At 39.5% G+C, this 255,624-nt stretch overlaps 3 protein-coding genes across 3 annotated transcripts in view; 1 reads left to right on the top strand and 2 right to left on the bottom strand.

Annotated features, from left to right (window-relative positions):
* gpr185b (G protein-coupled receptor 185 b) overlaps nt 1–1,631 on the top strand; it is a 2,933-nt gene extending 1,302 nt beyond the window's left edge. The window contains exon 2 of the mRNA XM_036597113.1: nt 554–1,631. Coding sequence (XP_036453006.1) covers nt 556–1,590 — 1,035 coding nt within the window. The 5' untranslated portion in view covers nt 554–555 and the 3' untranslated portion in view covers nt 1,591–1,631. The remainder of the gene's footprint in view (nt 1–553) is intronic.
* Nucleotides 1,632–13,448: 11,817 nt separating this feature from the next.
* Nucleotides 13,449–62,592, bottom strand: zgc:109889 (uncharacterized protein LOC553542 homolog). Its single transcript, XM_036597449.1, has 10 exons — nt 62,331–62,592; nt 34,484–34,628; nt 33,433–33,567; nt 23,832–23,985; nt 22,824–22,941; nt 21,856–21,933; nt 21,273–21,451; nt 20,465–20,749; nt 19,815–20,194; nt 13,449–17,721 (listed from the first exon to the last, which is right to left on the bottom strand). Exons 2-10 carry the CDS (start codon nt 34,614–34,616, stop codon nt 17,564–17,566), a joined length of 1,620 nt encoding a protein of 539 aa, XP_036453342.1. The 5' UTR covers nt 34,617–34,628; nt 62,331–62,592; the 3' UTR covers nt 13,449–17,563.
* A 5,693-nt stretch (nt 62,593–68,285) lies between these two features.
* htr2cl1 (5-hydroxytryptamine (serotonin) receptor 2C, G protein-coupled-like 1) lies at nt 68,286–213,706 on the bottom strand. Its single transcript, XM_036597569.1, has 4 exons — nt 213,556–213,706; nt 97,949–98,569; nt 79,950–80,150; nt 68,286–69,989 (listed from the first exon to the last, which is right to left on the bottom strand). Exons 2-4 carry the CDS (start codon nt 98,337–98,339, stop codon nt 69,025–69,027), a joined length of 1,557 nt encoding a protein of 518 aa, XP_036453462.1. The 5' UTR covers nt 98,340–98,569; nt 213,556–213,706; the 3' UTR covers nt 68,286–69,024.
* Between the last annotated feature and the right edge of the window lie 41,918 nt (nt 213,707–255,624).

Genomic DNA, 255,624 nt, shown 5'->3' with positions numbered 1-255,624 from the left:
ATGATGGAGGGGTTAATGATGGAACAATGAGAATTATGGAGGGTGAATGATGGAGCAATGGGAATTATAGAGGAATGGGAATGACAAAGATGAAAATGGTGCATTAAATAATACAGGGCTGAATGGTGGAGTAGATGATGGAGTAAAAGTGGAGGGGTGAATAACAGAAATGAAAATGATGGAGGGATGTGAATGTTTGAGGGCTGAGTGATGAAGAACACTGAAATGACTGAAGACTTGGAGAGGTGAAGGATGGAGGACTGGATGATGAGGTGAATTATGGAGGAATGAATGAATGATGGAAGGATAAGTAACAGAGGGGTGAGTGATGAAAGGATGAATAATAGAGGGATGAATGAAGGTGGAGTGACTGATGGAGGAGTGAATATGGCTCTAGAGTGTGTATAAATAGGCTGCTGTGAGAACATAATTGTGCCATTATCATTATTATCTGCATCATTACTATTATTTTTGTTGTTGTTGCCATTATTAAGCAGACAGGTCATTCTCACTGAGATGTTTTCCTTTCTCTTTTTCTATTTCTCTCCCTCAGCTATGATTCACTCTCTTGCAGCAGCGATGAGCAGCCACCTTCCGAACGCCTCTTCCTCTTCCTCCTCTCCCTCCTCCTCTTCCTCCTCTCTGGGTGGCACGTGGATCTTGCCGGACAGCCGTAACTCCTCTCTGGTGCGGAGCGGGGCGGACCTGCGCCCGCTGGCTCCTGTTAGCCCTTGGGACGTTGCCCTGTGTGTCACTGGTACGCTCATCTCCTGCGAGAATGCTCTGGTGCTGGCAGCTCTCTTCTACGCTCCCAGCCTGCGCGCACCCACCTTTATCCTCATCGGCAGCCTGGCTGTGGCTGACCTGCTGGCCGGCCTTGGCCTGGTGCTCAACTTCATCTCCATCTATGCGCTGGACACTGAGCTGGCCACGCTGGCCTCTGTGGGGCTGCTGATTGCTGCCTTCTCAGCATCTGTCCTCAACATCCTGGCAATCACGGTGGACCGCTACCTTTCACTGTACAATGCTCTTACCTACAACACAGAGCGCACTCTTACTTTCACTTACGCCATGCTGGCGCTCATCTGGCTGGTGTGCGTGGCGCTGGGCCTGCTGCCTGCCCTGGGCTGGAACTGCCTCGCCGATGAGACACGCTGCAGCGTGTGCCGCCCGGTGACCAAGAACAACGCCGTGGCGCTGGCCGTCACCTTTCTGCTGGTCTTTGCGCTCATCATGCAGCTCTACCTGCAGATCTGCAAGATCGCTTTCCGTCACGCGCAGCAGATCGCCGTGCAGCAGCACCACTTCGCCGCCATCTCCACCACCAAAGGCGTGTCCACACTGTCCGCAATTCTGTGCACCTTCGCCGCCTGCTGGATGCCCTTTGCTATGTACTCCATTGTGGCCGACTCCAGCTACCCCGCCATCTACACATACGCCACCGTGCTACCAGCCACATGCAACTCGGTCATAAACCCCATCATTTATGCGTTCAGAAACCCGGATATCCAGAAGTCCCTCTGGCTGGCCTGCTGCGGATGCGTCCCAACCAACTTCTCCCTGCGGCCAAGGACGTCCAGTGACGTTTAGAGCAGATCAACACAGGACTTTCTGAGATGTTACCGAGGACTTACTACTACTGCGGGTCTACTGTGTAAGTGTTTAACACTATGCCCGCATAGCGGGTGGATACAAGATGGATCTTTTCTACCAAACACAACAACCAACAGTAGTGGAAACAACAGCAACGACATCAAAGAAACCCCAACACACCTGTATATACACCTCAATGTCATTGCAGTACCAACTTTGCTTATCGTGCTGTGTGATCACTGGGGTTAAAAATCTCATGACTTGTCCACTGTAGTATAACACAACGTTTTTAGTGCAGTAAGTTTCATCACCATTATGAAGGCAATGCACATATATTTATCTTAAAATCAGAAAGAGGGGATAGCTAAAGGTCAGTGAAACATAAGACCCATACCTAGTGAATCAAAGAACCCAATTCTGGCACTCTAAAAAGGAAGTGCTCTTTTTTTCCCCTCATGGACTTGGCCATAGCAAAGCAGCATTGATTTCTTTTTATAGCCCGTATTTAGCTAACTAGCCCAAATCTGCTGCCCATCTCAGCAAGCCAATTATAATGCCAAGGAAGCCTCTGCAAAGCTCTCAAAGCCTTTCTTTATCAGTTGACACTGCAGCTGGTCAACCAGTAGATGTAGAGGAAGCACAGTGCGTTTCAAACGTCCTCGATTAAAAATAGCAGTTTCAAGGAGAACCTTCAGGAGTGAAAAAAAATGGCACACATCATGGTTATTTCAGCCAACAATGCTGCACTGTTCACCGTATTTGTTCTTTGCCTGCTAATCTTGGTTATTAGTTCATTAGTAAACAAACCACAGAAGCATTATGATATAATATAGTAATGGATTGCAGTACTCTTTACGCACAAGAGTTCAGGACCATGGACAGCGGCAGGCACAACAGCATGGCTGTTCCTGTGCATTTCTGTTTTTTTTTCACACCAAGCTCCCTCCATGTTCCTTTTAAAAATGTATGAATGACATTAAGGAAAACAAGGTCCCACTAGCGAAATTTCACACGCTTCAGTGAAAGCTGACAATCTGCCGTTTCGCTGCCTGCCAAATCCACTGCTACTTTGTTAGCTCATTGTTCTGCGACGGATCGTTGTTTTCACAACTTTGGTAGGTGATGAAAAAGATGTCAGGGAAGCAGGGTGATTGAGGCTCTCACATGAATCTGAATGAGATGTTTAATCGGAAATCTGAGGGAAACCTACCAGACACGGCAGAAGAAGGCATTAATAGGTTACATTATTCCAATGTATTCAAGGCTTCATTATTACTCTAGAATGGGGGACTATGTTTGAATCATTATTAAGCTATTTTCCAAGAGCTCTGGTGAGATGAGTATATGGACAGGGGTTGCTGCAAGTGAAGGTCATTAGTAATGATTAGTCTGAGACAACATCTTTCATATTGTCGCTGGAACAAAAGCTTGTATCTCCAAACCTGTAAATTTACAGGAGAAGGACAAAACATTCTTAGCCTTCAATGTAAGTTAATGTAGGGAGATTCAATTCCAAGAAACTTTAAACCATTTCTATTGGTCTGTTTGTTATGAAACATTCACACAATGTAAGGGACAGATGGCATTTCCAAATCATGTACAGTACCGTCAAAAAGTCTGAGACCACCCTTCATTTATTTAAATTCCAGTTTAAACGGCAGTTAAGAACAAGTTTCTATTTTTTTCAGGAGAGATTTCTGAGGAGATTAGATATAAGATAATCCCCTTGCATAATGAAGAAGAAGTCAAAGGAAAATAACTTTCCAAAACTATTATTAAAAAATACAGAGAAAGTGGGACTTTCAACAATGCCAGACCTGGTAGATTGTCAAAACTGTCACCATCAGATAAAAAGTGCTTAAATTAAGCTCCAGTCTTGCTTCAGATCTGAAAAAATCCACAGCTGTTTCCTTTATTCCACGGTGAGAAGACAACTCAACACTACGAGTCTGAACGGATGAGTAGCTGTCAAGAAGCTGTTCCTGAAAAAAAAGATTTTGAAAAAGAAAAAAGAAAACTTGCAAATCAGAGAAAGAAGCTACTGGTGTTCTCAGAACAATGACCTGACCACCCCAGAGTCCAGACCTCAACACCATTGTATTTGGGCGTCGGGATCATGAGAAGCAGAAAATGCAACCAATTTATAAAACTGAACTTTGGAGAAAACTTTATTTGGAAAACTGAAAGCGAGTCTCCTGAAAAGAACGGAAGCTGTAATGAAGGTAAAAGGCAGACACAAAAAATGCTGAAAATATGTATTCATCTGTTGAGTCTTCTGTGTAATTTTCTTTCCTGCTGTTGAAAAATGAATAACTTCTACTTAAAGGCCGTTACATCTGAAAATTAAATAAATGACGGGTGGTCTCTGGCTTCTGCAAAGTACTGTAAAAAAGCCGAAAGCGACAGTAACAATATGAAACTGTAGCCTCCACCAAGACATATGTGGTCAGAAAGCCCTGCTATCCAGCAAGCATGCGCATAATTCTACATTCAAAAATAGCTCATATTGGGATCAGATAACTAGGCCAGCAGACCCTGGATGGAGTGGTCTTGAATCAAGGTTAATGAAATCGGCGACTGCTTTGAGTCTCCAACACAGTATTTTCAGAATGGTGCACATACAGCACATAAAACAGATGCTGGTATTCCTCTTTTCCATCTAAAAGTAACCAAACACAGACAGCAACCTTAACAGCACCTTGTGTTTTTCAAGGGGACAGTCTCGTGATCCTTTGTCGCCCCTCATTCGAAAGGTATGACCTTATTTTTGGCCTTATTTTCTTGCTCCTTTGCAATAATCTATCAATGTGTGCTGTCCATTGATAATGCTACAATCTCAATGAGGCCATCAACAGAGCTAATTTAACCTTATGACTTGAACAAACTAAGATGCAGTTTGGACAGTGGGTTCTGGCCTTTGAAGCAGAAGTGTTCTGCTTTGAAACCAATTGTGGTGGTTTGAAGCTTAGAGTAGACCCTGAGAACACACATACACACATGCTGGCCCACTCTGACTAACCTCAGCCATTTGGTGACCTACACTATAACTGATGGACTTTCTTCTGGAGCTGTCTCACAGTCTGGACACTGTGGACGCACGATACATTTGACATTTATTAGAAAACGTGTGTGTGTGTGCGAGAGAAAAAGAGAAATAGAGCTAATTGTGTGTTTATATAGCACTCACTCATATCTTGAGTGGGGTTCAGTGACCTATCACACTGTGCCCCCCTTTAAGGAAAACAAAATAATAAGAATCCACCCCACCTTAATACATAGCAAACACGTACAAATATCGATGTTCTGATGCCAATCTGTATTGTTACGTATCGTATCTCCACAGAACTATACTCAATGGGATGCCATAGATTCAGTTTGTTCAGGGGTACTACGGTTATTTTTCTTATGCAATGCTTTATGGATACATTCTATTTTTATACACATCAGGGCATGAGTTTTATGACATGGTGGCGTCAATGTGTGCGTGTGTGTGTATGTATATAATATCTGTATTCTTATTGATGGTTTCTTAGAAAGACAGAAAAAAAAACACAAGCAAATTGAGTGTTGGCTATGCGAAAAGTGCCATAATTTTAGTAGTGTCGAACTTGTTGATTTCAGTGTATTTGTCAAGAAAACAAAGGCTTATGATTTCTACCATCACTACACTAAAGACTGTGCAGGACGTAACATATTACAGGACAGTACCAGTCATCATCAGAAATCACCATGGCAGAATGATAGATTTAAAAGGTCTATATCTGATGGAAATCTCACAAACTACTGATCTGATTCCCAAAGTTCCCCAAATATCTCGTTATGGAATCAACACTGATTCATGGAAAGCTGGTATCAATATGATTCATTGTCACCATGACCTAAACTGATGGACTGCTTATTAACTGTGTGAGTGCAATCATATCTGGACCAATTACAAAAGCTGAAACCATGTACTCACCAGTTGTGGGTAGTTTCATGTAATCCATGTGATGTAATGGGTCAGTGCCCCCTGCTACTGGGGTAACCTGAGTTTGTGGTATCCTGTGGGCTTTTTATTCATTACTCTGGTCCCCCTGTTGGCCCCCTTCCCTCTACATGGTGTCATGTTGGCTCTTCTCCCTGACTCTGGTGCTGGACGGGGTAGTCCTCGTCCGAGTCAGACAGTGGACAGATGGACGTCCACCCCCTGCCACCTGCTCAGCAGTGACCTATCTAATCACTGACACCATAGATGTCATCATAGCATCAGATGCTGCCAAGGAGGCGGACACGGGCAAAGATAGAACGTGCCCTTTTTATCTCACCCGGATCGGTTAGGCCCTTGAACCTTAAGACTTATTGGTGGTCTATCTAAGCTCCGCCCAAAAATGTGTTCTTTCACAGCAACTTTTGCGAGGGTGATCTAAAATCCTATCGAGAAACTTAGTTTTGGTAAAATTATCCTTATTTAGAGTGAGTTATTAAATTCAAATGCTATTTATTTTGCACATATATAAAAGGTCAGTCTGTTAGGACAGTTGAGTGTAGTTTTGTTGTGAGCTAACATTAGCATGGTGGAAACTGAATGTGGTTTCTAACATTTCTAGCTTCGATCAGCTACAACAGCATAGTGCAGCATAGCATTTTAAACAGGAAACTCAATGTTAGATATATCTACTAGCTGTAGAATGAGGTACAATGAGACTTTACCAGTGTTCTCTAAAGCAGGTCCAACCACAAAACAGCAGCTAGGAAAAAATTAGGTATGCAGCAATATGGAAATTGTGGTCTGAGGCCAATCTCCAATATTTTTTCTTGTAAAAATCTGTCAATGCCGATGCCTTTATCAAATGTAGATCCACCTGGATTTGTCTAACAGAGAAACATAAAATTTACTTCGGTAGGGTTGCAAATACAGTGAAATGAGTAAGATATTTTAGCACAGTAGCCCAGCATCGCCTACACAAGCTGCTGTTCCACAGTGCAATAAATATGCCATGTAATATGAGTTCAAAATAGCAGTCAAATCTAAACATTCCAATATACCAATCGTTTTCTTCCAATTACCTGCCATTATGATTCCTAAATCATTGTGCCTCCCTAGAAAGAATGCATTTGTAGACGGAGCTCAGATACTGTTTGATATTTACTATGAAACTAACATATGTGGTGACATCCGAAGTGTGGGCCAATAAGCTGAACGGATCTGGAAAATGCAGCATGTGTTTACCGTTTACTGCAGTTTGCAGGACTGCTGTTTCTGGAGACAGCCACTACGGACTGTCCTAAAGAGGGAGAAAGAGGGGGAGGGAGGGCTGGAGAGAAAGGGGGAGAGACAGAGAAAGAGCGAGAGTCATCCATACCTCAGTCTTGCGGTTTGTGGTGCGACTGGATGACGTCGCTGCTTGCGTATCCAAACAGAAAGAGACAGACAGAGAGAGGGAGAGAGAAAGAGAGAAAGAGAGCAAGAGAGAGGTCGTTTGAAAGGCGCCTTCCGACCGCACGGATGTTTTGTTACACCTAAAAGTGGCTCTGCTAAAAATAATGCCTGAAAATGTGAGGCATGAAATGTTAAATTTATCCTGAGCGCTTGAAATCCCTTTTCTGGGCCATTAAGCAGAGCTCAACTCCATGCTTTCCCTTGATAGAACAAAATTAGGGAAAGGAGGCATCCTAAGAGAGAGGGAGAGAGAATTGGCCTATCCACTAAGACAAAACATCTCGATGTAATGTGACTATTAAATCTATAGGAGGTCCATTATGATACAGAATTGCACATTACTCCTATTGATTAGCCAATAATGTGTCTCTATTTATAACCAGCAATCTTTCCTATGTCCTACATGCATAGAGTGCAAACGATAGCCTCGTTGAGACACAACTTTCAGCACAAACTTTGTGCTCCGTTTTGGCTGGAAAAATCATAACACAAGCAGGTGGCTAGAGATGATGACTGGGTTAACGATACTGTGATGTAAACTACCAGTTAGTATCTCTATAATTTTTAATGTGTTTTTTTTTCTTTTTTGTGTTTCTCTCTTTGTATTGTGAACTCTAATCTGATGACAAGTATGATGCACTTTACAAGAGGGACATGCTACACATTGCACTGTACGTGTGGAATGTACTCCTAATTGAAAATGATTTATTTTTAATACTGTACATATACGATAGAAGAGAAAAAGAACAAAAATGAGGAAAAGAAATACTTTGTCAAATAAAATGCAAGAAACTCTTCCAGGCTTTTGTCTTTCATGAGTGTTTAGGTGAGCGTGAGAGGGCTGCAGGTGTGAGTGAGTGTGTGTGCGTGTGGGAGGTGTATTCACGCACTCAGGTTGAGCTTAAAAGGGCTGCGCATGAATTATTGAACTGCTCTGATTTACGTAACCCGCTCTGGGACCATAGAGGCTGAGAGATACCCACAGAGAAGAAGGAGATAGAGGAGTGGAAGGAGAACACAGCAACATCTGGTGCTCCAACCATGGACACAAGAGGTCATCACTTTACAGATGCAGGTAGAAGAGCTTAAAACAAGACTTTTTAGGAATTTTAAAAGTGTTGTTATGGAAAAGAAGTGATGATTCCAGTGAAAGTAAAAGTACCACAAGTGCTCTGTTCAAGAACTCTTCAGGTTCCCTGCAGAACTGTTGAACTTCTTAGCACATCCAGCACCCATCAGCAGGAACTGAAGTTTCTTAGACTGTCTTCCTCTCTGTTTTGGATCCCTTTGGTCTAGACTAAAATGAAAAAGTTCAAAAGTGAGACATGTATCAATAACAATGCTGAGCAGAATAGAAAAAGGGAATTAATAACTAAATGTGAAAATGTGTATGGATAAGCAGAGCTGAACAAAAAAATAGATTACTTTCTCCATAAATTTACTTGAGTAGAAGTAAAAGTATCATTTGTAGAATGTCAGATCTATCAAAAGTGTACTTAATAATATCAAATCTGTCAAAACTGTAAAGGAGCTTTCAGGCCCAAAACTTGCAGTTAATGTGTTACAGTCAGACCTATAAATATCTGAATGTCGTTAAAGTTATTGTTATTTTAGCTGTCCACCACGGCCCTAGGGCTGCAACCAAGTTTTAATAATAACAATTAAATATATGATTACAGTAGTTTTTCCAATTGCTTTTAATCCCCAACTAAAATGGTTGTGGGGAGGGGTTTTGTATAAGAATGGTTGTAATTGTTACATCAACTCCAATATGCTGTGGTAGAAATAGCAGTAACTTTATGGTAAATGCAGTAAATGCATTTATGCATTTTTAAACGCAACACTTGAAATGGTTGCTTAATCTGTAGTTTATATACCAGGTATGTTGGTTAGCTAGCGCAATACCTAAAGTTTTAGTTAGTTTTAAATGAATGTGATCTGTAACTTTCTAAACCTTTGGTCTTTTATCTCAGGTTGAAATTTCATGAGTCTTAAGTCTTGAATCCGAGTCTCAAGTCAGTTCAGAGGTGAGGCTAAGTTGAGTCACTAGTCAACATTAGAATTAAAGGCAGCTCAAGGTCGAATCACTGATTCAAGCCCCCATCCCTGCTAGCTAGTCTTAGGGATCTCACACTGATCTCAGCTTGTTATTAAACTTCTTCTTTGTCATGGGAGTAACTCAATTCAATGGGATTAATAATTCAGTTAGCCAGCTTGTGACTGTTTACACCACTCCCATCTGGAAAAAGGCTAAAGGGCATTTGGCCAAGTCCTCCAGAGTCATGAAAAGTTTCTTCCCACAGGAAATCAGACTGCTAAATGGATTTACGTGATGGACCTCTAAACACTCTTATTGAACTGCTACCTCAGCCTTACTGCTCACTTTTATCTGTTGCACTTTACCTTCTGCACTCAGCCACTACATATCCATACGTTGTCTGCAGGTTTATTAACCTTTCTGGTTGCATTCTCAAATACTATCTGTGCACTGATAAAAACACACACACACATAACTACTATTGCTGCTGCAGGCCAACAGCTGGTCTATTTTCTCTATGGCCCTGTGCTCAATGGTGTTGTGTAGTTGTAGTTATTGTTTGTAAAGAAGAATTTATTGTATAGCATTTGTGTAGTGTGTCTATAATCATTGTATTTATTGTCTGCTGCTCTTCTGTGTTAAATGTAGCAACATGTCCTGGAGAAACTACATTTTGTTCCACTCTCAACACATCTGTGATAAGAAGAAATGACAATAAAGCTGACTTTGAAAAATAAAGCCCTCCTCAAACGCTTGTGGTCTTTCAAAGTCTACTTTAAGACACATCACTAGAAGACAGTTTTTTTCTATCATTAAATAAGAAGGTTTCACTTTGAAGACCACTGCAGCACTACTGTGGGACACATGTAAATACGTTCACAGTGTGTAATGCTATTTACATTTCTCCTTTTGGTCGGAGTGTCCCTTTAAGTATGGCGATAAATGGTTGTAGCTGTACACTGAAACTCAAACTGCAGCTGCAGCCACCCACACACATACACAAAGGGTGCAGCATCGCTACTCCATATGACGCAGGCAGAAGACAAAAGATGGAGAGTCACGTCCAGCTCCTTGACTCACCTTCAACAAACAGGGAGAGATTCAGGGAGACAGAGCGACATCTAGTGGGCTGCTCACACAATCACAATAACAGACCCTGCCGTCTGTCTTAGCTTACTGCTTACTTAAATGCTATGTGGTCTTCAGTTTAATGCTGCTATGCTAACCTAACTGTAACTTCAGTATCGAGAACTACAGGGATTTTGCCTCTTTTTTAAAACACAGAAGCTCCATTTTTGTAATAAATCCTCTTGGGGACCTACTAAATGTCCTCGGAACGCCGAAACGGTCGTGTTTTGAGTTATACTGGGGACATTTGGTCCCCACAAAGACCGAACGGCCACACACACACACACACACACACACACTCGGGGAGAGCTCTGATGACTCACCGCTCCTCCTCCGCGTGAAAGCGAGCCGAGCGCGCGGGGAGGCGGCGGCGTCACCGACTCCACTGAGTCAGAGCGCAAGAGAGGAGGACAAGGAGCGCGCGCACGCGCGTGCACGGACAGGACACTTTTAATGAACTTCTGAGGAGCTCAGCCAAGAGCAAAAGGCCCGAGAGAGCAGAATCTCACTGAAAGAAAGCAAGAGAAAGACAATCACAGCAGAAATAAGAGAGAGAGAGAGAGGAGTGAGGGGTTAGTGCTGCACTAACACAGCCAGGCTTTTTTCATTATGATGCCATTTAATCTTTTAGCTGGTGATGAGCTGACTCAGAGCTGTCTCCTTTACTCCTTCTCTCCCTCTTTCTGACACGCAGTCAATTTGGTGAATGAACACTGCAGAATCAGAAACAGTCTTAATAGAGTACACTGTGTACTCTATGATTACAGTGGTGCCACATCACAGTGATTCAACTGTAATTACCCCTCCTGACCTTGGGGGACCCTCAGGAGACTTTATTTCCCATCAGTCCCTGCACCTCCTGCCTCATACAAGCCCTAAAGAAAAGTGGCACCAGCAGCTCTAATTACACCACTGATGGGGGCAGTGACACTAAGTGGAGGACAGACATGAGAAATGACAGCAGTGTGTGACGCTTGCACAGCTCAGGGGTGCGTCAGAGAAACACACTGCAGAGCCCTGCTGCTGGAACACACTCCGCTGAAGGACATCTCAGAGCGGCCAGCTGATTAGGTACATCTACCTTCAGAGAAAGCCTAATGGTTTCTGGGAACTAAAAAATACATGTGCCAAACTTTTAGTTAATTTTTGTTCAATAGATTCACGCTTGTATTTAAACTTTGCAAGTAGCACAGCACTACTTTTATTTTGTTTTGAATTGAAAGGATTAAATTCTTGAACCAGCCAGCACAAAATCGGTTAATCAGGAACTGCTTTTCTCCAAAGTATCTAGGAAGATATAGCTAAGTGAGCTCTCATATTGGTTAGGACTTCAGGAGCCGAAGGGAAGTCCTAACCTATTAGATTAACCATCAGCATAATTTCGAAATAACAGAGTCAACTAATTATGCTTTTATTTCCAGTAGGTGGGTCCAATTTCTTGAGAAAAAGTCACTCTAGGCCTTATGGGACTCCTAAATACGTCACTGTCTGTGTATGCGAGCAGCAGCCTTACGAATGGGGTGTTAGAAATGGATCTGTATCAGCTCTATATCAGGACTCTGTACTAGTCACTGTGAAACTGCAACAAGGTAAAATATATACTGTTTGTCACAAGCTTTAAGTTAAACATGAAACGTCCTTTTAGAAGATTCAAATGTCTGTGCTTAACATTGCCCAAAAAGGTGTTAATGCAAATCGCACTTAACTTAGTGCTACAAATTACTAGAATCCTACAGCGATGCTAGCAGAAGTTATCATAGAGGTGGGTTTCTCCCCCTAATGTTTTGACTGAGTTTTGACATTTATAGCCCTAACTGAAGGCCTAGCTCTAATGGTCACTGTTTGCCACTGAATTTACCCTTTACCACATCCATTACCAGAAAGGGACCACCATAGGACGGACCACTGCTGACTAGATATTATCTAGGTGGTGGATCACTCACAGCACAGCAATGACGCCACCTACCTCATACTCGAGCTCTACCTTATTGCCCCACTATATACCATGTACAATTACGGACCGAAAAAATATCCAGCTGACCACTGATGAAGGACTAGGGCAGGGGTGTCCAATCTTATCCGCAAAGGGCTGGTGTGGCTGCAGGTTTTTGCTCCAACAAAGCAGGAGGTCACCTGATGAAATGTTTGAAGACTAAGACCAACTGATTAAACAAGTAGAATCAGGTGTGCTTCAGCTTGTTTGGAGTGAAAACCTGCAGCCACACCGGCCCTTTGTTGATAAGATTGGACACCCCTGCACTAGGGGACGAGCTACAGTCTTGTACACCTACAAGGTGGGTGTTTCCAATAAAGTGGCCCATAAGTGTACACAGTGTTTGAAAGCCCGAGCAACACCCAGCCATGTCAGAGTCATTATAGGAAAATACGTCCATTTGACAGCCATCTTTGCAACAACAACCCTGGGCAGCTATTTCTAGTCGTACAAGACCAGGCTCCAATCTCTTTGAATTAGGAGAGATCTATAAAACTGAAACTAGAAGTCATAATTATAAAACCACTGATAAAGGCTGACAAAAATAGCATGAATAGTTTGAAGTGTTTTGCTCAAATAATGCACAAAAATGTGATTTATCAGGTTATTTGGGCTGCTGTGCGTATCTCCACAACAAGGGGGAGCTTTTCCCACCTGTGACTTTATCAGAAAGCCGATTGGCCCATTTAATTTACGGTTGGGTGTTCTGCGTAAACAGATGAGCATTATAAGCTTTCTCTTTCATGGTACAGCCAGTGACCTGTCTCCTTCTTGATAACATCTTACCTATGCAACAGTGGGTCAAACTCTGTTGCCTATAAATCATTGACATTGGCTACTGCTCCATATTATAGACCACAAATAACAGATGTAAAAAGCATTGGAGCAGTCTGAGCTGGAGTTGAGAGAAGTTGAGAGAAGTTTTGGGGCTGTATTTATGGAAAAGATTTGGGTGACTATTGACTTCTAGTGTTTCTTACCAACATTAGCTTCGGTTTTAAACTCAAGAAGCTTAACTTAACACCAAACATTTCTTTGCTGACTAACTCCATCTTGGGTAAGTGGAAAATTTTGTAAACCTGATTTCATGCCGAACCATTCCTTTAACAAACATTAAAGTTAGGACAGTTGTCCTTTCTCTTATGACGTTTTAACAGCGTGTATGTATATATATATAATATAATATATATATATATATATATATATATATATATATATATATATTTGTATGTATCAATTCAGAACAGTGCACACAGCAGGATGACTAACAGCACTAGTGTGTCTTTGTGATATTTTATTGGTCATCGAGACATGCATACTGTATTTTGCCTACAGCTTCTTCTTAAAGACACATTAAATGCTTGTTGTCTGTTATTCAGATCAGCAAAATCACTTTACAAGCAGTTTTACCAAAATTCTATATAACACACTGTTTAAAACACAGAAGACATTTTACATACAAACTGCAGGCCATACACACAAGTCTTTATATAGCTAAAGGTTTAGATTAAGTGTAAGTTGATGCTTCCTCTTTTGTGCAGCCAGCTGACTGGCAAATTTAAGCAAATAAATAAAAGAAAGCTAAAATATTTAGGTGCTCTCATTCTGTACACTTTAGTTTCTCAAAAAAAAAATTAAATGAAAGCACCGAAAGAAACTAAAAGGCAATGGAATTCACCTCAAACTTTCTTCAGTCAAAACAGGTGAAAGCATGTCTAACCATTACTATTGTGAATACAGAGATGCACCTGTTGGGCTTGTATGGTAAATGTGGCTACTGTACAGATTCTGCTACAGCAAAATCTCTGAAATCTTACCGTATAACTGCAGACAGTGGGACCCTTTTTACCTACAGTGGAATGTTATATCTTTTTTGGAATGCTACACAGAAAAACAGTAAAAGATGTGCAGAGTAATACTTTAAAAATTCCTATGTAGGATGTATCATCAATACAATGCACTGCAAATCTACTGTAGGTATTCAGAGTACTTCCAAAAAGAGAGAATGCTTTAAGGTATGAGAAACAAAACACACCCAATCTTAAATCATCAGTTTAGCATTAAAGATATCCTAAATTATATCATTTCACAAAATAAAACTTTTTTAAAGGAAGCATATCGTGTAAGTAATATATAACCCAGATTGTCTTTACAGTGTAATAATATCCTTTGCTGAAATATTGTAAAAGATAAATTATTCCATGAAAATAAACCAAAAAAAAATCAGAGTTTATGTATCTAGGTAGACTTTTGTTGTCTTTTTAGGCTCTACATGAGCAAGTGGCCCACAGATATTGATGCATTGGCACCTCAGACTGAATTGACCTATCCATGCTCCACCCACAAATGCGTGCTTTCATAGCAACTGTTGCTAGGCTGGGCAAGCTTTACAGAACATTGGCTAAAATTCCATTCAACCTATTGAGAAACTGTAGCATGCTTTGTTTCCTGTTGCTACATAATGTTGAGCTTCCAGTTTAAAATGTTATGCTAACATGCTAATTTTAGCATGATTACACGAAAAACAATCTATATTCAATCTGTCTTAACTGTGAGCCTTTAGAAGCATAGAAAAATAGGAAGAGCTGGTTAGTATTTGCTTAGCTAGCACAATAACAGCTCTGCTCACCACAGAACATGTTTGATTCTGCTAACTAAGTACCGACACAAGTTTAGATGATACTGATTCAAATCTTAGGGAGTGAAGTCGAGTAACTGTCGTTGGAAGGACAGAAAGACAAAATTAAACACACTGTGTGGTGTTTGGTTCTGTAGCCTGGTAACGTTAAGTTAGCCGATTGGGCTACAGATCCAAAAACTACAGAACGTATTTAATTTAAAAACGCCAGTTACTGGACTTCACTCCCTAAAATTTGAATCATTATCATCTAAACTTGTATATTTGCTTTAGTTAGCAGAATGCTAATGCCATACACCACAGTATGTAGTTGAGTGTAGATGATAAAAACTAATGTCTGAGAGAGCGAAAGTGGAGTGACTCGTGTTGGAGTGACATTTTGGGACTGCAGTGTTTTGGCTAAGCTAACATTAGCTTAGTCATTAGGCCAAATGCCACACACATCACAGCACAGACTTGGTTCCAGCTTTCTGTTGCTAAAATGACACCCATTTAAAGGATATCTCAGAGTGCAGAGTTAAGTGACTGCTGTTAGAGTGAAAGCTGAAATCATGTGGTGTTTGTAGCTCTTTTTCGTCGTATCATGCTTAGTTTTTGTGAGGTTTCTTGTGGCTCTAATTTTCCCCCCTCTTTCTATCAGCGCCACCTATTGGTGAGCTCCCTCACCACCAGTTAGTGAGCCCCTCTAAAATTTAAGTGGGTTTATTTGGCTGTTTAGATGTGGAATAAAAATTTCACATCATAATTTTGAAAAACCAGCACCATTTTTAATTCCGCAGTATACTTTATTACCATTATACTGCACAGCCCTAATACAAATTATGACATGAATAATACATCCTAATTGGAGGTAATCTGGTACAAACTTGTTCACAAATATCTCATTTGGTTCAAGAGAATTTTGGCCAACATTGTGTAAAACCTGTCTAATCTAGTCACACATGCTACAAAAGAACACATCAGTGGGCGGAGCACAGATAGGTCCATTATTTAAGCAACTCAGATTTTTGGTATGACTTCCAAGAGGGCAAAGAGTGAAAATCAGAACTGTTCTTGATGGAAAGTGTATGTTTGTGTGTGTGTGTACATTTGAACAGCTTTTAGCCTGTAACACACTTTTTCAGGCTGTTTTTCTTTCGGAAGAGTCCTCAGCCACATCACGAATGACCAGCAAACCAGCTGCTTCTTCTCAATGCTGTTACTGATGTCACAGCTGTCCATCTCGGAGAGGAGAGAGAAAATTGCGAAGAACGGCAAGGAAAAAAAAAGTGAAGAAGAGAGATGGAGAGAATGAAAGTGAGGGTGAGGAGCTGTGAACTGAGCAGACGGCAACAACACACGGAGCGTGACTGATTGCAAAAGAGTCATGGACTGTGGGCTGCATCCTGCTGGGGACACTCAGTAATGTAAGCTGTGACAAAACCTAAGAGACTTTGTTCCAATTAGAAATTTCCATTACAAAATTTAGCTTTGATCTGATAAACAGGCTCGGTATCAGCACCGATACTAACCTTGTGACGGATCTACATTTGATCTGCAACATTATTCATTTACACAATCCTAAAAACAGTGGTAAATCATGGTACATTAGCCTCTACTAGGTATGTCTTAATATTTGTTACGATCTACTGAGACCTATCTGATGATTCTGCTACTGTAATACTCTGCAGTGAAATCTCTTCACTTTCTGTGCACAGCGTACTCTGTCAAGAAACGCGCTGTCTGGTAAGGCAGAACACTGCAACTAGTTTTCCTCCAGTTGCGAGTAAAAAACATGGTGTTTTTTGTATGTGCTTCTAGTGGCATGCTACTCATGGTAAGTGGCAAAAATAGGCTATAGCAATAGCTGCTCTCTAATATGTTATGTGCCAGCGTTCAATGCAATGCGTCTAGCTCAAACACAGCTAAGCCACTGTCACTGCAGAGTTGTCATATTCCACTGTAAAATAATTTCACAAGCCAGACAATTAGATCTCTGTAAACTTCTGAAAACATGCCTCATCTCCGCAGGTTGTTGGAGATGCTTGTTTACTTCACCTCTACAACAGTGGTGCAGAACGCAAAAAAAGGACTGGAAATAGATTTGGCTCAAAATAACTGATACCTTATCCATTAAAGGATGCCTTGACCAGCTCAGATCCAGATCCTTTGGATGAGATCAGGACAATAATAGCCTCTACTGTATGTCTATGTACTTCTCTACTACAAAACCAGAATGCCAGAGACCCGGATCGGTTGACAGTATGAGTTCAGATACTGAAATCAGTATTGGGAGAGAAAAAGTTGTATCAGCGCAACCCTATCATAATCTGAATGCTGCCACCTGTGCCTGTATGTGTGGCCTAACAATCTGTCAACCTGCTGAACACTATACAAGAACTATACAACATTTTACTTTAACTCATCTTTAAAATACTGAATCTTATAATAGCTGCAACTGCCCAAGTGATCATGTATTACTATAACAATCTTAAGCTTCTGCTGCTTGTGGATGATGACATGCACAAAGACTGGGGGCTTCGGTTCTGCTTTGAGAAAAGCATCTGTCTGCTACATCAAGTTACGCAGTCCGGAAAATCTCCATCCCACACTTCCACTCCCTCCATTCCTCCTTCTATCTTCTTATCCTCTCCTCTATTCCTCCTTCTGTCCTCTTATCCTTTCCCTTCATTCCTCCTTCTGTCTCTCATCCTCTCCCTTCATTCCCCCTCCTGTTTTCTCATCTGCTGGTGTCTCCCTCTCTCTCCTCTTCCCTCAGTCGGACCACTCGTTCTCGTCCAGCTCGGAGTCCTCGTCTGATTCGCTGTACTCCACGGCGATGCGGCGGGACAGGATGGTGGCCACATCGTTGCCCACTGGCTCTTTCTTAGCCTCCAGCTCTCTCTGCTCCTGCACCTTTCTCAACTGTATACCTGAGAGAAAGAGGCGAAAAGTCGAATCATATTAAAGGGACTGTATTCTACAATTTTCTTATATTTTATTTTTCACCCAACTCCACTTGTGCGTACCAAAAACAAACATTATTTATGACAATTTTCCAACTTCTCTTTACCCCTTAGTATTATATGAGCTGCTTTTTTTACTGTTTCTGTAAAGAAATATTTCAGTGGAAAACCTAACATTCCTTCTTTTTCTCCTCACCCCAAATACAGTCGATCAGCCAAGACATGTCAGAGTATTGCTTCTTTAGTTTAGAACTGGATCTGCTAAGCAAGTTAGTATTCACCAGTTTCCACAAATACATGTCAAAATCTTCACATATTTACCTTAAATTGTGTTAATAATCTACTAATTCAATACATTTAATCTAAAACTAGAATTACATTATCTTCTGTGTAATGTCTCACTTTCTGCTATTCCACCTTCAGTCTTTGAGAGGCTGAAGCGCAGGGGATAAAGCTCACAGTGAGTCATATTGTGTTCTAAACCATGTCGACTTGTCTGTGCGACCTTAATTAAGGCCTGTTATGTTATGTACTTTATCGATCCTTCAAAAATCTGTCATTTTGCTGCCTAACTGGGAGTAGCACAGTGTCACCAGCAAAGCAGTGTCGCCTGGGGCTGGGGTGATTGCCGTGGTGTATCTTTGTGACTGCTGACTTCCAGTGTTAGCAACATGAGACTAGGAGGTCCAGTTTTAACTCACATCATTGAAATTGAATTGAACTGAAAATCATATAATTGTTTATTTCAGCTGTACTATTCCTTTAACACTGATATAAGTAGATGATCTCTGTTCTGATTGGCCACCCTTTATTATGCCTCATTCAAAAAGCAGGCTGGGCTGAAATGCCCTGAAAAAAGAGTTATGTTTTGACTGAATTCTATAAAAAGAATAAACGTCAGCCACTTCTTTCAGTTGCCTGGATGCTTTGGATGATTTATTTGCTTTTTTACTCTGATAATTCTGTTACAGACTGGTTGCAGTAACAGATGTGAATGAGTAAGCTGTAGGCTCAGTGTACCACAAATGAAGTTTTTCAGACAGCAGAAATGGGGAGGACACAAAGACATTCTGCCCATTTATTGTTTTTTAGCAGCATGAATGACATGGCAAAATTAAAATATATTAAAAACTCTGCATCCAGTGTGCAAAAATCAAAACTATCGTTTCTTATTTTCTGTCAGCCTTAAGTATGACCACACGATCATGATGTATTCAAAGAAGGCTGGTTTTGCAGCTTAGTTTTTCATATACAAACTGTACAGACTGCAGTGCGAACACTAAGATTTGAAACCACTACAATGTTTACAGATTACATCAACCACACATTCAAATAAAGCAAAGAATCCTTGGTTTTATATTATGTGATCAGAGAGTCGCAGTCACTCTTCACTGTGTCTTTCCTACTCAAACAAATTTGTTGATCTCTTCATAATTAGCTTATGAGTCATTGTTTCAGAGCCAGGACAAACTGCAGGCCACCTCCAACTCTTAACTGACTGTTAACAAACTCCAGAAATGGATTAATTATGATCGATTAGTGAAAATGCTTTGGCTGTTCTTCAGATCGCACAGTGGCATTCAGTGATTAGTGTGAAAATCACAAGTATGTTCTTTCTCAGTGAAAGTGAAATCTCTTTTTTTTGCTTTTCTGTTTTTCTTTCTTTATTTGCTCTTTAATTTCTGTCTGTCTTTCTTTATGTATTCATCTCTGTCTCTCTATTTCTGTCTTTTCCTCATGTATTTCTTGTCCTCTCTTTTCATTCTTTTTTGTTCTTTCTATCTTTTCTTTTCCCTTTCTGTCTTCATTTATTTATGCATCTCTCTCTTTTTCCTAGTTTCTTTCTCTCTCTCACTTTCTTTTTCTTCCTCATTTTCTTCTATTGTCTTTTTTCTTTCTCTCTTCCTTACTTTCTTCTTCTGTTTTTTTGCTCTCAATAATTTTTTTTCTTATTTCTTTCTCTAATTCTCCCTTTCTTTTTCCTTTATTTTTCTTCTCTCCTTCTTCTTCTATACACTTCTTTTCTATACTTCTATACTCGTTCTCTCTCGTGCTCTTACCTCGTCTGATGGCGGCAAGCAGGTCGCTGCGTGCATCGCTCATGGGGATCAAGGGAACTGGGCCCTTCCTGGGGGCCGCCGCCTCGGCCGGAGCTTGGGGCAGGCTGTGTGTGTGAGGGTGTGGGTGAGTGGGGGGTCCGGGAGGGGGTGGAGGTGGGGCAGCAGGTGGTGGGTGGGCAGGGGAGGGGGTGTATGAGGCTGGAAGGGCAGGGGTTGGGGGTGAGGGGCTGTAGGAGCGGGACAGTGAGGCCACAGCGCTTGGGGGCAGTGAGGATGGGGCTGAGGGGCTGTCGAAAGCCGTCTGAGCTGAAGGGATGATGGGAGGAGGGGGAGGAGGGGCAGGGGGGATGAAGTACTCTGGATGCTGTACTTGCGGACCACTGCAGGAGAAAAACAGGAAATAGCAGGAACACTGTTTTCATCATATATGGCCATTTAAAGTTTTGAATCAGTGCTGATAATACTAAATCAAATACATTTACATAAATATAATATATACATAAAATATAATAATAGAACCACTTTGACTGCAACTACAGAGAAATTACTGTTTGTTCAACAAAAATGTACAGAAGTATGAAATAAGATTTTAGAATATCATAAGAAACAAATTTCCACCATCATGCAAGAACAAACACACACAAACTCACCTGTAGTCTTTAGCCTGTGTGGGCCGAGGGCCATTGAGGGCTGAATCTGTGGCTGTGGAGCCGTGTGAAGATTGGACCCTGCCCAGTGTCTGTCTGCCTGCTGGAGTGGACAGTGTGCCTGAGGGCCTGTAGCCTTGCTCCAGGCTCTGCGTCTGGCTCTGTGTCGGGGCCAGGAGAAGCTCCTTCCCCTCACTGCTGGAGTACGTGCTGGAGGGAGCTGTCTGCTGCACTGGCCGGCTCGGGCTGCCAGGGTACGAGTGATCACCCATGTCTGACGCCACTGACCTGAGAGCAGGACAAAAATGGAGGGAGGAATGAGCTCTCAAAAATGGCTCAAAAGAGGTTCGAAGAGTTGGAGTTACATACTGTTGTTAAGAGAAATAAAATCTCCAGCCTAAAGAGATACAGTCAGTCAGTAACTGGCATCAAGGGATTCCTCTATCTGAAAACCTGAGAGCAAATAACCTTCTTAGTACTTTAAGAAGTTGCTATATACATAATTTTCTTTCACCTCATTTTTTGGGCACAATATCAATTTGATTATTATACAAAATAATGAGATGAGATCTCATTATTTTGCAGCAGTGCCATTAATTTGTAGGTTTTGTTTCTTTTGCAATAAGCAACTGTGAAAGAACAGCACTTGTGCTCAATGTAAGTTACTTAAACAAACATAATGTAACATTATGTCCTCACACTATTGTGTTCACATTATGAAAGACCACTAGATGGCAGCAGAGAGAAAGGATTAAATCTAAAATGGCTTGTGCTGCTAGCATGCTGAGCCTAGGTGCTGGGCGTTTCTCACCTGCTGTCAGGCGAGAGTGACCCCTCTGAGGACATGCCGTGGTATGGAGAGGGTGTGAATCGAGCATCGGGGCGAAATTCTTTATCATATGCCAAAACATTCCACTCCTGCCTGCGATTGCGAGCCTTCCGAACCTTCTTTACCACCCGACTTGGATCTTCCACCTGCTTCTGTTGCTCCTGAGAGAGAGAGAGAGAGAGAGAGAGAGAGAGAGAGAGAGAGAGAGAGAGAGAGAGAGAGAGAGAAGAAAGAAAGAAAGAAAGAAAGAAAGAAAGAAAGAAAAGATAAATAAAGGGTAGAAAGAAAAAAAAACAGATTTTGCTGAAACAGGAGAAAATATAAATGTTGTTTCATCATGCCCACCACTCATTACTACAGAGTCTAGACCTACACACACAGTTCTAAAAGCAAACCCCACAAACACACTGGCTGAACAGCTTTTATCTAGAAATCAGAGAAGCTGGTGGAGAAACATGGAGACGGACAGATGATGGGCCAGCCGGCCGAACAAACTGAGGGACGGACGAGCAGTGGAGAGAGGGAGAGAGGGAGGAGAGGGGTTGCAGTAAGGTGGGTTTCTTACAGCGGAGCAGAGGGGGCTTCTAGGATGGACCTGCCTGGACTTAGACTGGGCCGAGTGAGCCTGGGCTGGAGCGCTTGTCTGGAGAGAGGGGGGAGAGTCTGGGGGGTTAGAGCTTCAGCTCCACACACACACACCTACACACGCACACACACCTACACACTTGGGGGAGTGGTATTGTGAGAGGGTAGTCAGACACAGATATAGAGCTACTGCTCTTCAAACACACAAACACACCTACAGGTGGGGGGTTTCTATCACCCCACACATACTAGGACTAAGATTCAGGTCTAGTAGTGGGAGATGATGTGTTTACTGGTAGTTGGGGGGGAGCGTGTTTATACTAATAGAAAATATGTGAGCTAATGTGCAAGTATTAGTGCTGTAACTCCAGCTGAATTATCTAAGAAAATGTCAGTGCTTCATTTAGATATAAGTAAACAAATTTACAAACAAATTTACAGTGTTTTCCTCAGCCCACATAGCTGTTTGTTTTGGAAGTTTATTTCAGGCTTGCATTAATTAATTGTCACTAATTAATTAATTACTTGCTGGCGTTGGTAGGTGTGGTGGGACTAATGCGTACATGCTTCTGCAAGCTGCAAAAAAATTGTGCTCTGTGCTTCATACAAACTGCATGCAAACTACATTTGCGCAACTAAATCATCACGCATTTGTCTCAAACAGCCTTGTATGTGTTTGATATGGGTGTGCTTATGTGTGTGTTTGTGTGTGGTGGAGAGTGGAGGGCAGTAAATCAGTACGAAAACCTGGAACTAGAACATAATGTAAAATTAAAATCAACAGTAGTGTCTATAGTGGTTATGGTTGGCAATGGAAGCAGCAACTGAATATAAACACTGAAGCAGAAAGCAATTCTCTCCAACTCAGAGATAAACAACTTATAAAAGAAACACACACACGCATACACACACACACACACACGCACACACACACACACACACACACACCTTCTGTCGTCTCTTCTCTTTCCTCTTGTCCTCTGTGGCTTGCAACATTTTCTCCTTCCACAGGTTGAAGAAGTAGGAGGGGTCAGTGTAGAACTTCAATGCATCCTTTTTGTCATCTCTAGAGAGAGAGAGAGAGAGAGAGAGAGAGAGAGAGAGAGAGAGAGAGAGAGAGAGAGAGAGAGAAAGAGAGAGAGAGATAAGAACACAAGGCTATACTTATTATTTATTCACAGTGTAGTGTCTCCTTGTCTTTTTGTGTCTTATTTGTTCCAAGCTGATAAAAACAGAATATGCTAAACGTCTGATCTCTCTCTCTCTCTCTCTCTCTCCTCTGGACTCAGACATTTCAAAGGCAGTCTAGACTGAACAGCTACAAAACAGCTACATAACACTGCATTTACCAGTCTCACACTCTTCTCACACTCCTTCACCGACACCATCTATCACTCTCCTACCTCCCTCTATCATCTCTCCCACATTCCTCCAAGCTCAGCTACTGCTTCACTATGTTGATCTCCACCAATGACTGAAAATTACAAACTACGTAAGTAAAGTAAGTACCTAAGTAAATTATTATAGTAAAAAGGTAAATCAACAGCAATTAATCAGCTAATTAGTAGTGACTTGTAATTCCTAATGACAGGTCAAATGTAGTGGTCAAAACAGAGAATGACCCAATACACTGGTTTTAAATAATTAGTAGGAAATAATAAAACATTTTACATGATTGTATAATGACAGATAAAGCAGCATAGAAAGAATGATGAGGTTAAAAATGTACCACCCACAGAATATTCAAAATAGTGATCAAAACTTAAAGTAAATGATTGTAAATAATAATAAAGCTGTAATTATCTATCATCATTATCATCATTACCCATCATTTAATGATTTATTGTTCTTGTAGATTCTAAATTTTTGTGTGGTATTCTACACAAGGTGATAAGGAATGATACAAGTAAATCTGTCCAATATGTCCATGATGAATGCTGAATGCTGAAGTCTGACCTGTATGGACTGAGGATATTGAGTGGAGGAGGTTTGTCTCCATGATGGTAAATCTCCATAACGGGGTTGGGGATGGAGGTTCGGGACACCACCTGCTGATCCTGAGTGGTGGAGCTCTTGAATGCCTTCCTCATGTTTATGTCCTGCAGAGAAACTGGAGAAAGACACACAGAGAGAACAAGGCAGTTTTTAAATAGAGAAAGAAAGAAAGAAAACGTTTTTTTTAATTAAATAATAATAATAATAATAATAATAATAATAATTTTTATTTATATATCACCTTTCATATATTAAAAATGCAGCTCAGTGTGCTTCACAACACAAAGTAAAAACAACAGAGGAAGAACAGAAAAAACAACCAAAAATAAAACAAACAAACAAAAAATGCAACAAATACAAGCAATAGCAGAAAAGGGGATATACTAATAAGTCAAATTAAAATGCACAAGATAAAAGTATAAATAAAAATACAACTAACAAGAAAGTAAAAGTAATATTCCAGTAAAAACAGTAAAAAATCATTAAAAGCTAAAGTAAAGAAATATGTTTTTAACTGTTGTTTTTAAGTTTTAACCTCAGAAATGTATGAAGTTGCTAAATCATTAAAAGATTTAAAAACTAGTAGTAAAATTTTATAGTCGATTCAAAACAAACGGGCAGCCAGTAGAGTGATGCTAAAACTGGTTTAATATGATCTTGTTTTCCATGTCCATGTTAATATTCTTGCTGCTGCATTTTGCACAAGCTGCAGTTTGTTTGTTCATAGGTCTTCCTACAAGTACAACACAGCATTGCAGTAATCAAGTTAAGAAAAAAACAAAAGCATGAATCAATTTCTCAGCATCTTGCAGACAGAGATGAGGTCGAACTCATGCTATATCCCTTCAATGATAAAAAGAAGTTTTGGCAATATTATTAATATGTGGTTTAAAAGTTAAATCAGAGTCTAGAGATACACCAAGATTCCTAACTTCAGCTTTTATTAGTAGAGCCAGACATCCAAGTCTTTCATACAACTTCTTCCTCTTTGCTTCACTACCAATTACAATTATTTCTGTCTTGTCATCATTAAGTCTAGAAAATTGCTATTCATCCAGCTAACAATGCAGGACAGACATATTACCAGCTTGTCTACAGTAGTGACATCATCTAGAGCTATAGTTGTGTATCATCTGCATAACTATGAAAACTGATGCCATGCTTCTCAATAATCTGACCAAGTGGCAGCATATACAAAGAAAACAGAAGTGGACCTAGTACAGAACCTTGTTGTACACCACAGAGAATTTCATGCTTATCTGAGATATGTTCACCCATGCTTACAAAATACTGTCTTCCAGTTAAATATATAGAGAACCAGTTTGACACAGTTCCAGAACGACCAACCAAGCTCTCAAGCCAATTTAGAAGTATCTTTGGTCTACAGTATCAAATGCAGCAGTTCAATCCAGAAATATAAGTACCGAAACATCACCTGCATCAGTATCTATTCTCAGATCATTCACTACCTTCACTAATGCTGTTTCAGTGCTGTGATTTGCTCTTAAGCCAGATCAGAATTCTTCATGGATACTGTGTTCATTTAAGAAATTGTTAAGTTGTGAGAAGACTATTTTTTCAATTATTTTACTAAAAACAGAAAGTCTGTAACTGCTAAGAACTGAGGGATTAAGGTTATGTTTCTTCAATAATGGTCTAAGAACTGTTGGTCAAGCTTCAGCCAGAACTACATAACAGACTCGTAACTTTCGGGGGGACTGGATGGGGCTGAAAAGACTGCATTCTATCTCTGGAAGTTCAATTTCTGATGCCATAGTCATTCATGAACAGGTAATTGATTTCTGTGCAACCATCTTGCTGGGTGTGCCAATGGCAACAAGAGAGGCTGCTTCAAACACCTGCTGCAACAGTTTTTAGTAGAGGATACAGGAGTGTATGCTACCAAGTAGAGATTTTAGAGTGACACTAAGCTTGGACAACAATGTTAATTTAGACAAACCTTTATTAGCTGCAGAATCATCACTATAAACAGCATCAGTTACACAATACCATGTGAGAGTTTCAGACCCTTACCCTAAAACTTACATTTCTCCCTGATTGTAAAATAATTACCTTATAACTACCAATCTTTTCCATCATATACATTTTAACTATTCATACATTACAAAGATTGCACAAAGGGAATGGGTTAATAAAAGTGAAGCAGTAATAAGTAAGTAACCTACAATAAATTGATAATATGGGTGCTTATTTAAATAATAAACTGAATTGATAAACATTCAATAATATAAATTTTCAGCCCAAGGCTAAGTGACCAATGGAAATGAGTAGCCTGGTGTAGAAACTATGATTAGCCACTGGGATAATTAGAAGCATGCTTCAAAGTGACAGACTGAATTAATCAATATCCACATCATGATGATGAAATGTCTGGCCTGTTTTTGTTATTGCTTGTTCCCTACACTCCTTTACATTCTTCTAGGGCATGAGAGGAGCAGTTGTAGGGGGGAACGAGGAAAAGTTTTGGGATGCAGCCCATGAGTCCTTGCTTAGCCTCCTGGTCAGACTGACAAGGTCACTCCCCAGGCTGTTGTGACCAGAGCAATTATCTCTACTCTCACTAGGTGGGAAAGGCTTAGCTCCTCTGTCCCTGTCAATGCAGAGCAACACGAGCCAACTGTGGGCATCTGCTAGGTCATATATACAGAGCAGGGCAGCACAAAGTGTAGCAGTTGGCTGTAATAGGTCACAGAGGAAGCTTGTGTCAGCGCTTATCTTCCTAAACTGGTAGCTATACTGCAATAGGGGCGAAAACTGATATAAGTGAATATGAGTGGCAACAACTAACTTAGAGGAGATAAGTAGGTGTATATTTAAGGGGAAATAACTGTGCTCCTCTTAGATCCTTCACTAACTCCATTCGTCTCATGAGGCATTCTCCCATTATGCTCTTAATCACATTTATTACAGCACAACTGACAGCAGATGCAGAGCAGAGACCCCTCGCGCTGCGAGAGCAAGACCGCTGGGCCATAGAGAGCACTGATTTTTAAGTCAGTTGGGAGTTTTTTCAGGTCATTAGTTAAGGTCAAGATTATAGTAGGAGAAGCTCTTTGGTCAGTTTGCCGGACAGCCTCTCTGCAGAGTAGATATGGCAGAGCTAGGTAAATACCAGAGAAAATCCAGCTTAAGGCTCTTTAAAGCAAAGGGATTTACCACTGGAGCCTATGGAGGATGAACAGAGAGCTACCCAGGACCTGACAGATGGCCATTCTCACATTCTCTCTCTCTCTCTTTCTCTCTCTCGCTCACATACATAGACAGTAGAATCTGAGTAGAATCTGTAATGTAACAAATAAAACTGCATTGCATGCATCAGCTCTGCAAGGCCTACTGCTGCGTTAAAGAGCACCAATTATGTTCACTCAGCATAATATTAATCTGGCAATGAGAACATACGGAACAGAAAAAAGCAACACTGACACAGTGCATATATTTAATGTACACTTAAAGGCCAAATGAGAAATACCATACAGGTCAGTTTTCATACTGCAAGTTTCATACTTTCAAGAAATAATGCACAGTAACAATACACAAAAAAAGGTTTGACTACATATTGGCACTCGTGTAAAAACACAAGCTAGACTTGAGTCACTCAACATAGCCATGAACTACTGCTACAACTACTTTGACAGGTAGGGTCCGTGACGTGTAGGAATAGACAACAGTCAAGACAGTGCTGTAGCAAAAACACACCCACATGAAACTAAGCACTATGAGTGTCAGCAAACGTACAACGATATCTTATTTACTAGCCCATGAATGCTTCAAATATAGCTTTTAATTAAAGCCAGGATCCCATGCATTCTTTCAGTCAAGTCCCTATATCTATATTTATTAATATTGTGATAAATTACATCGTCACACTATGCTTTTCTGAGCATATCGTGGGCATTGTCAGAACACTGATCATTTGCATGTTTCATTACAAAGAGAGCATAATTAGTTTTGTTTAGTTGTAAGCTGGTTGCTTACAAATATACTTAAATGTTGTATGTTGTATTTGTTTTATGCTTCTATTCTTCTGGTCTGTATTGTATCTTAACCATGCTCTCTGTGTGACTGTCATAGCTCTTCTGGATATGTATAATTATTATGTAAATATATTTTCCTATAAGCCTAATTTGAGTAATAATTGAGAGTCAGACCAATGGAGATGTCATGTGTGCAGTCACTTTTTCATTATTCAGGAGCTGCTCTTCGTTAGGCATGTCTCAGAGGTCTGTCTGTCACAGAGGAGGGTGGGGCCTGCTGCTGATTTACACTGCGGGCTTTGATTTAAGGAGTCTGTGACCGTCTCATTTACTCTCTAACTGGAGCTGTCACAGATTAGCTGCACCATATCACAGCTCTGATTAGGCCTTAAGGGCCACCGTACTGCCTGACTGAGCATTAAAGATTAAGTAGGATGGCATTTCGCACACAGGAGGGAAATCAGCGCTATGCAGACAGTCTTAATGTGGGTCAATGTTAGACACCATTTCTAACAAATTTGTGGCAGGAGTTAATAAAAAAAAAAGCCATGTGACAGAAAATTTGCAACCCAAGCTTAGAGACAGTCCTGGTTTCCAGGAACAGCTGTCACTGTTGCTTTAAAATTAAGTCAGAAATAGTACCTGCTTACTAGTTTACTACATTTGGGGTGTATTTCTCCAGCACTCAGCACCATCTTCATCAAACTTGTCCCTCTTGGTGTGGAGAGCAGGTGTTGCCTAAACAATGATTTGACAGTTTCTCATTGTTGCTAAAACTACATACTGAAAATAATTTGCCCCAAAAGCTGGTTTAAACACCTGAGACGACTGCTTATGACATCACAACAAAGAGATAACATGTAGAAAGTTCGTCCTCATTCTGTCCCTTCAGTTATTGTAGTTTTTAAACAGCAAGGTTGAAACAGCTGTTCTATTTTAAGGGCCCATAACCTACACTGTTCTTGCATTTTTTTCTTATATTTTTTCCCCGTAAGGTCCATTTATAACTTTGTATGGTTTTGTACACCAAAAATAGCCATAATTATCGCATTACTAATTCCCAACCTCACTTTATCCCTTAGAAATAAACAGACTTCTTTTGTTATAATTCAAATAGCAGTCCTGGCTGAAACACTCTTTATAGCTTCAGTGTGAATAGGTGGGGCAAAACTGATGTGGGGCTAAATTGATGTGAATAACAATGTATAAATGTGCTGATTTTTGTGACATCACAAAAATAATTCATTCAAAATGGGCTGTTGCAGTGTACTTTCTATATACGGATGGTATGGACCGAGAGTGATTGGCATATTTCAAAACTTTATCCATGTTTATGTACTACATAAGCTATTAACATGTTAAGCTATTGTAAATCAACAACAAAAACATGCTAATTTATTAAAAAATCACCAAACTGCATCAAAATATTGTCACACAGGCTTGTGTGTGGGTCAGTCACTGTTAATGGCTATTTGTTTAATCAAGTACTAAGAACCAAGTGCTGTACTATATGTTGTTTGGCTATAAACTCTAACATAAAACAACAAAAACAAATAGGCACAGGTTTCCTCTTGTCCCCCAAAGGTAATCAGCCAAGAGATTTGTTTGAAGTTTGCACTAACAAGTAATGCAAGCTTATACTTCAGGAATTAGCACTGTGCAAACTGCTTGTCTAAATAAAATTACACATACCTCAAACTGCTTCACTGGACAAAAAGCTCGAAAGATTTGTCTTCACTTTTGTCCATTTTATAGATGGCAATATCGGTAGAGTATCAAAAAACTGCACAGGCAAGTCTATTCGAGATTACTTAAAAGGGGAATTTCACAAAAATTCTGCACGATTTAATCATTAGGATGTAAACAAAGTAATTCAGAGAGGTTTGATGTGAAATGCTCCGTCCTAAAGAAACTTACTGAGTCAGGATTGTTCACAGTGGTGGTGATGGGAACCAGAGGTCTGAAGAGTTTAATCCATCTAAAAGCTCCCTCACAGGACGTTATCACATAAAACAGTTGTGAATATGCTGTCTGATGACTGAAACACTGTTTTAAGGCCATTTTGAGAAAAAGATTTCGGCATAAAACATATTTTTTAATCCATTCATGCCAGAGAGGTATATGCAGAGTGTCCCCAAAGAAAACTTAACTTTTTCAAATTACCATTATTTAAACATTAGCAGTTTTATATACAAACAGTCAGAAGACACATGTATGTTCACTAGTTATTTGGGATAATAAACAAAATGGCTATATTTGAGTTGCACATATATAAAGTTGCCTGGTCCCTATAACCATTACTGTAATGACACTTGAGTAGATACATTTCTTTATAACAATTTCTGAATGACTTTTATTTACATCTGAATGAATTAGGCAGAAATTTTGAAAAATTGGTGGAATTCCCCTTTACCCCACTCAACACACTTTAAGGCAAATGTGCAGTGACTAAGTCATGAGGTTTGCACAATGCTAAATGGAGTAGTATAAACTTCCAGTGCAAAACTAAAGAAGTAAACTTTAACAAACATATCTAATTCACTACATTTGATGTAAAGAGAAAACTTTATATGCTGAATTTTTTTATTGAACTATTCGTTTAAACTGCAAAAGGCTGACTGTGTGAGGCTACAGCAATATGCTGACATTCACATTCATGACAATCACATCTGGATTGTCACAGATTGAGGAAAAGAGAATGAGGGTCAGTATTTTGATCACTCTGCTACATCGCCCAAATAAGGTGCAGGCACATTGATCGGAAGGTGGATGTGCCTATAGAGATCAGCTGATTGCTATTCAGTAAATTTCTCCTCTAGCTCTACCATTCACTTCAATTTCTGTCTCACCTGACCACAATATTTCTGGAGTTGACTGTGTATTGCTAATGCAAACTGTTTTATTTAGCTAGCTTGGTAAATCTTCCAGCATGGATTGGTGTCTCATTCACAACAGGCCCCGGATCCCCTACAAAAATCAGATGCAGAATTCCCTTTTGTCAAACCCCCCGTTCTCAAAATTAAACTATGTCCTTGTTTATATACCATGTTTAGGAGAAGCAACATTTCTGTTGTTGCCCACCCAAATAATTCAAATGCCCACCCAAAGATGACATCCTAGTAACATCTCTATTTTAAACAATGAAACATGGAGCTTTTATAAAATGCACATTTTGTTCCTCCCGATTTATAGTTTAGACTTGATTTCCTGATTTTTACACACACACACACACACACACACACACACACACCTATCTGGTTTATCAATATTCAGAGGCTGTTTTTCCTTTGTTTGACTTTTCCTCTCTTCCCCACCCTGCTGTTTCTCTGAAGCTCTTCCCTCTGTACTGTAAACTGCAGCCTTAAACATGAAGATCGGGTCATCATCAGGTCAGACAGACACACACCCAAATACACACACATGTAATGGATTCCCTGCGGGCCTTCATCAGTAGAGGCATTAAGAGCATGGGTGGGGAGGTGTCTATCTTTCTCCCACAGGGCAGTCCACTGCAGGCAAGTGGCCAGGGTTACATGGACACATTAGTGTTTCTCCAATGTGCTGAGGAGTCACTGGGGGGAATAGTGCTGTTAATTCTCTGCTACTCCTCCTGAGGTAACCGAGTTAGATTTAGTTTTCTGTCACTTGAGACGCTTTTTATATCTGCATGTTAAATCTGTTCTACTTTATTGCGAGTAATCTAGTCAGAATGTTTGAGAGATAAACATCTCTCTACTGAGTAGCATCAAACACACACACTAAGATCAGAGAGGCTTTGTTGAGATCAGTGGTGTGATTTGCTTTACACTGTGAAAGTTACCAGAGGGGCGCTGAAGAGCACTGTACTCAGCTTCATGGGTCAAAAGCCATAAAAACACATGCCAGTCACACGAAGTCCGGAGCCATTACCTTCATTTTGCTATACTATTTTAATGATATTATGTAATAGCATAACTAATTATGTAATTACATAACTAAAAACTATTTAGACAATTAGATGTACTTTTAAGTTACATTCTGCATTGAGAGATCTGAGTCTGTACTTCTGACATTGTTCTGTTTATTTCAATGTCAAACAATGACAAAAATGTACCAGATGATTATTCTTTCTGCAAAACAAGTGTGCACAACAGGATTTTTTTTTCTGACAAATTCAAATAATAAAAAAACAACAATTTTTGTTACTTTTTTACAACACTGATGTTTTTTTACACGCATTCTAAATATTATATGGTGGTTTTTACACAACTGTTGAATTAAGATGGTTTTAAATAATTTGCTTTGGTTCCTAGAACTTTATCACTGTACTGTATGACACCATATAATACTGTAAATTTAAATTACTTTTTTAAGGATGAACATTCAAAACTCAATTACCAAACTGAGATACCAACAGAATTCGTCTGGTTTCAATGAGCTTGTGAGAAATTATCAATATCAAATTACACTATGCTTTTATATATATATATATATATATATATATATATATATATATATATATATATATATATATATATATATATGTATATATATATATATATATATATATATATATATATATGTATGTATGTTACACTTACTAATATAAGATATTAATAAAGATATGTTGCCAAGGACGTGTTGTTAAGGTGACTAAGAAAGAAGAGATCACACGGCTTTTATCACAATATAGACTAGGCTGATGTTAGCTAGGTCTGGAAAGTTTTATCTTCTCTGACAAACAAGCATTGGAACATCATCCACTGATGAGGACAAAGACCTTGTGTAGAAGATGACGAGTCTCCACCAGCATCTAGTGTTGTACTGTTTAGCTGTAGTTTTAGCTCAATGTTGTTTTCATCTGACACCAAAACCTACTTTTTTGTATTTTGAATAATGAAACGTTTTGAAATCTATTCCTCCGCATGACGCAAATTTGTATGCAACAACAGTGCTGCCACCTAAAAAGGTAAGCCACAGCTCGAGATTAATGCCAACCAATTTTTCCTCAACTGTAGTTAACCAGATGTTCATTTATGAACTCTTATGGATAGTCGAATATAAAAATTTGTCATAATGCACACACCGCTCAATAAGTTGACTCAAGAACGATGTAATGATCCATATGTAATTGTCAATGCAACCTTTCAAACCAAGCTTGTCTGTGCTTTAGATCCGTTTCCTCTCCCATGCTGAGAAACTGGGACATCATTACATATACAGAAAAGAGTGAATTGGAGAAGGGTAACAGAATGCACCCTCAGAGACGCTGAGATGGTGTTGCCCTGAATGAGGAACGTGAAACACTGTGGTAGAACTAGAGCGAGGAGAAAGGGCGAGAGAGCACGAGTGTAAGAAGGAAAGTTATTTCTGTCCATGAGACATTCTTTCTCCATCTCTCCTGCAGTAAAAAGCTAGGCCATGTTGCTAACTATAGTCTCAAAGGAGGTTTTAATAGAGGACAGTGCTCAAAGGAGCACACACACACACTCTCTCTCAAACAGCCTGATAACACGAACATCATGATGAAGCCTTAAGACCATCAGAGGAACTCTGAGAAGGTCAAGATCAATAATAGCAGCTCTTACCTTCCTCCACAGTGGAGTCCAGCTGGGTGACTTTGACAGCCAGCAGGTCTACACGCTCCTGCAGGTGGTTCATCCGCAGGTAGAAGCTGTTGGCTTCTTTAAACAGCTCCCCAAAGATGTCCTCCGCATGACGACCTGCAAAGGGTCAGCGACCAACAATAAGCGCAGAGCAGCGGAGGGACATCACCCCCCCCTCCATTCCATCTCAACAGGAGAGGAATGACAAGTGAGGAGAATGAGAACTCCTACACCTTCTTGCTTCCTTTCCTTTTCCTATTCACAATATGCATTTCGAATTTTAATAAAGAGATAGTTCACTACATAGTGTGCCATTTAACAGCATTGTGTGAATTCGCAGCAATAAATCTTTCAAAATCATTCCATGCTCGTTCCCTAGTCATTTTCTATTTAGATAACATAGCAAATAGTGAATGATTTAACGAGTGGACCATTCTGAACACAGAGAAACTTCTGTCTCTGCATCAATCTATTTCTTCTTTCATGATGCAACAAAATGATAGAAGCCACATTGCCCCAAGTATCAGTCTCAGCAGACCGGCCCACAGAGGTTCAGAGTGTCTGATATCTATTGTACGTTGAGCTGGCCATAACTGTCAGGATTTTGTCAGGCCCATGTCTCCACATTTCTGAGCATTGTTTTAATCTGTCCAATAGGACACAGTTTTTGTGGTTCTGCGCACCGTGAAGTCTTTTGGGGAAAGAAAAAAAACAGTAAAGTTTAGGGCACCATATCTTTTCAATTTATTCCACTTCCAATTTATTCTATTTCCCAGTTTACCAGGTGCGCTATTACAGCCCCGTTTTGAAAATTGCCTGCCCTTTTACATCACACAAAAACAACAGTCTGTGACTGGTTATTTTGTATGCAAGTCAGATGGCCATTTCCTGTTAAACTAGGTGGAAGTCAGATTTTATTTACTTATTTTTTTACAGACAACGTTCTCAAAAGTGGACTGATGGACAGATGCACAGAAGGATGAAAGATCATACAGATAGACAAAAATTGGACTGATTGGACAGACAGACTTACTGAGGCTGCCGAGCTGTTTGATGATGGCAGCCAGGGTGCTGTTGGTGACGCATTCAAGCTCACTGGTGACTCCATCAGGCAGAGCTCCCCTGCACAGGTGCCTGGGCTCAATACTCCTCTTTACCAGCGGCATGGCTCACTACTGCTGCAGAGACAGAGAGAGGAGAGGTTTAAGTGGCAATCATTGATAACTGACAAATTCACAGCATTTCACCAACTTGTCTTTACTGAAGAGACATTTATGAGTTTCCTCTAAACATTTAAAAACAGAACTAACTTAAACAGGAACCAATGAAACTTGCAATTCTAGTTCTAGTTCTAGTCCACCTGCCACCTGAACAGTCATAACCATTTTATAGCACTAGTTAACTTACCTGGCCGCCCTATAATGTCTACAATTGAACAGGACCATGTGCAGAATCAAACAAAGCTTAGATTTTTCTCTGCTGAGTGTGAAAATATGAGCAAAATTACTTTTTGGAGTAAAAATTACTTCTTTGGAGGCTGGCATAAATGTAACTAATATTAGGATTAGCTTCCAAGTAAACTCTACAAAGCCATCACTCTACAAATAGCCATCAATATACTATTCTAGTTTACATTCTGGTGCACATTTTAGTTTTATGTAAAAGTTTGGCAAAAATTTATCTTCACTAAACTGACATTAGCTTCAGCTGCAGTGTGACTAAAGACAGAGACAAGCACCCTTGAGTACCTTTACATCCTGTTGGTGCCAATCCTGAACAGGTACAAAAAAAAAAACATAAAACTGGACCCTTCAGTTTTAGACTGATGACCAATAGAAAAAGCACAGTTCCAGTTCTTTTAATTTGTGCAGTGGAAAAATGCCAGCAGTTCCTGTTGGGTCAGTTTTTGCTTCTGAATGTCTAATGAAAAAACACCCTTAGTTGCAGTTATCATTAAAACAGCTCCTACTTTGTAGAACCACAGATCAGAAATTGCAACTTGAGCTACAGGTTTAATTCTATAATTGCATTTAGACAGGATTAAAATAAAGAAGAGGTTCATTTTCAAATAATGAATGCAAATTAAGCCAGTACTCTTTAATCAAATGTTTTTGTTTTTTTTTAAATGATGGCAGCATAAGATAAAGAGGTTGTCATGATCTGTAAACAGAAGCAAAAAAGAAGCAAAAGGAACATTCTCCAGGGAAGCCAGGACCAAACCATGATCAACATGCGCACAGGAGCAAAACGGCAGCAGATACTGCAGTAAAAAAAACAAAGAATTTGAGCACTGAGCCGTCTCTCACACATCCACTCTAAATACAGAGACAGCTCGGCGGCCTGGACAGTTTTGATGAGGGATAATGGCAGCATAAAGAGCTCCACATTAAAGCTAGCGTCTCTGCTCCACCGCGCTCACTGAGCTGTTTCACTGGTGAGCTTGGTTTGTACATGTGCGTGTGTGTGTGTGTGATTTCCCCTGGGGCCAATTCACATCTCAAGCTGTTTCACACCACAGCAGACAATACAGAACAGAGATCTAATGAGCCACTGGCCACTGCCACACATACACCAGACACTTCTGTGCACCCACACATATAGGCAATGCTCCTAGGGCCTGATCAATATGAACATTTGGTATCCCTTCACAATAAAACTACCCTTATAAACGGTTTAGGATTTACTTAATTAAACCTTAATTAAAAAAAACTTAATGGATATTAATTACATCATACTTTAAAAATTTAGTAAGCAAAAATTTAAAAAGGCAGCGGCATAAAATATGTTAAACTCTGCACATGAATGGAAATTGTGCACTACAATTTGCAGAAAAATATCATATTTAAGTTTATTCTTTGTATTTATATTTTCTGTATGTTTTTACTTCTGTACTATATTATATGATTGTCAGTTCTCAACTGTCTCATTTCTGAAACTCAAACAGCAGAAACATAAGTCTTAAATCAGTAGTTCTCAGTCCAGGTCCTGGAGTCCCATTCCTTCATACTGTAGTGTTTTCCCTGCTCTAACGCTCCCAGTTCACCTCTGGAAGGGTAATTAATTAGTTCATTAGTTGAATCAGGTCTGTTGTCTGCGAGGGAAACTCTAAAATGAGCAGGGCAGTAGCATTTCAGATCTCACTCTGAGAAACAACGTGTTAGTTAATACAAATCAAGCAGTATGTTTTTTTTGAGCAAGCAGTGCTAAGCTTGGACAATAATGAACATTTCAAAAAATCTGCAGAATACTAGAGAAAAGATCTCTTATACTGGAGCTTCTTTGTTTTATTTGCCTGTTTCTTAGCATTTTTGTCAGATTGATAATCTATATTCTCATTTTTCAACAACTTTGTGTGTGTGTAGTTAATTAGTTGGTGTTTTGTTCGTATAAGAGCAATCTCTATACATTTTTACTAACCATAGATTAGAATGACTGTACAAACAGACAAACCCTTTATCCACAGTAATTCAGATTCCCCACATTGGAGACGTCCAAAGACGTTTTTGGGATTTGTTCAGCAGCCAAATGGTAAAATCTCAAATCATTACTGGCGTTATGAACGACTCTAAACAACCTTTGGACGTTCCATACTTGGTGAGTATAGGCAAGTGTGTGAATTACCTGATCTACGACTAGCATAAACACTAGAATGTAACCTGTGTGGGAGTTTGCATGACTACTCTTGAAAAATGGCTTGGGCAGTGGAGAAATGTTGTTACATACATTATGTAGTAAGAATAGTTGACATATAATTGGATACAAAAATTGACTACAAGTTCCATGAGCACTAGGACTTGACAAAATTTCTGAATGGAGATATGTTTACTACACAACGGTCACATATTGTTGCTGTCAGAACAAAACCTCGTATCTCCAAAAAAGTAACCTTACAGGACAAAGACAAAACATACTTTACTTTTAATTTAAGTCAATGGAACCAAACGTTTTTCCAAGTAATTTTGGGCTGTTTCTTTAGGTCTAGTCACCATGAAATTTACACAAAGCGTAAAGGGCAACAGGCATTGTTGAATTATGCCAAAAACCAAGAAACGACAAAAATGGAGATACAAGGTTTTGGTCCCACAGCAGCGACATGCTGTATACCTACCTCACTACTAGAAAGTGAAGTCATGAAAATGCTGGCAAACTCTAAATTAACTTCATGTGGGACACCATCATTTCTGTCACTGTTTTGAGTTGACGTGTGGGATAAAAAAAATGATGTCTGTGTTCTTATAGTTCACCTACTTAATTCTCAAGGCTGAGAATCTTGAACTTTGTACCTTTAAAGACCCTTTCACAATACTTACACTTATCACAATATTTTGACACCGACACAATGCACTATGCCACATTTAAAAACAGCCTTCAAAAACGTGAACACAATTTTTTTTAATTCAAGTGTTTCACTCACTGCACTGCCCTAAATTCAATTAAGCAGGATTATTTATGCTGTCTTTGTAACAAAACATGTAACTGGTCAATGCTTTTCAACTATGGACCCAAATAATACTTGCTCTGTGATGGTCCTGTGGGGGGTCCAGACCACTAAAGAACAGGGTGAAAGGGGGCTAAGTCTTCAGAGAAACAGATGAACTATAGTCTGTAACTGTAGAACTACAAAGTGCACTGGTAAGTGCTAAAACTGACAAAGAGTATACAATGGTAGATACAAGGTAGATGTACTCGATGAAGTATCTGCTCGGTGTTTTCCACACCACTAATGTAAACTCTGCAAATGGTGTTCCTTTTCATCGACTGCGAAAATCCTTAGCTGGGGCAGCCCTAGTAATAAGTGACTGAAGTAACAGTCTACTTGACACAACACACAAAAAGCTATTAGCATAAGCTCTAACAGGGTCTGCCAAAAGCATAGCACATCACTCTAACTGAAGCCGACTACATCACACCTGATTCACTTATGATTAACTTAAGAGCTAAATGGGGTGTACTGGAGCGAGAAGATCACAGTGCCGTCCACCTCCTGGACTGGAGGAAAGTCCTTCTTAGAATGAGTGAGACTTTAAACTGTTGCTGTACTGCTGAAAGGTGACTGATTTATTTGTTCCTGCATCAGTATTTTCAAATGATAATACTGTTGTTTCAATTCAGGTATATTTGTAAGGAATAAAAATGTACTTTTTACTTTGTTTTTTAGCTCTACTGTAGCCTGTGTTGATTTTATTTATATTATGTTCTGCTTTATTGTTACTCGCACATCTCACTGTGGAGCATTTTAGTTAAGACCAAAAGTACACCAAAATAGAAGAACAGCAACCAACAATTTATTTTCAACAGCAACTAAATAATTTCAAATGTAAAAAATGCACTAACTTCAGATCTCAAGTTTGGCAAAGATCCCACCACTGATGAAGCAGTGTGTCAGAGGCGAGCTGGCTTGTGCTGGAGGAGCAGCATCTAGCTCTAGTCTTGTGGCATCTAGTCACAACAGGTTTCAAATCACAGAATCTGATTTTATGCCCTTAAAGAAACAAAGTTGAGCAGTGAACTGAAATATTAGTGTAGGTTTTTTTTATTTCATTGAAATATGGTGTTGTATCCCCTGAACAGACAGTAATACACTCAGATTTAGTGTTTTACCAAAATCATTTCACCTCTTCTGGATGTTTGCAGACACTAATCAACCAACCAACTGCCTGTGGCATTCTTTAAGCCATAAAAATCAAAAGTAGATTTATTGGGCTTTGTTATAAACTTTGCCAAAGAAAAGCACTGAGTTGCACATGCATTTTTGTATGAATTAAATGATGCAAAGTGATCACTTCTTAAAGATAAAGGTACAGAAAATGAAAAACTGAATATAAAAAATAATTCTGCATGGACCGCATGTTTTGTGACACCACACACAACTTTGACAGCTTTGGGTCTACCATCTGGAAAAATCTAGTAGAAACACTGCACTTGTAGATAATTTATATGGAGATTATTCATATAAAGTGGGACCCTATAATCTTTGTGAATGACACTATATGGAAAATACACCAAAATACAAGCGTCAATTTATTTTCAGACAAAGATTTGTATCCTTAATCCACACCATCCCTCCAACATTATACTCATTATACTGCACATAAAGCACTACACTGAGTCAGATCTACTCAGCAACTTCATATAGAAGTGTGAAGATCTATATCTCTCTATACTCATTGAAGAATGTAAGGATGCACAGGGCATGAACAAATGACTGAAGAAATGAAAGCCAACAATGTGAAAATTGACCCAAATGTGTGATTCACCCCATGAAATTCAATAAGACAAGTTCTACCAGCCATGTGTGACAGAAGAGCTAATGTGTGGCATAATCGTTCAGCTTCACACACAGAGACGCTCAGTATAGGCACTTTGACAGAACTAGGTTCACTTCGACAAACCCTCACTTTTTAGGGCAACCCTCAGCATTGTTCAAATGTGGCTACTCCAACCCCAAGGATGAACTAACACTGAGATTCTCCTGCTCACGAAATCTCTCAATTGATTACACATCTGGGTCATGACTTGGGAGGAGTATTGAAATTCAAATGCTTTTGTGGTACTGACCAAATCAATTCAACAGCACTGACTATCACAACATTCTGTGCTGTTTGACACCAAATTACAATACCTAAGTAGTCAGTCTTATCAGCATCAGTGAGCCAATAATGCTTGTTCCAAAATCAAGAATGCTGATGAACTGATAAGCATCTTATTAACATTAGCGATCTGTTGAACATTTATAAGTACAAACAATGGCACGTTCCCTGAACAGCCCAACTACACAGTCTTCGATAACCAAGACTTCAAGGAAGGCAGGAAGAAAGGAAAGCAGGCAGGAAGGAAGGAAGGCAGGCAGGCAGAAAGGCAGGATGGCAGGAAAGCAGGAAGGAAGGCAGGCAGGCAGGCAGGAAGGAAGGAAGGAAGTCAGGAAGGCAGGCAGGAAGGAAGGAAGGCAGGCAGGAAAGCAAGAAGGCAGGAAGGAAGAAAGGAAAGAAGGGAGGAAGGCAGGTAGGAAGGAAGGAAGGCAGGCAGGCAGGAGGAAAGGAAGGCAGGCAGGAGGAAAGGAAGGCAGGCAGGCAGGCAGAAAGGCAGGATGGCAGGAAAGCAGGAAGGAAGGAAGGCAGAAAGGAAAGAAGGGAGGCAGGCAGGAAGGAAGGCAGGCAGGAGGAAAGGAAGGCAGGCAGGCAGGCAGGCAGGAAGGCAGGCAGGCAGAAAGAAAGAAAGAAAGAAAGAAAGACAGACAGACAGACAGACAGACAGACAGACAGACAGACTGCACATGTTATTTAAATTTCTTTTGGTAAAACTGGACTGTTTTACTACAGATGCAGGGAACTGATATCAAAGTCATGGTATCCGTATTGATATTGAAAACAATAAATAATACCCAGCACTAGTCATGACCCCTAGTTTAACACGTCCCTGTCAAAGCATTCATTGTCCGAACGCAGGTCATGGCAGACATAGAAAGGAGAGATTTTAGAAAAGAAACTCTCTACCTCTACAATGAGCTACACACAAAGCTGTAGCACTGTCATGTGATCGGCTTGACTTTTGGTTTGAGCTCACAAATCCAGAAAAAGACCCCTCATGGCATTTCACACCAAAGAACACCACCACCAGTGGACTCTCACAGATATAGACCAGGCAAGGCTCATATTTAACCACAATACATATATAAAACACTCATACTATTGTATTCCAGCTACTTATTTATAACACAAATTGAAATGAAAAAAATGACTAGGAGCACAACAAAACAGCAAACAACAGATTCATTAGATTAATATGGGAATGCCCCGCTGTGTGAGATGGACAATGGAAAGAAAAAAAAGAAAAAAGTGCTGTTGCATAGTTTTATGTATAATTTCACTAGAGAGGAGAAGTAGCACACTGACCTGTTTATACATAATGCACTGCCTACAAGATACTTTAGGGAACAATACTGATTTGCCATTTTTTCTGACTGATATTGTGACTGCTGTTTAAATTACAATTATAGTCAGATGCAACATCGTGAACATGCCCAGGAAAATTACATGTTTTGTTGATTCTCCAAATTAACACATCCTCTACAGAGAACAAACCTTAATATGGTATTTTAAGGCAATTTTAGTGCATAATTTCTATTTATTTGCTGAGGTCTTTGCAATGGAAAAAATAAAACATAAAATATAAAATAACTTTTGCACAGGCCACATTTAATGTGTTTTTCCCACATATGTTAAATTCAGCAAATTAACAGCAATTGTGTATTACATGCAAAAAACACACTTAAACAATGTGGTTAGGTGCATAGGACTTTTGTACCTTAAATGCAAATGTGTTGGTTTTGTGACATCAAAAAAACAATGAATTATAAAGAGTCTGTTTATGCAGCTCAGTTTCCATACTAGGATTGTATGAATTGGGGAGGAACGATATGTTTAGAAATGTTAACAGCGTTTATATGCTACACCAAACTCTTAAAAAAGGGATGAAAATGCAGATTTCTGAGGCCCTTTAACGCTAGATATGGGCTGTGCATTCTAACGGATTCAGGTAAAGAAATTCAAGGTCAGAAAAGAGAACGCGTACACACACACACACACACACACACACACACACACACACACACACTTGTCAAACTAATAAGAAGTGATCATACTGACCTCACTGTGTCCCCACAGAACCCTAATGTACGATGACGGTCTCTCTCTCTCTCTCTCTCTCACACACACACACCACACACACACACCTTTGTGAAAGCACATTCACACACTCTTGAGATGAAATATTTACACTCCATTTCTCTCGTCTCAGTCCTACTCTTGCTCTTTCCTCTTTTCACTCTATTGCTCAATAAATAAAGCAGTAAGGCTGAGCAAGCGAGCACCTATCTGTGAGGACAGATCAGCATGATCCTGATCCCCTGGCGCACTTGGCTGGACTGTACCAATAGATCAGCACCCTGCAGAGCGTAAGTAACACCGGGAAGGGTTAATGGAGAGAGAGTGAGGGGGGAGAGAAAGAGAGAGAGAGAGAGAGAGAGAGAGAGGTAAAGCACTTGAGTTCAGACAGACAAAGTGCTGGGGCTTGTGTGTGGTTTATGCTCGTCATGCAGAGAGCGATAAGCTCTATAATTAATCACAGAAACTCAGATTTACAAAAAAAACATCAAAGCTACTCTAAAGAAACTCCTCTGCCAAATGCAGTGTGTGAGGAACAGGTAGCTGATAAGTGAGGCTCCTGTCTGCACTCTCTGCTATTTACAGAATCTCTCCAGCGTCTCTCAGCCCATCTCCGTCTACCACATCTGTAGCGCACAGTCGATTACCATGCACAATAATTTTGATGCATTTTCTTAACCATGGGAAAGAACTGAAAACTTCTTTACATAAAACTTAGCAAGAGTTAGAACCTTCAAACTGTCAAATAGTCATGAAAGTGTAAATAATCAAATGCAAAATAATAAACTGAAGTGTTTGATAAGCAGTTTGGCTTCTCTCTAATGCCATGTTCTCATGTTTTAAAACCATAAGATATCTACACTGCACCTGTGGAGACAAAGAGCCTACGTCTTACGATTAGTCAAGGTTTCTTATCTGTTTAGTCCAAAGAGAGGAAGCGTAGAAAAACAACTGCAGTTCTCAGTATTTATTGTCTACACTCTTTTTCTTTGTTATAGCTTCCATTCTTTATAGGAGACTTGCTTTCAGTTTTTCAAAGAAATCTGCAGGGATATTTTTCCACAATTCCAAAGTTCAGTCTTAGAAGTTGGTTTCCATTCTTTTTTGATATAGAATTTCAGCTGCTCAACAGTCCGAGGTCTCCTTTGTCGTAATTTTTATTTCATAAATGTGCCAAATGTTATCAGTGGGTGACAGGTGTGGACTGCAGGCAGGTCAGTTTAGCACCTGGACTCTTAATACGGAGCAATGCTGTTGTAATACAGGATGCCGTTTGATATTGTCTTGCTGAAATAAGCCTTCCCTGAAAAAGACGTCGTCTGTATGGCAGCATATGTTGCCAAAACATGTATATATCATACAGCATTAATGGTGCCTTTACAGATGTGCAAGTCACCCATGCCACGTGCACTAATGCACCCCTATACCATCATGAATACTGGCTTTTGAACTGTGCACTGATAACAAGCAGAGTGGTCTTTAGCCTAGAGGACACATTTTTTTGATTTCCAAAAAGAATTTCAAATGTTGATTTGTCGGACCACAGCACACTTTTCCACTTCCCCTCAGTCTATTTTAAATGTGCTTGGGCCCAGAGAAGGTGGCAGCGTTTCTGGATCCTGTTTATATGTGGTTTCTTCTTTGCGTTTTAACTTGCATTTGTGGTTGCAGTGACAAACTGTTTTCACAGACAGTGGTTTTCAGAAGTGTGTCTGAGCCCATGCAGTGATTTTCTCTACAGAATCATGTCTGATTATAATGCAGTGCCACCTGAGGGCCCAAAGATCACGGCCAGCAGTTTTTTGGCCTTGTCTCTTGCATACAGAGATTTCTCCAGGTTCTCTGAATCTTTTAATGTTATTATGTACCGTAGATGATGATGTAGTTCTGCTATTTTACATTGAGAAACGTTATTCTTGAACTGTTGCACTATTTGCTTGTGCATTCTTTTACAGATTGGTGAACCTCTCCTCATCTTTACTTCTGAAAGACTCAGCCTCTCTGGGATGCTGTTTTATACCCAATCATGTTACTGACCTGTTGCCTATTAACCACCAGGTGTTTTTTTAGCATTACACAACTTTACCAGCTTTTTGTTGCCCTCATCCTAACTTTTTTGGAACATGTTGTTGGCTCAAATTCAAAATGGGCAAATATTTTTCACAAAACAATACGATTTCTCTGTTTCAACATTTGATATGTTGTGTTTGTACTATTTTCAATTACATGTAGGGTTTGAATGATTTGCACATCATTGCATTTCATTTTTATTTATATTTTGCCCAGTGTCCCAACTTTTTTGGAAATGAGGTTCCATTTGTGACTTAAGTGGTAAACTTGTATAATTATAATCTCTGTGCTCTTTTCTAATTACAGGAAAATGTGCTAAAATGACTGCCTGTGAGACTTGGCAGTACGCTGGAGTATTTCTTAATGGGGCTATGAAAACGAGAGACAAGACAGAAAGAAAGCAAAACAGTCAGTTACAATGAGAGAGAGAAGGAGAGACAGAGAGAGAGAGAGAGAGACAGAGAGAGAGAGAGAGAAAGAGACAGAGACAGAGAGAGAGACAGAGAGAGAGACAGAGACAGAGAGAGAGACAGAGAGAGAGAGAGACAGAGAGAGAGAGAGAGAGAAGGAGAAAGAGACAGAGACAGAGACAGAGACAGAGACAGAGAGAGACAGAGAGAGAGAGAGAGAGAGAGAGATGATGGAATGGAGGACTGCTGACACTGTCAGTAAATGGGCTGCTCCACTTTGCAGCATCGGAGAGTATATCCCTGTACGGTTGCAGTACTGTGCCACGCAAGATACTTCATCCATTTCTTCAGATAAAAGACAAATAAAACAACAAGACAGCCTTTACACTTCAATTTTGAGTTATCAGTAAAATTGTGGCAGTTGTATATTATCAGGGCAGTCTGTAGATCAATTTATGTTCAGTTTTACTGGACTGCTGATGACTCGAGGTATCTGTGATTGGCTAGTGAAACACTCGCGCATTTAAGGGTTAATTCATACACTGGTGTGTATGTGTGTGCACCACCAAAGCTGGACTGAACTGAGACAGGGATGAAAAAGAAAATGTGCCGCCCTCACTAAGAAGAGCATCACCATGGAAACGACACCAAGGAAAAACCCACCCTGCAAGAGCAGTGGTCGAGAGTCGAATGTGGAAATGGACAGACAGACATACAGACATACATACAGACATACATACATAGATACATACACAGAAAGAAACCGTGCAAACTGCAAAACACCCCATACATTTCAATCAATCATACACTGCGACAACCAAGCAGCATTCTTTTCTCTCCCTCTCTCTCACACACTCACACACACACACACACACACACACACACACCCTAAGCTAAATCCCTTTTCTGTTTGATCAGTGCACTAGTGAGGGAGCCTCTATAATGAAGCTAGAATTCATAATGCTGAGCACAGTGTACCGTGGTACATGCTTGCTGTTATTGATGCACTGATGCCAAAATCCAATATTTTTCATATACATATGTGCTGGTGGTAATTTTGATGCCAATAATTCAACATTTATAAAACAGAAATTGGGACTAGACCACCTGAATTAGCATTACAGAGAAATATCACATTTACTTCTGTAGGGTTACAGATGGCATACAATGAACAAAATGCAGATGTTTAGCACAGCAGATCAGCATCTCCTAAACATGGTGTGCATAAAATACAGCCTCTACTGTATTTGCTTTGTAATAAAAAAAAACAACACTGCACAAACCCCATTCATTCCTATGCAAAACGCAAAAGAAAAATAATCTAATGCTAGCTTCTGTAGTTACTTATTTTACAAGTGCAAAATAAGATTAAAAAAAAATAAGATTGTTTGCGCATTTTAAGGTTATTAGGTTAAAGCATTAACCATTCCCAAACAACTTTATCTGTTATTTTTTTCTTTCTTAAAAAATATACATTTTATATAGTTATTTTTATTTAATTCATTAAAAAACTCCTTATAGTGAGGCAGGTTTGTTGTGACAGTAGCCATTACTGCCTCACGCTTATTACACACAACACCAGGAGTGAGAATAATCATCACATTTTTACACACTACTAATGATTCTAAGGATAAGTGTGTAGTTTGTAAATGGATCTGTAGCAGAATGGTTAAGTCACTCACTCTGTACATAAGAGACCTGTCAGTGAAGCACAGCAGTGCTTGAATACCTAACACAACATTCTCCTCAGTCCAACTACCTCAGTCTTGCGTTGCATGTGTATAAAATGAACTGTCGCTGCACAAACAAACAAACAAACAAAAAAATAAATAGATATTGCAATTCATTTTTCTACATCACCCGAGTACAGCTGCTGCCCTTCACATTCTGTTATCTAGAATTGCTTGGAATAAAATCTCTTTGCATTAGCTTACATTAAAAGTAAAACATGCTTTTGCCCTCTCCTGCAAGTTCTGAGTTCAGAGATGCCTATTAAAGCAGAGAAAATAATCATGCGTGCTTCTTGTTAGAAACTGCTAATTTGCTAAGCTAACTGTGGTATGTGGTTTGGCCCTTTACGTCTTAAACCTGTGGGCCGTGAGTTTTCTGATATTAAATCTAGATGTAAACGGCTCAAGCCTATTCTCTTGCTGGACGAATTTTATGCAAATGGTATGAGCGTTGACCAACCAGATTGTTGCTATGAGAAATCGAAACTGCTTGTGCCACACCCATAATCAAGCTACATGCATACATCTAGCAGTGCATGAACTGTTTAGGAATTACAACCATTTTTACACAATCCCTCCATCACAGGCTCGAAAGTAATAGGACAGTTGACTGGTAAGCAGTTTCATTGCCAGGTGTGGCCTGTTCCCTTTTTATTTCATGACAAATTAAGAATTAAGTAGATAAAAGGTCTGGAGTTGACTCCAAGTGTTAAATATGCAGTTGTTAGCTGTTAATGGGAACTCTGCAAGTGAAGGGGCCATCCTTAGGCTAAGAAAAACAAATCAAACCTACCAAAGAGATAGCAGAAACTTTAGGAGTGGCCAAATTAACAAGTTAGTACATTCTTTAAAAAAGGAATACACTTGCTAGCTCAGCAACACCAAAAGGCCTGGAAGACCATGGAAGACCATGGAAGCAAGCCACATCATCTGTTAAACATGGTGGAGGCAGTGTTATGTTATGGGCTGCTAATAGAACTGGGTGACTGGTGTATATTGTTGTTGTGGCTGCTGACAGAAGTAGCAGGATGAATTCTGAAGTGTGTATCGCTATACTTTCTGCTCAGATTCAGTCAAATGCTGCAAAACTGACATGACAGCACTTCACAGTACAGATGGATAATGACCCAAAACATACCGTGAAAGCAAACCAAGAGCTTCTTCAGGCAAAGAAACGTAATGTTCTTAAATGGCCGAGCCAGTCACCTGACCCCAACCCAGTTAAGCATGCTTTTCAACTACTGAAAACTAAACTGAGAGCAGAAAGACCCACAAACAAGCAGAAACTGAAGGCAGTAATGGCCTAGCAAAGCAGGTCAAGGAAGGAAACTCAGCCTTTGGTGATGTCCATGGGTTCCAGACTTCAGGATTTGCATCTAAGTATTAAAAATTATCACTGAATTTATAATTATCTTAGTTTGTTCAATTACTTTTGAGCCTGTAAAAATGGAGGGACTACGTAAATAATGGCTGTAATTCCTAAAATGTTTATGCAATATTTTTGTAAACCCCTTGAATTAAAGCTGAATGTCTATACTTAAATCACACACTGACTGCTTCATTTCAAATCCACTATAGTGGTGTACAGAGGCAAAAATACCCAAATTATCGCTATCCAAACACTTATGGACCTGACTGTATTTGTTTATTTGTATTTTCAATTTACTCTGCTAAACCTGCTAAAGCACATCTGTTAGCTTTTCCTTTGGGATGACAGGTTTATGGTTTTTGGCAATTCATTACAGTTTCAAAAGCAGGAAAAGTCATAAATGTGGATAGTGCTTCAACCTAAGTGCTTAATGTGAAAGAGTGTACAAGTGTGTGTATCCATATAAATGATCGCCCTCTCTCTGTCTAAAAGACTGTGAGACTCTAATGCTCTTAACCTCCCACTGAGAACCAAGATCCAATCTGTTCACCTTTCATTTACAGACCACATGCAGTCCTAATAAAAACACATGTGGGTAAGTAACACTATTTACATTGACCCCTTGGTTGATATGGTTACTTATGACCATATATGTTATAACATTAATTCTTTACAGTTTACAGTTTCCACCAACTAAGTAACAGACTGCTGTAAATACTGTCAACCCACACTGATCCTAAATTCTAAAAAGACTGTAGACTAAAATCCTATCATTTATGAGTTCACAGTGTGTTTAAAGGTGAGCAATATATATTAAACATAATGATAGTATAACTGACACATTAAAAAATTAATTCCACATTTACAAAAACAAACTATTTAGGCAGGAACAGGGGTAGAAAAAAAATCAAACAATAATATACACATTAAAATAAGATAATGATTTAAGATTATATCAAATCAGCTACTCGTTACTACAGTTACTGTACACTGGTTAAAGCGTACAGGCTCTCTATAACTGGCCTATCCATTTTACCGCCCACAAACGTGTTAATTCTCAGGAATTACTGCGAGACTGAACAAGCAGACAACAAACAGCTACAACTGGAATACTACAACGTTTATTTAGAATTGCTACATAACAATTTAACTGAGACTGACTACATAGCAGCAAATAGGCATGTTGGTAACACCAACACAAATCTTTCCACCATACTAATGTTACTGTGATTAAAAAAGTCAAAAATTACACAAGGTTTATCCCACTTTCACATGCACACAAAATAATAAATCACACAAATTTTAGGTAAAGTTTGTCAAACCTAGCAACAGTTAGGACAGGCAGGTCAATTGGTGTAAATATTTTGCTTTTTTATGATATATGCAGCTGTTTGGTGTTCTAGAAGTACTAACAACAATATTTTTTATGGTGCAAAATAGTTAAAAACAACTGAACAATAGGTAGTAATAATATTATAATGTATAATATACTATTGTGTACGCAGCAACTTTTTTGGCTTGGCTAAATGGTGTTAAATGGTATTTCACATCAAATTTCAAATGTCATTTGTCTCATATGTGCGTCTTGTTCACTTGGGCTTACATCTCTGAAGAATCTGGGAGAGTTCAGTAGATACTACAATCATTCAGGATGATAGTAGCAAGGGTTGCGCCGTAGAATTATCAGACTGACTAAAGTAACAGGCTGCGAGGCCACATTGTCGTTTGATGCAGCTGACCGTCAGAGGAGCACTGCCAGCAGGACTAGCAGACACACTAGCCCAGCTAGTGGGCTGCTATTCTAAACGCTAAACCAAGACTAAAGGCTTTCACTACCCCAAGAGACTGGAGGTTCCTTTCATATGTCTCTCTGATATTCACTCCCTCAGTAACAACCTGGACTAACATTAACTCAGACACAGCGGGAGATGTGTGTTAACTAAAAGAGGACTGACTCAGCCATTGAGGTAAGCTGCTCCCGTTAGTGTTTCACGCTGTCTGTACAATGTTAACTGGCTTGTGTGTGGGGTGCTGGTAAAACGAATACCTTAGGAAGAATTATAACTGGTATAATCATTCTCTACTACTGTCTTCCCAAGAAATACTGGTGTTACACATTTTTCCCTGAGCATTTTTACTGTTGCTTGTCAACCCACGCTGCTGTCGTGTTGTTAAATTCCGTATACTAGGGTGCACACGCGTCAGTATCGGTTATAGGTATCAGTATTCCCATTGCCAACACAATACTGTGCGTAAGTGCCAGCATCAGCAACCTTAACAATAATGTAGCACATTGCCCACCTCTATTAGAAACACTACTCACACTACCCATCTTCCAGCTGTCGTAAAGAACCAGCAGTCATATGTTTAAGTGGTCTTTCATGAAGCTGCTTTTAAATGGCTGATGCTGTGTATGGAGGACAGGAGAGTAGGACAGGCATGTGTTTGGATGGCACCACTCCCAAAATCCTCCCCCACCTCCCCCCAATCCCCATTTTCCACGGGCCTGGCAGAGGCCCTTTGATGTGTGTATCTGGGCTGCGCTCTCTCTCTGGAAGCTCCTCTGGCCCAGCTGAAATGAGCAACCCCCACCAAAACGAGAATGGAAATGTGATTGCTTTTTCCGGCCCCTAATCCAACACGCGCAGAACTGCCCCGAATCCGCAGAACAGAAAACAAGAGAGTCATTTAAACAGGCAGAGAGAAAGTGTTGCCATGGTTTCCTTTCATGTCTTCCAATTTTTTGCTTCATCAAAAAAGGGAGGAAAATCACTGAGAGATAGATGAAGCTAGAATATGAAAGAGGGTGAAGAGAAAGAAGGACAGGGGTGGTCAGACAGAGCAACACAGACACTGACACCATCATGTATATATAACAGATACATATTTTATATATATATATATATATATATATACACATATATATGTATATATGTAGGTATATAGATATATAGATAGATAGATAGATAGATAGAGAGAGAGAGAGAGAGAGAGGGGGGAAAAAGATGGGAGAGAAGGAGAAGGCAGAAATGGAAAAAGATGGAAAGAAACAGAAAAAACAGAAAAAAGAGATGGAGAGGGAGTTTAACAGAGAGAGGGAAACAGATCTGGAGAGAGAGATAGAGAGGAAGAGAGTGAAAGACAGATGGAGAAAAAGAGAGACAAAGAGAAATACAGAGAGAGTGAAAGCGAGAAAGATCTGGGGAGAGAGAGAGAGTGAAAGAAAGAGCGAGAGCAAAGAAGAAAGATGAAAAAGGCGAGAGATTATGAAACAATGTGAATAAAACATGTGGTGCAGCAGACAGCCTCATAAAGCAGAAAAACACAGATCCATTATCTCACACACACACACACACACACACACACAGAGGCATGAAGAACTTGTGCAACCACAACCTGCCTGCAAATGGGTGAATGTGCAGAATCAGATTTTTCAAGGTCAAGGTTATTAGATAGAGGAAAGACTCTCCATCCCACTAATTCTGTTTCTTTCTGAGTCCATTAGAGTTTCACTCTCATATACAAGCTTCATGAAGTGTCTTCAGAGGTCCTGGAGTTCAGACCTACACTGTGTCAGTCTTTGGCAAAGTCCATACGGCTTCTTCCCTGCTCAGCTTCTGTGGAGAAGGATTATTCATTACATTTACACTATTCAGCTTTTTTTGAGCCAAGTTCAGTGGTTTTTAGTTTTAAAGCCTCTAATTTTGGATCAGTTCTCTCACTGCAAGTACGGTTCTTCATGTTTCTTGTGGAGGTCTGAGTGACGGAGGAGTAAATCTTGATTTGTTTAGACAGAACATATTTTACAGCAGTCATTATTCAGAGGAGTTGGGACAGGAAGGACACGCATTTGGATCGTCCTCAGTGCTGGAGCACTTGACTGAAGGATCAAACGAGTTCTGGAATATCTGTTTAGGGAAGCTACTCAGGTTTCTATGTCAACATTTCTCCAGCTGTGAAGAAGGATTTCAGTTCAAGGAAATGGGTCAGTCCATGTAAAACAGCCAGGGCCTAATGATTCAGAATTTCTTAAACCTTCAGGAAAAAATGGCATTGCCTGAGAGAATGTGCTGTGTAACAATTCTAGATATGGTTTAACCTAATAAAAGTCTATATTAGATTTGTTTTTGATTAGTAAGACTTGAAAAAGGCTTTAGGAAGCTCATGGTTTATATCTGCAAACATCTAGAAAAGGGAGTTCTCACTGGTTTTCTCATAAACAGTGAAATGACAAAGTGGAAACGCTGTGATTTGCTGTTATCCCCTTTGTAGCGACATGTCATTTCAATTAAAGCCGGTCTACTCATTTTCATGATCTTCTTCTATTATCTGTAGTTTTTGTGGTTGTTTTTATATAGAACTGAGAGAAAATGCTGATGGTCTTTTCTGTTGAGAGATTTTTTAAAATGCGTTTTTCTGCAGTTTTCTTTTGTTTGAGTCAGGTGAGACTAAATTTGGCACAGGTGAAGTCAGATCTCCTGAAGTACCAATCAGAGTTAGCAATGTAAAGAGCTACTCATGCTCGAGCCATAAAGTGACGGCTCTCCTGTTGCTCCAAGTACCAGACAAAACTCCCAGCAAGCAGCTTATTTAAGCTTTTCTAAACGTGATAATGGTGCATTATACGCAGGTTTACACTGTTGTTCGTAGCACAGCTAGACGTTGCTTGCTATTTGCATTAGCCACCTGCTGCAGGACCTACTATACGCAATTAAATTCATGCAGAGCATGATAGCTAACAGTCAACCTTAACTGTAGGAATAAAATGATACATTGGATGATTCCACCCCAGCATCAAGGCTTTCCACAATTGTACTCTACAGGAGTGGTGCACAATAAGGCACGCAAGAAATTCCTACAGTGTCCGCAAATACGACGATAATGGGAGCTGCGTTTCCGGAGCAGCTAGCTAACTAACTAAGTCCTTGATCTACCTGTCACAAGACGAAGGCTGGAGTTGTCAAACATTAGCCTCAAAATGTCATTAGATCTCTAAAATGACCATTAGACAGCTTGTTCTCCATTTTGCACTTTTTTCCATTCACCATTCAGCGACTGGTTGAGAAAAGTGAAGTGGTATTTTTCTACTACTAAATTTCATTTATTTATACATTTCTTAAATATAACACTAGTTAACATGTTTTCCATGGCATATCTTATATTATATATATTAAAACAACAATGAAACATCTGAAACCCTGTTGACAGGGATCTTTAAAAATATTAAGGTGATTAAGATCAACTGTGACTGGATGACTATGGAGGCGCTCAGATGACACATTTTCATCCTCTCTCAAGCTTGGTTCTTTTCATTGCTGTCTATGGAGCACCACAAATGAAAAGAACTGCTTTACCCTGCGCAACTCGTTTCATGTTTTTAAACTGCATGTCTAAGTTGAAACACCATTAATTTTTTTTGCTGAGAGCAATGAAAGAGCACCATAAGTCAACACAGCTAACCAATCAATATCAAGGATGCCTCTTCTCCGTTTTACTCATTGAACCTGGACGAACAGCTTGTTTTGGCTGTTTTCAAACACCCAGAGATGTACAACACTTGACACAAATAGCCTGTTTACACCTTGCACAAACATGTGTTTCACATCTAGATCATATGTAGATAAACATGGACTTTTTTATCCACTTATTCAGTTGATTTTTATTTGGACCATTCTACCAAACTGGTTTAAGGCTTATTTTATAAACTATTTTTTAAACTTAAGGCATTAGCATCAAGTATAAATAAATATTACATGTATTATACATATTATACATAATATATAATAATAATAATTATAAATAAGTATTTATAACATTTTTGTTGGGTACTTCCTATTGGGAGGTCTCTGACTCAAACATTTCAACTTGAGAAAACAATGCTAACATTTAAACTTTCGTGTGTTTTAATTAAAAAAAATGTAGCTAAAATTGTCACTACCGAAACACTCGCTACTGAAATTGATTTAGTAAAGATTCTGTAGATGTATGACTGTTTTGGTAGTGACAAAATGGAATGTTCAATCATTTAATTTAATAAAATGCACATATTTAAGGTATAGGGTCTAAGCAAAATCTTTTTTCTGTCTAAAGTCAAAGTCAAAAGTCCAAAATATGTGTTAAACTCTTGACTTTGAACCAATTCCGTTGAGTGATCCATTTAAAAAAATAACCTCTTATCTATGTTTCCTATTGATCTAATATTTTGTACACTATTTATTCAGCCCAGTGACATTATTAGACAAACCTGGTGGTTAGTCAGGAACTGACTAATCACTGAAATAGTGATTTTTAGGTAGGTTTACCCAACTGCTAATGTAAGTCAGCAGCACACTTTGTTCAACATCATTCACCACCTTGTTGACATTCATTTTGAGCTACAGTAGCATTCTGATTAAACTTTAAGATGACACAAGCTAATTGCAAGACAACAGCCCAACACCTTATGAACATGGCAGTTTCTGAATGCAAAATTCCCCTCACTCTTGCTCTCCCTCTCTTTCGTGCACTGCTGTCACCCTGTCACACACAATTAAATGTGGTGCCCTCAGCACAATTGCAACAAGTGAAGCGAAGGCCCACGTGAGCTGCAGTGTCCCCATTCCCCTCTGCGTACGCTCCTGTCTGGGTTAGGGGCTAATGCGGAGTGGGTCAGGCCCCGGAGCTCTGCTCAGGCCTGCAGTGAAGACTCCTGGCAGAAATCATTCTGATCTCAGAGCAGGTTAGTTTTGCTTATAGTCATTCAAAGCAGCTGTGGTTCACAAACGAAGATTTCTTGATTTAGCAGAATAACTTCAGCCAAAAGTGATTCCTTATTCCTTATCATACCTCTTATAGGAAGAGTTCAGCAAAAATGTAACTCACACATTTTTCATGTTACCCCAAATACAGATGATTAGCCAAAACACGTTTGGTACCCAAACGCTAACAAAATAGACCTTTTATATTAACAGGGAAATTTTCTGGGTGATATAAATGTCTGTTTATTTTTAGCTATATTAGCAGCAAGCAACCTTCAGAATCAAACATGTACTAGCTGGTTAACTATGTTTGGGGTAAAGGAGAAACTGTGACTTTGATTTTTCACTGAACCATTCCTGACTGTCTGGACAGTTCTAGTCTCAGAAGGCAGACAAATGCCTGTTGTCAGAGAGTCTGGTGTGTTGTCACTTAACATGGCCAAGAACTGCCAACTTCGACAGGAACGTTCCGTTTTACTGACATGCAGAATAACCAACTACAGACCACTGGTTTAACTTGTAAGGCTGGTGATTTTTCAAAATAAACAAATGTGTCTGCAAACTCACAAGAATATCTCGCTTAGAAACTACTAAAACTCCTAAAAACAGCTTTTAAAGATGTAATGCTGCAACTTCACTAATGTTTTTCAATCCTGAGACTCTCAATCCCAAAAGCTCAGACACTGTGCACAGAACAGACTGTTAAAATGCATGCACACAGACATGTGCACAGCCAATCAGAGGTTTAAGTCTCGAAAGCAGAAATAACACTTTATCGAAGAAGGCATGACGATAATAGTAGATAATTCACTTAAATCCTCTGAAAATGTGTCGTTCACCTAGTTTTGATTTCTCTTTGTATACCCTTTCTACGTGTCCGCAAACATTACATTTGTTTGCTCAGGGAATCGTTCCGAATTGTAACATCAACCGATGTTGGGCTGGGCCTACAGTACACGATTTTTTGGCCGATTTTAACCCTCGGTTGTCCCTTGCGACAAATTTTCACAATCCAAAGCTGTTTTTCCACGTCGGGAGCTCGATCGGAAGCGAGTGGCGGTGCAGAGGATCTGGTAATGTGAAAGCAGAAACAAGTAAATCATTAGGCCTCTGATCGAGCTCTGAAGTGATCGGAGACCCTCCGATATTATCAAAAATGTTTGATATTTACAACTCAAAAGTTCACAAGTCCTGTAGTGCGAGACGGTCAGGGATGCTCTCTGTGAGTGATTCAAACAACGGCCAATCAGAGAGTTAGAAAAGCAGAGGAAAAGGTAAAGAGACACACATACACATTGCCTGAACAGTGGAGCACAGAGACAGAGGAGCTGGGTGTAACACACAGGGAAATAAGAGCTGGTATCATGTTATAATGTGTGGATCTAGACGTCAAGACACTCTCTCTACAATTTCAAGTCAGCTGCCAGTTTGCAGTGAAATATTTCTCCAGCTCTCACTGTGATATCAAAGATTCTCAACCCCATTTTAATCCCCAGTTTGCGCTTTCAGTACGCATCAAAGCACAAACAGTACTTTTAGCTTTTTTGTGTCATGTGACCTGGGCAATCTGGGATTTGCAGTTCTTATTCATAGGCCAACCTTGTTATGTGCGCTATACTCTCTCTGCCTCGTCGTCTAGTGCCAGCGCCCTCACGATAAAAAGACAGGAAATTCTGTGACAAACTGACGTTCAGTTTGTGAAGCTCTGCGTTTTAGAAATCTGTTAAGATTTTAAAAGTTGTGTAGTGTACGCCCAGCCATAGGTGTGTTAGAGCAGGGAAAAAAAAACAAAACAAAAAAAAACTAAATGTGCAGTATAAGATGTGCTCCAGTACCAGGGTTGGGAAGCAATGGAGTTTTCAGTGATGTCACCAAGCTGTTGTTCACAATTTTCAGTCTATTGATTAGGACTAATCAGGCTGGGATCAAACATGATCTGACAGGGCACAGAATGTGCAGTAAATTCAGTGAATTTGGTAAAGCTGGCCCCAGATCAGGCTAAAAGAGTGTTCGATGTGAGTGAATAAGAGTTAACTGAGCACATCGTTCTGAGGCTAGTTATAATCTGGAGTGGGAGAAAACACATGTAAAGAGAGAACACTGATAGGACATGGAGAACGCTAGAGTAAAAAAAATCCTCAAATTGCTTTGGTTCCTCAAGCAATCTTTCATCATCAAGGAGTATTTCACAAGAGCAAGGGCAGGACAGACAGCAGGAGGGAAGAAGGATGTGATAAGTGTGGAGCAGGCAGAGAAAAGAGGACATGACAGAGGACGCAGAGGGGTACACTGAAAGGAGGTGAAGAGCAGTGAGGGACAGATGCATTGTCTCTTGTCCTGACATCAGTTCTGCACAGATACACTCCAATAACACCAAACAATGCTTTGACTGTACTTTGAATGAAGATGAAGATGCTCAAATAAGATTTGCTTTTTTTATTACCAGATCAGATTTGTAGGTTTATCTGTAGGACATTATCAGCATAAACAGCCCAAAACAGAAAAGATCTTAAAGATTTGATGCAAAGTCTTCATCTTTTGACTGCATTGTAAAAAATAAAAAATAAATAATCTGATTTAATAATTCATAACAGTTACTGAATTGTAAATCTTAACAAAAAGACAAAAAGATTTGATAAAATGGCTGCAGCTTGAGGGGTTAAAGGCATACTCCAGCAATTGAACCTAATATCTGCGTGTATCTGTGGTATACAGTCAATTACCAAACATATTTGCCTGTGACCTGTGTGGGGAAAAAAAAACCAGAACCTCATTCACTTAAAACATACTTGTTACAAAAGCCGAAGCTTAACGCTTATGCAAAACCCTTATTTTTGTCAAAGATATTTTTAAATTAGCCAGTAAATCTGTATAATTTGTTAATTAAAAAGTCACTTATTTCCAATGTTTATTCATGGAATTAAGCAGGTTGCTGCATCTATTTTAAGCATGTTTACTATGAAATAGTTGTTTTGCTCATTTCTAAGTACATGGAATCTGTGATGTCTCCATTGTTTTAACATCACTGGAGCAGAGCTGTTACCCCTTATATTGTGTGAAAAATTCATAACAGAAATGCTCCAAAATTGCTCAGAATAAAATATCTTTATATTAACTTGCATTAAAAATGAAGATGGTTTTTGCCCTCTCCTGTAAAGTTACCACTTTGGAGATACTTTTTTGGAAAGAAAAGAAAATTTCCCTCTAATAAAGGTGGTAATAATCATAATATAGGACTGATATTTCTTGGATATGTAAAGTCCAATTACAACAATGCACATTGAGGAAAAAAAAACTCCTGAAAGTGGGCTATAACACATTTCGGAACAAAACACTTCATTTCTTTAAGGTGTTATTTCCAAACAGTAGCAGCAGTAAACAGGGGCAGCAGTAAACAGTGCTCAGTGATGTAAACGAAAGCACAAAAAGTGTAGCTCATATTAGTTGGAACACTTATTTAAGAGCAGTACAGGTGTGGTCTTCGGTCAAGCCTGTATCAGCCAGTCCGTCTGGTTCCCAGCATCCACAGCCCCCCAGCAACTCAAACATGTGACCACTTTTCAAAGCAACTATGTCAATGGTGTGAAAGTTCCATGGGTATGCAGAGATCACATGGCTCGGTATAGAGCAGAATCTAGCCAGCATTCTTTGAATGGCTTTACACATTGCTGCTGCAGTTCATTATCCCAACAATGTGATAATTCCCCCACCATCTCTTATTGGTGGCTGAAGCAACAGGACACGAGTCACCATTCCAACTGAACTAGACCCCCATGAGTTCTGTGACACACAGAACATAGACGGAATCATAGAATTGGGACACAACGAATTTCAGACCTAAACACAGAAAGGAGTGGAATTTGGAGGCTGAGGGAGATTTTTATAAAATCTCACATTTTAAACATTTTGTTTCATTTGTCCTTTTTACACTCTCTTATAACTAAATGAATAAAAAATAAAAAAATAAAAATCGGTATACAAACAGAATAAATCAGACAGATTTCATCAGACCTCTTCTTCACCACTCAGACAGAAATGGAATTCTAATGCACTCTAAGCTGAGATTTATGACACCAGACAACAGTCAATCGATCGACATCATCAATGATCACCATGTAGTCACCTGTGTGATGGCTATCATGTGACAGCACTCACTGCCCCAGCAACAGGACATCGATCATGTGCTGCTGCCCAATACTGCTGACTCAGCATGCCAGCCTCGGGGCAAAACGTGGGGCCAGGGCTGTGTGTGTCCGAGTGTACTAATGGTACATTCCTAACATTGGGATGAACCGACCTATCCATGCTCCATTCCTAAATGTGTTATTTCATAGCAACCGTTGTGAGGTTGGACAAGCCTTAACAGAACACTAGCAGAAACTCTATTCAAAACAGACGAGGGACTGCAGCATACGGTTTCATACATAAAGTTAAGCTTGAAGTTTAAAATATTATATTACCAAGTCGGACTTGTACCTGACTGAAACTAGGCAACAGCAACAGATCTGCCACCATGCTAATGTCGGCTTGGAGATCACTTTTCATTCATTTAATTTCCAGCCGAAACGGCCAATAAGTACAAGTTATACATTCTCAGCATCAGAAAAAAAGCAGAAAACATATATTTAACAGAAAATTACACAGAAGCTTCAACAACTGAATATAACACAATATTATCAATATTTAGTGGGTCCATGCTTTTCCTTATTACAGCTTGACTTGCGCTCAGTTTTTCATAGAAATCTGTAGGGAAACCTCTGTACACCTCTGAAGTTCAGTCTTAAAAGTTTGCTACATTTTCTGCTTCTCACAATGCAAGTAATCCCAAACATTTAGGCTACTGATGTTGAAGTCTGGACTCTGGGGTGCAGAGTCCAATGTTCTGACAACACCAGCAGCTTCTTTGTGTCATTTGCAATTTTTCTTCTGTTTTACCTAATTCCTCTTCTTAGTAACAGCTTCTTAACAGCTACACATACTTTCAGACCCATTTTGTCTCCCAAGTTGTTTTCTCACAGTGGAAGGATTAACAGAAACAGGAGTCCCATTTTCTCTGTATATTTTAAGTAATTATTTAATTTGTTGAGCTCCAGTTTTGGAAACTCCACTTACTTCTAAGTTGACCTTCCCCTTCCTTATGCAAGTGGACTATGTCAAGTCTATCAATGTCTGAAACAATCCCTGAAAATTGAATAACTTGTGCTTAATGGTTGTTTTAACTGGAAATTAAGTAAATGAAGGGCGGTCTCTGACTTTGGCACTGTACTGTATCTTTTCAGTGTTTTTCGGCCTGATGTAATTTTGTGAACACACAATGTAACATAGCAAACACACATATCGAGACTTCAGTTTTCTGAATAATGGAACAGTTGGAACAGTTAACCAAATACTTGACTACGTGTGCACATCCCTAGTGAGACTGTGTTTGTGTGTCTGTCAGAGTGTGCCATGTGAAGTACAGTGATGGGGTACCCCTGTTACGTACTCTGCTGCTGATGTACCGTGTCGCTCGATCGTCCCAATTTTGCTGCTTTCAAAAGAGCCGCCACGCTTGCATTTTGCTTTTTGGGTGGCTCACAAAAGACCTTAAAGCTAAAATACAAAGCTTTCCCCGCACGCACAGAAAGGAGCAGAGAATGACCAATGGCTGCTGCACTTATGGGTACATACAAACAAAACGGTGGCAGAGGTAGCCAAATCCACATGGGCTCACTGTTGGAAAACGTAAGCTAACTTATTACAGAGGAGAGGAAACTCACGACCTGCTTAGTGACCCCAGTGTGCTTTCTTTCTCGTGGGCTGGAGGAGGAAGGCTTCTATGTTTACATGTGTCAAACATAGCTGAACCAGTGAACATGGCTCAGAAAGAAAAGCATGTCCCAGTTCTAAAACATGGAACTCTCTCAGGTTCTGGAATTCTCATTAAGAAGGTTCGCTCAGAGCACAGAAGCCAAGAACGAGCCTACATTCAGCAGCGTTCCTGGAGCAAACAACTCACTGCAGGCTCTACCTCTGCCTGTCATAAAATGACTGCTGTAACTCTTTTCCCCCTTTTATTCAGTGGAGTCGGCCTAGAACAGCTCTGTGGAAAAAGAAACCTCTGAACATTGGCACAGCAACATCAGAACGTCTAGAGTTAGCTATCTGATAATGTGAGGCCTGGGCGCATATTCATAAAGCTTCTCAGAATAACAGCGCTGATCTCAGAGACCATCACTCCTACACTGAGAAGCTTTATGAATATAAGCCCTAGTCAAACGTAACATATTTCTGCTGTAGCTCTTTTTTTGTCTATTTAAACTGGTGAGATGGCCTGAAAGAAACACAATAATAATTCAGTTGCATCAGAATGTCTGGAGCTATTTGGCTATACAAGGTGAGGTCAAATGTTACAGGGTCATAGTCCAAAATCAAGGTGTGGACAAGATAAAATGTGTTCACTGCTCTGTACCAGCAATTACAGACCATAATACATTTCTGCAATTAGTGGTTAAAAGGCAATGCCTGCTGTTTTTCAAAATGTCTGCATAATTCAAACATGAAGCTGTAAACAAAGTCATTCAGAGTGATCTGATATGACATGCGCCGTTCCTGAGAACTTAACAAGCCCAAAATGATCACACAGATGGTGATATGAACCAAATATCTGACAAGGTTAGAGCCTCTAAGGTTCCTCACAGAAAGTTATTCCACAAAATGGATATAGATATGCTGCCTGACGCCTGAGACACTGTTTTACGATCTTTTAGAGATAAGCTTTTGGCCTAAAATGTATGTTGCCAAATATACTGATAGCAGAGAGGCAAATGCAGAGCACTATAAGAAATAACTGTGGGTTTTTTGGATTTACTACCGTTATACTTTTACAGACATTACATACAAAAAGTCAGAGGTTACCTGTAGGCCCATTCTTCATTCTGGATATCAAATAAAATGGCTATATTTGAGTTGTTGACATCACGACATCTGGTTCCTATTACTACCACTGTAAAAAGAGTCAGTAAGTTCCTCTACAATTAACTATTTCACAGTCTGTCACACTGAATGACCTTGTTTATGTCTCAACGACTAACCCACACAGAAAATTCGAAAAGTCGGTGTTATTCCCCTTTAACTGAATGTGGTAGACAGCATAATGAGGAGAAGTGTCCAAACAGCACAAATGGAGAAGCAGCTTTGTAAAGTAGTAAAGGGGCCAACTGTACGTCACACTGACACTCATAATCTCCATAAGAGGACCTTTTCTCAGACATTAAGAACATTTGCCTGCGTATTATACGATTAACCAAAATCTCCAAAGCTAATTTGCTCCTAGGCCACACGCTGATTTGATTCAAATAGCTCTTTTAACTAGTTCTGAATTAAGCAGTGCGCCACAGACGCTTTAAATGTGATTTAAATGCAAAACTACTGCAAACATCCAAATACTGTATACTGTTAACGTTACTAAAGGCAACGACCAGCTAACGTTACAGACAAACGAGTTGAGCTTCTTATTCGAACGTTCCGTTCCACCTTAAATTATACAGCCGCCAGAATGTAACTGAGGCACCATTTAAGGTGGAACGGAACATTCGAATAAGAAGAAACCAACTCGTCCCTCGCACCGCGGTCAGAGGGCAAATAACGGTGACCATGTTTCAAACAAAAGGTGGCGTTCAATAACTACGAGCCACGGACCTTAGTTAGCTGTTAGCAGTCTCTTAAAGAGCGTTAACGTTATTTCAGACAGTATTACACATTCTTACATTTCACATTTCAAAATCCCTATTTTTAAATAAACAACAGTCTCCCCACCTCAGCAGACACGCGAGCATTAAAGAATACGAGGTTAGCTTTAGCTGCTTAGCTTCGCTGAATCCCCAAAGACTGTAAAACCGATTAACTGTGCATTTGGTTACCTGTGCAGGGGCAGACAGACAGACAGAAAGGCAGGCAGACGATGCTGTGCCTCGCAGATTCGTCCCTCTCTTCGTTCTCGCCCTTTGTTTTGGTTTTACATCGCCTCCTGCGCTCCACGGCTCTCGCACTAACAGATGAAGACAGCAGAGAGGGTCTGGTTTTGGGGTGTGTGTGAATCTCTGACTGATGCTCGCTGCCTCTCGCGTGTGTGTGTTTGTGTGTACGCGCACAATCAGTGTGTGTTTCCCTGGCAGCAGCAGCAGCAGCGGCTACTCTTCTGCGACGCTGCGCATGCGCCAATGTCCCAGCCCACCGCCTACCAACAACACGGAGCGATGCGCCACCAGTCCACACATTAGAGGCCGTTTGCTTGTGCATTGCATGTTCTCAATGATGGATTAGGGTACTTTATATTACCACAGTCTTTTCTAAAAAAAAATAAACCAGTAAATAAGATTTAGAATTAAACAAGACAAAACAGCTCATTGCACCGCGGCCAGATTTAAGTCGTGGTCATGCCTTGGTTCCGTCGCTAGGTGGCGGTATTGTTCTAACTTTGATATAGATTTTAACGGGCTGAGAAACCCTGGTCCTGGAGGCCCACTGCCCTGCACATTTTAGTGCTTTTTTCTGCTTTAACCCACCCACTTTAACACAATAATGGGCTGTGAATGAAATGATTAGTTGGATCAGGTGTGTTGGGAGCAGGGAAAAAAGAAAAAAGTGCAGGGCAGCCGGCCTTCTGGAACAGGGTTGAGAAACACATATAGATCACTGGTCACCCACTCTTCTCCTGGAAATCTACTTTCCTGTTTTGTTCTTAACTGTATCTAACGTGTTGCCCCCTCTAACACTACTGCATCTGATCCATCCAATCAATCACCTCTGAAGATGTTAATTAGCTGGAGCAGGTGGGGAAGATTGTGGTTGGAACGAGAATCTGCAGGCAGGTAGCTCTCCAGGACCAAGGCTAGCGACCCCTGATGTAGATAAAGGGTCACCAAACTTGTATGGCTGCAGGTTTTCATTCCAACCAAGGATAATTAATGAGTTGTTTGATGGTTGAGACTAACTTATTAATCACATTGAATCAGGTGTGCTTCTGCAGCCACACTAGTCCTTGCTGAATAAGACTTGTGACCTCTGTTGTATTACATGTCCAAAAGTATCCGGACAAAGTATCATCTAAGGAGTGATTTCAGTTGCACAGATTGCTGACACAGGCATTCAGCTGTGCTCACACAACTTATACCTGCCTGGGCGATAATGCAAAAAATGTAATATTGTGATACTTCCAGAAATTTTCATGAAACATGATGTCATGATGATAATTTCTTCAGACATCTGATCAGTTGGAACTAAGAAAAAAGAACCAGTAGTGCTACATTGTAAAAAATACTATCAATAACTGGGAATACAAGGATTTTTATTCAGTATGTGGCACTAAATCCAGCTAAACAGAACTAATGTTGTTTTCTTTTTAAAGAAACATGCAGTAGGTCAGTGTTCTACAAGAACTGATGATATCCACAAAATGTTGTGGATAAGAGCATATTGTATTGTATTGCAACATAATTTATCATGATAATGATATATATATATATATATATATATATATATATATATATATATGTCATATTGCTCAGCCCTAGTTCCAACCTGCATCTAATAAGCTGCCTTGCCCCCTTACTTAACACTACTGCATCTGATTCAGCCAATCAGGGACTTGGAAATCTGGGACCATGGTAATTAGCTGGAGCAGGTGTGAAAGACATCTAAAGAGTTCAATGCCTTAAAAAGCTACCTCACAAAAGGTTATTCCATAAAATGGTGTAACTAGGGGTGACCACTGAAATCTCCATTGAAAAGCACTGCCAATAGAATAGGAAGATCTGGAGCAGCAGCACATGAGCCTAAGGTCACCATGCCCAATGCTGAGTGTCAGCTAGAGGAAATCCCCCAGCACTGGGGGTTGAAAGGTGGAACTGTGTTCTCTGGAGTGATGGAGCCCCATCCAATACCTTTGGGATGAGATTTGTGATCCAGAACTGATCATCCAACATTAGTACCTGATCTCACTAAAGCTCTTGTAGCTGAATACAGTCAATTTCTCATTGCCATGTTCAACATCCAGTGTAAAGCCTTCCCAGCAGAGTAGAGACTGTTACTGCAGCAAAGAACTGACTAATACCCTTGATTGCAGAGGAAACACTGCAACATCATATCAAAGTTTGATACATCAAATCAAACCAATATCATGTAGCGAAGCTGGAACATTCTTAAAATATTTATCTCTGTAACCTGTGTATATGTTTTATGCTTGGGCATGACATTTGATCAAAACGCTCCATGCCGTAACAGTCTGTAGGCCTCTCTCTGCGATATGCTGTAAGTAGCCTAGAAAATAAAAATTGGCAAAAAGTGAACCTGTACTACTGTATTGCGTACTGACCTAAAGGGACACTCTGGACAATTTACCATCACTACATCTGTACATGCATACATGCTTACTTAACTCTCAGAAATAGTGCCGCAATAGTCTACAGCAGTGTTTCTTAACCCTGGTCCTGGAGGCCCGCTGCCCTGCAAAGTTTTGTGTTTTTCTTGCTTTAACGCACCCAGTAAGTCAATAATGCTAATGAGCTGATTCGGTGGACCAAGTGTGTTGGGAGCAGAGAAAACCCTAAAAAAGCAGTGGACCTCCAGAACCAGGGTTGAGAAACACTGGTCTACAGAGTAAGATCTTAAGTACGAAAACCTGCTTCTGATGATGTATCTTGAGGGTGGAAGGAAGTTTTGAAAAACTATAACTGCTTTGACATGATTTTTCTGTGTGGGCTAAAATGCTAACATAAGTTTTTCAGTTTTTGGAATAATTTAAAAATGCCTGTTGCCCTTTACATTGTGTGTAAATTTCATGAAGAATGGACCGATAGAAATGGCCCACAATAACTTGGAAAAAAGTCTGGTTCCATCGACATACATTGAAAGTAAACTAGGTTTTTTCCTTTTCCTGTAAAGTTACCATTTTGGAGATACAAGATTTTCTTCTATTGTATATATATATATATATATATATATATATATATATATATATATATAATATATATATTATTTGTGGGTGTATATGTGTGCGTGCATACATAGGTAGCTTGGCTAGCAGTTAGGACTGTTTGCTATTTGAGCACTGCATAGATTACCAGTGGTTGTATGATGTATTCGCATTATGCAGGTAATAGTGAGAGAAGACTGATAAGTAGAAACATGAAAACGATACAAAATTGCAAATTCTGTCAAAACAGAAGCTGAGGCTGAGGGGTGCAATACTGCACTAGAGAATACTCCATAATACCCTTTCCTCAGTTAAATTATGTTAGGTCAAACTGGAACCGAGATCTGGGGTTATTTGGAATTTCTTCTGTGTTCATACGTGTTCAATTCCAGACCAAACCACACAGCCTTCCTTTAATTTCACCACTGACCAGTACAAACTGGAATTAATAATGATCAGTTCCAGTTACACAAACCACATCTTTGCACAGTGTAGTAGTTTCCCTGCTCATCTGCTTCAACTTAGGAAAGATTTGACACTGAAGTGCATTCAGAGGTAGCTTTTAAAAATGGACTAGTAGGGCTGAGGGCTAAGCTCTTCCTCTCTCAATAAAAAAGGCATCAAAATGAGGTGTCATTCTTCTGGCATCCACATTGTTTGACTTGCTGTTAACAAATGACTAGAAGCAAATTAATTTTGCTTCTAGCAAACTTTTGTGGACCTAAGAACACTAGCACCACCAAAAGGTTGTAAGTAAAATTTGAATAGGCTAAGATGGGTCTGATTTACATTAGCCCACACTGTAGACTCTCACAGCTTATCTGTGATTCCATGTCAAGTACATTGTGACGTATTACATAGAGTGAAAAGCCCCCTAGATTTGTTATCCATATGGGCTCATTTCTGAGCCCATGATGTCCGGCTCCTCCCTCCTGCAGTCTGCAGTTAGTACTCAGGAAAGGTCTAGTTCTGAAATCTGAACGGCAGAAACAAGCTTGAAGCCATTGTACAATAGTTTTGTTTACACAGATACAGCTAACTGTGAGCATGTCATTCCATGGCAACATTTAATCCAGAAATCTGAAAAGCCTGTATTTTCACCGATGCAATAATACTAATTTCTAGCACCTTTATGGGATTCACATTGTTATGCTAGCACCATGCAAAGGTGCTGTAGTTGCTGTACACACATTTGGAGCTTATAACTCATGTATTTGTCATTCAGCTAAGATACGTTTATTTTGTTTATTTCTGAGTCCTTTAATAATGATCTGAAATCTTGTCACGTTCTGCTCATGCTGTAGTTGAGCACAGGTTCAGTGCTGCTGTGGAATATAGTGAGATTGTTCTGTTAGTTTGCTATATTCATCAAGTAATGGTACAGATCAACATTTAAACATTTAATAGCAGGCTACACAGCTCATTTCATTGTTTAATTGCTTTAGTTTTGAAGGGGCTCTCAAATGTGGTGTTTCAGGGTGAGCTATTGATAGCCCTTCTGAAAAAATACAGCTCAGACCAACATGAATTTGATGCTGGTCTAAGCTGGTCTATCCTGGTTTATGCTGGTCTGCCACTGGTTTAGCTGGTCTTCGAGCAGGGTCATGCTCCATACCAGCATCCAAAACACAACATAGGTAGTTTGGTGGAGATCAGCTTGACTGCTTCCATTGCTGCTGACCATCCAAAACATAACAGATGGATTTTCATTTTTTTATTGTTTGAGCACAGCAGCTCACGTTGTGTCAAAATGTCATAATGAATTGGTCGACAGAAATGCTCCAAAAGTGCTTGGAATAAAATCTATTTACATAGATTTTACATTAAAAGTGAAAAATGCTTTCCCCACTCCTGTGAAGTTACCATTTTGGAGATACTTGTTTTTCTTTGGACAGCAATAATTTGCTGGTTTGCTGGTGTTTTTTTTCTAGTCCTCCCATGCAACATAATGACCAGTCATCACTGAGCACATTTAAGCAGTAAACATGTTAAATTGCACTGATTTGGCCTGCAGAACCATAATAATACCATACACCAGCAACAATGATAATGGTAATGTTTATTAAATAAATAGCAGCAACATCCGCACAAAAAAAAAGATAATGCAAAAGGATTTGAACAGGAGGCATGATCTGAACAGACATTCACAGATTCTGGTATAAAATGGCAGTTTGAATGAGGGAGATGTGTTAATACATAGTGAATACTAAAATTCTACACACTCACAAAACAGCAAGCATTTACAGCTTTTTACACAACAACACGTTCCTATAGCTCCTCAGAATACACGTTTTGGATCTGACAGACTGGCTTTCGCTGTCCTAGATGTGGCTTGTCCTAACCATTTCTTTCATGTTGTCTAGGCTTTCTGTGCAGTGTTGTGCTGTGCCTCTCCATTTAGTCTCAACACTGCTAGATAACTGACCTCTACATTCACTGGAGTTACTCCTTCAAAGCTAGTGGCACAAAGAGCACGCCACAAGAGAGAGAAAATCCTTGAGAAAGTAACTTCTAGAACCTCTCAGCAGAATCTGGATAAATCAGCCCGTGAACCAAAGGCAAACCTTTTTCAACCTCGTAGTCCATACGCTAAGATTTAAAGCACGGCTCTAGTGCACCATATCTTTGATTGCCCACACACGGCATGCTTTGATCAGAAATGTGCATTACAATTTGAATTGCATTCCATTCTACAAATTTGTCAAGGATGTACGGTTATAGGTGAGTGGCAGTTCTGGGATGGACGGAGGACTTCTTTCAGGCCTTTTCTGTTCTTAACCAACAGGTCATATGAACTAAGAATAAAATACCCCAAACACCGCATGGACAATTATGCATAGATAAGTCCTATTATCTACCAGTGATGTAAATGTATTGAAGCAAACGTATGCAATGTCAGTGTAATTTCATCAAAGCTTCAATGTATCTGGTGTGGTTCTTTTAATACCTGACATTTTTGTCTTCAAATGTAGTTCAGCCTCTTTTTGCTCTTTTATCTCACAAGCCACCTGCAACTCCTGCAATGAACCACATGAGGGTGCTGTAAACTCTCTGATTGGAAGCCTCGCTGCATATTCAGCAAGTCGCACTGTTTGATTCTGTTTTGCTAAGAAACTGGAATAAGCCATGCAACATAGTTATTATTTGGCATTCAGACATCTGAACTTGTTCAAACACAGTTCCATCAAGGAACTATGTTCTTACTAATAGCGCCAATTTCTCAGACCCAGATTAAGCTTGATCCTAGACTAAAATGACTTTGATTCACCATTGATGATACAATTAAGTCCAAGACTAGGCTCAATCCATGCCCAGGAAGTTGGTTTATAGATTATTTACTCGTATTTCATTCCTGCACAGTGCTGAGTGTCCTGGAAGTGCCCCGACGCGCCCGACCCAGGGTCAGTCTATGGTGCTTTGAGTCATTCCTCACCCAGCATACATTCTAGAATGGCCGAGTCACAGCCAGAGGCAGTGACGATAGCCAATCACAGTGCTGGCATGAGTTCCATTGGTGTGTGGGCAGTTCCTTCCTTGAGAAGGATGCAGACACACCCCAAGGGAATACATAAAACACAAGTTAGTCCCTTTGGGTTGACGTTGCACCATTTCGTAGGTTTTTTTTCAGAAGCTGGAGCCAATCAGACACTGCTGGTGTGTTCTGGGAGTGTTTGGCAGCTGTTGACGGACAGCGCTGACATCCCGGGTCGTAGCTCCAGTCCTGCTTCTGTGTCCGTGTCTGGGGGCTCCAGGTTTCCAAGCCCGTTCCCATCTCCATTCCGGCAGTTACTGTTCCGGTCCACTCCCACCTTGCCACAGATCAGGAGGGGTGTGACTGCAGCGTGAGACGGGCAGGGCTGGGCATAGATGGGAATGGGCTTGAGCCGCACTCCGCTGTAGCGGCAGCGCATGTAACTGGAGAAAGCCCGTCTGTAGGTCTTATTAAAGAGCGTGTAGACCAGAGGGTTGACCCCCGAGGATATGTAACCCACCCAAACAAAGACGTTGAGCAGTTCAGAGAGCAAGGGCTCATTGCATGCCCCACGGCACAAAACGAACAGCACATTGGTGATGAAGAACGGGCACCACATGAGCAGGAAGAGGAAGAAGACCACACCAAGAACTTTAGAGGCCCGCCGCTCGTTCTTGATGGCCTGCATCATGCCGCGGCGGCCATGGGCCCCGCCCGGGTCCCGTCCTACGGGTGAGTTGAGCTGGGACGGGGCCTCTGAACTGCCTACGATGGAAATGCTGTCCGAAAGTGTGGCAGGGCTCAGAGAGTTCCCATCGCCTCCCCCTAACCTAAGGCAGTTCAGGCTGCTGCGGCGAGAAGGGGCAGGGGGAGGAGCCAGATGGGAAGCAGACGGAGCTGGGGGCTGCAAGGGCTGCTGGGAAGAGGCCTTAGACTCATAGAGGAAGACAGATGCCTGGCGTTGGAGGGCCTGCACCGTGAGGCAGTAGGTGACGACCATGATGACCAAAGGGATGAAGAAGGCCACAAAGGAGCCGACCAGCATGAAACGCTCCTCATTCAGGACGCAGCTGCCGTTCACAAAGACTTTGTCCTTATTGCTAAGACCAATGACCGGGATGGGCATGGAGACACCTGAGAGAGAGAGAGAGAGAGAGAGAGAGAGAGAGAGAGAGAGAGAGAGTAATAGAGGGAAAGAAAAAAGAGGGAGAGGTTTGAGTGGGAACATTTGATAACTTATAATCAATAAGCAACATGCTTATGGGACCAGGGCCTAACTTGTAGCAGAACAAGCATGGTGTTTTAGTTGATCCAGAACCTTGTTCATATATATAAAATACATTCATGCGCTGATCTGAAAAGCAAAGTAATAAAACCACTTGTTTTTGACGTCAGGGGCCAGATTCACGAAAGTGTCTTAACAAAGAAAATCGTATTAAATGTGTTTTTTCTTAACTTCCTTCTTAGGAAAAACGTTATGAGAAATTGTTATTCTTCAAATAACGTCTTAAGAATTATCTTATTTTCTTTTCTTAACTACTTCCTTGAGATTAATTCTAAGAACAAGTGGTATTCTTGAAAATACATTTTATCCCTCAGACACATTATCAAAGCTGGGGGGGTGTTGCTCGAGCTTATCCAAGCAGTCACTGGGCAGAAGGCAGGAAACATCCTGGACAGGTTGCCAGTCCATTCCAGGGCTGACAGACAAACAGACAGAGACATACACATTCACACCTAGGGGCAATTTAGCATGTCCAATTGACCTGACCACGTCTTTGGACTGTGGGAGAAAACCGGAGCACCCAGATGAAACCCACACAGACACGGGGAGAACATGCATACTCCACACAGAAAGGACTTATAATAACCTCACACTTGTCTGAGGCCATAAGAGTTCACAATGTAAGCATCTAAATTTATGACAAATGCTGCCTCTGTTGCTCCTCCTGCCCATCCTCATCTGTCACCCCCCAATTATCATATTTTCCAACAAGGATTTTTTTCCTGCCGGCTATTTCTTCCACCATTACCTCCAGTTCTTGTTTGCTGTATTGTTTCAAACGCTTGTTTTGATGTTTTTCCTCTATTTTGCTGTCCTCTGAGTGGATTTAACTAAATAATGGAAATAACAGTTAATACAAATTTAAACTGTATTTCGTTTCATTTATGGTACATGGTAAAATGCAACGAAAGAAAACAATGGAGATTTTCTTAAGAATAATTAATTAAGATTATCTTAAGAGAATATATGAGAACTTTTCAAGTTTTTTTCAGGAACTGCATTTAAGAACAATCTTATGAACTTCTTAGTGTTAGTCTTCTTTTTCTTAAGAAAGCTTTCGTGAATCCAGCCCCAGTTTATTAACTACTCATGCAGTAGAAGCTTTGATAACACACTCAGTAGTTGTAAAGTACAATGTTATGGGCAAAGCTCCCTCCTCCAGGTCCTCCCCCGCCCCATGGACCTGCCGGATCCACTGCTATTCAGTGATCCAGGACATCATCATTTATTAATTAAGCCCTGCTAATCACTATTCTAAGAAATTTTGTGTCGGGCCACAAGAACTTAGCATATCTTTGACATGGGTTGTCCGCAGTGAAGACTTGAGTTTGACCTCTGGTCCAGGCAAGTACACAAGCTTGGACAGACTCCTAATGCTACATTTGCCTACCTCCATAATGATGATAATGATAAAATTATATGTCACTCTGGATAAGAATATCTGACAAATGCATAAATGCAAATCCATCTTCAACCTACAAATGCGTTCTTACAAAGCGACTGTTGCAAACTGATAAAAACCTCATTCAACTTACTGAGAAATTGTAGTGCAATTTTTTTATCAAAATACCTAGATTTTGAGTGCATTTTTCATTTCAAAATTACATTTCTTTGCAGGTGTTCCCTCTTTTCTCCTCTACAGAGCGTTCAGAATGCATTCAGAATGCTCCAGCTCGGCTGGTCCGAAGCCTTCTGAAACTCTCCCATGTGAGTCCTCTGCTGAGATCACTTCACTGGCTCCCTGTTGCAGCACAAATTACACACAAAGCTCTGGTTCTCACATTCCAGGCTTCAAAGAGCTCAGCCTCTCACCATCTCAGTTCAAAACCACATACCCACACAACAATTTAGGTCTTCGAATGTGCTCACAATGCAGTGTCTCACTGCTTCAGTGTCCCTCTGTGGTAGAATGAACTTCCCCTGCCATGGTCTGAAGATCTGTCTCCTCAAAAAATACATACGTAGAGTAACAACTTTCTGTACTCACTTGCTCTTCACATTTCACTGGTCCAATTTTTTCAACAATCCTCTGCACTGAAAATCTGTGTTTATTTTTATTTATTGACAAAAAAACCTGCATGTAAATGTGTTCTTATTTATTTAGTCATTTAACTAGTATCAAGCTATGATGGAGCTCTTGCGTATAAGGTCATATATTCTTGCAGATTCACTGGGTAATTTCTGTTGATTTGGCTTCCACTGTTTGACACATTTTGTAAGTCACTCTGAATAGGAGTGTCTGCTAACTGAATAAATGGAAATGTAGTCTGCCTTAGAGCAATAGTAAACATCCCTGATTGAACCATCTCCCAACTTCATACAGACTTTGTATGGCTTATCGTTTTTTTCACTGAGAACTATAAATTTCAGTTTCTATATCTACCCACTACTGGCTTGCACTGCCATGGGTGAAAAAGAGGAATGGCCATGCAGATAAGCTACAAGCAGAGGCTCTTGGGAAGCACCATGTTAATGGTAAGAGAACCTTTTACTGTAAATAAGGTGTTGTTGTTAGGTTAAAGGTGTGCACATGTGTTATTTGTGCTAATCTGTGCTGTACTGCGGGTAGTTGGTGCAGTGTAAGTGCCTACCGTCAGGAGAAAGTGACCTGCCTGCTATCTTGGCCAGTTCCACAGTACTGAGTGGCAGTTGTTCACTACTACTGTGTTTAATAAAAAAGCATTCACTGATAGTACCATGTTTCCTACATCTTTTTTGTTGATGCCACAATGTTATATGGAGATAATGCTGTCTGTATTTCATAACTTCAGTCATGCTACAACAAGTAGTGGTGTGAAATATAACAGTGTACAGTAAAAAATTATCTTGCCAGCTCGTAACCTTAAATCAGCTAAAGCCAATAAAATTGCGGCATAGCCTGTCAATCAAATGTCTATTCTTAAAAATGTTTTTTACACCTCCCAGTGAAAGTGTATTTATGTGTGCATCCCACATTGGGCAAATTCAGAGGACATCATCCTCCGCTTACTCTGCCAATATTACACTTTGGGCTTTATTTTCTACTGTGTATAATTTCAAAAGTTTGTTATCCAGCAGAATAAAGCCGGGTTCAAACTGATCAGGCTGATTTGCAAAAACACTTTCACTTTTCTGTTTTTGTCTGTCAGTGGTTTGTTAAGACCATGAAATAGGAAAGTGAAATATGAACATTTTTGACACTTTCATCTTGCTAACCCACAGGCTTGCCATTGAACAACTGATGGTAGAAAAAAACAGGATTGTAAAACATTTCAAATCAGGCTGCTTGATTTGAGTTTGCTTTCAGCCCTCTTACGGGTCAGCTTTTGAAGTTATGTGCATTGATGTGTCAGTGCTTGGTCCCCTAACTGCATCACATGCCAGTGGAATAGAGCTGTATGAAGCAATGCCTATATTTTACTTTCCCAGCTCACAGCTTTATGAACCACTGGTTAATTTGAACCAGGTTTGATTCCTCTGGGTTGTTAAACTTTGAAGTCAAGCTTTTGAAAATACAGCCCTGGAGTGTAATACTGGTGTATTTCAGGACTAACAAAATGCACTGTTACAGGCAAGTGTAAGCTATTCCACCACAAATTTATAGCTAAAAGAACCCTGAATCTGTAACTGCAAGATATCTCAGTGGGATATTCAAAAAATATTGATTGCACAATCAGAATAAATTTATGTATTTTGACACTACAATTTCTCATTAGTTTGAATGAGACCTGTCAACACTGTGGGATGCTTGTCCCACCTGGCAATAGCATGAAAGAACAAATTTGAACATGGATACGTTCATTACAAACAAGTTCATTTTCCCATTCATCAACATGAATCTTCCATAGTAACAAGTCATTGACACTACATGACTTCTCAGAACTCATTAGTTGTAGTGTAATCGAGGAAATAGGTGTAGTCTACTTCAGATGGATTTTTATCAATCAACTCATGACATTTGCAAAGTTCTGGCTGGAATGTGATTAAAACAAACCCTGGTCCCATTGCTCTGTTAGTGCAGGAGCAAGTGAGAACGCTGCCTTCTGAACTGTGGTGTGCACCAGATAAGCAAGCCAAGACCTCCTGAGTGGGTTGGTTTCAGTTTGCTTCAAAATGAACTCTGATGAGGTTTGTTTGATGTATGAACACAATAACAAAGATGTCTAAACAGACCAAAGACAGAATGAGCCATTCTCTCCTCTCTGCATAACCTCTCTAATCTCTTCATAACCTCCAAATTGATAATTATAGAACGGATAGTTTCACTTTCAAAACGAAGCTGAGGCACATTTGAAGTCATTATAAAACCCCTCATATGCACATTTAATGGCCCTGCTAGAAAAAAACAGCATTGGCCAGTATGGCTGGTCACCAGCAAAACCAGCATGTGTTGTGTTCGGATGTTGGTATGCTGGTCAGCAGCACCCATGACAATGTATATTATATTATGTATTACATAAATTATTATACATGAAAGCAGTAAGCCACTCAAGGCTGTTACAGGGATTTCACCCTGCTTTGCATCATGCAAAACCACACTGACAGTGGGAGTCCCGTGGCTTGTTGCTCTGATTTCACAAGATGGATAATGAACCCAGACAGATCGGAGAAAAGCATGATTTAGAAAGTTCAGTGGACATCATCACAGTTATTGTATGTCATAAAATCTGACCAATGAGTTGTGACTTTTTACTTTTTTTTGTTATTTTTTCTTACGGTTCAATGCTCAATATGTCAGTGTGAACTCTAACACCACATTAAAACATAACAGTATCATTTTCTGCTTTGGTCCTGACCAAGAGAACCGAACCACAAGTATAAATGCACCCTTGGTTACTGTTGCCATGTCCATCAAATTTTCACCTGGTAGCATCTGTGACACTCATGCTGAAAGATTAAAATGCTCAGTAGCACAAAGGAAAGCGTAGGGTGACTATTTTGAGTGGTCCTTTTTAGATAAAACAAACACTCCACAGACTCTCAGTAACATATCAACAACATATCAGTGATGTAGCAGCAGTGAATACATTCAGTAGATTATCAAGGTACTTTTAATTAACTTTGTGAATAAAATTAGTTTATAATTTGCTGAATTCAGTTGTTTTTCCACTTTACTTGGAGTGTCCAAGTTCATATCTGTAAATATTGTTGACCTGAGAGGTCACTGAACATATAACAGGTGTAAAACAGACCATCTCAACATCCTCAACAAGCTGTTACAGACATGCTGCTGACACCATTCTAAGAGGAGTTTAACTGGATTAGGTTTCGGTTAAAGTTAGGGTTAGGATTAGGGCCAGAGTGAGGGTTAGGATTAGGTTTTGGGTTGAGGTTAAGGTCAGGTTAGGATTAGGGCTGGGATTAAGAGTAGGTTTTGGGTAAGGTTGGGTAAGATTAGGTTTTGTTTAATGGAAGTAGAATATGAAGTCTACTTCATGTAACACATCAAGTTCAGTAGTTCACTACTGGTACTTCACTGGTATGTTGTTGATGTGTTACTAATACCTCGTTAAGAGTTTATTAATCATCTACAAAGGACCACTGAGAATAAAGTGTTACCAAGCTTGGAAGCACACTGAAAACATTTTATTGTTGAGGTTTAAGTGGAGACATACATGTTTGAGATCTAACAAAATATGAATGTAGGCCAATTTAAAGCAAAGAAGGATTCTGGACACTACATTTAGATATATAAAAAAGATGAATATTTTAGCCACTTTTTCATGTTTAATAAGGTGGAAGTTTAGCTAATGCTATGGATAACACTAGAGTTAGTCAGAGCAGCGTTCGAATCCGAACTTTAATGAAACATCAGAAATGTTAAAGTTTGTACAATTGTCTAGATATTTATCTTTATGCAGAATGTTTTAATTGCAAATGTGAGTGTGCTGTACTGTGCTGTTTAATCTGACACATTTAACACGCCACAGCTCAAGAACAAGTAACTCAGTTAACAAACTGGTCTTAACATTGCTCTCTAACATTGTCTTTAAACATCATACTAAAATTGTCATAAACACAAACTTAGATATTTAACTTATTGTAGAGCTGTCTAATAGTAGTTTTGATACTGAACTGAGAGTGTGGTCTTTCACATAGATCTGGATTAAACTGTCTTCAGCTTCAGGAATGAACTAAAAGCAGTACTACAGGTGATAACAATAGCATGAGTTTAAATGAAACCTTTCTCAGTAACACATTTTTCAAACATTCAATTAGAATATATTGTCTGCGTTAAATAAGATAATATATGGGTTGGTTTTATGTGTTGATGTGTTGCTCTAAACTGGAAATAAGAGGAAATAACACTTTCTTTCAACACATTTCTTTACATGTCTTTAACCGATCTGTTCTGGGACTGTAGTAGCATTTAACATTAAATAATGCTAAAACATCTAACTTGTTAGAACAGCAGCTCAGAAACTGCCACTTCAATCAGCATACACTTATCTCTGCACATCTCGCTTCCTAGTGGCTGAATAAGTGTATATTCTATTCAATTAGAGACGATGAATCAGAGCCTCAGCAGATGGAGGTTTAATTCTGTATTTGATTGCAGTTAGGAATCAAATAAAGGAAGGGCTCGAGTTCAAATAATGGGTGGAAATTCAGCCAGTTCTCTCAAATCAAATGTTTTTGATGAGAGCAGTACTTAAGGTATATGTTTAGGCATCAGAATGCTGATGAAGGCTTAGCCATTAATGCATTCATGAGGAGATTAAAAACAATGTTGCTGAATTATTGAAAGCAAAATGCATCTTGATGAAGCTTATTTGGTCGACTCATTAAACTACAACAAAATGCATTGCTTTTTAAATAATCTTTAACCTTTTCACTACCAGTCTTTTATAAAGTCAAGGGTAAGATTTGATCAAATAAATGCTATTAATCTTGATTAATTACACAAATGAATATGATTAAGTATAACTAATTATTTATCTAAGCCATAATTTATTCTATTGTTGTCCTTTCCATACAATTTTCTTAGAAGGTCCATGACTTTTGCACAGAGATGCACCATGTATGCAGGTTAGGGTGTGAATGTATAACATTTTGAATGTGGATGTTTGGAAAATTGTTATGCATCTGCACATTTCTTATTTCTGGGAGGAGACAGCGAATTAAGCAAGGAGGGGGAGGTTTTCTGATGATACTTCTGATGATAACCAGATCATTAAAGGTCTATAAGTAAGTGCCGTACTGGCAAGCCTTTTTTTGCTGCTCATGCATTCATAGATGGTGGTGGTTATTTCCTTGACGTGTACTAGCTGGACTGAAGATTAGTTGTTAATGTTTAGATAACAGATTCATCATAAGGGACAACAGCAACCCCACAACACCAGACCTTTCTACATCTACGTGGTACAAATAATAGATCATAAAAAACCTTGGAAAACTGGACTGGAGGTAAGGGCAGGGCACAATGTACAGCTGCCTTCTAGCACTTCTTATTATAGCCTCGATCCAGGTGGACACGCCATGACTCATCTTTCTTAGTGTGTACTAAATATATGTATGTGTGTGTGTTGCAGTGAAGGTATATCTCTGTATCTTTGTGAAGGCTGTAATAGGAGACATATAAAGGTGGTTCATATATGTTATATACTCTATATGGCCAAAATTATGTGGACAACTGACCATCACATCTACATGAGGTTGTCGGACTTCCCATTCCAAAACCATGGCATTAAAATGGAGTTGGCCCCTTTGTGACTATACCAGAGTTTACTATTCTAGGAAAGTTTCCGCAAAAGTTTGGAGCGTGTCTGCGGGAATTTCTGCCCATTCAGTTAAAAGAGCATTTATGTGGTCAGGCACTAATGTTGGAAGAGAAGGCTTACATTCCAGTTCATCCCAAAGGTGTTTTCATAAGGTTGAGGTAAGGGCTCTGTGCAGTCTGAGTTCCTTCACACCAAATTCATCAGGGATGCACAGGGATACAGTCATGCTGGAACAGGAAAGAGCCTTCCCCAAACAAAGTTGGAAGCTTATAATTGTCTAAAATGTCTTTGTTTGCTGTAACATTAACATTACTCTTCACTGGAAGTAAGCGGCCGAGCCCAAACCATGAAAAACAGCCCCAGACTATTATCCCCACTTCACCAAACTTTACTGTTGGCACTGTGCATTCCAGTAGATAATGTCCTCCTGGCATCTGCTAAACCCAGATTCATCCATCAGACTTCCAGAGAATAAAGTGTGAGTCATCACTCCAGAGAACACAGTTCCACTGCTCCAGAGTCCAGTGGCAGTGCGCTTTGCACTACTCTAGCCGACACTTTGCATAGTGTATAATGACCTCACATTTGTGTGCAGCTGCTCAGCCATGGAAACCCATTTCATGAAGCATCTGACGCACAGTTCTTGTACTGATGTTGCTTTCAGAGGCAGTTTGGAACTTATGCTATGCGCTTCTGCACTTGGCGGCCCTACTGTGTGAGTTTGCATGGTTTGCTGCATTGTGGCAGTACACCTGAACTCAATAATTAAGTCCACATACTTTTGGTCATATAGTGTATATCGTCAAAAAAGTTAACATTTTGGAGGTACACAGTTTTGGAAAGCTACAGTTCCCCTCAAGATTCTTCACTGTAAGAAGAATTCACAAGCTGCACGAACAAGAGCCGAAGGATGTTGGGAGAATGGACTGTAATATGATATGTATCTTTTCTAGGGTTAAATTTGAATGAGACAAAAGCAATCAATCATGATTAACTACATAAATTAATGTGATTAAGCATGATTAATTATTTATTACAGCCATAATATATACTCTCATTATACTGTACATATCATTTTCCCATGACTTTTGCACAGGAATGCGACATGTTTATGTGTACGCAGGTGAGAGTGTATGCGCACGGCATTTTGATAGTGGATGTCTTGTTCAAACTGTATGATATGCATTTCTAATTTCTGAGATTAGACTGTGAATGCAGCAGAAAGGAGGGAGAGTCAGAGAGAGAGAGATGGCGGGGGAGGTTCTCTGATGAACATGATAACAAGATCATTAAAGGTCCATAAGTAAGCCCCCCACTGGCAAGCCTTTTTTGCCACTCATGCGTTCAAAGATGGCCTAAGACACTTTGATGTACTCCTGCTTCCAACTTGTCAGTTGGGGACCCTTGTGGTTTGACCTTACAATGTCTAAGTCGTTGTTGCCTAATTGTAATAAACATTTTTGGACACTAGGGGGCCATCTTTGCATTTGAAAAGTAGAAGAACACATTTAGAGTGCAGGGAGGTACTCCTTCTGCTGCAGTGCTGCCCTTCTTAAACAGAGGAGCTCAAGCAGAACCCCTGAGAAACTCCAGCATCTCTACAAGTGTCAGACGGCCTCTCTCCAAGTCTCCTCTCAGGTCCTGAGGAGTGCTATGGGACTCTTGAGGTACGGTAGTGGAATCAAGGGGACATTTGCAATCTGTAGTGCACTTAAACCACAAATCAGGAATTGCTGCAACTGGGACACTTGGAGTACTGTGACAACATAGCCATTTGAATAACATTAACCAGACCAACCAAAACATACAACAGGTTCATTTACACTCAACACTAAGAGAGTAGCCATGGAGCCGCTTCAGCATTTCCTGAATAAGGCTTTAACTGGCCCTCTACAAACAACAGCAGTCAAACTGATCTGAAGAATAATATGGAGGGCAGCCATGAAGACCAACAGAGTACATTTATTTCTCTGCACTTAAGCATCTTCGTTAAGGACAATTACTTCTCATTGCTAGCAACTTGTTCTTCATTGATAGAGATAACATCTGTCTTTTCCCTGCTACATACAGCAACTCAGAAACACTGAAATGCATACGTCAGCAGTATACCTATAGAGATGGTCCAGACGGCGGCTATTTTCAGCATGGCTTTGGTGCGTGAGTTAAAGCGGCTGTGCTGTATGGGGTTGCAGATGGCCACATAGCGGTCCAAAGAGATAGCACACAGGTGCATGATGGAGGCCGTGGAGAAAAGCACGTCCAGGTAGATCCAGATTGGACACAGGGCATTAGGCAGCGGCCAGGCATAGTCTAGAGAGAAGACACAAAGAGTATGTAACTGTTAGTAATATTATAACTACAGGCTTAATTAAGACTATAACTATATTGTTAACTAATAACTATAGTTTAGACTATAATGATATGTGTTTTGATAGTTTTGACTAATGTTATAATTATAGTCGTAAATAGAACCAAAAATACAGTCTTAATTACAATTAATATTATAACTACAGCCAAACTGTGCAGAAGTCAGAGACCACTCCTCATTTACCCAATTTCCAGTGAATACTGCAATTTGTTTATTTTTCAGGAGATATTGCTGAGGAGATTAGATAATCTACTTGCATAAGGGGCATAGGAAAAGACAAAGGAAAAAGTGAAAAAACAGTGGGTTCTAAAACTGAAGTTAAAAAATATAAAAACATATAGACAAAATTCCTAACAACAGTGCAAGACATCTTTTTCATCTCTAGGACAAAGTCAAGCTCCACTCTTGCTTCAAAATCAGATAAAATCCATGTGTTTCTGTCCGTCCTTCCACTGTGAGAAGACATCTCTGAATGTGCTTTAGATTCAGAAGCAGAAAATACCACCAACTTCTAAGATATTCCTGCAGATTTCTTCAAACAACTGAAAGCAAGTCCTCTGAAAAGAATGGAATAAAGGAAAAGGGTGGACAAAATTATGGTATTATATTGTTTTGAGGTGTAATTTTCTGTTAAATATATGCTTCCTGGAAATTAAATAAATGAAGGGGGTGTCTGACTTTTGCATGATAGTTACGATAGTGTTAAGTACAACTAACACTGTAACTTTAGTCTTAAATGGGGCATTGCTAGGCCAGTTTTAGTCTCCCTTAAATATTATTTAGCTCCCTCAAATGAAAGTAGATTACTAGTTCAAATTATGACCAGTATTGTGCTTTTTTTCATTATCATTCAACCATGTTGTTGTGTCTCCAAATTCACAATATACTATCATAGCAGGGCACACTGGGGGAGGTGCTGCTGCTGCTCTAATCCACTCCTGCATCAGTGGTGCTACCAGAGATATTCCACCATAACAACAGGAGACGGCAATCCTCTGCTCTTCAGCTTTGGTGTAACACCACCTCAGCTGATCAAATCAGACCTTGTAAGTTGTAAACCAATCACATCAGACCTCATAAGTTGTAAGCCAATCATCAGACCTGGGAGAGGGTCTCTGTTACTATTCACTCTGCAAAGTAACATCAATCAGCGACTGCTGAAGCTGTGATGAGACTTTAGCTAGAAGCACACTAAAATAAAGATTAGGCCAAAATATAGAATATACAGTCTGAATTAGTAAGTAGTCAAAGAGTGAACAGAACCACAATTTGCACAAATCCATATTGTAGGTGTCTATATTAAAAATACATAATATACGGTCTGAATCAGTAAATAGTTAGAGGGTGAAGATACCCACCTACAACATGAATTTGTGCAAACTGTGGTCATTTCAGCTGGCTATCGCGATTTTAGCTGGTTGCTCTTTAGCTAGATAACTTTAAGTTCATGTGAGGTACAGAAAAGGGCATAGGGGGATATTTGTTTTAACATTTCTGATAAGTATTCAATCACACCAGTATTAGCTCTATTTATTGTTTTACTGTAGATATTGTCATTGTAACAGTTTTATATTAGCTCTATTTATTGTTTTATTGTAGATATTGCCATTGTAACACAGTTTTATATCCCTGAATTCCTCAGTCTGTAATGTTAGATGGTGATTAAGAGGTGGCAGCTACATACACAGCCAGTCAGATGAGAGGATTCAAAAATAAAATAATAATAATAATAATTACCAACCATACTTAACAAGAAATTTCTTAAAACGCACTTACACAGTTTTCACAAAGATTCTGGCATTCAACTGCATTTTCTTATTTTGGGCAAAGGTGTGAACAGTTCTGCAGTTTAGGAACGTGTCATGAATCTGATGTAGACTCTTTCTTAGGATCTTTCTCAAGTACTAATTGAACAAAAAACTTAGGAAGATATTAACGAATGAGGTCCAATGATCCTTAAGGTCTTGTAAATCTAACACACTACTAACCACAGGCAAGGAGAGGGAGAGAAAGAAGCTGAAGGAGACTGACAGAGCTGAAGAAGCAGGTCTGATGCAGGTAGTGATCAAGAAGAAAGTGAGTGAATGTTGTTTAAGCTTTCAGTTAAAATTAATATTGATTTTGTAGAAATGTTATTCCCATAATATATCCTCATCTGTGAGACTAAATGAAAAAATAACTGAGAAAACATAATTTCTGCGCTAGACTACCAAGAGTACAAAACAAAATCACACTCTATTTGTACAAACTGAGACTGTACTTATCTTACATAAGCTGCATATATGAATAACATATTGCTGCTGTCAGAAGAGGGCGGCACGGTGGTGCAGTGGGAAGTGCTGTTCCCTCACAGCAAGAAGAGCCAGGGTTTGATTCCCGGGCCTGGCGGGTCCTTTCTGTGTGCATGTTCTCCCCGTGTCTGTGGGGGGGATTTCCTCCCACAGTCCAAACACATGCCGTCAGGACAACTGGACATGCTGAATTGCCTCTAAGTGTGTGTGTGTAAATGTATATGTCTGTATGCCCTGCAATGGACTGGTGACCTGTCCAGGGTGTATCCAGCCAAATGACTGCTAGGATGGGCTCCAGCCCCCCTGCGACCCAGAGGGATAAGTGGCTTAGAGTGTGTGTGCATGTGCTGTCAGAACAAAACATTTTATCTCCAAAATGATAACTTTACAGGAGAAGGAAAAAACATACATTACTTTTAATGTAAGTCAGTGGAACCAGAAATTTTTCCCAAGTCTTTTTGGGCCGTTTCTTTTGGTCCATTCATCATGAAATTGACACACAATGTAAAGAGCAACAGGCTTTTTCAAATTATGTCAAAAACTGAAAAATGGAGATAAAAGGTTTTGTTCAGTGATAAGTAGTTATATTTAGGAGCTGCAGCTTATCTAAGAGAGGAGATAACAATACTTTACTAATACCTTTGTTTGATCTGTAGTCTGCGTAGGTGGACAGACATAGTATTTAAGTAGTAAACAATTTGTGCTTCATACACTGCGAAGAAATAGATTTGTGCTTCATACACTGCGGAGAAGTAGTGCCAACTTGACCAGCTATTCTTGATACATTTTCTGCCCATTGCTACTTTAAAAGTTCATGACAAACAGACCATTAAAACATCCTTCTAGAGGAGCATGTGCCCAGACCCCCTTTGTAAAGGCTTAGCCCCCTATCCATGAATCTCTCGTGACATCCCTGGTCTCAAACAAAACTATAGTCTGAATAAAGTATTGTTGAAATCCTTCTTAACAAAGACAACAGGTGTGAAATGAACTGGCGAGAGAGAAAGAACAGAAAGATCACGGTAGATCTACTCCATGTAATCTGGATTTACTCATGGCATTAAAAAAGGTTTAAACCACTTTGATAAAGCTGAAAGGGTCAGTTTGCACTAAAGCTGACCTGTATTAATAGAGGATCTGGGGAAAAGGAGGGTCATATTGAGGGGAAAGTGCTGGAGACGTGAAGCGCAGGGTAATACCACGGTAACAGACTGCTTATCAGCATGGGAAAAGACTCTGGAGCCCAGCGCTCATTCCAGCTGATCAGAGCTAAGCTTTGCTGTGACAGACCAGGGAATGAGCGTGTGAACAAAGGGGACTGTAAAAGTGTGTTTGGACGAGGAAAGTACAGCAGATACATTAGATCAGCACTCTTCCTCTGAGAGTCAACGCATAATCGTCCTGATCTGCACTCAGGCGTAGAGCGCAGCTCCGCTTGTTCCCAAAAACTCTGACTCCAGGTCAGTGAGACAAACCCTCTCAATGCCAGCGCTCGCATTAGCGTGGGCTGTTTCTTGAGACAGACGGAAAGAGAGTGAGAGAGTGAGAGAGAGAGAGAGAGAGGGAGAGATACAGGGATTGTCTCTTCCTGATCCAGTTTCTCATCCCTCCATTCATGTTTTTTTTTTTTTCAGTGTTCCAGGACGGTCCCTGCTGCGCGTGATTACAGTTCTCCAAAATAAGGAAAAAAACAAGACGCACCAGAGCACAAAGGCATGGATGGATTATAGGGGTCAAATAAGGAGCGATAGAAAGAAAGAGAGAGAGAGAAAGAGACAGATAGAGAGAGAGAGAGAGAGAGAGAGAGAGAGAGAGAGAGAGAGAGAGAGAGAGAGAGAGAGAACGAGATAGACAGACAGGGAGGGGGAGAGAGAGAAAGAGAGAGAGAGACAAATAGATGAGGGAGAGAGAAAGAAAGAGACAGACAGACAAGGGGGAGAGAGAGAGAAAGAGAGAGACAGATAGATGGGGAGGGGGGGAGAGAGAGAAAGAGAGAGATAGAGATAGACAGGGAGAGAGAGAAAGACAGGGAGAGAGAGAGAGACAGACAGAGAGGGGGGAGAGACAGAAAGAAAGAGAGAGAGAGAAAGAGACAGACAGACAAGGGGGGAGAGAGAGATAGACAGGGAGAGAGAGAGAAAGAGAGAAAGAGACAGACACAAAAGAGGGAGAAAGAGCGAGAGAAAGAGACAGACAGACAGACAGGGGGAGGGGAGAGGGAGAGAGAGAGGGGGAGGCAGAAAGAGGACTGAAACAGCAAGGATAAAGAGAGAAAGAGTGGGGGAGAGAGGAAAAGAGAAAGAAAGACAAACAAAGAGAAAAAGCTAGACATAGAGAGAAAGAACCAGTGAAAGTTAAAGGGAATGGCAAAAAGAAAGAGAAAATTAGAGAGGAGCGATAGAGAGAAGTAGGAGAGAGGAAAGACAGAACTAGAGAGTAAGCTGAGAGGGAGACACAAGAGTGGATTAAAAGTGAACCAGCAAGAGGTAGTGAGAGAGAGAGAGAATGAGATCATAATGATCTTTTAAATTATTGTGTGGATTAAGTGTGATTTCTTTGTGTGTGTGTGTGTGTGTGTGTGTGTGTGTGTGTGTGTAGGATGAGTGCTGCACTCTGAAGTGACGTACACATGATTGGAGCATGACTGTGAGTGGGATTCTGTATGTACACAGGTAATTGATTAAGCCCTGCTGGTCATGTGAAGTAGCTGCAAGCCTCTTCTCTCTAAACTCTGCCTGTGCCATAACAAGCTGTGCACAGTGCACAGAATCATTATACACAAGACCCAGTGAAAAAAAGCTTGAGGAAAAAGGCCATTTAACTCTTTTTACACTTTACTTGTTACTGCATGTGGTCATAAACTGGGCCAAGAATGAGCTAACGGGGCTCTTACTGATGGGAGAATTCAGATTTTTTCTGTTTTAGTGAGGCTTGGCAGAAACTTCAGTGTGGCTTTGGTCTCTGGCACACGGTCGATAGATGCACACACACAATCTGTTGGCAGATTTCAAACTCCACTGATCGGTGACAGAAGAAAACCACCATTTGCAGGACTCGCTGAGGTGTGTAGTTTGTTTCAAATCCTCAGCACACTGGCTTGTGTTCCAGTCATTAACCCAACAATGTCCATTTCAGAAATGATGTATTTTCTGAGGTCCATATGCTTCTGAACAAATCTAAAGAAATGCTTCACTGATCAAACCATATGACATTCATCACCTTACATTTTAGCTTTTGGTCAATTGGACTAAACATTTTTAGCAAAATAATAATAAAAAAAAAACATACATTTAGTTGTGAATAAAAGTATGAATATTACATGCAATCAACAAAATTATAAAGGGGTACTATTATGGCACTGGTTTCCTGGGCAGTAAAGTATGATTACAAATCCATGACCACTCATTTCATCATCATTTCCACTGCCATGTGAACTGTACCATACCTGATTACCTGTGCTGAATTTGATTACTCTATTTGCCAAACCAGAGCTGGTAATGTTGCCAGCCATTGAGTGCGTTTACATGCACACAATAATCTGATCATAATCGGATTTCTGCAGTTATCCAATTATTCAAATGGTCATGTAAACAACATACTCCAATCTAGAAATCCAATTAAGAGAGAGAGCTGGATTTTAGCTCAGTAATCAGATTTCTCTGTGCATGTAAACTCGTACTCCGATTTCTTTCAGATTTCTCAGTCTGCACATGCGTGAGAACTGAGAAACCTGAGAGACTGTGGTACCAAAATAAGCCAGCAAAACACTTTTGGAACAGCGCTGAAACTAAAGACGAAATAAAGGATTTAAATATTCTTTGTCTTCTAGATGATGTTCATATTTACAAGTGGCGCGATATTTTAAAAAATAGCTGCTGCATGAAGTTTGAGTTTTACATTACGTTTACGTTTATTAATTATTATTATTAATTATTAAGTCTATTAGCTGGTTGCAAAGCAGAAATCTGATTATTGTCTGACTCATGTAGGCTCGGAATCTTCTTATTATCTGATTACTCAAGTGTATGTAAATGTGTTGATCGGATTACTGACAAAATCTGATTTTCTGTAGTTATCGGATTATTAAGTGTATGTAAACGCACTCATTGATTGGCCAAAACACACTTATTACAGAATCATTGTGTGGTGTCACTGGAGTCAGATGACCACACAAAGTAAAGAGACCTCTGCCTACTGTTTATGATTCTGTTGTGCGATGGGAACTGGACCCAGGTACTCAACTTCAGCTTCTTCTGGGTTCAGATTTGTAACCGTAGTGTGCTGTACCGTACTGCCCGGTGGAAAAACACCATTAGATGCCCTCAGCTAGGTTAGCCTCAGTGTACTAATCAGCCAGCCATTCAAACTTTGCAATGCAAAATGTTCTGAGAGATCTGAATATAACATGTATACATTTTGTGAATAGTTTGTTTGGCTATAAATGTGTTGGAATTATTATTGGCATTGTTAGCTGTGCATTTAGCTTGCTAACTTGCAAGCTAGCAGAGTAAAGTGATGAAGGTGATTCAGTATGTATAAAAGATGGAGTAGTTTGCAACCTGAAGGCCAGCAAATTAAATGTTTTGGTATTGAAATCTAAAGCATTTTAAAGTAGTTTATTGCTATAGCTTATAAACAGCTCAAATCATTCCATTCCCAATGATTTCTGGCCACTAAAGTTGACACTTATGTTCACTTGATCCTTTGCCTCTTGAAAGGGTCATCTAATACACTTCACTTGAGCTAATACAGTAATGGAATGGCCCTTAAGATGACAGAGGAATAGTCAGCATGGTGTCATAGTCAAGCAATTACAAAAAGAATACTTTAGCATTACCCAACATTGTCTCTTTCAGCTACATCTGTAGACAATTATTTCAATGCATTTCTCTGTTCTTAAGTAGCAACAGCCCACTGACTTCTATTATAATGTTTTGAGTCAATGTGTTTTCTGTTATTTTCTACATACAGGGAAATACATCCAAATTACTGTCAATGCTAACTGACCATATGCTACAGATGAGATAGATGAAGACTAGGTTGGAAAATGCTGGAGTATTCCTTTAAATTTGGGGCCAGGGAAAAGGCTATAAGCACCAAATAAACTGTAAATCAATGGTACAAGGCTTTTTGTGGTGTGAATTTTTATAACTTAATACATTTCTATTTTCAGCTCCCTCATAACACATTTTAAACACAGCCCATAGCTCATTGGATAAACATCAGGATAAATGGCACACCCCTAAAAACATCCATCACTAATCAAGTCAGAGTGGAAATTCCAGCAAGAAGACAGGGACATTGGCACTGCAACAAAGTGCCAGTGCATTAAAAGCAATGACTCAGCATGGTCATTTACCAATGTTCTCAAATGAAAAATGCTGTACATAAGAAGTCTTTAACATTTTCACCCCTTTTCTGGCAGCATGGAGTCCCATGGCTCTTTACTCACGCTGACTCATTTGAAAACAGCTAAGTCACCGATATTTACATCTCTTTTACTCTCTCTCACTGTTGTCTTTTCTCTCTCCCTTTCACTTAGTAGTGGCCTAGGGCTCCAAATGAGGCTGTGAGCTGAATATTAGGTACAAGAGGAGGCAGTTCCCTCCTGTTTACTTGTGTATGATTGTTGAAACTGACTAAAATGACCGAGGATAAGCAGATCTGCACAATTTCTCAGCTTTGTGTGGGTATGAGAGAGACAAATAACTGGAGGATATTTTACTCCAGGGAATATCTATGTGTATTAGGTCCACACTAAGTTATTGGTTGACCACTGGTTAGTGCATATGTATATATTTGTGTGTGTGTATATATATATATAAAATATATCAAATATATTTTGCCCCATTTTAACAATTTCCACAATATTTTAGATTGTATGTTTTTTATATATATATATATTTTGTTTTTTTATTCTAAACCATACTTGCCTTATTTGAATACCCTATTCATAAAACAAATCCAGAAATGATTCTCAGTACCCACAAGCCGCACCTCAAGCTCCCCCCAGATTTACTCAGACCTGTATTCTCATGCATGCTGGCTGTGCTTTTGTTAGTATGAGTGATTTCTTCAATAGTACCCGTATTGCATCTGGAAAAATTGCTTATTGGCAAGTCACCCCATGGTTACCCCCAAGAAAAATCTGCTGCACCTGTAGCCCCACATCAATATGTGGTTTAAAAGAGGGCAGTTGGTCCTCCAATACGTATATGTGAGCAGTGACCCTCTAAATGTTGATGCCACCCACTGTGGTAGCACATGCTTTGCTCTCTGCACAGAGTATAAAAACTCGTCAGAGAGATGTCTCTTTCCATTGTTTGGGGATTCATTTGATTTGATGATGTTGCTTTGCTAATTGCTAATGTTGATTTGCTAATAAGAGCGGATACAGCCTTTAAGCAACACTACACTGAACAAGTCAGAATTCTATAAAGCTTCACAGATGGGTAAACTGATTCAGTTTAAAGTAGTTCTGAATTTTATCACAAAGAAACTTGGCAATCTAGCCAATGCCACCAGATTTCTGAGTTATTAAATTGCTGTGATGTAAACAAAGTCATTCAGAGTGGTTTGATGTGAAACAGGTTATTGTATAGAAACTTATTGACTCAGATTTCTTTACAGAGGTGGTAGTATTGCACATCAAACCATTCTGAATGACTTTGTTTACATCTCTATCATTTAAATACGCAAAAAATACAAAACATGTGGCATCAACATGTTTGTAATATATCGTCCACCCAGGCCTAAAGTTATGCTTGCCACATAAACTGAGCTATGTAATGAGCAGGAAAAAAACAATAAAATTAACACTGTCTAACAAATATCAGAGAATAATACTAACAGGGTTCAGACTGTTTGTTGACATTAGATGTTAGATGTAAGGTAAAATTGGTCTTTATCATAGCATTAGCATTGTCTGTTAGCTTAGTTTGTTTACTTTATGCAAACAGCAAAGATAGCAGCTGTGTCCCAGTTCAGGGGCTGCATCCTTTGGAGGCTGCATTTGAAGGCCCACTGCGTCACAGTGGTGCGATTAGGCTGTCCCATTTCAAAGGCTCCTTCACATGCTGGCCGAGAAATGTGTCCTTCTTTTCTATGGCAACATAGAATCCAACAGGTGGATCCTTCGCCTGCCAACATATCCCGAGGTTCATTGCGTATGAGGATTCAAGAACATGGCGTAATCAGCAGAGAAGTGAACGGCAGCTGAGGAGACACTTTTAAATAGAAGTATTGGGTTTAAACTGAGGCGAATAGCGAATGATACAAAAGTAAATCGTCAGGAGCCGGCAGTGAAGCATCTCCAGCTCTAATAAATGAAAAAAAAAATCTAAGTTTCTGGCTTTGAAGAACTTTAAAAGAACTTGACAGGAGCTGCGTTTGGTGATGCAACAGTAAGGTTGGGAACAGCAGGACTGTGACGCAAACAGAAAACGTGTCGTAGAGCAGACTGTCTCATTTTGGTTCAGCCTTCACGGCTCTAAGCAGCCTTCAAAGGACACTTGTAGACCACGTCCTTCGAAGGATCCAGCCCCTGAATAGGGACACACTGTATGATAGAGAGAGGAACCCGAGATATTTCAGTGTTACAACAGGCATATGCATTGATGCACATGACACCCGTAAAACAGCTTTCCGTGATCCAAATGATTTTTTCCATGGGGGTGTCTGATATTTAGAAGAGGGCTTTTTCTAGCAGTCAGCTGTGCTAGGTTATAATAGACTCTCAAGCACTGTTTAGCACAAAGGCAGATACGTCAGGAATGGATGGAAAATTGGATTACACACTGGCATGGCAAAGCGTAAGGAAAAGTAGCCTGCCTGATGAGTCTCTCAGTCTTGTGTGTATAAGAAGCTACTCCTTGTTTTCACTGAAAAATATCATAAGCATGGTAAACACAGTCATTTTGTAATGTTTGTTCCTTGCAATAATTCACTAATTCATGTTTTTGATTGAAACTGAAGACAAGTGTTTTGTAGAGCTGTGTTTTTGGAGATGTTTTGAGCACAGGGCATACAGCCAAGAGTGTATAATTAATTTCAGACTGATGACTGAAAACATTGGTGGAAACATTGGTAATCAATTCTTCATTCCAGCATCAGCTCTAAAAGTGTCATATTAGCCACGCAGGATGTGACGCGAATGCTTGAAAGGGCTGCAGTGGTTTAAGCTGGAGGATTGCTCACTGCAGGGAAGATCTATATAGTGTGTGCGTGCTTGAATGAGCGGCAGAGGGCATGTAAGTGATGGATTATGTGTATGTGTTTGTTTTTGGACATTTTATTGGACACAAATGTTATGATTTCATAGGAAAACTAAAGAAAAGCAGGGGACAAATGACTTTGTAAAACGCTTTTCACAAAAGCTATGCACTTCATTGTTTAACCTTTAGAGCCCCTAGAGCCCTAAGTCATTCCTGGGCATATCGTGCTACCTTATTTTTAGGCTTACGGTGGATCCATTTCTTGCTGCACTCTGTAAATGTTGTATGTCTAGAGAATCTGCAAATCTAAACTAAATGTAGGGACCATGTACATCTCTCTTGGATGCAGTATAACACATTTTTTAATGATATGAATGAAAAAAAAATCCAAAAACAGAAAATATTTGTGCACTATGGTTTCTTTTGCATATGACTGTGTAATATACATATGGAACACATTATTATTATACATATGTACTTACACATATAATAAATATGAGCCCTGTGACTTCATGCCCTGACACTGCATAACTACGGACGTCCTACAAATACAGTAACCGCATATACATTAAAAGAATACTGAAGAGTTTTTCAACCTATTCTCTGTTCACTGCATCTGTAGCCTACGGTCGATTAGACAATAATTTCAACACATTTCTCTGTACTCAGTAAAGGGACAGCCACTTGAAACACATTTAGAACAGACGCCAATGGGCAGGTGCTGAAGTACTTTTAAAGTGCTTTATTGTCCATTGTAAGCGACCATACACTACAGTGATCTTTGAACCCCTTAAATGGCCAGAGTCTGCCGACGGGCCCAAACTTTCATTACAAACTTCTATAACCTAAGAGTAGCTTAACCAGTTAGCATTGAAGGCCCTGTAGTTACTGAATAATAAGCCTTAGTATGTAACAAGCCTCAGATTTTAAGGGGTAATGAGAATACAAGTCTGGGGACAACTTGTTAAACTTTTGGCTCTGGATTGCAAAATCTGTCACAAATAAGGGTACAAACCCTCTAAAATCAGTCGCCAAATTCCTCTAGTCTGTGCTTTTTTAATGTTCAGAATAATCATAACACAAGCGAGAGAAGTTACCTAGCAAAACACTATCTTTAATGCCAGTTGTGTTAATGGAGTATTGTTTCTTTTCACCTCATGTAAAGCTTTCTGTGCACACACATCTATATGCTTAACTGGATGGACTTCTCAGCCGTGCTAACTTACGTTACATCCACGGGCTAATGACAGGCTCGTTGACCGCTGGGCAATATTGGCATACACACCATCACCTCCTACTTTGAGCTCTGCCATAACAAGGCATTGGATTGGTTTAGAAACTTCACATTCAGTTTTTACCACCCAAAAAAGTTCACAGTTCCACCCTTCCACAGTTAGCCCAGAATTTCTCATGGTCGTCCCAAGATGTTCTTGTTACGAGATCACATCTGTCCCTGTGAGACTACAGGCCTAGCACCTCAGAGCTGTCTCATTAGTTTGTTAGATTGCTATCAGTGGCATTGATTCAGTGTGTGTAAATGGCTCTTACGAACTCTGCCCACGTGCAGTCTCTCATCACTTTTGTATATATTCCAGACAAAAATGAATTTAGTCAGGCTATAAGTCTTTGTCATTTACCACCCGCTTCCACTTTCATTTGAGACTAGCAGAGACGATACAATGAAGCGCGACACACACATACTCACTCACAGATTGTCAGTGATAAAGTTGATTGGATCGACCTCCAAGGTCACCCAGCCATGGCGCTAGAAAGTTAGCCGCGTGTCACACTTAGGCGCTCTACGGCTTCCTTTCAAGCACACGCTCGTGAGCACTGCCGGAAAAAAGAATGGGTAGGTGCACAAAATCTATCGTTGACTGTCAGAGGCACAAACTGCATGTCTGTGTGTGTGTGTGTGTGTGTGTGTGTGTGTGTGTGTATGTGTGTGTGTGTGTGTGTGTGTGTGTGTGTGTGTGTGTGAATCTGAAGGATCATAACAGCAGATGATATTTTCCCCTGACAGCTTGCTGGCCATGATCATCGCAAACTGCCTGCTCATTTTAATGACCAGTCAGCAGATGATTCACGTCCTAGTAGCCATGTGCCCTGCTGATTATACTGTTATACATGCTACTGCACAAATAGCATTCGTTTTTAAAACCTCTACATCTGTCTGCGTGTCTGTTTTGTGCATAAGTGCCCCTCTGTGTGTTCATTAAGGCCTGAGTGATTTAAAAATGTTGTGACCAATATTGATTTTAAGAAGCTAAAAATTCCTGTAGTTAATAATACTGGCTTAAAAGCCATCTCAGCCTAAAACTAGAGTTTATTATGTCATATGTTGTGTTATGAAGTATTCTGTAGCATAGTATCCCCCAGCCTCATCAGTTTGACAGAATTCACAGTTTTTGTTGCTTTTATATTTTCATTCATCAGTGTTCTCTCACTACAGCACCCAGCATGCATTACACAAATACATCAAATGACTGCTAGCCTAGCCACTGATCTATAGGGTAAAAAATGCAACCAAACTAGTATTATGTAAAAATGACCATTTTGGCTGGACTTTTGGACAGTACTGCATTTTAAACTTCTACATCTGTCTCTGTGTGTCTGTTTTGCGTGTAAGTGCATGTTCTTCATTACATCCATTATAGAGGAAGGTGTGTGTGCTAATCAGTGTGCGGATAATGTCTCCTCTTCTTAGTCTTGTGGTGATCTGTTTGCATTGACAGTCCGAATGGTGCTCTAGTGATCAATATCTCTTTAAGGGCTACACTGCTGTGCACACAGATCAATAAGCACCTCTTCTTCTGCATCCACGTCCTGCTTTATCTTGTAGGACTAAACTACAGTGGATGTAGTTGTGCTGGGTTAACTGAATGTAAATACATCTTCAGTGATCAATAGGGCGACAGAGGATGACGGCACTATTCACTCTGAGTGGATGCGGATGAGGAGGATCAGCGAAGCATCCCAAAAACATACACCCTTGACTGGGGCGAGATGGACAGGGACGGCCCCGCTCTGGATAACAAGAGCCAGGGATAGTCTTTGATAGACAGCTCAGCTGTCCCGAGACGGCCACAAAGGGGAACAATTTAGTTTCAGCCACAGGCGATGTTACTACAGACTTCTAGACAAAAGTAATGAAACGTAATGCAAACTTTGCCAGTTTTCCCTCTCTTGTCTACTGTGAAGTGGGGATTACATAAAGCTGCTCCATTGTACTGTCTATCTTCACCAGTGTGTTACACAGTGTGACAAGAACATTTTACATTTTTCAGCTATCTCTGTCTATCTGCATTAAAGGGGCCATGTCATGGAACAGTGAGCTTTCTCCACTTTTTTGAAATGAATAAGGGTACCATTCACTTCCCTTTTCACACAGTCCATTTATGGCAGTTATGCTGCAAAAACAGGCTTATGTGAATTCATTTTTGTGATACCACATGAAACAACTCATTTACCTATATCCCCTTCTTAAGCCTGCCGTACTTTATCTGTCCTGCTCTCTTTGGGTTCAGTAGGGTGAAGGAGTTTGCCCTCCATCCAACAGAACTTTAGTTGTCCCTCCTATGGCTGGTCACTCTGCTTCTCCCTCCATTTCTTTGTCTGACCCTATTATGGTTCTTACTCAACCACTTTTGATATTGGTAAAGCAAACACCTTTAGTGCCTTAGTTTTTGGGAAAGTGAAGTGAGCATCTATTTCAGTTGTAGCATGAAAACAGTTGGAGTATGAAACAGGCCAATTTGGTCACCTGACATTTGCTCGTAGGGTCCTTCATGTGGGGTCCTGATTCTGTCAGATGACGCTTGTTTTGTAGGACCTGCTTTCATGTGAAGGATCAGATTCAGTCAGATGACATTTATTTTGTAGGATCTGCTTTTGTATGAAGGAGATCTGATTTGGTCATTTGACATTATTTCGTAGGGTCTCACATGAAAGACCTGATTCAGTCACTTTTCATCTGTGTGAACACTGAGTTTTTTAGGGTCAAAATCCACTTCATCCACGCAGTAGTTCTAATTTTTCTAACATGAGACCTTTAGTCTTCCCCCATGTTTTTTTAATGTGTTCCCACTTTCTACGCTCACACTAACAACCAAAGTTCCTCATCTCAAATACACCAGCTCATTAAAATGCCTAAATACAAGGGACTACAACATCCACAGATTATAGTTATAAAGAAGTTATAAAGAGTGTTTCAGTCTGGACTGCCTTGTGAGTGAGACAATACAGAGCAGCCTGTCAGAATGTTGCCATTTACATATTTAAGACTGTATTCTTACAGATACAGTAAAAAAACAACCTGTTGACTACTAAGAGACAAGGAGAGTTTGGAAAATGGTCATGTAAAAATAAATTAGACTGTTTTTGGTACGTGGATTCCAAGGAAATAAAGAAAATAAAATAAAAATGCCCTTTAATACTCACCCCCCACACACACCACACACAGACCCACACACAGATCTATTGATAGTTATACTGAAAAATTCCAGTGGTGTCGGTTGTGACCTCATAGCCTGCAATCAAAGCAGTCATGCCATGTCTTGACACCCACAGTCTTGTCTCCAAACTGAGCTCACAGTATCTTGTCTAAAATAACCCATTTCATTAGTCATGGGGGCTTTGCAATTTGCAATTTGTATAGTGGAACCTGTTCTGATTAAATTATTTTGACTGGATTTTTTATTTTTTTTTTTGTGGCAAATTGCAAAGGAGGATTATTTTGAATTAATGCGAAATGGCGAAGACCAGGAGAGCGGGGACTGCAGGAATTCAGTGTTTGAAATCCCCAGGGGAAGGCTGATGATCTGACCGTGGACATGGCTTAAGATGTTTCAGTTAGAATGGGCTCATAAGCATAATTATCTGACACACAGAACAATTTGCCCAACAATAAGACAATAAAACCTGTACAGAGGAACAAAAAACATTTACTGTGTCATACAGAATAGTAAAAGAACAAACCTCAACTTCAAAACGATGGGAAATGCTAATAAAAGAGAAAGTGGTGATTAGTAAATTCTGTTTGACCAATATGAAATAGTTTTTTTCTGCAAAAATATGCTAATTCCAAATTTGATGCCTGCAACACCTTCCAAAAACAGGAACTTCACTGTGTTAGATCATCTTTCCTTTTCCCAGCTTCTTACTTATTTAGGGAAGACATCAACTGATACAGTCGTTAATTATTTTGCCATTGTTTGTTATAAAAGTCCTCAGCTGCACAATTGTATGGATCCTTTGTGGTGACATTTTGCACTTCATAATGTTTCACATGTTTTCAACGGGAGTCTAGAGGGAGCACCTGCACTCTCTGATTACGCAGCCATGCTGCTGTAACACCTGCAAAATGTCACTTGGCATTGTCATGTTGGAATAAACACAGACGTTCCTGGAAACAGACGTCATCTAGAAGGGAATGCACGTTGCTTCAAAATGTGTGTATATCTTCTAACATTAATGTTGCCTCAAAAAATTCCAGGCTTATTACACACCAAGGCTTATAATTTAGTAACTACAGGGACTTAAATGTCAATTGGTTATAGAAGTGTGTAATAAACCTGTAAGGGGTAAAGAGATGTGCAAGTTACCCATGACATGGGCACTAACACAGCTCCATACCATGACTGACCTTGGCTTTTGAACTTGACACTGGTAACAATGTGTAATGGTCCTTTGCTTCTTTGACCTGGAGACTGCGATGTCCTTAAGCCTGGAGCTTTAACTTGCATTTGTGGATGTAGCAAGGAATAGCGTTTATTACCAGTTGTTTGTCAGGTATCCTGAACCGTGTGGTGATATCCATCACAGAAGCATGCTGGTTTTTAACGCAGTGCTGTCTAAGAGATCGAAGGTCACAGGCATTCAGTTGTGGTTTTCAGCCTTGCCCTTTACGCACAGATATTTCTCTGGATTCCCTGATGATGATACAATTCACTGTTGAGGGTGAACTACCTAAAATTCTTGTTCTTCTTGCTAAGGAACATTGTTGAATTATTCAAAAGTCTCACTCAGTGTGGAAAGCATCAGCCTTGCTCAGGCCACTTGTTCAGACCTTTCCTGGATGCTCATTTACAAGCAAACAAGATTGCATTACCTGTATAAGATGTCTTTTGAACATTTCACAACATTCCTAAAAATAAATTGCCCTTGTCTTAACTTTTTTGGAGTGTGTTGCAAGCAACAATTTCAGAAAGACAAAAAACAACGAAGTTGAAGGTTCAAGAACATTAGACACCTTTTTACTGTCGTAACGGGCTTAATCACTGCTTTCTGTTTTTTATTTGCATTTCACATACTGTTCAAGCATTTTTGGAACTTAGGTTTGTAGTAGAAATGTAAGTAGAAGGGCAGGGCACCACCTGACAAGGAGTAAATTGTTTTTCACCTGTACATTTTCACAGTTTTCTGACAGACATTTTTCACAATTCACAGAAAGAGTGATTAAAGTAATATTTTTTTTTTATCATAGATGTTTTTCAATTACAGAGTTGTGTGTGACTCTAGAATGACACAATTATGAAGCACCTCACCGACTCACAGCAAGAGCTAGGCAGGCTAAAGTACAGCCTCCAAATGGAAGGGTTACAACTAAGCTGTCTACGAGAGAAGTCCATTTCCCCCATTCAATTTAACCTTTTTTGTAACGTCTTACTCACAGAATGAGAAACTGAAAAAGTAATTTTGATGTTGTTGGAAAAACATATTTTATCTTTATTATGCTGATTTTGTAAAATGTTCCTCATCATGGGTATTGATGGGGAGTTTGTCCCTCCTTTGCTGCAGTAACAGCCTCTACTCTTCTGGGAAGGCTTTGCACTAGATGTCGGAACACTGCTATGAGGATTTGATTGCATTCAGCCACAAGAGCATTAGTTAGATCAGGTACCGATATTGGATGATTAGTTCTGTAGTACAAACTCTTCAACTCATCTCAAAGGTATCAAACAGCTCTCCATCACTCCAAAGAACACAGTTCCACTGCTCCACTGTACAGTGATGGTGGGCTTTATATCCCTCCAGCTGTGTACACGATGGAACCCCTGTATTTAATGGGCACATCTTAATAGTGTATGTGCTCTTCTATTTTGTGGTCATCTGTCAGTCACTTTTCTAGTGAAACTAGCCCCTCAGTCTCTTAATTGCAGAAATACACATAGCAGAGATAAATACATTACTTATGTAGGAAGAAATATTAATTCAAATTACTTTGGTGGTACTCACCATACAGGATATTAATTAGTGAGATGGGCATGACCAGGATGCCCACCAACATGTCTGCCACAGCCAGAGAGCGCAGGAAGAAGTTTGTAGCATTCTGCAGCTTCTTCTCCAGCGACACAGCCAGAATGACCAGAATGTTCCCACCTATTGTCAGCAGGATAATTACTAGTATAAGCAGCGCTGGCCAGTTCTTCTCTTTGATCACCTCTTTGGCTACAGCCTGAGTGGAGGGTGAGAAGGAAGAGAGGTTGGTGCCTAGGTCGGTCCAGAACAGGCTCTGGTTCAGGCTTATGGTGGTGTTCCCAGGCCAGATCATCCATCCACCGATGTCCAAAGGGGCAGTGGTGGACCCGAAGCCACCCAGAACTGGCCCTCCAGGAGCCCCCATCATTAGAAAACAAAAGCTGCAGTTGCACCTCCAGGCCAGTAGTGGGAAAATAATGAGCTTAGTGGTGATCCCACTAGAATGAGAGGTTTGAAGGTGATGGAATGATGAACGGATTCCTGATGAGATTCAAACAGTCCACTGGCTATGCTAGGTGAAGGTGAAGTATAGAGAATTAAGGATATCCATTGTGTTTCGTGCTCTTGTCCTTGCAATCTTGTCCTTGGAGGCAATATCTGCAAAACACAAACAAACATAATGAGAAGTGGATTGAGAGTAAACAGATAAATAAAACCAATCTGGTTTCAATTTTACTGTTTTGTGATCTTACTGTTTAGCGTTCTGCTCTGCAAGTACAATGAAAAAGAACCATGACTTCTGACTCTCCGAGTTCTACTCACTTTCTGTGGAAGTACATTGAAGTCTACTGCTGTCCGCAGAGGAGGTTCAAATAGGGAGACCATGAAATCACACCTATTGCGCAAATGAGCCCATTTACACCAGACTAGTGAAGGCTAATTGAGTTCGGCAGGTTAAAATGATACAAAATCGTCTACCACCCAACTGGCCAGCCTCACCTCAGGCGTGCGACTTATAGGGGGCGCTAATTCCTGGAACGGATGAGAGTCGCATTCCATTTAATTAGCAGACAGTCATTCAGGAGGACTGTCAAAGGTAATTTCCACACTGAAATGATGGACAAGTTGCTAATTGCCCTTATGCCCAGTTGGTCATTATGCTGCCATACAGCACAGTCTAATAAGCTTCCCAAAAACACTGTCATTATATTAGCGGTTAGCCTATTCTTCAAGACATGAAGTATAGTGTTACAGCTAATGCCTTATTACCGTTCATAAGTGCATTAGATACCATACATATATTGAGCCAGGAATACTAGCTTTAAACACCCACCACTGTTTCCATTGGTTATGTCCTCTGATAGACATGTAAATATTGTGGAAGCTTGCTAAATGGGTCTTAAGTGAGCCTATTTTTTTTATTTTTTTTTACAAAGAATGTCCGTGACTGACATCTTACAGTTGACTGCCTCTTGTTTTTCTTTGTTTCTTTGTCTTTCTTTCATGCATCTTTGCTCTATCCAGAGAATGAATCTCCATCTCTTGCACAAAGCAGACACGTACAGAAGAGCTCGGAGAACACAAGGGAGACAAGAGAGTAAAAAATCTATTTTGCGGTGTCACACAGGCCAGTTTGACTGTTAAACACTGGTGCATAAAACTTACTCTTTAGACAAGATATATGACTGCTATTTAGGAAACATAAACTTTGGAAATTCTCTGCATTCTGCTTGCCTAAGCCAAAATGTATAGTTTTAGACTACGGAGGGTGATATAAAGCCTTTGCAAGTGTTTTTCTACATCCTCCACCTGACAAGTCGTCGCAGCGTTCTTCCGATACAATATTGTTCCAGTTCCCCACTTATCCTTTTGCCAAAGTCACTGTACTGTAGGGGCGAGATAAAGCAAAAACAACAGCGGTCTAGAATAAATAAATCACTACATAATAACTTCTCTTTTGGCCCGTGGAATAACCCCCAAGTTTCAGGCCGTGCGAGTGGGAGAACACATAAAAATCACAGAGAGCCTGTTCAAAGGTGGCCATTAATCTCTCTGGTGGCAGTTTCAAGTCCCATTATAAAGAAAGATAACATCTCATAGGAGACCAAGCACTATGTGTTGCTGCTGTAACCAGTACCCAATAAGAAACACTAGACTTTTTCTAAATGCCTCAGAAATGGCCTGGGGTAAAATTGAGACTAAGTGTATGTCTGAGTGAGTGTGCAAAGGTTGGAACTACAGTTATAGTTGTCTCAGCCAATGAGTGTGAGAGAGTTCCAGAGAATTTGAGCTGAGAATGTGCTCTCCCAGCTAAGGGAAACGTCTTTAGAATGTTGAAGGTTACAGTAGGTTAAATCATCTAGATGTGTATGTATCCAACCTGGCTTATTCTCAAATGTCACAGGCTCCACTCGGTGTAAGTGTATCTGTGTGTGTGCGTGTGTGTGTGTGTTTGTGTGTGTGTAAATTACAATATGGAAAATATATATACAAGAGTATAGATTTCAGCATGAATACTAAGGTGCAGTTCATACTCAATAAATAGGGGAGGGGGGGAACAACCTAATCTCCTGGGGGCAGACATGATCTTGTAATGAGAATGCTGGGGACAACCATGAGAAATTTTCAGCTGACTGTGGGTGGGAATAATGCATTATTGTGGTAAGAACAAACTAAGTATGTCATTTCTAATCCAGTTCAATACCTTGTGAAGGCAGAACTCAAAGTAGGGGTCAACGGTTTACTCGTCAACATTGTCTCATGGACAAAAAGCCAGTCATTAACCCACAGATGTAATATAAGCAAGTATGGCTACGTGGCTGTGTAGCTGAGTGTTGTGTGTGCAGAGAACACATGACATACCTTTTGTAAGGGAAAAACAGCTAATGATAGTGTTTTGTTAGCTAGCTTGATTTGATTGTACTCTGAACATTAAAAGAGTACACCGTGTTGGGGTGGGATTTAGAAGGGACATACCCTTGTTTGCAGCAGATTTCACTACAATCCAGCACCAAAGGTTTATGGGGTGACCAGTACCCTAGTGGTAGGAGAGGTGAGCCAGCAACTCTAAGGTTGTGGGTTTACATCCCCAGACTGAATGAGTATTGCTTGTTGTGCCCTTAGGCAGAGCACTTGACCTCCCTCCCCACTGCACCAGGTGGCATTGCTCTGCTGACAATGCTGTGCTGCTCCCAGGCTGGGCATAGTTATCCTTGTCCAACCCTGGTAAGGTCAGAAAAGGATAACATAAAAGCAAGAGGTCCCCAGACACATGTTCTTGTTACAAGATAGTGTTTGGCCATGTGAAACTAGACACAGGCTAAAGCATATCACAGAATTTTTATGAAGTTAAGCAGGTTCAAATAAATGTACTTTAAGTTATCTCTATGTATTCACAGAGCAACACCATCTGTGAATTTTGACAGCAATGAGACACGTCTCTAGACTCACTCTGAAGACTTTTGTACTATGTTTTTTATTAACAATGCAAGCAATTTTGTTTCAATAATTACTTAGAGTCACAGAATTCATAGCTTGTTCATGTTTTAATCACCACTATGGTGTCTGTAATGTAGCACCACTTTGAAGCATATGACTAATCACAGTAAGAGCTCGGAAAGCTAAAGTAGAGCCTCCACGTGGTGGGGTTAGTTGTAAGACCCCCAGGTGAACAATATCCCTCCCAAATCAAAATACTTCATTTTTGTCAAGCTTGTCATTCACAGATTCAACAATCTTGCTGTTCTACTTTGTGGTCAAAATAAAAAAGCCAAAGTCTCTTTTCACTAATCATATATATTTTGATGCATATATATTTATGTATTGAGGTTGGAAAGCCCACTTGGTTTGAACAACATAGAATTTTGTTGAATGAATTGTGTTTCATAAATGGTGGGAGGTCAAAACAAAGTTTCCATTTTCATTTGTAGTAGAGATGTGTTACTTTATAAATGATTAATCTCACTCAAAAATTTTAAAATGATCTAGAATGTGCTAAGACCAGAATGTGCTAGTTTATTCCCCGCTCTCCTCTAAGTATGTGCATACTTAGAGTTAGCATGGTTGATTAAGACTCCTACTCAATATGTGATATGAATCACAATCTCTTTTGCTCTCTTTCCCTCTCTCTCTCTCTCTCTCTCTCTATCTCTTCTTCTCCCCCCTTAGACTCTCTCTTTATCTCTTTGCTATTAATAAAGGGAACAAAAGTGCACTTCCACATTTATAAATTCAAGCCTGAATTCTATTGGAAGGTAATTAGCTTCTTCAGCAAACACCAATCAAGTAACTGCCATTTGGAACCAGTCTCTGGTCTAATTAGCATGAAATAGAAGAGCCAGAAAAGCCTGAGAACATTTGGAATGTCTGGGAGGGTGAAAAGTTTATTTGTAGCTTTAGGCACACATGTGTGGAGGAGAAAATAATCAGAACATTTTTAAAAACTTGTATTATGACTAGAAAAAAAAAGCTGTTTTGCATTGCATGCTGCATTTCTGTGGTAGGTATTTCAGATGGATCAATCAATCTATATTAACTGCATTGATTTTTTTCTCTATCTAAAGGTATTGAGAGTGAAATTCTCCATTCATTCTGCTGCCTGTCTTCACACTGAATGTGAGGTTAATGAGGTGCTGGCCTCAGCACTCTCATTGCAGAAAAAAAAACATTGAACACAACGTGAGGTATTTTGACAGCGGGGCAGGGTCAGCCGGAGCCGGCAGTACAATCACATGAAGAGATGAGCTGTGGGCATACCAGACAAAATGGTATGCATGCAAACACATACACACATGCACCATTCAGGGACACATACAAAACCACACATTTGCATGCATGCACAAATTGTTTTGAAAAGCCTTCATCATAGAAGAGCGACAGATAACACATCTGACTACAGATCGTTTTGCCTCCTAGCTGGTTTATCACAGAGTGACACAATTCAAAAATCAACAAGAATTTTTCCCAGCTGAAAGTAACTCAAAAATGCACAACCCTTAGAGTTACATGCAAACGTTTGGGCACCCCAGTCATTACATATTTTGGTGATTTTCTAAATGAAAAGATTCTAAAACCATCTTTGCATAGAGCTTCTATATGACATTTCTGCAAATTAAAATGCACAATTATTTATTAATAGCTTTATTTTAACATATTGGAGAAAAGTGGCACATGCATAAATTTGGGCACCCTTTTAATCAGTACTGGCTGAAATCTAAGGCCTCCAAATGTTCAACCCACAAGTTTTCAGTGATGTTTAAGTCAGGGCATTGTGAGGGCCATTCTAAAAACACTTTTTTAATGAAGTACTTTAAGGTTGATTTTTAAGCATGTTTTGGATCATTGTCTTGTTGTAAGATCCAACTTCATTTCTTTTTCAGTTTCTTCACTGACTGTGCAACATCAGCTTCCAGGATTTGTTAAATAGTAGAATGCTTTCTTCTCTCTGTCCCCACACCATTTCCTGTTCCACTGACTACTTAACGGGCTGGCGATTGTAGCCAAAGAGTTACATTTTTATTGCATCAGATCACAGCACATGATTCTAAATGCCTCTGGTTTATCTTGTTGCTATAGAAAGTTGATTTTTTAAGTCTGCAAACCTACAGAAGGGTGAGCTCTTGCTGGTTTAAAATGGCAAATAAATGACAAACATGAAACACCATGCTGGAGTCTCATGTCCTTTATTATCCTACACTGTATTTCAAAAAAACATCCTAAACTAATATTTCAGAAAACAAAGCTGTCTTCTTTATTTAGATCTAGAAATGCTGTGATTAAAGCCAACTATGTCTAGACCCTAAAAGACTAGAGCTCAACACTGCCCCTCCGGCACAAGCCAGCTTGCCTCTTCCACACAGCGCTATATGAATGATGAGCTCCGTGCTTGACTTGGGAGCCAAATTTAGTGCATCTTTCCTTTTGAAAATACATGTATACCCAAAAACAAACAAACTACAACAAAATGATAGGAAGCGAATGTTAGCCTGTCGGTTATTGGAGATTTCAATGGTAGGGGAAACGCTGGTTTTTAGCAATGTCACTACTGGTAATAGTAATCAAGTAATAAAGTCATCTTTCAATTGTTTTGAGTTTCAAAAAAGGCCAAACGATAAAAATGTGACAGAGCAGGAACAAACCATGCATAGCCTTTCAAAATACAATATGTATTTGAAAAGTAGATGAATGTAGAAGCTTTTAAAAATCCTTACTTTGATATATACATCTTTCTTAAAAACAGAAAACAACTGTAATTTCACCACATGCTTTTGCAGTCAGTAGCTCTGGTTTTCGTATCAGACAGCGTGGGTAGAGCATTCACTTCGGAAAAAGGTCCAACTCCAAAAGGTTCAACTTGAGTGAAACAGGCAGAAGCAAGAGACTAAAGAAAGTCTAAGGAAAAGAGCCGTGAACTAATGCACATAGACACAAGAACTGAAATAAAAACTCTTCATACAGCAACCCTGCAGAAGTATTTCACATCTACAGCACATTCAGAGAGCAGCTGAATGGCTCATAAATGACCTTGCACCTGAAATAGCAACTCTCCAGCTTTCCCCACAGCGGCCCATAAAGGGATAATCACGAAGAGGGCACATTAGAAGACGAGTAATGCTTCCTCCTGTAATGGTAGAGGGTACAATTTGGGTAGAGGTAACTGGTCCTGGATCAGCATATAAAAAGGCCAAAGTGCAGGAGTTATAACTATGAGGCCTTTAATTTAGGTTGCCCTGAATGTTCTCCAGATCAAGGAGGTGTTGGATGTTAACACCATCACATTGTTAGCACTATCTCAGTGCCCTCTTACACTCACATTATCCTTTCAGCTAGCCGTGTAGAATAATAGGACTTCTAGTGGAGATAAAGCATGTACCACAAAGTTAATGGGACCTACTCTGGCTTTGGACACGGCCTTTTTAAAGTAACGTCAGGGCTGTTTCTTGCTATAAGTGGAAAAAACATTTGCTAATGGGCCCCTGAGCCACCAGCGGTGATGATGTGATGATGAAGACAACTTAAAAACACATTGTAATTCTTTGGAACTATTTTTCCAGTGTTGTACTGATCTTTGTGTGCATTTTTGTAACTGAAATACAAAGTGCTTTTTAAATAAACTTTTTCATCATATCCTTGTTTATAGTTTTCTGCTCAAATGAATGACAAGTTTATTCATTTTTATTCTTGCGTACAAAACATGATTGTGGTGAGTGAAGAACCCTCAGGCAGAATGTTGCTTAATGTCCACAAATGTGCATGTACAGACTGATGTGATCTAAAAACATATGAATCATGTCATCAGTTTGATTCTAACTAACTCTGGAGACAGAAAGGAGTGGGAGGCGAAGCCTAACTTGAATTGCTTAACGTATTGCTGAATGTATTGCTGGAGACAGATGGTGGCTGGGTGGAAGGCACATTGCGCAATCTGTGTTTTAGTTTACAGATTCTATAAACCAAGATAACTGGGGTCACATATACTGTATAAACTCTGTCCTGAATAGAGGCCAACCATTTATGATGATCTGAGACTCCTTTTGGTGTTTTTTCTCTGGGTTGGTCGAGATTCAGGTATAGACTGAGAAAGGTCAAGCTAAACCCTGGACATTAAAAGTGCATGGGGGCAGGTTTCAGATGGAAAGTATCTTATAACAATGTCAGAAAAAAGGGTACTGTACAGGTACATTTTTGTTCACTAAGATACAAGCAATGTAAATGTACCTTTCAAGGTACAATAGTGGTCCTAAGGTCCAATTGTGTAGCTTAAGGTTTTAAAGGTACACTACATTCACTATCCCAGAAGAAAAGAGCATATTTTGAATGTTTTAAATTGAAAAATAAAATAAAAATTGTGGAGTCCAGTCAGGGAGTGTGGAGTCAAAGTATGTTTAAAAAATACAACTGCAATGGAATATTGTACAATTATGTTCCCTAACTAAAAGTCCTTTGAGGGTACCACCCCAGTGATGTGAGGAATACCACTCCAGTGACTGTTCAGTATCTTTTTTTCTGACAGTGCACCTTTCGTTATCGCCATCATCCATTACCTCCAAAATCCAATGCCAAAATTTAAATTATTCATCTCCAGGTGCGCATTCTTATAATAAGATCATATCTGGCCCCGCAAGACTGTAGAATCGGTAAACATTTATCTGGAGTTCAGTGCTGTCACAATCGCTCTAGCTAGCCTTCAAACTCAATACTGTTCAGTGACTCTGCTCTGACCTTTATCTTCTCTCAACTGCTCATTCAACACACAGAACAATAAACAAGCCAAAAATATATTTATTTATAAGCCTGAGCTTCTGAACTCCACCATTAAAACGTACTGTGAAACAGGTTTAGGAATGATGCTCAGAAAACCAAGGAGTTTATCAGGAGAAAAAAAAGAACACAATCTCTTAGTTTAATGGAAGCTTTTTGAAGTGGGGGTAAAAAGATGCCTTTTAAGATGACTTGTTACAGGCTTGTCTAATCCACATCTTTCTTCCTAGTGATTATAAAAGAAACTGAAAACCCGTCGCAGATTAGTGTGAAAGGGCACCTGCAGCCAATCGTTTTCGGAGCGTAGGACCACCCTAATATGAACCGCACTTTGTTTTTAAGCGTCTAACAAAGCTAATTTCACAGTTTATTAAAAATACAAAATGGCCTTAAAAAGCATGACAGCATGACACAAGTGCTAGAGCAACTTTCAACACTTCTGCCACTTAGCGCTGCCTTGGGAAAGCCTTTCAGCATTTCCAATTATATAAGCAGCATGTGTTTGTGTTACCAGCAAATAAAAATACAACAGATAATGATGAGAAATAAACATAAAACAAATAACACGGGCAAATAACAGCAACAAATTCTTAGTCTGAGGCTAAACAGATGCCTGAGCCATGTGCGCCTGCCTGCACATTTGAGCAGTCTCAGTGTGGCATAGTGTTTTGTGTACTCAATATGTACACGCTCTTTCAGCCTCCCAGTGTGTGAGTGCATGTGAGGGGGTCTTTTGTGTTGTTTTGGCAGAGTCTGAGAAGCACTTTGATAGGAGATTTGGCCTCGTTTTGGCTTTGGATGGATTACAGGACTTCTGTCATTTAGAACTGTGCTGCCAAGCAAAGCTGCGCTGAGTACATTCCCACTGCTCGCTGCTCCAACTCATGCTCTGATTCACCTTCTGCCAGGACTCTTCTCTGGACCCTTTCACTCATGCAATTATACCTGCAAACCTTTTGGCAACTTCCAACGACAAATTTACATGCAGGGGTAGAAAGAGCACTGAAACGTCTTCCTTAACCTTTACTAACACTTTCCTTAACATACTAATACAGAAAATGACTCAAGCAGAAGTAAACTGTAGTACATTGTCTACTGAAAAGCTATTCAAGTAATTATTTTGAGTCACTGGAATTACCTTTAGTTAATATTCGCTTTACAGAAAGATGCTCAAGGATTCACTAGAGTTTGGTTATCAAAGCTAGCACATTAGTTGGCCTACATTAGCCTAGCATTAGCTAACATTTGTTAATTTAGCTAGCTAACAATTAGCTAAGTAAGCTAAAACTAGGTGAGCTAGCTTTAGGTTTGATAAACAGCTGTCATTTGTGTTATTCTAAAATGACAAAATAAACAGAAAATAGCTCAAGAACATAGTAGATATTTAGCTACACTCAAAAAAGATGGTTCTTCAAAGGTTCTTTAGTAAAGACAGTGGATCTATATAGAACAATGAACATGCAAAAAATCATTAATATGGTAAAATGTTTCTTCATATTCATGGAGAATGTGTTTTATATTGTTCTATATAGAATTTTTTTGAAATGGGTTCTATATAGCACCAAAAAGAGTGCTATTGTAATGATGTCAAGCTTGTAACAATAGCAGAACTCTTTTTGATGCCATATAGAAGCACACACAACACATTCTCCATCAATCTGAAGAACCATTTCACTATGCAAAGAAACATCATGCTGGACTGTGCTGTAGTTAAATAAATGTTAAAAATGACAGTGACAAATTTGCCACTATGCTAACTTTAGCTTGATTACTTAAAATCAAGCTAAAGTTAAAAAAAAAAACAACTACACCTGAGCTATCATAACATTGTGACCATTCATACTCATACAAATTAAATATCATTAGAAACTGATAATGTGCTCTAAATGCAGGTAATTTTAAAAGTTCTCATTTAGGTGAAAGACATTTTTGCCCATGTCTTGCAAAGCTTGTCCAACCCAGCAACAGTTGTTATGGAAAAAGACTGTATTTGGGAGAAGAGCATGAATAAGCCAGTATTATGGGTCTCAGCCATTTGTCTCCTTCTCTCTTATTTTCTATATCTTTTCAGGTTTCTACCTTTCATCCTTTCTCACGCGCACTGACTCCCTATGTACATCCCTCTCTCTTTTACTACCTTCATTAAGTTTTATTCTTTATTGATTTTTAGGTTTTTCCTCCTCATATAACACTGTCTCGGTGTCTCTCAGCTAGTTATGGGGCATCGAGTGGAATCAAGCTCAGTCGCATTTCTTCATCCTCTCTCTTGACGTTGTGGTTGTTGTTGCTGTTGTTTTTACTGCTCTTACAGGATGTGTTCTAGCTAATCTCCAGGGACAGAGATGCTGTTGTGGGCTTGGACTCCTGCTTGCTTTCTCCTTTTCTCTCTCTCTCTGGCTTCAGGAGCAGCTGGTAAAGAGGTTGGGGACATGACCTTTGCCTTCGACTGGGCACCGCTGCCAATCATTTCCAGCCTCCTCCAGCACTGTATCAGTCTGACCTACGGTTTTCCTCTTTCTTATTATTCTCTCATTCCACCATCCTGCTATGCATTCACTCTTTCAGCTGTGACAGATATGACCCTGAAATCAGCACATATACTCACAAACACAGTCACAACCAGTTTTAAGGTAACTACAGACTGTTCAGCTCTCTCCCCATTAGCCACTGCAGGATCGGTCGAGAGAGTGAATGCTCATTAAGGTCTTTTGAAATAACTCCTCCACTTGAGTTCTCATTAACACCTTCTGCCTGTGCAGCCACATCTCTGCTCTTCATGTTTTGAGTGCAGAGTCCGAAACGTCATCTGAAACTTCCCTTAACAAGTACTTTTAGTTCCACCAAAGCAACTGTTTATTTAGGCACTTCTCTTGCAGAGTAAATATGTTGCACCAATAGTTCTTGTTGTGATAGTTTTGCAGCTTGTTTCCTTCGCTGTATGAATTTAGACAGGGCAGAAGTTGAAGTTCATGTAAACTATAACTTTTGTTTATTTGAACTACTTGTTTTGCTTTGCAATTATTTGTTTCCACTTTATATTTATGTTGAACTGAAACCATTTATTGCAGTGACCTTCCATGAATTTTGCATTTTCATGAATATCAGTTATAAGTATAGGTGGGATTGTATGAATATGTGCAATAGGGAACCCTCAGGGCCTTCTAGGCCTTCAGAGAAGGCCAATGATTTCTGTGAACTAATTAAAATGCATGTGTGAAACTTTAGTTTATATTTATTTTATAGAATCATTACATTTTTTGTATGTATCTCTGCAGAACTAATCTTATTTCATTGTTTTGGTTGGAAATAAGTTTTGGTTGGGTTAAAAATTTGAGATCTTAAAAAGGAAAATCTTCCAATTAGGATTCTTCCCCATGGTATCTAGGTAGATAAGAGCAAACCTGATTGCTCTCATCATTGGTTAGGCCTTCAGGAGCCACACAGAAGGCCTAAAACATCTGCATAGTAAGGGAGTGACAGTAGAATCAGACACATTTTTGTTTCCAATGGATGGGACCAATTTTGTCAGGAAAAACATCACTCCAGATACGGAGACATATTACTGACCGCAAATGCCAGCTGAAGCCTACCCAGCAGGTTTCTGTGAGCTATTAGAAATAAAAAATGGCAGCAGCTGTTCAGGGTCTTTACTATCACTACAAAACTGCAACATACAAGGTAAAATATATACTACTGGAATGTCTGTTACAATGTTCATGTGCAGTTGGTGGTAAGTGGTGAAACAAAGGCTGCTTCTAAAGCAAATTACAAGGTTTTGGCATTAAACACTGCCACGTTTTCTGTGTCTGACATGTTCAAAATGTTACAATTGTATCTGGCTCTCAGGTAATGAAATATGCTTTTTAATGTTATGACAGTTTTTATGTTATGACAGTTATAACTCTTATTAGTCCTGCGAGCCAGATTTCTGACCAAGTTTGATCAACATTCCCACTCACTCCTACACAACCTTGTTAAGAGAGACATGCTTTAATTCATCTTAATAACATTAAGCCCAAATGCTTCATGTTTGACATGCACAATTTCTGAGCTGCTTTAATGATGCTCTATGCTGAATTTTGACATTCATATAAATATCTAAACACAGCATTACCAGCCTTAGGCTCTTAGTACTTATTTACTTAACTGGGTATTAATCGGATATTTGTTTTTGAGTGAGCATGAAATGTAGATCAATTTTTAGAACATAAGCAGCCGATATCGTGTCTCATGTTTAACACGGGACCAACAGAAATGGTTCAAAACACTCAGAATAAAATCTCATTACATTAACTTCCATACAAAGTTTAGAATGTTTGTTCCATCTCCTGAAAAGTTACTATTTAGGAAGTACAAGGTTTTACTCTGACAGTGACGATATCACTCCGTTTACACCCAGTCACTTTATATGACTAGTATCTGGATTGTACACTGATAAGAGTTTAACCACATGCATTTACACTTGGAAGTCAAATGCATATCCAGTTAGTCTGACTGAAATCTGATTGCTGTGTGGGACGGATTATGCAAATCTACTCGTTACGTGGCAGCCAATTACCAACTGTTTATCTGTTTGTCCGTATTGCTATTAAGAATTTTGTTTCGTCCGGTCCCCAACCATGTGCATCCTCCATGATTATCTTCCTTGCAGACACAGATCACGTGCGCAGTGATGTACTGCATGGGGAGCAGTTTCTGGGAGGGGTTTCAGTTGTACTGGGAGGGGTTTCGGTTGTACTGGGAGGGGTTTCGGTTGTCGAATGTGTTTTAGAGAAATAGATGAGTTTACATTGTATAACGTGGCTCAAATGCGTCTCAGACCACCTTCGTATTTGTGTCTCGGGTTTAATGTGGCTTGGTCTTATCCAGATATAATCCTGATACTCAAGATGCATGAAGTGACCAGGTGTAAAAGGGATCCATATGTATTAAATGAAAAACCAATTGGTAGCATGTTAAATCACATGCATCCAAAACACAATCACACAATGAACAAGGCAAATCACCTCTTGTGCCAGCTGCCCGCAATAGATAAATAAACCTTATATTTTGGGCAAAATTGGTTAAAATGCTCATCCCTAATGGATAATCAACCAGTTTGTAATCGCTCACTTCTAATTCCTTTCAAAGTGTTCAGAAATGAACATCACTCACTGTCGCCTGCCTAACAGTGATAGATGATTGCCCTCTAATTTATTCACAAATGATTTAAGACTTAATTGATTCTTGATAATATTTCTCCTTGTTTGCTTTTTAGCATGCTGTTTCTGACAGTGCGATGCTGGTGCTTCATGAAAGAGTGAAAGATGTGTGGCTTACGTGCAGATGGAATTAATGGAAGATGGAGGGCAGGTGAACAATAGGTCATTCTTTAAACAGGCACTTGAGTCTCTCTCTTTCTCTCTCTCTCTCTCTGGCTCATGGCCCAGAGATTGAGTGACATTAAGGCTGTGTTGCTCTCTTCACACTCATCATGCTCTCAGCCCATCTTCTTGCTGCTGATTGAATGACACTTGACCTCCAGTCATGGACAATCAACACAGCATTACCAGCCTTAGCCCTGTATAGAGGTCTGCACTCTGTGGAATATTATCCACCCTTGTCTCTGTGTATACATCTACCATCCAGCACTCAAGTGTCCTCAAGCTTACAGTTGATGATTCTAAAGTCATGGGAACACAACTCTGCTTAAATGCATACACTCCAATCCATGAATGAATGAATTAATGAACAGGGCCATGGGTCAGCAACCATACTACCAATGGGAAGCTATGAGCAATGTTCCAGAGTGATATTTTAAAAGAATTTTACATATTTTATTCCAAGACTCTGACTAAACTTCCTAGTGATGGAGTAGGTTTGGGGAAGCCTTCTACACTGGTGAGTCTCAGAGACAAAAAATGCATGCATATTATCTCCAAAACTGGTATGTAAACCTAAAAACGTAGCTATATATAACATTTACATATGCATTTAAAGGAAGATGAATATCTAAGATACGTTTTTGGCACAGTCTTCCAACATTTTAATGACTGGGAATGTGACTTTGGAAATTGGAAATTACATATTCTGCCTGTATCACTAAAGTTTCAGTGGGCATGGTGTAAATTAGTAATACAAAAGATTTGTAATTTCCAATTAAAAAAGTAATTAACCTTTAAAGTTCAACTCAAAATTGTAAGGCCGCCAGGTCACTGTTTACAATGTAGTGTCTCAGTGGCATGTTGTTCAAACTTCCTTTAACAATGGCAGCTGTCATAGTGGATAGAGGGAGGCACAGCCTGTGAATATGGACTGAAAGAATATTCACTAATCAGCCATAACATTAAAATCACTTCCTAATTTCTACACTCATTGTCCATTTTATCGGCTCCACTTACCATATAGATGAACTTTGTAGTTCTACAATTACAGACTGTAGTCCATCTTCTTCTCTGCATACTTTGTTAGCCCCCTTTCACCCTGTTCTTCAGTGGTCAGGACCACCACAGAGCAGGTATGATATGCACTTACACACATAATCAGTACTGCAGTGACACTGATGTGGTGGTGGTGTCTTAGTGTGTTGTGCTGGCATGAGTGGATCAGACACAGCAGTGTTGCTGGAGTTTTTATACATCTTAGTGTCACTGCTGGACTGAGAATAGTCCACCAACCAAAAACATCCAGCCAACAGCGTCCTGTGGGCAGCATCCTGTGAAAACTGATGAGGGACTAGAGAATTATTAACACAAACTGTGCAGCAACAGATGAGCTACTGTCCCTGATTTTAAATATATATGGGGGAACAACAAGGTAGGAGTGTCTAATAGAGTGGACAGTAAGTGTTTAAAAACTTCAGCAGCACTGCTGTCTGATCAACTTGAACCAGCACAACACACACTAGCACACCACCACCACCACATCAGTGTCACTGCACTGCTGAGAATGATCCACCACCCAAATAATACCTTCTCTGTGGTGGTCCTGTGGGGGTCCTGACCACTGAAGAACAGGGTAAAAGGGGGCTAATAAAGTATGCAGAGAAATAGATGGACTAAAGTCTGTAACTGCAGAACTACAGAGTTCACCTATATGGTAAGTGGAGCTGATAAAATGAAGAATGAGTGTAGAAACAAGGAGGTGGTCTTATCACACTATCACACTAACACTTTTCAACTCTCAGAACTGTTCCAGAGTTCACCAAGTGACTTTTATGGCTTTAACTTCCCACATTATTATTTCCCAAATTCAATTTTTTTGAGCTGCAGTAAAGTTACTCACTGTAGAACGTTTCAGTGGAAAGAACTTCATTTAATAACACCATCTCTTTATCTTTAGCTTGCGTTTTCCATTTTGACTCCAGCCTTTTGACTACTTTACTGTGCCTTTTAACCCTGACTATAAGCATACACTGAAAAACAAGTTGTAGAAATTGCTTTAAAGTGTCTATATTGGCTCAACATGAATGAAATGTTACATCAGCATAATTATAATGTGTAAGTACCTAATTTAACTTACTAAACTTAAGGTGATGTTTGTTTGTGTCGAACCGATGTACACATTTGAATCATGTAAATTCAACAACCTTTTTTCCCTAGTGTAGCCGGTGCACTGTTTATGTGTTACAGCCTTAGAAATGTGTTTGGTAATAACATAATATTGATGTGTTGTGTGCGTATATTGCAGCCACATCAAGGAGCATTTCGTGCTGTGCTTTCTGACAAATGTAAATCTGACCCTCTAGCCAGGTTTCCATCTTGCTGTCAAATTAAATTCAAGCAAATAACTGAAATGCTGCAAAATAAGCTTGAGAATGAGTTTCCATCACCTCTACAATAGAAGAAAACTATCTATATAGTATCTATATAGTGTCTGTAAAAACACTTCTGAGAAATATAGTTCAAGTTTACAGAGAAATATGTAATGGTGCAACTTTGATGCAACTTCTTGTCTGTTTACCATCTAATATCAGTTTATCTTTGATTTCTCTTAATTACATAAGTAAGCAAGTGCTACCTGCTGCCTTTGGTCTGGTTTCAAGACACAGCCACTATTTTATTTGCATTTACATATTTATTTGTCCAACACGTTTCCATCATAATTAATGAAATTTCTTTTGTCAGCAAAAATGTTTATTCACCTCAAACTTTTATTCAATAATTCTGCACTCAAAAAACTCTTGCATGAACTTAACTCAATTATGCCACACATTTCCAAACAAATATATAGAGCAGAGTTAGCATAGACAGATTTTGTTACCTCAGCGTGAAGTTCACTTGCTAACGGAATAAAATTTAAACATTTTTGTGCAATTTATTTGAGTTTATTTGGAATGGACTTCTCATTGCATCCGTTTTCATTAATTGAAATATACTTTCATTATTTTTTGTCTATTTTACATAAACAAAATTAATTTATTTAACATTAACATTAACAACCCCGCAGCTTCATTGTTTTCAAAGTATTTGTTGTCTCCACAAAGCCTTTTTTATTCAGAATGTCCAAATATGCATAAAAATACACAAATCTAGCCTCTTTCTTAATACTGAGGAGCATGCACAGTTTTTGTATTTTTCCCAAAAATACAGTGTGCCATATCCAGGGTCTCCAAGATTACAGCACCCACTGGCCTTTTGTCAGGTGCCCCTTACAAATATCTTTTGAGAACCTTGGTGAATAAATAAAGAGCTTACAAAAAATAAAACAATATAAAAAAATAAAAGATCAGTGGCTTGAGGCAAAGAACATCCAAGGGCATATTCAGGGATGACTGTTCTCGGTAAGAAAGCAAATGCCCACTGGCTGCTCTGGGACTGACAGCATCAACAGGTGCAGTATTGTCTCAGGCAGGTGAACAACAACAAGGTATCTGCCAATGTTGTATCTCAGGGCACCAACGCACTCAGCTCACTCTCAGTAATTCAGAGATGTTGATGAACTCACTCGATGTAGACACTCTGCCTACTGTGGCACAGGTAGAAAAAATCCAAAGAAAAAATGGCCATTTTCACACTAAACTGGTTCCAGACTGCACTGACCATCAACCATGAGCTCGAGCTTAACAGATTTCTTTGAGGCGTGTAAGTCGGTGAAGCAGGTTGACAGCTTCTGCACTTTTTTCGTTTGGGGAAGGACAACAAGGACAGTAATGATGAACAAAAACATCTGGAACCTCACACTGACTGATTTTTCTCACATGTCAAAGTAGAGGTGTAAATCTCTGGCCTTGCAATGTTGAGCTTGATTCTAATTCTTCAGGAATCGATGTGCATCATGAATTCACAAATTTGACCAAGATTTGATCACATTATTTTAACTCCAAATTTGTTTTTAAAAAATGTGACTGGAAGAACTATTTACAGAACAGTGGAATATAGACATTAAAGATAATCTCTTCTGAGACACCTCTTCTGAATAATGAATCCAGCTACTTTAAGGTGCATCTAAGGCTGTGAAGCAGTGCAACTGTGCTGTCTGGAGTGATGGAGCTCCATCCAATATCTTTGGGATAAGTTAAAGTGATGTTTGTGATTCATCCAACAGCAGTACCTGACCTCACCAATGCAGTGTTCCAATATGTGCGTATGGCCCTCCAGAAGAACAGAGGCTTTTACTGCAGTAAAGGAGGGACAAACTCCTATTAATACCCTCAGTTTAAGGACAAATATTGAATGAGCAGGTGTCTAAAAATCTTTGGACACAATGTACCTTGAAGATTTTATTTTGGCTCAAAAAATGAAAGGACTTTATGTGGTATTATTACAATTGATTTCAACTGAATCTAACATTCCAAAATTGATACATCTGAATTCCTACTTTTAGATTGATGTGTCACGAAGCATCAGCGCATTTTTGCACCCTTATGTCGAGTGGCCTAGTGGTAGGAGTCAGCCAGATCGAGGGTTCAGCTCCTAAGACTGACTTGATATACCTTCTGCCCTTATGCAAGGCACTCAACCCTCCACTCAAATGACCAATTTCCCCTGCAGGAAAAATAATAATGTCCAATCTACCAGGCATCAGTAAAGGTCAGTAGGCTTAGACAACAGCTCATACTTTCCAAATGAACAATCCTCAATGATCTCCTTACTGGCTCGTCAACTACATTCCCAAAATAAAGATTCTGAAATGGTGGTTGCAAGGCTGCAGAAAAGTATTTTAACCCCTTAAATGGCCAGGGCCCACCAGCAGGCCCAAAGTTTTATTACACACTATAACTACAGCTATTACTATACTTTTCTATAACCTAAGAATAGTTCAGCCAGTTTGCATTGAAGTCCTTTCAGTTACTGAATAATAAGCCGTAGCCGTAGTATGTAATAGGTCTGGGATTTTAGGGGGTTAAGTTGGGGTTGCTGAAATTTTAAGCAGCACACGTGACACAGTGAGGTCATGTACAATCGTTACCCTCTTTTTTCCATTTGAATTTTTGGGATAATATGTATCTAACAGTACAAACTCAAAATAACTTGCTATAATGTGGTGAGAGTGGCGGTCAATCACTGAAATGTGGCATGGTGACCAATTGTGTCTCATTCATAGTCAAGTTGAACACTGAGATTTAACACTCAGACTGAGTGGGAGATATAATGGATGAAAACCAGTAAGTGTGATAATGTTGCAGTAGATCAATTATTTAAAAATTAAAACAATACAGAAGCACAGAACTGGCTACAACTCTGCATACACTTTTCCTCAGGGCAAATGAAGTTGTGTGTTAGTGATGCCCCAAAGCGGTCAACAGCAAGTTGGCTCGCTGTAATGCAGCACTAACTTAAACAGTGCATGTTTACTGCAGCTTTGGAAAATATATAAATAAAGCATAAAAAAAAATAAACTCCACCTTAAAACAAGCGCAAGTAGGTCTATTTTAAATATTCAGTTATTTATTTATTTTTAAACAATTGCAGTAAAACAATCCTAAAAATCTGGGGAAGCCCCCTCAGCACCCCTACTTTCCACATCCCTTGGTTGTGGGCTTGGATGTATGATTCTAGGAAAAACCTTGGTATTGAACCCTTACGTTATGGCCGTTTCTTTAAACATACTCACACATCTCATATTCACTATAATCCAGTGATAGGTCGTTCAGGGAACCTAAGGTGGTTCTTCTGGGGCATCACTCCATTTCTGAACCCTTTCTGACACCTTTATTTTTAAGAGTGTATGATTTCAGTTGGTTTGTGTCCACTTGGTCTTCCATGAGTCAACAGGTCTGTGTGTGCCCTGTAGAATTCTATTCTTAAAGTGGATGCCAGATGTCCGCTGTGTCCAGTGGCGGTGCAATGATTTGTCCAGAACTGACAAACATTCACCAATCATTCTAGAACTCCCGGGCAGATGATATCAGATGAGCTAGTCCGTAAGTGTCTGCTTTAAGATTGATTGCTGGAGATGAACCACTGCTCCGCAGCACTGGGGGAAGTGGACTGGGCCGATTTATCTTGCATCAATCACAGGGGCATGGGAGAAAAAATGAGCCGGGAGGGGCAGCCTAGATCTTTATCTATCATGATAGGGGGCATTTCAGAGGACAAAGCGTCATTCATCCACTTATGAGATGACTGTCCAAGCTGCTGAAACACTCAGACGAATTTCCACAAAAAACACAGCATCAATAGAGCAAAATACAATATGATTAAGTGTACCAATGTCGAATAAATAATTGCATGTATTATTAATTTACAGCATTGTCATAATTTGTGGTAGAATTCTAAGCAACATAATGGTCAAAGATGATTCCATAATACATTTTTTTTTACAGTAATAATAGTAGTAGTTTAATAACTTGCATTAATATAGAATATAGTTGAAGTGTGCCATCATATGTGCATGCATTGTACAATGGCTTGGAACATGGCTCATCCAATCAGATTTTAGAACTGGAACTATCTCTTCTACATCTTTACATTTACAAAAGATCAATGCAGGTGCCGGACTGTCCTTGTACTGTGGCCTTGTAATGGGCCTGCATAAGTGTTTCTGTCCTTGCATTGATCTTTCATTATAGTAACCTTCAAGTGACCTGGTAAAGAGTGGATGGAACATAGCACGGCATGTCCTTAATGCCCCAATTAGTGAAGGGCCTATTTTTCAAAGTGTGCTTGTGTTCACTCCCTTAACTGAAGAAACGCTCTTCCGCTCACTCCTCAGAATGATACAATGGCACTTGGGCAAGGTCACTTCAAACCAGCAAGAACACAACCTGGCAATGGTTATTCTCTTGCAACATATATGAGCACTGATGTAGATGCTTGTGCCTTGATGTTGCTCCCTGTAGCTGAACACTGTATTTTTATGCTCTGATTAGTCATTGATACTATCTAGTCTGCAATTTCAAGTCATAATAACACCTGGATGTGTCATGCAACCAAAATGTGCATTTCAGAATTGTCAGTTGACTGTAATTGCTTCAAACGTCATTCATGTCGTCATATGATGCCGTCATGTGGCACTTTAACTAGTTTGCGTTTAGGGGACACTATTATCGAATAAGGCTTGTAAAACTAGGGCCAGTTTCCAAATGTTGGACTAAATCGCACTGTAAAAAATAAAGGCACCAAAAGGGGTTCCTTACAGCGATACTACAGAATTCCCCAAAAGGTTCCCTAAAGAAGCTTTAAAGGATTTTTTCTTTTGCAAAAATGGAAACTGAAAACATTCAATTGAAAACTTTGTTAGGGAACCAGTGTTGATTTTTTCACAATTTCTGCATAATTCAATCATTAGGATATGAACAAAATCACTCAGAATGGTTTGATGTGAAATGTGCTGTTCTATACAAACTCACAGAGTCAGAATCATTCACAGACGTGATGAACGGAGGCAGACATCTAAAATTTAATGTCTCTTAAGGTACATTACTGGAAGCTATTACATGAAACAGTTATGAATACAATGTCTGAAACCTGAGAACTTGTTTTCTGATAGTTGAGAAGGTTTTGGCCTAAAGCATACTTTTTGACATATAATAACGGTGAGGAGGCACATGCAGGGCATTGTAGGGCAAAACAGTACCCAAGAAAAACATATTTTAAAAATATTTTTACATTTTTAATTTGCTACTCTTTTATCCTTATCAATATTATTCAACCCAATTTTTTAAAAAGTTAATAAAAACAAAAACAGAATGCAATGATGTGTAAATCATTTAATCCCTATATTTAATTGAAAATAGTACAAAGACAACATATCAAATGTTGAAACTGTGACATTTTATTTTGGGGCATGTTTATCACTGTGTTGCATAACCTCTTCTTTTAACAACACTCTGTAAGTGTTTGGGAACTGAGGAAACCAAGTGCTGTGGTTTTCAAAGTGAAATGTTTTCTCACTCTTGCTTGAAATAGGATTTCAGCTGCTCAGCAGCTCAGAGTCTCCTTTGTCATATTTTCTTTGTCATATAGTTGAACAGTGGTCTCTTTTACTGCAGAGCCATGCTGTTGTAAAACATGCAGAGCGTGGTTTGGCATCATCTTGATGAAATAAACAAGGACTTCCCTGAAACAGACGTTGTCTGAATGGCAGCGTATGTTGTTTAAAAACCTGTACATATCATTCTGCATTAATGGTGCTTTCACAAATGTGCAAATCTCTGGATTCTCTGAATCGTTTAAATGATGTAATATACTGTTGATGATTAAATACCCAAGACCCAAGAGTGGTGAACCCCTCCCCATCTCTACTTCTGAAAGACCCAGCCTCTCTGTGATGCTCTTTTTATACCCAATCATGTTACTGACCTGTTGCCAATTCACCTAATTACTTGTGAGATGCTCCACCAGGTGATTTTTATAGTATTACACAACTTTACCAGTATTTGTTGACCCTGTTCCAACTTTTTGGAACGTGTTGTTGGCATCAAACTCAAAATTGACAAATATTTTTTCAAAAAACAATACAATTTATCAGTTTCAGCAGTTGATACGTTGTCTTTGTACTATTTTCAATTAAATATTTAAATGATTTGCATATCACTGCATTCTATTTTTATTTACATTTTGCATACTGTCCCAACGTTTTTGGGAATGATGTTGTATATAAAAAGATATAGAAGATACCTATCAATTCTTTTTTAGTCATTTTAGATAAACAAAATTGCTATATTTGTGTTGTAGTCACTGTGACCCTTGGTTCTTATCACCCCAACTGTAAAGAAACCATAGCTGGTTTCTCGGGGATGCACAATCGGAAACAGGCCAAGATGAGAATCAGCAGATTTTTGCTTAAAACACGAAATTCGCAAATGAGCAATTTATTGATTTTATTTTGGCAGATCTGGGTTCTAATTTTATGATTTAAATAATGTAAGGCAGGTGAAGGCACTCACGCTGGATTTGAATGCTGCTGCTACACTTGTACTAAAATGTAGTAACATAATTATGCATGACTCATTCTGCTAAACAGCCAGTTGCCTCTTACTTTCAGTGCTTTTTAAATAGGCGACTGATTTCTCATCAAACCAGTCTGAATGACTTTGCTCTCAATCTCAACCATGGAATTATTCAGAAATTTAGAAAAATTGGTTATATTTCCCTTCACAAGTGTAGGCTTAATCAGGGTCTGGGAATCTGGCCCAAGGTGTGCTTCTCATCACTATGACTTTGTTGAATAAGCCACTCTGAATGACAGTAAATGAAAATGTGTTTATGTGACCTGCCAGCTGATTTACATTAAAATAATATGCAATTTTCTTTAGATTACTCTTCAGAATATTACTCTTATATCTAGACAGGCAGAATTGCTTTTTTATATGGACAGAGAGAATGACATAAATAATGTAATGGTGTTAAAGCTGGGAGCAGGACAGTAGACCCCCAGGGAGAAGAGACTACATTACAGGTAGCACAGGAGGGCAGGCATCAAATAAGTGAGTCACGGTGGATCCTTCTTCCATAAATGCGTGCTTTATATTTCACTCTATCAATGGTGCAGTGAAATAACGCAGGACAATTATTTTGGACCTACCCTGAAAGCAAAATCAATGACATCTACTGATATACATCAGCCAAGAAAGAATAAAGAGGGCTAGAGAGAGAAAGAGAGAGAGGCAAAAAGCAAATGTCTGTCATTCATGCATCACTGATCATGACAGAAAGCTGCATGCTATCCATCTCTCGTGCTCTCTGTCTTCCTCTCACTCTCCTTCTGATTTATTGCTCGGGTAATTGCTGTAATAATGGCAAAAGCCAGGTGAATGAGAAGAAAGAGCGAATGAGCGAGAGATTTATATCGAGCTGACAGCCATAAATATTTAACTAACAACGAAACACCTTTATTTATGACTCCTGAATTAACAGAGGAGCCAGTTAGAAGTTTGCTGCGTTTGACCTGATGATGTGTAGGTCAAGGTAACACTACTGTTCTGCTAATCACGTAGTTCATTTTTCTATCAATCCACTGATCAAGTGAAAACATTTCTGCACGGAGGATGGCGAAAGCTTTGATTGATTCTAAACTGCCTTAAAGGTCATTTACAGCCAATTGTCAGCCCTCTGTAATTTCAATTCATTTCTCAGCATTAGGTCAAAATAACAACACTGATTTCATGTCACGCCTTTTAGATGGTGACCACTAAATCAATAACTAACCTATTTTGGGCTGCAGGAAAAAAGGGCCATCGCTCCAGCTGTAGAATCTGCTCATAGGATAGTACTTGTGCTTCCCAACTGACGAATGCACCTCTGAAGGCTATGCTTGGATTTCTTTAGCTATCCTAAAACTCTTACGCAAAGTAAAAGAAGATACAGAGGTCACTAATAAGCGGACTGCGGTCCAAGGCCGGACCCAGACGCTGTCCTATGCGGACCTGGACCTATAAGCGATAAACTATAGAGCATTCTTTAATTTTGACGGGGTGGTCCTATTTTAATCAGCGTAACTTTTCTAGCCTTTACGGTAGCTTTAGCGGTCCGGGAGACTCACACACCAATCGCATGCGTTGTAAATATCACACGTGACACTACTCAGCCAATCAGATCTGTGCATTACGATGAGCACTGAGACTCAAGTGAGTGACGCACACACAGGGGAGGGATGAGGCGAGACACAGCAGTTAGAGAAGAAAGAGAGCCAGATTATTTCACATTGTGTGCTCTAAAAAGAGAAAACTGACAATAAATGTTGTTGAAATATTACTGAATTGTACTTTATTTGATTTGACATTCAGTTACTGACTACATAAGATGTTGATATAACTACTAGGCTAATTCAGTTTACAGTATATGGCACTGAGTCATGATGCAAGTTAGACATTATGATGTTCCGGACCTTTGCAAATTTTCTTTAACTGGACTTTACTGAATTTTAATTAAAGATCCCTGATTTATAATATTTTAAACAAAGTCACTCAGAGTGGTTTGATGTGAAATGCTTCATTCTGGAAACTTACACAGTGGTGGTGATAGGACCCAGACGTCCAAAGTGTTTAGCGCCTCTAAAAGCTCCCCCACAGTAAGTTATTTAATTAAATGGTTACAGTAATTTTAAGATAAGGTTTTGGTCTGAAACATATTTCTTAAAATCCATTCATGGTGGAGAGGTACAAAAGAAACCCAAAGAAACCTCACCACTAGTTTACTATTATCACTATGACATGTAAAAGGTTTAGTTGTCATTTTGGACAATAAATAAAATGACTATTTGTGTTGTTGACATGGTGACCCTGGTTCCTATTACCACCACTGTAAGAAAAGTCTGTAAGTTTCTCTTTCTATGCACAATCTTGCATCAAATAACCCTGAATGACTTTGTTAAAAAATCTTAAAGATTGAATTATGCATACATTTTGAAAAAAAGTGCATTTCCCCACGTATATGTTGCATTTCTAACACTGAAAGGATTCTCTGGCCATGGATGAACCACTATTGTTTCCCTAAAGTATGGATGGTTCATCAAAGAACTATTTTTGTGAACATGATGTGCAAGTATGAAGAACCTTTTTTAAACTTTAAAGAGCTTCTACATTGTATAACTCAGGGGTGCCCAAGTCTGGTCCTTGTGAACTACCACCCTGGAGAATTGAATTCCAACACACCTGACTTTAACATGCAGATGTTCCTTAAGGCTTTGAATAATTGGATCAGGCGTGTTAGGTGGGTGGTAGATGACCAGGACTTGGGCATCCCTGATGTACAGGTTCTGTATCAACTAAAGCTTTGGTCACACTTTATTTGGATGGCCCCCTATAGATGCTCTACAGACGCCTAAATCACTAACAAACTTTCTGGTGATGTGGGTTAGGAGTAGGTGTAGGTTTTGCCTTGAGGTTAAGGTTAGGGTTAGGTTTAGGGTTAGGAACAGATTTAATAAAATCTTTCATACTGAACTTGAAGTTCAGTTACATTTAATAGATATTTAGTTGAATGTTACATAAAGATATACTGAGCATTTTTACGTATCTACAGTGGACCATCCAAATAAAGTGTTACCAAAGCGTTCTCTAGAACTGCACATCCAAGCCAAGGACTGCTTAGGAACTTTTATTTTTAAAGGTGTTTATGATTTATCTGACTCTGCTGGTGAAGAGACTTTTTGTGAAGTGTTGAAATTGCTCACAGAGTTTCAAAACAACACATAACACGGTAATCTTGTCCAGTCTAGCCATCGCTTAGCTAAAGTGGCCTTGAAAGCTTTTCAACCGAGCATGTGAGGCTTTGCTGTCACATACAAACAAAGTATAGCTATTGCTAGGCTAATAATAAAGTCACGAAGCAATAGCTAACCTTGGGTCGAGATTCAGCATAGGTTTCTATTCGTCATGCGGTACCAAAGCAGAGTGAAATGCTCTCTTTTCTTTCTCACCTCCCTTTTTGTGTGTTCTTTTGTGTCTCCAAACAGCCAGAAGGAGCAGACGATTCACTGGAAACTTTCTGTCACAAGTTGTCGTTGCAAGGCCATGGTGAGACTTAACGGCTTTGGATCCTCCTACGTGGAGTCAAGGCCATTTTTACCGCTCTCCTCACACCTCTCGACTTTTCTGATCTTTATTGCTCAGCTCGAAGCTCACTAGCAGCCTGCAGGGTCTTTGTGAGGCGGAACAACTCGTCTGGGTCGAACTTTTCTTCTCCCCGTTATTTCTACCCAGTGACAATGAAGACCCAGCGGGGGAGCAGCTGAAGAGGTGCTGGACTTAAAATGGAAGGAGAAAAGAATAAGAAGGAGGGACGAAGAGGACAAGGGGAAGAGAGATTTATGAAAAAATCAATCTGGGCTGCTCTTATTTGTCATCATTTTGGTAGCTGCAAAAAATAGATCATCTCTTCACTCCCAGATCGCTCTGTCTAAACCATATCCTTGGATCATCCACTCCAGTTTGCAGATAAATTATGTATCCATATCTATCCATCCTTCCATACTTCCTATCCATCCATTCATCCATCCACTCTCCTCTTCAGTCAGCCTGCCTTCAGATGCACTCATCCACTAAGTGTTCTGCTAAATGTTCAGGCTGTCAAAGTTAGCTTGTTAATAATGCATTAATAATGTGTTAATAATGCGCTAATAATAAATCCATAATGCATTAACTGTGCATTAAGGCAATAAATAATTAATGACAGTAACTTTTGTAAAGTCTTCAACGCATTTTCCTAGTTTGCTCTATCAAACCATCTGGAGCACTACAGTGTGAAGCCGGGCTGCTTCTGTGCTGTATGCTGTCCTGATAGAACCCACAACTGTAGCCCTCTCATTCAGATATATCATTTCAATGGCTTTTAAAGAGATGCCTTCAGCACCTTTGACAGGCTTTGCAGAAGACCTATGGACAAATCAAACAAAGCAATGGCAAAGCAGAAAGTTACAGTTCCCCTCGAGAGCTTCCACAGTATCAGTAATCTATGAGACGTATGAACGAGAAGGAGCGTAAGAAATATATCCCGATGTTCAAACGTGTGGCTGAGTCAATGGAACAATAACTCAAGCAGACATAAAAGTAGACACCAAAAACAATTGGAGTAAGAGTAAAAAAAAAAGTGGCAAGTCGAAAATCTCTGAGTTCGAGTACTGAGTTCTAATATCAACTATCAACATAAGACAGAAGTTTGTTAAGCTCTATTCTTCTCTTTTTGCAATCATTTTGGTCTGTAAAATTATGCAGCTTGAAAGTAAGAGGTGTGTTGTGAGCGACAGTAAAGCATAACAGAATGAAAGTAATCACAAAAATAGAATTAGAAACTAAATGTGACTTAGAACTGAGTAAAGAGTAGATTTCATTACTCATATAGGACAAATCAGCATTACGTCACAACAACATAAAGCTACCAAAAAGGTTTTTTGGAGGGATGAACAGGGTGTCCAGTCTTATCCACAAAGGGCCGGTGTGGCCGCAGGTTTTCACTCCAACAAAGCAGGAGGTCACCTGATGAAAAGTTTGAAGACTAAGACAGACTGATTAAACAGGTAGAGTCAGGTGTGCTTCAGCTTGTTTGGAGTTCGTGTTGTGTTCTGAAGTATTTTGTAGCACAGCCTTATCAGTTTGACAGGAATCAAGTTGATTTTATATGTTTTCATGTTAGTTTATCAGTGTTCTCTCACTACAATCCCCAGTATGCATTACACAAATACGTCATATAACCAATGGGAATTTCTGCAGTGTCAACAGATTGTGACTGCTAGCCTAGCCACTGATCTATAGGCAACTAAACACAACCAGGCTAGCAACCACTGGTGTGATGCTAACCTCGGTCCAAAAAAAAAAAAGAATTATTCAGCACACTTTTTTTCAGAGGTAAGTTGTTTACTCTTTCATTCAGATAAAAGCAGCTAAACTGAGGTAAAGTATCAAGATGGAATCTAGATAGAATTTAACTTTGCCAAATGTAGCCTTTAGTTTGTTTTGCTGCTCATCTGATGAGTCATTTTTATGGTTTGAGTAATCCACTCTCTCTTTTGAAACAATGATTATGAAGATACTTACTATAGGTATGATTGTAGTAACAGCAGTAACATTAGCTATCTGCCTTCTTACTGCATTAGTTTTAAAAAGTTACTCTTACCTATAATATACATCATCAGAAGGGGGTTTTCTTATTCTTTAAATCTGAAATTCCAACTCTTGAAACTACTGCGGAATCGCTGTGAGAGGCAAGTAGGCATGTAGACAACACATGTAGTGATGGCTAAATGTTTTATTTTCAACTACTAAAGGGGCCATATAATAAAAATTTCAACAAATCCGTGGGCCAGAGAATTTTTTTTATTTCATTTTTAATTGTTGTGCTACAACCCATATTTAAACTATGCATAAACTTCAGCAGTAAAATGTAGGCACTTATAGTAGACCTTGAAATATTACATGAATACTTACATGAATATTCAAATGTAAATGTTCCCAGGAGCTCAGTCTTTTAAACCTACCTATTTGCTTGAACTAGACACCTGGCATCCTTAAGAATTGTCTAGAATTGAGGTGTAACCGCTGTCCCATAGACTGTTGTTGTGCTGTGCACATTACATTGCAGTGCATGCTGGGGACTGTAGTGCAGCGCACTGTGAAACAGACTAATATTAACAGAAAATTAAAATACTTTTGCGGGCTGGATAAGATTGTGTTGCGGGCCTGATCTGTGTTTGCCACATGAGCTTTAAGGGAATATTTCAGCAGTTTTCTCTTATGAAAGAGAAAATATTTAAGGGAATATTTCATCAGTTTTCTCTTATCAGAAAACCCACTGACTCAAAACACATTTACAGTAGAAAGCAGAAGTTTGAGTTCGTAAGTTTTCTGAAAACAGGGAAAAGGATCTAAATAGTGTTGTCAATTATAACGCTCGGTACGCTACAGATGTGGCAGATAGAGATTATCTTAAAAACTGCTAAAGTACTCCTGAACCACTGAAGGTGGTTCTTCAATGACGCCGCTCCAAAGAACTCTTTTGGCACCTTTACTTTTAAAAGAACAGTTAGCTTAAGTAACTTTGAGTACTGCAGAACTCCAGAACTCCTTTATCTCTCTCTTGTCTTCACGAGCAGGCAGTGTGTGCAAGGCGAACAGCCAGCAGAGCTCCTGTCAGCTGTCAATCAGACGCGTCTATGAATCGAAATGTGACGGCAGTCCACGGCGTGAGAGAGAGAAGCTGTACAGGAGGCTTTTCTCTCATTGAACAGCACTTCAGCGCCTGCTACGGCAGGAATGCCAAGCAATGACCCTCATCTCAGCCAGTATATTCATCAGATATTATAATGACATGCAAATTGAGTGTTGAGCAGAATAATGAAAGACAAGCAATTAAAGGCAAACGAGAAACTTAGCATGACTTTTTGCTCTTGTGCTTGACACCCAGGAGTGATTTGCTTTGTCAGCCTCCTTTTTTAATGCATCTCTTTTTGAAATGGCTATTAAGAAAGATGTAAAAACACAACAAAACACTGCCAGAGAGAGTTTTCCTTTTGATAATCTGCTTTCACTTGCCTGTCAGAGACCCAGGACAAGGCTCAGGAGAGAAAAGCAATTTGTATATTCATGTAAATTAACATGAATATGTAAAAGCATATGAGGTTCTAATTGCTGGATTGTTAGAATTGTTTTTTTAATATCAATTAAAATTTTGCTTGAAATTGTCCGCATAGGTCAGAAGACCTCCTGCAACTCAGATCGAGAGTGAGGTGCATACAGATTCATATGGAACGAAGGTTGCTTTCAGATTAATTCTTTTGGATTACCGAGGAGATGAAAGTCTGGGCTACCATTCATCTTCCACATTTTTGTGCGCCTGTCTGAAAATGAATATTTCACAAAAATTGATTCTGTGAGAGTTTAACTGTTCTCCTCCCTCAGCCATCCCCCGTCTCTCTCTCTACCCATTGTACTCGCCAGGCAAGGCTGTGAGTATTTTGCTTTCTGGCTGTTCTAGGCTCACTACAGCCGGAGATCTACCTTCCTATGCCCAAAAAATGTGGAAATATATCAGCATGACTGCAACACAACTTGAATACTGGATCAACCATCATACAAACATTCACACACAAACATCTACTGCACACATTCAAAAATAAAAGGTCCTGGTCATGGTTCTGGAGTTCTGCTGCACTGCACATTTTAGAGTTTCTCCTGCCTCCAGCACACCTGATCCAACTAAAGAACTAATTATCAAGCCCTTCCTGAGGTGAACTGGGATGGTAGAGCAGGGAAAACACAGTACACAGAGAGAACCACTGCCATACATAAACTACTTTTGGTTACCTTAAGAGCCTTTCATGAGTTCTTTAAAACTGAACTAAATCTACTCAGTGGAACTCAACTGTTATTTAATACACTGAATTCAGGTTGGAGCTTATATTTGCTTATATTTGCTACATATTGTTTGCAGTTACCAATCTAAAATGCTGTGATACTGAGCTGAACTTTGTGGCTACCTAAAACTAGAAGCCTGCCACCCAACCTAGGCATGCTTGGGTCCTGACAAAACATAGGCTTTTGGGCTGAGTTTGGGTAAATATTTCACATACAACATCAGGCTCAGGTCAGGTTTGTTATCTAATGAATGATTTTTCATACAGTAGATTTGTTTTTATTTAAAGAAATATGCCAGAAACCAAGCTGGACTATGTAGCTAACTGAAACTAGAGGTCTGCTACTGGACCCCAGCCCAATAGTGGCTGATAAAACATAGGGTTTCAGGCTGAGTTTGGGCCAATTTTTCATGCGCAGCTCATGAATGGTTCACATGCAACATTCCGTACAGAATCATAAGTGATTCTTCTATGGCACTGCTCTAAAGAACCCTACTTGGCAACTTTATTTATAACAGCACAGGACGGTAACGACATGAGAGAGCTCATAACTTGCCAAGAAAGATATGGCCCTGTTGTAGATTAGTGAAAGAAGAGTACAATGGTCTCCAGCTCTCTGACTTTGCCTCATAATTAGAGTGTCTAAAAGCCTCATGGCTATAGCACTGCACAGATGAGTGTTTTCCCATCTCTAAAACACCTGGTTCAACTCATGAAGAGTGTGGCACTTAGCTGCTGAGGAGAATCAGGTGTTTGAAACCAGTCCAGCTCAAGGTTACCTTCGGACAGCCCTGTTTTGTAATGAATTTGATAGCTGAGCTAACAGTTCCCCTGGTCTTGGATATTGAGATAGTGGTGTGTATTTGGGCATTTATATGTATTTGTGAGAGCGTTTTTAAAAATGTGTTTCTGTGTGGAACCCTGAGCATACAGTTCTTTCAAGCGATTCAGCACAGTGTCCCAAAGGGTAGTTTACAAACACTTTCCGAGCTGCTTGTACATCACCCAAGTTGTTCCTTATAAGTTAATTGGATTCTACATCAAAAGTTCTTTAACAGGCTACAACTGCAAGGCTTTCGGTCAAATGAAAAAACTCTTGGATCCTTAGGATAAAAAAGTCTCAGACCCTCATCTACAACCATAAAGACAGTTTAGCCTGTGCTTTAAAAAACTGAGACTATCACCATTTTAAATGATTATTACCTTTTTGACTTTCTACAAAGAATTACATGTATCTGTGGAATGTATTTAACCCTTACAGATTAACCCTTGATATGGAAAACCACGATAAATGCCTGATTTAAACATCCTGTGAGGTCTGAGTTTTGAAAACATAAAATATTACTACATTTTGTACATTTTGGCTGAATAAAAGATAACAAACTGCTGCTGAGGAGCAGGACACCCCCTTCCTAAAATAAAACTTCAAAAATCTGACTACTGCTTTTTTTCCTGTAACTGTAACAAAATACAGTTACCATTTTCTTTTGTATCCTGATTACATGAACACCATTACATGTATTCTCTTACTATGGTAGTCACTGAAAACTTCAGCCATAGCAAAGCTTCAGGTGGCAAACCCAAAGTGGGAAGTTTCTGTGACATAAAGATAAATTGGCAGCACAGAAGCCGGCAAAGCAATTAAATGGAGCCAACATTTTAGTAATGAGGACTACCCAGAAGCTGTGTGCCAGAAAAGGAAAGAATTTCTAGCAGCTAGGAGGATGACAAGAGGTCACGTTGCCTACATGGAATTCAATATAACAAGCCCACTGCCAACTTCAAACTACATAGAAAGAAACAGAATGATATAACATATTAGTAAGCTTCCTCATATGTGCAAAAATCCTCATCCTAATCAAAAACTATTGATCTATGTATCTTCAAAATCCATAAAAAGAATCCAGAAAAACGAAGGTTCCAAATGCAAGCAGTGATTTAAAGCACTTCGTCAGATGCCCCATAAGCTACAGAGAATGCAACCAAGATATGTGGGTCTGGTGTACTTAATGTGAGACCCTATGATACTGCCTTTTTTAAAACATGTCTGATGTCAAATATGAATCAATTAAATTAACTGTACTTCCTACTAAAGCCTCTTGAAATAATAAATCATAACTGCCTGGGCCGGCGGTGTTCGGCTGCATGAGCAGCGCTACGCTGAGGCTTCAAGGCCTCTCGGGCCGGCCGCTTGGGTGACGCTGCATTGCAGCTATGAGGCTTCCTAGACTGGTGGTGTTTGGCTGCAGGAAAATGCTCCCCCTTCGTGGCGAAAGACATCTTCGGGCTTCGAGGCTTCCCAGGCCGGCCGCCTGTGTGATGCACCGTAGTTGCGGTGTGAGATTATCCCCGCCGCTAAGGACTCTTTCCAGGCTAGCGAAGTGACTAGTGTGTGTGTGCGTGCGTGCGTGCGTGCGTGCGTGCGTGCGTGTGTGTGTGTTCTGTGTTATGTATTGTTGATTATGTATTGATTGTAAAGCGTCCTTGAGCATGGGAAAGGTGCTAGATAAATAAAATTGATGATGATGATCATGATGATGATAACTGAAAATGAATATGGAAAAAAGTCAAAGTGCCAACTCTATTGGCAAGAAATTATGTTATCAAAACAGGAATAGCAATAGAATGACATGAAAATAGCTTTGGAGAACACTGAACAACATTAAGAGAAGGAATCATGATTCCATACATTCTTTCATGGAATAATGAGACATTTTGGTTTTGCAAATTACTTCAATGAGTATTTGATAGGAAAATTGCTGTGAGGCAAAGTACCAATAATAGGTTGTGAACCATCATGCTCAAGTGTAGATTTAGAAAGATAAGAACTGTAATTTTACATTTAGTCAAATAATTTTACATGAGTAAAGCATATATATATATATATATATATATATATATATATATATATATATATATATATATATATATATATAATATGCATGGTTTTTTGCTAAAAATATGTCATATCTTTAACCAGATTTTGATGGAAATTATATATCTTCAATAATGGAAAGAAGCAATAGTAACTTGTGTACCAAAAACGGGGCCTGGGTTGGACTGCTTTTCAATAGGTTTGCTGCCAGTGCTTGGTAAGTTGATCATTAAAGAATCAACTGCTTCCTGCTTAGCATACAAACAGAACAAAACACACCAAGTTCACAGCACTAGCTCGAATGACTGATGACTGTCTAAGAGAAAGAGATCGAGGGGGCATAATCTGAGCCATACTTCTCATTTTTATTGCTGCATTTTGATGCCATAGAACAGTTTGCTACTTATAAAAACAACAGTCATGGTCCTGGAGTGTCTGTAAGAGTGTAAGAGTGTTCTTTAATTAGACCGTTTCAATTAGATGTGTTGTACTGCAGAAATACTGTCTTTACCCATTTCTATTTCCTGTTTTCACCAATGATTTACCATTGCTAAACAGAATAACATTTAATTACCATCCACAACTCTCAACAATGTGATAACAGACCCAGTAACAAATACTGTCAAGTTTGTCAATACTGACAAAATTGGTCCTTAGAAAAAGCTTTGAACATTTATGCTGGTGATTCTACCACAGATTCCCTCATAAATAATGATGGATTTGGAAAACAATTAAAATAGTATTAGATACATCAAAAACGGAAAGTACCGAACCTTAAAGAAGTCACACCTTGAAACAAACATACAACATAGTTATATAACTGTGGCTTTGCAACATCAGGATTGAAAATTGAATGAAAATAAGCTTCTTCAAAAGACTTTGGAGAGCAAACTCTTAGGGTCCAGGTATATTGACAAGGAGGCAGCACAAAAAATGAGAAGAGGCTTGGCTATTATTAAAAGACATAAATCATTTTTAACATCAAGATCCATTTTGTCAGCCATTGAGGCATTGGTGCTGTCAGTGCCTGCCTACTGCCCTGCCATTTGGTCTAGTGCAGCTTAGAAAGATGTGAATATATTACAACTACTCCAAACAAAGAAGCACATCTTGTTTTGTAAAGCTCTAACTTTAAAAGGTGGTAATTCCAAACCTTTTTTCAGCTCATAAAGCTAAAACTAACAGAATGAAACACACAGCTATGTATAGAGCAAAAGTCAGAGACCACCCTTTCATTTCTTTTGTTTTCAGTTTCCAACTTATTCACACTCAGTTTTAGAAAACAAAGCAGGAACCATATTTAACAGAAGATTACACAAAAGCTTCCAACACTAGGTGTGATATCAAATCTACTAGTATTTAATTTGTCCACTCTCTACTTTTGTGCGTGCACCCCACTGCCACCTTCTTCCATCCTTCAAATCTTAAAACAGTTGTGTTCTCCTAACAAAAGCTGTTCCCAGAGGAGTCAATGATATTATGTTCCCTTTCAAACAGACACTAATGTTCATGCAAGACACAAGAGAAAAACTGTGGGGCTCCTAATAACTGTGCAAGAACTGGAAGACCACCAAAACTGTCCCCATCAGATAAACAGTACTTTCATCATTAAGAGATAAAGAGCTTCACTCTTGTTTCAGATTTCAAAATTTTATTAAATATTCATTTTTTGTTTTGACACTATATATATATATATAGTGGGAATACCTACCTATATAGTAAGCGAGCACGACAATGAGCGTAGAACCAAGGAGGTGGTCATAATGTTATGCCTTATATATATATATATATAAAGCTTTCATGCATGAATTTACTTACAAAAGGAGAGACTGCAAAAGAGCAGTGAGGCAATTGCTGGTATAATTAAGAAGGACAAAGCTGACAGTGAAATTAAATCTACCAGCAAAGTTTATTTTTCAGGCTTAATTAACGCTCACAAAAATATTACAAAATTCCTCTTCTCCACCACAGACAGCTTGGTTAACTCCAACCCACGAATCTCATTTGAATTTCTAACAACCACTAAATGTAATGAGTTTGCAATATTCTTTAGTAATAAAATACTACTATGGTGACAACACTTAATTCTCAGTGTTGGGTTGGCTACACTGCCACCATACAGCAACACTAAAAGCAGTATGCCAACCTGTGAGACGACTGATGTCAATATACTATCTGAAGTCATTTCACACCCTAAATCTTCAACCTCCTCTCTGGACCCTTGACTAACTTTGTTCTTTAAACAAGTTCTGAGCTAATTATCTGCTAATGTTCAATAATATAATTAATCAGTAACTGCAACAGGGAATCTTATTACAAAGTCTCATAAAACAGCTCGTCACTCTACTGCTCAGGAACAGAAATCTAAACTGTTTTTTGCTGAACAACTACAGACCCATTTCTAACCTTCCTATTCTTGGCAAAGGTATGGATAAGGTAGTGTCCATCCAGCTAAACAAGTATCTTAACACAAACCATCTTAATGAAACCTTTTAATCTGGCTTTAGGGCAGGTCACAGCACTGAAACAGCCCTGCTCAAGGTCTCAAACGATCCTAAAGTTAATAGAAATTTGGGCAACATCTCTGTTCTGGTTCTCCCAGATCTAAGTGCTGCTTTTGATTAAGTTGATCTACTTCACAGCCTGCAAAACCTATTAGGCCTAGCAATGTCTTATATGGTTCAGATCATATCTGAGTGGGCTAGACTACTTTGTTGCATTGGGCAACTGTGCTTCTAAACGTCATGCAGTAATTTGTGGCGTCCCACAGGGACTGATTTTGGGGCCTTTGCTTTTACTTCCTGATGTAATGAAGAAGGACAACATTGCACTCTCAGAAAAAAGGCAATGAACTGTCACTGGGTTGGCACCTCTCTTGTTACTGGGGTGGCACCCTCAAGGGTACATCCTCAGTCCTTTTAGTTAGGAAACATAACTGTACTAAATTTCATTTTCTTAAGTTGTATTAATTCCACACACCCTGTCCTAACTCCAGGCTGTTTATTTCATTTTTCTGTTTTAAAACATTACATTATGATAATTTGTACAAATTTGTACTTTTACCCTGGGAAAAACTCATTTAAGGTGCACAGTTGGGCCTTAAAACTACTGTTGTACCTTTGAGGGTACATTCACATTGTGTAATTAACACATGGATATGGTTTTTAACAACTGAACAAAGAAAATGCAGAGGTTCTTGTTGGAAATGAAGCATAGAGGATGGATATATCAGCATGTCCGCAATCCTCATCTTTGAAAGCCCAAACCTACAAAAGGAATTTAGATAATGAGCTCAGCTTCAAAAACACATTAGCACAATCTGCAAAACATCTCCGTAAGAGAAAGTGTCAGAACATTCTCTCCCGTGCTGACAGTGAGAAGCTTGTACATTCCTTTATGACATCTCAACTGCACTACTATAATGCTCCTGTATCTGGTCGACCCAAGAGCTCTGTGCTGCGAGTGTTGAAGAGTTCAGAATGCAGAGCTCGGGTCCTGATCTGCAAGAGAAACAGGGGTTACATTATACCTGCACTCAGATCTCTCCGCTGGTTACCAGTGTCTTTTAGAACTGATTTGAAAATGATTTTATTGGTTTTTAAATGTATTCACAGTCTTGCACTGCTCTAAGTTAGTGAAATAATCAGATATGTTCCAACTCTGGCACTTAGTCACCTGGTAGCAACATGCTGGAGGTCCCTAAACAGAGCGCAGGAGTATAGAGGCTGAATTGAGTCACTATGACACAAAGCTCTGTAATTCTCTTCCTCAGGAGCTAAGAGCCACTAAATCACTTAATACCTTCAAAAAGAATCTTAAAAGATTTTTTTCAGATACGCTTTTCTCTGTTTTAGGTGGTTAATCTGTTTACAATAACAGATAACAATGTTTACCTGTTTCTCTTGTTATTTTTCTTATTTATTCTGAATGTCACTCTTGCTTTTAATACTCTGTAAAGCACTTTGAACTGCTCTCTTATAGAAAAGGTGCTATATAAATAAAGAATATTATTCTATTGTGCGTTTTCCTCTTTGTTATTCTGTTGTGAATGTAAAGGTTTTCTTCTGTTTTTTTAATCTTTTTACTTGCCTTTTGTAGTTGAAATTTTTTATGTTCTTTTCATCAGCAGATTTTATCTGTCCCTAGTAAAAATAGCTCATTTTGATCCTTTAACAAAAAACAAGAGGAGCAGTGCATTCATGACACTGAGTAATCCCGATATTGTCGCCTTTAACAGGAAGTGCGCTGTCCAGCAGTACACACAGTTACAAAGCTAAGTCAGACATATAGTGCTTACACAAGCTCTGAATACTCCTTCACAGCAGGGTTCTGTGGTGTCTGCCGGTGTGTAAAACGCAGAAAAAATTGTTATGTTTACTTTAAAGTGACAGTACAAAAAAATTATGCCACACAATGTCTAAGCATAAAAAACAAGTCAACTGAACAAAAATTGTAAGCTTTTACAATAATGCAATATTAACCTGATAGTCAGTAAAAGGCAGGATAAATAATGAATTGATTAACAGTGTGAAAATGACCATGCGCAAATAATCACAAAATAATCACGGCACGTACAGCAGTATTAGGCTGTGATATCCTAAAATAACATTAAACATGAACTCGTCATGTGACCATCAACCATCATCTTGTGTAGAGACAGTAAACAGTGCTTATCCATCTGCTTATGCAGTGAGCACATGTCCGCTCCCTTCTGAAGGACATAAATGCAAAGACTGTCCGTGTTTAGTTGGTTAATTTTTGAAAGAAGGTTTTTTTTAGTCTAGACCACAGTGGGGGTTTAATTCTTACTCAGAAAACGTCAGTGTTGCTGGAGGTTTTTATTCCAAACAAGCTGGAGCACAATGGATTCCACTCATTCAATCAGTTGGTCTTAGTCTTCAACAACTGATCATGTGAGCTCCAGCTTATTTGAAATGAAAAGCTGCAGCCACAACAGCCCTTTGCAAATAAGATGGGATCCCCCTCATCTCCACTATTAGCTGTAAACTAAACAAGCGTATGTGTGGGAATGAAATATTCCTATGATAATATGAAAACATGACAGTTTTAACATTGTGGGGACATTTGGCTGCTCCTCATGTTTTTCTTTTAAAGTCAGAGTTAGATCAGTGTTTAGGTAAAGGCATAAGCTATGTTAGAAATCACTATTACAAAAATAATGCACTATACCGTGTGTCAGCCATGTATTAGTGTTGTTTGAAATCTTCACAATAAATCTTTTGGCTGTTTTATGATCATTCTCCTGTTAATTCACTACGTAGTAAACAATGTAGTACATAGTGAACAGAGAATGAGTTATATAGATATACTGTTATTCAGCGACAGTATTATGAGTTAATAGAACCCCCCCCAAAAACATCCTTTAACATGTGTGTGCATGTGTGTTAGGGAGACAAAGAGAAAGCGAGAGGGAGAGTAGTGGGGGGTTTTATGAGATCCCCTCTTTAGCTGTCCTTTGGTAAGAGATTTAGGCAAGTTCATTAAGCAGCAGTGTGTGTGTGGTGTGTGTGTGTGTGTGTCTTGCAGAAGATTGGGCTGGATCCCTCCATTAGCTGAGCTAAAGCAGTTTCACACCTGAGATTTAGAGAGGCAGACGAGCCTCAGGTCAGCATTAAAGAGAGAGAGAGACTTCAAATACAAACTACTGAATGATGAAACATACTGCAACGTTAATGTCATGCAAACACTGCAGCAGGAGTCAATAACAGTATGGATCAGAGAGAGTAAGGTAGAGAGAGAGAGAGAGAAAGAGAGAAAGAGAGAGAGAGAGAAAGAAAGAGAGAGAGAGAGAGAGAGAGAGAGAGAGAGAGAAAGAGAGAGAGAGAGAGAGAGAGAGAGAAAGAGAGCGAGAGAGAGAGAGAGAAAGAGAGAGAGAGAGAGAGAGACTGCACTTAAAGAGTTTATAGATAAAACAACAAAAGACTAGTTATCTCAAATGTAGCTATAGGACATTAGAAAGAACTATCCTTTTTTCCAGTAGAAGAATGAATGTTTCTACAAGCCTACAAGACAAATATCTTTCACACACACACACACATACACATACATATACATATACATACATACACACACACACACACACACACACACAAATGACACAATGACAGAAAGGAGCAAGCACGCCATTTTTAATTACTTTTCTTGTCCACACCTCCTTACTGTACCTTCTCTCTGCAAAGTTCTATAGAACTGCTAGCACTGACAAACTCTAGTGAGAGCCAGAACAGCCCCCCACTTCCCACTCCCCATTACACACACCCAGTATAATAAAAGGCCTCAAACATGCTGATTAGTCAATGAAATACACCAAGCTGTTGTACTGGGGTGACAAAAACAAGTGAAGCCCCTTACTGACACGTTCCTCTGTGCGCACACACTCACCCACACACAGGTCTAACAGACAGAGAGAAGCTGTCTGCCAGGCCATCCCGTTCTTAGCCCTGCGCCCGGCCGGCCTCGCAACATGACAGCAGTGCCACGCTGACACGTTCTCATTTTCACATCATGTCTCTCTCTGATCAGTGCTAGCAGACAGTACCGCACACGCAGACTCCTCCATTTTAACACTGACAATCCTTCAGATGTTGCTGGCCCTCTCATTATCAACCAATCTGCAAAGGTGAAATGACCATGAAAATTAAAGCAACTGCTGAATTTCAATTTAATTTCTGCTCAATTTCCAGCAATAGAGGGCCCTTATCATGGAAAAACACATTCCTTGCTTTGTTAATAAAATATTATGAGGACGAATGTAAACATTGTTCAAGTCTCAAAACATTCCATTCACTCCCCAGTTCATACAGTCCAAACAGTCCATACGAGGAAATTCAGCTACAACAACAGTCTGTATTAAATTTATCATGGCTGTGACACAACAATAAATGCATTTACATAAGACTGTCCATGACGTCTGCAGCAATTTAACACCACTTATTCACACTAAATTTACAAGGAGTGTTTAAAACCGGATTGCTTTCTGAATGAGGAACAATACAGGGCAACCAATCAGAAAAGAGGTAATTTACATATATCAGTCTTAAAGGCACAATAACAAAAAGAACCTGTTTTATTTTAAGAGATAAAAAAATCAAACAAGCTAAGAATGAATTAGCAAGGAAATGACTGGTTTGGTAAAATTCGTATTGACATTAACAAAGAATAAATGAATGAATGAATGAATGAATGAATAAATAAATAAATAAATAAATTTAAAGCAAATGCAGAACATGAACCAATTATTTACTCAGAAAAATAATAAATTACAATAAATACAAAATAATATTAACTTTTTATGTATTAATGTTCTCTGTATCATGTTTTACATATTGTGTGTTGAATAAAAAAATCAGTTGAAAAAAAAATATTGATACAATAAGCAGTGAATTTACATATGTCAATGTTTTTTTAACCATTTCCAAACCTCTGCATCCCTGTCCCCCGTGGCCACATAATGAGCAATTAGATCCAATTGTTTTGAAGTAAATGCATCCCAACGTCTGAAAATCAGTGTGTAACATTAAGAGTTGTCACTACTGAAACACATATTTCCTCCAATTAAGTAAATACAAATATTATGATTTTATGTTTGTGCCTCTGCTCAAAGCTGTGTTCGCTAGTAATGTACTGGCTAGAGTTTTCAAAATTAGCCAAAATTGTCAACAATGGAACAGTCACAACTGATTCATTTAGTGTTATGTTTGTTTTGGTAGTAACAAAATGGAATGTTCAATCATATAATAAAAATATAATTAAAATATAAGGTGATTCAAAGCAAAAGGATTTCAGTCTAAACTGTTTCAACTTTGAAACAATTCAGTAGAATGATCCACATACACATGTAGAAAGAAAAGAAGACAGACAGACAGATAGACAGATAGAGCTTGATGCTCCTGCATGACGGATGGGTGAATAGTGACCACCATCAGCCCTCTCATTATTGAGGACCTCAAATGTCCAGCATGTTCTGAGCACTGAACTACCTCAGCAGCCTCTGTTCAGCTCTTCAGAATGGACATTAGGGTGACCCTTGAGCAACTCTCAGCTTGCTACTCTTTTGCGTGTGTGTGTGTGTGAAAGAGAGAGAGAGGTAGTGTGAGACAGGAATAGAGAGCTTGTCTTGTGTAAGTGTAGCCTGTTGTGAATCACCAGGCATGACTCTGCATGGTCGAGGGCGAGGACTCTCTCTAACACACACACACAAACACACACACACACACACACACACACACACACACACAGGTCCACGCACGCTGTGATATGACTCACTGTTTTGTCTATCTCAGTGAAGATTGTACTCATGTAAACTTGTAAACATGTAAATCTGTGCAAGGCATCTGTGGAGCTGTGCTCTTAGCCATGCTTCATAAACAATCAGTGTGTATAAGTGTGTGTGAGAATGTGTGTATATACAGTACTATGCATAAAGTCAGAGAGAACCCTGCATTTATTCACTTTCCAGTTAAAATGGCCATTAAGTGCAAGTTATTCATTTTTCATACATTTGATAGAAAATTATACAGAAGCCCTGACAAATAAATATCGTTTTCAGTATTTAGTGTGTCCACACTTGACCTTTATTACAGCTTCTATTCTTTTCAAAACACTAGCTTTTAGTTTTTCAAAAAAATCTGCAGGGATATTTTTCCACCTCCAAAGTTCAGTCTTAGAAGTTGACAGCATTTTCTGCTTCTCACGATCCAAATAATCCCAAACACATTCAGTGATGCTGAGGTCTGGACTCTGGGGTGGTCAGTCCATTGTTCTGAGAACACCAGCACCTTTTCTCAGTAACAGCTTCTTAACAGCTACACATCCTTACAGACTCAGCGTTGAGTTGTCCTCTTACAGTGGAAGGATGAACAGAAACACCTGTGGATTCTTTCAGATCTGAAGTAAGAGTGGAGCTTGATTTTCTCCTCTCCCTCAAAGATAAAAGCCTAAATTACTGTTTATCTGATGTTCACAGTTTTGGTCGTCTACCAGCTCTCACATGATAGTTAGGAGTCCTATTTTCTCTTTAATTTTTATCTTTTAGTAAGCATTTGAACTTTTTTGTAAACCTATTTTCCTTTTACTTTCTCCTTCATTATGCAAGTTTACATTATCTCTAATCTCCTCAGAAATATCTCCAGGATAGTGAAAAACTAGTACTCACAGGTAGAGTATTGTACCTCAGAGTGTGTGTTTGTGTGTGTGTGTGTGTGTGAGAGGGACATCCCACAGTGCAGACATGACAGTGAGAAAGTGCTCAGGTCTGAGTAAATGTGTGTATGGAGGGTGTGAGATGATCACAGCAGTGAGTAAAGTCAAAAGCAACACTAACGAGGGCTTTTATAATTAGCCTAATTGATGTGAAATAAATCTGTGGGCTGTTGCATTTCCCTCTTTAATGGAATACTCCTCTGTTCTCCCTCTCTCTTCTCCTCTGCTCTTCATTTAGTAAAGTTCCTGTGTTCATTTTCAGATTTACTCAAAAGAACAGCCAAAATAACTGTGTTTCAGATAAACTGCTCCAGATAGACATAATCTAGGAAATACAGTCTCTGTACCACACTTTACTTCCCTTTACACCAAATACTGTGACCATACAGACAGTACATCATAATATAGAGAAAAGGTTTGGATATAGAATAGATTGGACCTCCTTGTAGAAGGATTTTCTGTATGTATTTTTTCTATTGTCCACATTTGAGAATTATAGTAGACATCAAAACCACGTAATAACACTGCTGTTTAATTGTGAAGGAACGAAAGGTGCTAAACAACATAAAAACGTATATTTAAAACTCATGTTTGCCTTCTATTATAGATTCTTGAAAGTAGGCCTTGATGCAGCTTTGGGCACTCTGCATTCTCTCAAGCAGTTTTATGAGGAGTCACCTACAGGCTTGAAGAAGTTTTATATAAAAGTCTTTTTTTTTTTTAACAATATTTTTACCCAATAGACTTGTTATACCAGTTTCTGTACTGGCCTAAACATGCAGTTTCTGGACTGTGTACATGAAACAATGTACAGTGCACTTGCCTCTCATATGCATATGCATTTAATGGATAATTGTGGAACAATTTGGATGGAGATATCGCCAGTGCGGTTCATATTCTGCTAAATTTGCTGACATTTGGGCAACTATGAATGTGCAATTTTCCCCGCCTTTTAAAACCAGGCGTAAATTGGGAACACTAGGGGCTTGGATTACTGTTAAGCTGCTTTGTGACGTTGTAAAAAGGCGCTATGCAAATAAATCTTAATTAAATTGAATTGCAGCGACAGCCTCTAGTCCTCTGTAAAGGCTTTCCTCTATTGGATCACTGCTGCTGGGGTTTGATGCCATTCAGCTACAAGAACATTAGTGAGGTCAGGTACTGCTGTAGGCCATTTAGGTTTGCAAACAGCTCTCTAATTCATTGCAAAGGGGTTTGATGGTGTTCCGTCACTCCAAAGCACACAGGTCCACTGCTCTACAGCTTAGCATCCCATTCTATTGGCATTGCTTTTCTATGGAAATTGTATAAGCTGTATGTGTAATCGAACAACTGTTCTGCACGGAGTACACTTTAAAGTAGCAGAACTCAGTAATTAGAAGGGGTGCCTGGTTACTTTTGGACATATAGTGTATTTCAAAGCACTTAAGAACAAACTTTCAGATCAGAACGTCTTAAAGATTATGGAAAAAAAATATACATTGAGTCAGATGTGTCCACCTTTTGACAGGTACTGTATGAGAAGCACTACGTTCTTCTTTCCTCCATATGAGAAGAAGCGGGAAAAAAATCCATAAAGCTGAATCCCTGCTGTAGGCCACGGCTCTGAGCTGCTAAACAATGTGATACCTGCAACGTCCTGGGGAGAAGACTCTCTCTCACCCTGTCTTCCTTACACCTTTCTCTTTCTTCTTGACTATCAGTGAAATTCTGTTCATCCCTCTCCCTTTGTCACTGCTGTCCTCTTTTCATCCCCTGGGTGATCTCTTCATCTCACCGTTCTAATGTCCCTGGAGCAGTTCTATCTCTCTAACCTCACGCCCTCCATCTCCTCACCCTCCATCTGTCTGTCTCTAAGTTCCTGTGTTAGAGAGGGCAAGAAAATGTGAGTGTGTGTACATGTTTGTGTGTGTGACTGTGTTGTTTTGGCAGGTGTAGCCTCCAGGGTAACGCTGAGATGGAGGGAGTAGTGTGTCCCGAGAGAGAAAGACGGAGGCAGGTGTTCTATCACCCTGTCCATCACTGCTTCACCGTTTCAACTGTCATTTCTCACCGTTTTACCTACCGCTCCCAGAGCAGGCATTATTATCACCATCATCGTCGTCATCATCATCATAGCAGCGACAGCTGCAGGATTGCAATCATACTCATAATTTTCTCTTTTGCCGTGTCCTTTCTTTAACCTTGCTGTTCTGTATATCAGTTTACAGACACATTTCCTGCTTCATCTAATTCAGTGGTTCACAAGAACTTGCATGCAGGCACTTTAGTGCCAACTACATTTGACCTTCATACCTTTGGCAAAAATGTATCGATTAACTGTACATAATTGTATTTTTAACAAAATGCACACATGTTCAGTTAAATCATTCAGACAACTTTAAATAAAAAAAGATAAAGACAACGGATAAAACCCATAAATGAATTTGCCTTGACAACACACTTAAGTAAGATGTCCTTACAGCTGTCCTTATAGTTGCCAAGACAGCCTTATCAAAGTGTTGTCAGCACTAAATAAAAGCAGCACATCATTTGGCCAGCCTCAAACGACCAGCTTTACTGTGCAGTGTAACGTTTTCTCTATAGCAGAATAGAGAATGAAGAACTCACAGACGTTCACACTGTAGGCTCTTAAAAATGCCTGGCAAAATGCTTATGGCAGACCACTATAAACATTCAAAATGCCATGTAAGATAAAACTAAGGTCTACGTTATCTTTTTTCTGCCTGACATCAACTATTCTGTCAATCTCTCAGCATTAAAAGAAAAGCACAAGCTGCAGTGAAGAACACCCACAGCAAGACCACAACCATTATCACCAACTCCCAGATCTACAGCAAGACCACAACCATCATCACCAACCCCCAAATCCACAGCAAGACCACAGCCATCATCACTGACTCCCAGATCCACAGCAAGACCACAACCATCATCACTGACTCCCAGATCCACAGCAAAACCACAACCATCATCACCGACTCCCAGATCTACAGCAAGACCACAACCATCATCACCAACTCCCAGATCCACAGCAAGACCACAACCATTATCACCAACTCCCAGATCCACAGCAAGACCACAACCATCATCACCAACTCCCAGATCTACAGCAAGACCACAACCATCATCATCAACACCCAAATCCACAGCAAGACCACAACCATCATCATCAACTCCCAGATCCACAGCAAGACCACAACCATCATCATCAACTCCCAGATCCACAACAAGACCACAACCATCATCATCAACTCCCAGATCCACAACAAGACCACAACCATCATCATCAACTCCCAGATCCACAGCAACACCACAACCATCATCATCAACTCCCAAATCCACAGCAAGACCACAACCATCATCATCAACTCCCAGACCCACAACAAGACCACAACCATCATCAACTCCCAGATCCACAGCAAGACCACAACCATTGTCACTAACTCCCAGATCCACAGCAAGACCACAACCATCATCACCAACTCTCAAATAATACCAAGACAACAACCATCATTACCAACTCCCAGATCCACAGCAAGACCACAATCATCATCACAAACTCCCAGATCCACAGAAAGACCACAATCATCACCACAAACTCCCAGATCCACAGCAAGACCATGGGCACCAACACCAGCAGCTACACCCACAGCAAAACCACAACCTGCCAACCAACACACTGCTAAATACAAGCTAAATACATGTTAACATGTCTATCACTAGCTTAAAAACCACAGAATATCTTTTATAAGCCTTTACTCTAGCATGGCCAAAACACACTCATGTAAGCTAATCACTAGCTTAGCATTACCACACTACTACAGATCTATAGGAGTGCTAGTAGACATTAGCAAATTTTCCCTTTTAATAGGCTTTAACAGGCATGGTTCGCCACTGCATGGAATATTGCAATATCAGTGTGAATACTGTGGTCCCGCAGCTTTGAGTTCATAATTTGTCCTGCAAGGTAGCCTACCCATCAAACTGCATTCACGTGATTTATATGAATTTCCAAGCTGAGCAGAGCATTCAGGCCTTTCAGTCTGCCTGACATGAGCTTATACGATGTTGCTGTTTTCAGTTTGGCTGATCTGACGTTATGAAAGCTCATCCCAAATCAGCGTTTAATGGATCTGGTTGAGACCAAATTTTTGAGACTAGCCAATGTTAACACTGTTTTTTGAGGTAGTTTCAGTTACTACTGCATGTGTAATTAATTCTGCCACTGGGCCTGCAAAGCAGGGGTACTCCAGGATTGGAAAAGACCACAACCTTCAAACCTAAGAATCAAGCTGTGACCACAAGCCTCAACATTAAAAACCTAAACCTGACAGCTTTTTAATGAACTTGATTGGTCTTAACACCAAGCGCGTGAGATCAAGACTCTACATCCACTCATATTCATCACTTTGGTCAATGAGAGTCATTCTCCCTCCACATCTGCACATCTTTCTTTGATTATAGCAAAGAGCGACACTCCTCTTTCATCTTCTGCCGTCCTCTAACTCTTTGAGCAAAATAGCGAATGGTTTCCATCAGTGAGGTATTCAGCCTAGGTATGTGTGTGTCCATGTTTTTGCATGTATTCACGCACGCTCCAGGGTAGGCGTTTGTAATTCTTGAATATCTGTAGACTAGCAGATGCATTTGCGTGTGTTTGTGTGTGCTTGCATATGAGTCAGTGCTGGTGTCTGAGGGAACTTGTGTGATTTGTGGGGAAGCATATTCTTTCTACTTTCCTGCATTTGTCCATACAAACGCCTCAGAGAAGAAGCATGCATGTTTATTTGTTTGTAAATGTCTGCCTGTGTGCGTTTGTGTGTAAGCGTCTTGCCTTTAACTAAATGCCTTTCCCCTGCCTCGCACACATAAACCTCGCTGTGCTCTGCGTGTTCACTGAATGAGCAGGTGGAGGAGAGGCCGCAGCTCAATACCAATCACTCTTTTACAGCTTACAGCAGCAGTGTCGAAAAATCAAAAACAAAGAACCTGCCCCCACCCTCCCAAAAAACATTGGTTTTTCACATTGTCTTATCTATCCAAAGAGTCAATATGAGAAAGGACACGCCATGAGAAGTAGAAGTGTTTACAAATGTCACACTGTCACACAGCCACACATAAACGAACAATCAAAGAAACAAAGCATAAAAAAGAGGAAAAACGCAAAGCACAAACGAACAGGTGGCGAGGCTTCGCCATGCAGAAAATGGTAGGTGAAATAAATCAACAGGAGGCACCGCAACCACTCCAGATAAGGTGCTTGCTATTGATTTCTTGCATGACTTTCAATTCAGTTAGCGAAACAGACAGAGAGCAGAGAGTTCGAGAAGCATATACAGTGTACAGTATACCACATTTAACGTTTAACTACAAAAAGAAGCAGCACATTTCTGACAGCATCCATAATTCACGCAGCTTTCAGGAGCTCAATTATTTATCATCTAGACTATCTTTTCCTGACATCTGCTATAAGGTCCAGCTCCAGTAAACAGTTGCTTTGAAGACAGCTATATGCTTTCCAGGCATTCCATAAGCTGTGTTTGACCACAAAGCACCACTGTCGGCATCTGCTGGGAGAAAGAGCAAACAGTGCGTCCGAAAGGTCATGGCCCAGACTCCAAGCACTGCAGCGCTGGACGTCAACCTCAATAAGATCACTGGTTCACCATAGTTTTCTCAAGACTGTCAATTAGGGCAGATATTGGCTGGAAAACTTTTTGTTTACAGTGGTTCCCCCAAGCTCAGCCGCAAATATACAAGACACTACACAGCTATGAGACAACCTGATTCTGACCTGCACTGCAGTATCTGCTGTATCAGTGATAATAATCTTGCACTTCTTCCGACAGGAAGCATGGCATATTGTGCCAGTTGGAACACTTTAATGTAGGTGTTGCTTGACTTGCAAATTAAGCAGCCACTACCTACTTGTTCCTCGTGGGTTAGGATCAACAAAAATTGTCAACTTACCCCAACTCATCAAACTTTAATTGTCATCCACCAAAATAATCATTCTTGCAGAAGAAAAACTTGGTCTCTGGCCATGGAGCCACTGTTCTAAGACACAGAACATAATCCTGGAGTTGGATGTTTAATAGCATATAATCTATTAACTTTATCTAAGACTGTTTTCTAGCAATGTTAGCGATACAGCTTCTCAAGAACTCAAGGGTGCTGTATGTAAATGGGTGTGTTACCTTGTCATGGCAAAATTGTTTAAATTTTGGGTTGAAGAATTGGTTTTGTTTCAAATATTAACTGGATTTTTGGCTTTCGATTCAGCTGTTTTATTAAAAGTTCTTATAATTAAAAGCATTATACTCCTGAGTGGTGCAACCATCTAAGCATTAGCCCTGTCATTCTCTTGGTGGCTATGCCCACCGCAGCCAGCCATCCATGGCTGAAAGTTCAAGAGAGCATAACTGGAATAAATGGCTCTCCCTCTCTCTGATCACTGGTGTCTGTTAGCTGGAGTGACAGCATTGGCGATTAGTGCTCTCCTGCAAGCATGGTGAGCTACCCACTGATGTTCCATTAGTAGCAATGAGAAAAGATTCACATGGCTTGGAGTTGGTTTGTGCTAGCTTTCACTCTCTCATCTTGGTAGTGTCGTGTGATAAGGGGAGAATTGGCCATGACTAAACTGGAGAAAAATTGCATGAAAATTCAAAAAGAAATTATGGTCATGGTAAATACTGTGTCCCCTTGACATAGACATAGACAGTAAAAGCAATAATAAAAGTGTACCCCACGACTTCACTAAAGAAACCATTGCATATTCTTCAGAAAACTTAATTTGCCACATTTTCATTTACAGATATTTTCCCATGATGAATGAGGGCATATTTCTTTTATTCTGACAGCATAGTCTTCTTACTTTAACAGTAAATAATGACAGTATGCTTGGTTGAAAAAGGCTGATTGACAGCTGTATTCTTCCAATTAAGCACACTCTTTCCAAACTGCGGTAGCAGTGGTGGTAGGGAAACCTAGTCAGTGTGCTACTACTGAGGCAGCACGAAGCTTTCATCTGAAACGGCTTTTCCAAAGCTGTAAGTACCCTTTAAGACTGAACAAATTACATCGCTGAAACGTTTTAGTGCTGTCATAAATTGCTCTGTTAATCGTGTGTGTGTGTGTGTGTGTGTGTGTGTGTATATAAATATATATATATATATATATATAGATAGATAGATAGATAGATAGATATAGATATATATAGATTGAGTGAGAGACTCTGGTCAACATCAGTAAAAGAAATAAAAAAAGGTTTGTGTAATTGTGTGTGTCTGCAGGCAAGTGTGTTGGTGTTAGCTGCCATGCCCTCAGCTAGTTTCTGACGACGATGAAGAAATTTGCCTGAGGTTGTTCTCATCAGCTCTATTCTCCTCTCCCCTCCTCTTTCCTTCTACCCTGTGCTGGTCTAGCCAAGCCTGCTTTGGCCATTCAGGGAGATTAAGCTAACAGCCCACTGCTATGTACTATTTATGCAAGTGGTGTGTGTGTGTGTGTTAGTATGCCAGGGAAACTCTGGGTACTGGGCACCAGGCTACTGCTGAACAGAAAAGCCCTGGATGCTTCACCACACAGACCTGCTGACAACAGCTCTCAGTTTCTCTTTCTCTTGCTGCAATGTGCTTTCTGCTATTCTACACTGAGACAGACAGAGACTAATGGAAAGAGAAGAACACAGAGAGAAAAGAATGGAAAAGTAAGGCATAGAAAAGAAGGATGGCCTCGTGTATCTAGTACTTCAAATGAAAAGAACCGTGGAGGTATCTGCTTGACAAATAAGCCCAGTCACAAAGCCAGCACCAGTTACTGATCTATAGCCCTCACCTTTGCCAGCCCAGTCAGGAGCTACAGACCTCAAAATTTCCAGTGCAGGAGCTCTGAAGCTATATAACTCTACCATATTAATCAGCATGCTATGGACGGCAATTCTACCAAACCAATCAAGCAAGAGTCCAATTCCATTAAACCAATCAGTGAGCTACAGATTAAAGCTATACCAAATCAATCAGGGAGCTACAGACTCCAACTCTACCAAACCCATCAGTAAGCTATGAACTCCAATTCTACCAAACCAACCAGTGAGCTTTAGACTACAACTCTACCAAGCCAGTCAGTAAACTATGGACTCCAATTCTACCAAACCACAAACTAACTAGTGAACTTTAGACTTCAACTCTACCAAACTAATCAAGTTTTAGAGTCCAATTCCACTAAAACCAATCAGTGAGCTACAGATTAAAACTATACCGAACCAGTCAGTAAGCTATGAACTCCAATTCTACCAAACCAACCGGTGAGCTTCAGACTCCAAATCTACCAAACCAATCAAGCTTTAGAGTGTAATCTACCAATCCAATCCACTATAGACTAAAACCATTCCAAACTAATCAGTGAGCTTTAGACTCCCTCTACCAAATCACTCAGTGAGCTTATAATTCCAAAACTAACAAACCAGTCAATGACCTGTAGACAAGACAACTTTTATTTTAAAGCTGTAGAGTTCAACTCTGTAAACCAATCAATGAGCTATGGACACCAACTCTACCAAACTGACCAGTGAGCTTTAGAGTCCAAAACTACCGAAACAGTCAGTGAGCAACTGACTCCAACTCTACCAAACCAAGCAATGAGATATAGACTCCACTTCTTCCAAACCAATCAGTAGGATATGGGCTCCAACTCTACCAAACCTATCAGTGAGCTATACACTCCAACTCTACCAAACTGGTCAGTGAGATATGGACTCTACCTCTACCAAACCCATCAGTGAGCTTTTGAGTTTATCTCTACCAAACCAGTCAGTGAGCTGTAGACTCCAACTGAGACTAGCCAATGACCAGCATTTCCTTAGGCAACCATGGAAGAAGTCAAACTTCTACAGATTCTACAACACTTCATCTGTCAAGAACACCAGTTCTCTCCCTTAAATCCCCTCATTGCCTTTAGCTAAAACGGTTCACTATTTTTTATCGCTGTTAAGCTCTGTCCTTGCAGCATACCCTGCTTCTACCGTTAAAGGGCTTTCAGACTTTTTTCATCAAATCACACCTAATTCTGCACTAAACACGCAGAGCTTAGGCTGTCTCCACAGGTCCATCACACCTTTGCTGAAATGTTTTTTTAAATGAGACAATGACAAATTCTGATGCATTTCATTCAAACAGGCAGAAAAAAGTAAACAGAACACTTATACTGTCATGTTGTAAGAGTGTAACACATTAATGAAATCCCAGTGGTAACTCAGCTTGCTAATTCACACTCTTGTTGTGAACATACACTGTAGGCTCAGTTCATTCACTTAAGGGATCACGAAAGCTGCTCAGCTCCTATAATCCTATAATGTATTTAACAGCTTAAACCGAGCTGGTAATATTAAATGCGACACTCATATATGCAGAGTAACACAAATATCCACATTTGGACTTAAAATATTTCCAGTGTTCTCTGCTCTGGTGCATTTTTATATATATATATATATATATCAGGCATAACATTATGACCACCTCCTTGTTTCTACGCTCATTGTCCATTTTATCAGTTCCACTTACTGTATAGGTGCACTTTGTAGTTCTACAATTACAGACTGTAGTCCATCTGTTTCTCTGTATACTTTGTTGGCCCCCTTTTACCCTGTTCTTCAGTGGTCAGGACCCCCATGGACCCTTACAGAGCAGGTACTAATTGGGTGGTGGATCATTCTCAGCACTGCAGTAACACTGATGTGGGGGTGGTGTGTTAGTGTGTGTTGTGCTGGTGTGAGTGGATCAGACACAGCAGTGCTGCTGGAGTTTTTAAACACCTCAGTGTCACTGCTGGACTGAGAATAGTCCACCAACCAAAAATATCCAGCCAACAGCGTCCTGTGGGCAGCGTCCTGTGACCGCTGATGAAGGACTACTAGATGATTAACACAAACTGTGCAGCAGCAGATGAGCTATCGTTTCTGACTTCACATCTACAAGGTGGACTGACAAGGTAGGAGTGTCAGTAAGTGGACACAGTGTTTAAAAACTCCAGCAGCACTGCTGTGTCTGATCCACTCGTACCAGCACAACACACACTAACACACCACCACCACGTCAGTGTTACTGCAGCGCTGAGAATGATCCACCACCCAAATAATACCTGCTCTTTGAGGGTCCATGGGGGTGTGTATATATATATATATATATATATATATATATATATATATATATATACACACACACACACACACACACACACACACACACACACACACACACACACAATCCTAGTCCCTGTCCAGGAAACTGACCCTGTGCATTTTGCAGATATTTACAGATATGCAAATTTACAGATTTTTTGAGATTCCTGACTTTTACTTACCCTGTGTATTGACACTTTATGTTAAAAGGTATGTGCCATGAAATGTGCTTGCTAAAACAAGCTTTCACAATAAAAATGGCCACTTCCATGTAGTCTTTTTGAACATGAGTAGTTTCAAGCAGTCTTTTTGAATAAGGGATGTATGTTAAGCATAAGGGAAAGCATGAGAAGGGTACTGCTTCTACTTAAAGAAAAGGTCAGCAGTTCTGTTTAAAGAAAAGGAAAAAAGTAATAAAGCGAGCAAGCAGAGATGGCTCAGTAAAACAGTAATTCTCTGTGCCAGTTCCAGGGACCTCCCTGCTCATTTTTTCCCTGCTCATTCAGCTCAGGGCTAATTAACTAACCTTTCATGAGCTAAGCCAGGTGTGTCAGGGCAGGCAAAACACTGAAGCGGTCAGTGGTCGCCAAGGACCAAGACTACCTACAATTCATCTCCAGCAAACTAGTCATTGACCTGTAGCCTCTCTGCTGTCCCTGGCGGACCACCTGAAGAGAAAACAAGAGGACACTGAAATGAAAACAAAAATTCTACCTTCCAAAATCACTACATATGCTGTCATCTCCAAAATACTCACCATTTCCAAACTCCAACTCCCCAATGTCTGTCTGTCTGTCTCTCTTCTGTCTATCTATCTATCTATCTATCTATCTATCTATCTATCATGGTTTCTCAGAGATATTGGCTTTAAGGCATTTTGGGCAGTTTGATAAGAATAAATTAAAGGATAAATTAAAGACTCCCTGTTGTCTCTCCTCCCTGTCACCATCTCATTTACCCCCCATACCCGAATAGCAATTGCCATTGCATAAAACTTTGCAGATTAAAAACTTTTCCCTTTCAGTCCTGCAAATCATTTGAAACTCAGCTGCAACAGTTGCAAGCATCTCAACTTCATGAAACAAGTTTCATGAAATAGCCAACCAAATCACCAATAATGCATCAAGTGATCATATCAAAAAACACAGTCTGAGGTGAACTTGTTGTGCTTCTAGGACAGTAGGAGTGAGACATGAAGTAGGCTATAACTGTGGCTACTGGCTACTTAAACAATAATTTCCAAAGGCTTAAATATATACACAAAAGTGCAAAAACTCAAATACATAGTAAGGAACCCTAGACAGATGGATAAATGACAGGAAAGATGCGGTATATCAAAAAATTTAGCTTGTCAATTTGGCTCACTAGTGGAGTAACTGAATGTGTTGCATACAATATTGATAATTTTTGAATTGCTAGTGTGCAACTCTAAACATGCAACTAGTTGCATGTAAGTTTCACTATGTAAAGCTAGTCTTACAGTTAAAAAATGAGACATGGTGCTTTTGTAAAACAAATAAATAAAAAAATAAATTAATAAAAATAAAAACCATTTTCTTCATCCGGATATTACAGGTTACCCCTGACTTTCTTTACTTTTCCTACAAAGTCAGGACCATTTTCTTCATCCTGATGAGGCAGGTTAGCCCTGATCTTCTGACAGCCGCAAACCCATAACCTGTTATTACAAACAAGCAATGATCCTGTCAAAGACAGCAAATAAACACAGTCTCTGTCTGCATGTCCTGTCTATCTAGTTTTCTCCTACATCAGCAATATGTTAAAATAACCATTGTAATCTCTAAATATCAGGGAGGAGATATTCACCAGTTAGGAACCAGCTGCTGTGTTAAAGGAATCATACTGCCTAGTCAATACTATCCACATATGGAAACATAGCCCATTTTGAATTTATTGTTTTTGTGACATCATGAAAAACCAACACAATTACACATTTCTGCCTATTCATGCTAAAGTTTTAAGGAGAGTTTTAGGTGCAATATAGGACAGCCAATCAGAACAGGGGTCATTTATATATGCACCAGTCTTAAAGGCATAGTGACTACAACAGTCTGTCTAATTCTAATGAATAAAGAGAGAGTGATAAATGGTGTAAACTGTTTTCAGTACATAAACCTACATAAACCCAAACATAACTCATAAAGGAAAAAATAAAATACAAGACAAATGTAGGGCCCTTTAATGCAAGTAGCAGGTATCACAAGGTGTATTGCTGTGGTGCTGTATGAGGGGGGCCTCTAACTGATATCTCTCCACGCTCCGTTGGCTCTCCCTCTGAGGACTGTCTACAAATTGGGCAGCGATGTCATTAAATTACTCCGGCAAAGGCTGCACCCTACCTACCTGTAGTGACCGTAGTACATGAGTGTCTCTTTCTCTCTGTCTCTCTTCCTCTCTCTCAGTCGTCCTGCTGGAATACAGAAAGAGTGGACACGGATCACCTTACTCTTTCGTTTTGTAAAGCAAGTGATGACAGCTCTGACATTAGTGTTCCCTAATCAGGCTGTGAAATAGGGGTGAAAGAAGGCCACTCCGAGATGATGTTTCCTCCCTAAAGAGGATATGAGGTGAAGACTGTGGGCTTGTGACTCAAGACACCAAGGAGTCAACCCTCTTGTCCTCTCCTCTTTTCTGTTCCTTCCTCTGACAGATCTGAAGTTGCATGGGCTGAGCTCCTACCCTGGGAGATATCATACCATATATTATCTTCTCCTGAACCTCTACATGTATGTGTACTCTGAACAATAACAGTGCCAAAAGGGTTCTTTAGAGTGATGCAATAGAAAAGACACTTTTGGGTCTATAATAATAAAATATTATAATAATGAATAAAAATAAGTTTTATCTATAGCACTCTCCATACAAAAATGCAGATCAAAGTGCTTCACAGAGTATTAAAAGACAAATAAATTTAAATTGTGATTAAACCAGTACAGAAATTACAGAAATAAATACTAGTATTGAAACTAAGTAAAAACAATGGAATCATAAACAAGCTTGGTAAAAATATGTTTTCACTTGCTTTTTGAAATAATAAACTGATGCTGCCTGTCTAATCTCTCTTGGTAAATTGCAACATACATAGATAGAATAGAAGGGGTCCAGCAATGGACCCCTGCAGAACTCCATAAGGCATGTCATTTTTTGGAAATACGGCCAACTATAGTGACTTATAGACTTATAGTACTTTCTACCCCTTCTGTTCTCTCTCTATATGTTGCCATTTGGCCATAGCAAATATGGCATCAATTTCCAAAGCTGCGAAGATGACAACCAGCTGAGCCAGACAGCACTACTGCTCTAAATGCTCTGACAAACTGCATAACCAGTTAATTAAAAACTCCAGCAGCACTGCTGTGTCTGATCCACTCATACTAGCACAACACACACTGACACACCACCACGTCAGTGTCACTGCCGTGCTGTGAATGATCCACCACCCAAATAATACCTGCTCTGTGGTTGTTCCGTGGGGGTCTTGACTGCTGAAGAACAAGGTAAAAGGGGGCTAACAAAGTATGCAGAGGGTTTGGTTTTGTGCCTTTGTATCTGTCTTTAGTTTTTTTTTTAGTTTTCACTGTTCAAGAGTATCTCTCTTTTCTTTCCTCCTTTTGTGACGTGACTAAGCATGTCATTTTACTGTCCCTTGTTTTTCACCCCTGTTAAGGATTTGTCCCTTCTCCTGTGGATGACTGAGTTCTGGGACAACCCTCTGTTCTATGCTTCTCTGCCACACACACTATTGTGTTTCGCCATTCTTGTGTTTGTGTTTTATTGTTTAATTAAATTGCTTAATATGTCAAAAGGAAAAACAGTTAAGACCTTTTAGCATCTCTGCCTTTCATCCATATCAGTTGATTTGGCATCACCATGGACTCAGTAACTAGGCTGCTGTGCAATGAATGATTCTAGGATCAAGGGGAGAGATCAATAATCACTGAGGGTGATTATATCTATAGACTGTCTGTATAAACTTTTGACAAATGTACCCAGCTACTTTCTGCTGTCTTGATTTTTTTTGTCTATGGAGCTCAGCAACACCTTGTGTAATGTATTTCAATAAATAACTGCTGTAAGTGAGGCCACAGCTCCCTTATTCAACACATGGTGTGTTACATTCTTGTAAGGTGTCTGCTAACTACATTAAAGATTCATTGTAAGGATGCATGTTCACACATTGCTCTAGCTGCGTTATTGAATGTGTGCCTGCTATTTTAGATTATATCTCATTCTAATAGGATATGCTTATCAAAATGCAATATAAAGTGGAGACAAGCTGCTAGGATGAGTGGACCTTCCAGAGTGAGTACATGCTCTAGTAAATCATCAAGGTACTGTTAGCTAGTTAACATGGTGTGTAGGGATGGAGAAACATTTACTGTGTAATGGGCTGCAAGACTCATGGGTTGCTGCAAATTCTCATCGCTTCAGGGAAACCAGGCTTCAAATCTTTCATTTAAATGACCACCATCCTGCAGGAACACTTCTTCCCAAAACCTCTCATGATTGCTGAGAGATTTCATGTCCAGAAGCAGAAGCAGGAGGAGGGAAGTTTGGCACTTAGAGGATGCCCTCCTCGACAGACTGGATAAAAAAGTTACACAAAAGCAGCTCTTAACAGAGTACCTGAGGTTCAAGAAAGCTGGGAGTGCTGTTTGAGTCGAAATCAAGGCCATTTACTTTCTACTCACAAAGACTTGAAGAAATCCAAACACAGGGGAAAATGAATCATAACAATAATGACTGTAGGTACTGTGGTGGCTAAAGAGTCAGAGTTCCACTGTGCCACACAAAATTGGTTTATTCCAATTAGGAAGCAAGGTGTGCCTACTTTGTGGAGAACTACGGGCATTTTAAAAAAGTGCTCTCCAACCATTTTCTGAGTGCTTGTTCTTGAGACCTTCTTGTTTTTTTTTTCCTGCTGAGTGACAGTCATACTCTGGGCCATCGCTATGGTACAAAGATCCGAACTTCAACTATTGTTGGAAAATGACCATTTAAGGCATCATGTGCTCAGCAAAAAATAATAATAATAATAACGAGAAATGATTGAATGGAACACAAAAAAACATGACAAGAACTAATCAAAACAATCTGCCAAAGCAGACTCAGTGCAGTGTTACAAATATATTGAATTCTTCTCAATGAACCATGCATAATGAAAGGGACTGAGCACATAACCAAGTTCTACCAACTATGAGTCATTCTATATGCCCTGAGAATAAAAGTCGAGGCTGAAGTCACCCATCTCATTGTCCTATTACCAGAGCTGTACAGCGAATTACTGGAGTCCTATTACCAGTGCTGTACTGCAAATGGGCACATTAAGGGTAACTTTACCTCAAAGAACATTTCTTTAAGCAGGATACCTCGATTCCCAAGCTCTAAGAACAAGATTTCGCAGTGACTGCCCATTGTGAAATCTAGATAGCACTGTCATATCTAGACATCTACCTTGTAATGATGTAATTATGGGTCATAAAGGCCTGTAATGACCTGTAATGGCGCTGAACATCTGCAAAATCTTGATGCAGTGCTGGGATGGAGGGAAGAAACACTCACCCAGAACACCTTCACTGATGCAGCTGGTGTACATAAGCTTTCAGAGGAAGTGAATGCTATTGTGAAGGCACAAGTGCCTTCTAACACCATCCAGCTGAGGTTATTCCTGGGTCCCAGTCAATATTACAGCAGATTCATCCCATCTGGCTACATTGTGGTCAGCACAATGTGAATCAGCATTTTAAAAAGTGAAAGCTAAACAGCTAGCGTCACAGCAAGTACTGTCTCAACACAATCCTCAGAATAGCATCTGACCAGCGTGTGATGCCTCACCATATGGTGCAGGTGCTGTGCGTCCCTATTTGATACCCAGTGGTGAAGAAAAGCTGATAGCATTTGCTCCAAGAACTGTAAGCAAGGCTGATCAGAACTATGCACAAACTGAGTGAAAAATACATGCAACTGATGGTCTCTACCACCATAAAGAAAGACATCTGCTTGCAGTAGGCTTGGTAACGTGCAGACGCTACAGCAGACTCAGTGGCTCTGTGATTGCTGGAGATTCTTTGCACAGTTCCTTAAAAGAACCAATTTTTTCTTCATCACACTCACATAGCCCTTTTTAAACATGGTTCCTTAGGCAACCAAAAGTCTATCTAAGTCTATGGCGTCAGTCCAAGAAAGCTGTGGTAGCTTTTTTAAAATGCTATCACACAGTGGATGATGGGGTAACTGCAGACTGCAGGCAGAATGCAGACCACATTACAAACCCCCACAAGCAGAATCAACCTGAAACCTACTTTAACATCTGACCTCTTTACAGTGCCACTTATCACAAAAGAGAACACAATGGCAGAAATTCTATCTTCCACTGCAGAAAACCAGCCAAGCACTTCAGAATCTATCTGCCACTGATACAGAAAGTAGATCATCAGCAGCTACAGTTTAACAGGCACAATTCCCTTATTCAAGGTATGATGGTACCAAGATGCTCGGTATCTTCAGTAGAAATTCAAATCAAAGTTCTACTCTCTGGCTGCATTGCTGAGCTTGTACATGCTATTGCGGGCTATGCTTCAATTTGATGGTTAAGTTCACCAAAACATAACATCTTTCATTATTGAACATTGAAATTGCTATTCAGGGTATTTGTTATACTGCATCACAGAAAGTAAAGTGCAAGAGTTTTGCTCGTATTTGTGATTAAGTAAGTGCATTACACTCTGCTACTACAAAATATAAGTGCTTTAACATGAGTGCATTGCCATTTATAAAGATGTGATAAAAAAGAGGTTGTGCAGCTAGGCTAACTATTCTAATTGGCATTAGCTAGAACCACAAAAATTGTGTATGCTTTCAATGTTACCTTGAAAAACTAACATTAGTTCATTCCACGGAGAGAAAAACCCATGTTGAAGCCATCACCATGTACTGCTGCACAGGTTAGGTGTTAGCATTAGCTAGTTTGCTTGTTTAAGGCAGCCTACACAAGCCTTACTCAGAAACAGTGACCAAAAGATTTTTCCTATTTTTGAATAATACTTTTTTCAAAACTTTAAATTTTTGTTCACACTACTCGGTTTTATTCAGTGTAGCAGTTTACCACATTTATGTCTGATGATATGTTAATATAAATATTTTTTTTCTTTACTTTACTTAACTGGATATCCACTGGTTAACTCTTACAGATACCAGAATCTCAATATTAGTCAAAATGTATGTACGTTTTATATGTAAACAAGTAAATTACCGTAATGATGGACACAAAACATCACAACATGCACTCAAAAAAATTCTAAGAAGTTGCAACATATTATAATATCTATCACTGAAGTGTCACCAAAGTCTTCATGGTCACCATCCTCATCACAGATCTTACAACTAGCAAGGACCCCAGTCTGGACTGTAAATTGTTGTTTAATGTGAATAATAAAAATCTTGTGTTTCTGAGAACCCTTTAAGCACTTCTTGGTACTTTACAAATGAGGAGTTTGTTAATTAGAATTTCATTTGACCTGAAGGTGTGATTAATCATGATGAGTCACAGCAAACTTGGTGATTAGCTGGTTAATGTTTTAATTATCTGACAGACCCTTTTTTGTATAATGATTAATTTCGTTGCCTTTCTGTGACATTTTCCAGCCCCCGTTTTCCATATTCCTCTTTGACTGGTTGTTTGTTATAGGAATTTAGTATAATAATAAATGTCAAGTGGAATGTTGACAGGATTTATGTTCAAAGCAGGTAGCTTAGAGCTGTCAGAATGATAATCATCTGCCCAATCTGTGTGGCTGGCTTTGATAGATAAAAAAGCCATATAGATATATGTTAGTGCTGTCATATCAAACTATTTTTTTCCATTTTTTAATTTTTTTTACACCATTTGAAGAAGCAGCTGCCATTTACATTGTCTGAACATTTCATGATGAATGGAACAATAGAAATAGCTCAGAATAAAATCCTGTATTATGAATGTACACTGAAGCTAAGAACACATTTTCCTTCTCTTATAAAGTTACTGTTTCAGAGATACAAGGTTTAGCTACAACTGTAATGATAAACAAAACCATGAAGAAAGGAAACCTCTCTGTAATCCCTACTCTACAGCATGAAGAACGTAATTCAGCCTTTTCCCCATCTAAACATAACAAGCCTATCAAACATGCATTCCACAAACTAAGCATAACCAAATATACAACAGACTAAATATAGTGAGCTTGTTCCAGCAGGGCTGAGAGGAGAGGCGGTAAACTCTGAAGCTTGCCTTTGGGGATAGAGCAACCATGGATGTTTAAAGCTCAGAGAGAGCGCGAGCGGTGGCACTCAGATATCTATGGCTGCCAGGTTGGGCGGGACGGCGTGTGGGCAGCGAGCGTCTGCTAAAGAGTATCAGGGGAGCTTAAATCCGCCTCGGCAGAAAGAGGGACGCCGCGCTTCGGTTATCAACACTTCATTTAAGCTGAGCCCAAACCTCATGCCTGCTGTCTAAGCAAAGACTACTTCATCTGTCTTCATCCACAGTGAGGGAGAGTCCTGAGAGAACCTAAAACACACTGTACTCAGTACACAAGACCAAACCCACACCTTATGGAGTTTACAGCTGTAAAACACACATCACAGCCATTTCTGTTCAAATCTTTGCAAAGATTCCCTCCTGTTCTAATTCAAGACCATTTCAGACCATTTGCTTACAGTGCTAAATGTGGGTTGGGGTAGATCAGGGGTCAGCAACATGCGGCTTTGCTGTAATGTAAAGCTCTGCTGATCATTCCTACACATTTTTAACAATAAATGGTCTTAAATAACTGCTAATTCACCCTTTAACCCTGAAGGCTAGAGCACAGACCGCTGATCACCACAGCAACACAGACAGTCTCGCTTAGCTAGTAGCTAACGGAAAGGCAAAGAGAGAGATTTCAGATGAACATCGATGATTTGGAGACTAACTGACTTTTATTTGCATTTATAATCACTCCAGCTGGTTTCCTGATACGTTTAATCTGCAACGAGAAACTGTCAAAGACTAAAAAGTCAAAGCTGAAGTCAGCTTCTCGTTTGAATTTTCCCATTCCACCTTAAATGGTGCAGCAGTTGCATTCTGGCACCTCAGGCACCATTTAAGGTGGAATGGGAAAATTCAAACAAGACGCTGGTGAATGAGAAGTTGACTTAAGCCTTGTGAAAAGTCAAACGTTGAGAGACATTTTACAAGAAACTATTCTACTTTAGTGGAAAAGTTTCCTTCTGGAGATGTGAGAAAAGTGGCTACAGCTGAGCTAAAGCTTAAAGCAGAGTAAAGTAAGTCTGTGTTTTTGTTTATATTATATTTTTTTGCCTATACTAGTACATCAGCACATACTGAGACAAATTTACAGCCAAGATGGTAAAATGGACATAAAATATTGTGGCTCCCAAGGTGGTTTGATTTTTGTTAAAAGGACAAAATGGCTCTTCCTAACACATAAATCTTGCCCCCCGCAGATGCCCCCAAACTAAACCCCCTTACCCCCAGTTTCCAAATCACTCCTTCACCCTTATGCACGAAGGTCCAGAATAAAACATGACAGTTTATAAGTCATGTGTGTTCAGGGCAGCTTCTTCTCTGGTGGCTTTAAATGAATTGAAAGAAACACACAGCTGATATTGCTCTTTTCAATCACCACACGTACAGAAGAAGAGAGAGACCATTTGTCAGGCCTTTTTTTGATTAAAGTTGTAGGGCAGCATGCTTCTTTATGTTATCTGGTAGCTTAATCAAAATAACATGCTGTAGGTTCATTCACCAAATGAATTTGCAGAAATAGTTGTCATCACTTTCCAGCTTCAGGAGGAAAACGCATAAATAATGCAAAATCCATAAAAGCAAAATAAATCTTCAATAAAAAAAGACTGTTAGAAAAGGTACTCGCAACCAAACCTTAACCCTCAGAAGTCAAGACTCATTACTCTTATTTTTCTACCCTTCAGATGTAATTAACTACATAACTGCATATTTAATTATAGTGACTAAGAACAATTCATTGCATTTAAAATTGACATTTTTCCATTTCCTTTTTGTCTTGAAGTCAAGCACTGACAAAAACCTGATAAATGTGAAAAATGAAACTTGAGACATATAAATGATGTTTTTTTTTCCACAAAATAAGATGGCATGCACAATGACAACTAATTCTAACGATAAAAATTCAAATAAAAAAATCTCTTCTTTTCTGTGCAAATACAAATGTGGGTTATTTTAAGGTCTGCTTTTTAACAGTTTATTAACTATTAGATTAATTATTAACTATTATTCACTCTAGTTATGGTCTTGCAAATTTATTAATAAAGATGTTTTATATGTAACTCGTTCCTTGGAAGCTATTTTGAGGTTATCTGTAAGCATTTACAAAGTAAGTAAGGGACTGCTAATAAAGAATGAGTATGTTCCACTTTATTAATGAATTTGCAAGACCAAAACTGAACATATTTTAAATGTATTTTTCATTTGAAAAGGATTTTATAAATATTTCTAAGCTCCTCCTTAACCCTTTAAAATCCCAGGCTTATTACATACTAAGGTTTATTATTGAGTAACTACAAGGACTTTGACTCAAACTCCCTGAACTATTCTTAGGTTATAGAAGTGCATAATAAGTGGGACCTGGCCATTTAAGGGGTTTTAACCATCACACGGATCAAACAGATGGCTGTAGGCCATTTCTATGCTTGCAACTGAAACGTGACCATTTTACTAGCTTTTGCTTCCATGTTTGGTCATTGTGAATTCAGATAATTATTATCTGTTCTATTCCTGTTTCTGTTCCTCACAAAGACATTCCAAGTATGCTTACAACTGAAACATGACGATTAATTAACATTGAACTTATTACTCAACAAACAGTTACTAATAATAACTAACAAAAGACTTCATTAACACATCATATAAACACATTTATAACACTTCTCTAAGCTTGTTTACAGAATTTCTCCACGGTTCAATAGGAAGTAATCCTCATAACTGCACCAAGCTTTTGTAATCTCCAGTAATAACTGCAGTTTCTATGAGTTACCCATTTTAAACATTTATATGAAGCTTCTTTTTTTACAAACTCAAGGCCAAATGGTTGTTTGTGAGCAGACCCCTAATGACCTCTGCCCTGAGGTTACCTCATTCTCTTCTTATGGCATTTCATACTCAAGGCCTTAACACACAGCCATGCCAAGAAATCCTTTAAATGGATTTTTGTAATGGAGTTACTATAGACCTCTGCAAGTGTGCACGGCCCAATCTTTCAGCTCCACTGCTTCAATTATTGCTGAGGAACTGATTGTTACTGGCCTCTTTCCAACCACCTCCACCTTAGGGGGTGCATGTAGGCTACTGTATGTTTCTCTGTGTGTGCATGTGTGTTCGTCTTCCTACAGTTTCAGAAAACCACAGAAAATGGGGCTAACCTACAATGTCAGGACCAACAAATCATCCTCACCTTGTGAAGCAGTTATTAACAAAAGCTACATGCTTACTTTTTTACAACTAAAAAGTAAAACCATTTCTTTTTGGTTACTGAGGCTAAGAGTAGGCTAAGATTAGGGTAAAGTTTAGGGTGGGGCTTAGAAAATCCCTTTTACATATATACAACAGTACTGTGCAAAAGTCAGTGAGTACCCTTCATTTATTTCATTCCTAGTCCTAGCCATTAATATTTCTGAGGAGGTTAGATATTACAAAAAAAACAAAAAAACAAGGAAGAGGATGTCAAATGACAGTTAAAAAGGAAAAAAAAACTGCAGTTTCCAAAACCTTTCCCAAAAAAGAATTAAAAGATACAAAGGAAATGGAACAACCATACAAGACCTGGTAGACCACCAAAACTGTCACCTCTAGATGAACAGCATTTGAAGCTTTCATCTTTGAGAGATAGCAGAAAAATCCACAGGTGTTTCTGGCCATCCCTAGACTGTGAGAAGACAACTGAACATTATGAGTTTAAAGGATGTGTAGTTGACAAGACACTGTTACAAACAGACAAATAAGGAAATATGTAAGTCAAACAAAGAAGCTGCTGGTGTTCTCAGAACAATAGCCTGTCCAACCAAAAGTCCAGACTTCAACATCACTGAATGTGTTTGGGAATCCTTGGATGATGAGAAAATGCAACCAACTTCTAAGACTGAACTTTATAGGAAAAATATCCCTGCAGATTTCTTTGAAAAACTGAAAGCAAGTCTCTTGAAAAGAATGGAAACTGTAATATAGGCAAAGAGTGGACACACTAAATACTGAAATAATTTGATATTATATTTCGTTGTTGAGGCTTCTCTGTAATGTTTTGTTAAATATACAGTTTATGCTTTTCCCCTATGCTTAAACAAATTATCATTTGTACTTAATGGCCTTTTTGGCTGGAAATTAAATACATGAAAGGTAGTCTCTGGCTTTTGCACAGTACTGGACATACATAACATATTACTGCACACAAATCTGTGTATATGCTTTTGTGAAGAGGCCGTTAAAAAAAAGACAACCTAAATAAAAGCACAAATTTCTTGCTATTCAAACAGAAGTGCATTTAGAACGTATCTAAAACATGATTGTGGCTCTTTTCTCTCAGTAATACGTGTGTAGGCTGATGAGCTTTAAGGGTTTATAGTGAACAGACAGACAGGCAGATACGGAAAAATAAACACAGAGCCTTTTTGAACTTCACATACAGCACAAAACTTAATCACAGCCGTGACTGCCACCTCTAAAACCAACCACGATGTCTTTTCAAGCACACTGGGGTCTTGCGCATTTCCGCTGCAAACTATGATTACATAAAACACCCACTGACATGACGTTTCAGTGCTGTGGACTGGGGACGCTGGGAGTGGATAGGACTGACAGTGCTGAGATGGTTATTTAAAGAAGACTCACATAAAATAGAATTAAGTCTCTTTCTTTCACACACACACGCAGGCATCCACACCCATGCGCCCACACATCAACACCCACACACACCCACAACCACCAACACACTTTCCTGCCACTCCAGTGGGTAGACAGGGGGTCCCTGGGAACTTGTCATGCAGTGGCAGCTCTAGCACACTTGTTCTTATCCTCTCTGGCCCGTGACACACACACACACACAGAAGTGGTGTTGCTAAGCCTCGTGTAGACAGGCAGCCTGTTGCTGCCGAGAAGCAGGAAGAAGAGTTTTAGAATCTGGCCAAGCCAGACAAACAGCACTACTGCAACGCCGATTCATGACCTCTTTCATGCTTCTTTCTTTCTTTAGGCTCAAATGGCTCTTCCTTTAGTAGCACTGACAGTTTTTTGTTCCCCAAATTAGTCAACTTAGCAATATAACATTCAATTTTCAAAGAAACTTTGATCTAATTTCTAATTAACTATATAAACAAATTAGTAGATTGATTAGTGGTTTCACTGGATGAATTTCAAAAGACAGGAATAAGAGCAGATGGCAAAATGCAGACATGGAAAACATGGCTAGGAATCACACGAAGACCACCAAGAACAAAACCAGACAAAAGCAGCGGGTAATGATGGGGGTGGAGCCAGAATGTTCCAAGGAGGGGGGGTCATCAGAGGGGGTGTTATCAGATCTAACTATTTTTTACAAGCTTAATAACTATTAATAGTTTAATCTACAAAATTAAAATTGCTATTTTTCTTTCTTTCTTTCATGCTTTCTTTCTTTCTAGCTTCTTTCCCTTTCTCTTTCTTTCATCACAAAGGTTCACCCTTATAATAATATAATATATTTTATAATATATAATATAATGCATATATTAAGCCTTTACAAACCAGTAGTTAAAAATGAACTGCTGCTTATTGCTACATTATTAAGCAGGTTATTCACTTGGTTGCATGAAGCATTTTCCAGAGCTCTTGTAATGCTCTGATTAACCCAGTAGTTAAACATTAGTAACAAGTCATTATTTGCTTTCAAACAATGAAATGCACAGTTGACTCAAATATCAGACATGGTAATATTATTTATTCGTTTATTATTATGACATCTACCATGTATAATACATATAAATTGTACTACAAAGAAATTTCAATTTTCTTCAATATCAAGACATTATGATGTCTTCTTATGCAGCATTCTGGAATGTCCTACATTCTCTAAAAAGCTACACTACTGAACTGGAGTATGTATGAAAGTGGCTATAACAACATAGTCCAACTCAATATTTTAGTGACAATGAATAACAACAAAAAACTGCATTCAATACCTCAAATTTCTGTAATTTGCACTACAATTTCTCATTAGGTTGAATCCAATTTTTTCAGCATTCTCTAAAGTTGGTCCAACATAGCAACTAAAATGTTGCTAGTTGCTATCAAAGAGCTCATTTGTGGGTGGAGCATGGACAGGTCAGTTCGTTCTTAAAGAGCCTATATCTGGAAAAATGCATTTTTCTTGCTTTTTTGACACAAAGGAGTTTGATGTGATATAAACAGTGTTTCACAATGTACCATTCACTCCACATCCCATACAATCTGTATAGAGAGATTAACCTGCAAAAACAGCCTATTTTGCATTAATTGTTTACATATTGGCATTTTTATCTATATCCATTTATTCAGTCTACAACAACTAATTGTGGCTCTTGTAGGATACATGCCCTTTAAAGCTTTACTATTTTTTTCTTTTTTCTTTCTTTCCTCCCTCTTCCCTTCTTCTCCTTTTCTTCATCACAGAGGTCCACAGTCTCCCTCACTTCAATAGACATAGCCAAGTCATTCCACTAAATAAAAACTCAAATTCATTTCAAAACAGCAAAGCAGCTTTAATTCCTTCTTAAACCTCAGTGATCTTTGATGAGCTTACTGTGCTCTTTCTAAAGGAAGAGAGAATGAAAGGCCTGCATCACCAACACTCTCACACAGAGGACATATTTGATCCAATGGTTCAAACACAACACCAATTAATTTTCTTTTTTCCCACCTGGACCATTTCAAGAGTCACGACTCAGTGTGGTCATTCTGTTCCCATTGTAGAGAAATGTGACCCTGAATAAAAAGCGAGGCACAAGCAAGAGAAAACAAATTAAAGAGACAGAAAGAGAGAAAGTTTGTGCCTCATTTCACTTTGAAGCTGAGACGTGGAGAAGACGGCGTGTTAAAACGGTTTGTCTTGGATTTACAGCAGGTTGGCGAACATGGCAACCATTTTCTGACTTCGAGAAAAAGAAATCAATACGACCTTCGTGACCTCTAAGAGAATACACCTCATGTGCCTCAAAACTTCCCTCAGCCGACATGGAATAAAATAAATGTGTTTTTGTATGAATGAGGTTGAAGATTGGAAGTTAGAATAAAAGCCACTGAAGCATTATTGCAGACGATGGTGTGCCTTCATGGTGCCTTACTCAGAAGAATGCAATGTTCATCTTAATCTGAATGCAGGCTTTGGATTTGGGTGAAAAGAGGAGAAACTGCTGTGGGAGACAATGGCGAATGCTTTTTCTTGAACTTTCTCTCTTTCAATCTTGCTAATCTAAATTTTATTACAGAACACAGTGCTGAAAAAAAACACTGTTTGATGTTTGAAATAAAAGCTGCCTTTGCTTTTGTATAGTGATAATTAGCTACTTTCTTTGCTGAGGTCTGGCAGTTCACTGTGTTCTTAAGGAAGACCACTGCAAGGCGTAATTACATCAGGGAAGAAAAAACAAAACCCTGAGGATGTTCAAAAACCAATTTAAAGGCTCAGTTTCCATTTACGTATGAAAGATTGTTGTTAAATCTCCTTTACCGGTGTTGCAATGCTTCTTCATTTCATAAATTAATTACGATGGCATTGAGGAAACAGCTGATGGTGCAGTGCAAACTGCTGATAGGTCTGATGGTAGTTGTACTTGTTGTTTCTGGGTCTCCTGGCCTCCACATTGCAGGCGCTGTGAGAACTACATTGAAGACACACAGCATGCACAATGAGGAGGCTGGAAAACCCAACCATCACTTAAGTGACTCATTAAGGTGATTTTAGTGAAACAAAATCAATGATTTCAACTGCCATTGGTTGGTCTACTGGTAATTAAAAGGAACTGATTGATTGTAACTGATTGATCAGCCCGGCATGAGTGGTTAACAGATGTAGATGTAGGAATCTAATAGTTTTCTAAGTGATTTTGTTCAATGGATAGAAAACAGCAGCTCAGTTGTTGTTTTGTAATGGTCAGCTGGCTATTGATACTGGAAGTATAGGTATTCAATAGGCAACAATAGCAAAATCCCTTTCCTATTCCATTTCATTCATGGCTAACAATCAATATGAAAGGTTTTCATTTAAATTGAAAAGGTCAGAACTGCATAAACAACCACATTGACCAAAGCTTTCAACAGTGATTAAAGCTAAGCACAAAACTCTTAATCTTTTCATGTCATTTGGCCATAATCGTTGTAAGCATGTACATAGCTTTGTCAAAAAAGCGCAGTGAAAATGCAACATCTCAGATAATGAAATGGTCATTTAATGAACACGGTTCTCAATTAACCTTAAAATACTGTAATGGTCTGTTTAAAGGCTGTGGTATACGTTTAACTACTGCATATGTATGTGGGCACACAGCTGCTGCTTGAGCACCACTGTTCGCATACTCACCCACGTACTGCTTGTCTATGTAAAGGATTAAAAGCAAGTGGGTAGGTCAAAACATTCATGGCCAACAAGAGAGTAGCTTCCTCCACTATTTCTTTTGATTTCACACAATAAGGTCAAAAATGAATGTGACAATCGACAGCAAAAGTGGTTGTTATGTTCTGTTCAGTCTGCTGCTGACATCAGGGCTGTAACTATCGATTACAATAGTAATCAAATAATCTGGTGATTATGTTTACAATAACACATCAAATTTATAACAGCATTTAATTTTGCTTCATATGCATTAAATTTGTGACTACAGAAATGCATGCCGTCATGAGATCCTGCTGGTGTGGGTTTCCTCTCTTTTAGTGATGCATACACATATAATTTGAGTACTAATAGCTCCCCCTTGGGGAGAATGGTAATAGATTTCACTCAAACTTCAAAGTAGTCACTACAGCATTTCATTGAAATATGTTATATTTTAGCAAACTTTTTTTTAATTGAGTGATCTTGCAGATGTATTGTGTTCATTTTTGTGGAAGTGCACAACCAGTGCATAAAATGAATGCAGAACATGTAAGACAGTCATCTCTTATACATGTACAAGTATACCATGGCCCTGACAGTGACATAAGGCCATCACAAACTAAACATGAGTTACAACTGAACATGAGCCCATACTACCCAAGTTCAACAAAGACAGCAGTGTCTGAATTATGAAATCCTTAAATAACTCCTGTGCAGTGAAATGACTGTATCAAAGGTCACTGCTTTTTATGAAGGTGCTTATAATTAGGCTGAACAGCAAATTAAATCCATGATTTCACCCAACAGCTGAGGGTATATGTCAAAAAATGGGTTACAAATAGTACAAATAGTGCAATTTTTTGTATTTCCATAGTATACCTGCTTAAAATCCTAATACAGGAAGTTAAATTAGAAGACTCCATACTTCTCTCGGTATGTCACAGCCACTGCTTGGAAATATGGAACTTAATTGCAAGCCAATGCCTTTCTCTAGTCATGCATGACTATTGCTATGAAAGGTAAGAGGAATTAATGAATATGAATAGCTCTTAAAAGAAACATGAATTCCCCTCAGTTTTCCCGAGGAAGGAATACAAGTAATGGAATGAGAGAAAGCCATTCAGATGTTGGCCGGAAGTTCGGAAGCGTCTCTGGGCAGAAACATTCTATCTCACTCCTGGCTGACTCACTTCGCTGGCCCACAAAAGCGAGCGGTGGATGCTTGGCTCTGACTTGCTATGTGAGTGAAGGAAAAACCTATTATTCATCCAATTTGGAATCTACAGAATGAAAGAAGTAATACTTTGGCTGGTAAGGTCAGTAAACAAACCAGCGGCTATCTCTGTCATGATCTACCTTATTGCTTTGAACAAATGGTTTAAATCTAAAGACATTCTTCAAAGACTTGCACTCCTTGGAACTATATGATAGTGAGGTAACATGTGGGCAAGGTCGACCTAAGGTGACCAAATGTCCAGGCTAATTGAGGCAGCCTCTCATGAGTCAGCCCTGATGCCTCAGCTTCTGGCACCTTCCAGGACCTCCTAGAACTTTCTGACACTTGGCAGAACTTCCCAGGAGCCTTCAGACATGGATCAAGACAATTGGGTGCCTGTGATCTCGCCCTAAAAAAGAGCCTGTCAGCGGTGTCAACAATCATCCCTCGAGACAGCAGAAAAAATCAACAATCATGTATTTAAAAAAAAAATTCTGAGCCTTGAGTTTGACTACCTATCCACCTCCTGTCTGTGCTTTCCTACTGTAAAGCTCTTCATGCTAAAGACAAAGTGAACCCACCCACACAAGTCATGGTTGACTCCCTTCTGCTCATCAGACGTTCAGTCAGTGACAGAAGAGTGATAGCATGAGTGAGGAAAGGAGAAGACGAAGGAGAGAGGAGTTATTAGCGGGTGATATGGTAAAACGATAACACCACGACAACTAAAGACATTTTCACAATACATAATGTGTACTGTGTATTAAATGTTTTATGAAAAATATCATGTATTTAAGAAGAAACACAAAAGGAAAAATCATACAAATGACATATTCATCCTCTGCTCACCACTATGTGTTTTTTTTAAGTAATTGTATCTAGGATGGACAAGATTTACAGCCCTTCGGCAAAAATCTCATTTTATCTAATGATAAATTGTAGCATACTTAACTCAGGCTCTCTCTAAACACGTAAATTATTCAAATTATGACTTGCTTTTCTAGTTTAAAATGCTACACTGCATAGATGTGTTGTTGTAACTAATCAAAACTACTTATACTGGAAATGAGGATAGATTTTTGCCAACATGCTAATGTTAGCACAATAATGCAAAATCTTGTACAAGCTGACAAAAATACAAAATTTATTAGCATTTGAAATTTATAACACACTAAAATGTTGGTGATTTCTTAAAAACTGAGTTATATGCAACAATTGGATGATATAACATAATGGGTGACCCCGCTGCCCTTGGCAGAAAAAGGTTCGATTTCCCTGCCTGGGCAAGCACACCACACTATACCAATTAGAGTCCTTGGGCAAGACTCTTAACTCTTCCTTCTCCTACCTCTGTAATATGAATAAAGCTGTAGGGGATTGTTGCAAACACTCTGTAAAGCTTATCCAGCATAGCAAACGTTGCAATAGAGGAACACATTTGTGGACGGAGCACAGACAGATCAACTGATCGAAACAAATCAAATAGATGATGCCATAAAAGACTGACTTCCAATCAGCTACTTGTTACTATGCTGTTTATGCATAGCAGTTGTTAGTTGTTGTTTACAGGCTCTGTATAATTAGTCTGACATTGTCTTTATGAAAAATGCAGCTCTATGCAGTTCTGATGACACTCATACTTAGTAAAGCATATTGTGACATAATGTATTAATGATAATATACTAAAGCAACAAGCCACAAGAGGCTGTGCGTTACTGTGATTTTATCACGGGGAAGGGTGTTCTTAGTTCTAAAACTCCTTTTCCCTGTAATAAAATCTCACAGCCTCAAGTGGCTTATTGCTTTTTTTAAAATAGCAGCCAACATAAAAAAATGATAAAATACATAATTTTTTAGAAAATAATTTATTATTAATAATAATCAACATAAACAAGTATTCCACCAGGAAATGTAGTTCCTTTAGAGTATGGTATCGTTGCCAAGCAACCATGGACCACTGAATGAGGAGAACATTTGGTCACCCATCGCTGTACACTGCAGTCATTTCATGATTTTGTTTTTTACCTTTTGTCGTATAACAATGAACATATCATAAAATAGCACCGTTTAATCATCACTTCTTCAATAATCATCATTACTTCATCAATATACTCGGTGGCCCATGCGAGCAGCATGAGAGTCAAAGATTATTTCATTAACAGCACAAGGATTTTTCATGACATGGTACAGAAATACAGAGTTCAGTTGCTGTCAGAGAGTCATAGGTGTGCGTATGCTGTGGATTTTACAATGGCTTCGAATGCCGCTCAGTCAATCAGATTTCAAGACGGGAACTCTCTGTTTTATAATGTCATTTTGCCCACCCTTAAGCATAGTCAAAGTTTGTGCATGAGTTATTTTTTTTTCTTTGCCTCAGTCTCATGCCCATGAATGCAAATCTAAAGAGTTTTCAAGTTCTCAAAATATGGTTTGTTTCGAAAAAATTCTGGCGCTACCCAGCATCACTGCAGTAACAGCCCAAATTAGACTCATCTCTGCATTTGGATTACATTGCCCAGCATTACTGACCACCTCATATTAAACACCACAGTACGGATTCTGTCGCTGTACGTGTGCAATAGAAAATTCCCCTGAATGCATCGTTGAAGTCTGATATCATGAAGTCAAATTTAGGGGAACAATATGAATTTTGTAAAGTGTTGACATGCTGCACTGCAGGACTGATGGTGTTTGACATACAAAATGCTTTAATGCAAGCTGCATGCTCATACAACACACAGCAGCATTTGTGGCAAATTCATATACATGCACAGATTTCTAATCATTCCTGAGATTATAAATCAATATAAATATCTACATCTGTATCAGCTGACAAATAAATAAATAAAATAAATAAATCATGGGTAGATATATTTTTAAACAGTGACAGTAATAAAAAGAAAATGTAGCCGCAAGCGGCAATGAGTGGGTTCAAGCACGCAACAGCGGCATGGGCCCTTCTGCAGGTTTAGCCCATTAGGCCTTAAAGGCCTCAAGCTGTGGGTCTTATTTATAGGCAGAGTGAATAGAACTGAAAGGATGTCAGTTCATCAAAAGGCCTTCAGTTGCCATAAACAACGATCAGAGGTCTTTAAACACATTATAGGTTTATATTCATATGTACTGATCTACACTGGTTTGTAGAACATCCAAGAGGTTGTCAACATACATGTCAAAACTACATGACTAATGGCCGCATTTCTCACATAGTAGCACTTGCACAGTGGATTGGTTCTATATTTAAGCCACTCATTTGATGTAGGCCATAATGAGGCCCAATGCACTCATAAGAGGCCATATTGGTGTGAGGAGCTCAGTGAAAGTGGGTCAGAATTAGTGAAAAGGCCACAATATGGTTTCATTCTTGATCAGGGACCATATCCAAAGAGGTTCACCAAGTTTTGGTCAGAATGACCTTTTGACCTTTGTATAATAAGCCTTTGTATAGTAAAATCTTTGAATGAATAAGCCAAAATAAAAGACAAGCAGTGCAATTTTTGACTTAACATGTAATAAGAAAGTTGTTCATGAGAGTGAACTGAGTCACATGGCTCCATTTGTTTATCTGTCGACCGTGTAATAACATTGTAATAGCATTTTAGTTGATTTTAAAGTTTTTTTGAGTGCTAAAGCACCCCCTAAAGGTCAATCTAGACCAAAATTGGGCAAGACCATTAGAGTCTTAATTTGTAAAATTATTGCAAGTTTGGAGATGATCCGACCAATGACTGTTGAATTATAGCAAATCAAGCGAGCAATGCCACGGTTGAAGTAATTAATTGATTGATTTTCAATACACTGAGTGGAACAGTCAAAATGTTTTTGATAATTATTGAGGATCAGTGTCTTCTGAATCTTATGATACTAAATTGATGATAATTGGCAAAAAATCCAGAGACTAGTTCGCAAGAATAGGTTTTTCACATTTTGCAAATTAGCTCAAAAACTAAGCAGGTGGGGCTAAAAGTGATGCACTTGTTCAGCAAGTCCCAAGGAATCAGCAGAAAAAAGAATTTTGTCTCTATCTCACTCTGATCAAAAGTTACAGGCAAAAATATGAGTAAAGTTGAAAAAGATGAAAAGTTGAAACACAGGACTAAAGTAAAGTATGAGCTCAGTGAAAGTGGGTCAGAATTAGTGAAAAGGCCTCAATATGGTATGATTCTTGATCAGGGACCATATCCTAAGATGTTTACAAAGTTTTGGTCAGATTGACCTTTTGACCTTTGTATAAAAAGCCTTTGTGTAATGTAGTCTTTGAATGAATAAGCCAAAATACCAGACAAACAGTACAATTTTTTGAGATGATCTGACCAATGGCCATTGAGTTATTGCAAATCAAGCTAGCAATGAAATGGCCGCAGCAATTAATTGATTATTGCATACCACGGTGAGTAAAACGTTTTTGATAATTATTTACCTACAGATGCCAAAGAGTGATGCTAGACCAATTTCGTAAAGTTTGGATCAAAATCCAGAGACTAGTTCGAAAAGTATGGTTTTTGAACAGTTGATGATTACAAAAAAACTGTGTAGTTTTTTAATAAACATACATTTGCAAAATTGTTTGGGATAACGTACCACAATGCATTCATATGGGTTTTGAGTCAAAACTGTGATAATATAGTAATGACATGTAATACAACTTTATTTTTATGAATAGCGCCCCCCAGTGGTCAAATCTTTTAAAACTTGATTATTTGTTAGGAGGTGGGTACATGTAGACATCAATCAAGTTTCATGATGATTGGTCAATGTTAAGCCTGTGAAAAGCCTGCTAAATGCTGATTGGCCGATGGCGACCACAAATTTCGATGTACCAAATTGTCCTTATAGGATCACTTATAGTATGGCCAGTAGATGCTGAATGCAAAGTTTAGCTTAATCGGATGTACAGATGCTGGCAAACAGCCATGTAGCATTAACTCCGCCCCCTAATTATATATGTAAATAAAAATCGAAAGGCAACCTCAGAATCTTCTACCGAATATGTGTGTCAAGTTTGAATTTTTTTGGCTAAAGGATTGTCGAGTTACAGAATTTTAAATTAATTCTGAATTAATTAGAATTTATCCAGAAGTGTTCATTTGCATATGGCAGCCATATTGTTTGTAAAACTTAAAAAGTTTTGGATAATCATTGACCTTCAGGCTCTTCTGAATTTTTTGACACCAAATAGATGAGGATCGGGTGAAAACTGTAGGACTAGTTCGCAAAAGTAGGTTTCGCATATTTTGCAAATTAGCTCAAAATCTAAGGGGGCGGAGCTAAATGGTCCCAATTGCAAAGTTGTTTGTTTGGACCCATAGAACCAGGAAAAAAATGTGTCTTGTCTGGCAAAAATCTAGTTTAGGAGTTATTAGGCAAAACTGATTTTTCTGCGCTATAGCGCCCCTTGTGGCCGACTGGGCTGATTCCGTGCGCCTGAGTAGCGGGAGGGACTACAACCTATTGACCAAGTTTCATGTCTCTAGGACCTACGGTTTGGGCTGCGCGTTCCGTTTCAGGGTGGAAAAATAATAAGAAAAATCTTTACAATTCCAATAGGGTTCAATGCACTGCATGCTCGAACCCTAAAAAGACTATAGTTGTATTTATATGGCACCTTAAAAATGAAATTTGGCTGGGTGGGATGGGGGGATGGTTTGGTTCATGGTTTTTATTAATTTCTACAGGTTTTCTATCATCCACCTCCATATTTCTTTTAGGATTAAGTTGACAGGTATGCTTAAGAAGAAAGGAAATAAAAGAATAGTAGAAAGACTAAAAGAATATGAGGTGGTAAAGTAAAGAAAGAGTGAAGACAGATTGCATGGCACACTGTACGCTTCAGCTGCTCAATCATAAAAACAAATGAACATATGAAGCTAACCCCTAGATATCACTTCTGTGACTCTGTGTGTGTGTATGCATGTGTGTGTTTATCTGCGAAACAAAACAAAAAGCCTCTTAGCAGAGAACTATTAAATCAGGTGAGAAAATGAGAATGTAGTTTTTTTCCCCTGTCTCTCAACAAACAAAAAAGGGCAAATAAATAAATAAATAATCACTGCTTGCAGCTTTGCTGCTATGTGAGAGAACAATTATGATGATTAGAGACATTCTGCTGGTGCACCTGTAATTAAAATCACACTGTGCAACTAACACAGCCTCATTTACACAAAGCATCTGTTGCACTGGGTCATCAGTGCAGGACCACCTCCAAATCTCACACACACTCACAGACAGATACACACACACAGATTTTAATTTCATTATTGAATCATGTTTCGTGGAGGCAGAAACACAGGCAGAGGGAATAGACCGATATTGCTGTGAAGGCAAGCGCACTATCTGGGTGGAGCCTCCTATGCAGTCATCCTTCACTTCTAAACCCCTACAGACATGGGCACACATACACGTTTTATCCTGGCCCATATGGACAGCCCCCTAGCACGGTTATTAATTAAGTTTCGGCTGTACTGCATACGCGCAGACAGATGCTGTGCTTAGACACTGCTCTTCTCTACTGTTCTTCAGACTGAGTTTGCTCTTTCTGAAGATTATTCAACTAAAACCAGCAAAGTGTCCAAAAAAACACACTGGTAACCTTAAAACACTGCTTGAAAGAATAGTGAAGAGAAAATTCACAGACACCTCTAAGCTGATCAACTGATCAATCATTTGCTTGGTGTTTGAAATTTGCTTCTTCAGTTTTGAACTGGAGCTACAAGGCTAATGTAGCTAATAATGGTAGGTAATGGAAGTATATTCTCTATCATTAGCGTTGCACAAACTGCATACCTATCTCCTCACACACTTACCTCAAACCCTGTTGTTAAGTAATGTAGCCTTGTCAACAAGCTGCACAAGAGACAGTATATGCACATCATTGCTTTATTCTAGCCCTGCAATGGACTGGCAATCCGTCCAGGGTGTTTCCTGCCTTCCATCCAATGACCGCTGGGATAGGCTCCAGCAACCACCCAGATGGATAGATAATGTGTGCGTGTGTGTGCTTTATTCTATATTAGCTACAGCTAACTGCAGGGCCGCCAGAACCATAGGACGACGACAAACCACTTTCAGATTGAGTTAAGAATGCTTACACTTCTGGAGCGCTGACACACAGACAAGAAACTAAAATCCTCATTAGCAGAACCAATGAAAATCTCCATTTCAGCTGGGAGGCTGGACATTTCTCAAACAGTAAAGCCTTTGTAAGTTCATGTTCAGTGAGAGAAGCAGCAGCTCACTAATCAAGCAAAACTGTTTACCTGTTTTTACTATGATACATGAACTAATGCACTTGATCACAGGTTATGAAATGTCTGTGTAAATATCTATTAACTGAGGGCGCTTTCACACCTACATAGTTTGGTGCGGATCTATCAAACTTTTTCTTTAAGTCAGTCCGTTTTGACAAGTGAACGCTCCATCCCTATTCAGAACCGCACCAAACAACTGAATGTAGACTGGCATAAATCGCAGGTCTTGTTCTGCTTGTAGTGACCCCTGGCTGAGTTCACTGCCGGTGGGAACGCATTTCTCAAACGGTCCAAATCAAAAAAGAGAATTCAACACCAGAGACTGCTTTTCTCAGTGCACATCAGCACCATAGAATCTGCACAGTTCAACATTTTGCTCTTCACAGGTATCATATAATTTCCACTTAGTATCACAAGACACATAATTAAGTCTCTTATACTTAAAACAGGATATATTCCACATTACTTGTCTATGTTGAATTAGGAAACTTTGATGATTCAGTGTATTCAAATGGGTAAAAATGATCTTTGAGTTGGACTTGAACTTGTTGAAATTTAGTTTGATCTGATGCCATTAGCAGCTGGAGAGACTGGAACAGGAGACCTGATTTTATTGGCTCCTGGCTATTTGCATATTGGGCATGTCGGTCCTTGTTTTACTTAGCGTCTCTGTGTTGTCTTTCCTCCCACGCTGTCACAGGTGTTTGCTCATGTTCGGTATTTTGGTTCATCACATCACTGTTGGCATTGATGACTTTCTAACCAGCTCTACAGGGATGCAGGAGGGTGTTTTAGGTCCTGAACTTTTAGTAGAATACAGGTGATGTAAAGTGCGATGTTACGCTAAATACTATGTTTTTCTGTTTTTTGTTTATTTTTTCATTTTAATTATTTGGGTAATTTATATGAAACACAACATTTCATAACAGGGTAGACTGCAGTGAGAGATGACAGTGCAGATAAGCACATATGACCAACACAGCAACCACTGACGCAATCTGTTGTCTCTGCTCTCTCCTGCTGGGCAAACTGTATGCAAATGAACTGAGCGTTGAACAATCAGATTGTTGATATGAGGAGGGAAACTGCTTGTGTCACGGCCATAGTCAAACCATACATGCACATCTAGCTGGAGATTATGACAGTGGCTGAAGAAAAATGGATGAGAGAGGGAGATGAAATTGAGCTGGAAATGATATAGCAGGTTATACTCAGCCAATTTTGGTAAATGATATGGATCAACGATCTTATTTTGAAAGAAAGCCCTTTAATTGTGCGGGATTATTTTCATAATTTAATTAAAGTGAAGTAAAGAATGATTTGAGTTTATGCTTCCTGTTATCTATATACATGGACAAACGTATGGTGGATAGCTAAAATACTAGTAGCACCCACCTAGAAGCTTCTTTTGTCCATAACATTGTGCAGATAACAGTAGTGTCAGAAAAACACATAAGCAAGTCTGTTTTAGATTAGGTAACTTGATGCTTGTGGGTGCTAATTGATAGAGTATTATCTTACATTATGTATTAGATACAGTAGCCTTATAGCTTATGTGTAAAAATAGAGAAACACATTTAGTATTTGAGTAATTACATGATTAAAATAATATATATTATGATATTATTCAGTTTGTTTGGGGGATGTGGATGGGTAAAAATGTGTACAATTGATTTTTGGCCAAACTATCACCTTAATAATGACATTGAGTATAGTATCTAGGCGTGCCCCCACGACCCAGCTCCTATGACTAAGCGCCTGTTCGGGTCAGGACAAGAGTGATGAGAGAAAGAACGGAAAGAAGGCAGGGGGGACAGTGACGAGAGGAATAAAGGTCAAAGGTAAAACGAAGCAGACAGGCTCGGAGAGAAAAGCAGACAATCATTTCTTAGCCAGGCATCTGTTTCACAGCACAGTGCCCAAGGAGGGTGAGCGAGCCATTCGGCTCCTCTACAGAGACCCAAAAATCATTAATTGTGGAATCTGTCCTGCTCGTTTAAGTGAAACATTTAATCACAGTGTGGAACTGGAGGCAGGCAGAATTAATGGATTGATGTGAAACTGACTGATCTCAGCCTCAGAGGGCTGCTTGTGAGTCTGCAGGCAATTGTGCAATTGTGCCAGTGAAATTCCTCCAGGCAGTAACAATTTAATAAATCAGTTTATGCAACAAAATAGCACATTTAGGCAGAAAGAGAGAGCAAGGGAGAGTGAGATATGAGCAAAGAATAACACAAACAAGAATTGCTATGGTAAGAAAGTCTTATATCTCCTGAACCATAACGGTCTGGATAACATTAACAGCTGTTAATATAGCTTTGTACTAAGTTCATGTAACTTAAAACTGCCTTTTGAAATTGATATCGGTCTATTTGTCAAGAAATGTTCACAGAATCTAAAGGGCATCATACCAATCAAATGGTTTAAATATTAAAAAAACTAAACAGTGAAATATCAAGAGTTTCTTATACCACTTTTTCTGGCTCTGTGCTATTTTGGATGCACCTTGAGCTGCTCATTCTCTCCTCTTCCTAAACACCCTCATCACTGCCTCAGCAGGACGTCCTCTAATCCATCCATAACCCGCTCTCTGTGGGCCTCGGGAAGGGACCGCCACCTCCCTCCCTGCTGGGCCTTTCACGTCTGCACCTACGAGACCAGAACACCACTCTCTAATTTCCATTTAACAATAATGAATAAACAGCAAGGGGCTTGCGGGTTTTCCGTTCTTCTGCTTCCTCCACGCTTTGTTCCCTCCAGCTGTTGCTTAGCCTTGTGGTGCCTTGTCATTCTATCCAGTTATTTATCAGCACAGCATTTAAGCACAGGAAAAATCTGCAGAAAGGCTGCATTCAAGCCCATCTGAGACACGGCCGAGTGCTGACTGTTATCACAGAGCCAATACAGTGGTGCCATGTAGGAATAGGCTGCTATGGAGATAATGCCTAGTGGACAGAGATAATGGAAATAAATTTTTAAAGAGAGAAAAGGGAATGGAGACAGGCGGAGAGCGAGAGACAGAGAGAGAGAGAGACAGTGAGCAGGAGAGTAGGAAGTGGTGGAACAAAATAAACATTCCATTTCAGCCAATTTCTGCTGTCCCAAAGATACCTATTCCATTAATAGACACAGAGGGATACAGTATTTGCTTAATAGGTCTGTGTTTGCTCACAGTTAACACCCACATACACACCCACATACAGCCACAATGTAAGCACAGCTCTAGAACAGATGAAAAAGATCCCCTTTTTGTGTCATCCAGGAGTCGTAATACTCCACCTTCTCCTGTGACATCACTGGAGGAGAAAGACACCTTCAGTAGCAGTTGTTGAGGCTAATGCAGCGTACACTAAAAACATCAGCACAAAGGGAGACTTTAAAACACCCTGTGGGAGCAGATGGCTTGGCATATTCAGGAATCATTTCTGGATAAGTAAGTATAAGGAAGATGTAATCATTGAAGACACACTGCTGGGGTGACAGGAAGGCAAACAGTAGCTCTAAAGATACAGAGGATCCCTTTAGCCAATCTTTTTGGGTAGCAATTTGGTCTTTTTCATATTGGAGGCCATGGAAAGTTAAGTTAAGCCCAAAAAGAAATAAACGATGATAATATAACAAAACAATATTAAAGAATCTTAACTTAGTTGTAGCTGGCAATATTCTGTCTGAACACAACTGCAGTCCACCAAGATTCTGTCAGAAACTGACTGTAGCCCAACAAATTTGTCTGAGCCCAACTGTGGCCCAACAAAATCCTGTGTAAAACTGACTCTAGTCCAACAAAATTCTGTGTAAAACTGACTCTAGTCCAACAAAATTCTGTCTAAAACCGACTCTAGTCCAACAAAATTCTGTCTAAAACCGACTCTAGTCCAACAAAACTCTGTCTGAAACTGACTGCAGCCCAACAAAATTCTATCTGAACTTGATCTGAATCCACTGTTAAAGCTATTACTACTACAGCTCACCTCCATTTTTACATGCAGCTTGGCCTTGCAGACTTCAGTGCCAACAACATGAGTCAGGCCAGATTAAAAACTGTTTTAGATAGTAGGAATAGGAAGAAAAAGCTGGCATAAATGCAGGCCAAAATATGTTTAAAGTAGGAAATGGTCTGTAAGAAACCCAAATATGAAATTTGAACCCAAAAGGAGCCTGAGAAATAATCGAGAAATAGTTTCCAATATTTAAAGCTCTACTACGCGCTTTCATTCAGAGTGCGCCCGTAACTAGTAATGAAGCCAGCCCTGTGACTGGGGGTCAATGCGCTGATTTCCACCTGAACAGATCTACACATTAAGCATGTTGATGGGGCAGGAATGACTCATTTGAAGCGCGCTGGGTTAAATGGATCCTGAATGATTGTGTGCGGTGGTGTGCTAACAGAGGGGCAGGGGGAAGGAGGTGCATGCTGAAAGCCCTGGTGAGATGTGATTCATACACACACACATCCACACACACACACACACACACAAGGTTTTTATACCTTCTTTGTACATAGGGTCATATGTCTCATGTGTTATATATGTTTAAGCACACATGTTGTTACTTTAAGGGAAAACTAAAAGTTTTTTATGTAATGAAAATACCAGATGTCTCTTACATTGAGTGAAATGCACATGATATATGGACCAATAAAAATACTCTAAATACTTGGAATAAAATCTTTTTATCCTGATTTCCATTAAAAGTAAAGTATGCTCTTTCCTTCTCCTATAAAGTCACCTTTTTGGAGATACAAGGTTCTGTTTAGTTAATGATAAAAAGAGTAATATGTATCATATATGTTATATGTATGTATATATATATATATACACACACACACACACACACACACATATACACCAGGTCAGGCCATTCTTCACCTGAAAATACATGTAAACAAATATGCATGCACACACACACACACAACACACACACACACACACAAACACAGCCAAGAGGACATGATGAGTAAAACCCCTGCCAGGCTACCTACCTGTTTACTGCACCAAGAGAATGTCTGTGTGTGTGTGTGTGTGGGGGGGGGTGTCAGAAGAGAAAGGGAGACTGTTCAAGGAGAGTGGCTACATCGAGACCAAGCAGAAAGAGGGAGAAAAAGAGGGAATAAGAAGAGGTATTTTTATCCTCCTGTCCATTTTCCTCCACTCTCTTGCACTCCCAGTGGACAGACTGGAGAGTCCATACAGTCCTGCTTCCTCCACTCTCTGCTCTTGCTGTCCATTGATGAAAGCAGAACATTGAAAACCGTTTGATGTCTGTGTGTATGTGTGTGTGTGTGTTTGTTTGTGTGTGTGTGTGTGTGTGTGTGTGTGTGTGTGTGTTATACAGGATGAAAATTCTCTCAAGTCTCACCCCGTCACACTCGGGTGTGCAGTGATGTGCCTTTGTGGCCACTCACACGTTCACACACTCACGCACTCCTGCGCTCACTTCACACAGACCTATGACACGTCACTGAAGCCATCCATCTCCTCTCTGACGGACAGGGGTCAAGGAGTGTGTGTGAGTGTGTGTGGCTATGGTCCGCCAGACTCTATATCTCTCCACCAGCATATAAAAAGAGGTTCTGCCCACACAGGGACGAGGAAGGTCAGAAAATGACATATCAAAGTGACAGCTCATGTTGAATTGCAGGGCGTGTTTGTGCGCGTTCTGGTGTTTGGTGATCTGTGGGTGGAGGTTAGTGTGCAGTGTTTGCTGCATGTGTGCACAGAGGGGATGGAAAAGTCACAACAGTTCTATTATGATTCTTCAAGGAAACCTGCAATGCATCACAAAATCTCCAGCTTCACCACTGTTGAATTCAATCATTTTGGTACAATTCAGATTCTTTCAAAAAACTGAATTCACAAATTGGAAGAACAATTTTCACAATAGTAGAATATAGTCTGCAAACACTCCTTATTAAATTACATGTTTTGTTAAATTTCAGTGTAAAAATATCACATGCTCTTCAGGGAACAAACTTAAATATGGTATTTTTCTACAAATTTTAATGCAAAATTTCTGTTTTGTTTTGGTGAGTTTAACATATTGGAAAAGCGTAATACATTATATATAAATGTGCAATAACTTTTGCACAGGCCACATGTTATGTGGACTAGAAGATGACCAACACAAACTGTGCCTCAACAAATGAGCTACTGCCTCTGACTTTACATCTACAAGGTAGACCAACAAGGTAGATGCGTCCAACAGTGTGGACAGTGAGTGGACACAATGTTTAAAAACTCCAGCAGCACCGCTGTGTCTGATCCACTCACACCAGCGCAACACATACCATCACGCCACCACCATGTCAGCATCACTGCGGTGTTGAGAATGATCCACCACCCAAATTAGACCTGCTCTGTGTGGGTCCTGACCATTAACAAACAAGTATGCAGAGAAACAGATGGACTACAGTCTGTAATTGCAGAACTACAAAGTGCTCCTATATGGTAAGTGGAGCTGATAAAATGGGCAATAAATGCAGATACAAGGTGGACGTACCTAATAAAACACTCAGTGAGTGTATTTTCTCTTAGAAAATTATCAAAACATGACCACTTGACTGTACAGACAATATAAACAATAAACCAAACTGTTTTCCCCCAGATATTTATGTTTGAGAATTGCCCAAGAACTTAGATTTTTCCAAAAAACACACACACTAATTGGATACTATACACTGTACATAATGCTGTAACTGTACAGCCGAGACACCGCATTCCTTAAACACAGCAGTAACATTGTGCATTCTGGGAAAAGCAGGTTAAGCTTCATGTCTAGAAGTTAGAATGTTGTGTTTTACAGTAATTAGTTGATATTTGCAAAGCATATTGGTAAAGTGAGCGGTCTCTGAATACTATAGTGATAGTGTCGGAGCTTCCCAGCATTCCTTGTGGTTTTGTTAGTAATTTGCTTTTATTCTTTTATCTACAGTTCATTTCACATGAGGCTTTTGTCTGTTTTAACATTTAATTCCTGTCACAAAGATAAGTTTGAATGTATTTTACGTTTCGTTATTCTAATCATGTTTTGTGTTTTAGTTAACTAGTTCATCCTGAAATGCTAAGTTAATAGATATTCAGTCCTTCATATGTTTGTCATCCAATTACTGTAGAAATTGGTGCCAGTAAAGTACAGTAACTTTACACTATTTTGAATTTTTCAGTGTATTATAATCAATAATATACAAATCTAACATTCCTAAATAAATGCAGTTGAGTCTCCAAATTCAGACTGATACAACATGATCCATCAAAGCACATCTACTCCCTAATTGTACTTAAATAACTAAGCTATAATGTCTTAATTTCTCACAATTAGGTGTTATCTTTCAATCAAGTTATTTGTACTATCTGGTCAACAAACAAACACAAACAAACAAACAAACAAACAACAAAGTGTACATATTTTTGTGAGCAGAACAACACGGATTAAAAGAGAGTGTGGGTTGGGGATTCCCAGAGTTCTCAGCTGTTCAGCTGATTTCTGTTTATTATTCCATTTTTCTTTCAGAAACGTGTGTAAAACGTCAGTTAAATTATTTTAACTTAAGAGCTCCAGTTACTGCAACCCTATTATTTAAGTGATAACTAGTTACACTTTGTCTGTTAAATTTAACTGTTTGTATTCAATGCAATATATAATTACAAACAACTGAAAAAACAGTTTCAAGATTTATTTGAGGTAATGAATGTCCTCAAATGGTCTGAGTAATTCAGTATTCAGGGTTTATACTCCATTTCTTACCAGTACATTATGAACGCACCCATTTCTTAGTATCATACCTCAGTAGCTCTGTGTACTGATGGAGAGTAATTTTCCACAATAATAACCTGCTTCTGGCAAAAAGCACGTCATTTGCTTGGTTATGATGAAAAACAGCACAGGTATAAAACATGCATGAATCTTTTAAATAAACGTACATACACAGTTTGTATCAGTGTTCTTTAACATGCCTGTGAACTCCGAGGTGGTGTGACGGCTGAGAGGAGAAAATGAGACCTTAACGGCAGTTTGTCTGTGTTAGTCTGCAGGTACTGGAGTGTGAAATTAGGTGAGACTTCCAAAATAGAGGACAAGAACAAAATCAGGCAACATGCACCAACCTTGAAGACTCTGAGAAGTTCAGCCACACAGCTTAGGAGGATACAGGAGAGGGAGAGAGAGAGAGAGAGAGAGAGAGAGAGAGAGAGAGAGAGATAGATAAAGATAATGAGAGAGAAAGAAAAAGTGTGATGGCAAGAAAGGGAGAGAAAGACAGAGAGAGAGAGAGTGAGAGAGAGTGGAAGAAAGAGAGACTGCCATTGATAGAAATAGAAAGAGACAGAGAGAGGGAGAGAGAGAGAAAAAGAAAGTGATATAAAGGGAAAGCGATTGAAAAAAAGAGTGTAAAAACAAACGAGAGACAGACAAAAAGAGACAGACAGTGGGAGACAGAGCAAGAGACACAGTGCATGAGAGAGAGAGAAAAAAATGATAGAAAGCAGAAAGAAAGTGAAAGAATGATTGAGAAAGTGAAAGAGAAAGAGAGAGAGAGACAGAGATAAAGAAAAAGACAGTGATAGAAAGGGAAGAGTGAGAGAATAAGAGTGAGACAAAGACAGAGGCACAGACAGACCCAAAGAGAGAGACAGACAGTATAAAACTGACTCTGTGCTCTGGTACACAGAACATTCTGTTAATTCACTTTTTTGTCACTTTGTTCAGAGGCTGCTCTTTCATGTTTGGCTCCTGTGGACAAATGCGCACCTCCTCGCTCCTGTATTGTCATCCAAATTTAAGATTTCACATCAAAGAAGAAGTACTTGGAAGAGACAAAGTACACAGTGCTGTTCAGATTTCACATTCAGATATGCACACACAGAAAAACACACATGCAGAAAAACAAGCGCGCTGCTCTCCAAAAGCAAACATTTTCTTTGGGAAGCTGCTCACACCTGTTTAAATATTCATATCCCATTTAGCACTCCTTTACTGAATCACTTCCATTCAGCTGCAGTGCTGGAGCAGAAAACCAGCCGCCAATGCACGCATACACACACCCACACACAAACACCCACACACACTCCACATACACAACTCCTCTGTCCACAGTACTGCACCTTTCGCATCTAACTCTCCCACACAGCAACAACAACAGATTACCGCACTGATACACCCGGCTCACATGCAGAACACTTTTAAAAACTAACTCAAGAGGATCTTTGTCTGGATCTTTTTGCATTGGCTTAAGTTGCAAAAACAAAAAAAAACACCTTATCATTCTATCAAAACCTTATCACCTTATCAAAGGCAAAAGTTTGCATGAACCTCTCTGCATTGGTTGCAGTATGAGCTACTGCCTTTGACTTTACATATACAAGACAGACCCACAAGGGAGGTGTGTCCCACAGTGAGTGGACACAGTCTTTAAAAACTCCAGAAGCCCTGCTGTGTCTGATCCACTCGCATTTCTCAACCACAAAATATTTATTTAATGGCTTGTAATACATTGCCATAATCAGCCTATTAATTATTTAATGGGTTTTTCCCAAGGGGAATTCCACTGATTTCTCAAAATTTCTGCATAATTCAATCTTTGAGACAGAAACAAAGTCATTCAGAGTGATTTGATGTGAAATAGTTGATTGTAGAGAAACTCTCAGACTCAAATTTCTGGTGCTGGTGATGTGAGCCAGAGGTCACAATGTCTACAACTCAAATATAGCCGTTTCATTTGCTAGTCAAAATGACCAGTGTCTTCTGAGGTTCTGTATGTGACGTTGAACATCCTGCATATACCTCTCCACATAAATGGATTTTTAAAAAATACATTTCAAGCCAAAATCTATTCAAGCCAATACTACCAAAAAACAATACCTTAGACATCATTCAAAGTATTTGTACCCATTCCCTTTAATAACTTTTTGTGATTTAGCTTTTAGAGGAACTAAAAGCTTCAGATATCTGGTTGCTATCACCACCACTGTGAAGAATTCTGACTCAGTACGTTTCTCTAGAAGAGTGCATTTCACACCAAACCACTCTGAATGACTGTGTTTTATCTGAAACATTTTATTTTTGCAGAAATGTTGAAAAATCTTTGGAATTCCCCTTTAATACAGCAATATGAGCTGAACCAGGAAACTTAATGGCTAAAATTAAAACAACATGTACATTGTACCCAAATCTAGGGATCACAGTTAAACCACACAAAAAAGAACATTTGAAGAGAACTGATAAAAATCAAGAAAAATAAGAGCTAATTAACTGAAATCAACAGAACCACTAAGAATGATGGGAAAATTAAACATTTAACTAGGTTACATTGATTTGCACTCAATTAAAACTAATTAAACAGTAATCAATGTAGTGTGTAGTTTAGAGAACTCTAAAGTATTTGGAAACATGTCATCTTATGAACACAAGATAAGAAATGGTTCCTTGAATATTAATTTGTTAAAATAGAAATGGATTTATGTGACTTGGTTTCTTTAACTGAATAACTCTTCTACAGTTTACTTTTGATTAATCGATTTTACATTATAGAATTAATTCCATCATAAAATTCACTGGGAACAAAGACTGAGACATCATTCATCTAAGCAGGGTACGATGATTCTAAATTCTTGACCTGAACACATCTCACACTGAATTACAACAAAAAGCTATTGGATTTCAGTGGTGAGTACTAGAATATGGTCAATGTGCTCAAACAGATTTAAATAGCTATTCAAACCACTCACTGAACAATTGTGCTCAAAATTCACAGAAAATCACACATTAATATTTTGTTAACTGATAACACTGACTCTGAGCAGAGAATGCACAATTTAACATCATCTGCACGTTTTCCTCTTGACAAATACGCCTAGATATTAAACCAAACGACCAGCTGCTCACATTGCTCAGACAAATGAACCCGCTGCTGGTGTGATGTGCTGATTGTGGCCTGATCTTGATTATAAATCTGGTTAATTAATCTTCTTCTATGGTAATCTTCATTCATTATCCAGACTGCTCCACGGCTGGGGGGGGTTGATGACTAGGCGTTGGCCTGTGGGGTCAATTTTGGGTAGCTGTGTTTCTGGCTGTTTCCCAGACCCAGTCCTGAAATAGACTTCTGAAGAATGTTGTATTTTGCCACTTGCATCTGGATGAGCTCTGGGTCTGAGTTTTTTCTGTCTATGGGAATAACGAAAATGGACCCTACTGCACTCTGTAGTTAACCCAGATGTTTTTACATGGGCACAGTTCAGTTTCCCTAATCTAAGGCTGGCTTTAAATGGTGAAAAATGTACGTAAAATGAAATACCGCTTGAGTTGCATATTCTAAAGCATCCTGAGAGATACAACCAAGAAATACAACCATCTCAAGAATGTGAAACAGACCCCATTAAGTCAAATGACTGATTTCACCAGATCAATGGACAAGAAAATAAAACAGAAGCTAGTTTATCGGTAGAATGAACAGACTTCTTGTTTTTTCCAGCACAGTTCCGAATTTCAATCTGTGTCCTGACTTACTTTTAAAAGATATCCATTTGTCTTATAGTTCAAAGACAATAGCAAATTGATAATGAAGACCAGCACAGAACCCTGTGTTCACGTGGAAGGAATTATCAGTAATTATCAGCCACTATGTGGTTTACCAAACATGGAGCCATAATTTCAGTTTCTCACAGAGATGGCTGGTTCACATGAAGAGCAATCATCCAGCTAACTGTGAGTCATAAACAAGCTAATGTATTTTTACAGCTGCAGTGTATGTTGTGTAAAATGCCGAAAACCTGGTCACCCTATTTGTTGGCCAGTTGAAAAGGAGATCCTCCTGATGCAAGTTATACAAGGTTAGTAGTTTTTTATTTTATCAGTTACCAGAGTAATGAGCGAGGCATCAAGTACAACAATAACAACTACCTAAAACAGGCTTAACAAAGACAGAACAGATTAAAACACTTAAACAAAGAATCATAGATAGATAGATAGACAGACAGACAGACAGATAGACAGACAGACAGACATTATATAGCACCTTTCTCAGACCCAAGGTTGCTTTACATAGGCAAAAAAATGTACATTTAAATAATACATTACAGATGACTTTATATTGCAAATCAATTAGACGTATCTAAAAATAAGAGCTGCTACTTTGGGAAACTAGTTGTGTAACCAACTGTGTTGTGTGCAACTTTGTTTTTTATTGTTTGTTGTAACTGTCAAGCTGCACAGAAATGTGGGTATGTGGGTAAATGCAAGTCACAACATGCAAACAGTTGCATGAGTTTGACTGTGTCAAGTCAGCCGAGCACTGATGATTTAGTTTAAGAATGGCTTAGTAATTAGCTGAGGAATTTAATCATGTGTGCTGGCCCAACAGACAAAACACAGTGGTGCAGCAGGACTTGGACTGGGTACTAAGTGAACGGTTCATGATTTGATATTCTGATCCCAAATGGTGATTACAGCTTCAGGCCAGTGTTAAATAATACAGGAAGATAGCCCTCGTTTCCCAGGCCCTGAGATTTTAGCAGAAGACCTGTCAGATTTGGTTCTTCAAAGTGCTTGAGAATAAGAGGCAAGCGCCTGGTGAATAGACAATAACTGACAGCTGGATTAGCCATTCCCATGATCTCATTAGACCAGATTTACAGATTTAGTCAGTGTCAGGGCTTCAAAGGGCCAATACTGACATGTCTGGAGTAACATTAAGACCCAGCCAAAAAGACCTGTTTACCCCATCGTCCACAATAACTGTTCTACCTCTTGTCTTTCATCTTATCTGTGTATCTCACTGTCCTCCCTCATGATTAGCCCGTCTCTGCTGTAATCCAGGGGTTTCATACCGTTCAAGAAGGTTGCTATACCCTTCAATATATCTTAGTGCGAGATCAATGTCAATATCACTGTTTCCACATAAGAGACCACAGTTATCAAAAGCAATGACAAAAGCATGCTGGAACTTACATCAGTTATTTTCACTCATCGCTTTTACAAATTAGCTAAAAACCTGTTAAAATTTAACTTTTGACTGATACAACTTCAGTGCTTGGGTGTAGAAGATGAGACATTTTATCATGACTTGAATTTGATAAAAAGCTACTGTTGTGTGTTCAGTCTTTGTGGAAATAAAAACAGTCATATAGGCAGTTTTGCAGAAAGAAGAAAGCATTCTTTACAATACACTTTTTTACATGTATTTTAAAAAACTGCAATCGCAAATTTACACTAGAATAGTACAGCAAAACAAACATAACTACACTTGCATTAGCTGATGTAATAATGAATATTAATAAAATAAATATATAAAATAAAAATAATAAATATAAATAATAAAATAATAAAATAGGGAGAAAGAAAGAAAGAAAGAATGTAAGGAAGGAAGAAAAGATGAAAAAAATGAAGAAAGAGAAAGAAAAAAGAAAATGAAAGAAAAGAAAGATGAAAAGACAACAAAGGAAAAAAGAAGATAAAGACAGAGAAGGAGAGAAAAGTAGAAAGAAAAAGAAAGAAAGTAAGAGAAAGAGAAAAGAAAGTACAGAAGAAAAAGAAAAGGAAAGAAAAGCAGAAAAGAAAGATGAACAGACAACAAAGGAAGAAAGACAGAGGAAAAAGAGAAAAGAAGCTAGAAAGAAAGAAAGAAAGAGTGTAAGGGTGGAAGAAGGGACAGAAGAAAACAGAAAGGAAGAAACAGAGAAAAAAAATTAAAAGAAAAGAAAAAAACAACAAAGAAAGAAAAAGAACAGTAAGAAACAGGAAAAAGAAAAGAAGCAAGAAAAAAGGAAGGAAGGAAGGAAGAAAGAAAGAAAAAGAAAGAAAGAAAGAAAGGAAGGAAGAAAGAAAGAAAGAATGTAAGGAAGGAAGAAAAGATTAAAAAAAATGAAGAAAGAGAAAGAAAAAAGAAAATGAAAGAAAAGAAAGATGAAAAGACAACAAAGGAAAAAAGAAGATAAAGACAGAGAAGGAGAGAAAAGTAGAAAGAAAAAGAACAGTAAGAAACAGGAAAAAGAAAAGAAGCAAGAAAGAAAGAAATGAAGGAAGGAAGGAAGGAAGAAAGAAAGAAAAGAAGAAAGAAAGAAAGAAAGAAGAATGAAAGGAACGAGTGAAGAAAGAAAAGAACCTCGTCTACCTCTTGTCTGATAAAACAGATGAAACTCATCAGCTTGCAGCAGGAGGTTTAGAAAGCTTTAGATTAGTCACAGGTCAATAAATATGTATATATTTTGCAAGCACTGTAATAATTTTGATTCTCAGGGTTTGAACTGAGCTGAAATTAAAAGCTCATAAATGTACCAGATTTAAAAGGCATTTTCTCAAGGTAAGTTGTTGTCATAATTAGATGACACAGCAACTCATATCAGTGATATTTTAAACACTGCAACATAGCAGTATGAAACACTGGAACACATTCCACTGCTTAATATTTTCCGTAAATGTTTTCCTAAAATAAAGTTTAGGTTCCTGTAAGTGTTGGTCATAAATATAGTGAGCTTCTGACATTCCTGGGTATTGTTGGATTGTCCACAAACTACTGTCAGTGTCCACATGCTGAGAAACCACAGACAGCCACTGGTGTAAATGATGTGCTTCAGGCTTTTAACTATGCAGCAGACGTGTTTCCTCAGACGCGTGAACGGCAGCACATTCATCACACGGACAGCTCTAATCCCTGTTGGTCACATTACAGGAATATTTGGGAGGTGATGGTAGCTTAAAGCAAGGGCTGTTAGAGGAAGCGATTTACTGCTGCTTCTATTTGTGGGTGGGTTCCAGTCACATAGTAGATTAAGTTTAATTGTGGACTAAACTGTGGAATCCTTGCCGATTTTTCCACTGATACTCCCTCCTGGATCAGGACTGGCTATAATCTCAGCCTGGGAAAACAGACCATCCAGGATCTGAACTACAGCAGAATTAATAGTCTGATGTATAAGACATCTGGGTGTGTGAGTCAGATCCCATTGTCAAGTTTTTGGAAAATGATAACGTCAACACATTCTTTCCTGAAATTTCTGAAAATGTTTTAATGTCCCATGAACAGGAAATCACCCATACATTCTCTACTGCTCTCCACATACAACAGAGCCTTCACTGAACCACCGAGTAATGTGATTCAAAAACAAGTCTATTAAAGTCAGAACCGTAAGATGACTTTTTCAGCATATCCACAAAAACACTGATTCATTTCTTAGGCCCTTTCACATTTATGCTGCTCCAATCAGTTTTGAAGTCTAATCAAATCAAACTTTATTGGTAGTATATGTTTTACTATACTGTAATAGATACTTTATTACATTGTTATTATTACAGTGTATTTCTAACAAAAGTAAAACACTGAATGCATAACACTTAAAAATACATACTTATCATGGAATAATAATGTAATTACCTATAATAACAATGTAATAACATAATACCATATTATAGCAAATCGAATATTTGATGCTTGTATATGTTGGCAGTTACTCAGACAAAATCAATCAAAGCAATATGTCTTGACAGATTAAAAGTTACTGGTATTATGACTGTCTAATTTCAGCCTCTCACAATTATTACATAATCACCTGATTGCAACTATTTGAACGGATCACAATTATTTTAGCTGACCACAACTACTTTAACTGACCATAAATATTTTCTACGGTTGTTAGCTTTTACATGTATTTATATCAAAGGTGCCTTTTCATCCGTTGGGTCAAGGTGAGAAAAAAACAGATAACACTTTTGACTTGGCTTTAACGCCTCTAAAGGACAGTGGTGAGTAATGTTTGATTATCTGAGCTCAAGCTGTTTTTGTCTTCAGTTGGAAACTACTAAGAACTGACAGCTAATAAGATGGCTAATCAACTACTTTGGTCATTTTATGTTTGTACTTCAAAAAATAATTTAATTAGTAAAATTGTTTAATTATTTGTATGGCAGTTAATTATCTGCTAAAAATTCATGACTGTGATAGACCTACCCTCTCAGAAAAAAGGCACTAAACTGTCACTGGGGCAGTACCCCTCTTGTCTCTGGGGTAGTACCCTCAAGAGTACATCTCAGTACCTTTACTCAGGGAACATAACTGTACCATAATCCACTAAAATTATATTAAGTTGTACTGACTCCACACACCCCGTCTCGTCTCCAGGCTTTTTATTTTATTGTTCTGTTTTAAAACATTAGGTTATGAAAAAGTACAAATACATATTTTTCACCGGGAAAAACGTATTTAAATTACACAACTGGACCTTAAAACCACTGTTGTACTTTGAGGGAACATTTACATTGTTTGTACCATGATGAATGGAAAATGTACCTGCACAGAACCTTTATTTCTAACAGTGTAGTCGAAGTTTATAATGCAAGTATAAAAATATTTAAACACGCTCACCCATTTCAAACAGTGCTCCACACTGGAAAGTCTTAGGAATGCATTCAAATGACAAATGAAAAGTCACTGGTTAAAGCTTGGCTTTGGTTTGGTGTTAATGTTATTTTTAACCCTATAGAATCCAGCCTCTCACTGGTGATCCGTTCTGAGAATTTGCCGACGGCCATTTAACTGCCAGAGGAGTTAAAGCACATGCAAGCTCACATTATTCAGAGTGAAATGTGTTGGCGTGTAGAATAACAGCTTTCTGTGTGCTACTGTATAAAAGTATATCACTGTATAAAAGATGCATGAGGCTTCGTTTATTACTGGATGTACTGTGATTTTTTTCAGAGCACATTTCAGAGGAGTAGGGGTTATTATTCATTTGTTTAATCAGAATAATAACCGAACATGACTGATGTGCGATTCCTATTTATGTGGTTTCTTGTTCATAAAGGTAGTTTGTGACATAAAATAAAAATCTATGTTTTTTTGGCTTTATTTGATTGTACTTTTACATTTCAAATAAAAGCAACAACAGCACTGAGAAACCACAGAAAAGAGCAGAGTAAATGACATAACTAGACACATTTCTGCACCTGCCCTAAAGAATTAAAATCATTTTTCATTTTTTTAATATTATTTTGCACAGTTTCTCATTTCGTACCTCTCATATCAGGATATTAGAGCTGAGTATATCAACCCAATACACTCCTCAACACAAGACGTGTGTGATGAGAGTGGCATGTCTCAGAGAGAACCACAAAGTTGGACTTCTTCTTCTTTTCCACTTTCGCTCCATTACAGTCTCGTAGCTTCAGAGGCCCAGTAACGCTCATCTGCAGCTCAACAAGCAAATGACGGATCATCACAGAACTACATGTTCCACAGTTCTCTGAGGGGATGTGATGGCACTGCACAATGACAGAGAGATGTACGGTGGGTATTATCACAGGGTTGGCAAGGTGGAAGGTTGTGTGTGTGTGAGCAGGGGGAGAAACAGGAAAAAAGACAAAGACAGACAAAGCAGAGTGAAATGGGTGATTAGCTCAGTTAACCATTTAAAGCCAAGGCAAAATGTGCCTCTCTCTGCCTTTTAATCTACTCTTCTCTTTTAATAACATGATTTCTCAATGCTGCTGTAGTCATTTTGACACGTGAAGAACATGATCAAACCAGGCTGAAATTTTGCAGATCTTATTTTGCTTGTGTTAGAAATTACTATGCTGAGCAATGAAACATACAGATAAGAACACACCTCAATAATGAGTCACTCAATTATAATTTCAACAGTAAATTACATGATTTTCTATTAACAATGAATATACAAAAAATTTGTCGCCTTGCATGGTTGAGATGGTAGTAAAGTCAGGCTCCTGCAGATGGCATTGCATGAGGATGATTGGGCTATAAATAGCAGCGGGGTGTGTGACAGGATTTATAGACTGAGAGAAGATGGTATAGTGCACTGAATATCTCGTTTAATGTGTAGAAAATGGGTCGCAAGGTAGTTGCTAATGATTGGCAAAACAGAGTGATTTCATTTGGGCGTGCTAAAGACCATAATGTAAAGGAAGTAGATGAATTTGCAGGTGTATCGAAGCATACGGTCATATGGGTCTAACAGTAGGTTCTTTGTAACCAATTTCTGAAAGAACAGCCACGAGTCGCCAGTTGTGCTCCATCTTTCCTCCCAACTTACAACCTTAATAGCAATACTACTTACTCCAAGTGCCATACGAAGGGCCAAATTAAGTAGACTTCTTTTCTGCCTTGGCTAAAATCCTCAAAGCCTAATGCCCTATCCCTGACTCAGAAACCCAGGTGCTAGACCATCTGAACAACCCCTTACTCTGACTCCAGCTCCTCCATATCCACTAGCATACACTCCAACCAAGTTCTCTCCCCAAGCTGCTGCAGTTCTGCTCCACTTCAGAATCTGCTCTTGCAGGACAGGGATAACTGAACCACTGTCTTTCTTATCATGTGAAGGTCCCTCAAGCACACTATTCATACACCTCACTCAGTCTTAGACCTGAACAATTTCTGAATTCATCCTGGAGTTCTTTTGTGGGTCCAGCCTTCTAGCTTCAGGCTCCAGAACTCCACCCCAAGGTTTCAGGATTCTCTCCACTCCCTCAATGAATCTTCCCTCATGCTACTACTACACGTTGAAGGCACAGTCTGATCTCGCAAACTCTCTTTAAAGGCTTGGCTCACTTAGTATTTAACATGTCAATTAACGTGATAATATATTATTTTTGTGGCTGAATAAGTTGGTGTGATGTGTTGGAAAGCAAATGTAAATATTACATTTTTTTCATAAATTTAAGTTTATTTTCAATGAATATATATTGTGTTAATGTGGAAGCAAATATCAGCATAAGCTTGGCAACGGTTTGACATTATAATATTTTAAACACAATCAAAATAGATATGTAAAGATGCCTGTATTCTTAATGTAATTCTAGATAAAAACAAAATCGTTTTCACTTGCATTAAACATTTTCCACACACTATGTTAATTATGAACTTTGAATTAATATATTTAAGCTTAAAAAAAGTTTCTCTTCTGACTTCACTTTCTGCAGATTTTTGTCGCCTTATACACTGCATCTGAAATGGGACTCCAAAACTACAACTGTGATTCTTTTAAAACAGGCCTAAGTGACTGTAGCACACAGAAAGCTCTAATTCCGCATGCTGAGTTAAAGGGGGTCAGTGTGGAATAAGGTTAACACAGCCCTTTACAAGTCATGCTCTTAATGCACCAGACTTCACTGAAGACCATTTGACAGCAGCTACACTGATGCAGTGATGCAGTGAGCTCTGCGGAGAGAGAGCACCACCTCTCATTGCAATATACACCTCAACCCCCACCTGATCACTCCTGCAGAGAGTGTGAGAGAGAGAGCAAGAGAGAGAGCAAAAATAGATAAATATCCCTCTCTCTCATATATATATATATATATATATATATATACACACATACACACATACATACATAACTATATCTAATATATATATATATATATATATATATAGTAACGTAAAAAATGAAAGTGATTTTGGGCTATTTGAATTATATTATATATAATTATATATCATCTGGATCAGCTGTATTGTTTCAATGAAATACAGTAAGCTGTCAGATGTTGCTGGACATGATCAGTCCAGTTAATTCAACTGTAATCAAATCACTCTTAATTCATTTACTTGAATTTGAATTTACTTGAGTTTTTTTTCTTTCATTTTCAGTATTTAGTGTGTCCACCATTTGCCAGCTTCCATTCTTTTCAGGAGACTTTCAGTTTTTCAGAGAAATCTGCAGGGATATTTTTCCACACCTCCAAAGTTCAATTGTAGAAGTTGGTTGCATTTTGCCTCATGATTCAAGTAATCTCACACATTCAGCGATGTTCACATCTGGACTCTGGGGTGGACAGTCCATTGATCTGAGAACACCAGCAGCTTCTTTGTTTCCTTTTCTCAGTAACAGCTTCCTGACAGCTCCACATCCTTACAGACTCATGGTGTTGAGTGGAAGGATGGACAGAAACACCTCTGGCTTTTTTCAAATCTGAAGAGTGGAGCTTGATTTTATCTTCTCTCTCGAAGAGGAAAGTTCTGTTCATCTGATAATTTGTGGTCTACACTCTTAAAAATGATTTTTTAAGGGTTCTTTAGTAAAGGAAAATGGTTTTATCTAGAACCATGAACACTTAAAGAACCCTTTGTATGATTAAAGGGTTCTTTGCATTGTGAAATGGTTTGTCAGATTGATGGAGAATGTTTGGTAAATGATTCTATTTACAGTCAAACCTTTTTGAAAAGGGTTCTATATTGCGCCAAAAAGAGTTCTGCTATTATTACAATACAAGCTTAATTCAAAATTTTTTGTCTTTCTTCTTCAGCATTATCACTATTGATTTTGAGCATATTAAGCACTATTAATATTGCTTTGGCAACAGTTGCTAATTACAATTCATTCAGCTATTTGAATATAAATCAGAGAGAAAAAGGGAGAGCAGGGTAGAGACAAAGTAAAGTGAGAGAAAGAGAATAGAGAATGTGAATGAGGGTAGACAATATTGTGACATCAAACTGAGTGTGTGTGGCCAGATGCTCCCATTTTCACACTTCTTCACTCCAAAGGGAAGAATACACACACACACACACACACACACACACACACAGTTCACAGAATTATGCCTCTAAATATTACAAGGGAGGCCGAATGTACAGAGTAGATGGAAATCAGGGAGATAAGGCAAGGTTTTATTTCAGACATGTACGAGCCAGAATGACATTACGATCATGGGACACAAACACCGCCAGCACAAGCTTTTTCAAATATTTGAGAGAGATCGGGATGTAAATGTTTAAAAATAAAAAGCGTTCTGCTGAGTGAATGGATCATTAAGATTTAGCCTGCATTCCTCCATTTCTCCCAGCCTGAGCAGTCACGCCGTCATTACAATGGCAACAATAACATGATGAATTTGGAAGGCACAGGTGTGAGATGGCAGCAACATGCTGGTAGGGTGAAGCACAGCCATTACCGTGTCATGAGGTTCAAACACCCACATGGTGCAGCATAGAAATGAGATTAAACGTCAGAAACCCGCAGGTTCTAATATTGCTGCCCGTAACCTGTACTATATCACGGAGCTCTTCAATAAGCCACTAATCCTTTGGGGGTTGGGTGTTATGTCATATTGCACACCACTGGTTCACTATTTCATACTTTTATATATAGCCAATTATAGTGGTTCCAGCCTTAGATCTGGAGTACCCTGTCCTGCACATTTCAGTGTTCTTCTTGCTGCAACACACGTACTACAGCTCAGGGATGTACCTGATTCAAATGTGTGCCTTATTTCTACATGAATAAAATGTAGGCACTTCAACACAGTTGTGCCTTTCAGTTTACTTATTTTCATAATAACAGAACTGATGTAACCTCAGGGTCTTCTAGGCCTTACAATTTCTGGGAAATAAAAAATGCATGATGGAAACAAAAGGAATAAATTCTTAAAATGCCCAGTGGAAAACTGGCCAATCAGGAATTGTTTTGCTCTGTGCTATCTAGGTACATACAACTTCGTGAGCTCTTCTATTGGTTCAGACTTTAAGAATTGAAGAGAAGACCCATTAACCACAAGCATAACTACAAAGTTACATCAACCAATAACATTTTCATTTCCAATAGGTGAGAACATTTTTGAGGGAAACACCATCACTCTAGGCCTTCTAGAGTCATTGTCTGTGAACACGAGCAGCAGTCTAATCAGTGGGTTGTTAGAAATGGAAAACAGCTAAAGCAACTCTAAACCAGAGCTCACTACTGAAAGAGTCACTGTAAAACTGATACAAGGTAAAATATGATATCTCAGTCACAGGTTTGAAATAAAACATGTACTGTCTTTAAGAAGCTTCAAATGTCGGTGTTTAATGTAGAACTGCCAAAAATGTGTATGTAAACTACCGTTAGCGCTAACAAACTACTAAGATTCCATAGTAATGCTATCAGCAGTTAGCATTAACATAGAGGTGTGTTTTTTTTCCTCATGTTTTGACCATATTTTGACATTTACAGCCCAAACTGAGGGCCTAGCCTAAGGTTTGCCACAGAATTCAATGCATCTTTTTTTCAGTGTACACTTTTTTTTGTTGGATCAGATGTCAGAGCGGGGAAAATACCAACATATGGAGGACAGGAGTGCTCCAGTAGGTAGCGTAGGTAACAGTAATGTGAATCCCAAAGCATAATTATCTGACAGCTGTAGTTGTATTCTCTCTTAAACATTAAGGTTCCTAAATGGTTATTGGACTGAATGTACAGTTCTATGAAAGAAAAAAAAAACTGCCTTTGCATTATGCAAAGGTTTTATAAACTTTAAAAAGGTTCTTCGCACTCACACATTTATGCTTTAAGAAACGTGATGCACTGAGATTTTGAGTTTTTCTCAAAAATTTTAAAAGTGGAAATAGCCACCATTACATTTACATCTGTTGTAACACAGCATCATCCAGAATGACTTACAGTCTAACCATGTTTCTGAGGTCACTAACTTAGCATTAGGAATCTTATCCAAGGACTCTTGGTTCTGCCCCCAGCAGAAAACCGAACCTCAATCTGCTGAGTTGAGGGCAGTTGCAGTGGGTGTTACCCACTGCAACTGTTAGCTAACAACAAGAATTTATTCATGAAATACTTGCTGAGATGAGGTACGTGTGACAATAAAAACATCACCATCTGGTATTTTGTGTGCAGTTTGTATAGCACAGCTGGTAACACCTCTGCCCTCCACCCTGCAGACTGGGGTTTGATTTCCTGCCCAGGCAAACACATTATGCTGTACCAATAAGCATCCCTAAAAAGAGTTAGCTTACCCTCTAACATGATTAGACTGGAAGCCATTCTTGATAAGAGTGGCTGAAAAATGCTGTAATTTAGGCTTTTTTTTTTTGTTTGTTTGAAAAAATTTGGATTTTATTGCCAGCTTAATGTTGGAGTAAGTTGACTAAACAAATTAACATTAGTAAAGATGACTACTAAAGCAGCTAATGAGAAAACTAAAAAATCATAATGAATCATGTTGCCTTAAAATTTTGAGTTCCCTCATTTTTTTGCTGTTTTTTTTTTTTTTTGTAAAACATTAGTTCTGTAGCCTTTTTAGCCTTTTCTGCTGGACCATAGTTGCCATTCTGTGGGTGCAATGGAAACTGCTTCAATTATCTTTAATAAATATACATAAAAAACATCAGAATATTTTTCCATGTAGTTAGATTAACAAGGACACTACTGGCTCTCTGCATTGTGATGAGCTTCTAGCAAGCAGTGAATTCATATCTCTCCATAAAGATAATCATGCTCAAATAAAAAGGACAGCTCTGCAGATTTTTTATATGAAAAACCTGTATAACTAGCACAATGAAAAATAGTGTTTAAACACAACAAGAACATTTTAAAAATATTGACTTGTTCACCCATAAAGATAGAATTCAGTTCACTTACAGTTTTGTAAATCATACACATTTCCATCAAAATCAATTTCATCAATATTATTGAAGATAAAAATTGCAAAAACCAAGGGACCTTCGAAACAGGTAGAAATTGCATATTATTGCTACTGTGAAAAGGGGTTACTGGCTTGTTCAAGTGTAGTTTTTGAATAATTAATCCTAGTTGTTACTGAATATAAGTCTAATAAGATTAATCACTGAACCATAAACAATGAGTTCAATGGGGTTGAAGAACTGTCTACTGAAAGGTTCTTTCAGGAAACAAAAGTGATTCTTCAATGGCATCAATGCAAGTGAACTCCTAAAGATCAAATATGTTTAGATCCGGCCTCAAACCACCAGCAGACTTTACATGGAGAAAGAGCAAATAAGAAAAGATGCGGAGAAAAAGGAGATGATGGGAAGACGGAGGGCTATAGCACTGACCCAGCCCCAGCAAACAACTGAAATATTATTCAAATTACATCTAGAGCAGAACAGAAAAATCCCACAAAGGCCTCGGGTTAAAGGTACATGGTAAACAACCCTGAAATGGCTCTACCTGCAGTTCAGGAGCCATTATGAATGAGCATCTGAAGGGGAAGGATAGTAATGGGTGTGCTGATTTACAGTACTGACAGAAAGAAATGAAAAGAATGACCTTTTACATTCAATATTTCTACCAAAAGCCTTGTAGACCTTCCAATCCTTCATTCTCTCTCTCTCTCTAATTCTCTCCCTCTCTCTCTCACATGAATTTAGCTTGAGTCACACCCTCGTGTCCTATTCAGAAGCCTGGAGGAAGAGACGTGAGGACAATGTTGCCCTTCACAATGTTAATTCCAGCATTCCACAATGTTTCAGGCTCAATGTCATGCTCGGCAATGCCAAAGCACATAATGCGGGCCGCTTAATTCCAGGCGATGCCGTGGGTGAAGTGATAGAGGGCACGCGGGGGGGAGGCATAACGGATCACTCCGTTTGTCTCCTGCTGATACCACCCTGGAGAAAACAGCAGTCCGACCACCAGCATCAAACAACGACCTGACACTATAATGCCTACTTATACTGAAAGAGAGATAGAGAGAGCAAGAACGAGAGCGAGAGAGAGACGGAAAGGAATGAGATCGTAATGGAAATTAGAGTCTTTGCGGTAAATAAAGGATGTCTATGTTTGTGCTGCAGCACCTGTAACAGTGAGAGATCCCCACCGTGCAGTGGAAGAATTACACTAGCCGTCTGCAGAATATGTCACCAGCCAGGCTCACAGGGTTTCTCCTGCAAAGTGCCAGGGGCTGTGAGCGCACTTAGTCCACCCCGCTGTTAGTCCCGGTACCAGACACCGAGCTCCTCAAGGACGTCTAGTGACAGGAAAATATAACTTTGGAATGGAATGGAGTGGATCAGATTGGGTATGATGGCTCCCATCAGTTCCAATCACATTCCACTCGAAAGAAGTCCCACCTATACGACCATTCCGAGAGTCCGTCCCTCAAATAAGCCTCTGCAGTGAGAGGCCTTAGCTTTAGTGCAGAAGTAGGCTTTGTTTGCTTTAAATTTGTAACTGTCCTTTCAGATGTGTGCCAGATTCATTTAATTGACCTGAGTGAGATTCACGGTCTTTGCTTACAATTACTGATTTCCAAATGGAATGTACTTGCATATGTACTTTTGAATTCCCACCTCAAATTTTTGCAAAATAAATGAGCCGTAATTTGCTAGAAAAATGATGAACATTCATCTGAGGAATGGCTGATTCCACCTCTCTCCCTTTCTGTCCCTCTTTCTCTCTCTCACACACACACTTTTTCTTCCTCATCCCTTCTCCGCTTTTATTACAAGTTGAAGCGAAAGCAGCCGAATGAATAGGGAATGCAGAAAGGTGCAGTAAAATTAGCATAACTGGTGTCAGATTTGCCTGTGTGAGAATGCATGTGGCAATGTGCAGTTGTGTAGGGACGTGGGAAGGTATTTTAAGTTGCTGAAATTTTAAGTAGCATATATGTGACATACATAATGACCACGCAAAATGATATGCCAGTTGTTTTTTTTTTTATTGATTGGATAATGTACTTCAAACAGAATGTGTCATAATGTTCTATAATGTGGCGAGAGAAGACAAATATACACACACAACAGACACATCAAACCACTGATGCACATGCTGCCCTTTATACAAATAGGCTGAGCAGCGATCAATCAGATTGCTGGTACAACCAATTGCGTGAGGCTTATGGTCAATCTACATACTTAAATTCAACACTTAAACATTCCCAGAATATGAGATATAATGGTTGCAAAAAAAAGTAATGTATTCAAAACATAGGTCATTATTGCAATACCTGAACTTTTTTTTCGTTTAAAATACAGAATTAGGCTTTTAGGATAAGCCTAACCCTAGATATAGCCCCATATGCTTTTACACTAGACACCTAAATCTGCTTGTGAGCATGCCCTAAAAGCTGCCAATAGTCAGCGAATGAACTAATACTGCGTTCAGCGATTACCGAAGATTTTCTACATATATAAACAGAATATAAAATAAAAACACTAACTCCCCCACTAAAACAAGCACACATAGGTCTTTACTGAATAGAGATTATATTTATGTTTATTTTTTCATTTATTTTTTTAATTTTTATCCTTTACAATTTACTCGTTAAAAGGCCAGGCCCCACCAGCAGGCCCAAAGTTTTCTTTCACAGTTCTATAACCTAAGAATAGCTCAGCCAGTTTGCACTGAAGTCCCTGTAGTTACTGAATAATAAGCCTTAGCATGTAATAAGCCTGGAGGTAAACAAACCTAGTGTGCTGCAGCCCCCTCAGCACCTCCACTTCCCACTTTTTTTTATTACAGTTTAAAAAACAGTGTTAATTTTGCCTCATGTCTCAATCAATGATCTAATTTAATTGAATATTATCTAACAATGCAATGCAAACCTTAGGGGCCCTTCTCTTAAAAACAGGGTTTGATGACAGCAACGTTTAAATTAGCATATCTCATCGCTACTTGGTGAACAAAGATAACATTAGTATCATCACCAGAATGCAAATCACTACAGAAATCACTCTTCTCTTTACAGTAATGTATAAAACTCTGAATGTCACAATTACACTCTCCGTGACTTAAAACAGCTAATTATGTTTTATCTATCATAGGAAGTACGTCTCAGGTCACATGCTTGGCCTGACATCCTGGTTTAAACAGGGCATAATTGACCCTCTTCTCTTGAGCTTATCTGAGGAATTTCTAATATGTTCTTCAATGACCTCCATACGCAGTACAGCTGGTCCAAGACCAGAACAATCTCTAGTCATTTGACTGCTACTCCACTCTACAGTAAACACAGCTGATCCAGAAACAGTAGCATGCTCTGAAGTCTTCTGTCCACTCTCCAAGAGCTAATAGCTTCAGTCAGATCCCATAAATACGATGACACTTCCTGGCTCACCTCCATACTCCAGTGCTTTATGGTTATTACGCATTTAGGACTTCATAAATGAACACGGTTTGTGTTTTTATTACTGAATCAAATATCTCACAGGTGTAGCCTTTTAGTAAGACCAACTGCATGGTGTGTTACTGAAAAACTGAGAACATACTATGTTACTGTGATAGTTTTAACTCTTAGAAGTTGAATTATTACCAACATCCTTGTAGGAAACTCTTCCCACTCATCGGCCAGCTTGGATATGTCCCTGGGCAATTATTTCCAGTCACACAAAACCACACTCTTATCTCTTTGAATGGGAAGAAACCAATAAATCTGACACTAAAAGAACATTACAGTTTCAAAAATGTATTTGTAATCACTGAGAAATCTGACAAAAATCATATGAATAGTTTTCAGCATTTGGCACAAATACCTCACGAAAATGTGCTTTTAAAAGCATGTTCGCTACTCTGTGTACGCACATCTCCACAACATGGAGAGATTTCCCTGCTTGTGCCTTTACTTACAAGCCAATTGGCTCTTTTTATTGAAGGACAGGACTTTAAACAGATGCCATGTTGAGTGTTACAAGCTTACCATTCATTTTTCAACCAGTGAACTGTCTAGTACTACTTACAACGTCTTCATTTATAATGATTATCACTGCCTCTTTGTTATACTGTTATACTATAATAATGTAATTACATGTTAAAACGAAGAGTTTGATTTCAAAATGCAACATATCCATTTGTAATAATTCTGGATTCAATCTAATAAAGGTGTTATTAAATATAACATAACACTGATATTTCTTGTATGTGTAAAGCTCACTCACAACAACATGTATCATGAAAAAAAGAGAATTCTTGAAAGTGATTTATATTTGCAACAAAACTTTTCAGTTACATAGTTACATAAGGAACCGCATGTACATTTAATTAACATTCTGTATAGACAGCTTCAAGTTTGCTTCCACAACTTTTTTTTTACATTTGTTTTAATGTCAAGAAATGACAAAAATATTAATCTATAATGAATGAAATATACATAAATATTGAATGGAATATAAATAATGAATGAAATATGGAATACATGAAATAATTAATATGTAATAATAAAACATAAAACATAATTTCCTCTTTTAATTAAAACACAAATGTGGTATTGATTTAAGACTCTGAAGTGCCCACATCACTGAAAATTAGTTTTTCCCTTTTTTAAAAAAGTTGAATGGTTCAAAATGTGCTGTTCATCTCCCAATACACGAATCATGTATATTGACACTAAGCTGAGAAAACAGCCTGTTTCAAACCCATTGTTTTTGTCATATCATGAAAATCACTGCATTTATATGTCATCATTTATTCAGCCTACAGCAGTTTAGCCCTGCCCATTCATGCTGAGGTTATAAGGAGTGTTTCAGTCTGGACTGCTTTTATGAGCAAAGAACAATACAGGGCAGCCTATCAGAACAAAGGTAATTTCTGAGAGAGAGAGAGAGAGAGAGAGAGAGAGAGAGAACGAACACAGAAGGTCTTTAGCACTACTCTGGATCAAACACACATCTATCATAATAAGACTAGAGGAGGGTGACAGCCTTGGCGAGTGGGTCAGCACTGGGAGAATAAAAAAAGACACCTTTCAGTATGAAGGTTCCAGTGAGCTGCGTAAGATGTAGATGTTAATTGGGCGACTAAGAAACGTGCACCCACCCACCCACCTTCCTTTCCTGCTCATCAATCAATATTCCAACCTTTTCTATGCTTTAAACCCTTGTCACACAAAGTGAACTGACGAAATCCCACCAAACCCCCATCTGTATTGATGAAACATGCCCTCCATTTGTCCAATACACTTACAACCAACCTATAAATCCATTAAGTTATAAGCTTAACAGTAAACAGAGAGAACGGCTACTGTGATTAAGCATTGCTGGAGCACAAAATAACAGATGACGCAAATGTCTTAGAGGTGACGAGACAGTGATTTACAGTGTATTCCATGTTCGGTCACAAGAATGTAGCCTCCACACACTATATTTATACTATACAACTCAGGGTCAAGTGTTTTCCAAGCCTTTCCATCAGAACATCTCTACATCTGTACTCCTGCGATGGATGGACAGAAAGCATGTGTGTGCGGTATGATAGGTCAGCGACCTACAGTGCCATCCAGTGGATTTCCAGGATGTTCTATGGAAACGTTTTTACGGAACATTTCAAAGAGCGAAGCTGGAATGTTCAAGGTTAGAAATGGAACAATATGGCAAACAGAAAGAGGAACATGCACTGACTAGAGGGCGCCACAGTTGGAACTGATGTTCCATTACACATACTCTTAAAAATAAAGGTGCCAAAAGGGTTCTTTACAGTGACGCCATGGCTCCCTAAACAACCACTCAATGAATGGTTCTTTATACAACCATTCTTTTGTGAGCTATATGTCAACTAAATATTTTTCCTTAAACTGGTCAAGCAAGCCAAGAGCCTTTTAGGGACATATATTTTAAAGAACGGACCATATATTTTTCTAAAATCATTATAAATTAGATATAAAATTGGGCTGCCAAAGGTAACATATTAACAGCACAGTAAATTATTAACACTATACTTTTTTAACGCTGTTGCTGCATTTTTCTTTGTTTAATCCTTAAAAAACTGTCCATAGTGCAGGGTGAAGCCTTTTGCTGTGATGGAATCCATGACTGTAGCCCTCTCATTCAAATACAGCTTTTAAATGGCATTTAGAGAAATACCTTCAGCTCTATGGAGATCTATGGATAAATCAACAAGCAACACACTAACAAAAGAGCCAGCAAAATGGAACACTCCAGTTACCCTCAAGAGCCTACACTGTTACAAAATTCACAAGGACCATTGTGCCATAACTTCTGCACAGGCCACATTTTATGTTTTGTTTGTTTTCCCCAATATGTTAAACTCAGCAAATAAACAGCAATTGTAGAGAAATGTGTTCTCTGTAGAGGATGTGTCAGACACTGTGCAGACACTGTTGCTCTCACTGGATATCAGTGATGAAAATGGGAAACTGTTCAAATTATAGAAATCACATTATTTTCATGTTCAGGTTCATGTGAATCTTATACGATAAATATATTTACTAAATTATTAATAGTAATAAAACATTGTTTGAAGCTTCCATAATGTCCATGATTATAGCTATAATTAAATGCACTGCTTTTTAAATGAAAAATCAGACAAACAGGACAAATTGTGGTTTAATCATTAGATATAACATAAATACAGGAGTTTTGTTTTTGTTTTTCTTCTTCTTCTTGTGTAAACAGGGGTTTGAATACTTATGTCGGCATATGTCTGTTTCTTTAACATATCTGAAAGCAAATGTCCAAATGTCCAAAAACATGCACAAATATAATTTGTAATCCAGAGACTACTGTTAACTTTCAAGTGGGCTGAATACTTTCACAAGGCAAAAGATTCATACACAAACCACAAGGAAGGGCAGTGTGGACTGCTGCCCCATTCTGTATTATTATACATACTAAAATCGTTATACAATGAATATACTGTGGTACCATTTCCATTTTCTGATGGCCCAGGTGGTCTCTAACAATTCTTTGCTGAAGCAGAATTAAAGCCTTCAGCAAATGTTTGCGTTTCTTTAATGGGGAGCGGTTTGGGACAGAAAAGCAGGAAAACAGTAGCATCTGTCTTTGTGTGCAAGACAGAAAATAAATGAGAGGTAGACATAGAAAGAGAGAGGAAGAGGGAGACAGAGAGTGAGAGAGAGAGAGAGAGAGAGGGACAGGGAGACAGAGAGAGAGAGAGAGAGAGAGAGAGAGAGAGACAGAAAAAGAGAGCGTAAGAGAGACAGAGAGTAAGCTTAGGTCAAAGGGATGGAGGCCAGCAGTGCAGTATGCCATCAGATTAAGCAGTGTTTAAACCCGGCACGCTAGTTACTGCACGCTGTTATCTAATTTTCTAATGGACTAAATCCGTTCATCATAGCTGTGAACACATTCGGCGTGCAGGAATAATCACACCATGTTCAGGGATGCGGAAGCAAGAGGGTGGCACAAATCCTACACGCACATTTACAGACAAAGGCCCAGACACACTTGCAGGGGCTGACTTTGGTAATCTTCCACAGGCTAGTTCTAACATGGTCACAGTCACGCACGCTCCCTCTCTCTATCTGTCGCTTTTTATGTGCAAGAGTGTTTGTGTGTGTGTGTGTGTCTAACAGGTTTGCAATTTTCTCCCGGTGGCAGCGAGTCTGCATCCGCTCCGGCACTTGCCCTGGACCATGTTAGCGGAGCTGTCACAGGCCGCAGCAAAGCAGCCAGCATCAGGCCCTGGCGGCTCCCCAGAAAAGCTCTGGCATATGGGGCCACATCTGCACTCGTGCACCCGCAGGTGAGAGAGCAGCCGAGCGAGAGGAGCAGAGGGACTTCCCCAAGCATTGACAACTGAGGGGCACTAGCTGCCCTTTATTTTACTCAACACTTTTGTTAAAGAGACAGTTCGGCAAAAAAAAATGAAATATACTCAATTCCCCCTCTAAATATAGTTGATCAGCTCAGACGTGTTTGGTGTCGTAAGCTTGCTCCTTTTGTTCTGTGCTGCAGCTATGAAGCTAATGTAGCTAATAAGTGATGGAAGCTTATGCCCAAATAATTAGCATAATTGTCCTGTAAGCTGCTTAAATAATTCCTCAAGTCATTATGAGTTGTTTAAAAATCTCAAATCGTGTCTTTATGTCGTTTCTGACTGTGTTTGACTGTTTTCAATGGAAAAAGTACATTGCATGGCTATGAATAGTATCATCACCTTGAATTCTGGATTTTGTCTGCACCTTATCTATTTTTATAGACAGCAGAATGGCATAATAAAGTCTCAATAATCATATTAGTGTGAGATTACTTAATAACTGAACATGATTTGAGGCAGAGCCAGAATTTCATTAAGGCCTAGAGACATCAAGAGAGGATGACAACAACCAACTAGCCTACCTCATTATACAGCATTATAGCTAAATCATAAGAAAATTACGCATTCATTTTTCAGAGAGAAAAATGTTTTTGAATATTAAACTCAACAAATGATTGCTGTACTCATTTAACAATCTAGTTAGGCTTCAATAACAACTGACAACATATAATGGCAGGTAAAGGCTAATTAATTAGTCCTACCATTTACAACACTAGGTGCAGATGTCTAAGACAAATGGTTGAAGATTGCAATGTTCTCGTCACTTTTCCACAGACTGAACTTGGTTTCTTTCACCACAGTCAATTACAACTATTTGCTAGCTTGGTAAGCACCAACGGTTCTCACACCAGTCCTCAAAACCCCCTAGACGATCCCTATCCTTAGGGCTGGAGCAAAGATGTGGATCATTTGGGGGGACCTGAGGATCAGTTTGAGAACTACTGGTCTACAGAAACTAACACAGCTCAGCTTAGTTCTCAAAATGAGAAGAAACAGTAGAGCAACATAATGCTGTGTTTACATGTTGTTGTTCAAAACACAAACATCATTTCATGCCTTTTTGCATGATGGAAGTTATGCAAAAGTCGTAAGGCTAGGCCCTCCCAGGCCCCGCTGCAGCTATGCCATTACTTGTTGGCAACATCAACATATTAGCTCCAGTGCTGTAACTAAATAAGACATCAAAGATGTCTTGGTTGATCCATTACTTTTGTGGTAAGAAAAAAACTGTGATTTTTTTTTGATGAACTATGGCTTTAAAGGAAGGACAGAGCTGATGGGCGAAAGAGAAAGCTCCCCAGTGCACACTGAGCAAATGTTTGCCCACATCAACAGAGTCAGTTTGTGCACCAGTGCTGGTGTTTGTGTGTGAGTGTGTGTTTGAGTAAGAAGTACAGATAATTAAGACCGTATACCTTACTCAAAAACAGATGATGAGCTGCTACCTTGCAGAAGTTGATGAGCTGTCTTTGTAGATGCTATTTCTTAGACTAATGACAGAATGCAGTCTGGAGAGGCCCAGGTCAGTGTTAGCTTATTGACTATCTAATCCCATCCTGACTGCAGACTCATCCTGCACGTAATTCCGTCGCTCTGTATCGATTGCCCCATGCTTACAGTCTGCATAGCGCAGAATTGCTTCCTTAAAGAAATAAATTAGGCAGTTAATATCTAATATCACAGAGCCTCTGGCTAAACCCATTTATGTCTGAGAGCATAAACTGAATGGCAAAAGCATGTTTATGATTCTGCAGGATGAAAGAAAAGAAAGTAAAGATGCAACACTGGTAAAAAAAAAAAATAGGTTCCTAAATAGTTCTTGGTTTATAGAAAATGGCTTTCATTATTATAGAACCTTTACATTAAGTAAAAGGTTAATTAAACTTTTTAAAAGTTCTTCACACTTGCACATTTCATTTACAAAAATGGCTCATTCAAAGAATCATCTATTGAAAGGTTCTTCAATGAACCAGAATTGATGGTACATTCGAAGTTCCATTGGTTAACAATGTACTCTTAAAAACAGAACTGCCTAAAAGGATTCTTTGGAGAGATGCTACAGAAGAATCATTCAGCATATGGTTCTTTAAATGACTCTAGAATTTTCCACTTCATATCTGTCTGTCACATCTGTAGTGCACAATTACACTCTTAAAAATAAAAAAATAAAGGTGCCAAAAGAGTTTTGGTGTCACAGATGAACCAAGATCTGTACTTCTTACTTAATTCTTCCTAAAGAATCTTTCAATTGATAGATCTTTGGAGAACCAATTTAAAAACGACATGTGTAAGTATGAAGAATGTTTAAAGAACCCTTAAATTCATGTAGAACTTGGTGGCTGTTGGCAATCTTTTTTTATAATTTTACATTTTTTACCACAAAAAAATGGTTACAATATAGACAATTAAACAAACCTAATTTCAAATGTAACAAATATTTGATTACTTGCAAAAGTAACAAGTCAACAACGTCACTGATTGTTCTGGCAAAATGCTAGCTAGTCATCCACTCATCCATCATGGATAAATAATTAAACGAGTGTTTTCTAAATGAAATATCCTGAGGCTGGACTATCTACAAGTGAAACAGCCACCCTATCTCTGACTGAGTAAACCAAGAAAAACAATCATGAACCAAAACAAAGAAAATAGTGAGCAGCATCCGCTGGGCTTAACATGCATGAAAACTACCACTCTATGCTGTTTCAAATGAAGCCTTGAAACTCAACAATTTACACCATCACCTGTAGACTAAATATAGTGAATATGTATCTAAACCTGTCTTGAGCACACTTGCAGCTTTCCTCTCTTCAGCCTGATACCCTGCACTTGGTAGCTGTCAAACATAACAGCTATCTTATCAGATTAATCAGAAAAAACTTCACAGAAGCTTTTGTGGTCATTTATGTGGTCTGCAAGTTGCAAAAGGCTGGGAACCCCTGCTTTAGAAGGCTCTTCACAAACTTCTTTTTCAAACCATAAGTGGTTCTTCTACGGCGTCACCCAAAGAACATTTTGTGACACCACAGATGCAGCACATAGAGCTTAAGTTGAAAAACTCTGAATTATTAGTGAATACACATGGCAAAGCAATGCACAACACTCCTGTTATCTGATGGTATACTATTCTTCTTCTTCTTGGTTCATTTCTTTCTTTGTCTGCTAACTCACCCCACAGTTTTCGAGATATCGACACCACTCCTACTCTGGAATGCTCAGTCTGATCAGGACATTCCTGAGTGGTGTGCTTTAATGGGTGTTTGTGTACAGCATTTTTATCAGATGTACAGTTTTGTACAGTCACCATTAAAAGACAATTTATTTCCATAGGAATTAATGGGGTGCAAAAATGTGTGCACCCAACTTGTGTCATGTTGATCCAAGTCCATTAGTAACACCCTATTAACCATACAGGGAACCATAGCAACCACCAAGCAACACCCTAGCAACCACCTGGGATACCGTAGCGACTGCCGAGCAACCAACCAGCAAAATCCTAGCAACCACCTGGGATGCCATAGCAACCACTTATCAACAACTTTGCAACCAATTAAAATACCATAGCATCCGTTCAGCAACACCCTAGCAACCGCTTACAATTCAGCAACACCCTAGCAACTGCCTAGGAACAAGCTTAAGCTGTGCAATCACTCCGCATTTTACTCAAAAAATGCACTTTTTTTTTAGATCTTTTAAAGACCTATCCATCGAATGGTACAATAGGCAACCAAAGATGGTTCTTCTATGACACTGTGCAAAGAACCTTTTTGGTACCTTTATTTGTTGGGTTTCAAAACCGACAATGTTTAAGGTGAGTGTGAAACAGCAGGGCCACTTAAGGGAACTTACAAGGGAACAAAAAAGTGGTTCTTCGATGGTATCGCTCGAAAGAACCTCATTTGGTTACATATCACTCCAACAAGAATAGCTTTGCAAAGAACAATTCATTGAAAGGTTCTTTAAGGGTCTAAAGGTGGTTCTTCTGTGATATCGATCCAAAGAACGCTTTTTTTGACGCCTTTATTTTTAAAAGAGTACCAGTGTGAGATGGAGAAGTGTCTATCTTCAGCATCTCCTTTTATTGTCAACAAGCATATGCACACATGATCCCACACACACATAGGAAGCTCCAAAACCAAACAGGCAGTGACAAGCTTAAGAAAGGTATTTTGAAGGCCCCCATTCATTCTCAGCAGCAAGTCGTTCCCAGTGGGTAAAATCAGCCCTGACAGACACTGAGTGTGCTTCCTCCTGAGCTGTACTGACAAGCTTTAATGCCTCCAACAAGCGGCCCATTAATATTCATGAAAGAGACCCAACCGAGAGTCAGGACTTCGAATATACAGTACACTTCCCCTGCTCCGTTTATGGAGCCAAATGAGAAGAGGCACGTTATGAGAGTCAAACGTTTTGCTTGATGAAGCTCCAGGAATAAAGCGCTACGATAAATGAGAGTTTGATAATGGCAGCGTGTGGAACTTCCACTTTGCATTCACAGGGTCTAATATTCACAACATGTTTGAACGTGTAGTTCTGGGAGTGGCCCTGCTGTTTCAGCTTTCGCTTTAACCATCATCAGTTTTGGTTTAATACGCTGAAGAAATGTGATATGAGAATTCCTGCTTACACATGAAGGAATGAGATTATGAAGTCAAGCCAGAAGAGACGCAATGAAGTACTGTGAGCTCTACGTCAGAGCTGCAGCAGGCTGGGCTTTCTGTATGCATGCGTGTGCGTCTGTTGTCAAATATTGGATTGTGGAAATTACACCTGAGTGATGAAAGCCTGGATTAACATGGGATTTCAGGCTGACCTTATAACCTTAATTGCCGGATGGAACCAGCAAAGAATTCAATAACCAAAATATAGCAGGACCAGACACACACACAGGGACACACAAGTGATTCAGGCCCACGATAAAACAGGATAAGGTTTTCCTTTGGTTTCATCTTTCCAAATGAGATTTAAAAGCATGTTTAAATGGGGTCGGTGAGGTTTTTGCTGGGGAATATAATTTAATAGCAGGACACGGAGATGAACGCTGTGACTCGGCTCCGCTAATTCCCCTTTAACCCATTCACCAGAACATAGAAAAAACGGGTTAATCCAGGATCCATTCCCAAGGAGAATAACACCATCAGCCCACCTATATACCACTCAGCGCTGCCTTATAACCACCATCCACCATTTATATTCATACAATCACCACATCACCTCCATTTCCATTCATTTTCCTCTCTCTCTCTCACACTCTCGTTTTTTTGTCTCCTCTCTCTCTTACATTGTCCCTTTTTTCTCTTTATGTCTCTTTCTCTATCACTTTTTTCTTTCCCCCTCTCTCATTCTCCCTTTCTCTCATAAGCTCTCTCCCTCCTTCCCTCACTCTCTCCCTTTCCCTCATCCCCCTCTCTCTCATTCTCCCCCCTGATTATCCCTTTTTCTGTCCTCTGTCTAGTGTGTGTGTGTGTGTGTATATATATATATATATATATATATATATATATAAAAAGATAGATAGATTGATAGATATCGCTATGTCTCTTCTTTCTCGTCCCCAACCCCCACCTCCCCCCCTCTCTCATTGTCCCTTTCTATCTCTCCTCACCATAAATGATGCACCTTTATGGACTCGTTCCAACGACAACCTTCAAAATGTCACCACACTCACACACACGTGCGCGCGCACACACTGGCACGCAGCAAACCTGCAACTTTAAACCCTTTCATTTCATTAACTGACCCGAGGAAAGCTCATCCGTTTCTCCAGCCTCGAGCGCCGTTTGCAGTAACAAGTGGCAGCAGCAGTCTGCGCTCTGTCCGAGGACATCGTGCTGGTGCCTCCGGTCAGCTTTAGGCTACACACACACAAACACACACACACACCTAGGGGTGACCATGAGCAACACCGCTTTCTTTCAACCCCACGGAGCCTACCTCACTGCAGATGCCCTGTTTAACGAAGCACTGTGAGTCCGCTAATCAGACGCGCGCGTAATTGGCGCGGCGTAATTAATGACGGTGGCGCGCGGGAGGAAAAAAAGAAGTGTCCGATTTCGCACCGGGGAAAACAGAGACGCGAAAATAGAGATACTGAAGCGGCTGCAATCACAATCACCCAGTCTGATGTTAAGGACAGGACGCAGAAGTGAAGGAGCAGACAATCCAACACATCTCCAAACAGCGCCTCGAACCACAGAGCCCAGCTGATCACTGTGTTATAAACATGACTAATGGAACTAAGAAAAAAGAAGTGGTCCCTTTGCCCGCTGCCAGCCCCCTGATTAGAGCAGTGATCTGTTAACGAGCCTGCTGATCACACCGCCTCCACGTGCCCTTCTTCTTTACGTGACTTTCTCCACATTGAGCGCGAGGAGCGCATGAAATACACTAACGTACGATATGAAAGACCAGAAAACAGAATCATATTGTAGAAATCTGCGATAAAAGAGGTGAAAAAGAGAAGAACACACATCTCTCAAACTCTTCTGTCCGGACAGTCTCGCGCGCTGATGCTGAACTGAGTGCTGGATATAAAACGAACTAAATGAACTCACCCATTAGGACCGCTGCTCTCGCGCACCCCAGAAGCCCTCCTCACATCGTCTTCACCTTCGCGTCCTCCGTCTTTCTGTCCGTCAGTCCTTTTTTTCCTCCCTCTCGGATTCCTCCACAGCGGCGGCTCTGAAAGCGTCCTGTCCGCGAGACTCTCAACGAGCGCAGCGCAGCCGAGAGCGCGCGACGTCACTCTCCCCGTGAGCCAGCGGCGGCGTGCTGATCGCTTTTGTGGCGCGCGGCCAAGGGCGGTGAGTTGTTGGTGGTGCTGGAAGGGGAGGAGGAGGGGGGAGGGTCGGGTAAGCGGAGTCTGTCAACAGTCTCTCAGTACCGCATTGATACACACACCACGTTGGAGCTCGCGCAATAAATCACGCAGCCCATTAGCCCGTTATGGCCCGCGTGCTAGTTCTCTTACGTGGAGAAGAGGCGCCTCGCCAGGCCGCCCGGACTGAAGAGTGAAGAGTGAGGAGTGAAGAGTGTAGCACTCTCCTGGTGAGAGTGCGGTAGCTGCTGAGCTCTCTACGTAGGCAGCGCTTTAAGTCATTAAATGCACGTCCCAGACTCGAAGGCTGCCACAGCTCTTACGTGGCTTGAATGTTGTCTGCTGAGGTGTCTTATTTTTTTGGCCAAATTTTCAGCCAGTATTATATCTGCTGAAAATCATGCAAAGAAATACCTAGAAAAAAATCATTCAAGGTAGTGGGCGGAGGCACGTGTGGAAAGCAGAGGTGGGGATCCTTAAATGATGGACTGGATTGTGAACTTTCAGCCGTGAATACATGGATTTAGTTTTTCAGTTTTACCAGTGCGACTTCTGCCACTGCAGTCATCAGCGCTGTTCTCCTGCAGCTCTCAGGGGCTGTTTACCCCTTGCATCAACGCGCGTTTCACTTAACCGCAAGAAAAGCCAGGTGCAAACACCCCTAGGACGCAGTGAGTTCGGATTACGATCAAATCACCCAAACTACATGTGGAGCTGGGCAGTGACAGATCTTGATCACATTTAACACAAGCATAAATGGAACGCATTTTCGTTCTCCGTATATAATGACGTGAGCGGAAATGTGTCTACCGAACACTGACTAACATGTGAGAGGATAAACAACAAAACGAAAGATGGAGGATATGTGAGGGCTCCCTAAACCAAAAGCCTTCGTGCACGCCAGGCTGAGAAGTGTTGTCCAGTCATGTCGTAATGTGAAAAAAGTACCCAAAAGTAAAATGGAAACAAAGCAGGTGTTGATGTGCTGCTCATGTGTGAATAGTACAGATCAGATATCATCTGGACTCTCTGGGGACACATTTTAGTGAAAGGTGTAAATGGAATCTGGCCAAAGTTTATCCAGTCAAACCAGACACAAAACACAAGGTGTAAACAGACTCTCAGCGGCTTCAGGTGTAGTACAGCATCAAATAACAAGCCTTACATTCTAGCAAAACCTTCTGTCTGAAGGACAGAACTGAAGCACCACCTACAGTAAAGGTAGTAAAGGTGGCTTACTTTACTGGTTTTGGTACATTGACAGTATTAATGAATTAGCATAATGAGGGGTTGCACAGACTAGACAACTAGTTCACTTTACTCCTTGGTAATGATGCTTTAAGCTTGTTGTGGACTAGTTGCTGATCACGTCATTATGACAGTGATAACATGGGAACCTCAGAGAAGACAACAGGTAGGGAGCCCGGTGATTTCATGGTCTGCACATTTCCTGAGGGCTAACAATGCGATCCATTGGTTAATTGGAAAGGGCACGTCTCTACTGACCTGTGGAGTTGGGCTTTTTTCTATCATTTCTCGACCGACCTACAGTGCTTAAAGGATCAGATTTTGAACGTTGTTATCTCCAGTTTCTCCCGAAGACTGCAATAAAAGGCATTTGTCATTGCATCACCTCTGGCTGCTGTTTTTAATAGCTTGCACAATTACACATGAGCACTTGATGGTTATGAACTGTACAGGACAGTATTAGCTGGGTAACATTAGTGGGAACAACTAGTGATTTAATTGTTATGTAACTGCTGTGTCTCAGTAAGCCAACAATATCTATTTGTGAGAAGAGAAGAAAACATGCCCCCTAGAAGACACACTCAACACAAGACATGGGCTTTGCCTGAAACCATGCTTTATTCACTATATGGTGCACTACTTTGAGAGTCTGCCCATTTTGTAATGATGTCCCAAAACACAGTAAGGTGCATCCAGTGCACTCTTGCAATCGTAAAGTGCACCAAAATAGGTCCGCAGTAGAGAACTCATGTAAATTTACAGCAGAAACGCTAGTAATCAATTGTATTCTTTAAATACAGCATACTGCGGCAAAAATTATGCATTCTGGGAGAAACAAATCAACCTTCCTGTCAAAGTTAAAATGTTAAAAGTTAAATGTTGGATTTTACAGTAATTAGTTGTTCTCTGCAAGCCATACTGAAAAAGTGACCGTACTTTGTGCAGTCTTGAGCAGCCTGTCTCTGAATATTGCTGTGAGAGGGAGGGCACTTCCCAGCATTCTTTGTGATTTTGTTTGTTTTGTTTGTTTTTTTTGCTTTTATTTTTTCACCTACAGTTCATTTTACAGAAGCTTTTTTCTTTTAATACATGTCTGAACGCATTTAACATGCTTTGTTACTCTAATCATGATGCACTACAAGAAACACTCACTATGAGAAGCAACCACAAGACATGCCTACTACAAGACACTCAAGGCATGCCCACTACAAGAACTAACCACCACAAGACACCCTCACTAGAAACACCCTCTATACAAGACGTCCACATACATCACATTACTATGTTAACATATGAACTGATAGCGTATACTTCCAAAGGGTTAAGAACATACAGATATTGTGCTCTCTATCATTTCTAAATGACATGCATTCAAGAAGAAAATGAGTATGGCTATAGTCCAAAGTGATGCGGAATATGATAAGCATTTAGGTGGACAGAGATTTTCAGCCATCTGGGCATCGACCCAGTGCTGAGTGCTCTGTTAAATTATACAGAATCAGTCAAGCGCTGAATTCTGGGGCTCTTCTCACTGGTGACATATAATTTGTGACAACAGCTCAGACCCTTTCCTTCACCTGGAGCAGAGGTTAAAGAGGGGTGAGTCCACACATACATCTAGACTGAGTAGAGCTCTAAAAGAATAATGTATTTCACAGTACACACCAACATCCTCAGAGCTGAATTCACAATCACTTTGTTCTTTTATGTCCTGCTGGATTTAAATGAAGACTGTAGGTGTTAACTCATCACTTGAGGATTCTGCTGTATAAAAACACTTAAAGTAAACAATACTGCTAAACAAACATTAATGTATCAGTAAAACTCCCTTATTTTATTCATAAGCTCAGTAAAAAGGGTACTGTATGGTACAAAAGGGTTCTATGACTCGTAACAATAGTGGAACCCTTTTTGGTGTTAAATACAAGATGTTAGTCATAGATTAGCATACAGTCTTTAAAAAATGCTGCAGAGTGTTCTTTGAACAATGCCATAGAAGACCCACCTTTGGTTTCCTAAAGAAGCATGTTTCAAAAGTGGTTCTTCTATAAGCCCTTTTCAGCACCTTTAATTTTAAGAGTGTAGTTAGCTGTGTCACCTCAGGCTGTTTTAAACAGCCTGCACACTTACTTATTAGCACTTCGCTGTTACAGACAGTGTGCAAAATACCCCCTGGCATTCAGGGGGTCCCATGTTGGCTGGCTAAATGGCTGCTAACTCGCTCACCACAGAGGCACTGATGCTAGGTTTAATGGCAGCAAAATGTTTGCTTTTACAAATGTTCTTTTGGAAATGGTCTTTTCTAGTTTGGTCATGCGCTCCTTCACACACTAACGGAGATCTTACGCATCTCCTCTTTTGTCATTGGTTTGACAAATGAGTAACAATTCACTCAAGTCTCTTGGGAAATTAGGCAGGTTGTCGGATTTATAAATATGCTACAGCACACTGTAAAGTTTTCAGAGGTATCCCGAGCATATGGCTATGAAGGACCAACCAGGTGAACCAATTTGCTACAGCGCCACCCTGAGGCAGACCAGTGCTCCATGTCTAGTTAGTTAAGAACACCAAAGACTGAAACTCGCTGATTGTGGGTGAAGCAGCTAAATAACGACCTTTCCCTGAATTTGTATTTGTCTATTTTACAGACAGCATAATGTCATAAGTTCATTTTTGGGGCACCCCAGAATTTTGATTTTCAGACATTCAGGGGGTCAGAGGGTTAAATGGGGGGTCCCAGTCCCTGCAGGACTGCCTGTATTTTACACCTTGGTTACGGACTGTATGGAACAGTATTAACTGGGTTAATAATTATTAACTAACTACAGTGTCTCTTCCGTCTCTGTCCATTCTGCTACATTGATTTTTAAAACCTTGTAATCTATTACGTTCAATGAAAAGAAAAAAAAAGTGTTTTGATATTCTTGTCTATATTCCACAACTGTTACATTTGTGTTTCTATTTTTAAACATGATTTTGAAATAATTCTGAATTATACCAAAATAGCTGAACAGAGGTAGGTAAATGCTGTAAAAGTAAATGAGTTTACTCAACACCAGATTCAGCCTGATGGACTGAATCGTATTTTATTATTTCCTGAAGAGCTGGAATTGAATCAAATCATTGTGAGCTCAGAGATCAATATCTGCTTCCATATCAGATGATGTAATAATGTCCACTAAAGCACCAGTTCCTATGTCGGTGTTTTCCAGTCCTGGTTCTGGAATAGCCCTGCACAATGTGTTTGAATGTTTTCTCTGCCGTGCTGCACTCTCTCTAGGGTTTCTTTATTAACTAAGGGGGTTGTTGAGGAGCGTTTGGAGACACTGGAGCAGGCACTGAAATGTGCAGTGCATGGACTGCAGGAAACACTGTGATTGTACAGGGTTTGGAAGCAGCGCTTATTAATTACTCCTTAAGAATGAGATGTCCAAACTGATCTGCACGCTGGCGGCTGCAGGTTTTCATTTCAACTGAACAGGGACACACCAATTTAATCAACTGCTTTTAGATCGTCCTCAAATTATTGATCAGGTGTTGAGCTCCTGCTGGATTAGAATGAAAACCTGAAGTGACACTGGCTGTTTGCTGATAAAACTGGATTGCACTTAAGTTGAAAGAAACAGTTCCATGTAATGTTCCTTCTAGCTGTTCTTGAACTGTAACCGCTACCACCTCCTGACACACACATGCATACACCTGCAAACACGGCAGATGCGTCTCAAAGTCAAGGCTGCAGCTGAGGGGGGAGAAACCTTGCTTGCACTGGAGGAGGGGGGGTCCTCCTCAATGCTCATTCACAATGTCCAAGATGTACAGTAAAACAGTTTGCATCGCCTTGTGAAATGTGTGTGACCAAGACCGGACTAAAAGATTAGCGACAAAAAACATCCTCCATGTTGGTACAGTTAGCAAGCTTGCTAACTCTCTGATCATAAACAATAACAGCAAAAAGTGAACAGATTCATATACATACATGAGTTTGGTATATATAACTGGCATGGTTGGTAGCAGTGGGGTCGCAGTTAGCAAGATAACCTGTCTATCACCACACCAACAGTCAAACTACTAAAGTAAAGATAATAATACAGTCTGCTGACTGTATGCATATCATACGGTCTCACTTTCATGTGTTTATTTATAGCCAGTGGGGTAGAAAGCTTAACAGGTTTATGCTAAAATGAGCCTTTTCTTCCATTTTGGAGGTCCAGTGTTATGAAGGGCCGCAGTCAACGCAGCCAAAGCAGCAGCTCTATTGGTAGAAGACACGCATACCAAAGATCACCAAAGTTGAGCTTAACATTAAATTTTGTAGGAAAAATGTACTGTAAAACTTAGTGAAAACATGAGGGAAAAATACCTTAATGGCAATTCTAATTTCTGCTAGCATCTCAATCGGATTCTAGTAGTTTTTTAGTGTTAAGCTAACGGCAATTCACATTTTTTGGCAGTTCTGGATTAAACACAGACTTTTGAAGCTTGTGAAAGACATGTCATGTCCTTAACAAACATATTAGCATGTTTTACCTTGTAGCAGTTTCACAGTGACTATTTTAGTAGCGAGCTCTTGTATAGAGCTGCTGCTGCTGTTTTCTGTTTCTAACAACCCACTGATTAAGCTGCCTCTTGTACTGTCAGACAGTAATGTATCTGGGGCCTCCAGAAGACCTAGAGTGATTTTATTTCTCACAAAATTGGTCCCACCTATTAAAAATCAAAAATGATTTGTTGATGTTGTTTGATTCATCTGTCACTTTGTATTTATGTTGATGGTTAATCCCACACGTTAGGCCTTCTCTTTGGCTCCTGAAGTCCTAACCAAAAGGAGAGCTTTCTTAGCTATATCTACCTAATACCACAGAGAAAAAAATCCTGATTGGCCAAGTGTTTCAAGAATTTAACCCTTTTGTTTCCATCCAGAGAGTTTATGCACGATTGTACCAAATAGAAATGAACTAAAATTACAGACATACATTTTTTAGTTCCTGGAAATCATTATACCATTATGCCTCCCCTCTGAGGTTCACACAATACAGGACAACAACAAACTGAGCTTTATAAAATAATGTAATAACATCAAACAAAAAAAAAACTATTTATAACTGCAACAGTAAGTACTTGCAACATACACAAACGTAGTAAAGGCTGAATGTCTAATTTAGCCTGTCCATGTTTAGCCATGCCTGGCTGCCTATGCTAGTCCACAATTTCTACTCTGCTTGTTCTGTGCACACAGCTATGCGTGTTACCTGAATGGTGAATGCATGCATGAAAGAAAGATTGAAGAGCAGCCATGGTTTGTGTTTGATCCTAGTCCTCTGCATGGCTAATAAGATGTATTGACAGAGAGTCTAAATGGAATAGCTTTCTGTTTCTATCAATGGAAAAGATCAATGTAAAAGGGCAGGCTGTAAAAGAGTGGCAGCTTCTGTAAAACACTTCAGCGCTTCCAGCTTGGATTTATATCTCTGGGCACAAAATACTAGCTAACTACGCATATACAGACATACAGAGACGGACACAATCAAAATGGCTGATAGAAAGACCTTCTTTTTTCTTTCTCCTTCTCCGCCACCAGACAAGATCATTACAGCATTCAGGAATAATGGGGGGAAGATGTTAAAGGCAAATTTCATCCATTTTGAGCGAAGGAACATCCCGAGAATATCAAATGATCTCCCTGTCGCAGTTCACACGCACACACTCGCACACTCCCCCTCCTCCCCCACCCCCTCAGATGTGCACAGACCTATCACATAAAGCCTTTTGTGGGAAAATATGGCCCATCTGAGAAATTATGATGAATATGAATTTTCCCATTTTCCCTGTTCTTTTCTTGTCCCCATTGCTGGCTCTGTTTTTATAAATTGTGTTTGGCCTGATGGACCGCCTGAAATCAATTACTGTCATAAGTATATGATGTTTCGTGTACTGTTTCACTGTACTCCTGCTGCCCAGAGGAATCGTGGATGAGATTAGTGAGCAAGGATGAGCTGTAACCTGATCTCCCGAAATGGATGAACTTATACTCACTCAAGCTATATAAAAAGGGTTTTGCTTTGGTTCCCTAAAGAACCTCTCAGTGGTTCTTAAAAGGAATATGCTAGCATTTTAACTTAAAAAGAAGTTACACTGATTTGTCAATGTTTCTGCATAATTCAATCATTAATGTAAACAAAGTGACTCAGAGTGGTTGATGTGAAATGGTCCACTGTACAAACTCAGATTTCTTTGCAGTGGTGGTGACAGGAACCAGGGGTCACAATCTGTACAACACAAACATAGCATTTTATTTGCTGTCCAAAACTATAATGTAATGTAAAATAGTGGTATGAATGAAATAAAAATGTTTTAGGCAAAAATCTCAAAAGTATCATAAAATAATGTCTCAACCATTTCATGCAATAGAACATCTGGTTCCTATCACCACTGTGAACAATTCTGACTAAGATTCTTTACATGCACAGTTTCAAATCAAACCTCTCTAAATAGTAGTTCTTTAACGCTTCTCTAGGGAATCAAAGGAGGTTCTTCTACACAATCGTTCCAAAGGAGCCATTTTTGGCACATTTATGTTTTAAAGTGTATTGTTAACCCATGGAACTAACAGTACGCAATCAGCTTTATCTCACAAAGTATTTAAAAGAATGATTACTTACTATGTACAAAGGCAGATTTATTGGATTAAAAAAAAATTCACAGAACATTTATAGGAACTGTAACAAGCAAGAGCAATTTAAAATGAAGTCACAAGAAAAGCCTACATCATTACCCCTAACTGTTTTTTTTCTATATCATGTAATTACAGAATTAATTACATAGGTAATAAGTTACATTAGATTTCCATTTTTCCTTTTGTTTCAATGTCAAAAAATGACAAAAACATGAAATTTTCAAATCATAATTAAATATCCCTTTTCTATTTAAGACAAATATGGTATTGGTTGAAAGTTTAGACTTTCAGTTTTTACAGAATATATGCTTTAATGAGATATGTGAGCAATCATTAATATAAAATTACACCATGTTTTTCTTAATTCTGTCAATATCTGCAGCTTCTAAAAGGTAAATATTCCTTTATCCTTATCCTTCACCTCTCTTATGAGCTGGCTTGTATGAATAACAATTAATCTGCTGTCGTGAGAGAGTGTGTTGAGTTTGCAAGAAAAAAAGAGATTAGCTAAAATTACCCATAACCCCAACCCTAACAATCTGTATCTTTTTATGCTAATTTGTTCATCTGAATGCCTACAGATTAGCATTTATAAGAGACTGTTGATACAGTGGAGAGCAGCCAAATAGATGCTTTTTCAATCTTGCTGATTTTGCTGAATAAAAAAGGTGTGAATATGCGCTTTATTGAACATATGAAGCTATGAACCAAGTCCAGGTCTGCCAGAAGCACTGCGCAACTTAACTATTCAAAACATACTTAAAGTAATTTTGTGCTGTGGTGCTTTTGGTAAATCACATTTAGAGTGACACTGACTTAAAACGCCTCGAGACATACGCCTTCGAAGGCACCTCAAGATGCTTTGCAGGCTTGTTTTGAATAGCCTGAATTAAGCAACTTGCCTAATGGGCTGTGCTCACTACGTTTTATTTCCAGAAAAATCCAAGCTGCCTACTCTGAGGATCAGATTGTTTTATGAATACATTTTATTTTCTGTGTAAAACCCTGGATATTTCTCCCCCGCTCGCTCATGCTGGTGGAGCGCTCATGCATTCAGAATTACACCAGGCAGAGAGAAGTAATGGCAGTGACTGCTCTAGTGGCCCCTTTTTTCACTCTCACTTTTCACTTTGAGATCCGTTTTACAGTTTTCCTCATAAGAATGACACTCTGGGAGCACCTCTGGGGGAAGCCCAGTGTCAAGGAGCCGTTTAAACACATGCTGCAGCCGGTCCTTAAAGCTCCTGCTGTGTACCAGCGAGATATGCAAGAAACTACCGGTTCCATTCTGGAAAGTGAGTATACACTGCAAAATGTATTACTAGATTAAAATAAATAATACAAAAAAATGTTGCAGTCTAGTAAATATGTTTCTATTTTGACAAAATGATTGTATATAAATCTCATTTTTTCTTTATTATTCTTAACACAGCAAAAAATACACTTACGTTTTAAGAGTTTCCTTCCAAAATGCTGTACATCCATCCAGCAAATTTCTCAAAAGACTAATACATGACATATAAGTGTAGTGGGCAGTATGGCCAAAAATTTGTATCACCATATAATTCACTGCAGCATAAATAAATTCCATTTGCAGCATAAATAAAACTATGGGCTCCTGAAATGACTGGAATTGCCATGCTTATTTAACATCCTGTTACATTCATGCTATCATATTGGCAGTTTCACTTTCACCCAGACTCTGCACTGCACAGGCTCAAACACATCCAGCATAGACTCATGTATGCTGAAAAGTTCTCTGCTGCTGTAGACCAAAGCGGAGAAAATCTCCCACTCTACTGTAACTGTGGCTTTCTTCATTTCTACATGTGTTGGCTATTTCTCCAGGTTTTAGGACACTGTCCACTTCATGAGTTCAGAATAACAAATATTACTCGTCATGTCACGCTGCGTTGCATGTAAGCTGCATAACCGTATCCATTCAAACAATGTCATACCTTATTCAAGTATTTGCTGCTGGAGTGCATATTTAACTCAGGGAGTAATGCTGAGTTCACAAGAGGTGTAGAATGATGAAAAAAATAACGTTGTTCCGCACCTCATAGTGGTCTGCAGACATGAAGCCACACAACTGTCAGCATGGTGAATTTGATGCCGACAAAAATGGGTTTTTGTGGAGAGCTTTATTAGTCTAGATTGTTTATTTAAGGTGGAGAAAGTCAGGAGGACACTCTGTACTCTAATTCTGTGTTGTATAACACTGGCTTTGTCTGAAATTCAACAACAAGACGTTTGGCGTCCAGGCTCCCACAGAAATCAACATCTGGTTTATTCCACCACTGCAGTCAACAGCAAAAGTTGGGAAGATTGAACTCTTGATGGAGTGTTCTGCTCACCACTGCGATCTCACAAAAATTGCAGTGGCAGAGTTTTCTGTCATGGCCGTGTTGAAAATAATGGAACATATGTTTTGCTATCATCCATCTACCGCAAACATGTAAACGCAGCATAAGAAATGGAAGCCTGAATCTGCTGATGGCTCCTGGCCTTCTCTTGAGCTTTAAATTTTTTGTGTATGCAAATGGTAAATAAAGCCTGCTTTCTTCTTCCAAGTCGTCCCATTTAAAATAGGCACACCTTCACTGCTTTTCTCTTCACGCACAATTGAACATTCTGCATTAGGCAAAGCTTGGAGCTGCGGGACAACCCTGCCTGGCACTCGTCATTGATTTTCCTCCCAGCTCAGATAACCACCCAGAGCCTGCGGAATGAAATCAGCTGCGGAGAGGGGGACACCAAAGCTGGAAGCGGAGAGTCTTTGGGGCTTCCTAATTGGCAAACTAAATATGCGGAGAGCTCTGTGCTGTGTGCGAAAGAGAGCGGACGAGCGAGTGAATAGCAGAATGGAGTGTTAAATTAACACCTATATCTTTAAACGGGTCTCCCGCGTACCCTGATAGCTCTGCCGGTCCTCCATGTATGCTGTTAATTTAACACCAGTAATTTTACTGTAAAAGTAGCTGGGGAAGAGAGGAAGAATGGAGAAAAAGAAGAAGAGAGAAGGATGCAGTGAGGAGGAATAGATCTTATCGATGGATATGCAAATCATCCTGTCCACACACACTCACCCTCTGTCTCAGTATTTCTCGCTGTTATCTTTCCAAGAGGAATGGAATTAGAATTGGACATTTCATGCAATCCCAGTCTGTTGGTCAGTCTGCATGTGTAGGGGGGCTCACCAAGCATGTCCTTCAACCAGCACCTTGCAGTGTCGGGATTCACAACACCAAGCATACCATGCATGCCTGTTCACCTCTGTAAGGGTTCGTAAGCCTGGGGGAGTGATGTTGAATGGTGAATATGAGTGACTCCTGAACGCTTCTGGGGGTCGGTGACATTTAAAGCAGTTCATTGTAAACAGAATGTGATGACTGAGATGCAAATGGTATTCAAAAAAAACCTGCTAACTCGATAAGACATTGGCGTTCTAATGAAACATCTGAGGCCTGCTATGACGCATAGGAAAATATTTGGAAGGCCTTTGATGCTCTGTTTAAAATCTGTCTCAGCCCATAAAGATTTTCTTGACAGTCTCCACAACTGGGGTCTGGCTCAATTTGCATGATTTCTTTAACACCTGAGGTGGTCCTTGAGAATATATATGAGTGGAAAATTGTGACTTAACAACAGTCGAGTAAATGCCAGAGCCAAGGTTGCAACCATAGTTCTGGTACAAACATCAGCATAAGAAACATTAACGTTAAGGGCTGAAATGGGTCTGAAGTTTGAATATTTCTTTGTTATTTCTCTGTCCAAAGAAAAACCTCCAAAATAGTACCTTTACAGTAGAGAGCAAAAACACTCTTACCTTTCACTGTACGTTAATGTAAAGAGATTTTATTCTGGTGATTTTGGAGCATTTCAAATGGTCCATTCATCATGAAATTTTCACACGACGTCAAAGACAGCTGGTGTGTTGAAATAATGTAGAAAAATTTAAAGACAAAAATGGAGACGCATGGTTTTCTTTGGACAGTGATGATATACATACTGTTTTGCTATATTCTCAATTCACATTACATAACTATCTTTTGTAGTTACATAATTAATTACAGTAAGTTAAATAATGGACTGTATCTACTCTGAATTTACATTCTGTATCAACAGGTTCAGTCAGAGTCAACAAATTAAATCATAATAAAAATAACTCCTATTTTATGGACCTAAATGTGGTGCTGTGATGCAAACTGATTATTGATAACTAGTTTAGCACTTTCTTTGCTTTTCTTTATTTGTTTATTTAAAAGGGCCAATACACATTACAGTTTTTAGGTCCTTGAACACTTTTGTCCATTCAGAAGTCATATTCTCAAAGCAGTTAACACACAATACTAAACAGAGGCTTGTGGGCCAAAATAACACACAACACAAAAGCGAACTTTCCCATTAAACACTACAACTTATAATCAGTAGAGTAATTTCCTTCAATCACTCACTTAACAACAACCAACAAAACACAAAATGCAGGTTTTGGCCTTCATCAGTGCGACTTTTCGACTTTTCTATCTGCTGACACTCTACTGTAAACAGATTTAGAATGTGCCAGATTGTAAGAATATCACAATGTGTAGCCTATTTTTTACCAGAGACACATTTCAGTACAACGTACTGTATATGACCTGCAAAAAACACACACACCCACACACACACACGCACACTCACACCCACACACTTACCAAAATAAATAAATAAAAAGATTTCACCCAAAATTTTCAGAAACTAATATATTTGCTCTCTTTTCCTTTGTTTCTATACTCTTGAACCACAGGTGTGAGTGTTGAGGGGCAACATTGTCCCAAAAGATGCCAAACCCTCGGCCTGAGTATATCAGTAAAGGGAGAGGCTGTCAGAGGAGCTCAGACAGGACGTCTTATACACAGATCATGCTGAACATAAATTTACAGAAATTTAGACAAAACAATGATAAAATATGTCATCAATCATGGCATGTCCATCACAGAAGGCAGAAAAATGATGAAACCTAAATCCGATTCAGCACACAGTGGCTTTAATTGTACATATTTTTTAAAACCTCACTAAGTACGTCTGACATTGTATAAATCTATTACACATTCCTCTACTGACAAACATTGTATCGGGCTTCCTGTTTGTCCTCATGTGGAACACTGATGCTTTCCGCTATTCTCAACTTTTTTAAATGAATATGGAAAAAAAAGCAAAAAGCAGAAACAAATGTTTGTGAATATCTCAGGTGAAAGCCTTGAAATGCATGGTTAGTTTCTCTTGTAGAATCGATTGTCTGAATGTGACAATCTCAGTAGGTGTTTTTGTTCTTTTCTATATCAGTTTTCATCAATGACAGTCTTACCTGAAAAACCCTTATCGATAATTATATCAGCAACTGATGATGACTGATTGCTGAGTTAACAGTTGTGCACTATGTAGTTCACACAGGTGCTGACAATAAATGTAAGTATAAGAGTATTCCAATGTTATCCAATAAACATTTGTGTGTTTGTGATCTGGGTTACTTGTTCTGTAAAAATATGTGAAAATGACTGAAAGCAGTGAGAATGTGTTAAAACATTCATAAAAAGGACACTTCTGCTTTGCTAACAAAGCGACAATGAAGATTACATTGAGCCCCGTTTCATTAAATGTGGTTTAGTGATTAAGAAAAACTGTAATCAACATCATTATTTCATAGTGTAAATATGTCAGATACCAAAGGGCTAATTTTCATTTTCCCTGGGCAGGTTAGTGTTAACATTAAAAGTAAATAATGCTTCTCACATAGACAAAAACAAAAATCATAAGGAGACATTAAAAAGTGCTTCACTGCAAAACACAAACTAAACCCATAGAACATAAACACACACAAGACACTAAACAAATAAACAACAAGTTTACAAGGATACAAAACATATCACATAATTAAACACTAATAAATGAGAAGACTGCTCAATTTAAAAAGTTAACCTGGGAACACTTGAGTTTTCCCAACTCAAACGTCTTAGTTTAGTCAAACGTTTTCCCCAACTCCCTTTTCTAGTTCTGCAGCTGTTAGGTAAACAATATAGAATGACTTTTTTTTTTTAACTCAATTTCTCCACCAGCTGTGATTCCTTCCATCACACAAACCCATTTTCTCCTCTTGGACTTCCAGATTTGGACAGCTGTGGCATTCCTGAGCTTTGAACTCCCAATTATTAGACATCTGCACCATGTGTTAGCATCAGAGACGGTCCTGACCTCCCTGGGGTCCTAAGCAAAATTCTGCAAAGGGGCCCTCCTACCTGACCTGTAAACCATGTAAACCATTTGTAATTCCCACACAGTCACACCTGACACACCAGTGCTCCCACTAGAGTCCTCTCTCCTTTAAAACAGTTTGCTCCATCTGTCAGTCTAAGAATAAGCAGACCTATAATACTATTATTAGTTTTATCAGCTGCATCAGGCCCATTTAAACGGACTCCCCCAGATTTCCTTTTATACATTTTCAAATATAAAGTACTGTTTATACTATGGCTTGGCTGAACACATGACGGTTATTATTACTGACAGATGTGAATCCATATTGCCCAGTAAGTCCAGCTAATCAACACTTTAAATTCAATATATTTAATCAATAGTTAATGTGAATCCATTGCTCCCCATTTTGCATTAGTTTAGATTTGTAACTAAACCCTGACTGAGAGACCAGGTAATCACTGTCTTGGTTTAAAATAGCATGTCTGCCATCACACCCATATACTTTCTGGACTGGACTGGTCTCCACAAAGGTGTGTGTTTCATTTCATGCATTGACAGACCAGGAGACGCCAGCTAGGTTAGCAAGACAGACAGAGAGAGACGCACTGCCCAGCTATCTTAGAGAGACAGACAGACTAGAGAGAGACACTGCCCAGCTAGATTAGAGAGACAGACAGACTAGAGAGACGCACTGCCCAGCTAGATTAGAGAGACAGACAGACTAGAGAGACGCACTGCCCAGCTATCTTAGAGAGACAGACAGACTAGAGAGAGACACTGCCCAGCTATCTTAGAGAGACAGACAGACTAGAGAGAGACACTGCCCAGCTAGGTTAGAGAGACAGACAGACTAGAGAGACGTACTGCCCAGCTAGATTAGAAACAGACAGACTAGAGACAGACACTGCCCATCTTAAAAAAACATACTTACATAAAATATTACAATGATGATGTGAATTTGGCTTTTTATCAAAGTCTTTTGAGGCTTGTTTTTATACAGCAGCTTAAGAATAGTCTTGTTTGTGTCCAGCTTGCTTGACAGCAAGTAACATAAGGATAAATCATGATATTCATGAACAATTTTGCTGCCTGTGTTGTCAGACTCTCTCTTAAATCCAAAACTCGCAACTTTCTTTTCTAGCCTCTAGTGATTAAACCTCTACATTAAAATACGGAACATATCTTACTGCATTCATGACTTAATAAACCTTAATTAGCTCTAAAGCAACTCCAGAAGTCACTTGACACTATCGAGAACTTGCAGGAAGAAAATGGTACCAATTATACAGTAATAAAATGAGAATTTAGGTGATTAATGCTTGCTAAATACTGTGCATAACAAGTTTAGCAAAGTGTTTACGGTATTAATTCTTTTTCTCGTGGAGGTTATGGAGCAGTGCAGTGATGTTCTCTTTAAAAGAGGTCTGTATGTTCTCCAGCTGAAGCTGCTGCAGAGCTCAGGCTCGTGTGTGTGGCTGGGTGAGGGTGAGAATGGCCCTGTAAATTCCAGCAGGGTTTGGGAGCATCCGTAACAGCCATAAGAGATGACACCCAAATGGGTTTAAAATGGGTAATTAAAATGGGTTGCCACTGCATTTTTTTCTTAAGTGTAATACTAAAAACTGAATTTTTATTTCTAGTTGAGTCAGAATAATGTACATTAAATGTGTAACTGTATTTTTTTTTCAAGCCATAATTCCAGTGTCTATGCAGATGCCAGGGATTAGATTATAGCAAAGCAACAGCTCAGTGCGAACCACTCGACCTACGTTTTAATAGAAGAGTGTTTTAGAGATGTCCTTAACCTTAAAGACCCTAAAGCAGACTGCACTACTGTGTATGTGTGTTATACAATGAGTGTGAGTTATACAATACTATCACTTAATCTAATAGATAGATTTAATATCGCATCTGAGTGGATTATATCTCACCTTGTTTAACTTAACCAAAGTCCTTCTCGGAACTATCCTTTTCCACAGCACCTTGTATGTGTATATATATATATATATATATATATATATATATATATCTGTTGGTCCATTCATCACAAAGTTTTGACACAATGTAAGTTGCAGGTGGAATTTTCAAATTATGTACAAATATGAAAAACAACAAAAATGTTTGTTCCGACAGTTGCTACACACACACGCACAATATAATAATGTCTCCTGCCACTTACATTTATGTCAAAACTTAGAAGTAAACTGTCTGCTTCTCAGCTGTGTCAGCTGAGTGGTGCAGGGGTGGTGCCACACCTCAAAGTGGTGGGGGCAAATCATTGTTTCCACAAAATGCATGATGCCTTTCAAGTCATGCTAATGACTTTTTATAAACCTATACAGAGGTGGGTAGTAACTACTTACATTTGCTCAAGTAAAGGCACTTAACTAAAATATAGATGGATTTTTACTCTCTTTAGTATTTTCAAATCATTATATTTTTACTTCTACTGATGTATATTTGAGAGTAAAGGAATCTTTTTACTCTGTTACATTTTAGCCATTTGTATTTAGATGCTAATTCCTTTTTTTGTGTTTAATTTCAGTTTGTTTTGATGGTGGCAATATTTGTACTGCTCTGTGACTGGTTACATCTCTGACTTTGGAGCTTTGTATTTTAGACCAAAAACATCCCAAAAAATGAAGAACAGAGTCGCACAATCTACAGTTTCTATGCTGATAAATGCTGGATGTACTAAGAAGTTCTACTGCTGTACTCAGTACTTAAGTAGATTTTCGACCTGCTTCTTTTGTATTTTGCTGATGCTCAGACAAAAAGACACACACACACATACATGCACACACATCTCTAATCCTAACATCGATCTTGACTGCACTAATATAAAAGAAATGCTTTTAATCATTCAGTGTTAAACAATGAAACATGGAGTTTTTGTAAAAGCCATTTGACAAATTCAGAATCATTTTGTTGGCCTGATATTATATGTAAACCTGCTTTTTTCTGTTTTTCTTTCAAAGTCAGGACATTTTTCACTTAAAATATAAAAAGACACACATGTACTACGCACACAAACTTTATTTCCTCCCATGCACCCATACATCGTTTACTACAATATCTCTCATTTCCCACTGCAAATATTTTGATGGTATGCTGCCCTAGTTTTCCTTCAATGGAGTAAGTAAAAGAAAAAGAAACACCTTAGACCTTTCTGAGTACTGGCCACATACTTGCCACTTTGCAAAGGTTTCTGGGACAGAAACTACAATAGAGAGTCCTGAAATACCACCTATTTTAGCCAACAGGGCCCATTTACACTTTCTATGAATGGGAGGAAAGTGCTTATGCCAGGAGAGAGCGAGAGAGAGCAAGAGAGAGAGAGAGCGAGAGAGAGAGACAGACAGACAGACAGACTGTAAATAACAAATCCTCTCCAGACAAATTGTGTTGTAATTTGGTTTGCTCCCCTGGGGCAGATGCACCGGTACAGGGAGAGAAAATAAGATTAAATGACATGTATTATTAAATGGGACGGAGCAGGAGCTTATTCAGCTCACACAGCAAACGCTGCTTTTCTTCATGCTAGGCTTCAGGCTTTGTCACAAGCAAAGGGTGGCAAAAGTAAACCAATGAGAAGTGAGCCTGCATAGCCCGCTGGCCTGCAATTCCAGCATGTTTAATCTGCAGAAACAAACACACACTTAAGGAGACACATATGTTCATTTTAACACCCGTCAAGACATGGACATACAATAAAATGTGTGTGTGTGTGTATATATATATATATAAAAAATCACACACAAACTGCTCCTGGTGGAAAGAGCGTGTTTGCATAACATACACATGCCAGAGATCCAGTCAGTAAGGCTGACACGCATAGGTGAGAAAGAAAAACAAATTCCAGCCGGGAAGAGAGAACTCTCCGAACAAAAACACAGGCTGCCTAGAATTAGTGTTGTGTGTGGTCAATTTTACCCCATTCAATGTTTAACATCTCTAAATAAATGATTGACATTATTTTTTTGCATCATATTTAATGACTTTTCTTAATTTTTTGGGACAACTGGGTAAACATAAAATTAACATGGCGATATGTTTTCAGTGTCCTGTCCACATTTTGTGTGCATTAATATCCTCTGGGGTTGATCTGGGGTTGTTTTAGCTGTATAAAACATAAGAAATGTCAACATTTACACAAATTTATTCTGGTTGTTTTGGATGATACTGAAGTCACTATAACGTAATTTTATAATCTTTAAAAAACTTCTCTCTTCTTTAGGACTCTAACCTAACATTACCGTACCTGTAGTCATGCGAGAAAACTGATCACACCCCATGGAGGAGGGAAAAGCATAATTCCCAGGAGAACATTTGATATTTCCTAGAGGTTTAAATTGCTGGAGTCAAATCGACCCAAAGTATAAAAGGTGTTGGTAATTGTGAGGCTAAAAGGAGGAATATATACTAGGGTTGCAACAAACGACTAATTTGATAGTCAAACAATCCATCGATCACTGAAACGAATAATCAATTATTCGAATTATGAATAACTACATTAACATATAACGTTTATATAGCTATAGGCTTTTAAATTTAGCTTAAGGTTGTTTTATGCATTTGCTAACTAACAATGAAGACAATAAAGATGAATACCTTTCATGAATTCACTGTTTTAATTAACTTTCCTGCTAATACAAAAGATAAAAAAATAAAACTCCAATATATTTTTCCTGTCAAAATTTATAACCAAGGATGTGCAAAGTAGCAGCACTAAAATAAAACTAAACCAGGTTTTCTTTAATCAAGTACATAAAAAAATCAATCTAAATTGAAATGTTAAATTTAAACAGTGCAGTAAATGTTAAATGTAAACAGTGCAGTACCGTTGACATTTCATTTCAACGGTAACCCTTTATCCAGCTACCTAAACTGTTAGCGACTGGTGCCAAGCGTTCGTGGAAAACAGAAGACTGTTTGTAATCGCTCTCCTGTGTTCGCTGAATTTGAACGCACCAGTGGCCTCGACCTTATGACAACGATGCAGTGTTTAAAGGTGTAAACGTTATCTGGAAAGTGAACAGAGTTGCTGTGAATAATAGTTCTAGCTTCTCTGTTCCAGCTCCACTAACGGTACCAGAGAACAGCATTTCAAAATGCAAATGTTACAGCTCGGCTCACAACATGAAGTAGGACTTTTAGCATTAACAGTAACTAGCTAGCTAACTAGCTCGCTAGCACAACTATCGCCGTGTCCCAAACCACACACTTCTGTACTTCACATACTACACTAAGTAGTGCACTTCTAATGGTACATGCGCAATTTTTACACACTATTTAGGTTGCTAGCATGCGATTTGTGATGCAGCGTATCTTACCGAGATGAATCATCTTCACACAGTGAGCCTGACGCGTTTCCTCTTCAGACGCTCCATTATGGAGGACGTGCTCCCATGTCAGCTAAGGTCGGCTTTACAAGTAGCACAACTGACAACCTTTTTTTTTTTTAGTTTAGCTCCAATACTTTGAAGGATTTTGTTCTTGAGGCTGCCATCGCGCTGTTGTTAACTCTTCAGTAAGCGGTAATGTCAAAACCTTCCTAGAGAGCGCGAGAAAGGCGCATAATGACGTCACCAAGAAATCGACTATTAAATTAGTTGTCAACTAATTTGGTCGTTGATTTTAGTCAATCGCTGCACCCCTAATATACACTGATTGGCCCCTTCGTTAAGTATACCTCCTTGTATCTACACTCATTGTCCACTTTATCAGCTCCACTTACCATAGAGGTGAACTTTGTAGTTCTACAATTACAGACTGTAGTCCATCTGCTTCTCTGCACACTTTGTTAGCCCCCTTTTATACTTTTCATCAATGTTCAGGACCCCACAGGACCACCACAGAGCAGGTATTACTTAGGTGGTGGATCATTCTCAACACTGCAGGGACACTGTGTTAGTGTGTGTTGTGCTGGTCAGAGTGGATCAGACACAGCAGTGCTGCTGGAGCTTTTAACCCTTTAGAACCCATTTCAGTGGAGTAAGTTCTTAGATTAATTATGCAGCCTTTAGCTATGTGATGGTGATTTTTTTTTTGTGTGTGTGTGTCATATTCATCTCTAAGAAATAATAATGAACTTCATTACTTAAACAGCTAGTTTCATATCCTTGGTTTTTTATTTCTATACAGTCTCATTTTTATTACGTATATGCAACACTACATGTACAATGCCAACTATTCAGTTTCAATTTCAGTACTCAACTGCCCTTTAGTCCTAAACTGAGAGCTCTGCGTTGATTTCTATCCCCTGGTTTTGTTTTCCTCTTAAAGAGGCAAGACTCAGCTTTAAAATGAGCTCAGCTTTAAATTTTCATTTTTACCTGTTTTTAACAATAAAATGTTTTGTTTAAAACAGAGATGAATGAGCCCCTAACTGAAAAGTGTCAGGAATCCACAAGTCTTCTAGAATTCTGTTGGGGTGTCCACTCACTGTCCACTCTATTAGACACTCCTACCTTGTTGGTCCACCTTGTAGATGCAGTCATGCAGTAGCTCATCTGTTGCTGCACAGTTTGTGTTGGTCATCCTCTAGTCCTTCCTCACTGGTCACAGGACGCTGTTGGCTGGATATTTTTGGTTGGTGAACTATTCTCAGTCCAGCAGTGACACTGAGGTTTTAAAAACTCCAGCAGCACCGTTGTGTCTGATCCACTCATACTAGAGCAACACACACTAACACACCACCACCATGTCAATATCACTGCAGTGCTGAGAATGTTCAACCCAACAATTAATACAAAAAAGGTTATGAACTTGTAGCTCAATTAAATTTATATAAGTTACATGAAAAGGTTTCTCCCACAGTCCAAAGCCATGCAGTCAGGCCAACTGGACATGCTAAATTGCCTCTAGGTCTGCCCTGTGATGGACTGGCGATCTGTCCAGGGTGTATCCTGCCTTCCACTCAATGACTACTGGGATAGGCTCCAGCCGCCCCACCATGACCCAGAAGGATAAGCGGTTTAGAAAATGTGTGCATGAGTATATACTCGGTTTTGCTACAGTCATGCAGTCATTACTGCAACACCATTCTCCTGCAGCTTACAGCAGCCTACGTATGATATGCCCTCTAATAACAAGCATTTCATCATACAAAAACTTTCAGTCTGATACACTGTAAAACATAACAATTACACTATTTTTTTTGGTTTACTTTATTCATCTGTTAAACCTACAGACCGAAGGGACTTTTGCCCAAAACCCTCTCAGCAATCTTACCATTCTTTTTCATCATCATCATCATCATCATCATCATTAACTGCTTAGTCCAGATAGGGTCGCGGTAGCAGTTGGGAGAGCAGAGAATCCCAGGTGACCCTGTCCCCCGCAACTTCCTCCAGCTCATTCCCGGGGACCCCAAGCTGCTCCCAGGCCAACTTGGAGATATAATCCCTCCAGCGGGTCCTAGGACGACCCCGGGGTCTTTTTCCGGTAGGCCGTGCCTGGTACACCCCCACCGGGAGGCGTCCCGGGGGCATCCGGATCAGATGCCCGAACCACCTCAGCTGGCTCCTCTCAATGCGGAGGAGTAGCGGCTCTACTCCGAGCTCCTCCCGGATGGCCGAGCTCCTCACCCTATCAAATAGAGTGTAGCCCGCCACCCTGCGAAGAAAGCTCATTTCTGCTGCTTGTATTCGCGATCTCATTCTTTCGGTCATTACCCACAGCTCATGACCATAGGTGAGGGTCGGGATGTAGACCGATCGGTAAACAGAGAGCTTCACCTTACGGCTCAGCTCCCTCTTCACCACTACAGTCCGGTACAGCGACCGCATTACTGCTGCCGCTTGTCCCAGCCTGCGGTCGATCTCACGATCCTTCTTCCCATCACTCGTGAACAAGACCCCGAGATACTTAAACTCCTCCACCTGGGGCAAGTCCTTTCCCCCTACCTGGAGTGGGCATACCATCCTTTTCCGGGCTAAGACCATGGACTCAGACTTGGAGGTGCTGATCCGCATACCAACCGCTTCACACTCAGCTGCAAACCGCTCCAGTGTGCGCTGGAGGCATCCATGTGATCCAGCCAAAAGAACAACATCATCTGCAAATAGCAGAGACGCCACCCTCCGGCCTCCACAGATAATGCCCTCCTGACCCCGGCTGCGCCTTGACACCCTGTCCATGAATATCACAAACAGGAGTGGAGACAGGGCACAACCCTGGCGGAGTCCAACGCTAACACTGAAAGAGTCCGACTTAATGCCGAGTATACGAACACAGCTCTCACTCCGGGCGTACAGAGATTGAATGGCCCGGAGTAGTAACCCCGGCACCCCATACTCCCGGAGGACCTCCCACAAGTTATCTCGGGGAACACAGTCGTAAGCCTTCTCCAAATCCACAAAACACATGTAGACTGGGTTGGCAAACTCCCATGCCCCCTCAACAATCCGTGAGAGGATGAAAAGCTGGTCCATTGTTCCACGGCCAGGACGGAATCCGCATTGTTCCTCCTCAATCTGAGGTTCAACTATCGGTCGAAGTCTCCTTTCCAGCACCTTGGCATAGACTTTCCCAGGGAGGCTGAGCAGTGTGATACCCTGATAGTTGGCACACACCCTCCGGTCCCCTTTCTTAAAAATAGGGACCACCACCCCGGTCTGCCAGTCCAAGGGTACTGTTCCCGAGGTCCATGCACTATTGCAGAGGCATGTCAGCCACGACAGCCCCACAATATCCAGAGCCTTAAGCATCTCCGGACGAATCTCATCCACCCCCGGTGCCTTGCCACTGAAGAGCTTGCCAACAACCTCAGTGACCTCCACCAGGGAAATGGAGCTTGACACACCAGAGGCCTCTGGCCCTGACTCCCATGAGGGAGGCATGTCACCCGGATTAAGGAGTTCCTCAAAGTGCTCTTTCCACTGACCGACAATATCCTCATTTGAAGTCAGAGTTTCTCCACCCCTGCTGAATACAGCCTGGGCGCAGCCACCCCGACCACTCCTGAGTCGCCGGACAGTTGTCCAGAACCTCCTCGAGGCCGACCGAAAGTCTTTTTCCATGGCCTCACCAAACTCCTCCCACCATTCTTTTTATTATTAAGAAAATATGCAACTATTTCTCAATACTTCAATATTGTGTGAATCAATCTATTTAAATTAATGGAGTTGATTCACAGCTGATGCTGTGCATTACACACAGATGAACTTTTACAGCAAAGCACCATTAAATTAGAGCTAGGCTGACTTAAGTTAACCTAACAAAATCAAGAGAAAAAAGCACTCAAAAAAGTAGAGTACTGCTAGCTCAACTGAAACTATTTAAAATTGTATTAACCTTACTTGCTGAAAGATGAATAACCGAAAACTAGAAAGTACCTGTAACTAAAATATAAAGTTATTTAAGCTTGAACCTTCTAACTTTTTTTCAAGTTTGCATGATTTTTTAAAATAAATTAACTTTACAGTGTAGACAGTGTAGAGCTAAGAAATGCATGAAGTAAAAGCTGCGTCGGAAGGAAAAAGACAAACCACTTGAAACACTAGGCTAACATATAGTTTGGATAGCAAGTGTGCTAGCTAGTGCAGTAGCTCATCTATCTGAAGCTGTCAGCTGACCGAGCGAAAGTTTTAGTCCACACAGGCTAACTGTCAACTTCCAGATTCGCCCTCCATCTTTAATGACTCCCTTGACTCCACTTCCCATAATCCCCCTGACCAACATATCATCGATACATCCCCCCATCACCCAATCCCGGACAGTTTCATAGAAGCACCTCACTGGAGTACAGATTTCACTCACCTGTGTTTGATTATCCATGTTTGACTTTGGTTATTTGACTTCAAAAAGCCCGTTCCCTATTTTATATCTGCGAGCATCTGGTTTGTCGCTGCCGCATTACAAAATACTTTGCCAACATGCATACGGCAGATTATAAGGATCTTTGTACTGTTATCTCCATATGCTGTTAGTAATCAGGGACAAATGCTTGGACAACACCACCATCTGGTTGATTCTCTGACAACATCAAGGTTAGCAACAGCAGCAATTAACCCAAATTGCCAACAATATGAAAGATCATCGCTCAACTTCAGCAACTTAGTTCCCCTAGTCCTTTAGCTACTGTTTCTGTTGCTTTCCCCCATTGCCTCTGATGAAACCAGCACACTTGCTGTGAGTAAGCTGGATAAATTTGATGGAATGCCTAATCAGTGCAGAAGTTTTTGTTACAATGCTCCACATTTTTGCTGATTTGCCTCCTAGCTCTGATGAGGCACGTATTTCATTTTTGATATTTCATTTAACCAGCAAGACTTTAGGTTGGGCTACAGCTACTTGGCCATTTGGCCATCGTATACTTACGATCTGTTTTTTGATGAGTTCAAAATAGTTTTTGATCATCCTAATGAGGGTTGCCCCCAGGGAGAATAACCCGTCTTCGTCAGGGTATTCGCTCAGTTTCTGAATACTCCTTAGAATTTCATACACTTGCGGCTGGTAGTGGTTGGAATGAGCCCGCTTTATAGGTGACTTTTTGTAATGGACTGAACTCTGACATCCTTTCCAAACTGGCTAGTAAGGATGATGGACTGTCACTAGAAAAAGTTAATAGCAGTAGCTGTCCAGTTGGATCAAGGCATGGGAGAGGACCATGTGAACTGCCAGTTCCAGCTTTGGCTATTCATTCCTCATGTCGGCCCAGTCCACAAGCTAAAGCTCTCAATTCTCGCTCCAGAGGAGTAACCAATGACCCCGAATCAGCAGAGCCTATGCAGTGTGATGCTTTCCATCTGTCCCAGGAGGAGAGGCTTCGACACTTACGTTGAGGCCTGTGCATGTACTGTGGTGTTGCTGGACATTTTTACATGACTGTTAGGCTCAGCTGCATGGACCTCTGTCGCTGACCTCAGGAAGTCCACACGCTAATGTGGCGAGTACACCCACATCAGGGTTAGTATGAAAGTCATTTTTCCTCTCTGTGACCTTTAACTGCCCCAAGTCTGTCTCTGTGTTTTCAGCTTTGATTGACTCTGGAGCCAGGGGAAACCTAATTCATGCCTAGCTTGTGGATCAACTCCAACTTCCTGTGGAACCTTTGAAAGCCCCATTGAAGTTGTCAGCAGCAGATGAAGATCCAGTAGGAGAGGGAATTGTTCCCCATCTCACTAAACCTGCCCGTATGACTGTCAGTGCCTTCATTCAGAAGAGATGAGATTCTTTTATTGGGATTCTTCAGAATATGATATCATTTTAGGTCACCTTGGCTAAGAAAACATGACCTATTCATTTTATGGTCAGATAAGGAATTACTCCCTTGGCCTAAATTTTGCCATGATAACTGTTTTAACATTTCCCACCTTAACTGTACAGTCAACCACCACTAAAAGGCCAGATTCTACTACCACCCCAAAGGGAGTATAACTGTGCTATTGAATTGTTAAATGGTAGCATTCAACTCAAATCTAGTGTTTATCTCCTGACCCAAGCTGAAGGGAAAGCTATGGAGGAGTATGTTCAGGAGGCATTAGAACAAGGGTTCATCTGTCCCTTTACATCCTCTGCAGCAGCTGGTTTGTTCTTTGTAAAAAAGAAGGATGGGGAGCTCAGCCTCTGCATTGACTATTGTGGTCTTAATTAGATTACTAAACCCTATGCATACTCCTTGCCACTAGTTCCAGTAGCGCTAGAACAACTCCATGTGTCATTATTTTCACCAGATTAGACATTAGAAGCCCTTACAATCTTGTCAGAGTAAAGGAAGGGGATGAATGGAAAACAGCATTTCTCACCGGCACTATGAGCATGTGGTGATGCCCTTCGGCCTTCACAATGCCCCGCCAGTGTTTCAAGCCTTTGTGAATGATGTCTTGAGAAATATGTTTGGGCAATATGTCATTGCGTATTTTAACAATATCCTGATCTATTCTCCTAATCTAGAAACTGACATGTCAACATGTCAGTTCTGTTGTCACCCATCTACTTGAAAATCAGTTGTATGTAAAAGGTGAGAAATGTGTATTTCAAATGTCTTCTGTCTCTTTCCTGGGCTATATCATAAGTCCTGGGGGTGGCATTATGGATGACAAAGATCCCCTCGAGCCCCTCCTCCGGTTAGTGTTGAGGGCACTCCTGTTTATGCTGTCCATCGATTGCTGGACTGCAGAAAGAAAGGAAGGCACCCTATAGCACCTCGAGGATTGGGAGGGTTATGGTCCTGAAGAACGATGCTGGGTTTCAGCAAAGGATATCCTGGATCTGGGGTTGGTGGAGGACTTCCGTCAGCATCATCCAGAAAAGCCCGACCCCGGGCCGAGGGGCCATCCCAGGTGTCATTCGTCCAGTCCTCCTACTGGTCAGCACAGCCGTCATCCCAGTGGTCTTCTAAAATGAGGATCTTCGGTGGTCCGGCAGCTGGGTGACAGTCATTGTACTCATCCTCGGCCTTCGGCCATCCTGGACTCCTCTGGGGGTTTACTGTCACGCTTCCGGATTCACCCTCCATCTCTAATGACTCTCTGGACTCCACTTCCTATAATCTCCTTGACTAACACATCATAGACACATACCCTCCATCACCCAATCCCAGACAGTTTCACCGAAGCACCCCACCTGAGTACTGATTTCATCCACCTGTGTTTGAATATCCACGTTCATATAAATAACCCTTTGTTTGTCGTGTATGTTGCAAAGTATTGGCAAAATTTCCATGCGTGTACCGAGTGTTTTCTTGTTTTTAACCTTAACATGCTTGACCTGTTTTGTGATTATCGGTTTTCCCCTTTTGCCTTGACCTTCTGTTTAGTCTGCCTGATTCTCTGTATTTTGTTTTTTGACCTTAGCCTGTATATTGACTATGTTTTTGTGTCGTCCATGTATCTGCTAATCCTACTCAAGGTGGCCTGACTCTGGTTATTTAACTTCGAACGGTCCTTTCAACATTAGAGCCCTTTCTCTATTTTATATCCACGAGCATGAAGTTTGTCACAGCCGTGTTACACTAACAGTGTTTTTAAGTTGTCTTGCCACTTTCCTTTACACATTTACATTTACTGCATGAAACACCTCAGTTCTGCCCTTCAGACTGAAGGTTTTTCTAGAATGAAAGGCTCATTATTTGAAGCCTGATATTTTTTATACCTTGCTAATCTATCATAATTTACACTTATTCTAAATTATTCTGGATTATTGCTATTCATCTGTATACCGAAAAATGTTCACACAATGTAAACTGCAGTTTCTAACTATAAAAGTAAAAAAAAACCCTAAAAAACAAACAAGGTTATTATTTGACAGTAATGATATGTAAATGTGTGAATGCACCTGTGCACATGTGTGATAATTTCATTTTTACAGCTCTTCAGCCAGTGTTCCCAATCCGAATCCTAACCCATAGCCAGAACCACACAACTGAACCCAGCTTTCAATAGGATGTGGTAAATGCAGCACTTCTGCAGGAGATCTCTTATCACAGCAGCAGCATGCCTGAGCTTCAGCCAAGCTGAGCCAGACACTACCGCACCAGACTATGGCTGGGCAAAGTGATATGTTATCATTATCATAATAAACTAGTATATCGTGGCTATTGTCAGTACATCAAGACTACCGAACAGCCGCATGCACCATACAGACCAATTATATGCAATGCCAAGCAGGAGCACACCTCATATAACTCATCTGTTTAAAGATGATTGAACAAGTGGAATCAGGTGTGCTTCTGCTCGACTGAAATGAAAACCTGCAGCCACATCTGCCCTGAATGGTTTAGACTGATGACCAAAGCCATAGAAGAGCCATTGCTCATTCCCTAAAGAACGTTTCAATGGAACATCTCGTTTATGAAAGGAAACTGAAGATGTTTTTCCTACTATTGCACATCAAAGCCAATGAATTTTTCATTTTATCACTGTCGAGAGCCTGTTATCAACAGACAGTGTACAGTAGCTGGTTAAACCACTTAGTAAGTAGCTGATTGGATGGCAACCCATTATGTTGTCATCTAGATAATTAATAGTGTTTCTAATTGCTGTTTAATTTTGCAAGTGTTGAATTAAAATGAGTCTTTGTGCTCAGTTTTCATAGCTCAGAAAACTAAATAGTAAAAATGTCTTAATGTTATATTTTCGTCTTATTGCCCACCCTTACGCCAGCCTAAATTCTCCATCATACTCCTCATCCGGAAGAGCATTACTAGAGGCAGCTGTGAATCTGAACTCCTCAGAGCCTCAGAGCCACGGCCCCCTGGCCCATGTGGCCAACGGCGTCCCTGAAGACCAGCACCGGACGCTTCTGCCCCAGTCCAGATAAGAGCGACGACAAGCCTGACTGAGCCCGGACCCTACGGACAGACGCTTCACACCAAAACAAAAGATTACACAGAGAGAGAGAGAGAGAGAGAGAGAGAGAGAGAGAAAAAAGAGAGAGCAAGGAAAGGAAAGAAAGAGAGAAAAAAATGAGGGAGAAAAAAGAGAAAAGGGAAGAGGGGAGGAGAGAATGAAACAGAGAGAGAAAGAGAGAAAGAGGGGAAGAGAGAGAGGGCAAAAATAGAAAAGGAATTGGACATAGAAAAGGAAAAAGAGAAAAAAGAAACAGAAAGAAAGGGTGGAAGAAAGGAGACAGACAGAATAAGAAAGAAAGGAAGAGAGAGAGAGAGACCAGGGAGAATAGAGAGAAAAACGATAGAGAAAGACAGAAGGCAAAAGAGACAGAGAGGGAAGAGAGAGGGAAGAAAATAGACAGAGATTGGGAGAAAAGGAAGGAGGAGAATAGAAAAGAGAGGACAAACAAAAAAGATACTGAACTATAAACAGAGGGGGGAGAGTGAGAGAGAGAGAGAGGAAGCGAGAGAGCTCTGTGTTTATCATCACATTCACACACGACTGCATTTCAGCACCAAAGCCCCCCCAGCCATCCCCACATATCTCAGCGTTGCTATTGGAAGATGCTATTGTTTTACGCTTTGTCTCCTTGTCTTTGTTGTCATCTGTCCATGTCATTTTTTTTGGTATGCTTTCCTTTCTTTAGAACAGCCCTTTTATTACGTTCTCTCTGTCTCTCTATCTGTTTATATTTCAATCTCTTTTTCGTTTCTCTCCTCTCCGCTCCCCGTAGAGATGTGGCAGGCCTATGAAAGGTGTGATGAGATTTTGGAAAGGCTTTTTTCCTTTTTCCAGTCAATCCCTACTGAAATCCTGAAGATAAAACCCTACCACAGAAAGTACACTACTTGACTGTCTCTGTTTTGATGTAGGGCCTTTTTACAAATGGCAAGAAAGGAGAAGTTATTACATTTCTGAGATTAAATCAGCTCTCCTGAGCCTGCAAACACTTTCCTTGTAATAGCACCATTTCCTTTGGAGTTTAAGAGCGACTTTGGTAAAGGTTCCTGCGATCTGTCTTACAATACTTCTGCATGAGGCTTCCCCCCAGTCTTTGATCACTTTCTACAATTATGGCGAACAAAGCTGTGGTGAAAAGGAGGAGAAATCATTGCAGAGGTTTGTCTGTGTTCTATAGAAACCTCGCAGATTTTAGTTTTTCTATCACTTGGAAGCTCTTCTGTGTAGAGATATGCAATTGAAGCTACTTATGCAAAGTGAAATTCAAATCTTCTATTAAGGCAAGCCTGTGTCTCTCTGAACTGACTTAAAACCTCTCAATATCAAAGTCTAATTTATGCGTACACTATATACTTTTAATTACCTCGCTTGCTTTCATACATTCGGCTAGGCTACAATGATGAAAACAGCACATGAAAAATGGCTTTAACTTTGAATTAACTAAATCACAAAGGCAGCTAGACAGATGAGTCATATTAAATGCCAATTAGCAGCATGTGTGAACTATAAAAGATGTCTGACAATCAACACTTCGATATGTGAGGGTTCAAAGCAAAAGAAGGCTACTAACAGAGTTCCAAACAAGCAAAAAAGTGTGTGAATTTCAGATGGATTGGTCAAAAAAGGTGTAATGTACATTTTGCAGTGAAGAAAAGTAGTAAATTGGGTTACCCTCAGGTTCTAGAGAAGACCTAATGACTTCTGTAAAGAGAAAAGAAAAAAAGTCTGTCATTTCAGTTCTTTTTTATTTTACATAATCATCATGCTGGCTGTATTCACTACTCTCTAAGTATTGTAGTAATACTCTTATTTCATTATGGTTTGGTTGCAAACAAAAGGGTTAAATTCTTGAAATGCCTAATGGAAAACTATCCAATCTGGATTTCATTTTGTCCATGGTATCTATGTAGATACAGTCAATACAGTCATCGTTTAGGGCTTCAGGAGCTGAACTGAAGGCCTAACCAGTCAGATTAACCAGCACAATTAGTAAGTTCCATCAGAATCAATTGCTCAGGTTTTGATTTCCAGTGGTGGGACCATTTCTGGAAGAAAAAAAAAAAACACATCACTAGACCTTCTGGATGTCCTAGATATGGAACTGCTGCATACAAAGTTAAATCTATGTGAATATGTTTCTAGCTTCAAATAAAGCATGGAATGTCTTTCACAAGCTATGAATGTCCATGTTTAATCAAGAACTACCAAAATATGTTCATGTGAATCGCTGTTAACTCATTGCTAACATACTAGCATCCCATAGAGGTGCTAACAGATGTGAGCATTATGATCATTTTTTTCTCGTTTTTGACATAGTTTTTGCATTTATGGCCTAAACATATGGGCAGGACCAGAAGTGTTGAAGGTCATTGATTGCTCAAATGCAATCGTCATAGAAACAACACTTTATTCAAAAAACACTACAGAGCCAGAGTCCAGTCTGTGACTCTCAAAACCAAATGCTGAGTAAAAGCTAAATCAGAACTAAGAGCTCCTGCATTGCTGCTTAGAGTAACCAAACATCCTCTTTTTACAGGACATGTCCTCTTTTTGGAACCTAAAAACATACCCAGCTGGGATTTCTGAATTGCCTACAACATCTGGGATTTGGCTTTGCTTTCATGGTGACACTTGCTTTCTACAGTCTGCCACCTGCGTCCTCTTTTTTGCAAACCAAAATATAGTCACCCTATTGTTGCTACTGTAGTTTATGTTTACTGTTAATAGTAGCATCACATGAGAATCACATATGATCATGTGACTACCACACCAGCTCCAGAAAACCCCACTCGCTTTCACAGTTCTGCTGTTCATTGGGAAACAGACATGAGTATTCAACCACGACACAGATAGTATTGCACTGCTGGTTGAAAAATGCTTTTCTGAAAAATTATTTTTTTATGAATACATCATGTCAAATGAGAAAATAAAACCTTTGTCCTGAAAAGTTTTGGAAATATAAACTTCCTGAACCCCACCAGCAACCTCCATTTTTGAAGAGCCTTCATCAAGACGACGCCTGTACCTCACCGTTTCCTCACTGAAACTTATTTTAGAGTGCTATTTCTGATCTTTTGTTTTCATTGGACTCTATTGGAAAATGACTGTGTGGTCTGTAACGAGGCCATCGCCACCGTGTGTAAAATTCCATTACAAAAATTGCAACCTGCTTCATCGACTGATCTCTATGAGATCATATTGGAACAATGAGTGAATCACTGTTCTGAATGGGCTTTTAAAGAGGCTAGCGTTGGTCTCAGACTATACATTTTTATGAGCTGATTATAGAGCCAAAAGACTTTTTGCAATTGTGACAGAGAAAAAAATAATCTTACAAAACCTGGCTTTAATAAGCTCCTAAATATCACAACAGAAGAATGGATATACAATCTTCTAAAACGTCTAATGTGCTGGGGATCCTGACAGACTTTACAAGGAGATGCATCAGTAGCAGGCATAAATTATAAAAGGAAAACTTCCCTTTTCTATAATTTACAACCTGACAATGCCAGTCAAATACTATCAATGTTACAACCAGATCAAAGTGTGCTGAAGTAGATGAATCCTTCATTTAATATTTCACCTTCAGCAGCTTCCTCGCTACTTATGACAGCCCTGGGTGACTGTAAGCTAATGAGTTTACATAAAAAGTCACACTGTATTTTAGACAGAGACAAATTAATGTGGAAAAAAACATACCCTAGCTAGGTCTTTCCCCATGCTAAACACTGGTTAAGTCCAGATTCTCTGCATGCAAGACCAATATTTGTGGGTCTGCATTAGCATAGCCTATTTTTAACTTCTGCTTAGCAAAGGAAAAAACAAATAATAAATGAAGACACTCCAGACAGTCATAAATGCACTTGCTCTCTCTCTCCGTCTTCCTCTCCTTCTTTCTCTCGCCCCTGCTCAAGAATTCATGGGCGTCCATCTGGATGGTGTCCCATAAGCCCCCTTCCTTCACATCGCCTGTGGCAACTAACGGTAATGAGGGAAGGCTTGACCAAGGGCCGCAGAGAGGGCAAGGAACGGAAAAAGAGAATGAGAAGAAGAAAGAGTAAGAAGCTACCTCTAGCTCCATTAGGAGCAGCTGGGGATCCAGGGCGCAGCCGTTAAACATGTGTTTTCCAAGCTGACGCTGTTGAAAAGCACAAAAATAGCACTCTGTGTAAGCAATATAAGGCAGAAGATAGAGAAGTTTGTTCTTCAGAGATCACACAAAGTGAACGGCTGATTTCCCTTAAGGCAAATTTCCAGCAGAGAAGAGGAAGCTTACAGTTTGTTAGAAAGTGTTGGAAACAGTGGTAGATTGTGACATATGGCTGTGGAAAGTGTGCAAACCTGGCTGCACTGGATTTCCCTCCGGCCTATTTGTGGTGCCACGTGGCAAGGCAGCTAGCAGCTCCATAAGCGCTGCCTCCATCTAGAGTCTCTGTGCTGGCGGCAAACGCAATAATCACTATCTAACACAGCTGAGTCAAATTCAGCACGCCGCATAAACCCACCATCACCAAGAGATGTCTCAGAAGTGCTGGGAAATGTCAGGACAAAAATGCTTTCAGCAGAAACACTGTGCTATCCTGTAAGTCATTCAGCATACAAATTTTTGCTGGTAGACTGCACCAACTGGGGAAAAGGATGATCAATGTTTCTAAGGTGTGACTATATTGGGCAAGGGACAAAAGCTGCATTTTATGCAGATTTCAGATTGCTTTGCTGATTTTATTATATAATAGATAGATACACCCAATTTCAGCCAGGTGTATAATATCAAACACACAGACATACAGTGTCCATAGACAAACACTGGCACTAGAATGGGGTGCACTGAACAGCTCAGTGACTTTAAACATGGTACTGTCATAGGATGCCATCTTTCTCACAAGCCATTTCCTGAAATTTCTGCCAGGTTAGATCTGCCCCAGCCAATTGTAAGGGCTATTCTAGTGATAGGGAAGTGCCTAGGAGCAACAACAACAAACCATGAAGCGGGAGACCACGCAAACTCACAGAGCAGGGCTGCAGAGTGCTGAAGCATGTGGCACATTAAAAAAGCCTATCCTCTGTTGCATCACTCACTACGGAGATTCAAAATGCCTTAGCACATGAACTGTGTGTTGGAAAATGGGTTTCCATGGCTGATCATCTGCACACAGGCCTAAGGTCACATTGCCACCACTAATTCCCAAAGACATACAAAGACATAATAAAAGCCCAATATTATTTGGAGCAAAATCTTCACAGTCTTACACAAGGACACACTTTGCATAGACTTTGCTTTTTTCTTTCTCCTATAAATCTCCTATAAAGATGTGTGAGGTTTTGTAATGACAGTAACAAAATATTAGGAAAAAAAATATTTACAACATATACACTGGACTTCACACTGTATGTTTACAGTGTGCTTAAATGCATGTGAACATTTACAAATAATATACCCTCAGAATGTCCTTAAGGAAATTTAAAAACGTGCACAAACTCAAACAAACAAACAAAAACAAATTAATAACTTTAGTTTTACAGATCCTCAACATAATGTAAAGGTTCAAAGGTTCTCCTAGAATAGGACATCCAAACCAAGAGCCATTTCACTTTGTTTGTACACATTGTTCCAGTAGAGATAATAGAAGAAATAATGACACTAGCTCAACTAAAGAAGTTATATAACGGTTGAGAGTAGGATATGAGTAATACGAATAAAGGCACTTCCAAGATCGGCATAAGGCAGCAGAGTTTGTGTGGTGTAGTGTGTTTACAGTGTGGGTGAGTTGAAGGATGAAGAGGAGGTGCAAGAGAAACACAAGCCAAAAGGAAACGAGCCAAAAACAATGACATGATCGCTGGGTTGTAGTAGCAGACCCTATCATTACAGTAACAGCACTCTGATTTATAATTCTACGCTCACTGGCCCACATTTACATTACAATGATTCGAAGACACGGCTAAATATGCTCGCAAGTAACACACATCCAGACAGGCACAGTCACACGTAAGGCTGTGACGCCAACAGTGCCAGGAGCCCAAAGGTCCTTCTCAAAAGGCTGACCGCACCAGTCATAAAGCAGCTAAACGAGGCCACAAGAAAAAGCACACTGAAAAGAATGAGGAGCAGAAAGAGGTGCCAAGTCAGCATCTCCTTCACACTCTCTCCTACTTTTTGCTTTCAGCTCCACTGAGCTTTCAGAGACTAGGGCCCAGGAGTGACGCTTAGCCTTGCCAGATGTTCCAAGCAGCTGCATTAGAGGCCCTGAAAGTTCTAGAAAGCTGATTTTTTAGTTCATTTAAGATTCAAGTGCCGTTTTCAGTTTGCCAATCAAAGGACCCAATCAGGAACTGCTGAAACAGCACCATGGCCACCTCAGGACCTTGAGAGCTTTCTCCTTCATAACCAGAGAGGCAAGGGCATAGTTTTCACTTTAGATATGGGGGATACTAGGAAGAATATTTCAAACCATTTCATTTGCATGTGCATCTTCACCATAATAGCAACAAGCCAGGGATGCTGGAGTAACCACTGAATGGAGTGAAGATGAATTTTTATTAGATTTTTATCAGCACCTCTCATGTTATAATTCTATTTCTATTATCCAGATTATAGATGATATAAACTGGACTTTCTGGAAAAGTATGGGGGATCAAATACTGAATTTTGGATTTTGAAAAGTTCTGGGGACCAAAATATTCCAGAATTCTGGAAAGAGGAAAGTCAAATACAGAATTTTAAATAATCTGGGGTGTGTTAAAATAGGATTTTAAATGTGTGAAGGGGCAAAAATTGGGTTTTGTAAAGTGTGTGTGGGAAGCAAAATACTGCATTTTGTGAGGGGGGTAAAACTAGAATTTGAGAAGTGTGGGGGGGGGTTGAATTTTGTAAAATTGAAAGAGCTGAAACAGATTTTGAAAAGAAAAAACTTAAGTCCTCAGTGGAAACTATGATACAGAGACATCACAGAAAGCATATATTTTGCTTAGTGGGTGTGGTGTTCTCACAGCATGGTTATCATATTTGTTACTGTCCAAATACCAAAAACTGGCCTTCCGCTGTGCTCATCTGAGATTGAGGATGAACATGGAGTGTACACATGGCTAACATTTACTGCTACATAAGGTTCAGCAGAAAAAGAGGCAACAGAGAGAGCGTGTTATTGAGATGTTGCAGGCTGTCCTTTAGGGATCTCACCGGCCCTTTACAGTTGCAATAAGGTGAGCAAATTGCACCCGTGTGCTGAAGTCTCCATAACATAAAGAGCATCCTCACCTGTCAGTAAGCCAGTAGCAAAAAGTAGCCTTCAAAAGAGCAGCTCTCTTTGAAGTGAGGGCTGCCGTATAGCTGACCGACTCTAATTATGATGCAAGCTAAAGAGATATTCCACTGGCTATTTGAGACTGACCGCAGAGATCACACACACCCTTCAGCCCTGCGCAGAATCCTGAACAGGTGAGAGGGGAAAGTATGAGATGATTGGAGAGTGAGAATGAGGGAGATGGAGGGAGAGCAAGAAAGAGAGAAAGAAATAAAGCAGTTGCAAAAATAACGCATGGAGGTCCAGAAGGTGGATGGGTTATGTGTATGTGTGTGAGTGTGAGTGTGTCAAGGTGAAAGAGAGAGAGAGAGAGAGAGACACACACACACACACACACACAAACGTAAAGAATGTAACATGAAGTCGGAAAAAAACTGGGCCAGATGTTCATACATGAGAAGACTGAGCACAAAATGTGCCTTGATACGGTCACAGTATGCGCTCACTATGCGTCTGCAATTAACATGCAATTAACTAAGGCTGTAGCTGATCACACAAACTGCGAGTTCGACCGCCTACTAATTGTGCTGTGCTTGTGATGCACAGAGTGGAAATTGTCAAGCATGGTGTCATCACTCAGCCTAGGACAAAAGAGACAAGGCAAGATCTGTGACAAAGAGACAGCGGTGCTAATAAAAATCAAAACATTCAACAGGGGTGTAAAGGCACACCAGACACGTCACACAGCATTGCACAGCATTCATACATGCCATGAAACTCCCGGGGAACAGGAGGTCTTCTTTTGCTAGTAAAAACTGAAAACTCACCAATAAATACACAAATATTTTTCTTTGTTAGTTGCATTGCTTTTGCACAGAAGCGGAAGAGCACACTCTCAGGTAGATTTTTGCTACTTCGCTCTAGAATCATGTACAAAATACTGTAAAAAAATCTAAACTTAGCCCTAACCTTAAGTTCAACCCAAAACCTAAACCTAGCTCTAATCCTACCCAACCCAAAACCTAAACCTAGCCCTGAGCTTAACTTCAATCTAAAATCTAAACCTAGCCCTGATCCTAACTTCAACCCAAAACCTAAACCTAGCCCTTATCCTAACTTCAACCCAAAACCTGAACCTAGTCCTAACCTTAAGTTCAACCCAAAACCTAAACCTAGCTCTAACCTTAACTTCACCCCAAAACCTAAACCTAGCCCTAACCCTAACTTCCATCCAAAACCTAAACCTAGCCCTGACCTTAACTTTAATCTAAAACCTATACCTAGCCCTAACCCTAAATTCAACCCAAAACCTAAACCTAGCCCTAACCCTAACTTCAATCCAAAACCTAAACCTAGCCCTAACCCTAACTTCAACCCAAAACCTAAACCTAGCCCTGACCTTAACATCAATTGTTGATAATCACTAGTTTTCATCAGACAGCTTGTTAACAATTTAAACATGAATTAATCTGAAGGGAACTTTGAAACTGTGGTCATTTAAATATGATGTTTTTGTAAATATTCTTCTATCATGCCTTTATGGCTCTGACCTCCGTCTACCCACTATAAATGCTGCCATTGTTAAAGTCAGTTTCCTGACAACACATGCTAATTCAAGACATGCTAATTTATGCCTGGTTTCAAAAGATTTATGCAAATTTGTCCACAGAAACTTTAGCGAATGGAATGGATTATGTAATCAGCCATACTTACAATGAGTCTCCCATTTTTTATGCAATCCTTTTTGAGATTTTCTGTGTGCACTGCACATATCATGCCTGCTTTTTCAGATAAAATGAGTCCTATTTGTACTTCAAACCTGATGCAGAAAGCTTGTCTGGCTCATAACATGTGTCTGATTTCCATGGAGCAACAGCAGTCATGGGTGAAGTCTCAAAGGGGAACTTCACTATTTTTTAAAATTTCTAAATAATTAAACAGTTAAGATGTAAACAAAGTCATTCAGAGTGGTTTGGTGTGAAATGATCCATCCTAGAGAAACCTAGAGTCAGAACTGTTCAGAGTGGTGATGTCTGAAGAGTTTAATGTCTCTAAAAGTTCCCTCACAAAATAGTTATGAATACGCTGCCTGTTGCCTGAGACACTGCTTTACGACAGTTCTATAATAAGGTTTTGGCCAAAAATGTCTCGTTAATCCATTTATTTTAATGCATTCATGGCAGAGGGCCACACGCAGGGTGTTGTAAAGCAAAACAGTCCACAAAAAAACAAACTTATTTTTTTGCACTTTTTTACCATCATCAACACTGCATTTAAAAACTCAGAAGACGTGCAGGTTCACTGGTCATTTTGGATATCAAATAAAATGGATGTATTTGTGTTGTAGACATCAGGACCTCTGCTTTCTGTCACCACCACCGTAAGGAAATTTCAGTCTGTAACTTTCTCTACAATTAACCACTTTACATCAAACCAACCTGAATGGCTTTGCATCACAACGACGGAATTATGCAAACGTTTGAAGGAAAAATCGGTGGAATTCCCCTTTAAGTGCCTTCTTAACTCATTACATCACACAAAGCCCATAATTCTCTATGATCCACAACCATGTCAATGATCTTCTGATTATGAAGATGAGATGAGAAAGCCATTATCAGTGTGCTCAGAAAGCCATAATGATGTAGTAAGTCAAGCTGTCTTCACTGATTTCCTTTATTTCAGCTGGGAGTGGCATTGAAATGGACATGATTGACAGTTGAGTCAAGCTCAGTGATTTGTTGAATGGGATCTCTGAAATGTGACTGACAGCCAAACTAATCCTGCAGACTGGCTCAGTGGTTCTTCTGAAACAGCTCCAGCAAACCTCAAAGGGACCTGGATCGTTTTGAGTGCTTTAACACAAAGCTACAGCCATTAACCTGTTAAAGGATTTGGTGATTTTATGCATCTTCTAATCGCTTTCTACTTTTCTGAGTGTTTTGTAGGTAAAGAACATGAAAGGAGTGCACCCCCCCACCCTCCTTCCCCAGGATCTAAAAGTCTCGAGACGAAGCACTACAAACTAGGGCAGTCTGGCATTCTTGCAGCGAAAAATGCCCATTTAAAAACTAGAGACACAACATAGAAAGCGATTGAGAGAGAGTTTTTCTCTTCTTATTTTTTTCCTCAGAAAACTCACTTTCGATTTGTGCAAAGCTATGACATCAGGGAAAAAAGAGCGCCATGGAGAGAAGCAGAGTGAGCTATTAAGAATCCCATACTGTTTCTAAATGAACATTTATTAACTCCAAACGCTGTCTGTCTGAACTGCACACTTACTGGAAGGAGTTTAAAATTGCTCACCATATTGCAGGCAAACGTTCCTTGCATTTTATACATTTGGAGGCACAGAAAGCCATACAAACTTTGTGAAGAAGGCCAAATACCTGAAAGGTGTTTCAGCCAGGCACGAATGGAAAGCCAATGTAAAGCAAGGCCCGACTGAATGGAATCACAACAACTAGAGCCTGTGTGGAGGTGTCTGTTGAACAGGTTCTATTTGCACATACAGCATGAGAACTGGATAGTGAAAGGTGAGTTATAGAGAGATCTGTCCAAACCCACAGTCACACCTTACATCTGTGGTTTGCATTGAAATAGGCAAGACCAAGGCTGGGCCAGGAGATTGGCACCAAAAAATTTTGGTGCACTCAGCAACTCGTTAACATACAATATAAACACAAATGTGAATATATTTGCACCAGGTAATCATGTCATGAAAGCAAAATCTGCACACAGTTGGAGCAAAAAATGAGTAGATAACTGTTTTTTGTTTTTAGCACTAATGGCATGACTGGTGTGAATGCTGTCCTTAGCCAATGTGCTAGCATGGCAGTGAGCAAGCTGGCTAACTACCATAAACAGTAAAATCACATAAGTAAAAGTACTGATACAGAATGACAATGTATCTTGCCATCTCTCTTGTATGTGTTTATTTGTAGCCAGTGGGGAAGAAACGTTTAAATGGTCATGCTTAGATGATGCTAAATTTATTTGGGTCTTCAGTGCTGATATGAAAAAGCCCCATGTCTTCAGAGGTCAACACAGCCAAAGTTGTAGATCTATTGGTCAAGGACGACACAAAGTTTCACATGCAAAATTTATTCACTGATCTAAATTGCAATGCCTAATGCCTATGGTATTTCACCATTATGAATCCTAGGCTTAGACTTTATTTTTATTTGAGTCTGAGAAACTGGCCAGTAATGTTCAGCTATTTATCAGAGGGACAACCTTGAAAATTCGTTTTTTTTTCATTTTCTAGTTTGTTAGCCATTGTGATTATCTTCTTATATTTTAAACAGAGGCTCCCAATTCTAGTCCTGGAGCACCAACATATTGTAGTGTTTTCCCTGCTCTGAGAAAATTATTTTGAACCACATACTCTTTAAACGATGCACTGTACAACAGTAGTCGCCAACTGTGCTCCTGGAGATCAACTCTCCTGCAGAGTTTAGTTCCACCCACATTCTGCCACACCTGATCAATGCTGATTCAACCAGCAGTTTCTGAAGAAAGCAGTTTCTGCACATGCTCAGATCAATTCAAATCATTAGCAGCTGATCTGAGTTTAGATCAGAGTCAATCAGAGTAAAAATGAGAGTCTGATGAATGTGATCATGGATTCATTTGCTTACTCAAAGTAGTACTTCACAACAAAAATCTACTTAGTTTTTAGACATGAAGCATCTAATTGAATGAACTAATGAGCAAACAAATGAACAAACAAACTCACTAACCTACCAACTCATGAACTCACTCACTCATGTTTAGCAGGCTAAACATTTTCCACAAGGGGCGCCAAATAGCAGTCAAATAGCCTTTGATGCTTCATAAGAGCAGTGCTTTGCATGAGACACTGTTATTAATTTAAAAAAAACAAAAAAACAAACAAAAAAAAACACATGATGCCAGCATTAAGAGACTGCATTATTTAATATGAAGCGCTAATTAAAAGGCAGAATTAACCATTATTCTCTCTACGCAAAGGAGTTAACGAGCCCTTCCTAAGTGGAAGTAGATGTGTCAGAGCAGGACAAGGGTACTCAGACAGAAGGGTTGGGAACCACTGTGTTGGAGTGTGAGCGCTGTGGCCAATGAGTGTATGTTAACCAAAACAAGAGATCAAGTGTCTCACTCAAAGTGACAGAGACAAGCACAGTCCTGATGAAGTACGCAGTGCAGTCAGTGTGAAGTCAAGAGACAGATGACACGCAAATTGAATCGTGGCAGACACATCTGCCTCTTCAACATCAGCACACAGTCCTCTTACAGCAACAAAGACAAGGACACAAGCAGGAGCAGCATGCAGTGCATACATAAACTAGTAGACACCTGCCAATCCAATGTTTCTGAAATCAAGGGCATTTACTTCACTGAAGAAAAACTGGTGAAAGATCAAGCATATGTCAGCATGACATCCAGCAGGAAATCCAGGCTTGAGTTTGCATTTGAAGTTCTTAGATAAAGTCTTATGGACAGATGAGACTAAGATTAACCTGTAGCAGAGTGATGGAACTTGTGGAATTGGCTTGCTTGTCTTTACTGGCAATGTTACTGTGGATGGCAATTACTTATGGTCCCCTAAAATACAGGGACTATGCAAAGGAAGGCAGTGATTCCCATATAGTTCTACCAATGTAAATGTAAATACCCTCAAATTAAGGGTGGCATTTAGCTTTTTAACCTCACACTAATTGTTTGTCATATCCAATGTGTTGCAGTAAAGAGCCATAATAAATTGTGTCACTTTCACTGTCCAGTTACTTATGGGCTGCACTGTAGCTAAAGCCATAATTAATCGCTTTTATTAAACAGTAATCTCCAGATGGAGGGTTTCCCAGTTCTCACTATTTATAGTATACATGATACAAGTCTCTGTACAATAGAACTGAAGGTGATGTGGATCGCCATATTGCTGGCCAAGACTCAGCTATTTAGGCATAGCTCTCCATCTCAAGTGTCCCCACTCCAGATGAAAGCAATGTCTCAAAGGGATCTAGTCGTCCTTCGATGAGCAATTCCATGGAGTGACACTTGTCAGCACCCATGAGCTCAGACCACCTGGTAGCCTTCACCGAAAATGACTCCAGATCAGGTCTGTGCAA

Source organism: Colossoma macropomum, unplaced genomic scaffold (assembly GCF_904425465.1).
Source record: "Colossoma macropomum unplaced genomic scaffold, Colossoma_macropomum, whole genome shotgun sequence".
NCBI classification, from domain to species: Eukaryota; Metazoa; Chordata; class Actinopteri; order Characiformes; family Serrasalmidae; genus Colossoma; species Colossoma macropomum.
This window is presented reverse-complemented; position numbering and strand designations above follow the sequence as displayed.

What these genes read in the sequence shown, in the direction of transcription:
- zgc:109889 (XM_036597449.1), bottom strand. Translation starts at nt 34,616, where the DNA reads ATGCCGCTGGTAAAGAGGAGTATTGAGCCCAGGCACCTGTGCAGGGGA. An exon ending in AAGAGAAGAGACGACAGAAG is followed by an intron (nt 21,934 to 22,823) that starts GTGTGTGTGTGT and finishes CCCTCTCTCCAG; the next exon opens with ACAAGCGCTCCAGCCCAGGC. An exon ending in TCACTCTCGCCTGACAGCAG is followed by an intron (nt 20,750 to 21,272) that starts GTGAGAAACGCC and finishes TCCTGCTCTCAG; the next exon opens with GTCAGTGGCGTCAGACATGG.
- htr2cl1 (XM_036597569.1), bottom strand. Translation starts at nt 98,339, where the DNA reads ATGATGGGGGCTCCTGGAGGGCCAGTTCTGGGTGGCTTCGGGTCCACC. An exon ending in ACTAATTAATATCCTGTATG is followed by an intron (nt 80,151 to 97,948) that starts GTGAGTACCACC and finishes TCTTCTCTCTAG; the next exon opens with ACTATGCCTGGCCGCTGCCT. An exon ending in CGTCTGGACCATCTCTATAG is followed by an intron (nt 69,990 to 79,949) that starts GTATACTGCTGA and finishes TCTCTCTCTCAG; the next exon opens with GTGTCTCCATGCCCATCCCG.